Below are 286,638 nucleotides of genomic sequence, written 5' to 3' on the forward strand. Positions count from 1 at the left end.
GAAATATAACTAGAATCTGTCAGAGTTCAAGCTGCTTGGTCTTTAGACTTCCCAGGAGTCCTTTGCTGAATAGCATCCTCTTTCTAAGCGGCACGCACACGATACTACATGCACACAGGCAGTTGTCTTTTAGTCGTTTAGTAGTGTTGGCTCCATCTGCTGACCATCTTGAACACATGGAGTTACACCACAAGAGGTCAACATAGTAAATGAATACTATCAATCAATCCACAATGCTATTTACCCTTTTAATACATATATATACATGTGAATAAATGTAAAATGTATTTACATTGATATTGTCTCTTGTCAAGCAAAAGGTTAAAGTAATCTAGTCCTAGAAGAATCTAGAAAGGCTTGTTTCTTCAATTTAAATAAAAGAAATACAACTCCCATAATGCTCCAGGAGCATTAACAAACTCAAATAGGAAACTGCGCAAGCGCGTACCGTTGTCGTGGAAAAAATGGCGGCACTGCTGCTGCAAGAGTTGGAAGCTTCGGAGATAGCTAAGTTACCGAAAACAGTTCAAAACAAAATCGAGAAGTTTCTGTTGGATCAGCAGTATGAGATCGATTCTTTGAAAGCACAACAGGAGCAGTTTCGGGTTGATAGCGGTGAGATATTGCCCGATATTATCTTAGCCGGTGACGTTCTAACGTTAAGTGTTTTGCTTTTCGTCATGTAGAGCATGCCGGTCAACGGAAAACAGTTAAAGGGAATAATATTGCTCTAAATGTTGTAACAGATTGACCCCCACACTGTGTGTGTGGTTAACGCATATAAACGTATCTGGGGAGTTTAATTTACGCTAAAGCTATGCAACAATGCAGGTTATCAATAACCACGATTTGACGCTAATGCTAGCGTTAGCCAGGCTACTGAGCTAATGTTAGCATTAACGTCAACAAGATGACATTGAACAGTAGATAAATAGCTGTTTAACGCATTAGAAGTGTCCAGTTGCCCATTGTATTGTGTAATGTGTGCGGTTTTTTTTGCCAACCCTCTCTTTACAGAGCAACAATTCTTTGAAAAGGTGAAACAACTTGCTCAGTGTCAAGAAGATTTTTTGTCCCAGACTCAAGAACATCTTAAACTCAAAGAGCAGTTTAACAAGCAAGGTAAGAGAGGACGTATTGCAGTCTCATGGATGGATTTAACCAGACTCAGTTTGCATTGCTTCATCATGTTGGTTTAATTCAAATTGCTTTCTTTTTAGATGAGGAGCTCAAACGTGTGCGTGAGAAGAATGTGGAATCTGAATCCGCACAAGAGAGGCTGTCGTCAGAGCAGGTATGCCAAGATAACTCAACCATGTTAATAGTTAATAAATAATCCATTCAGTCACATTATCTTTTAGTCTTATTAGTAACAATTTACACAAACCACGTGGAATGTAGTCAGAAGTTGTGCTTTAGTTAAAGTTGCAGTAGTGGCTGATGGCTATACTTTACTCAATCATCATATCTGCTAATATAAGTGCAGCTTTTCTATGGATTCCAGATGTTAGACTTGCCCCATTTTGTTTGCTGTATTTTTCTGATTTTAAGAAGCTCATTAAACAGTGCTTAACCTAACATGTCTCAAAACATTGTGTTGTTGGCTTTTTGTAAAAGTGAAAGCATGATTGATAATCAATGTCAGTGGTTTGAAATCTGTGTTTATCATGTCTTTGTTTAAATTGCCTATTGGCATACATCTAGAGGAGAATATTTTGGGAAATGTTAAATAACAAATGAGTTCCGGACCAAATTTTTCATTTACTTGTTAGTGGAACTACGGGTTAAATCGTCACCATATTTATCGACATAATCTGCAAGTAGATCTTATTTTGCAAGCAATACCAGCCAACGCTAAATAATAAATAATGCTTCTTTATTTAGACTTTGCTGTCAAAAGCCAAAGAGGAACTGGAGGGAGAAAAGCGAGAACTTGTGCGAACACTGGAGAGGAGATCCTTGGAAGTGGAGCATTTAAATGGTGTGTATGGATTAATAAGCTTGGAGACGGTTGTCAAAAAATTTTATTTCTCATTGTACATACTAACTTTCTGTTGTGTCACCAGATGATTTCAGGCAACTCAATGACAAATTGGTGGAGATTAACACCTCTAAAATGGCCCAGCAGATGAAGTTGGATGAAGTTGAATCGGCTGAAGTCAACATTAAAGTGAGCTTTATTTTTGCATTGATTGAATAATATCTCAACATCAGATTTGTCTGTTGAGTAAGTGACTTTATAAGCCGCTATCACCTTGTACTATACTGCATATGTTTATCTTGTTTTTTGCAAGTAACTGAATATAATTGTGGTGGTTTGCCGTAACAGTACAAGGAGAGGCGTATGGAACAAGAGAAGGAGCTGCTGAATGGCCAAATATCTTGGCTGAACGAGGAATTGAAGGCAAAGAGTGAGGAACTCCTGTCCTTGTCCCGACAGAAGGGCAACGAGATCCTCAAACTGAAGTGCAACCTGGAGAACAAGGAAGACGAGGCATGCCTCTTTTTTTTATTTATATACAGAAGTTTTTAAAGCGGACTCTGTGATGGCAGATTAGCATCAAATACAATGATGACAAGAGCATTAAACTATTTAAATGTGTCAAAATGCATCCCATATGTAGAGATGGTGTGATGCACCAACCATAGACCAATAGTTGAGCATTTATTGTGACATTGTGGTGGATACTTTTTAAACAGTTACTTACTGACGGTGTTCTGCTTGTACCTTGACTGTAAACGGTTCTTCTATTTGAGTTTGTTTACGCACTTCCACTTATGAATGATTACCATGATGTCCAATAGTCATTACGTTTCTTTTGCCTGTGACTTTCAGTTGAACAGACTCGGAGACCAAGTGGCCAGTTTGAAGACTTCAAATGAGAACCATCAGAAACAGAATGAGGACATGATCTGCAAACTAAGAGAAGTATGTTTGTGTTATTTCTAATGGCCTTTTTTTTAAAGTCTTTTTAGTCTTCTTGTATTATACTCATATTCTGCTACAAACTGATCACTATTGTAGCACTCATTGTGACGTTTAATCATTGAAGTGTATGTCTGGACCTTTACTCATTCTAGGCTAAGGAACAACAAGCCACTATGGAGGAAAAGTTCAGAAATGAGCTGAATGCCAACATTAAGCTTTCCAATTTACACAAGGTACGTATGTGTATGGCAGCAGGGTGATGTGATGCAGTACCTTCTACCACCAAATACTTAACTCCCAGTCAATTCCAGTTTCCATCGATGGAGTATCAACATTTCACATTTTCCGAATATGCCAACACAACTCATGTCTTTTGGCTTATTTATTTAGAGCTGTTAAACCTAATGCTGAATACACAATACATGCTACATGGTTCTTTAATCTGTGCTTTTAAACGTCTATCTTTATGTTGACAGCAGTGAATATTCACTGTATGTCATAGTAAAGTAATTTCCCATTATTTTACCTGTTGTTGTGGTTGCAGGGAGCAGCAGCAGATTCTGAGGCCAAAAGTGAAGAGCTGAGTCGGGCAATGGAGGAGTTGCATAGGCTGCTGAAAGATGCTGGGGAAGGTGTGGTACCATCACAGAATGTCCACAACGACCATTTTCTGACTTTAGTTCTGAACTTTTTTCCTAGAACGAGAGAGTATGAACATGCTTGTTTGTGTAGCTCAGGATTTGAAGTTCTGATTTAGTTTCCTCATGGTTTTCCCTGATGTTGGCTCTGTTTACTCTTACGCCACAGCCAACAATGCCCTCGAGGAGAAGTTGCAGGAGATGAATGGAGCCACAGACAAGAGTGTTGCTGAGCTAAAGGAGCGGATCCAGGGTCTTGAGAAAGAGCTGGATAATGCCAACGAGCTGCTATCAAGTCCTAAATTTAGAGGTCTGTTGGTTGATTTTGTTCCTTTCTTGAATTTAAAAGAAGCAAAACATCAAGTCTGGAGGCGCCTTTTCTTTGAATAACCTGTGACTTCTTTTCTCCTTTTGCAATGTCCAGGCCCTATTGGTGCAACATCTGTGATCACAGAAGAGCAAATGACCACGATGTCTCCAACAGCAGCTGCTGTATCCAAGATAAAGCCCGGCATGAAGCTGACAGAAGTATGTCCACCTCAGTGAACACCACAATTACTTTATTATAAACCCTATGAACATTTGTATATGGGTCTGAATAAATGCCTATTGGAAATTAGTCCAAATATTGATTATGTGCAATGGACTGCCAAAATGGATTTACCTTATAACTTGATGTTATGCTATTGATTGTCTATTGATTGTTTCAAAGGCAAACTTATGCTTTGTTTTTATTTAGAAACACCTCAGTGTTGGATGACTGCATTTAGAGAGCATCATTATTGGACATTTTTTAGTATTTTCTTACTGGTTGTTATTGACTTGCTTGTGTTAATTGTGAACAGGTTCAAACTAACAGTGGGCACCATTGCCTTGTCTGCTCATTTTACCCCTTCGGTTTATCTTATTTTGATTTGAGATGTCATCTGCATTTTCAGCTGTATACCGCATATGTGGAGAGCCAGGAGCAGCTGCAGTTGGAGCGGTTGGAGAACAAGCGAGTCAACAAGTATCTGGATGACATCGTGCAGGAAGTGGAAGCAAAAGCCCCCATCCTCAAACGGCAGAGGGACGAACACGAGCGCATGCAGAAGTCTGTGGCCAGTCTTTCTGCTAAACTGGAGCAGGCTGTTAAGGTGGGTACGGCAGGCAGGTTGTATGTATGTTCAGCTGGTTAGTAAAGACTACATTCTGCATTACATAATACCGTCTGCACTGTATTATAATTATCAATGTTTTTTATGTACATTTACCTTAGGAGGTGCACCGTCTGCAGAAGGAATCTGATGAAGCTAATAAGCGCTCCTCTGTTCTGGAAAGGGACAACCAGAGGTGTGACCTGCAGCTGGGAGATATGGCTCAGCAGGTGGGTGCTCACATCTCTCCATTCAGTGTAAAGGATAATCCTCGATATGTCATACAAGATATATTATCAGATTTCTTATCTTCTATGCCTTACTTGGTCTTGCCTGCCAGGTACGTGTGCTGCTGATTGAGCTGGAAGAGGCTCGTGGAAACCATGTGGTTCACGAGGAGGAGGTGAGCTCAGCTGACATCAGCAGCACATCGGAGGTGATCAGCCAACACTTGGTGACCTTCCGCAGTGTGGAGGAGCTACAGAAGCAGAACCAGCGTCTTCTGACAGCCCTCAGGGAGCTCAGTGATGCCCAGGAGAAGGAAGAGTTTGAGGCCACAGGCAATAAGTATGTTGGTTTGTAATGTGTGCTAGTTTATTTTAGTTTCTTCTTTGTTCTTTCAATAAACAAATGTAAGTCAGGCAACTGTTTGATGTCTCACTATCCAAAATCAGTGATTGGTATCAAAGTTGGGGGAAAGGAATGCTAAAGAACAGTAATGCCAAGCATAACGCCCGAAAATACATTTTAGATTAATACACAAATACTAACCAAAGATTGTCAAACTGGAAGGCTAATAAACATGATCCGTTACAGGCATTGTGAACTGGAGCAGAGTTTTGACAAAGCCCAGCTTGAGCTTGAGTCCCTGAAGGAGCAACGCAGTCAGCAAATTAAGATGACCGAGTCCATCGTGAGGCAGAGAGACATGTACCGTGTGCTTCTAGCACAGGCAACAGGGGTCAGCTTCCCTCAGCAAGGTAACAGGCAAGAGATAACTTGGTTTATCTGCTGTTGACGAAAGACACGACATCCAGTACATGCACATTTAACTGCTTTGATTATAGCTCCTGGTAGAAGTTTCGGTCAGATCGATTTGATACAGTGTTGTGGGGATTTCTCCTACTTGGCTGAACTTCTGAGTGTTTTTCCTTTAAGGCACGCCACCCGAGGAGTTCTCCCTAACCTCCACCCCACGGCGTTCACCTGCAGCCATTCCCACCGCAGGGACACCCACTGCACTTGTCTCCATGGCAACAGAGTCTGCTGAAGCCTTGGAGGCCAAGGCAGCTTTGCAACAGGTGAGCAAACCTCATTATAAGGCATATTCACATGTATTAATTTCACTGTAACTCACTAATTTCTTTACACCCTGTGGTTCATGGATGTAAACCCTGTGGTTCATGGATGTACACCCTGTGGTTCATGCAACTGAAAGCATACGTTTGTTTGATGGTTAGTTTACTCTAAAGCTGCGGCTGTCCAGATTCCTGTTTCTGTTATTTCTGTTACCACTAAACATAGCTTTCTGTATTCAGTATTTATGGCCATCGTCACCCACTACAAGCATTCACCTCAATGATGATCATAACGTTCTCTTTTCCCATGTCTGCCACTAGATGGCACTATGTCTATAGTGACAGATCTGTATTTACTTAAATTATGTGCCCCAAATATGACCTTTTTTTGCTCATGATGCTAGAAAATGAATGGGATCAAAATAAAGTAATCTAACAGTGCTAAATGGGGGGGAAAGGAACATGATTTAGGGTCATTTGGTTATTATTTTATTGAAAAGACATCAGAAGAGCAGTCTCAGTGAATGGGTCAAAGGCTGGTCTAACGTGTGTTTGCTGACAACAGTAACCTAACTGTCTTGACATTAAATGTGCAGTTGCAGGATGTGTTCTCCACCTATAAAAAGGAGCGTATGGTGAGTGACAAGGCAATGACGGAGCAGAACGAGAAGCTCCAGGAGCAGCTCTCTGACCTCCACTCCCAGAATGCCAAGATATCCACCCAGCTAGAATTTGCCTCCAAGAGGTAAGTTAGTTTGGAAAACCCTTCTTCTGGTTTACTCGACACTAAAGAATACACAGGAGAGCGCATATGCCACTAAAACGGATGTCCGTCTCTACGATATCAGGTATGAGATGCTTCAGGATAACGTGGAGGGCTACAGGAAAGAGATTGCCTCCCTCAGAGAGAAAGGACAGAAGATGGCCGCCACCGCACAGAAACATGAGCAGACAACCCACGCTTTGAATGAGGATCTGAGAGCTGCCAAAGAGAAACTCACCATGGCTGAGGTTTGTCATCATTCCAGGGACCTTTTCAATCGTAATATTTGTGCCCTCGTTTCTTTTTTTTCCCCTTCACATTTTATCATCATAGTGGGGTTATTGCAGTGGTGCTTGATTTGGATTTGTGACTGCTTGAGGAGTCATTGAGCCATCTAGACTTATCTCCACTTAGGGCCAAGTTGAGAACCTGCGTAAGGAGAGAAACTTACTGAAACTGGTGGAGTCCAGGCTGAATCAGGAGAAGGAGTCGATCCTAAGCCAACAACAGAGCCAGAACCTGCTGCTGACCAACCTTCAAGCCATTCAGGTAATCTAGAAGTATGACTTTCATCACAGATTGTTTCTCACAAACACACACACACATGAATACAGTGCAAGCTTTAACAGTTAACTGCTTTGTTGTTCTAGGCCACTCTTGAGCGTTCAGAGACTGATACACGTCAGCGTCTAAACGGTCAGTTGGAGAAGCAGGAACGAGAGATCTCCCAGCTGCAGAAGAGGCTGGAGCATGAGGTGGAACAGCGCCACCTGCTCAGCAGAAACCAGGAAGTAAGCATAAAATTGGATGGGTGTCCATCTGTCTTCTCGTATAAAAGACTGTTTCACCTCAGTTATGTCTCACAAATGCAGGTAAACACGTACACATAATTCAATTATACTTGTCATTTATCACGCACAGATCCAGCTGATGGATGCAAAGAGGCAGCTAGAGCTACAGTTACCATTACACCAGAAGACCAAGGAGCTGCTGAATGCAGCCGAATTGGAGCTCAACACCCTCAGGCTGCAGCTAGGCACCAGCGACGCACATCACACCCTGATCACCCCCACCACGCCCATTATCAGAGGTTGGTATAAATGCAATTGCACACACACACACACACAGGCAGATTTACGTAATTTACGTAACAGCGCAATATAGAGAAGAATCATATATTTACACATAAATCATCAGTCATCAAATCTCATCACAACAAAAATGTAAGCAAAACGATTCCTAGATTAACGTCATTGGCAGCCAAATAATGTATTGCTCCTCGCAGAGTCATTATTTAATGACCAACATTTGCTAGCTATTTTTAGTTTTTGGAAAGTAAATATGTCCTAACAAAACAAATGAATTGCCCAAATTGGAAAAGCTCTCGATTTTATTTGTATTTATTTTTTTCAACAGCAAAAAAAATATTTTAGGATGCTATAGTCTTAACTAGTTTGTGTTGTTGTAACACTTTATAAGAAAGGATGCGGTTAAAGAGCCATGTTTTAGACATTATGAAATGTCTGAGCCACACTCGTTCAAATGTTTATACGTTTCTAAGAACAGACTCTTAACAATATAATTAGTTCACAAACCATTCTTCCTTTCTTAAAGGACATACCAATTGTACTGTGCAAATTTCATCTCCCACTTATGTCTCTAATTCTTCCTACTTTCAGGCATGCCGGGTTCAGATCAAGAGCGAGAGGATCTCCAGGGCCGTCTGCGTCTGGCTGAAACCCGGGCAGAGGAGCTGGCAGAGAGCCTCAGGGCAGCAACCTCCAGCATGGAGCAGTACAGAGCCATGGCCCAGAGCCTGGAGGAGTCCCTGGACAAAGAGAAACAGGTGCAAAACCAACCCAAACTGCATGTTCCGCCTCTCATAAAACCATTGACCACAACAACTTTGTAGATTTAAAAAAGGGAAAATATTTTGTGAGAAGTGTATAAATCTGTCTTGAATGTTAGACTTAATTATAAAGACATTTTATTTATAAAGATTATTTAAAAATGACCCTGCTTGATTTTTTTTTCTTCATCACACTTTATGACTGATTTTCTTGCATACACATATTTGCATGTGTTTTTTTTTAATTGTATTTAACACGTCAAGCAAACATTGGGACATTTTTTGATGTTTTACTGATGTTTGTATAACATTTTTATATTTGTCAATACCTAATGACCAGGTAACAGAGCAGGCCCGCTCATCCATTGAAGCCCGTATGAAGGAGGCTGAGAAGGAGCATCACAGGCTGGAGGAGAAGCTTCTGGAAGCAGAGAAAGAGAAACACAACTCAGAGGAGCAGAAGAGGAGAGCCCTGGCCTCTCTGGAGGAACAGGTATATCAAATCCCACATTATTAAGCAAGTTTTACACACAAAGTCACAATGCTGTAGATTTTCCTTATTCACTGTAGGGCTGCAAAATATATTGTTTCAGCATCGGCATTGTGATGTGCCCATGCACAATAGTGTTGGCAACCTACACAGAGCATGCCTCATTAAATACGCTTCGTGGGTGTGACTTTTCTGCTTTCATATTTATAGAACCAGTGAGTTTTTGAATACATGTTTAACTAGAGTATAACATTGTTTATAACTCTTAGCCCCTTAATTTAGCTCTTTTAAAAGTGCATCAAATTGATGCATTTAACTTACATTTAGGGTGTTTTTTCATATACCATTTTATATTGCAAGCCAGTTTTCTTCCAATATCGTGCAGCCCTGTAATTTTTCCCTCACCACATTTAATCTTCTGAGCACTGTTTTTGTGTTTAGTTTGATTCATCATTATACAAGTAAGAAAAAACCTTTTCTTTTGTTATGTGTCCATTAGATGAACAGTCTAAGGAGAAGTCTCAGCAGTTCCCAGGCAGATCACAAGGCGGTGCTGCAGCGTGTTGCAGTAGCTGAAGCCCAGCAGCAGCAAGCTCTAAAGGACAGCCAGGAGCAGGTAAGCAGCTACTACAAAATTGAATGCAGAGGAATATGATTATTATTAGTTCTTATAAATTGGGAATGATCCTGATACAATCACCTATTGATGTAATTAAACTCAGAGGATCATATACTGGTCACAATTTGGTTCAAAGGAAAGAAACGTGCTAAAGCAATCACATCCTTCATGTCACATTTCACAAGACTTGTGTGAAACGTATTAGTCCATTAGGACCATGCATTGAGTTATTATTGAATATAAGCTTATTCCAATTCATTAGTGCTATAAGATATTGGTATACCATGCAATTATCTGTTGATCTCAAATCTCCTTTCCCATCTCCTAGGCTAAGCTGGCAGCTGAAGCGCAAGATAAATATGAGCGGGAGATGTTGCTGCATGCAGCAGACGTGGAGGCTCTGCAGGCTGCTAAGGCTCAGGCCCTGCAAGCTGTCGAGCTGAGGCTCCAGCTGGATGAGAGAGCCCAGAGGGTCAGCGCTGAGCTACTGGAGGCCAGGGTCTCCTGGGAGGAGCAGGAGAAGATCCTCAAGGTGAATGCACAGATGTAGAGGTGACAGGATTAGATATAATAACATGGAATTCACAAAAGTCCAACAAAGATTTTGTCATATTTCAAGGCGGCATGGTCATTTTGTCCATTGACTTATTTTTCATTAAAAAAAAGCAAAACTTAATTTCTATGCTCACATTATAGGAAGAGACGTCAAAGATGGAGAGCCGCTATGAAGACCTGCAGAGGCAGAACACCCTCTTGCATGAGCAGATCCAGACAATGAGCAGCAAGATGGCTGACAAGTTGCAACGTGTTGCCAGTGAGAGTTCAATGAACGTCTCCCTGACTGAGGAGGGCAAATCTCAAGACCAAGTCCTCGAGATTCTCAGGTAATGGATTTCAGCACAAATCACACAATACTTTTGTGTATTGAGCCTTGCAAAAAAATAATTTGGAAAAAACATGGAAAATCACAATCTCTACCAGTGTGTTCTTCTGATCAATTGTACTGCCTACCCATAGTCTCATTACTGTTCCATGATCTTCACTTTTTTGATACCCGTATTTGTTCTCCATCAAAGGTTTGTGCGTCGAGAGAAGGAGATTTCAGAGTCTCGGTTTGAGGTCGCCCAAGGGGAGAGTCTGCGATACCGCCTGAGGATGGAGCATCTGGAACGTGAGCTGAAGGAGGTGCAGGACAGCTTAAGTGCTGCAAAGGAGAGGATGCAGGTATATTTTAGTTCTTTTACTCCATGGTGCAATAACATAAATCGTTGCAAAGACCAGAATAGATGCGTCAGGCAGCGCAGAAGTTGACATATTTCAAGGATGGTACCTTGCTATTGTACAGAGACTGAACAAAACTGTGTATGAACATAGACTGGTATAAACAACAAGGTCGCTGCTGTATTAATGCCTGAATTATGTTGACAGGTGACAGCAAAGACACTGGCTCAGCATGATGAACTGATGAAGAAGACTGAAACGATGAGCATCCTGATGGAGACCAACAAGATGCTGAGAGAGGAGAAGGACAAGATGGAGCAAGAGCTGCAGCAAACCCAAGCAAAGGTATCGGTTGCTTTTTATACAAAATGTTGTGGTTTTCTTGAATTTGATACACACTCCTTTGATTTACTATGATCGGATAATATCCTTTTGCCAAATTAAAGTGGCAGTCTGTAAGATTTGAGATCCGTTGCTTCTAGCGGCCTCTTTGGCGGTAGATGGAACTGCAGGCGAGCCTCATCTCCTCATTGCGTGATGCCTTCAAATGCTCCACACTGAAAGGAGGTCTGTCGTTTTCCCTCGTTGGCGGTCACTTTGCTTCTTGATTACTTGACCTTCTTCACTTCCATTAATTTCTTTTACTTGGGACTAGAAGATGAATGGTCTTCGTTCTCTGGCTGGTGATCCTTCATTGTGAGTCAGCAGTAATGAAATGTACCTGGCTGCTCCGGTCAAACACTTTAGACTAGAGGGAGCCTGACTCAGCATTTGGAAGTTACGGATTTCCGATTACAAGTAAACGCAGCATGCTTCCGTGAGTAGCTCTACCTGGGCAGACCAACCGCTGCTGACTGACTTTAAAAACTTCACTAATTTTGCGCGGGAATGTCGCCACAGACACAGACGTTTTAACTCACTCTTTGACAGATACTAAATATAAAGACAATTAAATAGATGAAAATGTTACGGACTGCCACTTTAAGTGAAAGGATACACTCCTGTTTTTTTGTAGACTTTTAACCCCGTCACTCAAAAATTCACTCCATCATCCTGGTATTACAAGCTGTTTAGTGTTCCTTAGTGAAATACCAAATCCAGAGGGTTTCAGCTCATCTGCTGTGCATTTCAGGTACAAAAGATGGAGTCAGACATCATGCCACTGCAGCAGGCCAACTCTGAGCTGAGTGAGAAGAGCGGGATGCTGCAGGCAGAAAAGAAGATACTGGAAGAGGAGATAAAGCGCTGGAAAGCTCGGACCCAGGTCAGTGAAAAGGGCAAAAACTAATAATGCTGGTTGTTAATAGGAGGGGAAATACATCTGTCATTAGAAAAGTAAATCGTCTTGTGATAAATATTCAAATAGTTATACTTTTATCACTTTCAACAACTAAAACACAACCGTTTCTCTCGTTCTTTTAGCATCTGGTGAGCCAGCAAAAAGATTCTGATCCAGAAGAGTACAAGCGTCTGCACTCTGAGAAGGAGACACATCTCAAACGCATTCTGCAGCTCACTGAGGACAGCACCAGACTTAAAGCAGAGGTTGCCAGGTGAGGGATTATACAGCTAATTATTTAACTATTCAATGTGTATTGACCAGGATATTTAGTGTGAAGCGTCAAGCCCTACCAGTTCTTTTTCTGGCACTGTAGCATTCACTTCACAATTTCTTGATTTCTCTCTATAGGACCAACAATCACACGACAGCTTTGCAAAGCCAGATACATAACTTGCGTGACAATGTGAGTAAGATGACTGTAGAGAGGAATGCGCTAGAGAAGGAGATGGAGAACAAGAACCAGGAACTCCAGGAGAAAGGGCGAACCATCACCCAGGTCAAGAAGATCGGACGCCGCTACAAGACTCAGTATGAAGAACTCAAGGTGGAACATGACAAGGTGAGAGTTCAGTAGCTGTTCATCTCTCTTTCTTACTCTTTGTTACAGAGCTTAAAACAAGAACTGTTTGATCGTATTGTTCATTCTAATTTTGGTTTAAGCATATTTTTTTGCCGTGTTTCCTCTAGTTGGTAGTTGAGGCTGCAGCAGGCCCTTCCCAAGAAGAGGAGGCTCGTCAAGCTTCAGTTCAGGAGTTGCAGAACCTCCGAGATTCTCTGAACCAGGCTGAAGCCAAGATCAGAGAGCTGGAAGGACAGCTGGAGAACGTCGGCAAGGTTAAACCACAAGTTTCAGCCAAGGCCTTTAGCTGATCTTTTTTAAAGTTGGACTAGTGTTCATAGCCTTCTATAGTTTACACCACTGAAAAAATATTTTTTAAAGAGCCAGTACAGCGCTCGCCCAAATACCATGTCTTTATATATACATTAATTAGTATCCTATCTTCCTGGCCTGCGACAGGTGGTGACCGAGCGTGAGACAGAGGGGCGTAATGCCCAGGAACAGTCCTCCAGGCTGCAGACAGAGTTGACCAGGCTGAGGCAGGAGCTGCAGGATAAATCTTCTCAGGAGGACACGCTGAGACAGCAGATGACTGACAAGGAGGACAAGACCAGGAAGGCCATTGTTTATGCCAAGCAGAAGATCAACCAGCTAACGAGTAAGAGGGTGTCCCTCATGTTGCAACCAACGGACATATAATATTTTACTTATTTATACATTTCTCTTCTATTTGCCCAAATTGTTATTATTTTGTTTGCCTTACTTGAATCTCAAACCTAAATGATTTATGTCCAGACACCAAAGACCAGCTGCTGAAGGAAAATGAGGACCTAAAACAGAAGCGTGAGGAGCTGGAGGTGCGAGTGAGTGCTCTCAAGTCTCAATACGAGGGCCGTCTGAGTCGGCAGGAGAGAGAACTGAGAGACCTGCGAGGCCATCAGGAGAGACAAGAGCAGAGAGACGAGCCACCCGAGGCAGGTCCCAGCAAGGTGAGAGTTTTCACAAGCCAGACATGAATATTTTTGTTTAATTTTACATAAAAAAATAACTTCATAAAAAACATGAGCTACTTATCGAAGCTATTTCTCTTTTCTCTTTCTTTCTTATCAGCAATGTTATTATTTGCAAATGACATGGTCAAGATATTAGTTTTGTTGCTCAACTTTTCATCACTGTAAAAATGTATTGGAGCCATAGATCATTTATGAAGAAATTGTTGCATCTACATCATCGTATGGGACTACAGTGCTCCTCTGTATTTGATAAGGATTGGAGAATGGCAACTTCCTGTATCATGACTCAATATTCATTGGTTCCCATCATGACTTTTGTGTCTCTGTCTCTATTTTCAGACCCAGGAGCAGCAGAGGAGCACAGAACAGAGGCAGATCAGTCTGAAGACAACCCCAGCTGCAGACAGGGGCAGGTATGATACACTGCAACTAAATATAATATCAGTTAATATTCCATCCACTGGGGTGTGTTATATAGAAGTGAACACCTCATACCTTTCACTGCAGTTCTGTGAGGCTCTTTAAAACGCATTCTACGACTTGTTCTCGTCTTTGTTATATTAAAAGTGCATCAGTAGCATCATTATTCATCATGTCCCAATCTCTGTCTCCGTCAGTGCCAGCACATCTGAGCCTCCGACTGCCAACATTAAGCCAACACCTGTGGCTACATCCAGCAAGCAGCCTGTCAATCCAGGGAACAAACCCACACCGAGGGCAAGCATCAGGCCTATGATTACCCCGGCCACTGTACCCACCCCAACACCCACGGCTACGGTCATGCCCACCACGCAGGTGGAGACTCAGGAAGGTAAGTCTAGCTTAAGACACAAGCTTCCACTGTAGGAAACGAGCCAAAGGAATAGTGCCCCTAAAGATGCGTGTCTTTTGTTAGAAGCTAAATCTGTTTTCCACTAACTTAACCTCCTCTACAGCCATGCAGTCTACTGAAGGCCCACCAGTGGAGCATGTGACTGTGTACGGCAGTGCCAGCGGCTCTGTGCGCTCCGCCAGCCCCAACGTTCAGACCACTTTAGCGAGCCCCATGCTGACTGTGCAGCAGACTCAGACACAGGCCACAGCATTCGTCCAACCGACTCAGCAGCAGAGCATGACCCATGCAGAGCCAGCCAATCAGGAGCCACCACCCATGGTCATTGAGGCAACACCTAGCTCGCAGGTGGACTGGCCTTCAACGTCCTCCACCTCTTCTGTGTTTGGGACTGGTGAGTTTTTTTTTGTTTTTGTTTTTTTTTTTGTATTTGATATGATTTGGGGTTTGTATGGAATATAAATACCTATAGGGACATATTAGAACAGGAGATTTTGCAGAGGTGTGTATGCATATTGTAATAACTAGATTTAACACCCAGGATCTTGTTTTGTGGAGAGAATAAATGTGATATTTATACAGAAGCTCATTTTTTAAATTGGGTACAGTCAAGTCACTTTTACATATTTGCTGCTACAAATTGAACAAAGACGCGTACAGGCCCACATTGCTGTTACAGCCATCCAGCATGAACAACAATAACAAAAAAAAAATTTTTTTTTCTTTTCTTTTCTTTTTTTTTAATTATGCCACCCTTTAGACATGGTGCAGTTTTAAAACGTTTATTTTACCCATTTCGGGAGTAAGTCTAAACAATATCCATGCCTTAATCTCTAGTTTCAGCAACACCAGGAACCTCCTCCATGTCCAAGAGGCCTCGTGATGAGGAGGAGAGCACCACCATGGTCACTGACACAGATTCCACCCAGGAGGATAACTCCAGGGCTCCAATAGCTAAGAAGCTACGCATCATCCAGAGAGTGGGTCCAGAGGTGAGGAGAGGGGGAAATCTTCATTGTGGCACAGACTATGGTGGTTGGACCTTGGACCTCCCTGGAAGAATCATTTGTACATTTTAAAGTGAAATGCATCGATCTTTGAGAGCAAATTAAGAGGCTAGATCTACAAAGAACTTTATGCTCTTAACAATTCTGTGCTTTTGTTCTGTGGTAGATTGTAACCAAGTACATTTAGGCTACTCAAGTACTGCACTTTTGACATACTTGTACTTGTACTACTTGAATAGTTCCATTGTATCTTTGTATATCTTATAGGGAAATATTGTACCTTTTTAAACTTCACTGCATTTATTTGACAGTATTAGTTACTAGTTAGGCTAGATTGCATATTTAGATTCTTAATACAAAATCTAACTCAACTAATGACCTGTAATATTTTAAGTAGTGTATAGCCTTATTATGAAGTAGTAAAAATCATCTCCATCTTTTCCAGCTGCAACATTAAATTGATGAACATAATCCACAAATATATTATTTTTGGTTCATTATGAAACTTTGGCGGGCTGCCACAGTTTGGGTAATTGATGCGGAACGCTGTGTCATCATGGCCGTCATGGAGGGGTTGTTGTGTTCTCAGGAGGAGGTGCTGGTGGAGGACAGTGCTGAGGCCGAGGGGGTGGTCCCAACAGACAGCCAAGAAAGTGCAGAAGCAAGCCAGGTAGGCCATCACCTACTATATAAAAGCCTATCTCATGGAAAACTGTGCCAAATACAGTGTAACTGCCAGGATTAATGGTGTGGTAATTACTTGTTGCTACTACATGTATCACACCTTTTCATGGAAGATAGTAGTTTTTCATGTAACGCATGTAAATGAATAGATTGCATGCTGTTTATAGTGTCCATTGTTTCACCCTGCAGACAGAGTTTCCAGTACTGGAGGAAGACGATGAGGGTGCAGCCTCCCAGTCCGTCATGATGGACCAAGAGGTTACCCTGACCCAAAGTGACACCCCTGACCAGCTGCAGCATGAAGTCATCGTCATAGTAACTGACACGGAGAGTGAGGATGACCAAGAGGAGGACGATGAAGAGGAAGAAGAGCCGGTAGAGAGTTTCTGTCGAGCATTTTTTTTTTTTTAAAGGCATTGTGTGAATGGCATTTACCAGTCACAGAATGTTCAAAAACTGTTTAGGTGTCCCACCATTAATGATTTGACCACTGCTCAATGTAGGATTACGAGGAGGAGGAAGAAGAGGAAGAAGAAGAAGAGGAGGAGGAGGAAGACGAAGAGGAGGAGGAGGAAGATGATGGAGAAATGGGAGAGGAAGGAGAAGACAGTAACGGGGGGAGCGGAGACGGCAACGACGCTTACGAAGGAGACGATGCAGAGGTTGGATTACCTATGACACATTGTGCACTCACAGTCACAGCTTTGACCTTATCCACACCTACACACATCCAGTACACCATGTTAACCCTTCCCACGCCTACAGTCACATTTACGTACCGTTTCCAGCTCTCACACTCACTTTTTCCACCCTGTGTCATGTCACTTGCATTTTGCCCCTGTGTCGTAACTTTCTGTCTGTGTGAAAGCAGAGCATGTGTTGACTTTAGTTGTTTACCTTTTTACTCTAGTCTTGGTTGCACATGATGAGTCAGTGTCTGCAAACGGACCGTTAAGACTCTCACTGGTAATCTACATGTGGGCAATCTGTAAACCACTGGTGGGTGTGTGGGTGTGGTTGTGTGTGTGCGTGTGTGTGTGTGTGCCCCTGTAAACATGGGTGAAAAGTAAAAAAACATTATATAAATCAGAGATTATCAGTGAGTAATGAAATAATTATTTCATTTAATGGAACATGTATTAAACTATGAAAAAATAAATTAGCCCCTTTAATTATGCTGTTATAATACTCAAATTCTTTGGCTATATTATAGTCGAATTCAAATCTTGCATTCTACAAGTGTGGAAGCGCTGTCTTAAAAATGCTGAGACATGGGAAGTAGGTTTTTAGTAGTCCTTTTTCTGACATAGTTAGTTTTTCTGACATTGCATTGTAAAATCTCAAATGAATTAGACTTTTTCTTTTTTAAAAAAAGAATTAACCAGATGCCTCTGAACCAACAGCGTGCATAGAAAACGATCTGCTGTGAGAATTCAAATTCCAAATACAACTTGTCTTAAACTGTAGGAACCCTGAATTAAACAGTCAAGCAAAGTGATACATTAAATTGTTTGTTTGCCAGTCCTCAACAATTAAAACATATGGACATGTGTTAATACTAATAAATTTTGGGCTTTTCTGAAGGGCGTCTTTGTTCCATATAGGGATGAAATGAACCATAATGTGTATTTGGTGCTTCGCCAGTATATGCTGGCATCTATAATGTGTGAGAACCATCCAATAACCTACAAATGCGCCTGTTTTTCTTTTCTACTAATCTTCAAACTATTTTACTTGCCCGTTTAACTTATCACTCATTTTCTATTTTTTTGTATTCATTTTCCTTCCCCAGGGAGCTGATGTAACGGACCCAGGCACGGAGACGGAGGAGAGTTTGGGGGCGTCTGACTCCACCCAGAGGCCAGCAGATTCCCAGACACCCAGCTGTAAGATCCAGGAAACCCTTTCAAATGCACATACGTAGATCCACCCCAGACTCTCCACATGTGCTCACAAACTGTCCCGCCATCCAATTAGTTATCGGACAACTGACGATGACATTGAAGATGTAATATGTTGTTGTCTTGTCTGAAGGGAAGAGTGTTACATGTGTCAGCCAAAATAAACATAATTTCCAGCCAGGGCACATAAAGGTTTACTTTTACTTTGAAAGTCATTTTGAGGCCCCGTGTTGCTGGTGGGTCGACATAAAACACAAATTGAGTACATTAGACAGGTGATCAGCCCATGATTAGGGAAAACGAGCACAAAAATGGTTCAGGGAACATCATGGACTTCTTAACAACTTCTGGATGCCTTCAAGTCATTTGTTTTTGACCCTAAATATGATTTGTGCCGTTTATTTCAAATAATTATAGAGTATTTTCTACTGTTATTTCAGTCGAGGGCAGCTCACTAGAGGCGTACTCTACAGAGCAACCTATCACAAGCTCTGGTACTCGGATGCCCCAGTCGCCACGAAGACCAACACATCAGCTGCCCCCTCGCCTGAACATTGCCCCGACATCAGACCTGGGACCGCCTGCTCAGGTTCAGGTATGAAGGAAGAGAAATCTGTTGTCAGTAAGAAAAAGTGGAATTTAAATAGAACGTTGGATTCAGTTATTGCTGTTTTTTTATGGCACAATACACCCAGTACCTTTTTGTAAAAACATGCTTTTCCTGTGCTTTCACATATTAATACACATACTCATCTTTTCATGTAAACTATGTATAGATCACAAGCTCTGCTAATCCATTTTGTCAATTGTAACTTAACAGCGCATGCCTGTCCGTCGTCAGTCAGTGGGCAGAGTCCCTCAGCTCACTCCTGGGGTCCCAGGCAGTTCTGTAAGTCCATTTAATCCATTAATTCTGTACATGTTGGTGTGAAACGTACACTCCTGTGTTTCTGTGTCTTTACGTGTTGGCGTTCAACACTTTCCCATATCTGTCCCTCTGCAGCAGCACTTCTATGACGATGATGACAGGATGGTTCCCAGCACTCCCACTCTGGTGGTGCCACACCGCTCCGATGGTTTTGACCAGGCCATCCAGTGAGTCTCGCACACATTGACACACACCAGGCATTCAGAATGCACGTTTTTAGATCACATGATTTTTATTTCATACAGAAAATGTTTATTTTTTCACCTATAACTAAAACATCTGTATCTTTTAGTTAATTAAAACTTTAATTTAGGCATCTATGTTATGGTCTTTGACACGTACCTTTTAAATTTGTTATAAAGAGATGGAGAGAAATCCTAAAATTCCTGGAACTGCTGTCACTCTGCCTTCTTATGACAGTAAATGACTGTTTTGTTTGTCAGTTCTCCCCAAGTGGCTGGTGTGCCTCGCTTCAGGTTCGGTCCTTCAGACGACATGCCACAGACCAGCTCCTCCTCACACTCTGACCTGGGACAGCTCGCGTCACAAGGAGGTACTCCACCATCACATGTTTATAGAGATTAACAGTGTTTGTAGAATGGCCTTAAAGAACCCACCAGCTTATTTTTTTAGCTGATTTTTTTTGTTGCCCGACAGAATCTAAAAGTTTTTCCTATTGTCTTAAGGTCTTGGGATGTATGAAAGCCCCTTGTTCCTAGCAACTCATGAAGAGGAGTCTGGCGGACGCAGCGTTCCCACCACACCCTCGCAGGTTACAGCACCAGGTATCTGTCTCTGGCAGTTCCCATTCAGCTTGCTGACTATTCTCAGAAAGCGTGAATCATGTTGGGTAACGAACGAATTGTCATCATGTGCTTAAATAAAATCAGTGAGTGTATTTTTTTTTTTTATGTGCTTCTCTTCCAGTAACTATCTTCTCGGAGGTGGCTCAGTCTGACACCACCAGTGAGTACGCCTCCCAGTCTGTTCCCATGGTGAGCACGTCCACACCAGGCCTGGTTGTGTCAGGAGCAGCCAGCTCAGGGGAGGACAGAGACGACGTCTTCCTGGAGCCAGAAACTGATAGGTGAGACTCCCTCCTCCCTACGGTTTGTCAATCTTTTCACATTTCGGATGTCTGGCGTCAGCGTGTTTTCCCCCGACGTTCAGCTACAACATTCCTCATTTCTTTTTTCACTGAAAATCTGTTTTCTGTCTTGTATGCTATGCTGTACCCAACTTTTATTCTGCCGATAAATCCATTAATCTAACAACTGATTTATTGATTATATTAAAGATATTTTTTTTATAACCTGATTCATAAAACAATTAATTTACTCAAAATAATATCAAAAACGTGCCTGGTTAATATTTCATACATATAACAATATAATGGACCTTTTCTGTCAGATGCCAGATTAAGAAATACTACAAATCTATTTTTTTTTTTATCCGTACAGCAAAGTGTCAAAGGATTTGATGCAGATTGACTGTAATAATAACCACAGATCTTAAGCAGATTCCTATTTTTGTTGACCACCATTTTGTCCCTCACTCATAGCCGTTAAACAACTGCTGTTAATGTCAGATGACATATGGTGTAAAGTTACGTTACCATAACAGCAGCAGTGCAGAAATGACTCAACATATATAATAATAAAAAACATTTAGAAAAATCAATGTGACCTGTACTAAGAAACTCTTTCACATGTAATCATTTTGTATCACACTTTGAAGGGTACATGATAAACAGCACAAACTGTTTTCTTGTAAGCAAATGAACAGATTTTTTAAATCAATTACTTCAGGGAATCACCTCAGCCCTATTGCATGCATTCATTTGTGGTCTGTTTATTCCAGGATTAGTGCAGAAGCATCAGTAGATCCAGTGGTCTTGCAGGGAGATATAGTGGAGCCCGGTCAGCAGTCGGACAAGGCCTGCCTCCCCTCCACCAGCCAAGAGCCCTCCTCCAGCTCTGCAGGTACAGTGTAGCCACACGAATGCAGATCCCTGCTGTCAATCACAATGTATCTCCTTTAAAACTTGAATTAGTGTTCGGTTCTGATTGAGGTGGTGTTGTTTTTTTTCCTAGATACAAGCAGTGCACCACCTAAACCCTCTAGACCTGCACCCAGCAGACAGCTGCAGCGCTGGCCAGAACACCGCCGTGGCGGCATGAAGAGAGGAGGTAAAAAGCACACACATACACATATTGGGTGGTGATGGAGCTCACATTACTCATTAGCTGTCCCGGCTCAAACTGGGCATCATAAGAAACCATTCATAAAAAACTTTAAATCTTAAATGTTTGATGTTACAGACTTTGAATAATATAATATTATTGTTCATTGATGGTGTATTTTTAAGTTGTTGCTTGCCTGAAAAATAGTATTAAATCAAGCTAAACTGATCTTTGTGTGTATTTACTTACTAACATTAATAGCAGTGCAATATAATTGGCTCACATTTTCTGCATTATGACTTGTGCTCACCAACAGTCATGATTTACACTAGTGATGCACAAATCACAGTTGTATCCATGCATCCATCAGGTGGTCATAAAAACTTCCATTGTGATTAATACAGTAGTAGACGGGTGGGTTAAATAAAACATCATTAATGAGAAAAATAATAACATCCTATACCACCTAAGGAACAGCAGCATCACGTCCTTATTTCAGAAGTTTATTTTCTCTGTGAAGTTTATAACAAGCCTTTAGTTTTTAGTTTTGCTGCCTAAATGTCCTGCGATATTTCCACAAACACTGAAAAATGTTTCATTTTATTTACCAGTCATGACATTGAATACATGGCATTGTGTATTATAATTGAGTTTATTGTTGTTGAGAATAAGAATAACAGGAAATGCGATCATTGTTTTACATTTCATACACATTTTTATACAGCCACTGTACATCATTTTTACATCAGTATAGCAGGCTTTGTTTAAACAAGGCTGTTTTATATCCCAACAGGTCAGGGATTTCCTTCTCGGGGTGCAAATGGGAGACGATTCGCGAGATGAAGCTCCTGTCGGAAAACAGCGACTGGAGAAATTCCCGTCAAATCACATTACATGTTTCAGTGTGTTCAATATTCTGTATTTTACCTGGTTAATGCTCACTAGTTCTCTTGAAGCCTGATGCTTTTAGTTTTGCTTTTGTTTTTCTATGTACTTGTAAAGTACCATTTTTTTAAAAATCAGTCCATGCTGTAGCAGTGTGTTTATGAAGAATGCAATAAACTTTAAAACTATAAGAGAGAAAAAAAAAAGTCTCATCAGACTTTATTTGAGCATTTGAAAAAGTTACTGCTTTGAGGTGAAGCGTTGGCTGTCGGAGCAGCGATGACGGGACGTTCACTCTCCATCCTCACGTTGTAGGATTTGGCTGCAAAAGAAACGGAATGGTTCGTTAAGCATTTCTTATTCAGGATGTTCTTTTTATCCACATGCAAGCCAGTTTCCTTTTTTAGTGAACATGAATTTTGAATAAACTGAATCTCATGCATCTTCAAACTATGCTGACCTCAGTTTCAGGATGTTAACTTGGACTGTAGGTGTCGGCAATGAAATGGAATCTTTTACTGTGTTTGCTCCAGTTGAGCTGAAGGTGAATGGACCCCACCCTCAACGACCTTAAGTCTGCCTTGTACCCCACCCTGACACACATGGTCCTTGTTAAGCATCTCAGACATGTGAGGCTAACAAAAGTCTTATTGCAGACAGACGAGTGAAATATGGTTTGTTCTTTTGAAGAAGAGCAATTAAATATCGTGAAGAGAGAAATAACTACTTAACGGCCTCTTCAACTTTTATTTCAGTGACCAGTGTTTGGAACTCATCCAAAACTAGGCGAGGAGTTTCTTTCTTTTTACTGATGACTATACACTTTTATTTTCCAACAAATAACGTAATGTACTAACCTGATTTTAGAGGAAATATCTTAAAATAACACTAACTTAATTAACCCTAAATCAGTTTGAAGGCGACATGACTACCAGGCGGGTTGACTTACATTTTGAGAAGACGTAGTATTTGTATCCCTGTGGTTCTCTGATGCTCGGGACGGAAACAGCAGCTGTGATGGTGGAGGGGAAACCTCTCCAAGATGTCCGGATGTTGATGGCTGGCCCTAGACTAGACACTGGAAACAAAAAAGTTGGGAGTAAGGTCAATTAATTTGTATAATTCATTCAATGTTCTATTTTTGATATCTTGCTGTTCGATTTCACAACCCTTTTAACGGTTGCACATGACTAACTGATTCCACTTAACAAATATTTACAAGATGGACCTCGCTGCCCCTCTCACCTCCACAAAAGCATGACTCACTTTTTCGGAGAACTCCATGTTGGAACTCACATAAACCCTGTTTACCTACGTTTTTCTGTGAAAGTGCTCAGCGACGGTCGTCACAGTCACGTGTGCACACGACCACACAGATTATTAACAAATGTATGTCTTTTTTTTTTTTAAATTAATGTATGCAGGCTGATACAATCAGAATGGTTCTTGTCCTGTATGTTTAATTCTTGGAGTACCTGCTTGTCGAGCCAGTCGGTTGCGGATTGTGTAAACGGCGAGCTGGACTTTCCTTCCACATGTTGAACTGGTGCCAAACTGGTATGAATATTTCTGGACCAATCCCCCTGGAAGAGTCAATTTCAGAATGTTCATTCATTCAGTTAAGCTGCATGATATACACTGTATTTTATTAATAATGTATAACACAAAAGGGATAACGAAACCGGGAATCCATCTATCAGTTTTGCTCTGTAACAGCAGCTCATCACCTCTCTTGAAGAAGTAAACCGACTCTCCCCTCCTCTGGTACTGAGGCACAGACAGAGCAGCTGTGATGTGGCCCCGAAGCCCATCGAAGCCTGTTCTAATGGCCTTTGGAAAGTTTGGGTCCAACACATCATTTTCAAATCTCCAGTACTGGGATCCCTGTGAAGATCAAAACCCGAAACATTAAGCCTCAAGCAACTCAAACAAACCTGTACAGCGCTTTGCAGACGTGGGTAATTGGCCAAGAGGGACAGAGAGGAAATGTGAGAACATAGAACAGCCAAGATAAGTCATTTAGCAGCAAAAATGAATCCCTGTACAGTGCAAATGGTCTCACCCACAAAATCACTCAAATTCCGATTTGTCAAATGCGCTCATTGGTGTTGGATCAGATGAGTAAATGTACCTTGAAGATGTAGGTTTTGCCCTGGCAGTTGCAGCGGCTGAACGCCGTGTCGATGGGGGAAGGGACGCCCCACACTTGTGTGATGCCACGAGCGGGACCAGGCACCATGTTCCTGTCCAGAACCCAGAAGTAGTGCCCTGAAAATAAAATAGCATCACTACATAAGCGTGGCCCTCCTACATACTTAACCTCAGAGTCTAATGTCATTTTTTACTTGTGTGAACTGCATATTTTATTGCAAAAAACACTGCATTCAAAATGGTGAAAGTACATAAATAATATCACCAAAATGTCTAAGTGGTATTTGGCTTAACGCGTGATAACGTTCTTGCATCCAGTGAGCAGCCTGACTGGCATTTACCTCTGAAAACCACCATCGTGCCGTTCCTCAGCGTAGTGACGGCACTGACCGGCCGCCCGCTACACAGATTTGTGTCGTCATTGTCATCTGAGAAAAAGGACACGATGTGTGAGGTAAACCATCTGTTGCAAGCCATAAGACATGATATGCAATCACAGAAAGTTACTTGCAAGTGGAAAACAGTCACTTCTGCCCTGTATATATAGTGAAGCTACGCTTTGAAGGAAGCTCTTGTTCTCTCAGAGAAATAATGACAAAACAACTGAGCACATGAAGCAGGATGAGAGCAATAATACATATGTAACAGAAAATAAAGGGCTCCATTTCTGAAAGAGTGTCAAAGCCTACAGGGATGAAATTTCAATACTTGTACTGAAATTTCTGAGTCACATAATTCATCTTTTAAGCTTTTCTACGGTGCTATGTTAATAAGCTGGATCAAGAATAAGATTTGTTACCGGCTTGGATGTCTCTGGAATCATCTACGTTGAGAGTGTCCAGAGAGTTAGTCTGAGGTTTGGGGCTTGGTTTAGTCTGAGGCTCGGGGCTGGGTTTAGTCTGAGGTTCGGGGCTGGGTTTAGTCTGAGGTTCGGGGCTGGGTTTAGTCTGAGGTTCGGGGCTGGGTTTAGTCTGAGGTTCGGGGCTGGGTTTAGCCTGGGGTTCGGCGCTGGGTTTAGCCTGGGGTTCGGGGCTGGGTTTAGTCTGAGGTTCGGGGCTGGGTTTAGTCTGAGGTTCGGGGCTGGGTTTAGCCTGGGGTTCGGGGCTGGTTTTAGTCTGAGGTTCGGGGCTGGGTTTAGTCTGAGGTTCGGGGCTGGGTTTAGTCTGAGGTTCGGGGCTGGTCGGTTTAGCTGGAGATGGCTTGGACGGGTCAGGGTCATCCTGGGCTTTTGTGGCGACTTCTGCTGATGCGGATTCGGTCGGGTTGGGTGTGACAGTTAGTGGATGAGCAATGGTTGGTGTAACTCCATCTCTAGTGTTGTCCTGCACCGCCTCCGTGGAAGGATCTCCTCCGAGGTCTGCCAGAGAAGACGGAGGGCCCGTTGTGACGCCGCCTGTGTTGTCCTCAGTGTTATCTGGACCGGGGTTTGTCGTGGTTGCCTCTGGGATGGGTGTCTGGTCCAGCATTGAGGCAGGGGTGGTGCTGACCTTAGAGTCTTCAGGGACTGTGGATTCTCTGTTGGCTGTGGGAGAAAACCCTGTTTGGGGCACTGAGGTGGGAGTAGGCTGGCTGGAGACATGGTCAGCTACTGTTGTGGGCTGAGGGGCAGTTGTTCCTGGGTTGGAGGAGCTGGTGGGATCACCTGCATCTGGAGGGGGACGATAATGACTCAACAATTTCAATGATTGCCAGCATGTTTTTAAAAAAAATCTTCAAATGAATGAGAGATGGGTGGAAAAGAAAAATCTGAATTTAGGAGATAAACATGCATGCAGATGCTTTTATACACTGAATGATTTCATAAGCATGTCAGAAAAATTATTCCACACTGACATAAACCTGTCAGAATAACTCACTGACTGAATAAATCAAAATAGGCTATCACGTACTTGCGCTCTCAGTGGAGCTGATGTCATCAGCCTGCGTTGGTTCCTGGCTTGAGATGGTCTCTTGTGTCTGAGGGAAGACTGCAGGAGCCTCTGTACTGAACTCCAGAGTGTCTGGATCCTGTGTGGGTTCAGTGGAAATCTGATCGAGCTGGTCAGCCGTGGACGATCCGTAGCCACTAGTGCTCTCTGGGATTGGACTTGCCTCCGGGTCGGAAAACTCATCATTGGGAAAAAGCTCACCATACGTATCTAGAGGAATTTAATAAGCACACATGGATATCACACCTGTGAATCTTTAACTGGGGAAAACACTTGCTAGATGTATTATCCATGGACAACGTAGCTCACCATCATTGAGATCATCCTGTGCATACGATGTTGGACTGACCAGTGGAATCAAATGGTCATCTGTGGGGAAATGAAAAAATATCTAAATGTTAAGACCATCCCTGCCTTTGTTTTCTTGAGCAAGAACATCACCGACTCTGAATGTCTTGACATTCCAGACGGAAATGTGACAACATGAGAGAAGTAACACGGATGTAAGAGTATCCCCGCCCACCAAACTATTCCACGCCAACCCTCCAAGAAAAATCTTCTGTCATCCTTTCTTGGCTTCGTTTTACGTTTTCCTCTTTTGTGACTGAGTGTGTGCCCGTAACCCTCCCACACACTCATGAAAACACTGCTTCCTTGTGTTTGCTTTGGCCGCTGTGCCGTGTGCTTTTGGCTTGTTGTGGTGAGACTTGGCCCCTAAAGTAAAACCACGGCAACAGAGCCTCAGTGTGGCTGTCCACCGTAAACATCTTCCGGACACATGCCTACAAAACCAATGAGTTCAGCTCAGCATTATCATGGATGCATATTTACACAACTCTCAGTTTGTATAGATTCCTTGAGTACATTTCCAAAAGCATAATCACCTGCGTTGTTTCCCTCGCTAAATGTAGAAGGCTCTGTCACTTCAGACGACTCTGTGGGAATATTCATGAAAATAGGTGAGAGTTAACCCTGTAAAAAAAACATTTGTTTTAAATCCTAAACTGAACATTTTGGGAAAAAAATCAACATTTTTGCCATGTCGATAATACCTTTGGGTTTGTTATAATTTATATTATCACATGAATTAGTCTTCATTGGTGCTGCACTGGCTGCTCCACTGATTTCTTCTGTGGTAATTAACCGAGACAGAAAATATTGTCAAAATTAACCCAATGCATCGGTGCAGATTACTGCATGCATTGCATGCTTCTCCACATGCTGGTGGACATGCCACGTCAGGTCACTCCGGCCTTCTTTCATTCACCTGTACTGATCTGATAACTGTTGCATGACTGCCACTGAGAAGGGTGAGGGTTGACTTTAAACATGCAGCCATGCTGTCACGCAACCTCCGTATTTGCTGATTAAATGACCATGACGTGTAGGTTTTAATTGAATCAGGACAGCAAATATCACGGTGATGCAACTGAGTATGAAACTGTGAAGGTAATGGGTTGACTTTAGCATGCATAAAATAGCACGCATACAATCATGCTCTGTCCCGGGCTTACCTTCTGCATCACAGTGGACCTTGTGATCTGAACAACACTGTTTATACTTGTCGCAGTCAGGGTCGCAGCTACACAGCCGGCCTCTTTTGAAGCCTTCTCCACATCGCCCTTTACACGAGCTTTCTGTTGCACACAAACACAACAGTGTCAATATAATGTGACTACACCGTGCTGATTATATTAAACTAATATCGTGATTTTGTTAGTCGTAAGAACATTCATGCAGTATGTGAAATGTTACTCTCTTCAGGGATGGAGGAAGGTAAGTTGGAAAATGAGTTTTTTTTAATCTGTTTGTATATCAGTGTCTGTAGGTCTGATTTTGATGGTGAGATGGTTATAAGTGCAGAAGGAAAAACTCACTTGTGGTGCATTGGGATTCGAAGTCTTTGCAGCACTCTCCGTAAGACAGGCAGTTGTAATCACACTGGCACAGGTAACCCCTGTAGTACTCAGCACCACATCGACTTTTACAGCTTGCTGTGTGTGAGAAAAGACAGAAAAACTTACAAAACGAGGGACAAAACGGCATCTGTGCCTTTAAAGTTTTGACTCATCTTCCATGCGATAACATTGTCTACTCAAGGACATAGTGAGCAAATAACACAACAGTGCCAAAAATTGATTTGTTGAGTTGTGACAAATACATTTAGACATATGTTCCCCCTCTGGAGAATAATTATTAACAGAATCGACATGAACGAGTGCAAGAACAGTAAACACACGCTACATTCTAGGATATCCCTTCTTCATAACAATCATGTTTCTGCCTCTAATCCTGAATAATATCAGTTTAATGTTTCCTGGCGCAGTAGTTCTACTCACTCTGAGCAGCACTGAATGTCAGGGAGCACGCCAGCAAAATAAGAGCACAAAGTAGAGTGGGAGACATCTTTCTGTAAATGTGAGAACAGATTAGATTAGAACAGAAAATGCATCCATTCATTTGTTCTGAAAATCCTCAGAGATAAAAGAGAAAATAAAAGGTTACCTACCTCCGTCTGAGATTCTGTCAGAGTCCTGCTGGAGGTTCGACTCCCCTGCTTTTAAAAGGCTGAGAGAGGCTGCCTCACTTCCCGTTAATTGGTGGATCCGGTCTAATTAAAAGTGTGATGACTTCACAGGCTGTAGGGAGGATCCTCCACTCCGGACCAGACCAGACCAGACCCTAGGTCCAGACATCATGATTCCCCACAAACAGCTGGAAGCACATCAACACACATCTGTGCCAGACAGACAGCTGACTTCACACACACTTCTGAGCAACAGGGAGAAATGTCGGTGACGTGCCATCCAGTCACAATATGGCTGAACTGGACACCTTCACATACGCACAGACCTGGTGTCAATCAATACCATATGGACAATAAAGTTTTCTTTTTTTGTTTCCTTAATACATGAGCGCTAACAACGGTGGAAGTTTTCTTGAGTAAAAGTAGCAATACCACACTATAAAAATACAAAATTATGAACACATTATCAACACAAGGTACTTAAAGTGTGAAAAGTAAAACATTAGTGGATCATGATTATTGTCAAGTACAAGAACTTGAAGATTGTACTTAAGCAAAGTACTTGAATAATTGCACTTAGTTTTCACTTGTGAGAGAAGCATATCACTTATTAATAACTTGGGCTATTGACTGTAACGATATTCTAGTTTTCTGTCATCCGTGAACAAATATTTTCTGTCATGGTTTAGTCAGAGTTTACATGCACTTAGGTAACTGTTGACTTGGTTACAGTGACCTTAGAGCAATATGGCCTCATGGCAATCCCGTTTGTCCCTGAATTTGGTATAGGCCTGTAGCAATGAATATCAATTTAAGTTTACAATGTTTTACTTATAAAAGTTAAAACAACTATAGTCTTAAAGGTGCAACAATCACGCAGCTCTTTAAAACAAGCTGTATGACCCCTCACATTGACATAGCCACCCTTTGGAGGATTCCTGTTTGTCTAACAACTCGTATTTGACATCATTTCTGCTAGATTTATGAACATATATGTTTCTTTCAAATGCATCTTCATTCATTCTTATACAACAGGCCTACAAGACTGAACTCTGTGTTGATGTGTTTTTATAATGAAGGGCTGGTCTGCACTGTGGGTATTTTGTTAGAAGAGCTGATGGAACATATCATGCCTGTGGTATTTTCTCATCATGTCGTGGCCCAAAAAGAGGAAAGTGCACTCATTAGTGCACTAGTGTCAAGGCAATGATGATAAGTGGATCCGCTTTAAATGGCTGCACCTACTCAACAGTCGGGTCGAAGGAAGTATCAAGCCCTTAACATTTTAAACAAAAACAAGAAACACCTACCCTGCTATGTTGAGATGTTGACAGGGTCATGTTGAAAGTTTAGAAAGTAGGGTTAGTGCGCCCCCTTGTGTTTACAAGGTTGTCTTGAGTTTCCTTTGTGCTCTGAAAACGTTTGATAAACGAGGCTAAATATGTAATACTTACCGTTATTAAGATAGATATGGACAGAAAGTGCTTTATTCGTGATCATACAACTTAAATAAAAAGATCATTCAGCACGGGTGCTAAGTTTGATCTTCATGGAATGCCTACAAATAAAAAAGGCTCCTGGTGGTTTCCAGACATAAGCAGTAATATTCCCTGTTTACCTCCCCGCAGGCCAATAAACCCACAGTGAGACAGTCAGACACCTCACAGAGAGGGACAGCCAGACAAAGCCATAAATATCACTGAGATGAGGCAAAAAGCCATAAATATCACTGAGATGAGGCAAAAAGCCCTTATTATCCCAGATGGATATCAAACACACTGCATCTCCCGGGGAGATGAGGGGAAAGTCAGCTTCTTTTTTGGATCCAAACGTCTGTGCTCTGTCAGCAGTGGAGGCCATCTTCTGTCTTGGCAGTTTCAATCAGCCAGCCTGTTCAATGAGCTTGATCAGAGGGAGGAACGCAGGAGGGGAGGTGACACAGAGCATGTGGGCGTACATTGGGCCTCATTCAAAATGTTGTTCTTGCCGTCTTCCTAGTTGAATAGAGGCTCAGTAACTTTCAGGCTGCATGCAAAAATGTTCCTGCAAAAATGAACACGCTGAAGTTCAGTTCAAAACAGGAAATAACACAACGGACTAGCCTGCTTTTTATCAGAGGACAAGAACAGCACGTTGTCTGGTAAAAGAAGACACACAGCTATGGAACGGCCTTGTCATCGAAAGCCCTTCATCCGGCGTCTGCAAATGAAATAATGGAAATGTTTGTCACAGTAAATTGTGTTTACAGTCTATTGATATGATGAATGAAACATAAAGGACCTTTAGAGCGCATCAACTGGTGTTTGGAGCAACTCTCACGCAGGAACACCAACAGGTGATAGGCACTGATGATGATACATCATTAAATTGGACGGCTCATTTAATTTTATTTGGAAGATTTCACCACAGATTAAAGGCTTATCCACTGTTTAATTTGCGTGGGCAGATGGAAGCAAGGGACACTGCTAACAGACTGTTTACAGAAGGAGTTTGTGTTTCACCACACGGCTTGTATTTCACCCTCCTGTACTTCACCTCAAACTAAACATATGGAGAAGAAATTGCTCTACATGGTGTAAATGGTGTTTTGTTGATGTGTTGCTTCAAACCCTCACCAATATAGAAATCTTGCCTTGTGACTTTGTGGTAAACTGTCGTCTTCCTGGCTGCAGCTCATTGTAAGTCTGAAGGTGGAAGCAATGGTAATCTCCTCTAACCACAGGAAGTGTATTCTAACGATGCATGCTGTGCTATCTTACTGTCTTTGACACGATGATCTGATGCACCCAATTTAATATTGCATCTGTAAACATCAAGAGAGCACTTTGTGAAGTTGAAGCAGTGAGACGTAGCAGCTGTGCTTGTGGCAGAGCGGCGTCGACCCAACAGTTGCAAATCCTTTAGATAGTGGTTAAGGTCAATGGTCGAATTATTGTGACGAAGCTGTAACCTCAGTCTAAAATACTTAATCTGTGAGGTTTTATTCAGATATTCATCACCAATAACCTTTTCTATGTTCAGTTTTCATACCTTTGCACACATTTAAGCTCTTTTCTCATGTAATGCATAAACACACAGAGGCCTACGTGTGAATCACAGCACGGAGCGTGCTTCAGCCGGCTGTATCTACAGCAGGGTTATGAGGAAAGATGCCACATTGCTCCGTGCGCCGCCGAGTCATTTCGGACTGACCCAGTAACTCGGTTGTTGATGCCAAGGTGATGAAACACTCCTTGTTTGTCATAAACTCATGAGCATCAGGAGTGTATTTCAATTCAATTTCAACAAAATTCAATTCCATTTTATTTATAGTGTCATATCACAAGAAAAGTCATCTCAGGACACTTTCCACATCGTGCAGAACACGCTAATGAGGAGTCTACGAAAATGTCACTGCTACCAACTGATTGAGAAAACTGTTCGACCTCTTCACTTATCAACTCACCAGTGTCGCTGCCACAGTCTCCCCCGGGATGACTGTCAGTATGTCAGCCATGTTATCTGATTTTGATAAGGAGGTTGACTTGGAGGTACATATTTTCCTGTCACTAAGCCCCTGAAATATATCCTGCGCAAGTGTGATGGATATGCTGTCTTATTATCCTTCAAGCTGTATTTTTATCACATGCATTAATGATTGTTCTGCTTGTACATGATTGGTCATTTATCTATTTCTCTGCAAGGAGGATGCTCCTTTCTTAGTGAGAAAAAGAAGGTATGATACCGTTGTACTCAGACTGTCAGTGACATTAGAGAAAGCAATACTATAGTTTGAACTGTTAGGTCAATATATTGAATCATATAAGATACCACACTGAGCACTGGGGACCCTGGAGCTAATGGACTGAAGGGCAAATCTACCCCTAAAACACAAAACAATAGTGTTGTGGTTATAAATTACACTTGTTGTAACCTTATGCAAAAGGTCCTGTTCATGCATGTCTTCCTGTATTAATGGTAAACAACAGGGTCTATTTAGTGTCCCAAGATGCCTGACTGCATGGAAAGCCATTACAGGAGCATTGTTGTTAATACAAAACTCTGTTCCTTATATTCTCCAGACGCTGCCTTTTTAACCCTAAAATATTTACCGTACCACTAGTAGGTTAGTCATTATAAACAGCGCAGTTTTATTTTAATAAGTGGACATCAAACAATATGCATTTTCTTTTATTAGGCTACATTTTGGGGAAATGTAAACTGTAGAATAATATGCACGACATGTCTAATATTTCACTTCATTGGAATAGTGCAGTCTTTAAAAAAAGAACAGTTTGGAGTTTGAAAATATTTATTTGTGAGTTTATTTGACTTTAGGGACAATTCAGATAAACATGACACTACAATAGTGTCAGGGTAAAAGCATGTGTATATGCATCCGTCTAGGTATTATACATGACAGGCACTGACACATAGGTCTGTGAGTGCAAGTTTATACAGTTTTTTGTGGGAGTGACTATAGCATGTGTAGAGAATAATTTTAAAAACATTTTAATCATCATGAAATAACGACTAAAACATAGTGTGGGGTTTAAAATGTCTACCGAAGTTTTTGAATTACGAAAATGTGCTGACCCTTATGTTTGATCGTGTTCCAGAAAGGCAGAATACAGTGGCCACGTCCTTCAGGTCCATTTGATATAATTTCTACCTTCTGTATTTTGTGGGCGTTGCCCGGTAAAGAAATAGCAAATTGGCACTCGTTTACTCCCTAAGACCCGCCTTTTCACACGGTTGCTATGCCTACTACATGTTTCTCGCTGATCGAAGGGCGGAGTAGCCAATGGGCGTCGCGCGGGGCGGGAGTGTGCGCGCACACTGAAAACTGCCTGCTGGATTTCTACTACTACGAGCAAACCGTTGAAGGTGCGTACAAGCGTAGGACCGTGGCAGCCGAAAAGACCGGGGGATGGAAAATGTACTATAAACGCAGTTGGAAAAGTCCGTACAGGTAATTTATTAGTTACTGTCTGTTTTTTTTTAGTACCGCCGTCTGTTAAATGAATATGAATCAGAAATTGACCATGCAAGACTAAGCTAATGCTAGGCTGTTAAAAAAAATATCGAGTTGGGCATGCATGGCTGTGACACTGTTGAATTGAAACCGGCAGCACAAGTAGAGACGTTTGTTTGACACACGAACGGAGAGAGATTTAGCTAATTGGAGGAGAAGCTCAATGACAGACAAGTGAATGTATGAGCTGAACATATGATGTAAACTTTAGTGGACAAACTCGCCAAAAATATCTTTCCATAGAGGTATTCGGAATTAGCATCATCCGTCAAGGTGGGACAGGGTGGGTTTGAATCCTTATTGTCGACCTCCTGACATTGATTTGACACTCTGGCTGCAGCTGGATGTACTGGTCCGGTACTGGTCAGTCTCTGGGCTGGTGAGACTGAATTACACTGGTCAAATCACCATCCTGTCCCCTAAGACAAGTTGTCTTTTGTAGTGTGGATGTTTGTTTTTTTACTAAAGAAGTTTGTGCATTAATGTGAACCGATGACTAGGACGTTATCAATACTAAAGGCTGATATCCAAACCGATATTTAGAGTTTAAAGGGACAGTTCACCACTAATTAAAACAAAATGTAATCACTCTTCTGTTATCTTCCCTTGCCATCTAGATTGTTGTGCCTTTTCTCAATTATAATGGGGCGACATCGCACTCACGGTGCTCAAAGCAGCACGAAAACAAACAAACAAAACCAACAACAGCAGTGTCTCTTTCCAGAAACCATGACCTTGTTACTCAAGATAATCCACAGACCTTGTCCTGAGCGGTTTCATGTAGGAAATAATGTTCAACAGATAAGTAGCACTACAAGAAATATTTGTAGTTTTGATTTTTGGAGGGAACTGACCTTTGTAATAATGTACTGGACTGGACATTTTACTGGACTCCTCTTGTCTGTTTATAAATGACCAAATATATTTGGCATTCCTGTACTACAATTTTTTTGTTGCATATCGGTTCTCAGATAAACTAAGCTGCTGGAGATCTCGGATCAGAAACACATTGTCTGGATTTTAGGTTTCTATGGAAGAGCTGTTCGTGCCTGCAAATGTTAATATTTTTCATATTAATTATATTTTTATGCCTCATTGAAGAATAGTATGCAACTGGAAGGCACCCTGGCCCAAAAGAAACAAACTTCTACCCAGGAATGATCAGATTAAACAGAGCTTTTGATATGATGATGTTTAACTCTCTGGGTTGTTAGATGATTATTCAGTTAGATATTGGCAACACTACAGTGGTTCCCTTTTATATCATGCAGTATCATTATGGGCCTGTCTTTACTGGACAGACCCTTTTGTGTATTTGAACTTAAAAGGCATAATCTATAGCAAATGTGATTATGCCTTTCGCTTTTATGGTAAAATGGTATAAATCAGGGGCTTCAATGTGGCCTACTTGTCCACATGACCACAATATCCCTGATTTCAACATTTCCTGTCATGCTTGCTCAATTGTATGCAGTGACATGGGCTTAAAAAAGTCAGATTTTCTGTCATTTGTCAGCCAGTAGTATGAGTCCTCTTTACGTGATTTGGACAATATTTTGTTGGGTAAAATATCTTCAACAGTGAAGGAAGAATGAACATTTTGATGAGTGTCGACTTTTGACATGCTTCAATACATCACTGGTAGGAGATGCAACCGTTGCACCAAAAAAAACAGACTGGAATTCCCCTTTAACTGCCTGATAGGCGTTTAATTTCGACACAGCTATAACACACGCCACAGTATTTGCATCCTCACACTGCAGCACATCTGTCTTCTTGGGCCATGGACCGTCTGTCTGTGTTGTTTTTCTCTCTCTACCTCTGAAAGTAAAGGCAGGAGTTGAGTGCAGCGAGGTCTTCTGCTATCAAAGACGTAAACAACACTCTCCCTGGTGCCTTGACTTTGACAAGAGGTGGACCTTTTCCTTGCTGAATTCTCAGAGAGCGAGTCAGGGTGAGTGGGATGGAGATAAAGGAGACAGAGGGGGTTCATTATCGCAAAAATAAATAAAAAAATGCAGTGTTGGGAGGACGAGTTTGTTTTTCTCACCTCTCCTCAGTTTAGAGGCATGATCTTTAGAGGCAAGTCGTATTTGGCGCCGGGGGAGTTTGATGTGCATCGTCTGTTGCGGCTCATCAGTCATGTGCATCTAAAGGTATCATATACTTAAATGGCAAGTTAGATCTCAACCTATTATGTATAATGGCTTGAATAAAGATACTTTACACAAATTTTGTGCATTTTTAGGCTTTTATTTTGCCTTTTTGATTAAACCTCAATACCTAATACTTTTATCCACAATTACCATGAAATCGTATACAGACATTCATGGTGTGAAGGTGATGAAGCTCAGTGATTTGGGTGATGCCCTGATATCATGGGGTTGATATTTGTGAAATATCTCAACCACTATTGGATGGATGCAAACCATTGCAGTGCTTTGACTTTTCATCCACTCAAAGTTTTATTTTGTGTAATACTTGTTGGTGTCTGATCATTACAGCCTGACAAATCCACAGGCATGGCTGTACACTCAGTCTTGTTAAGCTAGACGTCACTGAATTGTGCTTTGCTTGCATAGCTGCCTGACCATTTGACCATTATTTTTTTTGGAGAGAATTGAACATTATGTTGGCTGAGAGAGGGAGCTCCAGGCTAGATGCTAGCATTGTTACTCTACCAAAGATTATAATAAATATTACATGGCAACATATTGCATAGTTCTTCGAGCTCAACAGTGACCCCGCACTGTGTGACATGTTTATTGGATTCACAGTAATGCCAAGGCATTGGTGAGCATGTGAAAATGGGGGAGTTGGTCTGGAAAAAGCACATAGAGTCCTATTTAGAGTTTGAGTCACTTCCTTTCTGGAATCTCCCATGGGTCCTTATTTTGTAAAAAATGTGTTTGATAGAGAGACAATTTTTATATTACAAATACCTGACTGTCTATCAGCCGGGAACAGACAGGATGAGCGAGACCTGTTGTTAGAGGTAGTAATGTTACATCCTGGTACCAAACACACAGGCATCGTAGCTTCAGAGAAAGTCGTCACCGAACACGACTTCTGGATGTGTTGTCTTTCTAATTATTTTTTTTTTTAAGTGACATTCAAAATGATCGTTTTACACTGACAAAGAAAATATGTATAATTTATGCTACAATTAAACTGGGATCAAATTTTTTTTTATTGTCATATCTTTTCTTAAATATGGTACCTTTGTGGTCCACCATAATAGGTGTTCACTGTTTATAAAGCTTAGATATTTTCAGACGCCAGAGTTAACAAGTTTAGATGTGCAATATGGAGGTCTTTTTGAATTTTAAACCCAGCATTTGACAGTCGACTATTTGATATTTATAATGTGATTCACTGGTGTTTTTTAGTTTTATGGTGAAAATTGTATATATTCTGCTAGATATTGATGCAAAATTAATAGATGCAGTCTTCAACCAGACAGAAGGGACACTTAACAATCCACTTGAGAACATGGTAAAAAGTAGCCAAGCCTCTGGTGACACCAACTTTTGTTGACTGGCTGCTTCCTCACTTCCATGCAGCACACAACCAATTATTAAACCACTAACAATTCTGTGTTGTTGTTTTTTCCCCTGAGTTTTACATCATAAGACTTCAGCAATTGCAGCTAGAAAGAAACGGGAAAGGTGAGCAGAGAATAGGGAGCAGGTGAATAAGAAGAGCTCCCTGTTTTGCATTTATATTTGAATAAAGCAACAACTTCTATGTGCACACAGTTGCAGCCATAATCAGCCAGAATCTTCACCCTCCCAGATCCCTCCTCCGTCCCTCTCTTCGAGCCATAAAGGTCTTCGTACTGTTGCTTATTGTAATCCTGCCCTATTGGTTCCCTTACAACACATTGTATGGTGCCAGTGACAAATATTAATTATGCATGTGTAGCCTCTCATATGTAGGCTGAAGTGCTGCGAGCAAGGCCTTACCTCTGCTTTGCCAAGCCGGGCAGATCTCAGAGGTATGAACCAGTTAACCTGCTACATAACGAAACACCCAAACAAAACAGAGCTTTTGATTTACAGTGCAGTTATGATTACACGTCTAAACGTTCAGGTGACAGCAGGTAACACCCTGCTGTGAAATGGTGAGTGTGTGAAACCCTGACCTCTGCCTGAGGTTGTGAATGAACTCAGCCAACAGCTCTTCATGGCAGATGGCAGGATCCTTGGGCAGAATGGCCCTGGATCGATTTCTGGGTTACTGGTTCATGTTGTGCTCTGCTGTGCTCAAAAGACCAAGATGGAAAAGGAGAGGTGATGGAAAATAATTTTGTTGATTTGCTTCATCGAAGAATGGAGGGTGATTCCAAGTTGAGGTTATTTTAATTAAATAGGGAACAGCCAGAGGCACACAGAGGGAATCCTTGATTAAAATGACTGTTTACTCATTTAAATTTTACTTACATAATAATGTTCACAACCATTTGTTAATTATTCATGGAACAGATCACATAACCGAAGCAAAAACAATTTGACAATTAATCAACGGACAGAAAATAATCGCAGCAATTAAATAATAGATTAATTAGGTCATTAATCAAGCAACATTATCAAACATCGGCTTGTTTAAGCATCTCAAGTTTAAGGATTTGCTGCTTTACACCATTGTTAATTGAATATTATTTGGTTTTTGATGTTAGCTGGATAAAATAAGCAATTTCAATGTCAACTTTTACTCTGAAAATGACTTGTTTGGCAGGTGTATTTCACTATTTTGGGATAGTTCATACACAACAAGCAGTCAGTTCAGCTGATTGATATGTTTTCCTTTTGTAAAGGTCATACAGTAACAGATAGCAGGAGTTGGAGTGCAGTCATTAACAGCAAACTAATCTTCAACAGTTGATCATTTTAGTAATTTATCAACCTAAATGTGGAAAATTTAATTGTTGCAGCTTCTCAAATATTAGGGTTTACCGTCTATTTTACATCACATATATTGGATATTTGGGGATTTTGGAGTGATATGATTTGTTTTCTAAGTTACTTTTCAAGCAAAAATCCCCATGTATTCCCTCATTCCAGCTTCTTCATTGTGTGTATGAGATGAGTAAACCTTGGGATTCAGACTGTTGGTAGGAATTTGATCATACATGGGCATTTTTCACTATTTTCATGCATCTTACAGACCAAACCAGATTAACTGGGGAAAATAATCAGCAGAGCTAGCTAAAATGACCGTTAGTTGCCTCCATAATTGTGTTGTTGAGTAGCAACGTGGACAGTAACAACATGGAGATACAATAAACTTCAGTGTTCGGCCCGGTTTTAATTCACAGCTGCATTGCTGCAAACATCCCATCTCTGGCCGTGTACGGACCTCGACCTGTATTGTGAGAGTGTTTGCTGTCACGCTGTGCACTCTCTCACAGCTGGTAATGCCAGGGCATGGAAGTGATGCCCGCCTGGCACGTTGTCATGGACTGGACTGGACTGGGGCTGTTTGCTGCAGTGACAAAAGCATATTCAGGCCAGGACAATGGGGAGCTGACAGCATGGCTTGTGTTTATCCTGCTCTCTCCCTCGCTCTCTCTGCCTCCTGTCTATTGTGTTCGCCGTCTCACTGTTTTTCTCGTTCGGTCTCGGTCACTGAAGGCTCCAGCACACGCTCCCCAGTAGCCTGTTTATAAGCTCTGCACAGTGCTGCCGAAGCCGCTTCAGTCATTAAATACAGGGTGTAATCCTGTCATCAACTTGGTGGCGATGTGATTGTTGCTTCCAGTGTGTCATTGTTAAAGTGCAGGCTCTGGCTTTAGTGCTGTTGTTGATTTGGCTCCACAGGCTGTGCTGGCAATCAGGGGCCGCTGAATTTGTTGCTGATGACAGTCAATGACTCACAACCAGGATACTGCCTATCGAACACGGTCAGCATCTGATGCAGGGAGTTCATCTGTTCTTCATCTCAGCTTCTTACCTGCGTTGACTGCCTTCTCTCTTTTTCTTTAAATAAGTAAATTAACCTTTTTTTTACAACACATAATAATCTTTTTTTCCCCATGCGGACATAAATTGCAGTCCAACTGTAAGAAACCCAAAGATATTCACTTTACATTGATAACAAGGGCAACAAATCCTTAAATGTTTGCTTGATAAATGACTTGAATGCTTGATTGATTATTGAAATTGTTCAGAGAGGAAACGGTGTCTCAGTCGACAGAAAACCTTTGAAAATGGATTCATTGTTTCAGTCCATTTTCAAGTGAAAATGCTAAACATTCTCAGTTTTTAACCTCCCAAATGTCAATATTAGTTGATGCTCTTGGTCATTGTGATGGATTTGACCGAAAGTTCACATTTAGGTCACATGTTGCCTCCAGAGCCAGCTCCGTTCACTGAATGATGACGATGAGATGCATTGAAAGCTCTGAATCGTTTGTAAGTTGACCTTTTTGAGCTTCGCCATATGTTGTCTGCAAAGGTCAAGCGTTTTGCTGCCGCTGATCCCCCTGGAGTTCATGTGTTTGTCACGACTGAGCTTTTGGTTTTGCTTCTGTTTGTGTCAAAGATCCCTTCTGACTAATGGAAGCAGGAACTCTATTGAATGTCAGTACAGATGAATTGAAATCTTATATTGGATTTTAACTCATCATATCAACCCACATAGGTTTCATATTCATGAACGAAACCGCTCAACGGCCACAGCGAAGTCTTGCTGTAAATGACTCGCTACAGCAGTGAGTCATCCCACACTGGTATGTGGCAGAGGAGTGCAGAAGGCTGTCTGGTGGCGGTGAAAGGGAAATTATGCTTGACACAAAATGATCTCTCCTCCACGCCTCGCCAAATCAGGTTTTAGACTAATACTGAGGGACAGACGAGTGGATCTGCAGTGCGGTACGCTTCTCTCTGTAAGCTTCCAGCTGCCTTATAAATTCAGTTTGACTTGTCCTACCTCTCTCCGTGCCTCACACCTGCAGTCTGGAAATAGAAATCTCACTGCATCGCTGGCATCTCAAATAATAATTACCGTAAAGATGTTTTTTTTGTGTTTTTAATATGTGGAATGGACGCTAGGGATGCAACAATTGATCATTTTCATTACAGATTGTTTGTTGTTGGGACTGACTTGGTCAAGAAAATTTTTTCTCGGGTCCCAGGAAAATGGCTTCAAGTGACTTGTTTGACCAACCAATAGCCTAAAAAACAGATTGTTCAAAATACAATGGGCAAATCCTCACAATATTTTTCAGTTTAGTGCCATCATCAGATATATATATATTTTTTTGTATCTGACACTGCCGATCACCCTCAGTGGTACTTTCTAACAGGTTAACTACGATGGCAAACATCTTAAATTTTGTAACATAAGCATGTTAACATTGTGATTAGGGCTGGGTATTGTTTAGAATCTCACGATTCGATTCGATTTCGATTCGTTGGGTCACGATTCGATTCAATATCGATTCGATTCGATATTGATTGAAATGCTTCGATATCGATTCAGTATCAAGATCATTTTTTCAAATAATTTATTTAGTTTCATGCCTTATGAACAGCCGTGGTATAACTCATAGCATGATAAAACAGGACACTGCTTAAACACTGAACTACAGTGCATGTAACGGGTTCACACCGGCCACGGAAGCTATGGTAGTAGACAGTAGTAGTGCAGATATACTGTTGAAATGCACATATTTGTTTACTACTACTACTCTTCACATTTATTAAATGTATTTTCTCTTCCTGTTTCCCAGTGCGAGTTGAGATACACAACTATGATCGCATTTGTCAATCGCGGTATTTTATTTTGAAAATTGCTTTTATTTTGAAAATTGGCCAGATTGTCTCGTGTTTCTTTAGCTGTGGCTGCAGACCCTGAATTGGGACACAGCTACTGTGTGATTTCCTGCCAGAACTGACGCGTTCGCTCGGGGGGGGGGCGCAAAAAATAGAGCAGACGCCGAAACCATCGCTTCACGGCGCGGGACGGCCGCGCCTATTTGCGGCGCTCCGTGTCTGGTGTGAACGACACTATCGCTTTACAAGGGGGCCGAAAGGAAGCGGCTCCGCTACGCGCCTATTCGCGGCGCTTCCACGGCCGGTGTGAACGCTGTACTCACTCCGGTCGCCATATTGTAATGGTTTGGTCTAGTGCGGCCCCCGTCCGTACAGCGCGAATCACACGAGGGTGTCGGTCACAGCGCCCCCACTGGCCAGGGGCTTGAATCGATTCAGAAGATGGCTGAATCGATATTGAATTGCGGGCAAAAGAATCGCAATGCATTGCTGAATCGATATTTTTACCCATCCCTAATTGTGATTGGGATGCATGGTGTGAGCATTGACATTAGGTAGAGCCTCACTGAGCCACTCGTTTGGCTGTAGATTCATAGTCTTATTTCTTCAAGGTGCTAAATGGCGTAATGTCCACCGGACAAAGAATTGCTTTCCCTCTGTATGTGTTGTTCCCTCGCTGTTAGTGTTGTAAGCATCATTAGCTGTAGGATGCTCAGCCAGCGCCATATTGAGAGCTGCTGATGAGAAATGCTCCCAATCTCCTATATAGCACCTTTATTATAGTACTTGATCAATAACAATGATTAGATTGTTGATTCATGTGGCGATGGATTAATCAACTAATTGTTTCAAACTCACGTTTTAACGAATAAAATCCACCAAATATTAATGTTCTGCCTGTCTCTTCTCCTCCTGTCTTTGCTGCATGTTTTAAGAAACCCCTTTTATCCATCTTACTTATGCCATTATGTCACTTCATTTTTTGTCTCTTCTTGTCATCTCGTCCTTCAACTGTTTGGAGGCTGGTTTATGTTTACCTGTTCTCTAAGACTCCGCTGTTAGTTTTATCTATGAGTCTCACATTCCACCCACCACACTGCTCTATTTTAAACCTCCAACTGTCCTTTTCGCTCAATTCCTTTGTGACATTTTCTGCCTCCCTCCTGCTTTGCTCCCTGAGCTTGTGACAAATGTGCCTGCTCGGAGGTTAGTGAAGCATCTTTATTCCACACTCGGCTGTGTCATTACATTTAACCCAGTTCCATTTCTATTTGGCTCTTCGGGCCAGAGGAGGAGGTTGTTCTCTGGCACTTTGACCAATCGTGTTGGGAGAGAGATGATGACGGGTGTAATTCCTGTCCAACCTCTCATGTCTTCTCTCAACCAGAGGAAGGAGAGAGGCAGGTGGAGGTAGTGAGGAGGCATGGGTTTGTGTTGATCTACCGTCCCTCCCTTACTTTAGAGAAACATGTGTTAGTAGATTGCTCTCTGGGAGGAAGGAGAGATGGGGAATAGAAACAGAAATGCTTAGTATGGGCGGAGAGGATGCACCAAATATGTCCTGCTGGAATTAAATGGGTTGTGGATAGTCTGTCTTTGTTTCACTCCTCCCTGTCTGCTTTTCTTCAGTCTCAATATTTCATAGCAGCCATCTGTGTGTTGTCAGGCAGTGTGAGGATGGCAGAGAGCAGGAGAAGAGGTCTGCATTGAATCTCTGTAACCGACCTACTGTGTGTTTGTTGATGATATGATCCTCACAGCAAACATTGGGTTTCCTTTCATACTTAATCACCATCTAGCATGGTTGAATGTGACGGGGAAACAGGATCACCAGACATGAATAGTATATTGTATGTCTTTTAGGGATGCCTTGATCCGATCTCAGGGCCAATCAAGGGATTTTTTTTTAATGATCGGCTATATTGAGCCCAATCTGAACCTTGGTTTTTCAGCTGTGACACAGGTTTTTCATGCACAGGAAGACAACAAGTGCAACCAATGGTCAACTCTCCGTTGTCCCGCTCTCTTCCTTTGAGCTCTGTGTGCAGACTGATCTCATGAAGTGGTGTATGTATGACACGCCAACTCGTATGCCATTATGGCGTGTTATCACTACGCACAATCGCCTTTTCGCGTGTTTATCAACGCCGAACCCTAACCCTAACCCTAACCTTAAAGGCCGTTTACATACAAGTGGATGTGATGGGCCGTTTCGCTCTGAACGTACACGTATGCAGATAGCTCGAATTGCGTACAGATAACACGCAGGAAGTGGTGTGTATATTTACGAAAAGTCATGATGTTTGAGTGTAAGAGCAGGGTCGGAGCCCCGGCCCGTGGCCAACAAAGTATGACATCTCGGCTCAGTGTGAGAGTTTTCTGTTTTACGGTTTATGGTGCATGGCGTTTCATCGTGGACAACACAGCTGACAACAACCACACTCACCATGCCACTGCAAGATAAACCAAAAGCTATGAATACTATGGAATTTAGTGACTTTTCCTCGAGCACCACTATGAGGTTAACATTTGTAGTTTGAGTGAAATGTCTCACCAACTATAGGATGGTTTGCCAAGAAATTTGTTACAGACATTCATGTCCTCCTGAGGATGAACTGTAAAACCTTTGACGATCCCTCAAATTTAATTAATAACTGAAATGGTTGACATCCTAAATGATATGCCAGACTAAAGACCTTTTTAATTTACAACTCTTTGCTGTGCCTCAGAATGCCTTTGAGCATTTTGTTTCATCTTAAAAGCAGTTTAAGGTTCCCTAAATGTACTGCATGAGAAACCGATGGAGCACATCTTGGCCTCTGTTTATTTTTACATTTTTAACAATCCTGCAACTTTACTATTTAAATAATTTTGTATCAGCTATTACAGTCTGTTCCTTGCTGGTCCCAGTTTACTGCATCGATGACCAGATGGATTTTCTTGAAACGACTTTCTGTGCTTTTCATAAGACACCACTGCTACATCCTATTAGCTGTAATGTTTTCGTTGTCAAATAAATGGCATCTGTGAAGCATTAACTGTTGGATTGATTGACCAGTTTGTTTTCCCACTCTTGGTACTTTTCTCCCTTTTTAGAGTGCGAACATGCAGCATTGAAACTAATTTGAATTTATCCGTCTGTGCCCTTATTATACTTGCAATGTTGTTAGAAAAGTCTCTGCATTATTGGGCTCAATTATCATCTGAAATTCCATTATTGGACAGTAAATAACAGTTTCTTATTTATCTGAAAATAATATATGAGCCACTAACTTGAAAAGACAAAGAGCATCCCTAAAATGTGTCTTGCCTGAGGCAACTAAAAATGATCCCATATATTTATTTATATATTTAAGTCTCATCATTGTCTATTCATTAAATTAAAACAGTTTATTGCGATTTGCTGCTGTGATAAGACCGTATATGCACGAGGGGCACACACAAGACATTGATGCAGGCATTTAATATTTGAATAAAAAATGATCTTGAGCCCGAGAAATCAAGGTCACAGTTCGTCCCACTTCTTCTCTTTGCTTGCCTCAGAGCTGATTTAGAGCTGAACGTTTAGTGAGAACCAGATGGAGAATGCTGGATGTCAGCTACTTCTATACACAGTGGCTGCGATCCATATGGGGTCCTAGTGCACACCTCTCTCTGTCTTTGTGTTTCTGGATCGTGCTGTGTCGACAGTGAGGATTAAAACAAAATGGCTAATTAGCTCAAATCTACTGTGCCTTTTCAATATGGTGCACCAGGCTATGACAAGAAGGAACCAAGAGGCTTCTGTCATCCCTCACCATCACACAGTGTGTCTGTTGTTTTGACTTGTATTTCTTGTCCTCTGTCCCCCTGAAACCATCTGGTGGTTTTGTCAGGATCACTGTCCCCCTGCATGGGTATTTTATTGCCAGGAAGATCATCATTAATTGGTTGGTGGGCTGGCGACCTTTAGAAATCTCCCTTCATTGATTGGCTGTGGTGTCTTTGGTTTGTTTTATGTAAGGCTTACACTTTCTGCAGATCTTGGAAATATATAAACTAAATATCAATATGATGATCAATCAAATTAGACATTATGTAGGATGTTGGTTATACAGATTTTAAGATATGTTTTGTCTTTTCTGGTCTATAATAAATCATTACAATTAAGACACATTCACTTCACTAAATAAATTGTCTGATTCCCATTTAATTAAAATGAGACTGGCTACAATAACTAGGTTTAATCAAGTCAAGAATCTTTTGTGGTAAAGCTGTAAAAATCAGGACATATAAATTGGACATTATCCATCAACAGCAATAAAATATCATACACTGGCATTAAAGTATAAAATAATAATTTCCTATATTGTCTGTTTAAAATACCTCATGGTCGTCCTGAGCAAAACATTTTGTGGTGCAGAGAAATGTAGTTTACAGTAACCATTATCAAGCGTATGCATGACACCACGCAAACCTTGTCACACATGTAAAACAAAACCTTCAATAACTATTTTTTTTTTAAATTTTGGTTACAGTGTTGAATCATGAATTTATAAACTGTCATGTGATATTATCATATTGTCACTCTAATATTTCACTGAAAATCAGTAAACTGCATTTAATTATCACCTAAATGAGCTGTGCTCTATAGTATTTGTGTCCTATCTTTCTCCTCTGTCGAGCCATCCTGCTCTGCCAAACAGAACACTGTCAGCAGGGACCTCCAGTTCCACCGCTGAGCTAATTAACAAGGTGTGTGTGTGTGTGTGTGTGTGTGTGTGTGTGTGTGTGTGTGTGTGTGTGTGTGTGTGTGTGTGTGTGTGTGTGTGTGTGTGTGTGTGTGTGTGTGTGTGTGTGTGTGTGTGTGTGTGTGTGTGTGTGTGTGTGTGTGTGTGTGTGTGTGTGTGTGTGTGTGTGTGTGTGTGTGTGTGTGTACTTAGTAGGTCTTGCTATGTTTGTTTCCATGTGTATTAGTGCTGTCAGGTCACCAGATCTGGTCTGAATTTGTGCCAATGCAAGGAAAAGGCTGTTGTCAGCACACACACACACACACACACACACACACACACAGTCAGCAGAACCGATAACAGAAGCCCTGTATGAGGGCAGCCCTGGGGAAACCCTTGCATTATGGATTCTCTTGGAAAGGGCTGGACCACATTGCTGTGTGTGTGTGTGTGGGTGTGTGTGTGTGGGTGTGTGTGTGTGTGTGTGTGTGTGTGTGTGTGAGAGAAAATGCTGCAACTCAACTGACAACTCATGAGAGTTCAAAAATTAGCCTTGGTGTAATGTCCTAAGTAGTTAAATAAATAGTATAACTAAATATTAGATAAATAAATCCACAAAAACCTTTTGGAAATCCATTTTGATGCCTTCATATTACTCAAAATGGACTGTAAATGTAAATTTAAAAATGCTTATCTGCAACAGCTACTGTATGAAAACATTATACTTTATTATGTTAATAAAAAATAACAGACCTACAAGTTCATGAAAGCTGCAACATTTCCTATATTCTCTGTCGAAACAACCTAACTTTCATGAAGGTTTTCTATTAACAAAAAAATAAAATAAATAAATAACAAGACAAAGGAGGAGCCAGCCTGAACCACCATAGTAAAAAAGACAATCGTCTCTAGAAAGAAAAGTCTTCCTCATGGCCACACTTTTTATTCACATGTGATTGTGTGCAAAAAAACCACAGCAGTATTCCTCTTTGAATCAAAGGACAATTTGAGTACCTCATAACCACATAATACCAGTTTCTCCTCCGTGGCTACCTCTGCCTCGTTCCCTCCATCGATTTCTCTTTCTTGTCTGTGGTTGTCCCTCACTCTCCTCCCCCACCTCCCCTGTCACTACTCCTCCATGCTTCCTTCCTCAGCTCCCTCCATCCTCCGACTTCATCCTTTTGAAGTCCTCTGTTCTCCCGCAGGACCTCCATACCTGCATGGAAGTCATCCATGGAGTTTTTATCCAGGGCGTTTTTCATGACACTGTTTAGCTTGTGTCTGTGTAATTTGTCTTTAATGTTTGTCAGAGAAAAGGCTGAACTTATGAAGGAACCCAAAAGGCATCCCTCCAGGGTATTCTCCCAAGCAATTGAAAATGGAGGTCAGGCTGATTTTGAAATAGAAAAGTATTAATGCCACCTCTCGCTTTCTTTCTTATTTTCTCCCCGTCTTTTATAGATTTCTGTGAAACTCCGTGTGAAGATGGCCTTCTTTAAGAACAACTTCTGGGTAAGTGTCTGGATAACACCTGGAAGATGAACACATGCCTATATATATATATATATATATATATATATATATATATATATATATATATATATAAAAACCTGGGGGTCCTGGTCAGTATTTTACACCTTGAGCCACATATTTTTTATTCACCTATTAATAGCTGGATCCGGGCCATGCGTACCTGAGATTCTCATTTATATTCTCAGCCAAGCAGCCCTGCTGCTCGTCAGGTAAACACAGGAGGTGCTGGCTGTCTCCCTCCTCCGCTCACCTGCAAATAATAGAGATTAATTTTGTATTCAGCAATCTTCTTCTTTTCTGCTATCTGGACAGCGGTGGCATTCAGACGGTTCTTGACAGGCAGAGATAATGTCACTTCCTGCAGTGTTAAGAATGTGAAAGGCTACTTTCTGAAGGAGTTTCAAAGACGTATAACCATATCTAATGCTTATTTTTATTTATGGAAAAAGTCTGGATACTTGTTTGATAAAACTCTGTGGTTCCTTTTGTGCAACATTGTTTTGTCATTAGGGCCAATATAATACCTTGAGTTTCAGTAAAAATACTTTTTTTTTCACGCAATACCTTAGTTTTCGGGGAACTATGAATTAGTTTTAACAAGCAAATTATATCTGGTGATGAAGGCTGTGAAATACATTTAAAAGCCAATAAGTGCACCTTGTGTTAAAAAAATTTAACAACGAAACTAACCAAAGCACAATAGTCAGGTGTTCAGGAAATATCTGATCACAGAAACAACATTAAAGGTTTGTTCAGCCAGAAATTTTTACAGTATGGTTTGTGTTTATTTGCCCAAAACGGCCAAATTTTAGTCTTAGGTTGAAACAGTTTCAACTCGCCATGATCCAGATGCGTCTAATCATGTGTTGCCATTGTCTTCGTATGCAGCCTCGAAAATTTACATCACCTTCTGTCTGAACACACAGTATGGCTCTTGATGATGCATTCATTGTCAACTTATCAATAGGCCTACGTGGCACTTTTTTGAAGAGGAAGAATGCGTTTCCTCTCCGTACTCAGAAAGCACTCAGGTTTAATACCAAGCTCTAGTCTTTGTCTGTGTGGAGTCACAATTTTGTTAACTCAAAAACATAATTCAACAGAAAATGAATACTGGCACAAGTGTTGCCGTGTCTCTCCTCAGATAAACTATGTATGATACTATCTGTGTAATCAAAGACTCCCCAAAAAGTGGATTCAGCACCTCCCTAACTGTCAACACAACGCTGATCATATTAAGCCTGACAAAGGCCAATGCTTAAAATTTTACAAAATGGTAACTGAATACAGCAATACATAACTATGGCATCATTAGCTTAATGTGTGCAGTAATTAACAGCCTCATTAGCAACTTTCCACAGATGTGTAAAAAGGAAAAGGGCAATCTCTCTTTCATTCCCCCAATGCCATCCTCGTCCCCCAGTGACCTTGTCAGCTGTTACAAGGTCTCTTTCTATCCCTTGTTTTCTTCTCCATCCTCACGTTCTCCTCTTCGCTCCGGCCCTGCACACCTATTTAATCTATTTCAGGTTTGCCCTACTTCTTCTACCTTGCCTCATCACACTTAGAGAAGTCCTCAGTGGCACTTTAGCTGTTCGTAAAATGCAGACACAGAAATTAGATTCAGATAAGACATTATGCACACATTTAAACTTTCCCATGCAGCACCATCTTACAGAAATATGTGAAATGATCATGATCTCCGAGCAGTGTACACTGTTGCACCACGTATGGTGGCACTTCATGTGTTAAAATGACGTGCCAGCATGTAGAAACATTTAAATGTTATCTTTAGGAAACAAAGCCGCTGTTCAGATCATGTAGTGTCCTTTCACTGCTGAAATCTTCACATTGCAGTACGATCACCTACAACTACACTGTAGAGTTGCACTCTTGACTTCTAGTGTGTGGGTCATGTTAAATAAAAAATGCATTAATGTAACTACGTTTTTTAAGAAACATTCATATTTTTAATAATGCTCCAGGTTAGGGTTAACCTTTGTACAATTTGCAGCATTAGTTCTGGGAAATCTTGTGCATAACCAAACACACTTGGTATTCAAACCGAGATATCTTTAAATTAATCAATATTGAATCAAACCTTGTCAATAAATAGGAAGCAAATCAATTCAGGGAATCAGAAAGCGATCCCCAACCCCACTTTGGGCACAAACACTGGTCTCTAACACTGTTGTCCTGGTTGAAAGTCCTGTGTTTGTGCCACAACAACATAATGTGCTGTTGAGAAGTCATGGTCATTTCACATATTTCTGCGAGATCTATCCATTCGCTGTCGATTTATCAATGTCAGCATTCAGCATGTTAAAGTAAAGATCATTTGATAATGTTAAAGTAAAGATGATTACATAATTGGAGCCGTTTATGATTAAAGGCCAAAGCATTAAACAAGACAGTGGTACCCAAAACGCAGGCTTATGGATATGCATGTTTTCAATGGATGAATCATGTCATTGTAGCTGAAGCTGTAGCCTAATTGTGCACTGCACTTTAAGAAATAAAGCTTCTAGCTTGCACAATATAGGGTTCTTCCAATTATTCTCATAGGACAACACAGTTGATTCCTGTTGAAACACTTTTTTTAAATAAAGGTTCCTCCTAAGATTTAGTTTATTTTTATTTTTAGCCTGCTAAACATCCATCTAGTCTTTATGCTGTGGGCAAAATAGCAGACAAGCAGGTCTGCAGGCAGAGAGGGAAGTGGAAAAAAGGAGTATAATGAGGGCAAACTGACAGGGAGGGAAGCCAGCAGACAGGGAGTCATGCAGCAGAATTTCAGCCAGGTAGCAACACAAGGTCGCAGAACTGCAGTGCTGCGTCTGTATCGCTGAGGAGGTACAATTTTAGCCTTTGTCACTTTGCCTCGCCCCAAAAAATCACTACATTTTCTTGACCATTTAACCCAATATGTGTTATTTGTGTTCCTGCAATTTTTTTTACACATTCATAACCCTCTCAGCATGCCTTCAGACACACAGAGATGTGCAACACAAATCAACCCTTCAGTTCATTGTAAAGTAAATAACAGCCGCTTGGAGACAAGTCGCACACACAGAGCATCGTCTTGTTTGGCTGGAGAACTTTCACAGCCGCTCACAAGGCCTCCTTTATACATAGCACGCTGTCCTTTCCCATTAACTACATAAGAGCTGTGGTCACGGCCCACAGGGGGACCATCAGCTATAATTAAGTACATCCTTAGTAATTTAAGGCACCGTTAAGTCTTAAGAATATCATTTCTTAAATGATTGATGCTGCTTGCTTCTTGGAATTTTGAGGTTCAATGTTCTGAAAGATTTTATACAACGCATTAGAATTTCCTCAGGGAAAAAGTAAGTTTCTTAAAGACCCTTCGGTAGGCACTGCGATGCTTATTGCTGTTATTTCTGTTTCTTAAACTGGTTTCCATGTGGTAACCAACGAATAAAGGAGACAAAGACCCAGTATCCTGGACTCTTATGTGTTCTAACGACCCCACGTTTACTGTGGGGTAATTTAATTTACTGGAATATAAGAAAATGCACAATATTAGTATTAGTATTCAGTATCAGCTATCATTGTAATAGTTTTGGCCACAATCCGTCCCTCTGTCCTTCCTTATATACGTCCATCCATCCGGCTCATTCTCATGAATACGATATCTCAGGAAAACCTAGGAAATTTCTTCAAATTTTTCATAAATGTCCACTTGGACTCAAAGATGAACTGATTTCAAGTTGGTGGTCAAAGGTCTCTGTGACCTCACAAAATTTTTGGCCATACTTCAAGAATTCATATGCTAATTATGACAATTTTATGCATATGTCTAACCTAAAGTAATAACATGTTGGGCAGACATGGATGTAAACTGCAAATTCACTGATTGGCGGAGGCGTACAGCCATGAGGAGGACATTCTAGTTTCTCTACAATGATTTTAGATTTTTTGCAGTTGTGAGCAGCTCCTCCATTTATTCGTGCTTTGCACTGTGGGACAAACGTGTCCATCAACAGCACACTCAAAAATAAAGGGCTTATGAGTTGACATTCTGACTTTTTCGACTATATTTTATTTACACTGTACGTGCTGAAAACTTTTTAACAATTAGTATGTAGCTTGGAATTGGGGCAGCACTATGAACGACTAACATGCTCACTCATCCAGAGAAAATGTATTTTTTGAGGATCATGTTGCTTTAAATAGGAGTGAATAACTTGATTATTTTCAACTGGGACACCACTGTTTAGACCACTATTCATTTGAGCTTCAATGCAGACAGCAGCCTCATTTTGGAGGGATTTTAGTTAGTTACTAACGTCACACAGCTGAAAAATGTTTGGATTCACTATTAAGGTGACCTGTAGAAGGATCTTTAATAATAATCCAATCTCCTCTCGGTACACACATTGTTTTGTCTCTCTATAGCGGTGAATAGACCATAAAAAAGTCCTTTTTGTGAGTCTGCAGGATATCCAAGGGGATTTCAATTAACTATTTCAAAGAATACCAGTAAAGATCAACAAACGGTTCTGTGTAGAGTATTGTTTTATATATTTGCTGCCTCCTTCTTTGTCTGTAGATACACAGTGTGTGTGCATAGAAACACACATGAAAAAAAATGCCCAGTGGCTTTTTGTTGTTGCTTGCATCTCAGTTTAATGATGCCAGTGTTGTTGTTCTCTCATCTCTTTGAGTCATGGGGTTTTTCTCAGAGTGAAAGACAGTAAACACACAGTGGGGACCTTTTTTTTTCTATTTCCCGTGTGTCCCTCCCTTTTCTACTCTAATGGTATCTCTCCAACACTCCTCTGTTCTTTACATCAGCCTGTTAGATTTTTTCTCAGGCGTTCCTCGCAGATATATTCTGTGCCAAGTTAGATTAACAACCGAGACATAAATCGACATAAGTGTTACTATATTTGTGTTCACATTTGTGTGTGTGTGTGTGTGTGTGTGTGTGTGTGTGTGTGTGTGTGTGTGTGTGTGTGTGTGTGTGTGTGTGTGTGTGTGTGTGTGTGTGTGTGTGTGTGTGTGTGTGTGTGTGTGTGTGTGTGTGTGTGTGTGTGTGTGTGTGTGTGTGTGTGTGTGTGTGTGTGTGTGTGTGTAACAGAAAGAGGGAGTAAACCCTCTGATTTTAGCATAAATTAATGATGAATTACCTTTTTATATTATATTGACCAGCTGGATTTCATGTTTGATCTACAATATGTTTCTTATTTGAGTTTTCAGAAAATAAACTGTATGATAATATCAACATCATTCATATTATCAGCCTTCAACATTACATGATGTAAGATGAATGAACTATCCACATAATGAAAGCATCTTAGGACAAGCAGAGGTGAATTCCTCAGATCGGCTCCAGCTGCTCATTAGTCTGAAGCCATCAATGATGGTACGCTGCTGCTACCTGCTCCTGATGTTATTGACACCTCTCTGACTGTTCGCTCTGCTCGACTTGCCCAGTCAGCGAAGTGTTTCTGCGAGTCAGCGAAACTCCCAGCAGCACTGACAGACCGGTCAGTCCGCTGGCCTGATTGCTCGATGATGGACTCTCTGACGCAGGGGTGGAATGGTTTCACCTTTACTGTTCACAGCTGCCTGGTTGCAGGCAGAAAAGGAAGTATTTTGATCTTTTACTTATGTAAAAGTAACAAAATCACAGTGTAGAAATACTCTGTTTCAAGTCTGGCATTCAGATTTGACTAAAAAGTACAACAGTACATCAATATTAACTTAAAATGCACAAAGTAGAAGTACCCATTATAAATAATGGCCCGAAAAATGTATGTCATAATATTAATTTACATGTTGATCTCAATGATGTGTTAATATCTACATTAGTTTAATGTTGCAGCTGAATAGGTGAGGGTTTATATAAACTACTTGTTGTAATGCTGAGATCTGTAGTCTGCATCATCAGTTTACTGCAGTGACAAAGCATTTTCTAGTGAGGAAACCTATTGGTTGAATTAATGTGTGCCATCTCCTTCTGTGCTGAGCTGTCTCTCATAAGCACATACCGTCCTTCAAAATCAAATTGATGAACATTTCATGCAGGTTTTCCTGATTATCCGACATCTCTTCCCTCAGTATATTGGAGAAACGATGTGCAACCACTCTCCTAATTTGATTTTCATCTGCTTGTGCTCGCTTCACACTGGTCGGCACCTCACTTTGAGGATGTTCTCGGAGGTAGAAAGTACCGTCTAATCCATCATGTGAAACTCTTCTTTTACGGTCTGTTCTTTTTGTACTCGCAGCACCACTTTTAGAGCATTCTTTTATTGTAGGAACATTATCTTTTTCCTTTTTACATGGCTTTTTAAGCCTCAAATTTGTTAAAGAGTTTAGGTGCATATTTTAGGATAAACATCAAAGATATTTTCCATGTTTAAAATTCAGAAGCAAGCCAACCGCTGACTGCTCAGTAGGTAATGTCAGGAGAAGTTCATGCTGAAGATGTCTGAGTGAAAGAGACAGCTGATAGTCATCTATTATTCAGGCTGTTTTCCAAAGAAATTGTAGGCTGATATTAGGGTTACAAGGTTCTTGGTTCCAAACTTTTAGTGACAGGATAATGGAGCCAGTTTTGCTCGCTGAGGACCTGTTTTGTTGGATAAGTAAATACAGACATTTTATTCATGAGGAAACGTCAGCTGAAATCCTACGCCGCCTTCTTGTTCCTCAATGGCACATGTAAGGCAAATATACAGATGAAGATATTTAATTTGTCCTTGCAAAGCCGAGTTTAGCTCGGCCCAGGTTTTTCACCGCCTGTAATTAGTTACGTACAAGCCTGAGGGGGGAGTCTGATGCTCTAATTAGAATCAAGTGAGATCAGTTAGAAAGGCTGGATCGGCTTAAAACACAAGCAGCAGCATATTTTTTTAGAAAGGTTTGCAGGCCTTGTTCTGTTTTACACAAAGCTTTGTATTATAACAGGGAGCATGTCATATTTTATAACAGCAGCAATGAACCTTTGAGATCTTCTTTGAACAGAAAGTTGGTGGGGACTGACAAATGGTGGCTTGTTGGCCAAATGTGACCTTTGATCCAAGAAGAAGTCAGAAATGTTGCTTCATTTAGCTTAACGTTGGTGCATGATTAAAGATTAGATGTAGCTATAAATCTGCTAAAGTTAGATCTAATAAACTCAAAAGATGACAAATTAAATATGCGCATTTCTTTCTTCTGACTAAAAACATACATTTTTATTCCTCATCATTTTCCAACAAAAAGAGAGCTGCTTTTGTGACTTGGTAAATAATTAGATCAAGTTTATACTTCTCTATCGATCCTGCTGTTCATCATTCAGCATCGTGCATGATTTTGAGAGCAACATGTTGTCCTAACAAGGAGGTGCTGTCACCACAGTTTTCTAAATCAATATTTGTTCACTTAACTTTAGTGAGTGAACAACAGCATAGAATACATTTATAGGCCTGTGTATCCACAACCCGCAGTAAGCCTGCAGTTTTTGTATTGTGCTGAAAGAAGTGACCCTGGGCTGAACCTAGTTGTTGACCCATGTGATTGTGTTTTCTCCTCAAGACTGGGCCTTGGATTTACATTTGTAAGTGTTTTGGAGCAGGAATGCTTGGATGTCGCATATACTTTAAAAGTTATGTTTATTTTTGCTTTTCAAGGCCAGCACACCTGTTTTCAAAGCTCAATATAAAGTGTAATGGTCATGTCCAGGGGGGTCCTAACCTCTAAACAGAGAAATGTTGGCGCTTGATTTACGGAGCTAAAATGATAATTTGATGTGTGCTGCCTACCATCCCCCTTAACAACACAGCTCTCAGTGGTTGTCAAAGTCTCATGAGAAAGTTGTCTCTGTACAGATTTTACACCTCCCCATGCACCCCCCCTCCACTCCTTTTCCTCTCCTCTCCCATAATTCCCCTCATTGTCATGGTAATGGGCTCCATCGTGCGTGGCCAAAACGGTCAACTTAATTGATGAAAAAGAGATCGCCAAGAGGGAAGAGAAGAGGGGGTTTGCATCAGACTTCTCATTCACTGGAGGCCTCCAGGAATGCATTCCGCCACTCGAAGACACTTGAAGGAGACTGTCGACGGGTCTGCAGCTCTCATGTGATGTGCTATCAGATTGTTTGGCATGACTCAACATCCACAAGCACCGACTCGCAGCTGTTTGCTTCATCAAGAACATGCACAAGTGCAGCTCTGTGTCACGGAGGAGAGGGACTCGTTGGTGCGTTCGATGATTGTTGACCTGGGGCAATATGAGTTATTCATTCATTTATAAACAGCATATACACTGTTGTTAAATATACTATACTTCTATATCTATGTTGTCAATGAATCCCAGAATCAAAGCTCCAAAACCAACAGTGGGTTTGTCCATCTCTCAGTGCTTTCGGACTTTCCTACCACTGACTGCCGTACTCTGCCCATTACACAGAAATGCATAAAAGTTAGCTTCCCTACTGTGAGTAGTGTTCAGTTACAAGAGGGATTTAAATCAAATCCTTTGCATTTGATTGGACCACCAAAAAGTGGGTGGGCTTAGAGTGCAGCTTGATTCAGAGCTACAGAGGACTGTGGCTCCACACTCCCTTTTCACTCCAAGTTTCAGATGGATGGATGGATGGATGGATGTCGTGGTATTATAGGTCGAAATTGGTTGGTACTAGTTTACATAAGCACGCATCGTATTTTGTTTTCCTGGGAAGAAAATATTGGAATTTTAAATCAAAATATGAAATTAAATGAATCCTCATCTAATTCAATTTTAAAAAGTAATTTCATAAAAAAGTTGGGGACTGTATTTTTCAGCGAACATTACCCAAACTGGAGTAAATGGTGCATTTGTCCGATGGTTATTTTCAGGTGTGGCGTACATCTACTCTAGTGAGTATACATCTACTCCAGTGAGTATTGACAGCAGCAGCAACAGTAGCCCCTTTTACACTGCCTTTTCGTTGCTGGAATATAATTTTTTCCCGCACCTTCATCGTTATGGTAAAAGGTACCAGGATGGAGAGGAGTGTCAGAATGTCGACAAACGGAGGGAGTCAGAGAGCCGCAACAAGGCGAGCCGGCCTCTATGTGAACGGAGCAAGCCGGGAAGCCGAAACAGATAGTAACGTTTTGAAACGTGTTACTAGGCGACACGCCAAAGGAGGATTTAACAAGCTCAGAACGTTGATCCGAAAAAGATAGAAAGCCGGTAGTTGGTCGCACGAGGCCGCCATTGAATGCATCATCTATATGATGCACAGCAACTTCACTGGAAGTTGAAGAGTCATTTAAATGTGCCTGATTTCATTTGTTTTGTTGTTTTGTGGCGCTAGAGCTAATCATATTTCAAACGCTTATTTAATATGTTGCACTACCGTCAGCGCCGTTGTGTTACACGACACGGCCTCTCTCCGAATGAATGATTGCTTGTACACATGAAAAGTGACAGAAACGGTTGTGTAGCAAATAATTTTAAAAAATGAGGTGTTGGAAATGTGTGCAGGGGAGGGTCATTTCTGAATTTTAATTGTATCCAACAAATGCTTCTGATGAAGTATTCTGGCAGTTTTATGGGTGTCAAAGCTGTAAAACAGTGATGGGGTTAACCTGACAAGGTCATGAGTAAATACTGGAGCATTTGCAAAAGTTAACATAATATGCTTAACAGATCAAATTGTGCTGCAATGAAGAGACGGCACTGACTTCTGATATTTGCTTTTTCAAATATTCACCAAGACTTCTAACCGGCTTGTCGTTATGAAATGAAAGGAAAACCATTTGAGAGCTATAATAATCTTTGATCTGTAGACAAACGCTATTTACATGCAGCCGACAGACAGGCTGACAGTTGTAGACTGTGGTGAGGGTGGAGTTTCAACAAAAGTGTCTGCCAACTGCCAGTGAACAACACTTTACTGCCTGCAACATGCCCATTGTTTGTACAGAGCTCATGTCAAATCATTATAATATTGTGTAATAATGCGAACCCTATTCTTTTGTTAAGAAGGGAAGAACATAGGATTGAACATGGATGAGATAGACAGCTGATATGGGGCGTTTTAATGCTGTATTCAGTGTAATTATTCATCTTGTTTTGTTTGCCAAAAGTTAACTGTCACATAAGAAAAAAGACGAGAAGCAACTTTTCACAATTAAGAAGCTGGATCAAGAGATAATTTGCCTTGACTGGTTGAAAAAAATAATGAAAAGATTAAAAATGTTGAGCGTCAGCTGATTTTTTTCAGGAGTAAAAACTTTATCAGACTGAATGCAATGTTTCAACCCCATCGGATCTTCAGTGGGGCAAAAAAGAATAGTTGGAAAGTTGTTTTTTCTCTGTCCAATATGCTCTCTCTCTTTCTTTCTTACATTGTAAGAAGCAGCTTAGGGAAAGTGACTGATGATGTCTGATGCTGGAAGCTGTTGTCAGCAGTGATGAGCTCGGTGTTTACTGTCAGGTTTACTGTGTCATGAAAGCTGTCTGAGACGCCTCCAAAAACAAGCGTCTCTCTTCCTGACTGCTGGGAGTCTACAGTTCAGTGACTCTGGCTCTGCTTTGCATGCTCCCTGTTCAGGTAGTCAGTCTGTCTGTGTGTGTGTGTGTGTGTGTGTGTGTGACCCTTGGTATTCCAGCCATTCCCCTGGTACCTGGGAACTGGTCTGTTCTCCTCTGTCGGGGTATTTTTAGGTCCTGAGAAGCAGCTGTCTGCGTCTCTGTCTGCACAGACGTCCCGGCTGTCCGTCCACTGAAAAAATGTGGCGACGCTCAAGAAACAACACGGTCTATTTTTAATTATATTTGTAATAGTGGTGCCTCAGTCAGGCTCTTTTCGGATTATGAAGACTTAAGTGAACACAGGTGTAGGTTTGTGTGATCACAGTAGTGACGGGTGTGAGGTGTTGCTGAAGTCTGTGTCAAATCTGCTTAGCTGCAAGGCAGGCAACTTCCCTCTGAACAACAAGCCTGCACTGTGGTTTTTAACACATGTCAGTCGTGTTGGCCGTTGCTTGACAAATGTACGATAAACAGCGAGGTATTTTCCAGTGTAGTGCATCAGCAGCGTGTTTCGTACTCATAAGAAACATCAACAAAAACATGATCTGTTGGTTTGGTCCCTCCTAAATTTCACTACAGCTATTTTTTTAGCCTGAAAGCAACAAAATGCCGAATGATTATGAGAGAAGAATGTAATTGTTTTTGGTTTGTGATATTTACCAATATTTGGTCATTTTTCACATTTAGAGTGCCAGTTGTTTGTTTATCAAAGGCCCACTGAGTAAATATGATTACCCCACCATTGAAAAGCTTTTTAAATGTACAAAATCACCAAAATGAGTGAGTCATTTCTACAAGAGGCCAAGTACCTTTTCACCACAGACAAACTGTTTTCTCTAAACAAAACGGGTACAGTTGTTAAAATACTGATGAGCAAATACTTCTGTCCTACGTAGACGCATATTTTCTGACAAATAATTTTTATTTTATTTAAATAAAAAAGGTTTTCACACGAGAACTCTTTATTGACGGCACTCTTCTGTAAGAAACCCGACTTTTAGACCATGGCAAAGAAGGGGGGATTTGCACACTTGAAGATGGGATAATTAAATGACCAAATTTATTTTATTTGTTTGCTTTATTTGAACTTTGATTTTGATTATCCCACATTGTATCTTTCTTGTGCTCTATTAATCCTCCCAACACACAAATCGGCTGTGATATTGAGTTAGAAAGTGACAGTTAGAAGGGAGACAAAAGAGAAGCATAAAAACGACTGAAACAAACTGAAACGTTTTGTGTTTGTAAGTAAGTCTGTATATATGTTGTGTAACAGCAAGTGATGAGGGAAAATGAAGCACAGACTGTACCAATAATTCATAAAGTGAATGAATTACTATTCAGATCCCATTATCCAAATCATATCAGTGCTGTTAGCGATCAATGGCCTTTAAATTTAGTTTAAAATCAGCTGATCAGCTTTTCTTCTAAGTAAGTTTTCCAAGAAAGCTAATATTATACCAAAAAGGGTACTATTTAGTCTTAAATTTAAATCAGTTTTTTATGTGAATGTTTGCAGTGCCTTAAGTGGTTGTTGAATATTTTGTATGTTGAAATGTTTCCTGGAAGCCACTGAAGTTTTTACAGTCTTCGGAGCAATATCAGCGGTAAAATGTAATAAGGTCTAAAGTCAAAAGAACAAATGTGATATTGTTGTTCTGAAGCACCAACTTGCATCCCTCTCTAACTTTCTAATGTTGCTTTCTTGTCTGGGTGCTAACACCTACCTTGGCAGGGGGAGAAAAATGCCGGCTTTGACGTTCTCTACCACAACATGAAGCACGGCCAGCTGGCGACCAAGGAGTTAGCCGAGTTTGTCCGTGAGAGGTAAGGTTTGTGTGTATTTGCGAATATCTGTGTGGGAGGCGGTGCAAGTGAAGGGACGAGCCTGGAGAACTTCCACATTCTTGAAGCTGTGTACCTGGAAGGGAAGATGAGACACGGTGCCAAGTTTGGGTGAATTTCACAGAGATGATGAATGAACAGTTTTTGGATTGCATCCCTCTCCCGTCAGAGAAGACTTTTACTTCAGTCGTCCCTCTCTGCTCTGATCTCTGACCCTTGTTATCACAACTGTGCTACATTTGAAACGCACTCACAAACACAAGCCTAAAAGTATGACATCCTCGGCCGTGTATGTAACCACTCGGCTATAAGGCCGTCTATTAGTAATAGGATAAGTTTTATGATACAGGGGTTAAGAAAGCTTTCATAGGATAAAGATCACACCTGCCACATGCATTTGTTTTCATGCAGAAGTGTGGGATCTGCTTCTGCATTCAGCAGCATCGTAGCATTACTTTCTGCTCGATCACAACATTAAACACAACACAAAATTAACCACCGTCTGCCACAAATTGCATGTAAACTATTCGAAATCGATAGTGTTTTCAAGAATTGATACAGTATCACAAAACATAATATTGCTATATAATATAATATAAGTGTATCAACATTTTCTTGCACCCCAACTGTGCCACCAGGGCGCTCCAATCTGATTTATTTTAATCAGTTCCCAAATCCAAAGTGTATGTAAGCAGCCAAATAAAGAGATGCTGGAAGAAATACATCTTATCCTTCTTATAATTAGCTAGCTCTACTCTGCAATATATATCATTAGTATATCATATTTTCATGCTGGCTACAAATGATGAAATCTGCTCGCATCCGTTGCCATTTCTGCAAATTATCTGTCTGAACAAATTGTTTCTAAGAATCTGCGAGTTGAAACTGTGTTACTGTTATTATTGTGAAATACATTAATTCTGTGCGACAACAGACAGTTTAACGGCTTACCAGTAGTTCTGGGGGGCAATCAATTACCTGATTAAAATCCTGGAAGTGGGCAGTTTGTTAAATGAAATACTCTTAATTAGGAACAGCGAATAGATTGAGCGTAGTAATGAGGTTCCCACAGGAGGTTGTTCACAGCTGGAAGTTAGCATACACAGAGGGCTACTTCAGACCAGTCTGACTTACGCATAGTGTGCACATTAGTGTGCACATTAGTGTGCACATTCCTTGCAGGGGTAGATTCACTTGCATGCTTGGACGGCAGCAGATAACAAATCAGCAGTCAGGAAATTAAAACTGTTGGTGAAATAGCTTTTTGACCCTGCAGGACAGAGGGAGGGCAATTGTTTTGATACATGTCCTCTATCTTTCTCTCTGGCCACTTGCCTTAAAGGCTGTTTTGATATAAGACACCATATAAAGCACTTTGTTGAAGTAGGGCAACAACTCCAACCGCATCCTCAAAGTCTCTCAGGTACTCCATGTAATCCGCTACCGCGAGTCACCCCGGTCCCCGGCTAAATGGAGATACTATGTGATAGTAACCACACAATAGACATCCGGCTTTGACTAGTGCTGAAACACTGAGTTTGGAATTTGTTTATCCATTACTGTCCCAACACATAATGAATCGGCAACTAACTATATTGATAATCAATTCATTGTTTTTTTCCCATGCCATTATTCCAAACTTTTCCATTCCATTTTCTGATAGTAACATAAATATATTTTGGTTGGACTGTTAATTGGACAAACAAAGACATGTGTCACTATTTTCAGACAGATTTTAGACCTAACGATTACCAATTAATGGAGAAAATAACTGATAAAGAATCTTGTGAGTTGCAAACCTAAATTACTAATTGGTCATTGGTTTAGTGCACTATTTTGACAGTGAATTAATGCTTTATCAGGTTGAAATCCCAATTGTTTGCTGATTCATGCAGCATCTCAAATGTGAGAATTTGATCATCTTGATATAGAAAGAGTGTAATTAGACACGCATGTTAGAAACAGCTGCCAGATGAGGCCGAGTTGGAAGTTGCAAGCCCCGTAGTTCATCAATGAGCTGAAACTTAATATACTATAAACCTAGAAACGATAAAACTCTGTGAAGTCGAGAAGAGCTGCACATTCACACTACATATTGCTCTGAATAAATGTGTTTCAGTGTGCCGGTGTACCTTTTGTGCATATTAACAAATAAAGAAAGACAGATCACTCTGGGCTCAATAGATTTAAAAATGTTCTTATTCATAATTAAGCAAATATAAACAATAAACTGTGAAACATAAAACAAATGCATCTAATTGAAAATATTTGTCAGTTAACTGTGATCCAATTTGAGTTCCAGCACAATGGCAGCATCACTGCTTGTTTATGACTTTCCGTAGCAAGTTGTTCTGTTCGCCCTCAGGATATTTGGATTAATGCTCCTCCCTTCTTGCTCTACTGGGTCTACAGATATTAAAGTTTAATGCCCAGCCTTGCAAAACAGGTTTATTCATCATTTAAATGTGGCTTATTGCAAAATTTACCCCACGCTAATAAAAATGAATCTTTATCTGGCTGACACTGATGATGGATGCCCGGAGTTTGGGCCAAAGTAAGCTCTGGATAGAGAACATATGAGGCCATTAGCTGAGGCAGTAGCCATGAGAAGAAGTGTTATTGGACTACATTACATTCACAGGTCTAACAGCTGAGAAGAATTAACATTTTAAAGAATGCACACAAGCTGTCGTGTTACTGGCAACACATATTCTGTACATATACAGTGTATGCAGTACACAAGTTTAAAATTTGTGGATGCAATATTTTCAGGTTAATCTTTAAGGGCCTTAAAGTCTATTTATTGTGTTGGTTGCTCTGCTAAGAAAATGTGTGTTTGTTTTTGCAGGGCTGCTATTGAAGAGACTTACTCCAAATCAATGAACAAACTGGCCAAGATGGCTAGCAACGGAAGTCCACAGGGGTGAGTGCCACCATGGAAAAACAGGACATGTGTATATATATATATGTAAATGTATAAATGTATTATATTATATGACAATATGTATATATTATCTAGTAATATTAAGTTGGATGAAACGACTTTATGACACAGAATAAATATTGAATGAAGAGTGAGTTTGAACCTAGTGGTCTTGTGTGCGTGTGCTTGATGCGTGTGCATGTGTTTCCTAGGACGTTTGCTCCCATGTGGGATGTGTTCAGGGTGTCTTCAGACAAACTGGCCCTCTGCCACCTCGAGCTGATGAGGAAGATGAACGATCTCATCCGAGACGTCAACAAGTATGGAGATGAGCAGGTCAAAATTCACCGCAAGGTAACGTACCTGGGATGGGGATGCTTTATCTTGTTCCTGACAGAAAACTGGCAGATTTATTCATCCTGTGTGTGTTTCTGTAAAAATATACTCTGAAGTATATTTTCTCGTTGTTGCCCTTCATCGAGACATCCTGATCTAATTTATCTCGCAGAAAATCACATTACTCCCCGTCTCCCTTCATGGTAATTGCTGCATTTCCCTTAAAGTACAATGACGATCTGAACTGTGTGGTGTGTTTTTCTGTGTTTGTGTGCACGTCACCCAGACCAAGGAGGAGATGGTGGGAACCGTGGAGGCGGTGCAGGCGCTTCAGGTTCAGAATGGCCACCTTCAGAAGTCAAAGGAGGGTTACCACGCCAAGTGTTTGGAGCTGGACCGACTCAGGAAGGAAGGAGCTCCACAGAAAGAACTGGAGAAAGTAAGGCGCCGCTTTCTCTATTCTCTTTTTCTTTTTTAAACAGAACAGAAGTTAATCAAGTGTTGTTTGGAGGAAAATGAAAGTGTTGTTGTGTCTAGCCATGCAGATAGTTTTTTATCTGCCTCCACCCTGATACAATGAGAGCTAGATTAATTCCACAGTAGCATCTCTTTCCAAAAAACATGTTGCAGTTAAGCGGGACAATTCACAGACCTGACACAGAAAAAGTAATGAAGGATCACCATGCTCAGTCTTCTTTACTTTACTTTATGTTCCAGAGTCCAACTGAAAGTCAACTGGGTTGCACTAGTACAATAATCTTGTGAAGTCCACATTTCTGTATCTTTAGTCTTTGTTACACTGATGAAAAAACAAGCATAAACATTGCTAATTGCTTATGAGTTTACCTTCAGCCAGATGTTACCGAAGATGTTTCGGCAGCATTATTTTGTAGTCTGGGCTGGACCGATCCTTTAAACCAACAACACACTGATTTAAGAAGAGCTAAGACTCTGCGTTGGGCATGGTGTAATAGAAATCCATGACTTACAATTGTTCATAATTGAATGATAATCGTTTGAATACTGGATGTAATATGTAATATATGGTTAAGTTAAGCCTGAAAGTTCCTTCTCGACTTTGGAATTACAAGTTTGACAAAACGCTCCCAATTCGAGATTCACTCACAACTTTTTCTACTGTTTGCAACCATAGTACACAGTCCACATTGTGGTATTTATCCAAAATATTATCAGTGTTATAATATTATTAGACGTTTGACGATTATGTCTGTGTGAAAAGTCAGATTCCTGTTGATATAGAGATGAGATTTGATGGTTTCTTAATCTCAGAATATCAAGGCATCAATCAAAACCTAAAAGAGTTTATGTAAATTTGTGTTCAAACTATATTCAAATCCAGAGCTACTCTGTGTGTTTCTAAGTTCCTCTTGTGGATATGTGGATGTGAACTGGAACTTGATAGATTCAGCATCAGTATTCCCTAATAAGCTCAGAGATGCTGTGTTATTATTGAGTGTCTTGTGACCCTAAAATCCATCCTTCGCTTGTTTCTTGTTTTCCTCTTATGACACAAGAGTGTCTGTTATATTGAGGTCAAGTTAACTTGATTCATCCGGTCTTGACAATTATGGAAAAGAACATTTTCTAACTGCTCCGCTCTTAGATCAATGAGTAAATTGCTGTTCCTGTTTTGAAGACACAGACTGAGAGCTGAATGGAGTGTTTGTAATCATGGGGCAGCAATTGTTCTCATCCACTCGCTGATTTATGCCTGTTTATTTGTGAATGAGCGTCTGCAGCTAAAGGCCATCCTTTTTCCTGCTCCTTCTCTTTCTCACTAGGCGGAGCTGAAGTCTAAGAAAGCGTCCGAGTCGTTTGCGCTGTGCATTGAGAAGTACAACCGCGTGGGAGGAGAGTTTGAGCAGAAGATGAGCGAGTCTTCCCAGGTGAGCTCTGACCCCAGCTGGGCTGAGCCGAGTCGCTCTCCCACCCTCTCCGGTGATTTAAAAAAAATCTTCTCTTTATCTCTTTATCTCTATAACTCTGTAACTTGTCTCTCTGTATCCTCCCACCACTCAAGAACCCTTTCATTGATTATCCTATCACCCCCCCACTCCTAAACACCCACCTGCTCCTGCCTGCATGCACATCCTGCCCTCGGCTCATTACCATTGATCACTGCCTCCACACTTCCATGGTTACTGCTGCTGTTTCCATGGAAATCTTCAACAGACCCCAATGAGTGTCCCCATGTATTACATTTGAAATGATGACTGAAATCCTTGTGACCAATTATTTCTTGTAACAGCTTTGAGGGGGACGATATGAAAGGGGCATGTTGTTCCTGGGAGAAAATATGTCAAAAGATCCAAGAAGTATAACAGATTGATAAATAAGATGCTTTTTATCAAACATAAAATTAGAGGAGATCACAAGACAAACTTTCACGACTATAGTTTGATTCATTTGGTCTGGATCAAGGGAAACTCACAAGACAAACTGTGTTCCAGTTGTGCTCATACTGGCTTTTTACAAACGACCCAAGAGCTGAAAACATGAATTAATTCAGGCTGACGGGTAACTCAGTAGATGTGTTTCCATTTATGAATTTTCTGCACATTTTTAAGTATTGCGTTTGAAAAGCTGTATGGTAGCAAAAGAGTTGATGTGATAAATGGATGATGGAGATGCCTATGCAGGATAACTTCTGACGTAGTGAACATTTAAATCACATCGCTGATCAGCTGTTTCTGCCCAGCAGCGTCTCTCCTTGATATTCCCATAACGTGCAAATGCTCGTCTTCGACTCTGCACAACATGAAACGTAGCCACTACTAGCTTATATGAAAACGTCTGATTAAAACTTGCTGAATTGAAACAAATTCCTGAAGAGCTCTTCCTGTTTTTCTCTCACAGATTTAGATCAGAGACAAGTCAGAAGAAATGGGAGAAATTAACATCAACGCAGATTATGACCGATGCATAGATTAGTCTGAAGAATCTTTTTAAAACTGGCCTTGTGGCAAATGGCAGATAGGAATAAAGTGCCCTGCTAAAGGCTGATGGCAGTTTTCACTCTCTGTCCATTTAATTGGACCAAGAAACTGTTAAATCAAATAAAAGTAATTGGCGGTGACAAATGCATTTGGCTGAATTAAAGCAGCATGAAACTTAAATACTAAAATCCACTGAAATGATCACTGGTTTAAAGAACTGGCAACCCGGGGCCTCCTCTGCTGGCTGACTGCCTCTCTGTAGCTTCAGAATCCTGAGCTTTTTTACACTTTATTGCATATATGTGGGGTTTAAAGTTTCTGTTTTTTTTAATTGTCCCTGCTTCTCTGAAAGCCCCTTAGTGAATTGAGAAAGTTGTATTCATTTTTACAATCACAACAATAGATACATACTAAAAACAAACAAGCAACAACTGAAATAGCACAAAACCCAGGCAGAGAAGATCTCCCTGTACAGTCAGCCTCATATCAGCAAACATCCAGTACATCATCAAGCCTAACAACATATTTAGAATTGGAAATAAACAAGACGAAACATTTTTTATTCTCATATACAAATGAATGGCATTATTATATGCCACTTGCTGCTGGTAAAAAAACGTGTCCAAAATGCATCTTCTCATCAACTTAACGAAGGAACTGCGTCTAAAAGTAGCAGCAGTGTAGCTTTGATGTGGTGTGGTTGGTTTTGAAAGGAGTTAATTAGCATAACAGGTCAGAGGAAAGGGCGACCCACAGAGACCCCAACCGGGAGTTTGGAGATTTCATGGTAGCAGGGTTTTTGGTTTTCCTCACCGTGATGTGTGTGTGTGTGTGTGTGTGTGTGTGTGTGTGTGTGTGTGTGTGTGTGTGTGTGTGTGTGTGTGTGTGTGTGTGTGTGTGTGTGTGTGTGTGTGTGTGTGTGTGTGTGTGTGTGTGTGTGCGCGCGTGTGCGTGTGCGCGCGTGTGCGTGTGTGCGTGTGTACATGTTTGTGTGAGCAGAAGTTTCAGGAAATTGAGGAGGCCCACCTGCGGCAGATGAAACAGCTGATCAAAGGTTACTCCCACTCCATAGAGGACACCCATGTTCAAGTAGGACAGGTATGTAGTCGCTGACACTTCACCTGCTTTGATGACTGAGCAGCATTACTCTCAACCACAGACACATTTTTTTCTTTATTTTTTTTTCTCATGTCAATATTAAAGTATATAGGATAGCGTTTCTCTCAGCATGTCCTGATTTAAGATCTCTTATGTCATCATTTATCATCATTACCCACAGTTGTTTTGTTAAATCCGGGTGTGATAACTTTCACAATAAAGGCACCCTGGTCAGATGGTCTGCACAATTGCGGTTTTATTCCTCCTGCTGTGTGATTGATGACCATTTCTGATTGCTGTTAACATTATCAGCAGCATTTCAGTTTAAAAGTGTCTACTGAAGGTATTAAAAATGTGCCGCTTAGCAGTTTCATACCAACGGTCACCAACAATATTCAAATCAGATCAAAAGGAGTTTTAAGTAAAATGCTGGTATATATATATATATATATATATATATATATATATATATATATATATATATATATATATATATATATACATATTACTATTGAAATATTTAAAAAATAAAATCCTATTATTATTATTATTAGTAGTAGTAGTAGGGAGGAAGCTACTAAAAAAAGTCTAAAACACAACTCCGTCTAAAACACAACTCCGCCCGCACCGGTTCATCTTCCCCAGAATGAGGGAATAAATTACTTCCATAAAATGCTTCTTTATAAAAGAAAAATAGATATTTATATAACTGTACACCTAATCTATACAGCATAAAGACAGGAAGCCCTGACAAAGACAGCAACAATAGTTGTATTGTTAATAGCATTCTATAATTCAGATAACATACACACAAATATTTGAAATGCTTGAAACAAACATACAGTATCAAGTCACAGTGCAATACGTCAAACAGCATACGCACAACTGGTACATAAACAAAAAGAACAATCATTTCACTTTTTCTAATTTTACAAGCTTTTTATCGGATCAAATAATTCTGCTTTGCTGCAGGTCCACGAGGAATTCAAGCAGAATGTGGAAAACATCGGAATCGAAAACCTCATCCAGAAATTTGCAGAGCAGAAAGGCACGGGCAAAGACAGACCAGGTACAGATCAGCTCACTTGGACTTGTTTCTCGAAAACAGAATTGCGTTTTGTCATAGGGACAAACACAACACAGCCAGTGAGCGGTATGTTTGTTTTCTGAGTGCATCTTCTTCTGATCGAACTGCCCGTCATCTGCAGCTCTGGTTGGTTTTGAGGAGTATATAACGGCTTCGGCACCTGAAGGTGGGAAGAAAAGTCGAGCAAAAGCCTTCAGGATCCCCGGGCTCAGCAAGAGGGACAAGGAGCCAGACTCTACGTGAGTGTGTGTGCAAACAAAACAGACTCACACACTGATCTGATGAAAGGGAGTTACTGCTGAACGATGAAAACAAAATACATCCAAGTGTTCTCTTTTTTGTACTCGCAGAGACTCGGCTGTGACGGAAACACCGGTGAGTATCAGATATAATTCACGCCCTGTGTGTGTGTGTGTGTGTGTGTGTGTGTGTGTGTGTGTGTGTGTGTGTGTGTGTGTGTGTGTGTGTGTGTGTGTGTGTGTGTGTGTGTGTGTGTGTGTGTGTGTGTGTGTGTGTGTGTGTGTGTGTGTGTGTGTGTGTGTGTGTGTGTGTGTGTGTGTGTGTTTTTAATAGAATCAGTTTGTGGGAAGAAGTTGAGCGGGAAATCATGAGTGTGTGTGATAACGACATGAGTGACGGTGTGGGGTTTCCCAGGTTTATTCTGGTACTTCTGAGAAGAGGTTTTTGAGGTACTTTGGCAGTGACGGGGAAGTGCCCGATTGTGTGTGTGTGTGTGTGTGTGTGTGTGTGTGTGTGTGTGTGTGTGTGTGTGTGTGTGTGTGTGTGTGTGTGTGTGTGTGTGTGTGTGTGTGTGTGTGTGTGTGTGTGTGTGTGTGTGTGTGTGTGTGTGCATGTGTGTGTGCATGTGTGTGTGCACATGTGAAAGGGCTTTGGCCGGTGCCATCTAACAGAGTGATGTGGAAGTGGAGAGTAAACAGCAGATCACAGAAACACTTTCAAAGGCATACCGTTTCTGTCATTCTGTCTATTCTATTCTATAAAAGTCTGAGAAAGGTAATAGCGTTAATACTGTCTTTTGATCATTATGGTGTTGTAATTCTGTTTTCCCTGTTTCTTTATATATTTTGGGGCACCCTGGAAGCTCATCTGGTAGTTCACTAAGGCTGAATGCTTAACTCAGCAGCCTGGGTATGAATCCAACCTGCGGCTCCATGTAATCTCTTCCCTCATCCCCTCATTGCCTCTTGCCCACACCAGTAGGCATTTACTAAACTTTTCCGAGTATTCATCAATCAGATTTTCTTTCACTGTTGTCTGATGAAAAAAAAAAGTATCAATGATGGTACAGTTACTCTTGCCATGTCAACTTCTGAGATCTGTTTACTGAAATCAAATCTAATCAAACCCGTGCATGTGTGCACACTCGGTCTAAAAATAGCTGCTCCCACACTGCCTGGACTATAAATCAGACCAGCCTCATGTCTTATTTTGAAGATCACATGACGACAGCTGACATGTATCCAGACATCCTGTCTTGAAGAAATGATTATCCAAAAGCACACCTGATGCTCTCGTAAAGAGCTGTGTTTGACCTGTTGTTAATAACACTCACACACTCGGTGGTACATGTAGGCTGCAGTGCTGAGTTGCACAGTATGACAAAGCACTTCTGTGCGTCTGATATGAGGCTGGAGTGCCATTTGTTCCCGTCTTGCTGACCCAGCTGGCGCCTGACTCCCTCTCGTTCTGTGTGTGTGTGTTCCCTCTCCTCAGAACTCCCCCTTGGAAGTCGACGATGAGGGATTTGTCATCCGAGCTGACAGCACGCAAAATGATACCCTTTTTTCTGCTCACACGTGTTCCACCTGGATAGTCACCATAATATCATGTTACCACTTTGTTTCATTTCACTGACTGATTACTGTCAACAGGTGTATTTTGGAGCAAATTCCACAAGACCTGGAGCTCTGTGGGGTCAATCTTGCAGAGGATTTGGAGACGGTGATGGAGCGTTCTGTCCAACACATAAGTCAAATAGAAGTATTTATAATAGAAGAATGTAGTTTGCACCAAATTATACCTCATGAGCCTGCTGAGTAGACCCTAAACGGCCTCTAACTGAGATGACAGGGTTTTCAATGAAGGTCAGAGGTGAGAGGCAGGTTTACTCAATTTATTCACACAAACTGCCTAATTTATGTTCTCAAACGCATCCCCCTCGATAAAAACACACAAACACCTGCATCGGAAGTGAATGGATTGTCCCTCGCCGAACACTCTCCAGTCCTGATCCTTTTATCAGTAGCAGCTCTGAGCCCTGACAGCTCACAGATAACTTTCCCTGACGTTGTCTCCCCCCTATTGAGACCAACACACCTCACATGATGCAATACCGCCGGCAGGAAGTAGTGGTTTGGCTATTTAAAGCACCGTAGCCCTCACCTCCAAAACACTCTCTGGCGCTTCTGCCTCTATTTGTGTTCTGCACGTCTGTCTGTGTTGCACGGCGCTCTGCTTGTTTGATTTAATCTCTCAGTGAATCAAAATGACTCTATTTGCTTTTCAGAGAAGTGAAGCATTTGTCCAAATAGCAATATTCACAGATGAACAGGGGTAATAAAACTGCATGTTTCAGTCTCATATTAGTTTTGAACAGTGTTCTCATTTCACAAAATGAAAATATCTGTAGGAAATGAAGTAATACATGATACAAGTACAAAACAGCAGTTTAACGTAATCCAAAAAAAGGGCCCAGTCTTAGTCTCTCTAACTGTAAACAACGCCTTCTTTTCTGGATGAGCTCTTACCAAACACTTTGGATTCCTTGTCTATTAGTTTGTTTTCCTTGACCATCCTCTCTGTACGCTGCTCTGAGGAGAAGGAGAACAACTTTTACTCCAGTGACTCGGACTTCGATGACGAGGAGCCCAAGAAGTTCCACATCCAGATCAGACCGGTGACCAGCAGCAATCGCAGCTACTCCGCTGCCACAGAGAAAGAGCTGAAAGCCACCATCGGAGCGCTCACTCTGCCGCCCAACAGAGCGGTCCGGCAACAGGTTGAGTTTGTTTTGCCATTTCTGTCGCGTTGTGTATTTTTCTCAGGGTCCCTCTGACAAGCAATGAGCCTTTTACCAAGAAGCAGAAATCTCACAAAGTGTGATAAATAGTCATACTTAGCTTTTCTCTGAGCTAGATCCAGTCACTGACCAGGCTCTGGATAAAGCTAGATGCACCTCACGTTTAGAAAATTACCAGAAAAAAAAAAGATTTGACTCAGATTTGAAGCAAACCAATGAGTTATTGATCCAACTAATGTGTAGTTTCTGTGTCGCCAAAGCCTGATATGTTATTCACCATCTGATTGTACTATTAAAACATACTATAACTATTAAAACACATCACTGTTAGACTGGAATACATGTTCCTTCATTAAGATCAACATAGTGCTGTGGATTATTTTGAGTCCTGCTGGAAATACCCCCTAGATGTTAATTTGCAGCTGAAAATAACCCCGAACAACAGTATGTATTCCTCTTTGACTAACTAAACTCAATGGTGTCCAGCTGTTTCAGGAAATTACCTTTTTGTCTACGTCAGTAGCATCCAGTTTGCCTCATGCTGACGGCCACAGACAGAGTAGGGGAGTCAAAAAGTGCAGAGAGGGGATTTTTCTTCTTCTTTTTAAATAAGAAACGTATATGATAACATCATCCTGTTACATAAGTCAATTCTATTGACTAAATCTGTCTCTTGATTTCAGGTTACAGTGAAGCGGCACCTCTCTAGTAAGTTTTTCTGTTTTCTTAGTATGTTTTAGTGCTCATCAATGTGCCATCCATTGCCTTAAAGCAAGGCTGTAGTCTGTGTGTTGGATCTCATGAAACGGTCTTCTGAAAGCTGTTGTCTTTTGTTGTGACCCTACAGGAAACTCGAGTACTGCAGGAGGTCGCTCAGAAGAGGGCGAAGGATCCTCCCACAGGGGTGAGTCTGATTTTAGTCTCTTTTCCATCCGTCTGTCTGTCAACCTCTTCTTATAGATTTTGTATAGAGCTGATATGATACGATTATTTGATTGATAGTTTAATCAATCAACAAAAATGTCTATTTTTATAGGTTGGAAATTGGGCTTTTGGATATTGTTCCATCATTATTTTCCCACTATTTCTGATGTTCTGTCGACCAAAAGATGAATGTATTGTCAAGAAAATAATTAGCAAAAAATAATGATCAGTTGCAGCGTTATAATTTTGTGCCAATCTGCACTGGAAAGACAAAAGATCCTCATCAACCATCATAAATGCTACCTGCAATGGAGGTTTGAAGTTAATCTGTGGGATTAAAGTGATTATGCCTTCCTGCAGCATCTCTCCTCTCCAGCCTTCGTAGCCCCCATGTTTCCCTCTAGAAAGAACATCTCTTCATTGACCCTGTATGAACAGTCACCCTCCATTAGTCACTGCTCGCCCCTGCTCGTGCTCCGCAGCATGTTTTATCACAGAGAGGTTCGTTAGCCGACGGTAGGTTAGGACCGGCTGCTTCACAGCAGTGAGGAGTGTGTTTGTTTGCCCTGTTACAGATGGAGAGCAGGAAGTCCTACGCAGGTCCACCTCCAGTCCTGATCACAGCAGGTGAGATGCCTCTGCCCTTCATGTCTGTCACTGAAGAGTGGGAGACAGGTTAGGAGGTCATATCGCATCATCAGTGGCCTTTTCAGCCATTTGAAGCTCCTCAGGTTTCCTTCACAGTCTGTCCGCTGTTACCATCCTTTTTTTTTAATCAATCTGCTAGTTTTATCTCCGTCACCCTGGCTTCCACTTAAATCCCCTATACAGCTCAACATCGTAACGCTGCCATAACGAGCTCCACTCTACCGGTATGGCTTTCCACAAGGTTTTGAAACCTGGCTCCAGGAATGTGCTTCCATTCAGCCGCAGTAGTATTGTTGAGTTTCAGCACTGATGTCTGGTGACGAGGTCTGACTTTCAGTTGGCATTCCAGCTCATTCAAGTGGGTTTATTTCAGGACTGCATACCAGTCCAGTTCTTCCAGACTGGCACTGTCATGTTTAAACAGGAAAGACTCTTCATCAACCTGTTCCTACTGTCTGAAATACCATTATATGCATATATGTTATCCTTTAATCTTCTAAAAGGAGTTGGAAACAGAGCAAAACTAGAAGTATTTCTCACCACTTACTTTTGGCTTGATGTGTGTAATTTCATACATAAGAAAGAAAGATTTAACGTATATTAAGTGTTTTCCCAGTTTTCAGGAAGATTGTGTGTGAGAAGAATGAGATGGAAAAATGAGCTTGGGAGTAAAGCTAAAGCCCGACTCCTTTCTCCCTTCCACACAGTCATGGTGTGAATGTCAGAGTGATGGGTTCGTAAAGTTACACAAACAGTCAGACACAGAGAGAAATGCAACACTACCTTCATATATTTTCGTGAAGTTGCAGAAAGAGAATGTTTCTCTTTCAGTGGAGCGAATGGCACACACACACACACACACACACACACACACACACACACACACACACACACACACAGTTCACACTTTATCACCCCTACTCATCACGTAATCAATCACTCCTCCACTTTCTTTCTCAACCCAGGTTGAGTTCAACAGCGTCGGGTTCAGACAGTCTGTTCGGACCACCACTGGAGTCGGCCTTCAAGTCCAAAAGCTTTGATGGTCGAGATCAACTTAGAGACCAGAGCGCTTTTGGTGCCTCTGAATGTAAGATTTTAAGATATTTTCTTTCTGTTCAAATCAATGGGATTTGCCCAAATATAGGATGACCTCCTCTTTTTCCAACAGCTGTTTTTGATGAAAATAAACACCAAATGTACGGTATAGCCGACTGAAAGATTTTGATTAGGGTTCTCTGGTTGTCCTTCAGCCTGAATATTGAAATATATAGTACATAGTATAGTAATGTAATATCCTGAAATAAATATTGTGTAATATTTGGGCCAATATGGTACATTGAGTTTGATACTGATTTTTTCCTCCCCGTGTTGATACCCCGTAATGTGTTTGACCTGTGTTCATCAGATGCTGCCTTCTCATCCGACTCGTCCTCTCCGGAGAACGTCGAGGACTCCGGCCTGGACTCCCCTTCCCATCAGCCCCTTGGGCCCTCCCCTGAGCCGGTGGGGTGGGCTGCTTGGCCTTCCGTGTCACAGAGCAAAGAGCAGACACTGGGACGACCTGCTGACCCTTTCCTCTCTGTGTTCCGCGACCCCTCCCCTGGTCGGAGCTCACAGGGCAACCCTGCCAGCGCCTGGTCCGTCGCCTCGTCACGTCCCTCTCGTGTCCCCCCAGATATGGACCCCTCGTCCATGCGGTTCCCTGCCTTCTCCCAGTCCCTCCCCCCGGCTGAGATGGAGTCGACGGTGTGGAACTGCAAACATATCCCGCCGGAGGACCCCTTCCTCGCTGCGTTTGAGAGGACTGTCACCCAGGAGACGTTAAACCTGTCTGACGCCTGGGCACGCCCACCACCTCGCCCGACCCAGGAGGGCAGGGGGAAGGAGGTGCGAGGGGACCCATTCTCCATCGACACCAAGACACTCCCAACCTCCTCCTCCTCCTCTTCATCCTCCTCTCATCGCAAAGACAGAGACAGGAAACGAGACCAGAGCCTCCCGCCTCCTGTTACCTCTGATGATCCTTTTGCCATCACGATGATCGGCAGCCCGACGCACCAGTCGTCGCTGGCGGCAGCAGCTGGTTTAATCCCTCCACACAGCAGCAGCAGCATCAGCGGTGGTGGTGGCGGTGGTGGTGGTGGCGGTGGCTCTACTCTTAGCAATAGGCTCGTACTTGACGCCAATTCAAGCTCTTTGCCCACAGCTCAGCCCAAGAAGGAGCTGATGCACTGGAACTCTGTCCACAACCCGTTTAGTGAAAGTGTCCCTGGAGCGCCGAGCAGCTCCAAAACACAGGAGGCAGGAGGGAAAGGAGAGGGAGGAGGAGGAGAGAGGAGGAAACATCGATCATCAGAGAGTGAGCCACGCAGGAATGCTCCTCCACTCACAAGGCATTCAGGACCACAGGAGGATCTTTGTTTTTCCACGGATAAAGATCAAGACTGCCTGGATCTAAACACTCAGCTGTCATGCAGCATCGGCTCGCACAAGGGTACTGATTTATTTTCTGTTTTTTTAATGAGGTTCGCAGCAAGTCGATCTTTACAGCATTTCAGTGTTACAGCAGTAGACACACTAAACAAGAAATGAATAGACAAATTAAAATAAACTCCAGATAAAAGTCAGATGCCCAGTCAATAATATGATGAAATGAATAGAGAAATGAAAACCAGTCACATTCACAGGAGCTATGATTTAAAACTAAAGGTCTGTGTCCCAACAGACGACCTTTTATTCTGAAAGTCATAGGATGCTATATCTATATATAATATATAACTGACATGTATCCATTTCCAATGCAATGAACAAATGAGTAGCGATCCAAGCTGCAGTAAGTTGAGGACAAACGTAATTCCTGCAACACCCATAAATACCACAGAGCTGCAGGTGTGAGAAATAATATATACGTGCATTGCAAGCTAAAGAGGGCTAGATAGAAACGTAGGAAAGAGATCATATTTGGTGAATAAGAAGATTTGGGTCTTCAAATATTTTTTTAAAGGCAGAGAAAAGGTCCTGCTGACCGAGTCCAGCTCAGCATCTCATACCACCACCGAGTAGCAGCAGCAGCAGAGTTTAGATTGAGCTTTCCTGCGTCGTAGTGACAGTGTGTGATTAGTCTTCTTTATTTACAGATCGTCCTGAACTTTATCCGTTTAATTGTGATTTCTAATAAAAGCACACATCGGCGCGAAGAAAGCCTTTTTAATTAGTCCACACAAAGAATAATCTTCCATCAGGCGCCTGCCTGCTTAGTCATTCTTTCCATTAAACCTTTAATTGATAATTTAGCCACAAGGATTTTTTTATTGCATATTACATGGATGAAGAAAATCTGAAGGATTTCAGAGTGAGAAAGATGGACTGATTTTAGAGCTGATTAGTTGATTAGTCGACAAAATATATTTTGATGAATTGATTCATGTTTTAAGTAAATTTATCAAGCTGAAATGCCAAACATGACTTGGTTCTACCTTTTTGAAAGTAGCGATTTGCAGCTTTTTTTCTGTCTGACTGACAGCAAACTAGATATTCTTGCATTTAACATCCAACTCATCACCTTAGGCCTAGATATCATAATGAACATAAACAAGGGCGGCTATTGTTAGTACGCAGCTGTCATCTAGCACCTTGTGAAAGACTCTGGTGATGCAATGTGTTCGCAGGCAGCATGTGATCAGGTAGGCGAGCAATCCATCAGGCAAATGAAATGGATTTATTACAGTCCTGCGGCAGCAACAGATACCAGATGTTTTTCTTCTTTTTAAGAATCTTACTTTTCTTCATATTTTTGATACTTTATTTTTATTGTTTTCACTTGGAACATACAGACACCAGTAAAAACAACTATATTAAGGAAAGAAAAGGAAAAACCATCAAAAAGAACACGCTGGATTGCCATGTCTCTACAGTTTGTTCTTACTGTTGTCAGTGTGGTAGTTCTTATCCTATCGTTGGCTTGTAGACACTCCATTTCTCCCACTTTTCTCAATATTGTTCTTCTTGAGTCCTTATCTTATGAGTCACCTGTTCCATAACATCTATTTCCTTCACAATTTCCAGCCAATCATCTTGTGTCGGTGGATCTCATTTATGTCATTTTCTTGTGATTGCTTGCTACAAATATCTGTCCTCTTTTAACACAACATTCCCCCAAAGCCAAAAAACATGAGAATGATCTATATTTATAGCTCCACATTTTCTCCAACATGGCTGTGGTATTTGGTCTTAATTGTGGGCATGACAATTAAATTAAATCTAATTAAATCCAGCAAAATAATCTCCAAGTACATGATAAAGTGGTTGATTGTTCATTCAACTCATTCAGAAATATTTACACCTAGCTCTCTTTGCCTCTCTTAGCTTTACATATGAGGTTGTATTCCCTCTTCTCTCCATTAGTTGGCGATATATCATAGATATTATTCTATATTTCTTTGAAATGTAGATTCCAATCATGATTCTTATTATTCTGTTTTCATTCAAATGTATATTTTTATGTAGATTTCTTTGTCAAAGAAGTCCCTTATTTGCAGACCTGATGGTCCTGGTAACTTAAGTTATATTTCTGTTTAATCTCCTTGAAACTCATGAAATTCCCATTTTTAATTACTATACATATTGCTGTTATTCCACTTGAAATCCAATGTTTAAACCTCTGACAGACATTTTAGCCCTAGTGCTCTTGATCATAGTTTTTCTTATCTTTATCAGCACATTTGATTCATTGATTTCTGTCAGGATGTAATTATAACCTTAACAAGTAAAATGTTTAATAAATTACCCACCCTAGCTTTAACAATCTCTGTTAAAAACTAAATGGATATTCATGACACATCATAAATTCATTCAAATTAACAAAGTGAGGCAGGATTTTCTGGCGGTTTCTAAAAGAGGAAAATCTTTTTGAAGAATATTCCGATACCAGCAGGATGCTAAATCCCTCGATTAATCCGGTACAAATAATATGTTATTAGGTTCTATGCCAGCTTCTATTGGCAGCCGACTCACTCAGCACGACTCCAGCTGTACTTCTGACTGATTCTACATGAAATGTCGCCTTGTTTCACTGTGTGATTTCAGATTTGTCTTTTTGTCACTTTGTGCGTCTGTTTTTAAGGCTCCAAGCACAACTTCAGACAGGACGCACCTGAAGTGGTCGCAGCTGCTCCGCCGAGAGCAGCCCGAGCCAAGAGGACGCCGGGCCGACTCACTGGCTGTGAGAGAGTGAGTTAACAGCTCAGAGAACTTAAGACATTATAGCCACCCTAATACTGAATTTAAAGAAACAATCTAACTCACTCCAATATTATAGTCTGTATTAATAATGTCCAATGGTTCTAGAATATTGGTAAATATCATAAAACCAAATTCATGTAAACTGTATAAGTGATAACCGCCATGAAAATGGAGCCAATATGAACAATATTTGTGTTTCAGTCCCGGTCTCTGTGCTCTTCCCCGCTGCCGGAGCCTAGCCCTTCCCTCACCTCCTCCTCCTCCTCCAGCCCCAGTGAGTGGGCTCCTCAGGCCCGGGACAACGACTGGGTGGGTCAGAACCGAGCACCCAGTCCTGCCAGGCCAGGTCAGGCATCACCGCTGCCCTACCAGCACCAGGACCACCAACAAAGACAATGTGAGCCTCAGTACATAAATACAGTTACACTATTAAGCAGTGGTAATATGTATGTTAAACTGCACATTCAGCACAGATATGCTTAAATGAATGGTTTGATAGATCATTCTCAGCAAGAAGAGAATCTTCCAACTGCGAATTATTCCTTTAAAAATGATTTAATTCCTGTGAATCTCTCTAGAAGAACAGCAGGATTACTAAATGTTTTCTCCACAGTGCACCTGTCACGAGGTCCCAGTCCCATTTCCCTCAGCACACAGGAGGCCTGGCCGGTAGCAGCAGCCATAACAGAATATATCAATGCCTACTTCAAAGGTGGACAACATAACCGGTCAGTATGACTCCTTTTCTTAAAGGTCACAGAAAAACTCATTTAAAACTAAAACTAATACCCGAAAGTTGTCTCCAGTATCTGACGGAACTCCTTTTAAAATTGTTGTTCATAACAAGAAAGAAGAGAAAAAAATATCTCTCTGCTTCTGATGTATTGATCCTTTTTTTTTTTCAACTGTCAATCTTGAGTCTGACCATGTCCGGCCGCTCGTTAACAGGATCCATTGTTATTTGTGTTTCCGTCTTCCTGCAGCTGTCTGGTGAAGATCACGGGCGACCTGACGATGTCCTTCCCTGCTGGCATCAGCCGCATTTTCACAGCTAACCCCAACGTTCCCGTCCTCAGCTTCCGACTGGTCAACATCTCCAGGATTGATCACTTCCTGCCAAATCAGAAGCTGCTCTTCAGGTCAGATGGCGTCGGCGTGTTGAGTCACAACTGTGTGTTTAACTGTAATGTGATCCTTACAGTCCTGTCTCTGTGTGTCTCCAGTGACCCCTCTCAGACCGACCCAGACACCAGAGACTTCTGGTTCAACATGCCGGCTCTGCAGCTCTTCCTGCAGCGCGAGGCTGAACTCAACCCTCAGGCCTCGTACTACAACGTCGGCCTGCTCAAGTATCAGGTGAGGATTTAAAAGATGAGTTTTTTTTAAGTAAATCTTCCATCTCTGTTCATTTATCATTATTATTTTGTTGAAAACTGTGCTCTGACTTTATGCTACTATTAATTGGACGTGTAATATCTGAACACTGTCTGTGTTTTACATGTTTTTAATACCAATCATCATAGTTGATTACTACTTAAAATAATTCTGATTTCCTCAGGTATCGTCTCAGGACCCGGGTCGGGCTCCACTCCTGCTGTCTGCAGAGTGTCAGCGCAGTGGCACCGTGACCCGGGTGTCCCTGGATTACCACTGCTGCCCTGCCACCGCGCCCTCCACTCAGCTCGCCGCCGTGCAGGTGCTGCTACCATTAGACCACACTGCCACAGACCTGCAGTGCCAGCCGCCCGCTTCCTGGTAAGTGATGATGTGAAAACGCACGGCAGCTTCTGTAATCGGTTCAACGGAAGTCTGCCCCGTTATTGACCTGATTATTATGATCAACAATATTGTTTGTAATGCACAAATAGAATTATGAATGAACCATGTATTCATAATATAATCACCAAAGTGACATTCATGTTATTTTTTGGAGGATATTAAAATTGTTGCAGATTAATTAACATACCATCAAGTAATCGAATCAAATAAGAGCTGACATATTAGTCAATTAGTCAAGTGACAGAAAGTTCAGTTTACTTTTACTATTTAACAAATATAAATTTCACCATGTTCACCATCTTACTTTAGCCTCTTATTATGCTAACTTGAAACACCAAGTACAGCTGAGGCTGCAGGTATGTATTCATAATTGAAAGTATTGGACGGATTAAATGACCTGATGATGGTGCTAGAGGATCATCGAAGTTATACCGGTTCATCCTGAGAGGGACATGAATATGTGTAGCAAATTTCACGTCCATCCACCTTTTAAGTTGACGAGATGAATTTCACTCAAGAGCACAAATGTGAACGTCATGATGCCGCATGAGGAATAGTCACCATTAAGCTCTGACTCACATATTCATAGCAATCCATCCACTGGTTCTTAAGCCTCACTGACTACTTGTTTTTCCTCTGCAGGAACGCTGAGGAAAGACGGCTGCTGTGGAAACTCCCCAACCTCTCCCCGACCAACCACAGCAAAGGTCAGAACTCTGCTGCTGCTCTCCTTTTAGCTCTTTGCTTTTATAATGCCTCCACACCAACGACAGACGTGGCCGGAGGCATTATGTTTTCAGGTTGTCCGCCCATGCTTACATGTTGTCTGTCAGATCAGCCATTATCACACCTCCACCATCTACATAACCCATCTCACCATCTGTCGCCATCTATCTAACTGACAGCCTGTTATGAGCCACCATCTGATTCGTATATTTGCCTCATTAAAATTAGTCCCAGAATTATTTTCTACTTCATTTCCTTCTTCTCGGCTTTATATCTCCACATTATGTCAGACAAATGTAATAATGAGTAATTAAGATCTCTGCTTTCCGCATCCTTCTCTTTTTTTAAAAAAAAGCTTGAATCTGAAGGCGTGTCATTACTTTTTAACGTGGCAGCTGCTCTCATCAGCCGAACGTTTCTCTTTTATTCTGTGTCAAATCAACTGTTGCTCATATTTTACAACGTTAATGGTGCGCAGATATGAGCAGAATCTTCAAGGCTCTAATTTAAGATGGGAAAGTTTAAAATAAAGTCAAACTTGAGGTTTCCGTCACCTGCGTGCTTCTTTGTATCATACACCCACATTTCTTCTTTTTATTTTCTTCTTTTATTTTCATATAATGATATATTATTACCTCGGTATGAAGCTACAGGCTTAAAAATAGACTATTCATAGATGTCAGTGATGCATGGGATGTTAAAATGTTTATAGTTAGAAGACATCTCTGGTTTATGAGCCAATGACAAAGCACTGAAATAACCCTCTCTTTTCCCTCTGAATGTTTCTTTATTAGTAAAAAAAAAAAAATGCTGCTTTACATGAATATTATCTTGCAGTAAAACATTAATTTTACTGGACGTCTTGTAAACCGTGATGGAGAGAACATTCATCAGCTTCATGACAAGAAGCTGTACAGTTGTTCATCATTCATATTTTATCACGAATAATAAATCTATAAACGCAGAAGTGTTTGACATTTACATACAGAGGTCAAAACTGATTGGATTCTGATTGTTCTGCCTGCAATTTTTCTCTGAGATTGACACTTAAATTGATTAATGTCAATCAATGCATTTTTCCCTGTTTTTCAAAAATAAGTTTTGTCCCAATTTTGGAAAAATAATGTTTAATTCTGTTACTTATAAGTGCTACCACTCCCCTTCACCTTTTGTTCTATTTATGGGTTCATGATTCATCAACTTATTAATTATTAAAGCTGCTACAAGCAACAACCCTACAACATAAAGTAATCCAGAACGTTACTCTGAGCTGTGGGATCGTGTTGTGAAGATCCTACAAGTTTCTCATGTATCTGTGTCTCTCTGCCTGCTGATGCTGCCCCAGGCTCAGGGACTCTGTGTGCTAGCTGGCAGTGCCTGGAGGCCCCCCGCGGCCCTCCTCCCAGCTTGGCTGTTCAGTTTGTGGGCTCCGGGGCCTCACTGTCGGGCATGGACCTGGAGCTGGTGGGCAGCCGCTACCGCATGTCGCTGGTAAAGAAGAGATTTGCCACAGGTGACACTGAACTTATATGCAGTACATGGGACATTTTTTTTTATTATATTACACGCTGCATGTGTATTTATCTCCCAGTGTATTGAAATATACATATACTGTCATGAAGGCTACAAACTCCCTTGTAGCCTGTAGTTTTGATAACGGATAATCATTTAGGTCTAATGAAGCAAAAAATACAACTTCTGAATTGTGAGGATTTGGCTTTTTTGCTTTGTTTTTCACATTTTTATGACATTTTATAGCATGCTGTACTTTAACGTTCTTATTACAGTTTTAGGACATACAGTACTTATAACTATTTTTTATTATTATATTTGACATGTTATGACAGTATTAAAATATGCCACTACAATCGAAACAGTCAAACATAGTAGTAGTAGTATGTGTTGAAAAAAGTCATATATAGTATGTTGAAAAAAGTCACAAAAAAGTCATGGTATAGCATGTCAAAAAAAATACAGGAAAAAAAAAGTCTGTATAGTGTGCCGAAAAAAGTAATGAAAAAAAGTCTGTATAGTGTGCCGAAAAAAGTAACGAAAAAAAGTCAGTATAGTGTGTCGAAAAAAGTAACGAAAAAGTCAGTATAGTATGTCAGAAAAAAAAGTTACGAAAAAAGTCAGTATAGCATGTCGGAAAAAGTCACAAAAATGTCATACTATAGCATGTCGAAAAAAGTCACGAAAAAAGTCAGTATAGTAGGTCGGAAAAAGTCACAAAAATGTCATACTATAGCATGTCGAAAAAAGTCAGTATAGTAGGTCGGAAAAAGTCACAAAAATGTCATACTATATCATGTCGAAAAAAGTCACGAAAAAAGTCAGTATAGCATGTCGAAAAAAGTTACAAAAAAGTCAGTATAGCATGTCGGAAAAAGTCACAAAAATGTCATACTATAGCATGTCGAAAAAAGTCACGAAAAAAGTCAGTATAGTAGGTCGGAAAAAGTCACAAAAATGTCATACTATAGCATGTCGAAAAAAGTCAGTATAGTAGGTCGGAAAAAGTCACAAAAATGTCATACTATATCATGTCGAAAAAAGTCACGAAAAAAGTCAGTATAGCATGTCGAAAAAAGTTACAAAAAAGTCAGTATAGCATGTCGGAAAAAGTCACAAAAATGTCATACTATAGCATGTCGAAAAAAGTCACGAAAAAAGTCAGTATAGTAGGTCGGGGAAAAGTCACAAAAATGTCATACTATAGCATGTCGAAAAAAGTCACGAAAAAAGTCAGTATAGCATGTCGGAAAAAGTCACAAAAATGTCATACTATAGCATGTCGAAAAAAGTCACGAAAAAAGTCAGTATAGCATGTCGAAAAAAGTAACGAAAAAAAGTCAATATAGCATGTCGAAAAAAGTCACAAAAAAGTCATAGTATAGTATGTCGAAAAAAGTCGCATAAAGTGGTAGAGTTGCCGCCCCATCCAAGTCCTCACTGCAGTGGCTGCAGGTTGTTATAAAAACGTCATCAAAAGTCATAGTATAGTATGGCATAAAAAGGTTTTTAAAAAATCATAGAATAGTATGTCATAAAAAGTAAAATAAAATGCATAGTATAGTATGTCATATAAAGGTTTAAAAAATCATCAGTATATGGCATACAAATATAAAAACATAATCTGGTAAGTACAAGATGTTACTTTTGAACCCGTTAGTGGTGAACCTTTCAGCTTTCTGATTATTCTATGTTGGATATTCAGTTTTGCTAAATATTAAAGCTGCTGGAAGGTATCGTATGTCTACCTTAGGTTGAGGCTATTTTGACAGAACATTTCCTTTTGGTACATTGTTTTATTTGTCCTCTATTTCACAGGGAAGTACATGGCTGGCTGCTCCTTGTGAATCGTGTAACAGACCATCACTGCAGGTTCAGAGAACTTTTGCACTTTTCCCCCCCGAGCTGAGTGCCAGATGGATGAGGAGAGATAATTTGTGGTAAGACATTAAAACTGAAGACTGACAGCTCAGCCTTGAAGGACAACGTGCACTTACTTCTGACAGTGTCCTGCTGTTTAAGGACCAAGCCTTTTCTTCTTCTCTAACTTAAGTTCTGTGTGTTGTACACTCAGTCATCCTGCCTTTAGCAACAGGAAAACTTGTTTTTTCTGTCCTCTGTTCATTGTGTTCTGAGACTGCAAACTGAGCGAGATGTCAGAACATTTCATAAATATTATGGAGGAAAGGAAAACATGAATAAAGTTATGTGGAACTGATTTATCATTGAAACTAGGATTTTTTAATTATGTAAATACTGTATGTTAGAAATATCTGGAGCATCTAAAAAGATTGAAGCAGCCGCTTGTCTTTACCAAACTATAGAAAAAACAAATGTTTGTAAATCTGCTGTTTGTTCCAAATAAGATGTTTTGTGATGTTGATGTTTGATATAAATAAATGTGCTCAAACATTTTGGTTTACACCAATTTATTACACATAGTGACCAAGTACAAAATACAGCTGAACAATGCAGTTTATTACAGACCATCATCTGTTCTTAGGATAGTTAAAGTGTAGTCAAGAACAGGTTTGAAAATGCACAAAAATAAGGGTTCAGTATACTTGTAAGAAGAACCAAATCTAGTTCAATAAAAAATAATCCTCCGTCAAAAGTCTAAAACAGCCTTACAAAACATTACAAAGTACACACAGAAATTACTTTTTTTTTTTCTCCAAAGCACTTGAAGGCAAATTACTGTGACAGGCACAAGTTACAAAAAGCCTTAAATAACTCAAGCTCAAGGATTCTCATCGCTACAACAAAATCATTGGAAAAGGGGGGGGAGGGGTTGGGGATAAATCAATCAAACCAATTTCAAATGAGAATACTTTATATAAATAAAATTAGCTTGTGACAGGTTGACAGGTTCGGGCGCAGTAATGCCACAGTATTAATTGAATTTCATACATTGAACAATTGAGATTGAAAAAAAAAAAATCATACACGCCAGTCAGCATATTCTCCCGAAACAAAGCAACCAACGACGTACAGTGTGAGAAGAGAGATTAGGCAAAGACCGAAGGCCACAGAGCACACACTTTCTACATCATACAAAGATATATATATTTATATATATTTATATTTATATATTTAAAATGTATTATGGACAAACTCCCCAAATAATGCACTGTATTTTTCTATCTAATTCAAACGGAACATAAGACTTTATTCTGAGTAACAGCATGAGGTCAAAATATCTGAAGTCAGGGAGCGTGTGCCGGCTCAGATGCCAACGAGATCCTCTTTCTGTGTAAGTTTTGGTTTTACAGGTCCATCACTCTAACGTGTATTGATTCATCTCCCTTAGAGGAAATGTAAAAACCACTTTTCTTTTCGGAAAACGAGGCTCAATGAGACGGACCAGTTTCCAGTTATGGTTTTAACATCTCCATCAAGTCAATTACTCTAGATCTGTGGCCGCTGAGTGAACCGCCACAGGTCTGCACATGTGAGTCACTGTATTAGGATTTACAAAAGTGGCTTCATTTTTGTAAAACCTGCCTCATGTCAACTGAGCCGAACAGCATAGAAATCTATTGAGGTAAAACAAACCAACCCTTACACAGCCACGGTAGCATACAGAATTCCCTGCCTTCCTGACTACTGCGAGACTACGAGGCCCTACAACGCCATGACTGGCTAAGCTGGTGGAAACGACTGAGGGAAAGGTCCTTTGGGTCAGTAGGTTGCATGTTGTTTTTTTGGTGTGTGTGTGTGTGTGTGTGTGTTGTGTGTGTGTGCGTGTGTGCGTGTGTGCGTGTGTGTGCTATGTGCAGCAGCAGAGGCAACGAGGAGTATGCACACCTACACCTAATCAATGTTAAAGGTGCTTTGAATGTCTGAGGTTTGGAGACGATACATTCGTACTGCGGTAGAGGCACAGCTGAGGGACAGATAGACATCTGAAGTGGTGGTTTCAAAATTAGCGATCTAAGGCACTCAAATGACACTATGGCACAGCTAGTTAAGAGTTTAAAAAAAAAAGAAGAAGAAGAGGAGAATCACAAACACCGCACACCACCACTCAAAGTTACACATCCATTGAAAAGGTACTGCACAAACTCATTCACAGTTGCAACAAAAGGGGAAAGAAAATCAGACCTGTGTTACACCCTTGTGAGTAAAAAAAAAAAAGAAAGGAAAAAAAAAAGTGAGCTTCCTGGGAGAAAGATCTCCATCCCTATGAACGCTAGTGAGGGGAGGACTGACATTGCTACTTTCTTCTCTATGTACATTGCACACACTGACTGCAGGCCCCAAACGCCACTTTAAGGTCACCTTGTTATGGCGAGCTGCTGGTCCTTGTGGCTTTTTGCGGCCCCGTTCAGATTCCACTCACATCTCCTGCAGAGGGTGGCTCATGTCGATCCTCTCTCTCTTTACGGCCGGTTCAGTAGGCCCTCTGGACGTGTCGGCGTCACTTCCAAGGTCACTCATCTCATCAGAGAAGGACGCATCTAGAGAGTGGGGGAATGTTGGAATAGTTAACGGTTAAGATCAACATAAGGAGTGTACATTAATCATTTTAAAAGCTACTCGCTAGGTGGTAATCATAGTTTTAATTGTGAGCCTCGACCAAATAGTAGCGAATTCCAATTACGGTAAGAATCTCCATGATTTTTCTCAATTTGAGTCAAATAAGGCTTTATTAGATATCTCTTTTTATAGACAAGAGCAATAAATATAATAAATGTATAATAAAACCTTACCCTTTTCCATTAGAGACGGCATCATAGAGGTGAGGTCACTGAACTATGATTCCAGAGATAAGAGAGCATTAGTCACAAAACATCATCATTTGCATTCAAATGTGTGGAGCGACCACAGCAGCTTCTGTATAAATATCTTCCTTCTTACCTCTCCCATGACAGCAATAGGAGTTTCCCCGGTGGCCTGAGCCACGCGGTGTTCCACCAGGTAAAACATGTACTCATCATACAGCAGGCGAATCAGGTGGAAAGAGCCAAAACTGGCTGCACTACGCAGGGTCAAGTCTCTGATCACCATGGAGCTGCAGGAAGACAAGAGGAGAAAAAGAGATATGTATAAAATGCTTTTGTTTGTATTGAGGAACGTGTGAAGCCTCACTGTAACCCCTCGTACCTGTAAAAGGACCATTTAAGCAGGAACTGGCGTGCAGCTTTGGGGAAGCTGGGACTGCCCTGGTGAGGCTTCAGGACCTGAGAGACAACGTTGTCGAGCCAGGTAGCCCATTGATCCAGAGAGCTCTGCTGTTGCAGAGTGACCTTAAAGTCCTGCTCCAGACGCTGGACGACGCTCTCGTCACACTGACACACCCATGACGCCTGCTCCTGTTACACACAACCAACGCACACATTCAGCAAGAATCCACGAGTGGGAACCAGGAAACACGAAGCCTCCACATTAAATCAACAGGGAAGCTTTCAGACACGTCTACCTGGACGTTGGCGAAGTCCACCCGGTTGAGGTCCGAGAGCATCTGGTTGATCTGAGAGGTGTTCTGGAGGACGGCCCGGGCTGCCTGGGCCAGGTGGTTCAGACTGGTGTATCGTCTCAGCGTCTGGGCAAACGCACTGACCACCGCCACCTACCCCCCCATGACAAACCCCATCATTTTATGTCACTATGTTTTAATGTGTGATTGTTAGAAACAAATCATGCAAGACACTAGATTAGGATTCTAGGGCTCTCTGTCAGAAAATGAACATGTAAATATGATACTATATCTTGCATCTCCATAAACTCTAAGGAACACAAACCAGCCACATGAGATGATTACAGTAACTGTTCAGGCTGAAGCTATGAGGAAATATGTTAGATTTAGTGATGTGCACACTAGATATGTATGTTAATATCAAACTTCCTATGAGCTATATTACATGCACATAGAATGGAGGTAACAGCTGTTGAAAAGGGTCTTTTTTTTTCTTGTTACCTTGGTGCGGATAATCTCTTGAGGAAAGTTGGTCATGGCATTAGTTAGCCAGCCCTCCAGACTCTTGGCAAAGTTGCGGATGGCCTGAGTGAGAGTGCCTGAAGAAACGGAACAGCCTGGGTTACAAAAAGACTTTACTACAACACAAACACGGCCAACTGAATGAAGTAGATCTGGAAAACAAAACGTTTTATTAAACACCTAATCATTTGTCCTTCAACGTTTACTCGATGGCACGGCAAATACAGAATCTTTGACTGTTGTTACCATGGCATTAATAAAAACATGACCCAACAGTAACTTTTTACAACTGGGCTCAAAAAGGTCCTTCTTCACTGCATGAAAATAGAATATTGTTTTGTGTTTATAGGCAACTGTTGGCTCACAAAAAGGGGGGAAACAGTCTGAATTACAAAAGGTTTTCTTTACTAGGTTTAACTATGCATAAAGTATCATAAGATACAAACAATTTAATTAATTCATTAATTAAATAGGTAATCAGATTAAGCTGTACTGGTATTACTTCTACAGTGTGTGTATTTTATTTACGTGAGGTGGTTCAGGAGGGATTTTTTCGACCACAGACAACCCACACGTTTGTCTCAATACAGTGTACTTCATTGTAGTATCTTAATACAATTATGAAAATAAAATATCACGAGTACTGACTAGGAACAGGACGCAGCACATCAGGGATGAGGATCTCTACCAGAGCCTGGTAGAGGATGTGGTCACAGCTCCTCATCCATAGTCTGACTGGTTCATATTTACACAGAGCTACCAGCTTCTCTCGGGGGATCACGCCCTCCATGTCATCATCACTACACAAACACACACACAGAAGGGGGGAAACATATAGGCCAATTAAAAAATATCTATCAAGCATCTATTATTCAAACATAAATATCTATCTTTATCTATCAAATAAACCTCAGCAGACAGTTGGGTAACATGGTTACAGTTTTTGAATGTTAAAAATAAGACGTAGCTCTTCCTCTAAATATCATCTGACCTGTTGGGGATGGTGGTATTTCCGTCACTAGGTGGCGGTGTTGAATACCAAAAGGTCTGCCAGAGTTTCTCAATGTAGTGGAACTGGAGGTTCATCACCACATCCAAAGTAGCCTGCAGGAGAGCAGCGAGGGAGGGAGGGAGGGAGAGAGGGAGGGAGAGAAGGAGGGGTTAGGGGGGGACAAAACATACAGACCTGAACCATGGCAACCAGACACACAACAAAGTTTCTACAGGCAGGCAAGCAGCCTCTCGCTCACTCCAGGCCCTCCCAGTTAGACAATGAGCCAGCTCAAACACAGCTCCCCACACATTAATCATCAGGAGGATCCTAAAGGCCATGTTTATGCTTCAACTGGGGGTTTTTTTTTTCCCCTTTCGGTTCATTTCACTCAGCTAAATTAGGAAACTTAAGATCAAAAAGTAACTAAGTATCATACATGTATGCATACATTTGCCTCCCTTTAGCAACAATGTGCTGACCTGAACTAACCCGTGTGATTTCCTTTCCTGTTCATATGTATGAGGCTCTTAGAAACCAGAGTGTACCGCGCTCAAGTGAACACTGCGAGAGCGCAAAGGAAGCAGTGGTAATCTGGCGATCTAAAATGATAAAATAAGTTTCAGGGCTTAGTCAGAGAGAAAACGCATTAACCAAGTTCTAAAAAAGAGTGTGACCGGATCACCTCTAACCCTTGACACACGCATGTCAAAGTAAACCATAAAACCAGCGCTGTAGAAGTTGTTTAGGACATTCACAAGAAGTGGAGGTCGATCTCTCGCTGTTGAGTTATTCAGTATATCTCTACGTTGAACGTATGATTCACACCGTGCCCAGAGATTCTCTGCTTTCGCTATCTGGCAGGACGTGCACTTGCCGCTGGATCTTGTTACACAGCAGTGTGGGCTTCAATCACATGATATGTTTGTGCTTCCTCTCCAGCCGTTGCCGTGGCAACCTTGTTTACGGTTGCCCAAGGCAACAGGTCAAACACAGAACTCCAAAACAAAAAAGGAGAATTCCCCATTCCCTCTAAATTAGAGCGTTTTGCCGCCACAGTTTTGCACCACACGGGAAAAACAACTTGCCTTAAAAGAGAAGAGAAGAAAAAAGAAGCATGGAGGAGAAATAACACATGTTCACATGCACGGCCGCACACAAACAAGCGGCCTGCGGCAGAGATTCACAAATCTTATCCCCTCACATCTGTGCGCACACAATTACAACTAATGTGGTCTACAGTGTAATTTACTATCCTCAGTTTTTATTAAACACCTAATCATTTGTGCTCAGCCATTCATTAAATGACGAAGCTGATACCTGAGTATATGACTGTTGTTACCATGGCATTAATAAATACATGCCCAACAGTGAACACAAGCCCATTTAAAGCCCTGCTCAAAAACTCCTGTAACTGCATGAAAAATAAGAATGTTTTTATGCTTAAGCCAACTTTATTTGTGTTGTAACTTAAAATGATGTCGATAAAAAGTCTTGGCTAATGTGTTAACAGGTCACTGTTGGCTCACAAGAAAAGTGAAAAGAAAAAAGAAGAAATGCATAAACATTAAACACACAGAGGCAATGAGAGCTGTGAGAGTGACAGAAATGCGCTGGCAAACAAAGACAGGAGCCCATGTGCCTGTCCTCAGACAAGGCAACACAAAGGCCCAAGGGGAGGCCACCACAAAGACACCAAGATGTCCACCCAGCGTGCTGAAAGGTTAATTGGCATGTCTTGAAAGCTGCACAGAGATGAAAAGACGACTGGAACAAAGGGAGCGTGGTCATGCTAGACAAGGGGAGGCCAGGGATAATATGATAAAGCCAGAGCTTCGCTGCTTTAATCACAGCCCTCTCTCCTGCCAGTAAAACCCCCCAAAATGTAATGTTCAATTTGATTTCTACTCTGCTATATCCTAATTGTCCTACCAAGAGACTATGGATTATGCCCTGCAACCTGTCAACCTTATACAGTTCCTAATAGATGTTTCAGTAGAAGCTGGGCACCTCTTGATTGCTATAGTTTGAGGATATGCATCTGCACTTATTAAACCAATACATCATATTAGGGCCAGAATTAGTCTGGATTGTGATGAAATCACAGTAAAGTCCAAAAGCCGATGATGATTACAATACATTTCAAGCTTCATAACTTTTCTTTAACATGTATGTGGCTCTCATTTGTCCAGTAAATCTTTAAAAATGAATGAAAAGGCTCATTGTTTATTTAAAATGGCTGGGCATTGTAATATTAATTAAATGGTACTCAAACAGGAGTAAATAGTGTATTTGTTGGAGACAATATTTACACTGAATTAATACACATTTGGTGCTTTAGTGAGTATTTACAACAGCAGGACAGTGTTGCCACAGAATACACCTCAGTGCCAGCAATCAGACTTCATACAGAAAGCTTTATACAACTTTCTAACAGTGATCCCGATGACCTGTAAACTGTCTTTGATGTGTAAAATCAGTGGAGTTCCCTTTTAAAGCGCTCCCATTTATATTCACGTCAACGCAGGCTCAGTGAGAAACACATTCATAGAGCTTTACCTCACAGTGGTCTCTGTAGAGTGTCTGCAGTTTCTTGATGTCATTCATGTTGATGCGCTCAGGCAGAGGCTGGGTGCCCAAGTCAGGAGTAGGAAATGGAGGCAAGGAGTGGGACGTATCTGCAAAAAAGCAAAAATGTAGTCACACGTTTCACTTACACAGACACACACAAAGAGACAGAAACTACAATACCATGCAAATGTATTAGTGCTCCTTGTTTCTTTTCCTAATTTGTATCACTAGAACCTGGAATTCAATTTATTAATTGGATTTTATAATGGACAAAATAGTGAAGGTTAATGAAAAATAATTTGGGGTTCACAAAGTCCATTACATCAAATACATTTAAAAATACATTTTAATTCCAGGTTGTAAAGAGAAAAAAAAATAGAAAACATGCCAATGGGTTGAATACTTTTGCGGGACTGTATATAAAACTGTATGGGGAGATCATACAGTGTCAACACAGAAACACATATCCTATAATTATCTCAGCATACAAGATGCCCGACAGTTCATTTTACCAGTCTGGCAGGTATCACAGGTGTTTATTATTATTGTTTGAGTAAAGCCAACATGTGGAAAAATATGATTTATCTCTGTGATTTACTTGAGGAAAAAATTCAGAAGAAAGAAGTAGAAGTGATCAAACTTTAAAACGCATGTCATGTGACAAACATTTGTTGACAAACCGTTGTCATGGCAACCGCCCACCTCCTGTCCTTACCTATGTACTGCTGGTGGTGTTGGCTTTGAGCAGCCACGGACTGCTCTGGAGTGCTATTACAGTGCTGAGAGCTCCCACACAGGCTGTCAGACATGCCGTCCACCTTCTGTAGAGGTTTGAACCTAAACACACAGTAGAAGACACGATATGTATGTTTGCTGGGTTTTGAAGGACTAGGTGAGCTGGAATAGTAAAGAACGTGCCATTGAGGGCTGGGACAATGCAGGTTATCATTCTAATGAAGTCGCACATAGGTAAGCACACCTTAAACAAAAAGGTAATTAGCAAATAAGCAGGGGTTTATTCAAAAGGAAACTAACACTTTAAACAGCATACTTATTCTATTCATATTTTTTGCCTTTGAGATATGTTTGCCTCATTTTGGTGGGTATGTCTGGGGTGAAAACCACTACACATACATAGTGAGAACTCAGCAGTGACCTACATACTTACACTCCAGAAGGAAAGGAGAAAGAAACAGAAACTGGAGAGTAACTTAAAACCAGGCTGAAAAGCAGTTTTCCACTCACCTCTCTGTTTGAAACGTTCAAAACAGACAATGTGTGGTTAGAAATGTGTTTGTACCTGTAGACACACCCAAAAGTGATGTCATGGTGTACTCACACACCCTGGAGTACACTTCCACATCACTACACCACTACAGCAAGGTGAGATTCAAACCACTTAGGTCAACAAAAACAAGACTTTCAGGGCTGTTAACTAACTCTTTAAAAACATACATTCAAACATTTGCCACCAGTGTTCGATGAGAAGCAACCAAAAAAAATAATACACTGCAAAAGCTGCAACTGTTAACACTTTGAAGAAGTCGCTGAACAAACTTCTGTTTCCATAAAAAACATGAGTACATGTTGGCAGTGCTGAAGGCAGCCTTGGTCTAGAGTTAGAGAACTTGGGGGAAAATAGGGACCCATGAAAGAAAATGAAATGGGCAGGGAAAAGAGCCAAAGAACTTGGAGAGGACTTTGATTAAGATAAAGCACAGCACAGCCTCAGAGCGTAGGCTATGAAAGTGAGGCTGCTGTCACAGAGGAAATGTCACCAAAAGTGAAATTTGATCACCACATGATCTTAATTCAAAAACACTTAAAAGATAACTCTGCCAAAGTACAGCACAACCAGCAAAATGACATAGGGTGAATGGAACATTTCTGAAAGTTGAAACAAATGGCAAGAGAGAGTGCTGACCTCTGTTTCTGGTGGACAGGCTGCTGCCTCATGGCCATGTACTGGGTGTCTTCCTGCAGCCGGTTCAGCGGTGAGTCTGGCTTCACCCGGATGCCATAGTAGTGATACTTTGAGTTGCCTCTGGTGGAATCATAAGAATAACCAGAAACCAGTGAGGAGGAGGAGAAGACTTTCCATCAGTGCAATCTCTATCATTATGCTCTCCCTTCAGAAAGTCTCCCAAGGCCTATAAGCATCATCATACTCATCACCTATAACGATTACCGTTATCAGCATCGGAAAAAACAACCTCTTCCTGTTTGTACCTTGTGCCGAGGCGGCGGGTCCTCAGGCCCATGAAGACTGAGCGGATGAGCTTGCCGAAGGAGGCTGCGTTGACCGGATCCAGTTTCTGTTCCTGACAGTGCCTTAAGTAATGATTATACAGGGAGCAGCGGGGCAGGCTCACTCCCTCTGCCGTCTCATAGTTGTCCAGCAGCCACTGCAACTAAAAACAGAAGAAGACACGGTTCCCCAATCGGTGAGCCCCGGCAGACAAACCGCTCTATGATGGTCATTTGGCTGGAAATCAAGCGGAGCATTGCAACTTATTAGCACATCGAGACAGATAACACTCACCACGCACATCACATAACCACCTGTTACGAGGTTACACACCCAAGACACCACTTCACTCCTGCTGTGGCTACGTTTAGCCCTTTGTATTCTTGCCTGAAGCAGTAAGTAACTGCAGCATAAGGAATGGCTGATTGAGTAAACACTCAAAACATCTGAAGTGCTATTCATTCTACCGCACAAGTCAATATTGAGGAAGATTAGGTGACAGTTTAAAATGCATCGAAAGCAGATGCTTCAGACACTATTCATACAAATGATGTGGAGATTGTGAGATCACAATTGAGGTTAGGAGTAGGAAGGGAAGGAATCTAAACCACAAATGTCCCATGTTGGCAATTGGAATTATGGATGGAAATATCACATCTTATTTGAATTTCATTATAATTGAGTGACAGAGCCTGTCATACTGCAATAAACTTCATTGCATGTCTTCGGGGGGAAAAAAACATCAATTTAAGTCCATGCTGGGTATTAAAAAATATATACAAGTCGCATTATTAAGCAAAACTTGATAGAAAATGTGAGTTCAAATTAAGGATGAAAGCTATTTGGGGAAATTATGCGTGGCAGTGTGAAAGTGCAGAGTACGTAAAGCTAGGAGTAGGTAGTGTGTTCAACATTGCAGAACATAAGCAGAACACACTGCCTAAATGTTTTTTGAAATTTGAATTTTCCCTCATGTCCTTTTCAAAGAAAGTTCCTGGTTGACTTACATGGCTGTTGAGCAGGCTGCTTTTGTGACTTGCAATTCCTTCAGACTTTTGGAGGTTTTCAATCGCCATTTCAAGCTAAAGAAAGAAGAAGCATGCAAAAAAAAGAGGGAGGAGGCAGGAGAATGAGAGGGATAGAAAAAGAGAGGGGAACAGAAATAAGCAGGGGTATATGAAGAAAACACACAAAAAAATAAAACAGATAAAGGAAACAAGACTGTTAGCGAGCAGCCAGATCTCTGCATTTCCATTAAAATCAGTCAGTGTTGTAGCCAAATCCATTATCGACTGACAAAAGCATGCAAATCAAGGGTCTCATTGGGTTAAGCCGCTCAGTGAAGTTTTGCGGTCAGAAACTCTAATGTATGCAAATAGGAACCACAAACAGGGGCACAGGTCACGTCAAGTTTGAGGACAATAGGTCAACAACGCCTAAAACTAACTCTGCCCCATCTGCAAAAATGTATCAAACAATGTAACTTGAAAGACTAAAAATCAGATAAACTGAGTTGTACCTACAACACAAGCCAGAGCTTCATGGTTATAAAATACACTGACATTTTATTCTGTCTTTGGACAACAAAAAATAATGGAGTCCAACTGGCGGGCAAAGTGAATGACAAAACCAGGGACATTCAGTTGAGCCTTAGAAGAAAATCAAGTCAAAAAAGAAAAGATGTGTGGTATTGCAGCCAAACTGGAGACATAGAAGAAAAGGAAAAAGAAGCAGGCAGCGTTCCAAGCCTTAAGAAGGCTCCAGAGGGCTCATGGCCAAATGGTAATGAGCCCCAGGGGTTGCTTTGTTTCGCAGGGTGCTCAAGTGCCTGTGAAAACCTCTGAAACAAGGCAGTGCTGAATTATTTAAGCCAATGTCCCGATTCTACAGGCTCTCTGCCCTGTACTGCTCTGCGGTCGATGTGTTACTGCAGCCAGGAGGCCCCAACTCAGGTTGCCATAAACCCTGTGTGTCTCTCCCTGCCTTTAATGCTTGTCCGAGAGCCAGACTGGACACAGGCTCAGGTAGCAGTGATGACAGTTGGCCCCAGTGTGCATCTCACAACACCATATGGTAATGGGGATCTCTGCTGTTGACTAGTAACAACTAATTTATGTACTTTTAAAATAAAATAAAAAAATAAAAACTTTAATTTTGCCACATAGTAAAAAAAGACCAACAATCCCTGAAGAATATTTGGTCAGTCATTCAGTCTTTGTTTATTTTGTTTGTTGTTTTTATTGGCACATCATCCCTTTCTATTTGAAAAAGTACTTCAGAGTAGCAGAGAAAACTGGTAGATGCTGCTCACCATAGCTGAGGAGGACCGTGACGAGTGTGATATGTGGTTGCGGCTTCCCTCCATACTTCCTCCATGAATCAGATAGGTGCTTCCACTGGAGATGATGTGGCTGCTACCCACATCCATAGCAATGCCCACCATGCCGTGAGGGGGCACCCCACCACCGGCAGAGGAGACCACCGTGGTGACATGCGCTCCCCCAGCCTGCGAGTCAAAGTAGGTTCCCCCGCTGCTCTGTCCATACAACTGCGCCTCGGGGTTGTAGGAATAGGCTGTTCGGCTGGGGAGAGATGGTTGCAATCAGGAGTCAGTGATTTTCCATAATGATGCTAAACAACACACATTTCAGGAGGCCATTTAAGAATCTTCCAATTTTCACTTTCTTTTTCCAATTATGAGAAAACCATATCTGCCATTATGCTTTCCATCCAGCATGTTTTCATTCATAATTCAAGATGAATTCTGCATTTGGAGTGGGTTTCCGTTAAATTGAAGAAGCAAAAATGAGTGTTTAAATACCAGTTTGTTTTTTTACTGGGTTCAATTGAACTTTATTGCATAGGCTATTTGAACTACACAATGAAAATACTTTGTTATAACTGGAGTAATGTAACATTGCTTACATAGTTCCATTGGTGTAAACAGTCTCTCCACTTTCTCCAACATATTGGACCTGGGATGGGTAGACATGTTGGACCTGCTGCACCTATAGAGAGACACGAGGAAATAAAAGCAGGGAAAATATAGTAATTTATACTATAAATAGTGAAAAGCAGTCCATCTCCTACTGGCTAATGTTATGAAATGATGTCAAAATCACCTGGAAATATGAGACTGGCACCTAAGAAAAGCTAATAGTAGACAGTCAGGTCAACTCCTAAACTCCTTTCACCATTAGAATAGAAGCTAGACATCACACAGAGTTTGTGAAGCGATTTGGTTCAAGCCCCCAGGAATCACCAGGCTTTTTCACATATAACCTGGGACCCAGAGAAGACCTTTTAACTTAGACATCACAAAAGAAGCAGCCAGCTAAGCAAAATCAACACATTTACACATTAACAAACATTGGGGCTGAAGTTTATGTGAAAGATGCAAAGAGTTGTATTGCGGTTGTATTTTCATGTTATTCATGTACGCAGGCAGCGGGCCAGGCTCAGCCAGAGAAAGACACGTTTGCATACCCCTGAGGGGCACAGGAAGCAGGAGAAAGTTTGGCACATGCTCGGGATGAGTAGCTTTCAGGAAAGTGAACAGCCTGCCATGTTTGGGACCTTCATTTATTGTTAAACACAAACATGGTTCGATTACATTTTAAGTTGTTTACTAAGGACTACAATTTCCCATTCTGTTATTATTTAACCTATAAGCAAATTGTGACCTGAATGAAAAGTTTGTAAGTGACAAATAAGCCCTGGAGAAACAAGCTGTATGCTTATTTAGCTTTTGTGTTTAATGTCATAATAATAATAATGCAATTAAAAAGCGCAGTATAGGTCTCTGACTCAGTCACAAAAGTCAAAATAGGTTAATCTAAAAAAAAAAAAAAGAGAAAAAAAAGCCAAAGGGTGTACAAGTATTTCACAGCACTGTATAAGTATGTACAGCACTGTGTACCTGCTGAGAGACCTGTTGAACCCTGGGTACTGAAAGCTGCTGTACTTGTCCTCCCTTCTGAGCTGAGCCTGTAGCTTGAACCAGCACCCTCTGTGTGGATACAAGACATAACTCAATTACATAGGTATGCTGCTGCAATCACACACATATAATTGTAAACATGTGACAGTCGACACTCGTGAAACGTGCATTCATGAATAACAGCACACACCTCTCTCCGCCAGTCAAACATCCTAAATGCCAGGGCAGGATAGAAGGGTGTATAGTACAACACTGTATTTTCCTAGTGTACTCCTCTGATTATGCCGTTTATTTCAGACATCATGCTCAAGCATCAAGTAGAGTAGCTGGTTTGTAACTAGTAACAGTAACTAGTCGTTTATACTTAACATTTGGAAAGAAATAGGATGGAAAAGTTAGGGTGAGCTAGGGTTGGTAAGCTTCTTCATACATATTTGTTGAACTGTCAAATTTGGCTCAAATGAAATGACAGCTTACCCGAGTGTCTACCCACTGTACACTCTCTCCTGATGCACACGTTGCACGTCATCACAGTCTCACAGCCACAAGCTGCTAGCATGAGAGCTGTGAGTAGGCCAATTTCATTGTTTATGTGCATAATGATAATTTTAGGGGGGTTGCTTTGGACAGAGGCCTGAAGGGACGCAGGCCTGAAGGGACGGAGGCCTGAAGGGACGGAGGCCTGAAGGGACAAAGGCCTGAAGGGACGGAGGCCTGAAGGGACCAAAGGCCTGAAGGGACGGAGACCTGAAGGGACGGGCTGTCTGCGTTGCGGCTTTCTAACTAGATTTAGCAACTTTTGGAGCGCTGGTGCTGCTAGGTACTTTCATTGGAAAAGAGTTGGCACTGAACCGAGTTTTTCGGTTGAATAATATTTCAAATCTAATGTGCTCTAAGACATTGCAGACTTTCCCCATTTGTCCTGTCATTACAGTAGCGGGAGAGAAAAGATACTACCTGCTGAGAGGCTGGGACAGGCTGTACCACAGGCGCCTGAGCTGATGATGATGTCCGCAGCGCTGCCACGCTGGTCGTGGTGTCTGTCCCTCCTTCTGAGCTCTGCATGCTGGGTTGCAGAGGAAGACAAAGTGAAATTGGAAAAGGGAAAAAGACATGAGTAGGGGATATTTAATACACGATGGAAGAAATCGTTTCATAGGTACACTGAAGCTAGAAAGAAAAGAATAAGAGCATTGCACATCATCACATATACAACCATTCTAAATAAATGCTCTTTCACTGCACCCCTTCTCTCATGGAGCCACCAGGGAATTCATTGTGCCCCAGGGGGTTTCTGGCTTTACCAGATCAAGCTGAATCTGTGAATCTGAAAAGTTACAGTACAGGAGTTCAAGTTACCAACAGGACTGAGCTGCTTCCTGAGGACCAAAAGCCCTGCCGCCACTCAACTTTCCACTGCGTGACAATGTGCACAGCATAGCAAAGGGGAACTAAAAAACGGAGTGACACAAAGGCTCTCCAAAAAAAAGGAAAGCAAGGGAAAGAGCGGGAGTAAGGAAGGGACAAGAGAAGAATGGAACTGCAAGGGGGAGTAAGTAGATAAAAAACAATTTCCCCACTCTCAAAAAGGAAAAAAAAAACGAAGGGGGAAAAAAGATGAAAATGGCAGTGAGGCTCCAGCCCCTGCCAGGGTTCTGATGATATCCAGCATTTGTTTCGTACGAGAGCAGTACTCTGAGGGCTCCAATAATCCAGCTGATATGAGGAAATTCCTCAATGCTTTGTAAACGTTTGTCGGTTGCTATGGTGAGGAATCCATGACGACCACCCCCAACTCAACCACCCGCCTCCCCTCCCTGTTCACTCCTCTATTCCCCCTCTTATAAAGCTCTTGCACAGGAACTTTCGAGTGCAACCGCAAAGAGAAGAGGGGGAGTAGGATTAGAAAAAGAGAGAGGGAGATACGGCACAGTTGGCGGGTGGGTTGAATTGATGAGCAGAAATACAGGCGCAACAGGAACCGTCGGTAGGTAAACGAGAGAATGGTGATCACCGGGAGAATAACAGCAAAAAACTACAAGACAGAACCTGTTCTAGACATGCTTTGATCATTTATAACACATGCACTAAAATGTTATTTTAATCCACTGGAAGAGATCTGAGGAACACTACTTAGGCTGCAGTAATCTGGAGGCTGAGCGGCACACAAGCAACAGGTGCAGCACAATAACCCACCTACACTTTCGGATGGGGCTGCACCATTAAAGCTTTTCAATTCAAACCTCTGCTAACATAAAAAATAAAAAGACCTTCATGTATCCGTTGCAGCAAACTAAGTGCTCTTGATTCATAAATGATTACCAAGGCTGCCTCATATCGTATGCCAGGAAGTGTTTATTCAGAAACAGATCTAACATGTAATTCAGAAAAAAGGCAAAATGAATCCGAAGCAAGGAAACCCCACCAGTGATGGAGTGGAAGATGAAATGAATGTAGCCAAACCATAGTTCCAACCAAAATGTTGTGCTCACATCAAAATGGAGTTAGCATCCTCTTTTGTGGAACATTTACAGAGTTAAAGACTATGCTGATACAGGATACCACTCATTTATACAACCCCCTAATTGTTGGCACCAAATACAACATGATGGAGCTATCACAGGCGATACCACAAAATCTACCACCCATTATGAAGCCTTTCCCACAGGCAGAAGAAGATTGCAACAGCAAATGCTTAGCTAAAATCATTTCTTTACAGCTCTAAATCGTAATCCACGCTCTGGACTAGAAAGAAGTTAAAGTCAAGATACTGTTCAGGGCTGGAGAGAGTCTGGCTTTTTATTTCTGTATTTATTGTTAATTACAGCATCAGTCTGCCAATCACAGCTCTCTAAGGTAGGTGATCAAAATACAAGGAAATACAAACTGTCTGTGAACAGATGATTGCCCTTTTGATCTTAAAGCTACTTGGAAGAACAAAAGAAATCAAACGGAGTGGACCATCAACAGATTTACCCCACTAAAAACAGTAGTAGATTTGTAAAATAAGAGATAGCAACTCTCAACGGTACAGGTTTACCCATCAGCAGTATCTTGGGGGGATATCTAGGATCCGGGGACAGTACTGGATGCTATATCAAAATCAGAGAGTGTACCTTTAAGATAGCAAAACAACAGATTTGGGTGTGCCACCACTGGCGTTTTCCATTTGTGGAGATTGTGCCACAGGCAAAGACACTGCTCTTCTGCCGACATGACTAACATGAGTGGAAGAGGCCTATGTCGAAATTCCAGCTATGTGTCAATCTTCAGACATGGGCCTCCTAAGCGCCATATTCAGTCGACCCTAAGCAGCCCGCTGAGTCCAGTTTCAATGTATTTGTTAGAGCAGGGCACAATTAGCACTTGCATGTCAAAGCGCTCATATTCCATTACCATTTTTCTTCACACCTCTTTCTTGTATGTCATTAAAAGACTATTATCAGAATGATGCTAACAAGGAGTGAACATTTTAAAACATCACTGCAATGCTCAAGCATCTTTATACAGCAAGGAATTTGACTATGGAGTGTCACTTGGGTTATAAATACATTTGTAACAATCCCAATATTTATCTTCAGAATTTTCACCAGAGGAAGTGACACAAGATCGAAGGCTTCTTTATGCCCTTGAGGAGTGGTTGGCATGGCAAGATGGTTAGGGATCAGGGAAAGAGAGCAGTGACCTGCACGTTTTCATCCATTATAGCTCAATTAAAGTGCTGGCTTTAATAGGTATGGTTAAGTGTGCCAAATCATTGACGTGGAGGGGGGGGATAGAAGTGCAGGGGGGGAGACAGAAGTGCAGGGAGAGAGGAGTCTTTCTGCTTAGTGCTCAGGAAAGGTTAAAAGCCACACAAATTCCCCACCAGCAGCTCTGTGAGGCACAAAGGTAGAACACAGCAGGAGACACAGCACACGGCCGCAAAATTGCTACTCTGGATGGGCTGTTGTCTCGGGCCAAACCTTTCTGCCTTCACCCTAGAGACAACTTAAAACACACACACACACGCACGCACACACACAAGTCTGTTTCCATGTGTGGTCTGTGAGCCTGGTTTCATTCAGGCAAATCCCAGATGGGTAAGTAACAACATTACAATAACAGCCCCTCCTTTAAAGAGTTACCTGAGTTTTAAAAGCTAAACGGAAACAACAATAGACACAATGTAGAACCCCAAAGCCTCATTAATGCCATAGCCTATAATGATAAAAAAAAAGTACAGACAATATTTAAACATATGTCACCAACAGATCTAACTAAAACAGGGCTCAATCAAAGAAAAATACATACAGATGTTCAATTAAAAGCAGGAGCCCTGTCTTGGCTCATGTTTGCACTGGCCCACATTGTTTGCAGAGCAACAACGGTTGCTAGTGGCAACACCGTCCACTCCCGTTTCCAGGAGCCTGTTGCTATGCAACCAACAGAATACTTCCCAAACCAAACAATGCCATCCCCCCACCTGATCCTTCTATCTCACGCTAAGTAGAAACTTACAACAATAAATACTATGCAAGCTATTCATTTCAGACACCAGGGGACATGGAGGTAGACGTCTTCCTGTGTTGGAGTTACATCAAAATACAGACTTTATGCTGGTTTAGACTTGATTGAAGAGGACAAGATGAAATGCTCCGTTTTTTGTAAATACTTGGTGCTCACAAGAAGGAGGAATGTTTAAGTCATCACGGACACAATTGTCTATTTTTCAAAGTTGCTTTACAAAATGCCACCCAAAAACTATACTTGTTTTTACAATACAGGCTAAGTTCTTCCAAATTTTGAGCAGAGCAGGCCTTTTTCCAACTCAAGGGAAGATAAACGACAAAATAAAGCAGACTTGTTGCTTTTAAGGGACATCTACAGAGGGCATTTGTTCAGCACTATGCATATGAATCCCGTTGTCACACCTTAATATATGTATGAAGAGGAGCAACAGGTCTCTGATGAAGCTTTTTTTAGAGATTTCTTTATATATGCAAAACAAATAGATGGTCATTTGGGTTTTCTTTTATCTTATTGTAAAAAGTATAAAATCACAGAGGCACAAGCTCTCACACAAAGAGCAAATTAAGATATGATAAGAGATTTCCACAACAGAGGCTGTTCTTCAAGCCTGTCTCATTAATTCATGGCTAATCCAATCAAAGCAGCTCTTGGGGTCTGTACATGGCAGAGTTTAAGGGGGGGAGAGAGAGAGAAAAAGGAGAAACAGAGCATTGTCTCTGATGCAAGGACCCCCTCCCCTCTTGCGCTCAACCTCTCCACACTGGTCATCAGCACAACCTGTCCACTCGGTCACCATGTGCACTGCAGGCCCGACAGCCATAGTGAAAAAGATCAAACCGTTGCCATGGAGATTGTGTGTTCACCCATGCTCTACACTAGCAACTTCCTCCCCCAACGCCCTACCTCTTGTAACCCTTTCCAGATTTCCACTGCCCCCACCTCCACCCACCCCCCATCCTTAACATTTAACATCTCGAGATGAAGAATGAGGATTAACTGAACATTTTGACAAGTTAAACTGGAAAACACGACAAAGAGGAGCAGGGAAGAAATGGGGGAGATGGGCTCTTTCACGGGTATTATCTAATGTGAACCATGGCTGCCATACTGATGACACAAAGGAGGGAAAATCACTCAAGTCACCTGGTTGCCTCAGGAGATGATGGAGACTTAACAGCTACTAGGACACACTAATAGTTACAGTTACATTTCAGGATTCTTGCATATCTGTTTTATTTCGCACTTTCCACTGGATTATTAATGTTTGGCATGCCCAAAAATTCATTACAACCATGCAACATCTTTTTTGATCCTTCAAGGTCTCTACATTCATATCTGCACAAGATATTAAATTGATCTAATCTCAATTTAAATATTGTCACGGCTGGGACTGGCTAATCTTCTATCCTAATATAGCTCATTTCATATCTTGATAAAGCATGTTTTCTAGTTATTCAATAAATAGTCTTCATGGAAGTAACAACATGGTTTTGTATTCTGATGTGAATTAAATACATGACAAATGATCAGTGTTTTCACACTTAATTTAGAACTTTAGTGCAAAATAATCTCTGAGTTAGTATAAGCTTGTTATTATCAATTTAGATGATGTTATGTATTACATATCTTGATATATTATATCATATGATTCCATTGAAAGACTATAAATTATCATATTGAATTATCGCCCAGCCCTAGTCACAGCTACATCCAACACATAGTTCAAGTAAAAGCACTACTTATTGAGATAATGGAAACATATTTATAAGTGATGATGACAATGAGCAACGTCTACCTTTAGACCTAATTTTATAAAGATCTCTTCACAAAATAATGAGATTTCCTGCCAACTATCAGACAAATAAAAAAAAAACTGCAAAGATAACCTCCTCATTGGAGGTAATGTCGTGGTCCCTTTGATTCTGACAACTTGTTCAAGTCTCCTTAAGCTTTAGCCTAGCCCAGAAATGCATCCTATTCTGTGTGAGTATAACAATACTCCAAACAGAAAACGCTTACAGTAAACTTTAAATCTGCTTTCACTTGCATTTTTTTTTTTTTTGTGTGTGTTTCCAACATGTGGTGTTTTATTTCCCAGGGAACCACATTCTGCAAAGATGACCTCAGATTCTGGCAGTGTGCTTCCTTCATCACATTTTGTTGCACCCGGGGAGGCCCTTTTGGCAGGCGTTTACTCAAACAGATAGGATTTTGAAAATCATCATACTGTATGAACAGTATGCCTTCAAAAGGCACTACTTAACACAAACAATGAGTCCTCAGTTAATTTTTAGTTTTTGAAATGTATGATGATCAAAGTTTCTGTTGTAAAAGCAATACTTGCCATGAGACTCGGAATAAAGTATTTAATAACTCTTTGATTGTGAAATAAAATACTGTACAAGCCAAACATTGGTTTGCTTTGCATTTTGACAGGTCATACCAGAAAAATGGTTACAACTAGCTGGGTCGCTGCACTTTTTGTAAATAATACTGCTAGTAACTACAGTTGCAACATTTAAATTTAATTTAATGCAGTTATTACAGTAGTATGGTTTTAACACTAGTAATTCAACATGGTGCAATATTAAAAAACAGAAACTATGAGTCAAAACGAATACGTCGGTATCATTTAGTCAAACTATCATGCAACCTAAATCCACCAACCTTTCATATAGAAACTGAATGAGGTCTGGATTTAAAATGATCTCTTCTGCAGCCAATCACCAGATCCAGTAAAATGCGTTACATAATATCAGCAGAATTCACACCCTAATTTATTTGATTATTCAAAGCCAAGTCTAATTGTTATTTCTTTATTTAATTTTGGTTTTAATTGACTGAAATCATTTTCGAAACTGCAACTTTTCTTCTTCGTCAGTGGAAACACCAGATGTTCAGTATTGAGTCACAAATGCTGTTAATTCTTGCATGATAACAATTAGCACACAAAGCTGCTTTTCAATTGAACATTGTACATTAACATTTGCTTTCCTTTGAAGCTCGTGAGTAGGGTTCAAAGATCAGTAATGGGATCTGTGGGCTGCATTAGATAAGGACATCCACCATTTAGCTAAAACTGGGTTGTTTCCACTGATGACAATGACGGCCTCTGCACCAAATCTCCGAATTAGAGACCTACTGAAAAGCTATGTTGAAGATCTAAGCTAATTCCATCTAAAAATACTGTCTGGGTGTACTCTACTCACTTTGCAAATCTGGTTGAATCTCACACCACTAGCCTAGTCTTGGTTCTGGTAATTACGTTGTGGCACGGTAACAATGACAGAAGTTATTTTCAAGCCAAATAAACAGTCTGAACAAACTAGCATAAAACTCTACAAAAGAATGGAATAGTGAGGAGAGGTTTGGGGGGGATGCTACTATCCCTGCTCGGAAGAGAGAGAGAGTAGGGGGGGGGGGGGGCATTGTAATGCAAATGCCACTGCCTTGTCTGCTGTTTGTGGCAGGAAATTTAATTAGCAGTTGTGTAGCTACGATACAAACAGGTGGAATGTGAAGAATGCTCCTGATGACACACGGACAGACAGTAGAAACATACTGAGAAACATTTCATTTCTCCACGAGTTTCAACTTGTTGCCATGTGTGAGGGCCAATCAGAAGGGCCAATCAGAAGCAACATTTTTTGGTGTGTGACAAGATGTGTTTCTCTGTATCCTAGCAGCGTAAGCCTACAATGATTTCCAAAATCTTTGTAGGTGGATGATGTGAAGTGAGAGTCACGAGGACACTTAAACTATTTTCCTTCCAACAGATTCTTAGAAAATGGTAACAGAACATCCCTTGCATGAAAGCCCTTCACAAATAAATGAATTATGGAGATGAAACTGTAACGTTGTGAAGAAATTGCACTATTAATTTCCACTTAACAAGCCCCACAAGGCATTCTCCTCTTACTTATTCTGCTTTGCTCTGTGATTTCCTGACATGCCTTTGACTAGAGTTATGGGATAACCCATTAAATACGTGTTAATATCAGACAATGAAATGTGCTCAACCCAGGCGATCTGTTAGCACAGCAGGGGGTAAATGCAACTCTATCTGAATATGATCAACTATAAACAGCAAAGACAAAACCAATGGCAGTGACTGGGTACACATCTATATCTGTAGCAGACTACTGGATTGAGAACCTCTCTCCCCAGGGCAGCAGTAGGCCTCATCAAGGTAATCTAAATACAGCATGAATAAACACACACACACAAGCACACCCACACAGCACACACACACCACATGTGACTAAAAGCTGTGTCAGGTCATCTACTGGCCAAGAGACCACTGCAGCTGTCCTATTGATAGCTGAACTGTACTACACACACGGGTCCATTAAACACTCAAAATGGCACACGGATAACGCCGGACACAGCTATGCAGATCATACGAGCAATTCCACAGATGGCTCAAAATAAGGCTAGAGGAGAGGAGGTTAGGCTAAAAGAAGGAGCAACATTTTCTCTAAATCATAGTTCAGTGTAGCACTTGTCGCTGAAATGGAACAGAGCAAGTCCACGATCACAGGCTGCAGACTAGACCAATAAAAGGCAAGTGAAATTTGGGATACAAACAAATTAAAATCATTTTACATGCCCTTTAGAACTGACATTTTCATGAATAATTTCCAGTACAAGTCAGTAAGACATTTCTAAATAACTGTCGGCAGCTGCTTTCCATTTTGTTTAAGACTCTGAGCAGCGTTTCTTTCGGACCTGCCACTGCAAGCCAAAACTATTCACTCTTACTACAAAGAGAGAGATGAAAATAAGCTGATTAAAAATACTGACTTTTAAAAGAATAACATCTCGTCCCCTGGCACACTCCATCCTATTTCTTTCCATGACTTGGGTGTATTTGTATATCATGTTGCCATGTAACCATAACACTGTCATGCTCAAATGGGGGGGTTACACGCAGCGTTTCAGCGCTGTCATCCCTTTATTTCCTTTGTAGCTGCAGTGAGTTATCTGACTGATCAAATACGTTTCTTACACTTACATCTAAACTACTGAGTCTGTTGGATAGTGCACATTCAATTCTTCCTTCAAATAGCATGGCCAAAATGGAGTAAAATCGTCATTAATTATGTAATTATTACTAATATAACCATACAGACCAGATCTGCATGTTTACTCCTTTCTACATAATTACATACTCATTACATACATTACATACTCTTCTTTTACAAGTTGAATACTTACTGAAACTTTATAGCTCAAATCATTAGCATCTAGCATTTCAATTAGAGACATTTTCATGCTTCAAAAACACTTCCTGAATGTTTCGATAGCAAACAACATTTCAAATGGTCGAGCAGGTGACAGCTATCTTTGAGAAGATAGCACTTGTAGTTCATGTGGCAAAAAAAGACAGAATCCCTTAAGTAGTAAAAAGCGACGCAAAGCGCTGGAAACCAGTCACAGTCTCCACTGTAAAGCTAATGAAAAGGGGATTTAAAACCATGGGGGGGGGGGGGGGGGGGGGGGTCCTTGTTATTGCCTTAGCTTTTTTCAGATTGATATGAGCCTTCAGCTCAGAAGAGAGGTCAAACAGCAAACCTAATGGGAACTGCCACTTAAAACAATGAAGCAGAACAACTTGGCTATTAGCAAACAATCTGCCTTTCAGTCTGTTGCTCCACTGATTTCATTCAGTTTGATATAAAGTGAACATGTGTATTCTAATTGGCGTTTTAAGTTTTAAGAGCGCATAGAAAACTTTAAATTCTCAATCTCTCAACCAAGATTGAAAAAAACAAGACAAAACAATATAAAAAAAAAGAACCATCATAGCACCACCTAGCTGTAGCATATCCACGTATTTAAGCCATTTCTGAAATATATATATGAAAAAACAACAACTTTGCGAGGCACTTTGTTCCATTTAAACATCATCGCGGTGTAATCCCATTAACATAGATTCGTTCATATTGAGGTTATTAAACGTCTCCTGATATAGAGACGAGTGGAAGCACCCGGGTTGGAAACGTTTTTAACGTCGCGTGTCTTAACATCGTCGGTAGAAGTTCACATATCCAGTTATAGAGTGCGTATTTGTATTTACTTTGTGAGGTGAAAGTGGGCCGAAAGCAATGGTAAACTGGTTGCTGAAGTGAAAGTTACCCCCCCTGCTGAATTCACGCTTCCTCGCAGCGGACGTTAGTTGCAGTTTGAGCACAAGGACCAACGTTGCTAACGCTAACTAGCCACATTCCCACCTGCTGGATTACGGCTCTCCGGAAAGAACACACCGAGAACGAAGTTCGGCTGCGTTGTGACCAACAACTCAGAGAAACCGTTAACAACGGAACAAACGGTTGAACTCACAAGTGAAGTCGCCGTCATCGCCGATAGCAGTTAGCATTAGCTGTAGCCTGACTGGTAACAGTGAGTTACTGTCCATCCGGCTGGGATTGAGCTGGGAGTGCGTTCACTGCTCGACACATACGCACACTACACTTTGCAGCAACAAGTGTAAAGTGGTATTGAATATATATATATTGTTTAAAACGTCATACACAGCGTTGCCGCTGGGTAAAACGTGTAAGCAAAGCAGAGCGACTTCGAAACGCAGAGGTGGAACATACATTTTCCAGGTGCGAAAAAACTGTTGCCAGGAAAAGGTGAACGTCAGTTAAATGGAGAGTATGAAGGCTGTTCTCAACTTGGGGCGGATGCCACAAAGATGGGAAAGTTATGTTGTGGAAAATAACCAGGAATGCTAGCAACGCAGTCTACCAAGAGCATGTTTTTTCCAAATTGTGAATAATTCAGCATTTAAACCGATAAAGATAATAGTCACCTTTGCCTTGGGAAAAGTTCTGCCCTGGTTTTGCTCTCTTTCCCCTCTCTCCTACTCGCTCGTTGACTTCCAGATGCTGCTGCTGCTGTTGCTGAGTGTTGCGCCCGTTGGTAAGTAACTGTCTCCACGGCTACAGTCACTATGGCGCGACGGGGTCTCGAGGCAACTGTTGCTACCCTCGAATGCCTACGTCAGGGCCCTCACTATGCAAGGGAGGGGCCAAAGGGACAAGAGTCCCGCCCAGTTCAATAGTGCTGTAAATTTGAATTGAACCACTAGAAGGCGGTCTTGACTAGGGAGCTGGTCGAAGTGCATCATTCAGATTAATATAGGTTATTCATAAATTATGTTTATCATGTACCGCATGCATCACAACAATCAAACTGACCCCAGCTATTTATTTCTTAAGAAATAGTTTAAATACGTGTTATGTGTAACTGATTATAATGTACTCACTTTATTGTTCATATTCAGCGATATTCCAATTAAGCTTTAAATTATGCTCCAATAAAGGAAAGTAGCAATGTATGTATTTCTTTACCTTTGCAGCAGGGAAGTTGCTATTTTATTTTAGTACTATGTTTATTGTTGTGCACCAAAACCAAGGCAAATTATTTGTGAAAACCTGCTTTGCAATACACTTGAATCTGATTATTGAGGGAAATGTTTATCTCCTTCTTCCAAATACTTACTGCTTCTGAAATAAATACTCAACAGCTCCTTGCATTATTCTGGATATTTTATTTATTTCCTGGATTTTCGAAAAGTTTGGTTCTTGCATATGTAGGTATGTTTCTGTATTCATTATTGTTTTTAATAAAGGTAATAACAAGCCTCTCATACATAAATATAATTTTTCTAACAGGGTAACAAGCCACTGCATTTCAGGTCTTCAGCACATGGTGGCAGCATATTCTATATTGTTGCACAAGATGGTCATAATCAGATGTCTACTCAGGTCTGCTGGGAAGACAACAGGAAGATAAGTGCTTTACTGAGATAGAGTAGGTGGGAGGCAAAACAAGAGCGAGTATGCTTCCCTTTGATCTTGTAATTAATTTGTCACCGCAAACATCGGTGCAATATTACCCAGTTTACATAAAGTGTTATGACTTCTTTAAGAGCCATTTGCTGGAGCTGCAACTTATACAGTAGGCTACACTAGAGCAGACGTTGACGAAGTTTCTGAGGACATCCAATTCTAAGCACTGCAGAAAAATAAATAAAGCTGTCCATGCATATGTATGTAGGTATTGTATTTTATCATTTGTGGCTAGAGTGAGGTTGATCAAAGATTCACATCATGCCAAGATAAGAAGGAAAGTGAAAAGCTAGGTTATCTCATATCCCATGTGTGTGCAACATAAAATCTCTCTCATAGATAGATAGATAGATAGATAGATAGATAGATAGATAGATAGATAGATAGATAGATAGATAGATAGATCTTTGCAAGGGCTCTCAACTTCTAAACCTTCTGAGAACCTGTTTGCGTTTCCACAGGCTAGAGCCACGTCATTACCATAATTAACATTTTATGTTTCCTTGTCGAGTTGTACTGTACGCATGAATAAACACTTTTAAAACGTGCATTACTTGCGTTGTTTCTCTGTTGATTAAGCATACTGAAGCAGACGCGTCCCTTCAGAAAATGCGTTTATTTTGACAAATAATACAATAAAATACACAACATACTAAAACTCACAACATTTTTGTGTAGAGCACAGTGTGTGCAATATCATTGAGAGTGTTTGATGTTTAGTCATCTGCAGGTTTGGTTGGGCCTCCCTTCAATATCGTCGACGTCCGACAGCTCTACAAACACAAACAAGAGAACAGCGGTTTAAAAACAAACTTTTTAACAGTTGTTAAGTTACGTTGCCATTTGGTAACGTTTAGTGAGCCAATGGCAGTCAGAAAGTAGCATGCTAATGTTATTGTTAGCAATATCACGCTAGCTGGCTAGCTAGCCGGTCAGCTTACATTACCCGAGGAAGCACAGCCACTAGTTGCTGCTGTTATGAACGGAATCATAGCTTGATCAACTAAACAGAAATGTGGAGTTGGTTTAGAACGAGGTGAAACATTTCATAAGTGAAACCTACCAGGAATAGTAACGTTAGTAGAACTCCGCAACAGCGTATTTTCCCACGTCGAGCGTCAGCCCCGCCCCCAGCCCATGACGTAGGTTTGCGAACGATTCAAGGCGATGAGTTGGTGCCGCTTTTGTTTTTGTATCTGTGAAATAGCTCTTATGAATTGTGTTATGTGTTAATGTTTGACATAATCTGTAAACTGAATATGTAAATAAAGTTAAAAAAAAAAAAAAAGAGTTGGTGCCGCTGTGGAACCAGTTGTCATGGCCAAGAGCCGGTTCTTCGGCTGTGGAAACAGGAAGAACTGGTTCGCGATTAGGCACCTGCTCCGAACCGGCCCTCAAAATTCCTCGGTGGAAAGGAGCAATTGACGACATCGTCAGCTGTAATCGTGTAACTCAAATCAAAGCACAGAGAAGCTCAGATTACAACACAAACAGAGGGGGACTTAATTCTCTGCTCTGAATATCGTATAGACAACATTTAACAAATAGTCACATAGGCCTACGTGAGAAAATGTGGTGTGAAATGTGTCTAAAATAGCCTACAAGTTAAATAGCAATATCACAGATATATAAAGAATAGGGGTGTCATATAGTATAGTAAGTGTCGGTTTACTCCCCTAAATAGGCCCTTAAACAACAAAACAATACAACATTAACATGGTCATAACATGCTCTGGGATTAATTAAATTATCCAGTAATATAAAGTGCTAATAATATAACAATAAAGCCATTCTGCATTCCAGATACTTTGGCTTTAGTCCCTTTAATACATTTTGTTGCAAGTATTTGTACTGAAGTAGAAGATATAAATTCTTATATTCTATGTGTGTTTTGGGGGACTATAAGCCTAATAATTGCTATTTAAATTGTGGTATTTCTCTAGTAAAATCATTCAAAACCCTTTTCTATTCACCATATCTTTAACATCAAGACTGTTGTATCTTTGTAGATGAGACTGCTAAGAAATCCTTGCATAACTACACAGTCTAGTTGCATCTGTTAACATAATGTGCAATTTGTGATAAGCAGTGTAGCTAAATGGTTAATGATTTATCATTGGCGCTTGATATTTCATCAGAAACAGAAAAAAAGTCAGTTCACACAGCAGTGGCTCCGCAGAGCGTTGGAAGGGAAAGAGTATGTCACTGACTGACAATAACCCCTGTGCCGAGTACATCAGCACCAAACACATCCTGCAGCATTTTCAGCATTTGCGCATGAGCACAGCGGATCACCCGGCCTCTGGATGTCATGTGATGCTGTGGTGTGGTGGTTCTGCGTTTTCGTCTCTCACAGCAATTGGCTGAGGCTGATCTTTCTATAGAGTAGTGATGTGAGCATCTACACACGTGAGCTATTTTCAGACTGATCTTAGAAAGTAAGCCAAGTGAAAAAAAAAGAAGAAGATCATCTTGAACATAATAACACCTGCTTAAATTGACGTCATTGACATATACAGACATGTTTATTTCCATTGCAACATGGATGTAAGTGTGTTTTTCTCAGACTTTTGGAGGTTGATGGTTCAGATTTATTGTCATTATACAATGGAATGCATTTGTAGCCCCATCACTGCTACAAACACAGAAAATGTACAAACAGATATAAATAAGGATAGAATAGTACAATGAGATGGGCAATAAAATAGAATATAAGAAGTGTTTGTGAACGAGTAACTGAAATATGCTTTATACTTCCTCTTGACCTAAATAATGAGGTGGGAGTTTAGGGGAAATAGGAAAAGGAAATTCCTTTTAGTCTTATCACTAGTGAGACTGGTTATTTTACCCACAGTTTTTAAGTTTTCACATGAAATGTCCTCATATGAATCCCCAAGCACACTTCCTCTGAGGCAGGCATGTTTACAAGGGGTCATGTTGACACACTATCTATTTTCGGTTGTATAGCAGCAGTGTTTGTCTAGCAAATACATTTAATAACATGCCCCTCGCTTCCTTGTTCCTCAAAGCTGTATTTGTATCGTCCTTTATATCAGGCCATGGCTCCAAAAGAACGAGAAGGATTGGCTTGTCTTGCTGTATAATTGTGCTGACGGCCCTGTGTTTCAGCCTGACTAAAATTAAGTTTGTAAACAATGTAATGAGTAATTTCTTAACAATGTTGAGAAAATTGGTCTCGTCTTATCGGTACAGTGCATTGCTCTAATAACAAGCAAGCTTTGGCATTCATCATGGACATCCTTTACTTCGGTAAAAGTAACAATAACACACAGTAAAAACACTGCATTGATAATCTGTAGGCTACTCCGTGAATAATGAATTCGACGACAAGTAAAAGCAGCAAATCCGCACGTATATAAAAAAAAGATTTTACATTTTTAAATGAGAATTGACTCGATCAACTAATAGATTAACTCTAATTTCATTCACAGCCAGCTGGGTCATTTCACCTATAACAGTGCATCATATTCTATGAGTTCATCATATGAGAATTTGGCAAAGTGTCCTGACTTTAGATGTGACATGGTTGTAAAAAGTATACCTATTTGAATTGCAGAGGAGTAGAAGCATAAGGTGGCAAATGGAAATATGTATTACGAGTACATCATATTTGGAGGAAGCAGCAGAGCTTTTAGATCATTTTTGTGGCATTTTTCACTATTTCTTCCCATCGTATAGACAAAATGAATCAAATGAGAAAGTATAAGCAGAGCTTCATTATTAAATAACGAAAACAATCATTATTGATATTTGTTATGAATGTAGATGACAGGATGTAGGAGCTGCATTGTGCTTAAGAATGAGTTCACTCAGTGGAAAGTCATAAAGTCAAACCAGCACAGCTGCACTTGTAATCTGGTTTGTCCGATAGTAACCCAGCTCCGCTGCAACGTGTATCTGGTGTGTGCGTGCGCGTGCGCGCCCGCGCGTGCGGGGAGTATCTCTGGAGGGGGATGGGTTTTTAGTTTCGTACAATCGCCATTCAAGTGTGTGTACGTGCTCGGCGCGTACTCCCCCCCTACACACCTTATTAATTTGGCTCGCATGACCTTATATGGAAAGTGGATCTTGTGGTGTGAGTAGTTTCAACCAATCGGGTTAGTGTTGGGCGGTGGAGGGGGGGGTGAGCGCGTCTGGAGGAAGCTGACTGGCCTGGACTGGGTGGGGTTTCAGGGGGTGGGACCGACCGACCGTGCCGGCTGCTGCTGCTGCTGCTGCTGCTGCCGTTTGAAAATGAATGATAAGCCGCTCAAGTTGTAGAAGCAGTGCGTGTGTTCAACCGGCGTTCACAGAAAAAGGGAGAGAGGAAAAGTGGACAAGTCAAGAGAGAAGCTGAAAAACAATACAGGAAAAATAGAGAAAACGAGTTAGTCTTCAACAATGCAACGTGAGTATCCCAATTTCGTTATTGTATATATGTATTGTAGCTGAGAACCTTGAACACCAGCAGACAGATCAGGTTTGGTGAGAAACTGGTCGGTATGCCTGAGAAAGTATTTCATATATGATACTGCGGATGTTTTATGTTTTAACATCACTGCCACGTGTCTTGTTATAATTTGGCTTCATCATTCCCTCTGCTGTTTTAATTAAAGAGCTAATTTTTTTTTTTTAGCCCAGATGCCATTAATACTAACACACAACATTAAATCTGTATCCCATCATGGTAATTGAAGTGGTGGACATCTGCTCACTGGTAAAAGGGTGTAACCCAGCCAGCAGATCTGTGTTCATCTGCCAGATGACAACTAATATTTAAAGAGATGCATTTTTTCATTTCATTTCATTTTTTTATTTTTTTTAATGTCTACATTAGCTCACACATATTTGGATCAAAAATGTCAAAGGTTGCCGTGGTAGCTGTTGCATAGTGAGGATGCTGAAGATGACGCCCAGTGATAAAAGCCTCTCTGCTGGGGTTCAGATGCAGCTGCTGAGGATGCAGATCTTTTAAGTGGATGCAATGACAGAAAAATCCAGTTTGTCTCTCCTGTGTTTAGGGAGACAACATCAAGTGGAAATGGTTGTGTTGCTCAAAGCGAGATGAATAAGAAAAGAGAGACAAACCAAGAGGGAGGGGCGGTTGTTTGTCTGGACAGTTTGACAGGAGATTAACCTAACTGAAGTTTGCAGGCATGGGTTGTATTGTGTTGGGGAGAGAGCCCCTTTGTTTGGTTTTAAGCGTTCATGTTTTTAGCTTAAGAAGGGCTTGTGAAAGTTCTTGTGTGCGTTCTTTATTAAGAAGACACTTCTTCTACATTAATCAATTATTAAAAAAAACAACATTTTAAACCAATTAATCGTTCTCTTTCCAACTGTTGCATTTTCCCTTTCTCAGTGGAACAGCTGTCGCTTCGCACGACTCTGGTCTACATTCATAATCCTCTCCTGATTGCATGAATTCAGTAGCAATGATGATGTCAGCTTGGACAGTGCTAAACCCATCACATAATTCGTCCCAAGCATCATCTGTGCTGGCTTATGACAATGAAACTTACTAAAACCACGCAAGAAAGGATGGGAAAATGTTCCTCCTGGCTTAAAGGATTATTAAAGAGGTGCGGTAGAGCCGATGTCAATTGATTTGTTGAGAGACAGAACTAGTGTGTTAATCAATTGCTTTTAACCAAACATTTGCTTGCTCCAGCTTCTCTGATGTGAAAGTTTGCTACGATTCTCTGTTTTCTATCATTGTAAATTAAATATCTTGAAGATGGTCAAGACATTTGAAGATGTCACATTGGCTTCTGGGATTCACTTTTCTGTAATTTCTGAGAATTTCCAAACAGAATAATAAGTTGATTGGCAGATTCATCTGTACTTAAAATGAGAAGCAAAGCGTTGCTGTATTGGGAAGTGAGTTCAACGGAAGGGGAAGTCCCGAGAGTGATATGACAGGAAATGGTGTATTATGACAAAATCTGTAAGTGAAAGTTTAATTTTGGGGCAAATCGTGGATGCGTCGCTCCGTAACCCATGATGACAAATGATTGATGCCTTAACCAAGAAGTGGGGGGTTGTCCCACCAGAGGCATGCGTAGCTTTATTCATGATCTAAACATCATGAGCGTCATGTGACCTCATCAGAGCAAAATGGACACAGTGTTTAGAGGAACTAATAAGGGGGGCAAGGAAGCATTCACACCCTGGTTCACTCCATATCTGCCTTTCTCCACTCCAAACTTAACCCACCCTTTAATAGTGATGCAAAGCCGCGCCCACCAACAGCTGTGTCCTTGAGGAATCCACAGCTGTATTGGAAGTAAGAAGCGAAACAAAATTGCTGTAGTGAGATCGCCCTGTTACATCTGTCACCTTGGCTGTAAAGACCTTCAGGGCTTTCCTTAGGACTCATTATGAGCCGCCTGAGCCCGGCTGCTCGCCACATGACTTATGTAGGTATTTGACTGCAGCGATGGCGGTTTGAGGTGATTGCTGCCAGCATTTCAGGAATACTGCTCATGTCATTCCTGACATTTCAGAAAAAAAATTCACACTTGGAAAATGCCATTTGGCTGGTTTACATAGGTATATATTTAAAGGTTGCGTGATGAAAAATATTTTTGTTCCTGCTCTCTGACCTCTCTGGACCCCAATTGTCTGTGACAGGCGAGTCATGGTAGGCTGCTGTCACAATAGGCAGACGAAACCGCTGGTATGTGTTTTCAGCCACCTTAAATCAACAGGCCAGCAGTGGCAGCTCGGACCTGATTCACCTAACTGAGGTGCTTCGAGGAAAGGTGTGGGTTTGATGGTGGCCGAATGGCGAGGGATTGGTTTTTGAGGAGGCTTTAAACGTGTTGATGAGGTAATGGCTGAGGCAGAAAAGGACTCATTCAATTCGCTGTGACACCATGTTAAAGGTACAGGATGAATTGTTCGGGAGTAAAACATCTGGCTTGATGGTCTTTCACATCCTTGTATCTCAAAATCTGGTTTCATCCTATGTAGTTTTTTTTTTTTTGCATAGTTTTCGTTTTATGAGGGTGGAGCAGTGGAAACGTTGGCGCTTTGTTCACCAAACACAAAAATGAAAGGCAAAACCATTATTTGCAGCAAGACAATGTTATCTTTGGCAAGACCTTTTGCGAGCTCGGCTCCATATGTTCCTCATGCTGTTGCCAATAAAGTCTGTCAATAGAAAAGTTGCAGCATAGACAAAGACTAGGTTTGTTTGGCAGCTCCGGAAGTCAGCTATAAAGGTTGATAACGTATTTGCACATTAATTTTTCTGTTTGAGGACACAATATTTAGAGTCATTATTGTCTAAATAACTATGAAATGCTGAAACCTACACAAGAGCCAAAAGCAAAAATGGGTGTTTAACCGCAACTGCTAGAGAAAGGTGACACAGTGGCAATAGCACCCAGGGGTGAGTTTTGTAAGTACTAGAAGCCGCCCGCTGGGACATGTTGGCGTTACTATATTGTTGTCAATTATCTATACATCAATTTACAATATTTACAATCGAAAACTCCATATTTCCGTGACATATTAGTCAATAGTCTGCAGATAATATTTCGTTCCTAGTCATGATGAGTTCAGTCACAAAGTAACTATAATGCATCAGTTTTCCCAGATGATTTGGAAAAGTTAACAAACATTGGTAGTCATTAGTGTATTAAATTAGAGCTGAAAGTCAAATTACAGAAAATGAATCAGTGACTTTCTTGATAATCATGAAAGTCTTTTTCTAAAGGACAATTTCTAAGCATTGTCTGTTTAATTGATTGTGAAAGTAACTGAATTAAATCTCCAATGAAATAGCTTACTATACACAGCCTCTAGATTTTGACATAAGTGAAAAGGTCTACTGTCAAACTTTACCTTTTTTATATGATATGCTTACACTACATTGTGAATACTACACATGGCTTATGTCTCTTATTCATCATCCGTAACAGCCATAACTTTACTCGTTTTGCGGAGGCTTGTGAACGATGTGCTTGTCGAATCAGCTAACAAGTCTTTTAACTACTGTCTCCTCTCAGTGACCGTGTGTGAGCCCACCGTCATGTCCGAAGCCACGGGGATGGAGCCTCCCAGAGCAGTCGGCTTCCTGGAGTCGTCCTGCGGCGTGGGAGACGACGCCATCGTGGATACAGCAAAGTACGTCCACACTAACCTATCCAGGCCGCCATGGCAACAGTGTCTTTCGGAGCTTTATTCCCATGGGTGTCAGACAAAGCTGAAGGGTCACACAATGGACAATAAGTTACATTTATTTTATTCTAACAGCCAACTACACCTCAGTTTAGAGCTCCAGTGATTTACATAATATTAGTAGTTATGCAGTCTCATTGTGTGTGTGTGATTACTTTTCAATCAGTGTAATGATGGTGTTTTCATTCCACAGAACAGGTTCAGGGCAACAGTCCACCCTCGTGTGCTAAGTGGCATGTGTTTTGTTTCTTCAGTGAGTCTTCGGGGGAAGAGTCGGCAGGGGAAAGGGATGAGGAGATCGCTGCACACGAAGAGGTCGTCAGCAGCGCCAAGACTACAGAGGTCGCCGCCGAACAGACGCCAAACACACACACCGGTGAGGGCTGAAGAAAGGCCACCAGAGTGTTGACTCTCTCTGTGACCCTCCCTGTAGGCCAACACTCTTAAGGGTGGTGCGGCCGGATAAGTTGGAGCCACGGGGGTTGGCTCTAGTTGTCGGCAAATTTTTTTTTCTCCTCTGACCTCCTTCTCTGAGGAAATGGGCCAAACTGAAGCCAACGAACTCCACATTCTTTAAAAAAAACCACTTGACTTCCCTTTTCCTGCCTTTCCTGCCTACTTTTTTCCAGCCTGCACTTTAACATTCCTCTCTGGGTCACTGAGGGAAATTGATTGCTGCTCTGAACACAAAAACCTATACAATAAAAACTACATGTAGTAAAACCAGAGGCTTGAATGTGGTGCCAGAGAGCATCTCGTACGACGAATGCGTCCGTTGCAACTGGAGATTAGCGGGACAAGCGGAAAGTTTTAGTCCTGCGTGTTTCTGAACTGTCGGCTTAATTTTGGGAATGTCTTTTGTCTTTCAGTGAACACCCGGCGTCCAAACTCGCTGGCGGTGGCGGCGGCAGGAGAGCCGGGCCTGTGGACGTCGCAGGGCGACGCAGAGGTGAGACTGAGGATGGGGGACTCCGGCCTGGCCGCTGAGACCCCTCTGACCATCAACCAGATGTTCACCTCCGCTGTGGAGCGCTTTGGCGACTATGCAGCTCTGAGCTGGAAGGAGGGCGAGCAGCAGAAGAGCTTGAACTACAGAGAATACTACCAGACCTGCCGCACCGCTGCCAAGAGCTTCCTCAAGGTAGTGTTTTTATTTATTGAGTGATACAGTATGAATAACATTAATCATTTCAGAGGACCAAAGTATTGTCTTTATAGTGACGTATTCGTATTCTTCCTGTTGTTATTATTACAATAATATTTGATGATTGCAGCATCACAAACACCCAATACCTCCTATATTTTCAGTTTTGTCAGTAATAACGGAACACGAGATTAAATGATTAGTTAAGTCACGTATTAAGCAAAATTGCTTTTGTGTTTTATTTGAATGTTTTTGAATATCTTTGGATTTTGGACGGTTTGATGGACAAAACCCGACAATGGGATATTTCACCCTTGGAGATCACAATGGACAACAAAACAAATGTATAGAACAAAGTGGTATTAATTAGTGGTTAATATGTATCGTATAGATTTTATTGTTTTCTGTGTGGAAATGTATTATTTCAGATTTCAGATCTACCATTTGTTGCTTACAGTGTCAGGTTTAGTGTAAACCCATAACAGTGTGAAATTTAGCGGCTTCAATGCTGGAAAAATTGGTGTTGCACAATTAGAAAAATGTCTCAGTTACACAACCTTTACCCTTATTAATAGTAAGTGTATGATTCTTTCTGTTTCTATTCACCTTGAGCAACAGTTATCCTTCTGTAGCAAAAGGTCTACGACTACTGTTGTGTTTTAAACAATCGCCTTTGTTTTGGGGAGTTTTTTTGTTTGTTGTAAAGCCAGTCTAGACAACACACGACGCGTCACAAAGGGGTCGGGATGAAATGTGAGGGAGGCAGCTCAGGAGAGGCCTCGGCTGTTCATACGGGACAGAGCACGTTATTGTTTGTGAACTTTAACAGTTAATCAGCATGGAGACTCGACAGGACGTCGTGTACACACACACACAAAGACACACTTACAAGTGTATCTTAATGATGCAAACTGAAACGAACTTGAACCTCCACGCACGTCGACTCTTTGACGTGCAACGTGGTTTTCCATCCGCAGGCGTTGAACTTCAGATGTCAAACCCCATATCGTATGTCAACTAGATTTCATGAGTTATTTAAAAAAAGCTCACAGCAGCGTTGGTATCAGTTCCCATTATGATACTCATGTGTACGGTTACATCTGTTTCCATAGTAACAGCTGCCGTGGTAATGTGCCTCCAGCAACCCTGAGCTCTGATCAGTTTGTAGATCAGCAGGAAGACTTATTTTGTTTAGAGTGGTTTCAGGAGATACAAGTTAATTACATTTTTCTACTTAACTTGCAGGACAGTGTTAAGTTTCATCACAACAACAGCAAATTGACCTTGTTCATTAAAGAGGGTTCATCACAGGACACGAGACATATAAAACTCCCCCAGTTTGAATCCGGCCAGGGAAACTTTTTGCATCTCACTTTTTTTTTGTTTCTTAACTGTCAAAATGGTAAAAATGCCCCACAAAATATTTTGAAAAAATCTCAAATTTAAATGAAAAAAAACAAACAAACTTGAATTCGACCTGCAATGCCCCATGTTAATTATAAACTCTGAACGCTCTCAAAACTCTATATTTGCAGGATCACAACATTATTTATGTAACTTATCGACGTGATGTTTATACTTGTTTCTGCATGTTTCTGTTTCCTACAGCTTGGTTTGCAGCGTTGCCACGGCGTCGGCATCCTTGGCTTCAACTCGGCCGAGTGGTTCATCGCTGACATTGCAGCGATTTTGGCAGGGTGAGTTTCTTCTTCATCTCTGAACTTGTCAGTATTCATCACCCGCTCTGTGTGTTTGTGTGTCATCCAGTTCAGCACGTAGCTTCTTGGCTGGAAGAGTTACTTGTCTTGATTAATAGGTTGAAATTTTTTTTTAAAAATCACTCAGATTTATCTCGCAACCCTTTTGGAGGGGCCTGACCCCAAGGTTGAAAAACCACTGGGCTAAATGATATGATACTATGAGTCACAGTGGCCAGGTACTTTTACTTTTGATACTTTGAGTACATTTGCTGATCATACTTAAAAGTGTGCACTTTTAAATGCAGGACTGTTGTATTGACAATTCAGCTTAGTACTTGAGTACTTCTTCCAACAGGGATTACTTAGCATTAATCACAAGCCTCTCTTCAGTGGTGATTGCATGAATATGCAGTGCTGAAGGCTCCGACAGACAACAGAAACCTTGTGCTTCCTTCAGCGAGCTAACAGGATCCGAGAAATTGACTCAATCTGAGAAACCAAATAGCCCTTTTAATTAAGTAAAGAACCCATTGATTGGTAAATGGTCAGATTTGTCTCGGCTGAGCTGCTTACGCCACCAAACATCTGTGACAGGACATTGGAATTTTCATGCCCTTTTCTGCCCACCGCAATTATTGTGACAACTTCTCAGAAGGCTGACATCAAGAGTGCACCGAGGGAACTGAGTTTAGCTAAACAAAAGATCAGTACATGTCGCCTCTCTAACACGGATTCCCACGCCTTCATTCTGCTCGGTGCAGAGTGAAGCCTGCCATCAACATGGTATTGAAACTATGGTCAACCCGTCGAACCAGTCCTGATGAGCTACATCACACCTTTACGTTTATGAGCTCAGGAGACTCGGGTTGCTGGAAGGTTAAAATAGCACAACGCTGCTACGTCAGGTAGAGGCTCTCATGCCATTTTCACTAAGAATGGGAATGTCAACAAAACATGAGATTAGGAGTAATATCTACGTATCCCGCTGTGTGTGTTGTTATCTGAGATTGCTTTGTTTACATAGCTGGCGTGCCGCACAGGCTTTTCATGCGCGTTCTCGCTATCTGTGTTTCCTGTAGTTGGTACTGTTGCCGTGGTTAGCTACGAGCAGCTCAGGATGAATAAACCCCACACAGATGAAGGGAAATGTTTTTTGGGGATTTCATGAACTATCCCTTACTGCAGGGTTCTACATGTAATATTTCCCACGACTACAAGGGGGAGAGTTTCATCTGAATCTGTGTAAATGTTAACTGGACTCCACGTCTGACGATGCTTTTGTCCCGCTGCAGTGGGTTCGCTGTTGGCATCTACACCACCAACTCTCCCGAGGCCTGCCAGTACGTAGCGGACAACAGCAAAGCCAATATCATTGTGGTGGAGAATCACAAACAGCTGCAGAAGATCCTTCAGGTGAGATCGGATTGCCACCATTGATTGTTAGTGTGTTTAGTAATTAGGACACGCAAAGAAATGGGACTTGGCGGCACCTTTTGCAAATGGATTGATTGAAATGACATAACATTCATTTTTATTTTTTATTCATTAATTAATTTTTTATTTGCACATTTTTGCTATATATATATATATATATATATATATATATATATATATATATATATATATACACACACACACACACACACACACATTTTGTTCCAGGTGTGAATGACTCCATTGCCATTATGCATTAATTTTTTTTTGCATCCAAAGCACACTAAAAAAAAACAAAAAAACTACACTACTACTACTACTAATACTAAAAATGTGTTCTCTTAGAGAAGATATCTTGTTATTTTTTAGACTGATTAATACAGTATGCGTAGTATACATTATATAGTTGTAAATACTTGCAGCCAGGGGCATGGTCCTCTGGCTGCATCTATGTACTTATCTAATTGGATGCTGTTTGTTTACAGGTTGAAGACAAGCTGCCACACTTGAAAGCCATTATCCAGTACAAAGACGCGCTGAAAGAGAAGAGACCAAATCTGTACACAGTAAGTACACAATCTGGTCAAGGCAAATACGAAAACGTGTGTTGCGTTAAAGTGGACTCACCTAATTGATTTTGTGTGTACAAAGTGGGCGGAGTTCATGGAGCTTGGACGCGATGAGCCCGACGCACCCCTCGATGACATCATCGCCAGCCAGAAGCCCAACCAGTGCTGCACGCTCATCTACACCTCTGGGACCACCGGCCAGCCCAAAGGAGTCATGCTCAGCCACGACAACGTACGTTACACGCGCGCCGAGTGTGTGTGTGTGTTTGACCTCTCGAGGCACTTGAAGTGTCACGTGTTCGGCTGCTGAAACTGACAGCGGAAACAAACCCGTTTGGTGGCGTGTGAAAAAGTGCAGATGCAGTGGACAGATCGTTTCTATTCAGGTTTATGATCAACAAAATACCTCAGTGACTCAACCTTTTTTAGCACTGTGTACTCAAGACGATCCACACAGATGACGGGTTGTAAAAATAAACCAAGTATTATACTCAAGTACAATGTTTTACTTTTACTTGAGTATTTCCATATTCTGTCACTTTCTACACTGCGTTTATTTGATAAACGCTGGTTACTTTGTGGATTCAGGTTATTAATACAAGATTAAAATCCACTAGTTTATGGAATTATGGATTAAGCTGCCCATCTGATAAATGCATCTCTAATGATAATCATGTATACATTATTCTGAAATGGGCCATTCTGCATAATGGTTACTTATATTTTATATTTTGTGTGTATTTTGATGTTTGTACACATACTTTTACTTAAGATTTTGAATGCAGGACTTACAGTATATTTACACAGAGGTATTTCTACTCTTACTTGAGTATTTCTACTTCTGCTGAAGTCCCCTTTTAAACCATAGACTAATTAACACGGCGCCTTGCTGTCTACACAATTAAAACGTATTTTCATACACGTATTTTATTCTTCTCGATGGTCACTTTTAGGAGGAATAAAACACTGGTGATGAACATCTGCATCTTGTAAAAAAGCCTATCTCTCTGTGACCTCCCACTCATAAAAAAGTTAAGATACCTCATGACCCGTTTTCCTCTCGCCTTCCCTGCAGATAACGTGGACCGCCCTCTCCACCTGCCGTCACGTGCGTCTGACAGACGCCACTCAGGCCCAGGAGTGTGTGGTCAGCTACCTGCCGCTCAGCCACGTCGCCGCTCAGATGATCGACATCTGGGTCACCATGAAGGTCGGAGGGGCGACGTTCTTCGCTCAGCCAGATGCACTGAAGGTGAGACACATCCGTTGTGTTTTAGGAGACAAACGCACGAAACACCCACAATATATGGCCCATTATTAACTACAGAGATTTAAGACGAAGGGTCAAATACTGAACCGCAAGTTCATGGATGGCAAAACAGGCAATATGAGATCATAGGCATTCTCTAGATATATTTACACAATACTTTTGTGTATAGATCCTTTCTTGCAGAGGCGAAGTCCAAATTGCTTAGCAAAAATGGGATTTAAAACCAAACAATAACCCTAAATCTCATCCCTACCCACATTCCAAAAACTCCTCAAACACCACCTATTACCACAGCCTTCAACCTACCCTAACCCTCCCACCTGCTTAGTTTGGTTTGTTTGCCTGTTTGTTGGGGTTTTTTTGTTCTCCATTTATGTAAAGCGTCATTGGGTTTTGCGAAAGGCGCTATATAAATTAAAGCCATTATTATTATTATTAAAACATCAACAAAATATTTTACAGGAATGAATTCTGTTAATTTAAGATAGCTCTATAATTTCATTTTACTACTGTAAGATCAGGAGGGAGGGCGATTTGATAGTTCAGGGGCATAATACCAGGAAAAATGCATTTATTGGATGGTCATTATGTCTGATCTTTGCACACTGATCATGTGCGTCTTTTCCATAACATGTTCTTTCACGGCAATTATGTGATTTCATCTGTCTGGTATGCTAAGCTGCCGCCTGTCAGGGGTCTTTATTCCATTTCACCATCATCACCCCCTATACAGTAATCCACATATCCTGAGGGATATGACGTGATGTGGTCGATATGAAAAGGCTCATTGCATTTTTCATGGAATAGTTTGCATGAAAGTTGCGGTGGCAGATTACATTTTCCCCCTGCTCATTACGTCTTCATGAACCACATGTGATATTTGTGTTTTAAAGCGTACTCTCGTCATCAGGGCTCTCTGGTCAACACTTTGAAGGAAGTGCGTCCCACCGCGTTCATGGGCGTCCCGCGTGTCTGGGAGAAGATGCAGGAGAAGATGAAATCTGTCGGAGCCAAATCTTCAACCGTGCGCAGGAAACTGGCTGCCTGGGCCAAAGATGTCGGCCTGCAGACTAATCTCACCAAGATGAATCAGTACGTGCACATTCTGAAATCACAGTTTAATTTAGATTTGCTTTAATCCCTCCCTGTTCCTGTTTCCATGCTGTGGTTCTGTGTTCTTCCCCAAAATGTTATTTTTGAAGGTTAGCACTTCCCTCATCTGTGATTACAGGAATATTGGTAAAGCATATAGGATTTTATGATCATTTTGTAGCATCCAGAGATATTTTAAAACGTGTCTCATTAATTATCTGCTTTGATTGGTTGTGTTCTGCCTGACAGCTTGTGCGGGAGCTAGTGAGTCGGGTGTGTTGTATGATGTGAGACGTGACAGCTTCTAGTCAAACTCTCCTTGACTGATGATAAGCGGGTGTTAAAGTACAGCTGAGGCTGATGGGAACATCATTTGTTTTGCAGGAATTTTGTCATAAACCAAAGTATTTGATAAAATACATTTTGACCTGATGATGGCGCTATATGAGACATGAAAGGAACATCAAATTGACCAGGGGGATCCATGTGCATCCATGCCATAAAAAGCTGTACTCATTTTTATGGCAGTCCATCTAAAACACAAATGTCAACTTCATGGTGGCGGAGGAGGGAAAGTCGGTAGGATTCGTCCTCTGGGTACCACGATCCATCCAATAGTTGTTGAGATATTTCAGTGTGAACCAGCAGACTGGAATCCATGCTGCTGGAGTGCTCACACTTGCTGTTTTTCTTTATTTACCTTTTCTTAGAAGCGGAGCAGCCGAACGCACGCCGCTCAGCTATCAATTAGCCAAAAAGCTTGTGTTCAAAAAGGTGCGCAGGGCTCTGGGTCTAGACCGCTGCAAGAAGTGCTACACCGGCGCCGCTCCCATCACCAAAGACACCCTGGAGTTCTTCCTCAGCCTGGACATCCCTCTGTACGAGCTGTACGGCATGAGTGAGAGCACAGGACCTCACACCGTCTCCGTCCCTGAGGCCTTCAAGCTCACCAGGTACATTTTCCTTTTTGACTTTTGACAGAATTGCTTTGCATCGACACCGATAGCCAACTCAGAACACACGCGTGGCGGTGAATTCTAAAAAGGAATACCGTTCTCTCTGCAGCTGCGGTAAAGAGCTCCCGGGTTGCAAGACGAAGCTGCACAACCAAGACGAGGAGGGGAACGGCGAGATCTGCTTCTGGGGCCGTCACGTCTTCATGGGTTACCTCAACATGCCCGACAAGACTGAGGAGGCTCTTGATGCAGAGGGTTGGCTGCACTCGGGTGATCTGGGCAAACACGACGAGAACGGATTCCTCTTCATCACTGGAAGAATCAAAGGTACTTATTCTATATCCCCTGTAGAGAGATCACACTCTCCTTTACAGACTCAGAAGAATAAGGACTTTCTGTCCTGTTGCAGCATTTTTCTTTATCCGTGATCGATTAAACCTGTCTGTTACATAACCTGTGTGTTTGATTTTTTTCCCCCCAGAGCTGATCATCACAGCAGGAGGAGAGAACATTCCTCCCGTTCCTATCGAGGATGCCGTAAAGGAGGCCGTGCCGCTGATAAGTAACGCCATGCTGATCGGAGACAAGAGGAAGTTTCTTGCTATGCTGCTCACCATTAAGGTGAGTCTTAGAAACAGAGAGCAGACCATGTGATCAAATAATCAAAAATAAATGATGTCTTAAGTCTTTCCTAATCACTTTTTCTTTACCTCGATTAACAACGGTATCAAGGTTATATGTGAATTCATAAGGATTTAGGAAGACAACAGCGGTGCTGAAGATTGTTTTAAGCAACACGGTACTATGATTCATATTGGGTACAGTGACAAACTCAAGCCACACCTCCCTAAAAAGGACGTTTTCAATTTCCCCACAATGTAAAATTAAACTGCAATGTTATTCCAGGCAGAGTGTTGCAACGCTTTAAATATATCTGCCAGAGGGAATCACGGTATCAGGTGGAGATTGAAGATGTAACTTGTCAGCAACTCCGTATCTGAGTCTTGTAAACATCCTCTCATTATACCGTTTATCTAATCTCAGAGTCAGTGTATCTCGTCTTAACTGATGACCTTTACGACTCAAAGAAGACAGACATGAGATTAGATTTATGTTTAGCTGCTGCCATCTAGTGGGCTTAAAAGGAACAGACCCCCAATTCTAGATAAGAAATGTATTGAAGTGGCAGTCCGTAACATTTTCATCTTTTGAATGGTCTTTTAAGTTACTATCTGTCAAAGAGTGAGTTAAAACGATGGTGATTGATCATGTGACCCACTAATGAAAGTGCTTGCACTTGCTGCTTTGCCCAGAAATAGGATCTCCGTGTGTGTGGCGACATTCCCGCGCAAAATTCAAAATTATTGGCGCTTTTTTACAATGTTTTTGATTGGACGAGGTTTTTACAGTCCTGCCACGGCCACAGATTACATTTTTTATTTTATTTTTTTATGTCAGAGAATTTCCTCTATTCATTGCTATCGGTATTTTACCAGGATTTTAAGTTATATAACAGAAAGTGTTTCTGAATAGAATCACCTACTCAACCTTTATGCAATCATATTAAACATATTAAATGTTTTCCCCTCCAGTGCCAGGTAAACGCGGACTCAGGAGACCCGGAGGACGAGCTGACTCCAGAGGCCGTTGAGCTCTGCAGGAAGATGGGCAGCAACGCCACACGAGTCTCTGAGATCGCAGGCGGCCGAGACCGCGTGGTCCACGCCGCCATTCAGGAGGGAATCAACCGCGTCAACGAGAAGGCAACCTCCAACGCTCAGCGCATTCAGAAGTGGATCGTTCTGGATCAGGACTTCTCCGTTACAGGAGGAGAGCTGGGTGAGTGGGACGGGAACAAAGGGGGGGTTTTAGAGGATCTTTATTTTGCAGGAGACAGTAGACTGTAATTTAGTGTATCTTAAGCCTGCAGTATTCAGTGTTGACTCCAAAGCTTTTTACATTGTAATGTTAGAGCAATGTTTCCTCCTCTGATGGTTTCATTTAAATCATTTATAGAGGCGTGTTGTGGGAAAACTATTGTTGATCAAGAATCAATGATCAAAATTATTTTTCTCATAGTTTCATTGTGTCATGTTTCAAGCAAAAAGGCTGAATTTTCTCTGACTGTGAACACTTTTCTTTGTCATGTGGTTTAATACGGAAATACCTTTTTGTTTTAGGACAAAACAAGATTTTTTTTGAATGGGCATTTCCCACTTTTTGTAGACAAAACTATTAAAAATCATGACAATCCTCAGTTTAATGACAAAAAAAAAACTAAAAGCTTTAAACAAAAATTCTAACAAAAGAGCAAAACTTATCTAAATAAAATAAAGCAACTTTTTCTTTATCAGAACATCAATCAGTGTTTTTTCGACCTGATTAATCCTTTTGTGAGCGAAGAGATAAGTTTCCCATGTTTAATAGGAATCCCTGACTTAATCCACAGGCCCGACCATGAAGCTGAAGCGGCCGGTGGTGGCAAAGATGTACAAGGAGCAGATTGAGAATTTCTATAAGGAGCTGGCGACTCCGACGACCCCGGAGAACCCGCTGCCTCCCAAATAGAGCTGCAGGGAGTTCACATGCAGAGCCCACCTCATTTTTTCCAACCATTTTTTTCTTGTAAAAAAAAAAAAAGAAGATGTTTTGATTGCCTTAAGTTATGGTCGTTTGGTCTTGGTTTACATTTGTAGGTGTTGTGTAGAAAGGAAAGCAGAGACAAGCCATTGTTAAATAGCTTCATGATTTTTTGAAGACGTTATCTATGAGCTGAAGTAAACTATTCGGGTTACTGTGATGAGCAGAAATATCAGACACAAGTAGCAACGGCTGTATGTAAGAAAAGCTGTTGGTTTAATTGCACTGCATTACTTGAGATAAAGAGACAGAATCCCAAAAAAGAAATACAATTTATCGTATGTTTTAAAAAGTAGTAATTGCGTTTTATGAACATGTTTAATTTATTTTTTGGTTTGCCAAAGTTTACATGGGCCAAATGTGCTTCAAAGGAAGATTTCTAGAAAAGATTTGTAATTCAGCAATCATATCCAAATGTTTTACTGTATTTGGTGTTTTGTTTGTTTTTTCATGTCTTTGTCAGCAGGGCTTAAAAAAAGTCAAACATGTTCTGCAAATGTAGTTAGTTGAGCATCCAAAGTTTGTTGTTCATGCTGTGAAAACACGACATTGAAGCCATATCTATTGCCTTTTGTAATTGTGAAGTCAGACTCGGTTGTTCTGTATGCTGACTCGATGCAGACCGTCACACACCTGCCTGGTCCTGTTGAAATGATCTCAACGGGTTCTACGTGTAGACCTGCTGTGATTTTTGTTGTTGTTGTGGAATATTGTACATATGTTTTGTCTACATCATCATCATTTATTCAGCAGCCCAGAAATCTCATGAATAATTCTTATTATTTTTGCACTTAAACATGAAAACAAACCTGGACTGGGAAATATACAAACGTTAATTATATGTAGCTTGATGGCAAATCTATCAACTGGCCTGTTGCCAATCTCTTATGCATCTTACATAAATGTTCAAATACTCGAGGTCTTGATCCAGACTACATGTTTAGCCTTCTTGAAGACATTTCACGCGGCTTCAAACAAAAGAAGTTATTGAAAAGGAAGTAAAAGAGTTTGTTGTTCTCCAAAGAGCCAATCTTGTATATGAAGTAATTATGTATATATTAATCCTTACGTAGGTATTTGTAGTTCTTCAGGTGGGTCGCGGCGGTTACGGTTCGTTCAGAAGTAACACATTCAGGGTAAACGGGACAATGCTGATGTGTGTGTATGAAGTTAAATATGGAAATGACGGTGATTCAGTGCGTCTGGATTCACCTGAACCGAAAGAGCTGCTGCTGTTGTTTAACAATACCAGGTTTGAAGGATGGAAATATGCATGAAGGAGGAAAACGAAGCAGGTCTGTTTCTGTCTACAGACGTGTGAATGTTTGTCTTTTTTTCCAGTTATGGAATAAAAGTGTATTAAACTGAGGAGCTGAACTTCTGTCTGTCAATCTTTTGAGTGTGTTGTAGCCTTTTTAATGTACAGAATCTAGGATCACATCAGAACCACGACGTAGGAATGCTGTTACGCATAGAAATGCATGCATTCAGAATTTAACTGAAATTACATTTGAGAAAAGAAGTACAAGCTTGAAAATATATTTAAAATACCAAAAGTAAAAATACTCGTTTTACAGAACGAGTCCCGTTTCATTATATTATTTAAGTAAAATTACTGTGCAATTTCATTTTCATTCATTTATATACTGATGGGAAATAAGTAAATTTCTCCCCACGGGTCAATTAAGTCTTGTGTCAATCTAAAATAACACAAAATAATTTATTTGTTGATCATATTTTGTGTCATTAATCTGAATCAGCAACGTAATGAGTAAAAAAACAATATTTGCCGTTGAAATTCAGTGGTTTAAAAGTTATTTAATATGGAAATACTCAAGTGAAGTACAAGTACCATAACACTGTTTTAGTACAAGTAAGTATTTATCAATGCACCGCACTGACTTAAACTTGATGCTCAGGTTTCACGGTGGTAGAATGATTCCAGGATATTAATATCTTATGATGAAGTCAGCAGACACAAACCCACAGACTGAAAACATACTGGATGAATTTGGTCAACACAATTTCAACAATAGTATGTTTGACTGCTCAAAGCAACAACAGTTACTCACCTCCCGTCACGGCCGCTGAGGGTCTTTGACTTCTTCGTCAATGAGCGACAAGAAGATTGAACGGAGCCTCAGAAATGTGATTAGGAACACACACCTGTGTTTCTCCTGCTGTGACAAGGTCTGCTTAATTAATTAATGATTCATATAAGACGGATGCGTTTTCAGCCTGTAGAAGCACAAGAAATATATCATCTGCTGCTGATGCGATGTTAGGTTTATGGTAAGTAATTTACAATAAATTGACAATTGATGGTTTACAATTTAAACACGTATTTAAACACAGTTCATTCGTACCTATTTGTTAACAGTCCAGAATAATCACTTGGGCTGAAAATGTCACCAACATGCTAAAATAAAGGGTAAACATGGAGTGGCTAATACGGAGAAACTCCTTTATCACGGTGTAGGTTATGTTGTCATTTATGATTATTTACATTATCATCTCTTGAATCAAATAATTGCAAAAAGGGATCTTTTATCAATAAAATCTCTGAAATTTGAGGGAAAATGCTTGTGATCTTTTTCCAGAACCCATAGTAACATCCTGAAATAGTTTGTCTTAAAAACTAAACAAAACAGCAAATATTCATATTTGACAACCTGGATGTGAATGTTTAGCATTTTATTTTCTTGAATGGATCAAAATGGTTGTTGATTATATTTGTTATTGCCTTATCGATTAACCAAATAATTGTTTCAGCTTTAAACGTAATATTGCAAATTTTCTGCAACATCAAATGAGAAACTGCTTATAGAAAAATTAACGAGGCAGGAATGTTTTTGGTGTATCCTTCCATTTAAAAAACCTGCGAAAGATCATATAAACATTGTGTATTTTCATCCATAAGTCTGGATTATTAGACTTATTGCCCACTGGTCTATCACACCCAAGGACAGATAACAGCACGCCCATTGTAAAGAGCAACATTAGGGTTTCTCAATGCCGAGCTGCGTCAAAGTACAATTTATTGATCAGCCTTTGCCAATAAACGTCCCTTCCTATAGTGGCGTTTCCTCGATAGATGGTCGATGCATCATGAGCATTATTGCCTGGCCTGCTGCGTGTCCTTTTAACCCCGCCGACTGCACTGACCATCACATGAACTTTACATGAACCCTGCCCACGCACCACGACCGGGGGTCACACAGCGGTCAATGACGACGGGACAACACGCGGAGACAACAGTACTTAATGACTTTATTAATAATATGATTTAAAAATCAAAAATAACATTAAAAATAACATGTTTTGTCCTTGTTTACAACTTGCATCATATGGCCACATGGTGGCATTGTAATGCCAAGTTTTTATTGAAACAAAACAAAAACAAAAATCAAAATTGTTCTGCACATCCAGTTTGTTCTGCTTGGACCAAATATATGGAACACATTTCAGACTCGGCCCTCCCCCCGTTTACCCTCCGTTAAGAAAAACCAAACCTTTATAAATACAGACAACCTCGTCCCCTTGTCACAGACACATTATGACGACCACTGACACAGGAAACATCCCGTCTGCACATGCCCCGCCACCCCACCCTCCCTCGACATTTTCCTCACCCTCTAAAGATCCACACAGTAGATATTCTACCTTTGCTGTATTATACACGTATTATATATAATATAGTCTCAGCTGAAATGTTCCACTCCCCACAGACCTGCACAGAGTTGCAAAGTGAAAGGAACTGGAAGTGTTTCCCTCCATTCTTTATTCCCACGTTCACGTCAGTGTCGCCCAACATAGAAACTCTTCAGGAAAATGTAATTGTCATTTTGGCTTTGCGGGTGGCTTTAAGCACTAGAATACCCAAAAGCCTCAGTGGTTGTTGCCATGGAGAAGGTGTAAGAGTATACCCTTTATTGACTGAGTTTATTTTGTCTATTATTTTGTCAGATGCAGCAAACTCGCCACTCAAACGCAATACATTCTGGTACATGTAGGCACATCAAATTAGCATTCTGGTTCAATATAGCAGTGGGGGGGATTTGTTCTCTGATTGGACATCCACATAAAAAGGTGGCAGATTTTCCGTTTTACAAATTGGTGTATTTCATCCAAAAGAGACGCAATAATTAAAGTGAACTGATTTAAGCTGCATATCAGTGTTGCAGCATCATCTTTAGTTTCCGCCTGCAATTTGAATGTGAGAAAGTTTAGCGAGTGGTCGTTACTTTCCGCAATGCTCCTTGGGAGTCATAATTAACCAACTGAATATTTATCAACAGTTTTTAAATCATTTGGAATTAATGATTGAATCTGGAGAATTTCATGTTGATACAAGCAGTGAAAGTGCTCCAACTGTGAGTAAGGCAGCACTGGGAAAAATGAATGGCATTTTTTACTTCCAGTGTCAGAGGGCGCTCAAAACCACTACAACCCACTTTGCAACTCTATGGTTTCCTATGATGTGTTTCTTCAGGCTCAAATTAATAATACAATTAGGTGACTGTTTGGGTAAAGACTTTTACGAGTGAGTAGAAAATAAACACTCAAAACCATAATTGAACTTGACTTAAAAAAAAAAAAAAAAAAAAAAACATTTTTAGGTCAACATTTCAGTTCCCTGAACCAAAGTGTTGGACTACTTCTGTCCTTGTTCTGGTCCAGTTATTCCTACTGGAAGCAGACAGTGATAAAGTATAGCTCATCCAGCAAACATTTTCCCACACCTGCTTCTTGGTGTTCAGCTGTCATCAGAATCATGACACACAAAAACATACAGGGAACATCCCCTGTAATGTTTCATGCCTAAAATAGATCCAACGGGCATGTTTGTTTGTGAATAATAGTGACAAATCATGCCAAAATAAAGACAATTAAATAAGAAACAAACAAAACAAAAAAATTGGTTGGCAAAAAAAAAAAAAAAAAAAAAAAAAAAAAATCAATTAATATCGTATTGCATGTAAATATTGTATAAAATCCTTAAAAATACAGTTCAGGTAACTACTTAAGTACTGAAGTCATCACAGCCAAAAGTGCAGAGGTCCATAAATAAAACATTGACTGTGAGTAGACAGTGGGGCTTCTCTCGAGTCCCCATGTAACCTCCCCTTCTCAACCACCACAAGGGACTGAATAGTGCCTGGTCAAAGGTCAAAGTTCATGAACGCGGACTTAAAAGTTCCCACATCTATGCACAGAGAAGAGGACAGGAAGGTTGGTTTTTAAAATCTCTCCTATCGCTGACAAACACACTCGCAGATGCACAAACGTCACTCACACAAGTTGCAAAGTTCATTCTCAGTAAAATAACGGCCTGAAGTTCTGTTGACAGAGGCACACCTAGAGAAAATGAGGGTGGGACGGGGGGTGGGGGGGTGAGGACAGGAGGGGGGCTTACTGCAGGGCACATAAGGCGGCAGGAATCCAGTTTTCTTTTTTTTTTTTTACTTTTTTGGGACACGTTTTCCGTGGTCAGACGGCGTTTACAGTAAGGGCAGAGGGAGTGTGTTCATGTCGCTGAGCCAAGCAGGCAACAGAAAAAAGAGAAAGAAGTATTAAAGCTATCGAAGCGTTGGAATAGAAACACTTTCGGCAGGAAGAAAACAGAAGAGGGGAGGGAGGGAATCGCTCATTGAAGATTTGTACCACAGTGGGCAAGTGTGTGTGTGTGTGTGTGTGAGTGTGAGAAGCCTAAAGGGGCCACAGGAACTAACACAACAGGGGCCTGAATCAAGAAGCAAGTTCACCTCATTCTGGCTTTCTTTGGGGTGTTCTGGCTTCACAAAACACTGGCGATCCTGGAAACCGGTCTCACAAAGCTGCCTCCTGGCTCCGTTCATCCACAATTTATCAAAGATATTAGGAGTTTGTATACATGAAAGCCAATCTCATGATCAGAAGCTTAAAAAATGTGGATCTCTCTGGGAAAACGTAATACTCACTGATATAAAAAGATAAAACAAATAAATAAATCAAGAAATCTAGGCCACATACATTAAATGTAACCGTATTTACATATATAACATAAAAAGTAAACATAATACTTAAAGTAATAGGCTACAGTGGACATTAAACGAAATTAAGAAATTGATAATTTGTGCTTCTACGTCTCTTGATAAACACATTTAAAAATGAACCGTTTCTGCTGCAAATAGCTGGAGAGTAATCGCGTACATGAAACAGGAAAATAAATTGTAATTATTGCTCATCATTCCACGACCAAAGAAAGGGGGAAACTAAAATCTCCAATCGTGTGGCAGGTGTCCACTTGCACAACGTCTAACATCTGGACAAAGAAACATAGTTCACGTCAGTTTAATCGCAGTTAAATTGTTGTAAAATCAGTGCAGGAGGTATATTTAACTGCGTGTAACCATAGCAACAGTACTTTAGCCTCATACTGGCTCTGAACCTAACCTTGAGGTTTCACAGTCTGCCTTTATTTCCTTTGGAAAGTGGCTACAACCGAAGTGACAATGCACTCCGATGCGTCCTGATGTTAACAATGATGGACTCAACATGTGTATATGATCTACCAGTAGCTAATTATCAATGTGTGGATGCTATTAGGGGGTGCTTGTTTTAATTTCTGATCATTGTCACTTTGAGTCCCTGCAGTAGTATGGATAAGGATAGTAAATGTAAAAATAGAGTACGCTGTACCAGTTAAAGAATTTCACTTCAATTAAATGTATTGTAAATAAACTGCAATATATCATTCAATATTGAAAACTGTGGATTGATCACTACTGTTATCTGTTATAATGACGTACAAGCAGAACAAAACAACTTAAATGAGATTGTGAGCGTGTAATGTTAAGCGAGTCTACTGGTGTGTAAACGTGTTGCTTTGTGCTCATTGTGACTAATATTGGACTGGTTTTGATATGATATTCTAATGAAACGACTCTGAAGTAGCAGGTTTAGTAACTTAAACGGGTTAAAGTGAGGCAGCTTTGTGAGACCCGCAGCCGGGGTTAAAGTGATCAGTCTAACCCTGATGCTTCATGATGCAGGGCCCTGAGAGATACACTTCAGATACACAGGGAAAGAAAACTTGAGAAGGCTTTTCTTTAGCTTATTTACCTGCCTACATGCCCTTTGATGATGCTCTTAAAGCGCCTGGTAACTTGGTATCAAACAGCCCACCATCAGTGGAAATACTGTCAACGGCTTAAAGAGTAAAACCCCTACCCTATTCCATGACAACCGTCTCACGAAACAAAACGACACCAGCTGAAGCAACGGCTACTAGAGCTAATTAATAGGAGTCACTACCACGCAGTCACCGGACGCTTCCTCTTCCAAACACTGAACTTAATCTCAGAAACCCAGAACTTAAAGACATGATCACCATTAAGGAAAAGTAGTGGTCTTCAAACTGCTAGAGGGCTCGATTAACAAAAATGTATCTGATAGAATGACGACAGCCTACAAAGACACTGGAAAAAGAGAAGCAGGGATGGAAGCCAATAAGACAATACTGGATATCCAGGCATCCCTATATAACACCTACACAACACTTGTTTGGGGTATTGGGGGGGGGGGGGGGGGGGTTGTTTCAATCTGTGTGACCATGGCTAACAGAGCGTACCCCCCCTCACACTGCAAGTCGCAGAAAAAGGCACTAGAGTGGGGCTGTTGCTAGCCGTAGAAAAGTAAAAGCGATATACATTCATAGCTCACAGGTTATCTTAACCGCAGTTTGGGAATAAATACATAAAATGCACTTGTAGAAAAATAAAATGTAAAAAAAGCGTGGCCCCTATTTTTTTTTTTTCTTAGTTTTGGATTCTGGGAGACAAGTATGGCTACTTTTTCACGGCTTTTTTTTTTTTTTTTTTTTTTTTAAATCCCCCTCCCCAGCCTACCCACCACTTAGAAGGCAATTCAGGAGTGATCCTCTACTGCTCAGGCCGCGAGCAGTCGAGCCCTTTCATGCACGCCAATATGAGAATATGGGAGAAAGGATGGAGTGAGGGGGCTTCAGTGGGAAAGGAGAGGGGGGCTGTTGGTAGGAGGTCAAGGCTCAGCTTTCAGTGCGAGGAAGTAGAGGGTAAACTCAACAGAACATGTGTTTTCAGACAACAGAGAAACCACATCCAACACACACACACACAAACACGCACACACACACACACACACACACACACACACACGTCTCTATGTCCGAGGCTTTAGGTGTAAGGACCTGGGAGACAAACATATGCATGAAATTGGGTACCTTTTTACTTTAATGGCCACATTTGGCATTTATAAGCACTGTAAAGATTTTAAAAGGGTTTATAACACACTGTAATGTGGTTGTAAGCACATATAACAATAAGAATTGTCGTTTGTATTTTACTACACTGTCTTTCATTATCAGTTTATACAACAAGCTCCACATAGTAGGGATTCATTTATACTTACAACTACATTACAACATGTCATATAAACCATTTATTGAATGTTTATAAAGTGCCTGTAAATGATCAAAAGGGGGGTTAAAGTAAATTATTACCTGGATCTGTATTTGTTTGGTGTGTGTGTGTGTGTGTGTGTGTGTGTGTGTGTGTGTGTGTGTGTGTGTGTGTGTGTGTGTGTGTGTGTGTGTGTGTGTAGGAACCGGCTGTCATTTGTGCTCGAGCTTCACGCACAAAGAGAAGTCGGTAACCACAAAGACAACATCGCCTCATAAACCTCAGCAGCGCTCACGCACACACACACACGCAGTCAACACACACACACGCAGTCAACACACACACACACGCACGCACACACAGTCAACGCGCACACAGTCAACGCGCACACAGTCAACACGCACACACACACACACAGACGAATCAAAGAGTATGTCTGGAGACAAATGAGCTCCAGCTGACAGCAGGGGGAAGGGGACTGAAGTGTTCTGCCGAGTAAGGAGTGTGCGTGTGAAGGGGGAGGTAGAGGAGGAAGAGGAGGAGGGGAATACTTCCCCTTGCAAAGGCGGGAGTGCAGTAGGGTGAAGGAGAGGGTGTGGGGTGCATACCACAGCTCTGCACAGACTCAAAAAAACGAGATGTGTAGTGAAAATCCTGACTGTAGATTGAGTTCAGCCACTCCGCTCCTCCTCCACCCTCCCTTCCACACCTCCTCTGCCGCCTCCTTCAGTGTCCTCCCCGGCTTCACGCGAAGGTGGTGTGTCTTCATGTGTGCTTGTGTTTGTTGTTCGTGTGTTTCCGTTTGTGTGGTAGTTGTTCAGTCAGGTCTGTGAAACAGCTGCGACATGATGTGGCTGCTCGTCCCCTCCTTGAAAAGAGGAGACGTGGTGGCGAGTCTACCTCCCCCGCCGCCATCCACAGGCCGGTTTCCCCACGCCGGTTCCCATTTGCTGTCACGTGGCCGTCGCCTCCAAGTAGCTCTGTAGTTTACGGACGGTGGACTCGTCCAGTGAAAAGAGGTCAAAGTCAAAGGTGGTGTTGGTCACGTTGAAGTGGCCCGTCTCCTCGATCAGGTTCACAATCTAAGACAGGAGCGATCAATTATTATCGTTTACCATAATCCGTTGCTTTCGGATCACATGATGAAAATATATACATGAGCTTACATTACATAATATGGTCCACCAAGTAAAATACATTTAAAAATGTTCAAATTTAAATACTGATTAGTGGTATTAAAATCATCTCCTTCAGATTACATTAATGGAGAAATGAATGGGGTTTTCCATGTATGCATCACATGTTTCCAGTCTATTCCGATATTCATATCACATAGATTAAATAGTTGGACAGGAACAAGCAAAAAGAGGCAGGAGCAGACCTGTTGTAGAACGTTACGCTCCCTTAAAGCCATCAGTCTGCGATGGAGGTCCACCAGTTCTTCCGTGTAAGCCTGCAGCGTTTACAGAAGAGAGTGGACATGGTCAGTGTAGTAAACAAACATTCATAGAGCCATGACTTTTGAAGTGATATAAACTACTGTGTGAACATGGGAATAGAAATAATCAGGTTTCTGGTTTTGCTTTCTGTAATCTTAGTTTGTCACTCAGGGAGGAGGCACAGCAGGCGAATGTTAATTATAAAGTATATGTAAGGATAGATTAAAAGGGTTGCATTTGAATTATTTCTGAATTAATTGCATGTTTGTTTGTTCAAACTTTTTTTTTTGAATAGTGACTGTCCTAGAGAGTCAAGATCTAGTGGAGAAACTAGTCATTCTCTTCCACAATGTGGTTTTTAACTCTGTATGGTTGTTGCATGTTGCAAAATAGTGAATCTACCAAAAGTTTACAAAGAGAGGGTGTATATTGTGTATTTATTCAACGCTACATGCATCCTTTGTGTGGTAGTTTTAGCTGAGAAAGTTTCTGCTGCTTGAAAAAGTCAGGTGTTTAACTTTGGAGACCTTTTCTTTATTAAACTACATCTTGAAGTAGACCTCTTCCTTTGAATTTTAATCTCTGTGGAAATCAAGCTTTTTTCCGTCTCCACCTGTTCTAATGTTGAGGAGTGTTATTGGATCAGTTTACCAAAGTTTCATTTTATCACTTCATAAATAATCTTGTTACAAAGAAGAAGAAAAAAGGTTCTTGGGCCAGTTTTCGTCTGCACATCTGGATCAAGTCACTGTCCGTTACTTCATCTTGAATGTATTGATGCGCTGAAACAGGGTCACATAACCCTGCATCCATGTGTGTGTGTGTGTATGTGTATGTGAGGTAAAGTATAAAAAAACGTTTGATTTACCCTTCCTACCTTGTCGTATCCCTTCTTCAACACCTTCTCCGAGCGAAACGAGGAATCTGGACTCTTTCTGCCTGAAACCTGCAGAGAAGGAGAGCAACAAAGAGGGAAAAGAGGAACACATAGAAGAGAGAAGCCGGCAGTGATGTGAGACCACGAGACTATCTGGGACACTGATGACAGTTAATATGGCTGAAATGTAAGACATGTCTGTCTGTCTGTCTGCTAAAAGGGTTTCAGGTATTTGATGTTGGGTAAGAACAAAGTCTTTAAAAATACAGCATGTCCTGAAATTCAAAATACATCATCTCTGTATGAAACAAATTATCTGACTGTTTTTTAAATTCATTGTTCCGATAGTTTTGCTCATACATGAGTTTAATAAAAATAAAACTAATTACATTCCTGAGTCAATTTAATCACAAAACTACAAACATAAACAACGTAATACTTAAGGAAGTTCCTCTTCAAGTTATTTTTTTGTCAGCTCAAAGATGGCAAACGACTTCACCATTGACTCCGTGTGCAAGTAATTAATGCAACGAATATTAAAAATGGATTTATTTGAGCGTGCACGTTACGAGCCTGCAACATTAGTCGAGTCATCGGCAAGAGACAAATATTAAATATTGTTTTGATCCCATTTAATTGTTCCATGAATTACACATATGATGTGTCTAACATCGTCTTATCTGATGTGTTTAACTCGCAAATCTTTTTCTCAGCCAGGAAGAGAATCAAAGACTTGTTTTTTGTGCGAGTACATAAACACACAAGCGTTGTACCTTCAGCGAGTGACGTCACTTCTACGACTTCTGGGTGCGTAGTCGTTCTCTTTATGAATTACTTCAACAATTATACTTCAAAATGCTTTCTTGACATGCAATTTTTCTTTTATAAAGACAAACATATGTGTAATTCACACTACAAAATATTTGTCACTTGTCATATTTTTTTCCAAAATAAGGTCTCATGGTGGTCCACCTGTAGGGGCGTGACTAAGCCTCTCTATACTGGATGAAGAAATACTCAGTAACACAGTAATGAGCTAAGAATAAACAAAACCAGAATCGTAGGTTCAACACTGACTCAACTGTATATGTGCATGTTTGGTTTCTAGTCACACAATTTCTGTCCCTGTTAATACACCAATTAAACAGTGAAATGAGTTTGTGTGTGACTCACTTTGTTATTGGAGGAGCTGTGTTTCTGCGGGGGCGGGGCGGGGTCTCGACTGGGGCTGTGCGAGCCGTCACTGCTGTCACTCTCGCTATCCAGGCTGAGTCTGAAAGGGGGGGGGGCAGACCAGAGGTCAGTCACACTCAGACTGACAGACACATCGTCGTGTTATTTAGCACTATTTATATAGATGTGTGCATCTTAGATTAGAATTCTGATTTGCTGCTAATATGCAGCATGCTAGAATTTTATGAAGACACAACAGGCACAATATTTACAAACCAACCAGAGTGAACAATATTGAGAAAAGACTTGTGCAGTAAGTACTGAAAGTTAAAGCACCAAATCATCTTACAAGATCACAGCATGTCACACTGTGGGAATTTATTCTCATAAGTCTGTACAACATACATTTTGAGTGATGTCAGATTGTGCCAGTTGAATTGTGGTGCAATGATTACTATGGTGCTGTGACAGATGCAGGCTGAAAGTGACATCCACCTGTCTTTATGTTCTAAATCACGTTTGTCTCCCCACCGATTAAAAACGATGAATCGTTCAGCCCTAGGGTGAAACCTGCCTTGGTCCAAATGTCATCAGGTTTTACACATGGATTTGGTTTGAGACGGCCTTTTAATCACGCCATCTCGTTGTGCCCTCTTCTTCTGCCAATGTTCATTTCCTTTTGCCGATTTTCTTGAAATATTATCAAAAAAATGTGCTAATCTCGTGTTTTTGAAAATGTAGCAAAACAATTAACAGAACCATAAGGCTGCCACTTCTTTTGCATCCAAATAACTCGAAAATAATGAGAAACGTGTGTAGAAAACGGTGAAACATGCAGTTTGTCTGAGGAGCACTGTCTTTGATTGATGACCAAAGATGTACAAAGGACTGACCGAGAGTCACGGTTGGGGGGGTTGGTCTTGATGGGCGTCTCCTCTTCTGAGCTACTATCGTCATCATCCGACTCTTCTGACTGGATCTCCTCCACCATCGATCGAAGGGGGCCTGGGAGAGAACCACCTATATTACAACTCACAGCAGCCATTAACTCCAGAAACACACCTAAATGAATGCTCATCTCTGCGAGGTAAACAGACTCTTTACCTTGCCCTTGTTTCTGTCCCGGCTCAAAGTCTGAATCTGAACTGGAGTCAGAGCTAGAACTGGAGTTGGAGGGACTGGAAGGGGCCGACTGCTGTGAGAGGAGGAGGAAAGAAATGGTAAAGAAAGTTGATGGAACCAAAAAAAAATGGGGTGATAAGCCTTGATTTCAGGATGAACACAGGAAGTGATAATTGGGTTTTTTTCCCTCAATTTTAGGGAAACGACATACAAGATCAAAGCTTATGAAAGTAAATGAGAAGCAACCTCAAAATACTTCTGTATCTTTATGAATGAGGTTGTGGAACAACTGGATAAAAATACAAATAAGCAAGTACAGCATGACATTGGAGGTAAAAAAATTAGTTGATAAATTGATTTATCGATAGATGAGTTTCTCATCATTTTGACGGTTTGCTGATATTCTTTGTCTTATATGATGGTACATTGGGCTTTCAGAATTCAGAAAAACAGGTATTTTTTTACTATTTTATGAGAAATGATTCATTGATTAAACCAGAAAATAATAACCTTCATTTGCAGCCCTAAGTCTGAAATATAATGAATGATCATAATAATGACATATTTTATTATAAATCCTTTCCTAAAAGCTTTTTCCCCCTAATTCCCATAAGTTGGCAAATGAAGCTCCTGTGAAACCAATGTACCTCCGACTTTGAAGATGCTTCGTCCTCTGAATTCGACTCCTCCGACTCTGGAAGTTTCTTGGGCTCCTTCGGCTCCTGTGTGTCATTTTTGCCTTTGGGCCAGCGACCTTTTTCCTTGGGGGGCTTCTTTTCTGCGTATGGCTGGGTGGCTGCAGACGAGGAGGAGACGCGAGGAGACGTGCCTGTGAAGGTCCCGCCACTCGCCGCTTTCGGCCCCTCTGAGCTGACCTTCTTCTGCTTCTTGGCGCTGGGTTTGGGAGACTCGACAGTGGAGGGTCGTTTCCCTGGGGCTTTAGATTCCGCGGGCCCTCCCCCGCCTCCTCCCCCACCTCCTCCCCCACCGCCGCCTCCCCCACCACCCCCTCCACTCCCAGCCCCCCCTCCCTTAGGGGACATGCCCTCCATCTTTGACTCCTTCAGGGTGAGTTTGGGCTCCTTGAAGGCAGCCTTGGGTAGGACCTTTACTTCATCTTTTACTTTGATCTCCGACGGCTTTTTTGAAGATGAGGATGAGGAAGAGGAAGGATCGCGGCCACTCTTGCTGGTTCCGTCTCTGTCGTTGTCTCCTTTTGACGTGGCTTTGCTCTCAGAGTCTTTTCGAGGTCGTTCGCGGTGCTCCTTGGTCAGTTTGTGTGGTTTGGGTCCTTTACTGCTGCCACCACTCCCCTCTTTGCTGGGTTCCTGGAGAGAGAAAAAAAAAACACTGTCAGGGTCAATCTACTCTTAAAGCATTCAGCCAAAGGTCTCATAAAAGGAAACAGACTCAGTCAAGGTCTTGCCAGTATAGTCTGTGCTGATATCACATTATTTACTGTAAAGGAGATGTCAAACTAAGCCCTTTGGTCAGTGTGAACTTCAGCCAAAATAACAATAATCTCAGAAATTAGTCTAAAAACCACAGAAAACAGCTCATTAAATGTGCAAGAAGACTACAGTCGAGTCTACAACCACACTAGAGGCTCTGTGAGACTGTGCTTGGGTACAGTGGTGCTTCAAGCTTAATGCAATAATGAAGCATCACAGCAGCAATGATAGCATGCCAATTAGTAGCTATACTATTCATCTTATTTTAGCATGGTAGCATTTGCTAATTAGCACTAAATAGTAAGTAAATGGAGGTTGATGGAAACTTCATTAGTTTTGCAGGAATTTGTTCACAAACGATCCAAATGGTAATCTCATGGTGGCACTAAGGAAAAGTGAGGGGTTCCCCTACTGTACTGTGCACTACAGTATGGACGGGCTGTCAATCAGGACAGACAATCCTGGGCAAACGGACCATGGACTACATTGTTTGTATTGCTGGAGTCCCAATAGATTAGACTCTTCCGAGTCTGACAAAGTCAGCATGCGGGGACGGTTGTATCCACTGGTGTGGCTTTTAACAGAGCTGATACAGGCAGAGGATGATACTTCCACACTGTTCATCCACTCATCAGCAACACAGTTTTACGGGTTTTCAAAGCTGATATGTAAATAAGAGCCTTTATTATGAAAGACTTGACGCAGACTGGAGGATTGGAGAGGCTCTCATTACTGGTAAAGTGAACAGTGGCAACAGTGGAAAATATAACAGGATCATTTTCCTGTTTTCTTACGATATGTCCCATCTCCTGGCAGATACACTGGCTGAATTATTCTACATACAGATGCTCAAAAACAGCTGGCTATGATTAAAAGCTTTACTCAGTCTATTCTCAAGACCAATTCAACAATGTTCATTTTGACATTTGCCCCCATTCCCTTCAAAAAAATGTCAATACAAAGTGACTGGCATGATCAATGAGGTTGTGACACGTTCTGGTTAGATACCTGAAATGAATGAGCAAGAGACAGTACTAAGCGCGTGAGATTTCAACCCACCTTTGACACGTGAGAGGTCTTTGTCTTCTTGGGGTCTGAGAAAGCAGAGAGAGGGATGGTGGGGAGCATTGGGTAGTCTGGACTGGGCCTCGACACGGCTTCAGCACCCTCTGGAACCACCAATACCTGAAATGAAAGAGACAGCGTTACGATGCTTCTGTGAAGATCTTACATGACATAAACCAATATGCAAAAGGGTCCCACGTTTCATTGACATTGACAGGATCTCTGCAGGATTCACCAAGTAAAATTCAAGACTTTCATGTTATGACAAATAACCAGTGGGGACAATATGGCCTAGAATTATTGATTATCATATCACAATTTTGCAGCTCATGATATAAAACATCATGTGGTAGTTGTAACTTAATATCTGCTATTGACTCTAGTCACTCATTCTGCCTTCAGCCCAGTGAACCAGCCAGTGCGTCATGCATCCTCACCCCTCCAGCTTTGATCAGCTTTCTCCTGAATTCTTTGGTGGGGTTGTTGAACGTGAGCTTCTCACAGCGCAGGTGGTTGACCGGTGGGTTGCCCTCCAAGTTGAGGAATAAGTCGTAGTTGAAACACACCTTTTTTGGTTCCTCCTGACAACAACAACAACAAAAACAACAAAAAAATACAAATTTAAACCTCTTACAGCACGTGGGACACAAACCAATTTGTGTGTGTCTTTCTGTATCACACAGACACATTCCACAACAAAAGATACAAGCCGAATGAATGATCTACCACACGATAAGTCAATAAGCCAGATGGAGCCGACACGCTGATAAGAATCAACAAACATTCCTGAGAAAGGCTGTGGAAGAATCCACAATTAGTAGAGGAAAAAGCCTTAAGACATGCTTGGGAGATTTTATGCGTGTATGTCTTATTGTAAATGCACGTGGATTAATGGTTGCTGATATTTACACTCTGCTTGTTAGTCCTTTAAGTATTTTCTTGATCTTCTTCACAGACTTAATAATGTACAAGTTAATTGCACATAAGAGGGGGATGTGAGACTTTTGGGTGCCGTCCAGAAGCTTAATATTATGCAGAGCTGCAGGCGATGATGGTACACTAATGTGCACATACCTCTTAAGCATCGTCCTTATCTTTAATGAGAGTAAAGGGGGTCTTTCTTTCTTTCATCACTTATTTTAATGGCTGATGGTGCCAGTATAATAGTGTCTGTTCGTTTTATTTCTCTCACTTAAAGAGAGAAATGTCCCTCTAATAAAGCTTTTACTAACACAATTGTGCTTCAAGGTTGGCTGAGCGCATATAAAATAACTCTGTAGTGGAGTGTGTGTGTTTGTGTGGTGGTCCAAAGTGAAACCATTCTCCAAAGAAAAGGTCAAGCAAGAGATTTAAACCATCACTGCATTGCAATTAAATAATCTACATGCACTTCAAGTAATCTCATTATTCTTGGCTTTGGACAATAACCTGATTTCTGAAACATCATGTTAAAATAACAACCTCTTTTTTTTTATCAAGTTATGGAATTAACCTGGTTAACAAAGGCTAGATTTCTGCTGCTATGTTTTCCTCATCGCAACCCAGATTTAAGTGCGAGGCAGTCCATGCTTGGCCTCATTCAGTGTCTACATATTTCAGTGCACTTCCTCAAGTACTATAACCACATCGATTGTAAAGATTCCATAATATAACACCTGCAATATATGTATTTATAGAACACTTATCAAAACAAGGTACAAAGTGCTTCACGGAGAGAAAATAAAACACTGAAGTGAATGATGAAATGCACAAGCTGCTGAGATTAAAATAATAAGAAATAAAAATCAGATAAGCAGGCAACTCAGATGAATCAGGATATGCTTTCTGGCTTAAAAGAAGACACTGACTCAGACAGCCTTATTTCCTCAGCTAGTTTTCATACTAGATCCTGGAAGAGGGATTAGAAGGTCTAAAAAAGTAGTCTGGAGCCAGATCATGAAGAGTGTGACATGGGTCAAAGATGACATGAAGTAATTCACGGAGACACAGAACTTCCTGTCTGACTGATATGATGAGAACCAGTCTAATATAGCAGCAGATATGCCCACCCAGTCTATCTGAACGATTGCCATGATCCGTTGTGTCAGAGGCAGCACTTAAGTCCAGCAGCACAAGAATGGAACACATGCCTGCGTCAGCATTCATTAAGAGGCCATTTGTGACTTTGAGAGGGGCCGTCTCAGTACTGTGATATTGACGAAGACCAGATTGAAACTTTTCGAAGGTACTTTTGTTTTTCCTACAGCAGCGAGGAGCTGCTATGTAAGAGTTTTTCAAGAATCTAGAGATAAAAGGGAGGATATTCTCATACGAGACGTAGAAAAGGAGCTCATATATTCTCGGCGCCGCTGATCAACATCCAAGACGGTAGGAATAGGGTTGATAAACCAAGTCTAATTGATTCCACCTTTCCAGCAAAATAGGAGAAAAGGTTTTCACAATCAGCACGTGAGCTGCGTCTTAGCTTGTCACATTCATGGGGCAGTGGTGATAGAATGAAAGGTGCTTTCTGACAGTGTTCCCTCAAAGCTGAGATGGATTCTGTCTCTGTTCAAAAAAGCCCTTTGAAAATGCACCATGACACCTGCACGGTAGTGGGTCACACCAAACTTTCCTTACGATTGAGTCACGGATGGTGAGCAAGAGGGGACGGGGCGCTCCCTTCTAGTAAAGGATCCAACACAAGAAATCAACCGATGATTGGTCCGCAGAGAGCCGGGGTCGGTTGGAGGCAGAGGTGATGGTGGAGGTTGGGAGCCTCCCTCCAGTGGCGGAAACTCCTGCATGTCCAGGATGACACACCTTTCAGCCAGGAGAAGGTCCGAGTCGGAAGAGGAGGAGCACTTTGCACCATGTTTACCCTTGCGGGGTGCAGTCTAGTGTTCTTGTTGACATGGCGTTGAACTTGGCTGTAGGTTTAACCAGCCTCGGGCTCTGGAGCTCCTATGATGATGGAGCCGGTCCAGAGAAGAGTGGGATCCTTGTCCGCTACTGGAGTGGAGCAGTCATGCGAGTGGGACAGACCAGGTCCCGCGTTTCTCTGAGCTCGGCTTCCAGACAAGTAATGCTTTCTTTCAGTTTTGAGAGGGTAAGGTGGCAAGATAGACACTCCGACATCCCATTTGCACTCCATAAAAGTGTTAAAAGCTTAAAAATCTGCAATAAAAATCCATAAAAGTGCTAAAGGCTAGCGACCGGCTAACCAAGCCTCCGGGCTAACAACAAACTTTGCAATGAACACACACAGTTCACAGTTTGTGTTTTGAAAATCTCTTCGTGAAATGAAAGCTGTTTGTTAACATTTCTTTTTTTTATTACTGCACATACACAGATATACTTTGTTATATTCGGCTGAGAAAGATCCAGTGGGCGAAACAACATGTAAAAATCAATTGACATAACTCTAACCATATTGAGGTCAAAGTTATTTGTACTTCCTAAAACCTACACTTTTCAATTTCTTCCCCACAGACTAAATCGCCTTTCCATAAATATAACAACTACATAGTTTACCATCAGTGCCCAGTCAATCTCACCTTGTTCTTGAAGTAAACCTCAATAGGCATGAGGAAACCTGCGTAGCCCGACTCCTCCACTTTGTACGGGGGCTCCTTGCATACTGCAGATCGACAAAGACATGACAATAGCAGTATTTAGATTACTAGCATAACGCTCATCCACAGAATGGGTTAATGGAGGTAGACTAATCTATTAACTAAATCCAAGAAACAAATACTCCTCAAAAGACTCACAAAATGAAAACAAAATGTTACATTATTTGAGAGCAGAGGGAGAGAGAGTTTATATACAACCAAGAATTCAATGTGATGAACAGACTGAGCCTTAAAATGAGCACAATTTATAATGATAATAATTTTGTCCAGCCCAGTAGAAGATTTCAATTTAAAACAGTGACAAACTGTTTCAAACTTCCAACTTGGCCAACATGTTTACGTATTTACAAAATGGATAGTGAGGGCACCAGTTAACAAGAAGGAAACAATAACATATATTATAATAAATGATAATATAAAAGACAAATTACTTCCATTACTGTATCCACTAGTGCACTGTTTGTGAAAGCAGTGTCTGTGCTGCCTACACTCACTCTGACCTCTGTAAATGATCATATAAACACAATTTAATTTAAAAATTAAGAACAGTCTTGCACCTGAAAAAAGCATGCAAACCATTATCCCCCCATCCACCATTCATGTCTCATGCTGTATTTATGACTTAGTCTTTTAGGCTTCATCTAAAGAACTAAATTACTTTGGTGCGGGACCTACGCTATGAAAGTAAACGTGTGCAAATCTGTTATCTGTCCGTCTCACCTCTCTTGGGTTTAGGGAAGCTCTCATGCAGGCGGAAGACAACCTTCTCTACAAAGTGCTGGATGTCGCAGGTCTCTGGCCCTCGGACAAACACCATCCAGTCGTGGGTGAAGCCTTCTGATGTCACTTTCTTCCGTAGCTGGGCTCTGTGGCCCAACTCCAACTTCACCTGCACTGTGCACTGAAAGCAGACAGATAAAGATAAAACTGTCAAACACGAATAGTAGGCCTGTGGGAGAATAGACACAAGCCAAAAAGAATCAAATGTTAACTACAAGGACAACATTATTTAAATCAAGAAACTGCTGGAGGTGATGAGGAACTAGGGTTGCACGGTATGCTGATACTAGGAGTATAGCAATATCCTGCCGTTAAAATTGGTGTGATAGCCGCTTAGTCAGTGTTTTAACAAGAGCTTTTCCAACTGAGTTGTGTGGATGTGTGACAGCCGGGCAGCGATGGGTGTGTGCAGCGCTCGACAACAGGACTGGAATGAGATCTCATCCCACAAGACAGCAGTCAAAACGTAAACTACGTCCCAAGATTTAGCTAGTGCCAACTAGAAGGTTGGAGTCAACAAATGATGTCAGAGCCAGCATTAAAGCAGGACACGGACAGCTGGCCGGCTGCACACTCCCGTGCTGAGCTGGTGTCCAAGTCAAAGAACTCCAGAACTCCATTAAAAAAAACAAGAAAAATAACAAAACGCTTCAATTACCGACCGAATGCATCGACCAAATTTCTCCATTTTTTCTGAATCTGCCATCAAAAACACAATCCACTAAAGAACACATGTTAAAGATTTATCTTACCACGTTTCTTAGTTACGTGAAAAAGATAGAAAGGAAAAGCATGTGTTATCTTCACTTTGTACATAATGTAGTGAGCAGAGAAAGGTCAAATAAATGCCTTGGGATGTGGATGCATGTTGATTTATTACTTTTTCATAATAGAAAAGACTTGCATGTAAATGTAATGTTTTTCTTTTCTGGCTATGCTGAATATGTTAAGCATATAAAAACCCTTGAACCAAAGATGCTCAATTTCAAAATATTCAAAGATTCAAATAAACTGTGCAAAAACAGGCACTTAACATTTTTTTTTTTTAAATCACACTTTCTTATGACATCTTCAAATTTTCTAACTGATCAATTTTTCTAAAAACATCACAAAAACAAACTGTCAAAGAGTTGGTTAACCTTAATGTATGTAGGTTCATCCTACATGGCTTCCTTGTCTGTAAAATACTTAAATGATAACAGTCGTACTGATACTGAAACAACTATGTAGAGCTGAGATGGTTATTAGTTAAGCAAATCAATTTGATTAATATTGCATATTTCAAAACCAGAGTTACGTGGGGCTTCAAAAAATATTGTAACCATTAAATATAACAAGGAATTTTAACGAGTTTAGGTCAATTTCTAAGCATAAATGAAAAATAATTAACTGGCAACAGCCTCTTCTGTTTGTTTTTTTACTTCTTTAATAATAAACTCAATATATTTGGGATTTACGACAGTTGGTCAATGACCAAACAAGACATCTGAAAATAACACCATAGACTCTGGGAGACCGATGGACATCATTTTCTGCAGCTCTGCGGTAGAAGTAGAGCTGCAGAAAGCCTACAAAAACATAAAATGAGATTACAGAAATAAAAAATAAAATATATATTAGTATACTTAGGTGTGAGAATTTGCTTTCCTGTTCTTTATCATCACAAACTGAATATATTTTAAGTGCTGGTCAGCGAAAACAGCGCATCACCATAACGTCCACTGTTGATTTATAGACCAAACAATTCATCAAGAAAAATAATCTGCAGGTTAATTGATGAGGAAAAATAATAGTTAGCCAATCCTACCCACTTCAATAATTCTAGATTGGAGTGGCAGACACCTTGCAAACTGAGGTTTCTAGTAGTGAGATTATACCCAGGGGCCATTACTCCGGTTTCTGATTCCACCTTGAACAAAAACCTCTGAATCCCTACTTTTTGTGGACTTTGTACTCGGGAGAAGAGGCTGAACACTTGGTCTGGACAAACACAAAGCTGGATTGGTGTCGGGACGCTCCCCGTGGAATGGGAGTAATTAGCTGCCCAAGCCGACGGATCTCTAAAGGTTTGTCCAGAGGAGGGGCACATTTTTGGGCTACCTCTCTCTGCCAAGAACAATGACAGCGACGGGACAAGTAAATGACATTGTGCTGGTGGGAATCGCCATAGCAAGTGAAGAGGCTATGGAGATGGGAGTGCAGAAGGGAACAGGGAGGTGGGAGGGTGGGAGGGACAGAAAGGCACTTTATGTCCAGGGGAGGACTGAAGAATGTGGGGATTTGGCCCGGGCACAGAGCAGCTCGTGAGCTGGGACTGAGTGGGGGGATTAGAGGGGACGGGATTGAGATGAGCTGGTCTGGCACTCCCTGGCTCGCTCGCTACCTCTCTCTCTCGCTCTCTCTCTCTCACACACACACACCTCCCTTGCCTGGCACTCTGCCCAGCCATTCTGTGGCAGTAATGCCCTTAAACTCCAGACACCACCACACCCATGGTGAGCAGTCGTGGAGTCCCTCCAATCATCAACAAGCCCCCTCCAACCCCCCGACGACTCCACAAAATCAAGACTGTTATAATAAGGATAACATAAAAACCAGGGTGATAATGAGCCCAAGAGGAAGATGGTGACTCTCTAATAGAAATGGAAGGGAACAATAAACTGAAAATTCTGCCAGTAATCTGAAAATTATGAGCCCAAGATGCAATATGATGCTGAGAAAATTAGGAGCGGAGTTGATTAGATGGTCGACAGACTAATTAATAAGGACCTATTTGCACAATTTTATGCTTTTCAAGAAAACAACTTTGACTAGTTTTAGCGAGTATTTGCTGCCTTTCCTTGATTTGTGTGACAGCAAACGTATCCATTATATATTTGTTTTGGACCGTCTGTGGGACAAAATGATACATTTTAAAGATCACATCTTGGGTTTGAGATTATCATAAAATTACAGAGAAAATGATTAATTGGTTTATTAAGAAAATAATTGGCAGATGTTTCAACAATTAAAAGAATCATTAGTTGCAGCTACAGAGAAAATATTAGGATACTAGGATTGCAACTAAAGATTGTCTATATGGTCAGAAAATGCCCATTAAAATTCCCCAGAGCTAAAGGTGACGTCAAAAACCCAAATATAATTTAGTGATAGAAACCTGAGAAAAGAAGCAAAACCTGAAAGCAAGCACTTGGATTGTATGACTCAAACGATTCATTTAACAATTAATTTGCTACTGATTGGCTATAAACTAGAAGGGCACTTTGGGCATGCAAACACCCGCCAAGGCCGTATCCATGAGTGAAAAATAATGTGTATCCGTCCCCTGATTTGAATCTGCAATTAACTTTAGGCATGAATGAACGGTGTCAAACTGTCATATTAAATATATGTAAAGTATGAAGAATATGCATCTGAAAAACTCACCACTGACTATAATAACTACCAATAATGAGAACATTATGAGCCCGGGAGGCAATATTAGTCTGGGAATATAAATATATTAAATTAAAAGAACCTTGACGGAGATGGACATTGATTGAACTGCAGTGCACTGCCTGAATATATTAAACACATAGGACATAGATCTTAAAAAAAAAAAGTTTCATCATCATTCAATTCTCATAGTATCAGACCGACAATATATTTATTAAGCTTTCCTCTATAAAAGGCAAGAAAACCATAAAACGCAAAGCCACTTACACTGACATGGTACAGGCATGCTCCCTCTCTCTCCTAGTGAGGAGAAATACTCATTTTGGCAGAAACACTGGCTCCCAGGAAAACAATGAAGTCCCAGCTGACATGTCAATAACACTCAACATGACCATGTTAATCTCTTTCAGCTAATAAACCATCACTATTCTTTTTTAAGAGTCAGAAAGTTTCCCCTCGCTTAAACACACACACAAACAACTGTGACAGCAGCTGTGCTTTGACGAAGCTGCGGGTTCCTTCATCATCATCACACCAAACCTTGCATCTAAAATATGCAAAACAGTTACTCTATTGAAAAGCGGTCAATCCCAGAGAGCCACTGGGGTCACAAATAACAGCAGCACCCAAGGAAAACAAGTGAGACTTGGGTGTGTGAATAAACATGTGGGGATTACAACAAGATGCATGGCCACTCATCCTGTCACCCAACTGCAGGGTTCATAATGCACATCTCATAACTAGAAAATAGCAACGTTTTCAGTATTAACACATGAAGTCACGAACCCTGCTTCACACTCTCTCTGCATAAAGCACGTTGGCTGTGCCATTACACTGTAATGTGCAATAAATAAACTCAAACACAACACTAGCCTCTCTTTCGGTCTTGACTCTGGATCTGACCGACTAGACTGCATTTTAATGTGGCCTTCCTACGAATAAAGCGGTATAATTGAATGACTGAGCAATACATATTCATTTTCATGAAGTCATAATGCTTAATGCGGGTTGACAAACTATTAAAAACACCTTCTAGTACAAAGCAATACAATTCCATAGTACCACAAACTACAGAGTGTAAAATGACCATAAAGCGGAATCACTACCTCTATTAAACACATTAACAACAACTCAACTTCATCATGTTCATGGAGATAGGTTTCCTTGGAAGGCTGCGTTGCTTTCAGCTATGTGTACTTTGGGACTGGCAATTGTGCATATATTTGAGTAACGAGAATGAAAAATCTCATGCAAATCTTTCACATACATTCACACACAACAGAAGTACAACTACACTGTTCATTTAACTTGTAGCAGAAGACTTCCTCTGAGATGAGCACTCACAGATCTAGTTAAAACTTCAAAGGGCCCAACGCTGAATGGGGACTAGCTCCAAGAAAGTGGCTGAGCCACTTTCCATGGGTGTGTGTGGCCCAACCATCTGAAATATAGTCCTGAATAACCTCAGGCATTTAGAGAGTAACCCATTTTTGAAGAAATATCCCCCTCACAGTTAAGAGGACATGTAATTTAGTCTACCCGCATTTCTGTTTTCTACTAAATAAATGATGTAGCCTTCTGGGGGTGACATAAATCTTAACTGTGCAAATGTATTAAAATGTGAAAGGCAACGGGCACACGTCATTAAACGGCTGTTTCGTACTCTGGGTTCTTTGCTTTGCAATGATCAGCAAATGCATGGGTGGTCATCATTACTGGATAAGTTAAACGTCTGCACACAGAACGTGTTAGCCTTTCCACCAGGCTGCGTGTATTTTAGTCCACAACCAAGAATGTGGTACACACTAACCAATTGTTGGCATAATAATCCGGCGAGATTACAGAAGTTGTGCGATGATTGGTGGCTTTATTCGCCTTCCATGTGAGGGTTTCAGGCCGCTGGCAGTGAGACACCACCCCGCCTCTCCAGCCCAACCTGGAGAGGACAAATCTTTTCCCCGGCGCCTTGTAGCGGCTCCTTAGCCTTTAGCCAACGGCCGCCACTCTCCTGGTAGGTAGACTAGCTTAGCTTAGCTACAACAAAACCTCGACTCAAACTGGTCTGCGTGCTGCTCAGAAACGTGCACGTGCGTTTAAAACACGGCAGAGCGGAATAAACACCAGGTGTAGATCTCTTTGTGTGCCTGCTTGTGGCTACAGCTATGCAGCGGCGCTGAATGGTGTGGTAGACTGAAGCTAGCTAGCGGTAAATACCGATGTATGAGTGCCCAGCTAGCATAGCTCCAGAGCCAAACAACTACGAGTTCATTAGCAGCAGGAGCATTTTTTTCTTCTTCTGGCTAGCAGAACAGAGGACTCATTCCTGCCCTGGCAGCGCGCAGCCTGCTGGCGTTTTCTCCGTGAAAAGTTCAGATTCCACAAGGAGACACAAAAGCCACTGTACCTGGTTCTCCATGTTTCTCTGGCCTCAGTGATTGTTGTATTTATTTACAGCGGCGTTAGTGGAGCGTCTCCCCAGCCTCTGCTCCTCATTGTGTGTCAATCCAGCCCAGAAGCGGAAGGCAGACGGCTTCCCCTCCCCTTCCAGACGGCTGCTGGCATGCAATCAAAACAGAAAGCTCTCTCGGCCAATCAGGACGCGCGAAATTTAAGCAATCTTAAAAGGGACCAATCGGACCACTTAAGAGGCGGGGCAGCGACCGAGCCGCAAATACAATTAAAGCATTTTCTGGTGGTTTTCTCGAGTGACAGCGAGCTTGTCCCAATGGCACACATCTTTGTTTCAATTGTAAAATGCACACGATGCTAATTGATTAATCTGGGTTCGATTGCACTGCTTTCACAGTGGAGCTTTAGCTATTGGTCTGGCAAATGCATTATCAATAGCATTAACAATGGTGACCTTATATCTATATGCTCATAAAACTTGATTACATTTTTTATGGGGCATTGTGTGTATTGCACTGAATTTATATTTTTTTGCATTCTTTTCCTCTACTGCACCTGCTGCAACAATCGTCCTATATTTAAAATAAATCTATATAGTCAGTATGCTGAATTTTTCTCAGTTCACAATTTTCCATAATGAACACAATCTATTACACTCTTAGAAGATGTGGGAGCTTTCTCATTGCTCTCCAGCCAATGCATCGGTCATAAACTGGTCTTATAAAACCAGATAAACTCACTTTTACTCAAGTACAGGGAAATATAATGCTTTTCTCTCAATCAACAATTTGTTTTCATAAATAGCATTAGCTAATGAACTTTATATGAAGCGGTTAAAAGTATATTCTGTCTACTGCTTATGGTAACATTGTCGTTTTTACAGGATTTTCTGTTTTGTAATGTAGAATTTAAATTTGTATAGACTATTTACCAGTAATACCTCCACGTGAAACAAATTCCTTTGTATCCTAATGTTAATGTTTGCAACACATAAATCAAAAGGAGAATCTAAAGTGATTCAAATGTAGGTATTGCACCGATTCGACACAAGATAAAGTTTTTTTTTAAAACAAGGGTATATCTGAATTAATTTATTGTAACTCCTAACACCACAGGTTGTTACACTGATGACATTGAGCCTGTTTCAAATGTCAAAAGTTTCATTTGAAAAGAAAGCAGTAGGTCCTCTGATTGAATACATCTCTTTTATACGGAGTCAGGGAGTGAGGGCCCATTGCAGTCAAGTCTCTGCGGTGCTCAGACTTTGATGTGAGATTATCGGGCCTCAGCTATGGGACAGAAGGTCACCACTCTCTCATTGGCTTGGTGCCTCCCCTTCTTCCCCATGTCGCTCAAACTGATTCAGTCTGCCTCTCAGTCAAATCTGAGTGAAAGAAGTCCCACCTGGTTGCCAGACACAGGGGTGTCCCGCTAGTATTGAGACATCAACCTTTAAATCCTCCTTTTCAATATAAACATGGAGAGGGAAAACACAAAATAAAGCCAGGCCTCTTTTCACGCACATAACAGTTTTATTGTAATTAAAAGACTGTCAGAATACACATCTGTAGTCCTGGTACATAAATGTGTGTGAAATGAGTCAAACATGTTGGATATTTGCAACAAATGATGGATAATGGATCTTGACCGCCTAACGGATCCCAGCTGAAAACAAGAAACAGTGCTTTTTTTTTGGGGGGGGGGGGGGGGGGGGGGGCACATGGGGGTCTGTGGTGGGTAGCCTGCATACACACACACACACACACACACACACGCACGCACAGTCTCTTCAGAAACTTCAGATCTTTCAATTCCACTAGTATTTGGTCAGTGTTGAACCGTCATGTGCAGAGAATCTGTAACGATCACTGTAAAAGTGTTGCAGCTCGGCCTGCACGTGCACTTGATAGACACAAACTTCCGAGGTAGCGCTGCGCTCGTAATCTTTTCAGGGCCGCTCAGATGCTCCTCGCTCGACTTGTGTGGCTTGGCTGCTGTCACCACTTCCTTCTTAGCTGGGTTTCTGAAGAGAGAAAATGTTTGGAAGCTCACAAGCACTGGCGGCATCTAGAAATACAACACTCTCCTCCCCAGATCCAAAATGTGACCTGTACATTTTAGTGTGCATTGTAGTGAGATTATTTACTGCGTTCATCAGCAAACAAAAGACGATAGATAAATCTTTATCTATGTAATAAAAACAGAACACTACACACAAAGAGAAAGTCAGTCAAACAAATATAGATTTCACCATTTTAACAGACTTAAACTACAAAGTGTCATTTTCGACTTATGGATGCGGCACGCTTAAACGATCAGATAGCCACAGTGAAGCTGCTGAAAGTTCCCCAAGTTTCATTCATTGTTTACAGCGCTGCTAGCACTTATCTGCAAGAATGAATAGAACCAGAAATGGAAAAGAAGTGGGCGGGGCAGCAAGAGGTGGATTACACAATATTTACACACTACTCCTACTATCAGCTGCAAATCTGAACTGACAAACTGGGGCCAATATACACACAAAGAAAACAAAACAGGCCTTCACTGCGAGGGTTGTATAGATTTATTTTTAGATGCCTGCGTTAATCAGTTCTGAAAAGTCATTAACTGATATTAACAAACACACTGCCAAAAATATGGAATAACCGTTTAAAAAAACATCAAGGAAAATGATTGGAATGATCAATAAAGTTGAGACAGTGCTTCAGGTAATATAATCTTGTATGTGTGTGTGTGTGTGTGGGGGGGGGGGGGTTATAATCCTGTCATCCTAGCCGCAGTTCTCATTAAAAGTATCAAACATCTCAGCATTTGTACCGAGTGTTCGGGCCATATAGGTAAAAATAATATAAATATATGATAATGGTCAGGGTAATATTCTTTCAACTTTTTAGCCTAACAGCTGGAGGTAATCTAAACTCGGCAGGAAGGGACACAATAATAAGGAGATGAAAAGACGCCCTATGCCTGACTACGACTATATGATAATTTAGGATGCGATATTCGACCTCCAGAGGATGGTGGGAGTCACACAAACTCCCAAAGGCATCCGCGATTGCTGGGACTGTATATTGATAATGAAGCCTTGCCTCCCTTTCTCCGTTATAGTCATCCAGGGACAGTGCCTTAGCCCGCCATGCCCTAAATCATAACATACACACATTCCTCAGTTAACTAAAGAAACAACATCCCCTCACCAGACAGAGAGGAGCCAGTGTTCTAGACATCTCCAGGGACTCTCTGCAGCTGACTCTCCCACCAAGGATCCAAACTCATATATATATCTTGATTTTTGATTAGGTATGCTGTCGTGCGTATTTACAACCTATCACCTTTTCGGTCATCTTCTATCTTCTATCTCTATGCAACCAGACATCGGCATGCGACCGTCCTCAGAATTGAGGGTGGCTATATACTTGTGACAACATCCATAAAGGTAAATCAACAGACGCATTGAACACAGTTCCTTGAATAATTGTAAACCAATGGAAACGTTTTTGTCTGCAGATAACTGCCTCAGGACCAGTCATTCCTGCCAGTCCTATGTGGTGTCTCCAACCAAAACACCAACAAACCACGGCTGCACGAAATAAGAATCATTACAATTAAAGTAGAATTGTCTGCGATGATAGTTTGCCCATGATAACATTTTCATCACTAACTGACTTGTCTCATTCAAAAGTAGGAAAACGTAAACAACGAACATGCCTTATTGTTGGTAGGCACATTTACAGTGGATAAAAAAAAGTCCTCTTTCAGGACAATAAAGCTCTTCAATAAAAAAATATAGGCTATAATCAAGTGTTGCTTTTTTCCCCAACTACGCCAACGAGCCTTTAAATATTTATTATTTTTAAATACTTTGCATTTTAAAAGTTGATAGAACATCCTCAGTTCCACATAAAACAGGTTATATCAACATTAATGATAAATGCATTCAAACGGGGACAGCGCGACCACAGACTGGAGGACCGCAACCGATTGGGCGAAGTTAGCGGGGGAAGATGACGTATGATTACATCCGGTTTCAGAATAAAATACATACAGCTAGAAATCAATTCGAGTTTAAAAAGCAAATACCACTAAAGTGTGAGCTCTTTGATGTTTCGGTGCCTGGGAAAAACACATTTAGTGAATGAATGTATGACTTTATAATCTCAAAGTGTAGCTTTTTCCCTCGTAAATATGGGATCTATGCAGCCGTTGTAGTTTACAGACTACACCACAGATAAACTCAAGGTTAACTCCAGATTAGAGACTAGTAAACATTGCAAATTTACGTTTTGAATAATACACGAGGTACACATTTTGACGAGATAACGTAAGTTAATGTAGCTAAGGCTAATACTGATGGATGCTAGCAAAGGTCTAGAACCAAACAGCTATCAATTTGTAATAAGTAGACGTGAATCCACCGTAGCGTCACCTGTTGGTCCATGATTCTCTGGCCTTAGTAGTCGTTTAGCGGCGTTTGTGTCGTCCAGCCTCCTCTCAGTCCGGCTAGGTTCCGTTCAGCTTCCTCTTCTTCGGCTCAAACGCTCAGAATCAGACATAGGCTAAGCCACGCCCCTTCCGGTGTCCCACGTGGGACGTTTTTTAGGAAGAAATCTGTACAGTCGAATGTTTTGATCCCGTTTGAATAACATATATGATGTTTGTCAACCGTATGCGTAATTTATGGTAAATCAGGTACCTCTGGGTATATCTGGGGTACAAGACTCTGCTTCTCTACTATTAGAGAGTTTTGTTCCTCCAACAAGCCTCCTGATGTACAGTGTGCCTGTTATGGCACAATTCAACTCTCTCTTTTCATGTCTTTGATGCAGGATGCCAAGGAGCTCCTATCACTCCTAATTACAGTAGGCTATAGAAAATTTATTAGGATTACAATTTCACAATAAGTAATGATATAGCCTACTCATCTGTAACCATGCACACATGAGAACACTTAACAGCCCCGAGGGCCCCCGCTTAAAATGTGTCTGGGGCTTTATTTTGCGTTATATATTCCGGACTGAATGATTGTCCCAGTCCAGCCCTGGGTAAGGCCTTAGGACATTGGGATTAGGCCAATAAGTCTGCCATGTTGCACCAGACAAACCAAACACTGGCTCTAGAGAGAGCGTTTTTATTAGCTGCTGAAGGCCACTGTAGTTCCCCAACAAGCTTAGAAAGGGAAGGAAGAGCGGGTATTCAGTTAGATGCAATCTGCAACCTCACCACTAGATGCCACTTAATCACACACTGCTCGTTTAAGGAAGGTCTAGACCTGGTGAATTAAATTAGCTGAAGTCTGTCCTGGACAAACGTGTCAGTGACCAACGAGTCCTGAGTGATCCTGTTGTTCAGTTTTATAGGGAGAACAAAATATCCAAGGATAAGCAAATATCAAAATATGAATGCAGTTATATCTTGTGAGACATATATAAAGTGGTCGCCATGCAGTCACAAAAAAATAAAAATACAGTGTGAAGTTGAGATCAAAATGAAGGCCGAATTCAAAGATGGCTGCGGTCCATGCAAGGGCACTGGAAGTAGTAAGATGGGAAGTGGGGAAGGGGCCAGAGATAGAACTAAAATAATACACACAGCAGACTACATCACGATATATATGTAATCTTATACACAATATACATTATTTTAAATACACAAAAGAAGAATCTAAAGTGACTGAGTGAGGCCCCATTAAGTCACGTCTCTGTGGTGCTCTGACTTTGATGTGAGATTATTGGGCCTCAGCTATGTGACAGAAGGACCCCCTCTCACTGGCTTGGTGCCTCGGCTCCTTCATACAATATAAAGCCACGCCCCACAGGTTCCATACACATAACATTGTTTTATTGTAATTATTAGTAAAGTTTATCAACAAGTTCACTTTCTAAAACGCATAATGTATGTCCATGATAATCATCATCATCATCCAAAAACATAGATGTGTCCTCACTTTCAGGGCCTTCAATGAAACCCAAGCAAACATTTTGTTAAATAATGTGCACAGAACATATTTGTATCTATGAATGTATATCAACTTGTCATAACACAAGTATTAGACAAATTCAAATTTGTACCTGATGGTGGTGTCAGAGGATCCCCAAAGGTTTAAAAATGCATCCTGAGGAGGACCTGAGTGCCTCTATCAAATTTGAATGGCAATCCATCTAATCATTGTTTAGATATTGCACTCAAAACCACAATTGTTGACCTTATTCTCTAAGACATTTTGTCATCTGACGTGTTAGTCACGTGAGTTGTTGGTGCCGTTAGTCACTCACGTGCCTCACGAGTCACTTGGCGATCATAATCACAATGTAATCACTCAGCTGTGACATGAGTCGTTAGTCACTAGGTATGTGTGTGTGTCTGTAGTCAGTCAACTTCTTTTCCTGAACCCAACTAGGTGGTTTTGTTGCCTAAACCTTAATAAGACACTTTGCATGTAACAAGTGGAAACTCACACGGGGGTAAAGCATCATTGGTTGAAGGTTAGGGTCACTGACCGAACATCTGTATTTGACGAGTTGGCAGTGAGGATGTGTTTGATGTTTTTCACAGGATAAGTGAAAACTTTGCCCAGCTGGGGCACTAGATTAAAATGATTCATCCTCTGGCAACCATGAATGTCTGTACACAATTTCATGGCCCTTCATCTGATAGTTGTTGAGGTAGTCTAGTGGTTGTTGTGAATATCTCATCACCTACAGGAGGTCACTATTGAATATTGAAGTCCAGAGAAAGCCTGTGTGCATTTCCTATTGTTACATCTATTGTATCCTTCAGGAAGGGTCATGTGAATGGAGGTACAATGTACCTGAATATTCTCAAAACAGCACCAATATCAATAGCTGTTTGAACAAAGGGACTTTTAAAAGCTCGGAGATGAATCTTTCATGCAAAAATAAATAGTGGTCAGTCATAAAAATCCTTTGAGAGGAATATTTTACAGATCCTGAATGAGACTAAACGAGTGTTCTTGAGAAATAGACCAGATCATTATCTGATATTCACAGATATAAGTTACTGAAATGTTAGAAAATGTTTATAATAATGTCAGAAACGTGGGCACTTTTTAACATTTTTTTAATTAGCTGGTATTTGTACAAAATTAGACAAAACTCAGTCCAGGTTATACAGTGCGTATGGGTGTGTGTCTATGAAAAACCATATGTTGAGGTAATTAAAAATTCTATGTAAACATTTCATCCAGTGCAAAAACTGTGAACTGCACTGAAGAATGACACTAGTTATTGTTTCTTAGAATAACAATTGTTCTATCATAAGAAAACATACAGTACATCGATACATGAACCACCATGTACAGAATTAAATGTGCATTCATATCTTGAAAAAATAAGTAGTCGGTTTATTTATATAAAAGCATGCATGCTGACCTGTCAAATACAAATTCTTCAAAATACACAACATTTTCTCAGTCATTCAGGGTACATATAGACATATTATGAAAACATTCATGTTGCAAACTCGATAAATGAAACCACACCTATAAGCACAAAGTTCAACATCAGTCAACTCTAAACATCAGCTGCCCTCCAGCTCTGTGTCAGCCTTTGTTTTTCCCAACAAAATTATCACGTCTTGAAAAGAGAAACAAAGTTCTTAAAATTTGAGTAATATTACCAAGTATTCTGTATTTGTGTCTGTATATAAAATAAAAATCTGTATGATAAAATATTCATCAGCAATGGGACCATTTAAATAATGAGTATATTCAAATATACTATATTGTAACTTCAACATATATATTATGAATATTCATGTTGTGTTTCTCAACTATTAGCTCATTCAATCATTTTTTGGGATAAAACATGGATGAATCATAAAACAATGGGCCTCTGGGCACAGGCACAAACCTCAGGTCTTGCATCTTTTGTAAAATTTGATTATGTGCTATATTTTATATTTAATTTCCTTGAGAGTGATTTCAATTGGGAATGCCTTGGTACAAGAATTGCATCGTGTCCGAATACAGCGGCTGCATCCTTCAGAGCTTAGAGAACTGTATTCTGCCACATCTCCCCCTGCTGATCCGCTCGAAGATTGATTGATTTGAGTGGACATTGATGTACAAACTACAGCTGAACAATTCTAAGAAAATATCTTACACTGATGATTTTGCAATTGCGATATGATTTGCCATATGAGAGAGAATAATCATTTTTAAATCATTATTCTCATTTGTTGGGGAAATATTCTTAATCTTGACCTCTTGACCCTAAAAGCTGGGACTCATCAAAGCTCAGGATGGGAAGCCGGTCCGGGGCACAGTAGCAGGAAGACGGGAAGCTTTGATCATTTAAGGTCCCGGTTTCAGCCTCCAGAGGGTGGGGTTAGTCACACAACTCCCCCCCAGTATCCACAGATGCTGGGACTGTAGATTGATAGCGACACCTTGCCTCCCGTCTACTGTTTGTCCTCATCCAAGGACAGTGCCTAAGCTCTCCATGCCATAAATCATAACATGCACATTCCTGAGCTAAAGTGATCTAGATATATAGGAGCCAGTGGTCCAGACAACTACAGGGACTCCAGACTTACTGGTACTGTTCTATCAAAGACCTTAAACATGTCCATCTTGACCTCTGATTAGATATGCTTCGTCTACTATTTACTTTAGTTACTTACACTGTTTACATGTGCAAGTAAAGAGATTACCTTATAGGGCATTTCCTATTTTTATCCATCCGGACAGGTTAAATACCCATCAGCAAGCGGCGACCTATAGAATTAAGGGCGACTATACACTTGTGACCACATCTTGTGTATCATCGTTATTTTGGACAATAATCCTTAAGTCACCTATAGGCCTTTGCCCAGTAGGCCCATTTGGTATCCATCCATGGTGTTAACAACCCTTTAACCTGGTCAGAAAACAATCTTGAGCCATGTTTAGTTGTCGTTTGTGGCAGTCTGTGCATTAAAACGTAACACTAGCTTTGGGAGTAGTCAAGTCAGATTCCTTGGATTTGAATCTTTTTTGGGGAGGCGGCTCTTTCAGATCACAGACTGTCTTTCAGGTAAGAAGGTGGTGCTGAATAAAGGTCACCACATTAAATCATTTTCATGTCTTCCTATTCCCGAACACCTACACACATTTTTAAATTCAATTTGAGCTTGTTAGCAGCGTTTCTGTGTTTTGGTTGTGCCCTTCAGGACAATGTGAGGTAACCCAACAGCCCATTTATCACAGGGCCAGAACTGCAGTCCCGGCAGAGAGTACGGTATCTCATAGTAGGCATCCAGGTAAGCTATCAGGGTGCTGCCATAGGCCACGGCTATCACAATCAGAATATGCCTGGAGGATACAGATAATGGAGATCAATACATGAGCCGGTTCTTTAAATAAACAACCCTGTCTCCTAGAAATGACATACTACTAATTCACTTCAGTCAATGATGTTTGGGGTGAAAGATGGCCGTAGGAAACAGGGTCTGAAAGGAAAGGAAAAGGACACAGGGAAACCCGAACTTACCAGATGCCGTGTAGGTAGCAGAAGTTTATCCTCTGCCAGAAGCTGCAGCCAAAACGGTCACTGATCCAGCAGGAGATGGCGAGCACCCACAGAGCCACCGATAGCTTGGCCAGTCGCAGAGCCTTCTGGTCAGTGCAGCTGGGAAAGAGAGAGAAGTGGTTATCATAACAGATTGAAACTGCACCAAAAATAGTCAGGGTTTTAAAAAAAATGTTTATACCATCTCATCTCGATAGCCAGAACGTAAAGCAGATGGAGGCCGAAGCAGTTTAAAACGTAGGCATTGGCTGTAGGTTTGACAAATGATGACACTGTAGAGATGACAGTGATCACAAGGACGAGGCTTGAAAACGTGGACCTGTTGATGAACAGACAGAGAGAGAAGAAAACAGCATGAATCTCAGGATTTAGTTCATGCTTATAGACAAGCGTATGAATCCTGCAATGCTGACACTCACCTGCACAGATATTATTCAAATCTACAAATACATATTACATAAAACATGATGCGAGTTCTGTTTTCTCGAACCTGCAATCAGTGATTTTTCTGGCCATTGTACGCAGCAAGTTTTGAACACAACATCGACGTATCATCACTTTCTAAGTTGATATGATGATCTATCTTACAAACATGTATTTCTTTTTTTTATTTGGTGTTGTGTCTCTGACCACCTGACAAATCTAAATCCATTGTTTGCTTTGTTTTTAGCTCTTTTTTTGGTCTCCACCATGTCCTGAAGGAAATATATGGCTGCTAAATAATCCACTAGTCACCAGCTAGTTGCTAAATTATCTTATCTGCTGTTTGGTGCTGAACAGGTAGCAGGTGTACAGTGGGGGGTGTCAGAGTTTTTTTCCTACTGAAAAAACAGCCAAAAAGAACACAATGAGAGCACTGAGAGTGAACCACCAGAATAAAGTTGCATAGAAAGTTGCAAAGGTGCCCTCTGACCTTTTGGGCCTCTGTGTCTCTGACCGGTAGGCCCATTCAGTTATTCATCACTCCATGTGGACCAACCCCCTTTAAAATACTGGAAAATCAATGTGAGTCCTTTGCATCAGGGCTGCGGGATGCTTTTCAGGTGCTCATCCAAATTTAATTAATCTTTCCCACCTTGTGGTGAAATATTTACACAGGTTGGGTGGAGCTTCTTTCTTTCACAACAGTTAGAGCCCCTTTCTGTCACAGTGACAATGACTCCAGTTTTCAGCTGTCAAACAGGCTCCACAACCAACATAGGTTGGGTTTCATGGCGTGCCTCAGAAACACTCACTCCCATTGTTTTTGTTTGTCTTAGGGAAGGATTATTGCAGATAGGTTATAGGTTGTGTGTCAGTCCTTTGTAACGCATGGAGATGAATAAAGACAAACAAACACCTCGGACCAACTCATATGTGCTGGGTTGATTGTTTTACCTGTCCTTTATGAAAAAGGGGAAGAGTCTGCGGGGGAACCAGACAGCATACCCCATTGCCAACACCCACAAGATGGACAGCTCATCCAACATCTGGCCAACGAAACTCAGAGTCATGTGGAAGTACGCCGAGAAGATCCCTGCGAAAAAGAGAGAACTGTCTTTTTTACGTGAAAAATGTATGCATGCATTATATTATATAAGGCAAAACATGGAATAAAGACTTTAGGAGAGAGGTGGGGAGGTCGAGATATAAGATATATAAAGTCTCGCCAGAAGTAGCCTCTAAAACTGTGAAAAGGGGGTTCATAAAGTGGTTCCAAGATAGATATAGATATCAACATTAATTCACATAAAGCGAGGGTTATTCCTCTTGCATCAAACTGGTTATAACTTGTACAACAGGCGGGTGCAGATTTGCAACAATCATTTTGATTATCAATGAATCAATGAATTGCTTACTGTTTTGGTTTAAATTGTGCCATCACAACAAATGTCTTGTTTTGAGTTTCAGTTTACTATCATAGAAGACTAAGGAACCAGAAAATATTTGCATTTGAGAAACCAGAACAGGTCCGTTTGTTCCATCTTGTCTTGGGTACTTTTGTAGGTCTGTCTCTACTTTAACAAAACATTCTGTTGTGCCTCAGGGAAATTTTTTGGATGTCTTCTATTCTGCAGGTATGTGTAAAATGTTCGGTCTGTGTGCGCAGGATGTACACTGACAACACTGTTATTTATGCTCATGTCAGATCACAAATAAACCAACACCTTCATATTATCGTACTGTGGCCACGTCAGATTCTCATGCTGATGTAAAGAAAACAAACTTTTCTTGCTATTTAAATGAGATAATGTATCTAAAATGGGGTAAAACAGATTGAGAGAAACATGAAGGTTCTGACCTACAAATATCATCATGGTCCAGACCACGTGAATCGCCAGGTTCCTCTCTTTGGCGTAAGGGTGCAGAAGGTAGAGCATGATGGGAGATATAACGAAGAAAAAGAAGCTGCTCACCTGCAGGGAAAATATCAATCAATCAATAAAACAACATATCAGCCAACCAATACCTCTTTTTTATCAGTGAAATTATTAAAAAAGGAAAAATATGACTATACCTAGGTTGCCTAGATATTATTCTGCAAAAATAAATGGTACTACTGTACTGAGATGCAGTTCTTACAGTGTTGAAGTACTCCACTACATGTTCAGAGTGTCTGTAGTTGTCTTCACACCAGTCGATTTCTGAACTCTCATAGGAGAAAACTCCTGCCATCATTTCACCAGAATAGACACCTGTCAGACAGAGAGGAGGGAAACAATGGCCACTGATTTCTGAAAGCACACCTGCAGCTTTACAAACTTGTGTCAGCGTGTTTGTATAGATGGTTTATGGAAATCAAGTTTCCTGAGCGTATTTATGCAATACTTGTATTCAAATGTGGCTTTGCACCATTTCTCAGTGGCTTCGTGATAGTCATGTAAATATTTTTTGCGATGTGATAAAGGGATGAACAAACTGCTAAACTCTCTGATAATTTGCTTTAATCCATCATATTATTCAAGGTAAAATAACAAGGAATGCACTGATCATTTGGTTCAAGGGGTATTCCTACTTTCATAAAGTTGAGTAACATGTCAGGGACATGTTATACCGAAAGTACTCATTACAGAAGGGCCTATTTTTAAACAGAAGAACTATTTCCACAAGCTGACGAGTCAACTGATTCTCATGAATATAATAGGTGGACTGCCCCTTTAGTGCACTTACCGCACTCTCACACTTACAACACTGCTCACCAGTCAGATAATACAGTGATTACACACACACGAAGAAGGTTGAGAAATTCAGGGTTTAACAGGGTGATCAGTTAATATTTTCATTACATGATGAAAAAATCTGTAGTTAATTAAGATGCAGATATTCATAACAACTTATCTCAAAATGCTTAGTATACATACCTATATGGTAAATATTATGTATCTAAATAGGGAGGACAAAATAATGTATTCCAGTGCATTTCTTAGCCCTTAATTTCCAACAATGTCACCACTGAACATTTTAAACACAGCAAACGTAGATGTTATGTCAAAACGGTTGTATTGAATAACAATAGAATGTACATGTGGGTGTACTTAATAACATGACTGCTGAGTGTGAATATTGAATTATGTCCTCGTAAATCACAGATGCATTATTACAGGATGTTGATATAAAACAGGACACATTAAACTCACTATTGATCACCACATTATGCAGGCAGTCACAACAGAAACAATATGTTTTTAGTCTATTCTTAATAACAACTTTTTTTTTTTTTAAAGATGTTGATTTAAGGTGAAATTGAGAAACGAAGGGATCTTACCTCCCATGCTGCTGTCGTCCCCTCCAGTCCGTCAGTTGCTCTGGGCTACTTCAGGTGATACAACAGGTGCATCGAAACGCTCCCAATCCAGTTGCACGGGGCTGTGACGTCACTAATAAGCATGCTGAACGCTTTCACATCACTAGGCCAACCGGGCCTGTCACCGGGGAAGAATGTCTGGAATTGATTCACCTGTTCTGCCATTAAATGCAGGCTATTTTCCCCCGTACGTATTAACTACATTATAATCGTTACACGTCAGGAAATAATGGTTATTTAAAATGCCATAAACGGAGAAAATGGGACACGCAACAGATAATAACAACAGGTCACACCGAGAGCAGCCAGGTCTGCTCTAGAAAGGAGGTTCAACCGGGTTCAACCGGTCCATCTGCCTCCGCTGTGTCGAGTCAACGCCAGCGATGCAAATTTCCAATAAGAAATAAGAGAACGAACGTTCTGAGTGAGCGCGCGAGCAGGTATGGCGCGTGTGAGTGTGCGCGCGCGGGCAATTGTGTGTTAGATGCATTCAATGAAAGGCCTTTACGCACCCGGGGCGTGACTAATAGACCAGATTTGGTCTATGCTGCACATGGGAGACGTTTGCCTTTAGGGCAACCAGAGAGGGACACATTAGACACATTATATTAATTACTGCAAGCAAAGGTCACGTTTGTAATAATTATAATGGTAATAATAATATAATAAGTATATGTATTACAAATAATAGTCAGGTAGAAACGCTTAACTTTACCATGTGAACATTTCAATACAATATTTTAAAAAACAAAAACAAAGAATGAATTAAATTCAGCGTTCTTTTTATTTTTCCATACAAAAACATTTGATTGACTGTGAGGCAATTACATTATTTTACAAAAACAAACATATAAAAAAAAATGCACAATTAGAAGAAATAAACTCTTAAAATGTAAAGTTAATAAGTCACCTCTTTCTGTGATGTTATTCAGAAATATTTGTATTTGTAACTATATGATACCAATAAAACCAGTGCAACAATCTTTGAGGTAAAAATATATGAAAATATATTTATTTTCTTTCAATGAGGTGAAAAAACAAGAGTGATATTAGTAATAACCTTTTTTTAATTTTTTTAATTGAGATAAAAGATATTGGCGATGTCAATGTTTTTGTTTGGTCTGAAGCAGTTTGTTATGGTGCAGACATTCAAGTTCAATATGTTTTCATGTTATGTTGTCTTAATCATGAATATTGAGCAATATTGGACAAATTCAGGTCATTGTGTTTTGTAATTCTGAGTCATTTTCATGTAAGTAACAATCCAAAGGAAGGTGTTATGAGAGTGCCGGTGAAATCAAAGTTTGATCTTGTTGCCATCATGGAGAACAACCACAGATGGAACCTGAGCAGCTCTTTGCAGTGGATCCGTGGTTCAACAATCGTGACCATAACAACGATGTCTTCTGCGCTCTGCTCGTATCGTACGCCAAACAATGTACGTCTCAAACGTGAGCGAGGTCCATCTGAACAGTTTCCATTGTGGATGAAACACCTTAACATGCAACCGCGAACAATTCATAGGCTGTTTTTTTTAGCAAACAGTATGTGCTGCTTTCAACAAAATACAAAAAAAACAGACACAACGTCCACCAGGACAGATCCAGTCCTACTCAGATCTTTTCCACATAGTTACCCGGGAAGAGACCTTCCTTTCCTCGAATCCTGCCCGTCCACCAGCCTGATGTATCTACAGAGAAAATACAAAGCAGATATCATCAATCAATGCAGGGCGTTTCAAATCTATCAGATCAATACATTTAGAGCCTATAGATTACTTATTGCATTTTGCTTTCTGTTCATCCACGCACCTTCTTTGACGAGGTCGAACACTTCGTTGACATCAAAGCTGATCTCGTCCGTGTCCTGGCCGGCGTACTGATATATGGCCCGGCAGCGGGGCCCCTGGGGCCGAGGCTGTGGTTTAGGAGCCGGAGGAGGTCGATGACTGATGCTCCTTTTCCTCTGCTTCCTGCGACAAAGAGACAGGAATGTGACTGAGGGATGCAGGGAGCTGGTGTCGAGACTCAGAACGTTACATTGAGGCTAAATGGTCAGACAGGGAGAGTCAAACCACAGAGGACATGTTTAGGTTTGTACATCTTCATTTGGGAAAGCTTTAAAGGCTCACTATGCAACTGTTGGTACAACACAGAGAGTCAAGACATTTTCGACAAATTGGGGAGGCTGGGGGGGCTGCGTCTGATTACTTCTTTAACTTTCAGAATCACAGAATTCAACAATCAAGCCCACTTCAGGCACTCACACTCTCTTTTTCCATTCTTCACAACTCTATGAAGGCCATTATTGTTTGAAGCGTTTACAGAAACGAGTGGAACAACCACTGGTCTGGACTTCAGCTCTAGAAACAGGTTTAACAGTGTGTTGAGCCTCACCCTGACATGCCTTGACAACGCATAAATCTGGTCTGGTTTTTAATGACAAATCAGCTCCACCCACTGTGATCATGCCTCCCCCCCTTTTCACATCTAACCAGGCGATCGTTCTTACCCTGACATGCCCTGGTCAGGCACATTGAGGAAGTCCAGGTTTCCTTGGTTGTGCTGGTTGTGTGCTGGGACCCTGGGGGCCCTCTGGGAGCCCAGTTTGGGCAGGGCTGTGCTGGGCGGCCGCCCTTGTTTGTGCGGGGTGGAATACGTGATGTTTGATGGTTGGTTGTGAGGGGCTCTGGAGAACTTGGATGCTTCATTGTGATGTCCTTAAGAGAGAGAAAGTGGAATAAAAGTAATGCAAAAACCCAAACAACCTCCAGAACGTCTGCACAAGTATAACTCAGATATTATCCTAAAACATACAATTCTACAGTGTGTTTGTGATGGGAGAAGTATTACCGTATTTTTACTTAAGTAGCAATACATGAAGTGAAAAGTACTTAATGCAGGTAGAATGACTTGTTACGGCTGCAAATTTGTTGTAGCTGCTTAAAGTTTTATTTTTGTTTACTTGAGTAAATGTACTTTGGTAAATATTAGTCTAAAGGGTCATGTAAATCAGCAATATAATTAAGAAATGTGTATAATACACTGGACATATGAATTGAATAAAGGTAGAATTGTGAATTTACCTCTGCTGGTAAAATTATTCCTCCCTCCACCACCACGAGATTGTGGAGCGCTCTTCCTGGTGGGCTCTAATGAAAAACATGCTTAGTTACAAATAACATTCATATAAACAAAGTAAGATTTCATAAAAATAAAAAAAAACATTTTTCCTTGAGCCTTGTTATTTCTAGGCTCTGTGTTGACATCGTTGTACTTACTGGAGGACTTGGGCAGACCGTCCCCGACCGTGATGGTGAGGGTCTTTCCTGCAGGTTTGAGCTGGGCCAGGTCCCCTGGGCCCCTCTGAAACACCACCACCCTGGAGCCTCCTCCACCCCAGCCCTCCTTCTTCACTCTGAACTCCAACCTGAGCGGGAACAACGTTTGTTAGCGACCGGTGTTTCCGTGCAAAGATGTGCATCCTGAACATGTCGGTTTCTTTACCTGTCCGTGAAAGAGATGGTCAATTTTCTCTGAGTCACGTCCTCGTAGCGCTTCAAGAGCAGACTGAGGAACTCTGTCTTGAAGTTGGACTCCAGCAGGCTGTCGTACTGGGACTCATGGAGGATGAAAAAATCATCCTGTCTCGTACTAAAAAGGAAAAAATTAACCATTAAGAGCTGAATGAATTTGAAGCGTCAGTGTTTAAGTGAAAGAGAGCAGGAAGTACCAATACTGTAGAGTGAAAATACTCTGTTTTTTCTTTTTTTTAAACAAACTATGGGGAACATTTCTGAAGGAAATATTGTTTTGGCTAAACTGCTAACAACTCAGACATCTGAAACGTGACATGAGAACTGGTTTAATTTTTAAATTGTGGCATTGTATACGCTTTTGTATATAAATTGTGTATGTAGTGTACATATGACACAGAATAATAACACGTAAAAGTACCTCAAAATGAATGTTGTGAAATGTTAATATTGCAGGGTGTAGTTAATGTGTGTAAACTAGAGACCTACCTGAGAGAGACACCAGCTATGCTTCCAAACTCCAGCTTTCGTTTCAGCACCTCCTTTATCTGTCCCTTCTCTGGTCCCTTCTTCACCTTCTCTCGACCGATCAGATAGATGCCCTTGGGGGTCAAGATCAAATCTCTCTTGATAGACTGGGTTGTGAGGGGGGAAATACAGAAGTTAGAAGTGTGGGAAATAGACAGAAAAGTACAAATCCAAGTCTTACTCATGACTGTTTTAACCCTTAGATACATATTTCATGCCTTCACAGTATGGTTCGAGGCCACTTTTGAGCCTGGGCCAAGAATTCCCTCATAATTAGTGTCTATGCCAAATGTTGAACTATGTATTTAGAATGTATAAATAGCCTGTCTGGCATTATAATCGGATGATTTATCCTAATAAACGATTCAGACAGCAGGAGGAGTGTATTCTTTAAGTTTTATAACACTTGATTTTCGAGAAAAACACATGACACAACAGCACAGGAGCATGTCCTGTTTTTCCTGTGTTGGCTTCTTGTGTGACTTGATGATCAGAGGAGTGCCAGGTGACAGTCTTGTTTTTCTTTTGTATATAGAATATATGCATATATATATGTACCAGATATGGCATATTCAGTTTCACAGAGAAAAGATTCCCTAAAACCACCATTTTCCTTGATTTTACCCAAACTGCTAGATCTAAAATCCATTTAAATAGATACGGATCAAATTTCACCCTGAATAGGCTGAATGTACAAACATTTGTAGCACTTAAACAGAAAAAGGAAAAACAAAATACTTGAATCTTTGTGTATTTAGGGTCTCTTTAGGAAAAGTCATCACATTTCAGGCTTAAATAATAACATTTAGGGTCAGGTATGTAAGGGTTAAATGGGAAAGATTAATGTTATTCTTGGTCAAATGTAATAAAACTAAACATAAACTTCGTAAATGTTCACCTTGAACCTGCGATCAAATTTGTTGACGGAATCGGCGAAGTCGACGCGCTCCCTCTTTGCCAGGAACTGTCGCAGCTCGGGCTTCTGCTCCAGGCCGAGGTAGTCGCCCACGAAGTTCCTGTTGATGCTGTTCTTCCTCCGCTCCTTGGAGTTGTACAGGATGTCTGACGCTGTTGCAAGGATGGACAAACGTCCCCAATCACAGACTTGTAGTTTGGTAGAAACAATATGGAGGCTATTCTGTTTCGGCTTTGCCACTCACCCTCCTCTCTCATCTGTTCATACTTCTTCCTGGCAATGTATCTTCTCCAGGATTTCTGAATGATCCTGGCAAAAGTGTCGAACTTCCTCTCCCTCATCTCCTCCAGCAGGAAAAGCTGCGGAGCATTTGGCACGAGGAAGGACTTTATATTCATCATGTGTCATTTTGCTTTATTTGTATGCATTGTATTTTATAAGTTCATCATATGTTTTCCATGGAAGAAGAAGTAAAAAGTATTGCATTTAAGTACAGTACTTAAGTAAATGTACAATCCACAACTGATCAAAGTTACCGATTCTGGGTTCTTGACGAAGACCTTGCTGCGTCCCATCTGGTACTGGTCATTATCCATGTTGACAGACCGGAGGAGGTGCAGGACCCCCTGCTGCTCTGGACCGCTCCAGCGGGGCCACGTCTCAGCTGTCAGAATGGCATACCTGCACACAACAAGTGCCCACGTATACAGCAATCACGGCTTTGAGTCCTTCCAGGACAGACGCACAGAGATTCAACTCACCTCATCAGAAACTTGTTAAAGGGTCTGCGGTATGCAAATCCAGCCCTTCTTACACGGATGTTTTCCCGAAGTCCAAGGTATTCAACCTGATGCCTCGCCCTAAAAACAGATGGAATAGCACCATTCATAACAGTGTTCCCCACATGTTTGAGTGTATTTGTGTATCACAGTGAGGATACTGACCTGCTCTCCTCCCAGTCTCTTGGCCTTTTTGTTTCATTGGGTTTAATGCAGCGGATATAGTGTGGAGTACATTTCATTAGGGTGTTCACCAGATCATTAGCTTGTCTCTGTGGGACACACCAGTACTTCATCAATGCATTGTTATGTTCTTTTTTTATTATGCATATTCATGAATGAACACGTGTTTTCAGTTCATGGTTACTTTAAATTCTCACCTTGATCTTTGAGCTAGCGGTGGTTGGCCTGCTTTTCTTATCTGTGTTGAGGTTTTCAGGGAACAAGCTATGGATGAAGACACTGTAGAGACAAATCCAAAGGATTTTTCTTTCATAATCATCATCGAAAAATATGTAAAGTAGCTCTCCACTGGCGTCCACCCAAATTCGATTAAAACTTAATAATTAAATGTTGTTGTTTTTTTTAAACTGTCTAAATGTGCTCAAGAATGCAAGTAAAAAATGTCAAATCAAAATGAATATTCCTAATGTTTTCAATATCACAATGCCCATCAGTCATATTATAATTTTGTCATATTGTGTTTTTGCTCATTTATTTGTTTTTTTTTGAACAATCAGAAGTCGGCCTTGAAGGAATGATATGCAATTTGCTTTACTGATACAAAAAGAATCCCTCACAAGCATTACTACCTGTAGAGAGCCTGAGCCTGTATCTTCTCTTTCCTTATTATTTAGATGTTCTTCCTCTTTAGGTTACAACAGGTTGAGAACCCCCGCTGTGGGAGACTTACTATTCGCTGCTCTGCATGAGCTCAATGAGGTCAGGGAACAGCACGTCCCGGTTTCTCTCACAGAAGCCGCTGATATCGTACGACACCTGAGACGACACCAGGCATCATAACGTTGATGGAAACTTTACACACCGGGCAAACATTATTATATAGCAGAGAAGGCTGTCATTTTCCATACAAGTTTTAGTTCAACATTTAGAGGAAGCTACTCTTTCAAACACATTTGTGCTGCTGGAGAGTCAGTTTGACGGGTTTTCGGGTTCCTACCTTGCCAGCGTAGTGATGTACGACGAAGCCCGAGTTCCAGCTGTTGAAATGTTCATGCGTTCCCACGGCGGCCTGCAGCTTCTGCAGCAGAGTGCCATCTGCACCCTCCCCTTTGGCATGCATGGTGGCACACACATCATCCAGCACACTCATTATCCCAGGAGGGTTCTGCAAGAAGATGATGGTGTGGATGAATTTCACTGTCACAAAAAAACACCACGCAACTGATTTTATACATTTGAAAGAGTCTGGGAAGAAAGAAGAAGAACCTAAATGCAAACATACAGTATAAAGAATAAGGAGGTGCAGTTTACAGCTTACCAATTTATTTTCAATGAGGTCGCACACAATCTTGTTGTTGAAGTACTCGATGGGAGTCCACTTGATGCCCTCCTGAACATACTCTTCCTGAGATCAATTTGAAGACAAAAAGAGAAAAGAGCTGAAAGGAAAACTGACTGAAATTCATTTCAAGATTCACAATCATATTCAGGCTAAATCAAAAAAATTACTCGTCAAACAGAACCCCCTTTACTCGGCAAAATGTAGTGACAAAGTGTGACAAAATGAACACGAGCAATGAAAGCATGGTAGCTACCTGTTCCGCTTTCAGCGTCAGTTCAATAAATATCTGTTGCAGTTTCTCGTTGACAAAGTTGATGCAGAACTGCTCAAAGCCGTTTCTCTAACAGGGGACAACACAAAATCAGATTATCAAATCCTGCTCTGCCGCATAATCTATAAATATATATATATATAAATATTTTTGCAAGAGGACTAACCTGGAATATCTCAAAGCCATAAATGTCAAGTACTCCGATACTGAATTCTTCGTGGGGTTTTTGAATGGCTTTATTTATAGCCTGGAGAAGACAGACAGGGTAAAGGCAAACTGGAAATATAAAATACCAATCTATTACTTTAACTAGTGTAGGTTTCTCAGTAAAAAGAGGATTTTTCTTCAATTCAGTTCACTACTGAGAAGAAAAGTGTGACTACCTCCACCAGGTAGTCAAAGAGTCTCGCGTAGAGAGCTTTGGCCAGGGCGTCTCGCGTGTAGGTAGCCTGCTCTCGGTTCAGCGTCACGTTAATCGACTCATTCTTGCCCGCCCATTTTGACTCCATCTTCCGGCTGGTCAGCTTGTCCTGAAGACGGGTGGGGTCGATGCCCAGCAGATAGGCTGGAAAGGCAAGCACTGGAGGAAACAACAGCAAAGTGTTTCAACTCAACGTCAGTATACACTGCAAAGTAAGGGGACACTTCATCATCACAATATAACACCAAGTCCCTTAATCTTCAGGGATATCTGTCTCCCAGCACCGTCTCAAGAGCACGGGGAGATACCAGGAGACCTGGACAGAGCTGTAGCAGCAGGACCGGTATCTGCTCCTTTGTGGAGGACGACCAGGAGGAGTACTGCCAGAGCCCTACAACATGACCTCCATGTTCCTGACCAAACTGTCAGAAACAGACTTCATGAGGGTGGAAAGAGGGCCCGGCATCCTCTAGTGGGACCTGGTCTCACAGTCCAGCATGTTGAGTGGCATTCACCAGAAGTGGCAGGTCCGCATTGGTGCCCCGTTCTCTTCACAGATGAGAGCAGGTTCACACTGAGCACACAGTGACAGGAGTGAAAGAGTCTGCACCGTGATGAACGTTATGCTGCCTGTAACCTCATCCAGCATGACTGGTTTTTGGTAGTGATGGTCTGGGGAGGAAAATCCTTGGAGGGTCACACAGACCTCCATGTCATAGCCAATGGTACCCTGACGCTGGTGCAGTGGGCCCTGGGTTCCTCCTGGTGCAGTAGGCCCTGGGTTCCTCCTGGTACAGTCAGCCCTGGGTTCCTCCTGGTACAGTAGGCCCTGGCTTCCTCCTGGTACAGTCAGCCCTGGGTTCCTCCTGGTACAGTGGGCCCTGGCTTCCTCCTGGTACAGTCAGCCCTGGGTTCCTCCTGGTGCAGTAGGCCCTGGGTTCCTCCTGGTGCAGTGGGTCCTGGGTTCCTCCTGGTACAGTCAGCCCTGGGTTCCTCCTGGTACAGTAGGCCCTGGGTTCCTCCTGGTACAGTCAGCCCTGGGTTCCTCCTGGTACAGTAGGCCCTGGGTTCCTCCTGGTACAGTCAGCCCTGGGTTCCTCTTGGTACAGTGGGCCCTGGCTTCCTCCTGGTACAGTCAGCCCTGGGTTCCTCCTGGTGCAGTGGGTCCTGTGTTCCTCCTGGTACAGTCAGCCCTGGGTTCCTCCTGGTACAGTAGGCCCTGGGTTCCTCCTGGTACAGTCAGCCCTGGGTTCCTCTTGGTACAGTAGGCCCTGGGTTCCTCCTGGTACAGTCAGCCCTGGGTTCCTCTTGGTACAGTAGGCCCTGGGTTCCTCCTGGTACAGTCAGCCCTGGGTTCCTCTTGGTACAGTGGGCCCTGGGTTCCTCCTGGTACAGTCAGCCCTGGGTTCCTCCTGGTGCAGTGGGCCCTGGGTTCCTCCTGGTACAGTCAGCCCTGGGTTCCTCCTGGTACAGTAGGCCCTGGGTTCCTCCTGGTACAGTCAGCCCTGGGTTCCTCCTGGTACAGTAGGCCCTAGGTTCCTCCTGGTACAGTGGGCCCTGGGTTCCTCCTGGTACAGTGGGCCCTGGGTTCCTCCTGGTACAGTCGGCCCTGGGTTCCTCCTAGTGCAGTGGGTCCTGTGTTCCTCCTGGTGCAGAATGTGGAGGGAGTTCGTGGATGACGATAGCATTGACTGACCCTCTCGTTCCCCTGATCTAAATCCAATTGTGCACCTATGGGACGTTATGCATCGCTCACTGATGCCCTGATCCAGGTCTGGGAGGAGATCCTCCACGACACCATCCCCCGACTCACATTGAAAGTGTACAGGCTGCCCGAGAACGTATCTTGCTGCAGTAAAAATGTAGACGTCACCGAATCAAAGTCTGCAGCAGCTTAAATAGTGGAATTCTAGACATATGTCAACATCAATTATCTGGTGTGCAGGGAATCCCCAGGCAGCAGACAAGCGCGAAGATAAACAAGGTAGTACTGCCATGCACAGAATATCAATTAGCACAGGGTTCTGCCAAGGGAGTTGTTTGTCATGGTGAGCTCTAATTTACTCCCGGTGGGAGAAACAGGGCCATTTTAAACATCAGGTGGGAATGTTTGTGCACCTGCATGGATGAGTGAATCCATGTGTATCTGACATACGTGCATAGGTCTCACTCACAGTCCGTGCTCTCCACCTGAGCGTAGTTGCCTGCCTCTATGAAGCTGATGTTTCCCAGGTGGAGGATGCCCCCGATGATCTGCAGCACCTGAGTCTGGGTGTCTCCTGGGATCCCAATCACCTGCATGGCTTCCTGCAGACCACAACACAGTTTTTAGCGGTTTATAGCAATTTCACCAACAAGCTTGGGTGGAAATCAGTGGAAATATTTGATTGCCAAAATTCCATTTATTTTGCATTGTTTAAATTGTGTTTAATGTTTTCTGATTGGGGAATATTATGCTTTATTACAATACACTAAAAAGTCCGTCACACAGTCTTTTATTTTCTACATATGTTTCTCACATAACTCACAAGTAATTGATTAGAAAGAAAGATATGTTGAAGAAAATTCAGAACAAATAGCAAACATTTGAATGGTTTCTCTTTTTTCTTATTCACTGACTTATTGCAGAGCTCCTAGTATTTATCTTGCGACCCTCAGAGACCCTCAGAGACCCTCAGAGACCCTCTGGTCTGGAACCACCACTGATTTTCTCCACTACTGTGTATATGTACCATCGTCTCTCGGAAGTCTTTGCTGTCATTGGTCCCATCCACCTTGTAGGTCCCAGACTGGTTGAGGTAGTAGTAGTAGTCTGGAGTCATGATGCCCAGGCCCTCTTTCTGCTTAGCGTCAGCGCCCTCTATCATCTGGAAGGCAACAGTGCAGGAAGAAGAAAAGTTAAACATTAGAATGACATAAGGCAATTTTATCAAAATGTAATTGACTGAATTAATTGAGAACCATGACTGGAGAGTTTAAAAAATAGTTTTATTAAGGTAGCTATGACTGATCTGTGACTTTGCACATCTCTCTTCAGCCTCTGACCTGATAGTAAATGTGGAAGTTCCTCTCGTTCTCGTTCTGGCTCACCACCCTCGACTTCTCCAGTAGGAAGTTTGAGATTTTTCCGCCGTCTGGCTCTCCTCCTCTGCTGAACTGAATCTCAAAGTATTTCCCCTGGTAGATGCAAATATCAGAGGTGACAGTCAGTGTGTAAATCCGTCAAATCTGATCAAGTCAACGGGTGCAAAGTACAAGTGTAAGCAGAGGAATGAGACCGTGCTCAAATGAAGGCAGCAGTTTGTCAGATGTGACTTCTACATTTGCATCGAGCTGAAAAAATCACACACAGGAAACTTTACAAATTGATGTGCACTAAAGTGGTACACATGCACATTGATGTGGTTTGGAGGTGTGAAATTAAAGCAGGACCCCACTGAAAAGACAACGGCGACAATCGGGTGCAGCCGAATGTATTTTTGTGAGCATCAAACCGACGATGAGTCAAAAGTGTTTCTGACTGTTTCTGCAGTGCACTAAAACGCCATAAGGCTCCTAAATATTTTGAACCTTATAAAGACTAACTCAAAGTAGGTTATTGATCAGCCAATTGACAACTAGCTGTCAGGTGTATCATACAATCTACTTCAGCAGATGAAGAATTAGTTTCTTTAATCAACTGCTGTTTTCAAGGTTAAAGAACAAAGTCCAATGGAAGTCCTTCATGTGCTGTAAGACTTTAGCTATAATGTTTTTTTGAAGCAAACACAAAAAAGTGGTCAGAGTTGAGTCACCGACTCATGACTTCATTTGCGCTCCATCTGTCGATGGTTATCCACTAGATGCTCACTATAACAGAAGTTGGTCAGATGTCAGGTTTTTTTTTTTATCTGTTGTTCCTTTATTTATGAATGATTCGCTCTCTTCAAAAGAAAACAGCACCAAGAGTCTATCAGCTGTGTGAACTCATGGTGGCGCTAAAGGAACAGTCAGTGGATCCCCACACTTAAAAACGTCATGGCAATCCATGCAGTATTTGCTGAGATATTTCAGCGTGGACCAAAACACGCTTGGTAATACATTTAAATGCTTTAAGTGGCGTTTGCACCCAGTGTTGAAGGTAAGGTCTTACTCACAAAACGACTGGAGTTGTTGTTGCGGACCGTCTTGGCGTTACCAAAGGCTTCCAGCAGAGGATTGGACTGTAGAATGATGTCTTTGACATGCTGCAGCACACACACACACACACACACACACACACACACACACACACACACACACACACACACACACACACACACACACACACACACACACACACACACACCAGGCATGAGACACACATCAAAACAGAACTCAGCAGGAAGTGTGAAGGCATTGCTTTAAGTCTCTACCTGAACTTTTGAGCCGCCTCCAGATACTTTGGAGATGTAACCCATGATGTATTTGGCAGCCACCGTCTTCCCAGCACCGCTCTCACCGCTACCACGACACCGTGAAAGAAACGGCACATGACAGACCACAAAACACCTTCGTATCATTCACACTTCAAAGATAAAAGGCTGAGAAGAAAAACCGGGGCTGTGGTGATCACCTGATGATGACACACTGATTCTCTCCATCAATCATCATGTTTCTGTACATGTAATCAGACAAGGCGTAGATGTGGGGCGGGTTCTCATACTGAGCCTACACAGGGACAAAGAGAGTTAATGGAGAGTACAGCAACAGGGTGAACCACGGCACCAGAGCTGGACAGGAAGAGGGTGAAGAGTGGGACTCACAGCTCCTTGGTAAAGTTCGATCTCTCTCTCAGTGAAGTAGGGCATCTGTTTGAAAGGGTTGACCGATATGAGCACAGGGCCGATGTACGTCTGAGCACCGGCGTTCAGGAAACACGAGCTGGTGAAGCATCGCTACGACATTTACAATGGAGCCATCATCTTTTAAAGACCATTTGATACTTTAAATATATGATATATTCGGTTGTTGTTGTTTTTTTTTAATGTATGACATTATGCGTTTTGACCAATTTGATCAATATATGTGATTGGAAAGTCAAATGTACTAATAAAGGACATTAAGAAAAACTTTTAAGAGAAATGTAAATACAATTCAATAATAATAATAATAATACAAAAACCAAAGTTAATACCTGCAACAACTGAAATACATTTTTTTCATCATTATATGAATCGATTAAGTGGGCTCTGTTTTGTTTTTGTCTGTTGATGCTAATTTCACGAAGCTGAGGGTAACTGGAATAATAATAATATTGCACAAATTTGGTCATGAATTACATTTTTGGCCTGGTGAAGGCACAAAAGTAAGGGCATCACCAAGATTATAATAATACATCTTGAGGGGGAAATTAATAAGTAAAAACCTAATTTCATGGCCAACATCCAACAATTTCCCTCCAAATAATGTCAACCTCATGGTGGCGCTAAATGAAAACTCAGAGGATCAAGTCATCAGGATTCATCCTGCAGACTGCCTGAACTAAATGCTAATCGTTAACTTAATCTTAATGATTCACGGTCCAGTTATAGTCAACCTTTCACTCGAGGTGATGTCAGCTGCTCCTGCTTTCTGATTTCATGTGAAGTGTGTTTCCTGAAACACGGGTCCGACACTCAGCTGCTCTGAGAAGACGGAAGTGAGCTGTTGAGTCACACAGTGAATGCAGAAGAGGAAGAGTGCATTCAGGGTGTTCGTTGTATTTATGCCCATGTTTGGTTGATTGCTTGGCTCTATATTTGTGTTGCTTGTATCTGCATATTGATGTGAAGGTTTCATGGAATAGGAGACTGGAAGTGTCTGAAAAATGGAACCGGGTATAAAATGCTGATGTCCCACATGTTACCAAATTAAGATGACATTATGGTTGACATTATGCGGCCAGGATCTGATGAGTAAGAGACGCATTGTTCATACTAATGACTTAATTTCCTGTCCCACAAATATTTGCTTTTGTTTGCTTTTGATTATTTAGACCACAATTTCAACATTGGCAAGAAATTAAAATCAAAACGACACATTGTGGGATACAAAGATGTAGTCGTCCATGTATCTCTTCTTGAGGTTGTCCACGATGGCGTCCTCAGTGATCTTGGACAGCAGCACCATGTCGTCCACTCCGCTTTGCTTGACATTTTGACTCTGCCAGTGGTACTTCGCCTGAATCAAGAAAGAGAAAGAGAAAGAATGCGGTTGGGATGCAGCTTTCCTTTGAATTCATTATTATTATTCATTGATGGGGTATCTTTGAACAGAAAAACAGCTTGGCTTTGACTCGGAGACTGCAATTTTTTTTTACCTACTTGAGCCTGAAAGTCATTATATCTCAGGCTCTGTTGTTTTTTCTTTCTTAGTTCTGTGTCTTAAAATGAAAGTGTCTGTAAGTCCAAATGCACATTCCAGAAAAGCTCTTAAAACCCCCCGAAAGAAGACAGACAGACGAAAGAAAGAAAGAAAGAAAGAAAGAAAGAAAGAAAGAAAGAAAGAAAGACATAGGATGGACAGACAGACAGAAACAAACATATAACAAAGAAAGAAAGAAACACAAATAGCCCTGAAGACTGCAGGCTACTTGGAACCCCTTTAATGAAGAAGTTAAATGACAAAGACGAGTTTCAGTTCAGATGTGTTTTAAGAACTTAAACCGTGGTCGCTATTACAGGAAGCTGGGGCTGGTTGCCAAGCAACAGGTCACAGATGAGGTGAGCTCACCTTCTAAATTTGACATTTTTCAGAAGCGCCACTTTAAAACAAAAAAAACAAACCTGAAGGCAACAGCAGCTCTAATTAATGGTTGCTGTATTTTTTCTGACGACATCTTCTCACAGAAACCTGAAGTGAACTTGTGCTCCTGGGTCTGTTTGATGTGTGAGGTTTAAGGTTGAATCATTGGCACGGTGGTTCTGCTGTGGTCTGGGGCTTCATCCGACTCACTAACCTTTCTGAGATCTCTTTTGTATTCTGCATGAAACCTTATTACAATTATTCACACAACCTAACTCTTCAAAATCACTTTCACGATTCCACTAATCGCTCTCTTAAAAAAAAAACTTTTATTTCTGAAATGAAGAAGAAATCTTAAACCTGTACAAACTTGTGTTAGACAGACTAAGTTTTAGTTTTTGTTCTAAATTTAGAGGGGGGAATTCAGGCATGTCATGAGTTTCAATCTAATTAAAAGCTGTGTTATAAATATCATTTTCATATTTCTCAAAATACTCTCCGTGGGAAGAAAGTGTTATAGATACATTTGGTTTTATTCTATATTGACCTTATCAATAACGGATCCCTTGTGAGGAACAAAACCAGCAGTGCATTACTGTGACTTCCCTTCACTATCTGTAGCTGTTAACCATCTGGGCACGAATGTGACTAAAAACACTATTTATGACTGAGTAGTCATAAATAGTGTATTTGTTCTCATACGAATGGAGGGTGTTGTCACCCACTGCAACACTGTCAATTGATTGTTTTCAATAATGTTTTGACAAAAATGGAGCTCTATGGAGCAGAAGACTGAGCTGACTTTACATGGATAATAATGTTGATGAGGATAATAAAGATTATCACAGGACTTATCATTTAACTAACAACACCAGGAGGTCCTGCAGCATAAAAATAAACTGTGATAATCTCCACATATGAGACAGGTAGTGACAGAATGATGACAAAACTGTGTTCATTCTGCTTTTACTGTATAAACTGTGTGGACCCCTTCCTTCACAGTGAAGATGAACCACTGAATGTAGTAACAGGACACAATTCATGTCTTCTCATGTCATGACAGGAACATCATATCTATGCAAATACAGTTATGCTCATCAAGTAGGGATTGTTGACGTCCATTCAGACAGAATTCACACTTAATGTCAATTTAAACGCTGGAGCAGGTTATTGTCACTCTTAGCTAACTCAGCTATGAACACACAAGTTAGACCTGATTGTTGGACCATATGTTGTCACGAATCTATTTGGCCAATGATCACAGCCCCCCGCACACGCACAGACACACACACACACACGCACACACACACACACACACACACACACACACACACACACACACACACTCTCTGGAAACATCCTCCCTGTTGCAATCTGTCTTCTTCCTCAGCGACTTCCTTTAAATCTCTACTAAAAACGTTTTGGAGACTTTTCTGGCATCAGGTTGTGTCCTAATGACGCCAATTATTTCTGATAGTCTTATTGGTTTGGCATAGTCTGCACTCCTCTGAATCACTTTGTTTTAAATGGCTGGTGGACTGTGATGATTGATATTTTGGAACACAACTCTACTTTTATTGAGAAACACTTTCTACTCTTCATCAAAGAACAAAGGCACATTTTGATGCCTTCAGACATCAAAGTCCACATTCTACTACTAAATCTTAATGAATCTGAAATGAGGGCTGCATGTTTTGAGGTCAACAGTTAGACCGTGTGAATGTGGACCACTGTGTGTGTGTGTGTATGTGTGTGTGTGTGTGTGTGTGTGTGTGTGAGGAGGAAGTGTTGTTGCAGAAACTACAGGCCTCACTTGTAGTCCACTTCCCCCTCTCACACCTCATCTCTGCCTCTTGTGAAACCCCATAAACTTTGCACATGCTACCAGTTCTCTTCCTGCTACCACCTTCTGCTCACAGGGGGGCTGCCAGAGCCACTCTCAACTATCTGAGATCAGTTTGATTCAAGAGGATGTATTTTTCGGCTCAACATGAATACATGCATCGTCTGTATTATGTGTATTCTTGTGTTGCACACTCTTTAAATCTAAATTCAAGGTCCAAATCTACATTTTTTCCCCTAAAATGTCATCATAAATCAAAGTCAATGCATTAGAGCTTTCCTGAGTTCCAATGAAAGGGCCTGTCCATAAGAAAAACACAGGAAACTCACTCTGCTGAGAAGAGCGGGCCTTTTAAGACGAGCTCTAACATCCTTCATCATGTCAAAACTGACTTTAAAGCATGAAATACACTCTTAAAGCTTGTTAAATGAAACCGACTGGAAGTAAATGCTGTAAATCTTTAGCTGAAAGCTGAAAATTGTCTTAAAAGCACCAACAGTTAAACTATGAGATGAAGTGAAGAGGAGATAAATCAGCTCTGGATTTCAGAGCGAACACAGCTGAAGGTGTGTGAGAGATGGCAAATTAAGGTATGCTACTGTACCATTGTTCCAGCAGGCCTCCTCTCCTCCTCAGGTCTCCACTGTCCACGGAGAGAGAGTGTGTGTTTGTGTGTGTGTGTCGTTAAAATCCACAGGTTGACCTCTTCAGACTGCAGCCATCACAGCAGTCAGACGGTCAGAGCCAACAGCAGCCAGGAACCTACAGTACAAGACATCCATTGCAACATTCAAAAAGCTACTTCCTCATACTCCCACAGATGCAGTGTGTGAAACAAGAACTACACACACGCGCACACACACACACACACACACAAATAGTGATACACACACACTCACCACACAGGAGTCGAGCGGCTACTTCTGTATTTCTGTCATATTTAAGTCTTCAGCGCGAGGATAAAATAATGACCTATAGACGACAGCATCTGTGTCAGCAGGTCCGCAAGTCAAACGGCACAATTGTTCAATTCACGTTGCCAGCAGCAGATGAGCGTCGGTGGCAACGACGGCCACAAAGTGTTAATTATCTTCAATCCGTTTCCAAATGATGTGTTTGGGTTCGTGAGCGGCCGGCTCCACCCAGGTTGTGGTTGCTTCACGTTTGTGTTTGTGTCATCAGAGAGTGTGCTGCTTCCAACGCCCATGATAACTGATGCAGGGTGGAGAGTACACCGTGCTGGCAGGAGGGAGAGAGACCTGTGTTGTTTTTGCTGTTTTATGTCACTTTGAGTGAGAGTATTTCAAGGGCCTGCACAGCAAACCTGCAGTAGATTCATGTGGATCCGGTTGCATACGTTTGGGTCGGGAGACTTCCAAATGAAAAGTAAAAACATGACTCACATTTAAAGCCTCCATTCTAGACAATAGTAAACTGTACATTATGAGTAGTAACCAGCCCTGACAGTCTGTCGCTGATGTGGTTTTTACCTTGTCTGTGTATGTGTGTCACCATGGCAACGCGTGGTCCAGAAGCAGTTTTGAGTATTTTTTTGGTATCACAACCGTGCAAGACGCAGTCCCAAAACTTCACAGGTGTGTAGTCGAGATCAAAATGAAGAACAAGGTTGAAGTTGTGTGTGGTCCGAGCAAGAAAGGCAGGAAATAGCGGAGGTTGGAGGTGGGGATGGGTTGACATGGTCATTTTTCATCCATTTATATGTTTTTCTTCCCTTTGTGATCATTTTGCATCTTATTTTATAACTCTTTGAATTAGGAACATACAACATTCAGAGCATTCATATAGCGGCAAACAACTAATTGCTATGTAAATTCACAGAAGAGTAATATATCTACCTGAGAAGCAATGTCACTCTCTCTCTCTCTCTCTCTCTCTCTGTATATTGTTATGCAAGCTTCTCCTTGCTCAGTTTACAAAGCCGGGCCTGTTTGCCATAGTCTGTATCGTTTGTGCTGTTAGCAGCGTTAGCTACGAGTCGCCGGCTTGGGCATCGCCATGTTCAGAGCCACTCAGAGGCAAATCAAAAATGCTCCCAATCTCGTGTAATTTAAAGTGATGGTTCGGAGTAAAATGCACCCTAGGTCATTTCCACCATGACATCCAGCCAAATACCCCCTCAGAAGCATTTTTAGCGATGGTCAACATTGGTCAAGATAGGGCTATCAGCCGAATGGCTTAGTACTGGCGCTATGGTACATCTTGATTATCTCGTAAATTACCCACTAATAATGCATGGAATGTTACCAAACTTCTGCAGTAGTACACATAGGGTCTGTACTCACAAAACGAGGCATTTGAAAGTTTGTAAGTACATCAGGAGTTTATTTAAAAGAACACCTGCCTGATAGCTTCTATCCTCGGCTGCTAACGCTACGTCGACGCCACTTCCGTGTTTACCAAGCTGTTTCCGTGAGTTTCACGCAAGAGTATGAAAAAGTTTCGCTGAATTTTTATAATGTAGAATGTGTTGACCTGATAATACAAGCATTTATAAAAATTTAGCGAAACTTTTTCATACACTAGCGTGAAACTCGCGTGACGGTAACAGCTGGGTAAACACGGAAGTGGCGTCGGCGCAGCGCTAGCGTTAGCAGCAGAGGATAGAAGCTATCAGGCAAGTGTTCTTTTAAATAAACTCCTGGTGTACTTACAAACTTTCAAATGCCTCGTTTTTGTGAGTACATACCCTATGTGTACTACTGCAGAAGTTTGGAAATATTCCATGCATTATTAGTGGGGTAATTTACGAGATATACAAGATGTACCATCGCGCCAGTACTAAGCCATTCGGCTGATCGCCCTATCTTGACTAATGTTGACCATCGCTAAAAATGCTTCTGAGGGGGTATTTGGCTGGATGTCATGGTGGAAATTACCCAGGGTGCATTTTACTCCGAACCATCACTTTAATAAAGAGGTTTGATTCCGGGGAGTTTACTAGGAATCCACCTTATATCTCAATAAACAAGAAACTAATCTGTTTCTGGTGGTGTTCATCGCTGTCGAACAAGATGTCTATTTACTAAAGTCAAACCAGCGATGCTTAATCTGAACGTGTAAAGGTTTCTTGGATCATAACACTTTTACACATCAGGAAGTTTGGTTGTTTGGTTGACTGAAACAGTGTTCGTCTTGATATAACAACATTTATGTCTCAGCCTCAGTGCTCACTTCATCTTTTTTCCATGAAGGCTGTCAGATCCCAAAATAGATGAGTGATGATCTCAACCACTGTCTGGATATCGAAGGAAAAGTACAAGTAAGTAAGTTGACGACAAAAAGCTCAAATGACCAAATCCCATTTCTTAGACTCGACAACGCACCACGTTTAATCAATTTAATATTTCCGTTTAAGAAAAAGATGTACATGGGGCAAAAATGGATTCATCTTCTATAGTGTTGAAAACATACAGTACATGTCATGGTATAATTAGCATGTGACACAACAAAACAACAACTACCGGTACTGTCCCTCTTATTTACTCAAGATAAAACGGGCTCACTTCTCAGTGTGAACCTTAATTATATGCACAGGTAGATACAGATAAAAATGCTGTGTAGTTTGACTCTTTATGTGCAACTGAAAATAATACAAATGGTGTTTCCATGTGTTCAGTCCTGAACGACTGCAGGGGTGAGTGAGCTGTACACTCTGGTGGCGTACAAATGAGCTGTATGAACATTTTAAATTAAATAATTTGTCCACGTAGATGGATTAGCAAACCTTTTTTACTTCTTGAGCCCCCGTGCACGATCTGACTACCCAAAATCTGATTGTTCCCTAAGCTCAAGTGATTGTGTAATAGGTTATTTTTGTATGTTTGCGTCTGGAAATGCCAATATTTTGTAAAGTGCCCCCTACAGAAATTATTCCAGTATTTGACATGATTCTACAATTTGCATGGTGAGCTGCATTTGGGGGTTTTGAGGTACTACTGGCCACTTAAAACCAAGTCAGAGAGTAAAAAATTAAAAGCATATATCCTGATAGAAATGAACAACGGAACCCGAAGATGGCCCTTTCTGTGTGTGGGGTCCAACTCTGCAGATTGGTATTATTACAAAAAAAAAAAGAGGCTCAAATTGATTACTAAATAATTAAAAGCACAACTGGTAAAATGCTAACAATGACAACAACAACAGTGAACTCATAGCACCAATCCAAACCAAAGCACCACAAGAAAGAAAAACAACAACAAAAAGGAACGACATTGCAGCTAAATCCCCGTGAAGACAAACTGTAGCTCCTTTACAATGAAATGGTTCCAGCCGTGATCAGTGTGAGCGTTTGTGAGACCGGCCACATCAGAGCACAGTGGACGTCGAAGCGATGACTGATCTCTGAGCGTCTGAGGCAGCATTTCTAAAAGTATTCAGGATGGAGAACAGAAACTGTGTCAATAAGGAAAATCTTCAATGAGATCAGCGATATAAACATTTGAGTAGAGTGACTTAAGCACATCAAAGCTGACGTGGATTCACACAGTTTTGTGGTTTTTGAGAATCAGCACCAGTTTTCACTTTGTGTGCGGATTCACTGAAGCAGCAAAAATAGATATTTTGTATAATATCACTGTATGAAAATCTGCTTATTTGGGCCTTTATGATTTCAGCTCATTCTTCAAATGTCTGGCCCACAACTTTACTGTTCTGGTTCACCATCGCTGATCTCACAGTGTAGTTTTTGTTCGCAGCAGGCAGCTGTTTTTAGTGGAAAAGCTGTAAAAAGAGCATTTAGCCACTAAAGAGCCACATATTTCCCTCAGCAGTTGGTCGAGACCATAACAGAGTGAATATCTGGCTTTTAATTTGCAGATGGCCAGAAACACGACTCACTGAATGATAATGTGGCTCCGTTAATGCTGGGACATTTAAATAAGAAGTATGCCATATTTATTTAAAAGATGTTATGTCAATGTAGCAATCACAACTTGTTTCTGCTGCCCCCATGTGGCCCGAAAGGTCAGCTATTATTTGACTGGAAGATCATTTGAAATGAGCTCTACTTTTAAAAAGAATTGTGGCAGAAATCTTCTCACAGTGGCCTGATTGATGGTTTCAGACATCCATGAAAGTATCAGATGTTTTAGACGTGTGATGTGTCCGCATTCCTTCTACAAACACTGTTCTGAGAGCAGTCAGAGGTCTTCACTACGCTGGGTCTGTTCCTGTTGGCCGACTCAACTCTGTCTCACTGTGCTCTGAATTTCCACTCACAGTAAAAGTTACAAGCACTGTCGAATGAGTGGTAATGTGGCAAAATTAACCATAAAAAAATGAAACAAAAACAAAATAAAACCAACAAGGACTACGCTGTGGGATTTTCAGATAATGACGAGTCCAACTGTTCCTTTTTGAAGACTTAATGCACAAGCTGCCACAGTCCACGGCCACAAAATAGCGTCCTTATCTGAAAATGTCAGTCGGCATCGGCCTTGCTCACATTACTAAGGCAGTGTATCTGTGTGTCCTGTCTTTTGATGTAAGGTGATAACAATGAAGCAAAACGGACCGAATACGGCAAGAAGACGGCAGGTTCACTGGAGTGAGACAAGTATAGCTTCCACATGACACATCAAGTCAAATCAAAAACAAACACAAACAAAATACACAAGTCCTCTGATTGCTGACTCTTTGTGCAAACTCAAACTCTGCTCATACTTCAGCTGAATAACAGCGAGGACTTGATGAATACGCTGATACGGGACAAAGCATTGGCATAAAACACTGTGGTCAAGTAACAACTATTAGATAACATAGAAACAAATCTGTCATATTTATAGCATAAGATATTCCTTTTCATGGGCAAACGATATCTGGAACATAATTTTCTTTGCAAAGTGGATTTTTTTTTATATGACTAAACAAATATCACCTGTTAACATACAGGTTTAAGAGAGTACTGCGACCAGCCCTGCGGCCAAAGAGAAACATAGTAGCACCAAATATTACAACGGAGAGATTGTTTGGAAGACAGACGATGGAGGGAAGTTTCTCTCTCCCTCTCTCTGTCTCTCCAGGTTTCAGCAGCCCTCCCTCCAGTGGAATGTAAAACTCAGCTCAGGCTGTTTTGGCCCCAGCTCGGCCCGGAGGGGCGTCTGGTTTGTGCTGGATTCTGGCTGTAAAAAAAAAAAAAAAGGTCCCCCTTTAACAGTAACGGGACCTGGTGTCAGTCCGACAGCGTCCCAGTTAGATCTCACACTCCTCTGACAGAGGTAGTGTGAGGGCTGCTGTTACAAGGCTCAGTGGGAGGCTTCCAGGTTTACTGTGAGTGAGTACAAAACCCAGAAACTGGATGCTGTGACCTTCAGTGTCCAGGTCAGTGTCCCTGGCAGGTCTTGCAGCACATTTGTCTGAAATATGGCCGGCTGCAAAACTTGAACCTGAGCACCAGGGGGCAGTAAGCCACAGTGTTCACATCTTTACACTCTGCAGGGACAAAGACAAAGAGGAGACATCTCATTAAGTGCATTTAAATGATCTTTTTAGAAACTGTGCAGGATTTCAATCAGAATACCAAGAATATTATCACTTTTATGCACCTTTATTGTTCAGAGTTATACGACTTGTATGGAATGACATAAATCCTCCCGACATTTGGCCTGTGGATTAAATAATTAATTAATTAATTAACTTCTTGATACTTGAGAAAATCATATATGCCATATTTTGTGTACATAAAATGCGCAATGCAGTTATAAAAAAAAGAAAATTCTGTATGTGTGTGCGCCCATATATGTCCACTATAAATGAGTATGTATTTATTACGCCATTGGAGTTGCATTAAAAATGTACAAAACATTTAAATTAGTATATAAACATTAAGATTTGTTACAACTCTAAAGCTGCAGCTCAGACTTTTATTTTTACTACATTTTGAGATTTTTAACCTAAATTTGATGACATCCAGTTCATAATAATTTCACTGGATGCCTCAGTGCAACAGAAATTAACATTTTAAAACAAAAATGTTCATCAAATCTAGGAATTTTGAAAAGGTAATTCTTAATTAGCGTTACATTTTGTTCAAATGTGGGAAAACCTTTCTAAAATGTTCTTTCTACGACACGTGAGGAGGAGCAATGGTTTGACCTCTGACCTTCAGGGTTGTCTGTACCGATGGGCAGACTGAGGTCACATTTGCTCTTGCACTGCTGCATGGCTGCTGGCCGCTGATGTTCCAGACACTCATTGGACGGCTGGCCGGTGGGGGTCAGACACTGCACCGAACGCATCTCCTGACCCAGACCACATCTGGCAGAACACTATGACATTGAGGATTGTATTTAAGTACAAAATGGACGCCGAGTTGTAAATAAACGACCCAGTACCACAAAAAGAACCTTACCTCTCCCCAGGGACCCGTCACCCACTGAGGGGGAGGGCATCGCTGCAGGTTACAGCGCACCCTGGAGGTGGGCCGGCCATGTTTGGGGCACTTGGACTCTGGCACGTTCTCACCATTCTCCCCTCTCTTACACAAGACTACGCGGTGCCTGTAGCCAGGACCACAGCTGGGCGTACACTGCGGAGAGAGGAGGGATGAAGAAGGGGAGGGGGGGGAAACATCAGGCTGGAGGGCAGGGAGATGGAGGCAATGGGAGGGTGCAGCAGGGGGTCATTGCGGTCATAAGCATGCAGAAAGAAATCTTCTTAATCCACTCAGCAGAGGGCAGCAGCTGTGTAAGAAACAAAGTCAAGAGCCTGCTCAGTTCCTGTAAGTCAGATGGACATAATTCCTCTGCTGTGTGTGCCATCACTGCATTACACAAGACGTCAGAGAAGAGTTGAACAGTGCAGCAGTTCTGACACCATTTAATTTGATTTCAATTCATCCTGAGCTGCGAGAACAAAGTTCCAGGAACAAAGAAGAGTATGAGAAGATGGAGTTTTCAGGCCTGTCGCAGTTAGGAGTCTAGTATACTTACATGTCTGCAAGAACAAAACAAAAAAAATGCAGCATTAAACTCCAGAGTACAGACTACTCAAACTAGGGGTGAGAATTGACAACAGGCCAGGAAATTGCCATAAGACAAGTGTAACAATATCTATTTATCACTGCAACAATATGTTCTGTGTGATGCATTTGTCTGCTCCGTGCCTCTGTTGTCTATTTCATGGTTACGGTTCTATTACTTTCTCCTGGCAGATGACTAGGTTTCTTAGGTTCAACTGGAAAATAAACTATTGCTTCATATGAGAAGAATTCTGCAGAAAACTCCAAAAGCATTGGTTGAAATTGAGCCACGAGTTTACTAAAAAACACAAACCACATGCAGAAGGTGGGGGACTCGTGGTGTCTGCCTACCTCTGACCAGTTCAGGGCCAGCCACTCAGGGGGGCAGCTGTGGTTGCTGCAGGGCTCGGTGGGAGAGGGGCGTTGGGTGGTACAGGCCGTGTCATCCAGGACCTTCTCCTCCGTCACGGAGATCCTCCTTTTACACAACACCTCTCGTGTCTGCAGGCCGCCGTTACAGCTGCGACTGCACTCCGACCACTCTCCGGTCCACCAGCTAGCGGCAGAGAGGGGCCTTTTGGTTTTTAACGTCCTCATTTGCATTATATATAAAATAGTGTGGGCATTATACTGGATCATATGTACATACAGGAATCACAGGTAGGAATAGGAAAATGTCCACCAACACACATACAAAATTAGTAAACACAGTGTGCATAGACAGCATTACACACAGGCTTAAAAAAGATTATTATTATCATTATTAAACCTGACCTTCTATCTAGAAGTAAAAAAATGTTTTAAAGCAAACGTTCAAAATCATCAAGGAATACTGTCTTCCACATGAAGTGAGGACTCACGAAGGGGAGCACGGCTCAGTGTTGCAGGTTCTTCTCTTCTCTTTGGGTTTGTTCTTCTTGTCACAGAAGTGATTGTAGACGACTGAGTGATCCGCCTGCTTCCTACACACCACCTGCTGTATCTGCACACCTGACCATCATGGGACAAACACACAAAGCAGCATTAGAGGAGGGCCGAGGGCACGTCAGCATTCATTCTCCATGTTCGGAGTTTTGGACCTTGTTCACACACGGAGACCTGCCAGATGGCTGAGATTAAGTATGTGGGTAAGGAGTGTTTCAAATAATGTCCAGAAAGTTCCCGCATACTCAAATACCGACTCTACTCTTGTGACCGTAACATTTTTTGTTGTTTGAAACATTCGTGAGAACCGATGTGTATCCTCCAAATGAGATGCAAGCATCACTTTAATGTCTGATATGTATTTCATTTACATCTATTGTTATTTAATGCACATTGGATCGATCTGTAATGAGCAAATGTTGGGCTAAAATGCAACCGTTGTCCCTGGCCAGACATTAAAAAGGCAAACCACGGACGTAGCTAATGCACATATAGAACAGAATAGTGGGATATCTGCTGTATAATGATAATTAATGGCACCCTAGCTTCAGTGTAGTGCCAGGCGGGGTTGCCTTGGTGACGATGTCAAACCGTCATTCACAACAAGATGTACACATTTAACATGCTGCCTTAAAATGATTTTATGACACATTTTTCTTCATTAATAATATGGATTTTGTGCAAATTTTAGCTATTTGTATGATACAGTTGATGTGCTACATTACTTGTAAAATGTGGAAAGATTGCCAAAAAGATAAATAAATTAATAATCGATTGTTGAATGATTCTGCATTGATGCAGTAAAGTCTATAAAGCATCACAATGCATCATAGAGTCGATTATTTCTCCCTCCTCTACACTGCTCAAACCCATTATGCACATTAGGTAGCCTATAAGGGTTAAAATAGAGCCGAATGGAAAGTGGAGTTTTGACACGGTAAAAAGAATCTAATGCAACGTCCTCCTACTAAACCTGATTTTGTGTGTGTGTGTGTGTGTGTGTGTGTGTGTGTGTGTGTCTCTCTACCTCCAGCGCACAGAGCTGAGCAGCGTGACCAGGAGGTGTAGTGCCATGCAAAGCCAGTCAGAGGTTCCCTGTTCAGTGGGGGGTTGAAGCGATAGTGGATCCCTGGGTTCTCCTCTCGCACCAGCACCTAAATGTACACACAGCCAAACATTTAACGCGACCCAACCCCACTGGCCATTTCCTTTTAGAACTGTTTGGGGCTTTTGTTCCATTCTCACCATGACAACCAGGGATATATTTGTTGGCCCCAGAGCCTCAAGAGTTTCTGGTCCGTCAGTGGGCCGCCTGTAGTGGAAGGTGGTACCGCCAACATCGAACCTGCGCGGTGTGTCAATGGTCAGCTTCCCATTGATAAAGTACTGGTCCCCTTTACTCTTCAGCACTGGGAGACGGAGGAGAGGGAGAAAGACGGGAAAGTAAGATGAAGAAGAAATACATGCACTCATGTCCCTGCATCTAAAGCATCGCCAGAAGAAGAATCATGAGAGCAGATCTGTTCTTATTTGTTGTTAGAGTGATTTTATCTTCATCTCCAAGATTGGCAGAATGAAATATTTAGGCTACTTTAGCTAGCACAATCACTCGAAGCAGGAACTGTTATCCTGCATCTAAAGTAAAAATAAAATACACTGAAATAAGTAAAACATAGGATTAATAACTAAAGAAAACAAATAAATATGATTAAATAATAAAAGCATTATACCTCTGAATCTCCTTTAAATTTTAAAGCAACAGCTTCTCCAAGCTGCATTCATGTAATGTTGGCTGATAAAGTAAATGGAAAGCCGTCATGTATTATTCAGGCATGGTTCCACCCACTGCTTGGCTATTTATTTGCTATTTAAATAGCCTAAATGTGCTTGTTTTGTTATTAACATATGTAGCAGTTTGTAACCAGATACAAACAAATGGTGTATTAATGCTACAATTAATTTACAGCCACTTTTCTAGACACCAATGTAGTTCCTTCCATCAAGTTGGAGATATTTGTGTCAGAAATTCCCAAATATTTGTGACTTCTTGAATAACAGCCAAGAAGCCGATTATCATGAGCTTATTTATATTTAATGACCTCTGTTTACAAGGAAAAGCCTTTTTAGCAGCCATAGCGCAGGTGTCTTTAATAACAATAATAATAAGTCTTTCGGCTCTAAAAGCCTGGGATGGTTCATGCCTCGCCGCCTGGCTCATCTGGACACGCATATGAAAAACTATTAAACTCCTTTTTATTTCACCGCGGACATTTTGACTGATCGCAATAGGAAAAGCCCAGGTGTTACTAATAACATTAACAATGTGTCATAAACAAGTGTCCCAGTGAGGCATGAGTGGAGCCAGCATCAACAATAACAGGATCCCAGAACTAAAGCACATGAACGGCGATCGGCCATTGTTGCGTTATTAGTACCACCTGCACTTTTTCCTGCTAAATGTTGAATGTGATGAATATTAAACGGATATCGATATTCTCGGTAAGACAGTAAATTTCCCTGAACAATAAAATCTATTCCAGGAGACACCTTTGTGGTTCCTTTCATAAGTAGTTCCTTTGAGCTTGGATGTCATCTTACCAAGGTAGTTGAGGGAGATGTTGAGCTCTTGTATGTGGATGAACACTGATCCTTTAGGGATTCTGACCACCTCTTCATAACCTGAAGACACACAAAGTAAAAAAAAATAAAAATTAAAGCAAGGTCAAGGAGGCTCATTCAGGGGGGGTGTTGTGGGCGGGAGCGATGCATGAGTAGTGTTTAGCTCTGCGGGGCGGCGATGGACGATGCAGAGGCTTCAGATTCCAGCTGCATTCCTGGGCAGCCGGTCTCAGCTGCTGAGGCTTGCTAGAGAGCGAGTGTCGAGCCAAGAGCCGGCTTCTCCGTTCTTTTCTTCTTCTCTCTATTCCCGCCATCTGTTTTGGTCTCTTGTCCTCTTTTTTTTTTTTTTTAACGCTCATCTCATCTCCCCTTTTCCTCAGCTCTGCTGTCCAGCCAGTGCAGCCCTGTAAATAGCTTCAGCCTCACTAAAGGAATTAAATAATTCCTTCCAACACTTTGACCACAAGAGGAAAGGAGAGGTTTGGCTCGTGACCTTTCCATGGAGCTCTGCTAAGTTGGACTGACCCTGCTCTGGGTTTGTAGACGGAGGAGTCGAAGATTAGAGGGGCAGAGGTTTTCTGGCCTCAGTGACAAACGCAGAGAGCAAATATGCGAGAAAAGTGTGATACTTTGTTGATAATCAGGAACCTGTGTGGTAAACAGAGCAGAGGAGCTGTAAATCTTCAGTAACCCTAACAGAGACATAGGCCCAACAGATGGAAATAGACTTTAAGGGACATTACAGCATTTAAGCTGTGAGCCCACAGCAACAATTAAATATGCACATCTATAAGAAACCTCAACCTTCTTTTTATCCGTCTTTTTATTTCTGTTTTACAGTGCTGGTTCAATGGCTTGCCTCAATGTTGGGCCTTATTTAAAGCACTTGAGCAGAGAGGAGAAGTGCTGGCTAAAGGCTTTAGGACTGCAGAGAAATCAAAATCTTGTTATAGACATGACGAAGAGATTCTGCCAGTCATGAATCATGCTGGGTCCAGAATAAGTCTCCAGTTCCGGCTCTTTTAATTTAGTTAGGGATGAGAACAGACTAAGTCAACTGAGTTTAAATATTTAGGACTTTTGACAGGTAAGACAAGAGTGAAACTCAAGTGAACTCAGTTTACCTATGTTTTAATTACCAAAAGAAAAAGTACACTGGACACTGCTGTCTATGTAACTTGAACATGATTTCAACCCCATTAACACGTTTGGGATGAACTAGAATGCTGACTGAGAGTCAGGCCTTATCACCCCAACATCAGTGCCAGACCGAGGCAATATGTCTCTGAAATGTTTAGAAAATATGTCTTAAAATTCTATAATCCTGATCTCTTCTCAGGCTTGGAGAACACACATTTTAAACAAAAACATGACAAACTGTGAGTGTTAGTGAGATATGTACCTTTACCAGGCACACTCTTGTTGGATTAATCCTCATGCCCTCCTTTCTAAAGCCTCTTCTCAACCGTAATGCCTCCTCATTTTTGCTCCAGGTCTTTCTCCTTCTCTGCTCACTAATGAATTGACACCTCAGCCAAGTTACATGTTTATCTTTGGCTGTGAAAGCAGCCAGGTGCATAAACACACTAACAGTTGTTTTTGTTTTTGAGTAGATTAAAGGCAGGAGGACATGTTCTCACACACACACACACACACACACACACACACACACACACACACAGACACACAGACACACACACACACACACACACACACACACACACACACACACACACACACACACAGATAAAAAAAAACTATTGGGGTCCCCTGGTAGTCACACGGCTCCATAACAAAAATACAAAAATTTCATGCATCGGCCTACAATGGGAAAATGGTTGAACATGGTGAAATACAGTAAAAATGTCAAATATCATTACTTTTGTTCATAATGAAAAGCTTACGTACCAGAATGCATGGTTTTATACTGCAATGCCAGTGAGATTAAAAATTGTGGTTTGAATTGAAGTGAATGGGGTGTTTTTAGCCATGAGGTAGTATCTGGTACTACAGAAGAAATACTAATGCAATCAAATCAATTTTGTTGCTAATCTTTGACATATCCAAGCCTCTAATTCCCTGCAAAGCCCCATCCACCTCCTATTTATTATATAGAAAATATTTTTGCATTAAAAAATAAAAAAATTAAAATACTCATTTTTAGGGTTTAAATTCTGAAAATGATTCAATGTTTGGTAGTTCTGAGCAAGGTGGAATTTGTTGACGAGATTTATGAAAAAAAAAGTAGAAGAAAATATTGGTGTATGATGATTTTATAGCAGTTTGTAAGTGTGTGGCTTTTTTCGCCACGAGGGTGTCGAAAGGGTAGTAAATTTGAGGAGGGCATGCGGGTTAAATAGGAGCCAGATTTCAAATAAACTTCAAGACGTCTGCAACATTGCTTATGACGAATCTTGTAATCGCTCCCCTCCAACTTTAACAAGGTGCAATCCGAAATCCCCCCTTATAAACATAGCACTGACCATGGATACCATCCCAGATCACAAAACGCATGACTAAAAAAAACACCACTTCGACTTCAGCTCTACTTAACAGATTTTTTTAGGCCACCACCGATAATGTTAGATATTTTGAGGCTAGTTGCGACTTCGGCGGGGGTTAACAGGATGGCCTGGTCACTGTGGCGAGGAGCACGGCTGCCTGCTCAGGGTGCGCCTCTTCTGAGGAATCCTGGAAGGGGGTGACTGGTGTTGACAGTTGGGTGAGAAACTCTGAAGTTTGTGTTGCAGGCAGAAATGTAACCCAGAATAGATCCGAAAGCAGCTGGACCTCAAGCCACACTGGTTGGACCTCACCTAAATCTGTCTGCCACATGTCCCTGGGTGGCTGGCGGATACATATATGTATTTATATACGGCATATGGTATGTGTATGTGTATATTTATTTGTGCCTCATTATGTGCTAAGAATTTTTCCTGGAGGTTTTCTTCTTTGAGCTCATGGGTTGACTCAGGAACAGTTAATGATATTGAGTCACTGTATTTGCTCCTTTTTATATTGTATAAAATACTAGTATAATCTTGATCAAAAGATGTATAAACCTTTATTCAACTCATTTGTAGCTCATGTTGACCTTTCCTCTATCATAATCCTGCTTGATCTTACAGTGGCATTTGACACTTCTGATCAAAATATCAATACTCAATAATCACGTTGGAATAAGCGACATGACCCTCGAGGGGTTTAAATCACTCAGGGCAATTTTCTGTTGAACTTGGTAACTTAATTTCCTTCCTTATATACAAAACTTAGCTGCAATGTACCTCAAGGGATGATCCTGGGCCCATTTATTTTCTTTGCACATATGCTTCCATTGTTGTAATTATTACACATAATATATTGTATATGTTTCATTTGTATGCAGACGATGCGTAATTCTATATTTCAGTCAAACAAAGCCTGGAGTAACGGCCTGATGAACCTGCAAGGCCTTCCAGTAAAACTATAGAGGAATTAATTGATGTCGTAATATAACATAATAATAGAAAATGTGTCCCCTGTGGTCATGCAGGAACCGCTTAAAGTAGACACAATGATGGATAAGACTCATGACTGTTACTATCTGTAATGCCAACTTTTAATCGGGGCTGCATGAACTCTCAACTGTTGAATATACACACCGTTTATCTCTAAGTGGAGCAGGTGCTGAAATAAATTATTCTCCTGCAGCTTCCTGGAGTTGTGTTGGCTTTATCAAATAAATAACTGTAACAGTATGCTACAGGGTTTGCATGAGAAGGGACAATTATGCGATACATTTTGAATGGCTGGGGTATCGTAACTCACATTGGAAGGCAACTTTCCAAGACGCATTCACGGTCCAGAGTATCCGCATCCAAGTGTTGCATGTGCACAATTTTGGGACAGCAGTGCAATTATGTTACATAACTGCTCATGCATGCCTCACGTTAACCTAATCTGGCTCTCATGAGAGCAGGGATTGTTCCAAATCCACTTTAAAAACACTCTCCCCCCCCGTTAACGAAATCAGGACGGACAAAATCTATATCTATGCAAAAAAAACCTCTGTGGCAGCAGGTCCCAAAAGAAAACTGATGAGCTTTTATGTTTTAGTTGTGTACCTCCTTCAGGCAGCGAGTCATTGAAGAGTCCCTCCACAGACACACAGCTGCTCCCGTCACCCCCGCAGAGCCGGCAGCGGTCCTCGCGAACGTCCGAGCCGAGGACTCGATCGCAGCCTACGTGCTGCGGAAAAAAAGGGAAGAAAGGAGTGAGCCGCAGGGTCGCCCGGGGTCAAGGGGCACATTCAGTAAGTCGAGAGGTGTCAGAGGCCGGGCTGAGGGATTACCTCTAATGTCTTCCAGACCACTTTTCCAAAACACAGAAATATCAGATGGTAAGTCCAGATGTGTTTTCTGATCCTGTGCAGACATAATGCTCTTAGGTTGCTAAACTCATAGCTGTCGACATAAATAAGTTTCATGATGAGCAAAGCAGGTGGTTTTACTCAAACTCTTTAACAGCTAACCAAACCTAAACAAAAGTGTACAGAATGAATGGCAACTGCTCTCACACTCATATATTCATATGGCAGTTGCTTATTGTAGAGGGGGATAGTGAAGTTAAGTTTATTATTACTTTTGCATTGATTACATTGACGATTCAAAACTGAATCCAGAGTTGAAAATGTGATTCCTCCCTTGGTCAACGGGTGGCTTTCTAATGCGGGTAGTGGTGAGTTATTAAAGATTAAAAGCACCTCGATCCTGGCCAGCAGGAGGCCTCGGGTGTCTACATGCAGACATTGTTCCCAGATCTCACTGGGACCAAGATCAAAAGACAAAGGATGCATGAAAAAGTACTGAAATATTAGGAAAAGTCAGAGATCGGCACATTGCATCTATAACAATTGAATTCATTATTGATTATTGAATGAACAGCTGTGGTTTGTATTTGAGTTTACAGTTCATTGATGGTCAAGTTCAAATTGAACATTTAATTGAGTTTAGCTGAGCATTTACCAGCTCTCTCTCTCTCTCTCTCTCTCCCTCCCTCCCTCCCTCACTCCACTTGTGTATATTTTGTGCATCTTTGATTCGTCATCATTTTCCCCCTAATTTTCTGAATAACACTTTTTCTCAGGTGGATTTGACCAAAGTAAATATTCTGTAATCACTACGTTATTGTTTACTTTCTCTGCATGGTCATCTCATAGAAATCCCACCTCTGAACTGCACTTACGAGCTCTCTTTAGCACGTCTGGAGGTTTAGTACCAGGTGCAGCCAGCTCCTGGACTGACTGCTGCAACGCCATTTTCCAAGTAAGTCTGGCGCTCGATATTTTTGGGGGCCTTTTTTCTCTTTTTTTCTCTGCAGAGACATGTTGTATTCAACTAAGACCATCTGTTTCCAGGTCCTCTCCTCTTCTGTTTCTCCCCTCTCCTTATTGTCTGACTGCAAAGCAGCAAACAAGAGAGGGAGATTTCTCCACGGCGTATTTGACGTTTTATGTGTAAATAAAGCATGGGGAATGTGAGGCGACGGAGCAGAAGGAGAGGAAGGAAGAAGCTCTGACTGGATTGCAGACAGGAAAAGTCATGAAAATGGAAGTGAGAGGGGGGAAAAAAGGAGGGACACGGAGGGGGGAAAAATGAGAGGAATGGATGTAGAGAGTCAGAAAAAGGAAAGAGAAAAAGAGAGATGATAAGACCGCAGTGAATGAAAGTCTGCCTGCAGTGCAGACAGACTAACAGCTGAGCTGGAGGGTCACTGAGTTCCTCCGGAGCAGAACGGAGAAGAGCAGAGGGGGGGAAACAGTGGAGAGGTGCAGGAGGAGAGAACAGAGAGGAGATGTTGATAAACAGTCCTCTTCTTGGACAAGTTCAGCCTCCCTCCCTCCGCTCCTCAGTCAACCAGACCTCGGAGACACTTCAAAATTAAGCCAGATCATAGGGGGTAAGAGGCGGGAGAAGGGGGAGATGAAAAATAAAACCCTTTGGCATTCAGCAGGCGACCAAAAAAAAAAAACAACAAGCTGGAAATCCTGACATTTTTTTTTTTTCCTTCTCCTGTCCTCAAATCTTTTTCTCCCCGCCCCAAAGCTTCGTCTTACGTTTCTGGAGAAGAGCTGCCGTCCAAAATAAACTGACAACAGATTGGGAATCAACAGCCTCCACCTATTACCATTAGCGTTCCTCTTTTGGGGTCGGCGTCGTCAAACAAATGGGCCGTGTGGGCGTCAAACTCCAGGTGGCCTCGGCGCTTGGATGTTTTGTTTTCATTAACGGGGCCGAGATTAAGAGAGCGCGTCGGTAATGGATCGCCGAGGTCGGTGCCAGAGCGAGGACGGTTTCTCAGCCCGAGCAGCTGATTGTAATGAACGTGTGTAAACTAGACAGCGGTGGCTGTCCGGAGTCTAGAGAGCGAGTATAAACAATATTATCTCTAGTCTCAGCGTTGATCCCCGAATTCTGCTGCTTCGGCTTAAAACGGTCTGCTCGCATGGAGACATCTAACGGCCCTATAATAGATTTCAATCAGAATGCAAACACACACACACACACACACACACACACACACAGAAAGGTATTATCTCACCTTACACTCTCCGTTTACACACACATCCAGAGAGTCATCTCGGCAAGGTGTGCCATCCACCACGGCTGGAGCCCGCTCGGTGTAGAAGTTGTATCCTTCGGCCAGGCAGTTGAGGGAACAGGGCTTCACCCCACCTGCACACAGACACACACAGGCAGCATGAATATACCACACCTGTCCACATTATAGCACACAAACAGGGACAAAAACACAGTGTAGCTTCAGTGAACACGTACTGTATGTCTGCACAGGGAGTTTTTATACTATTTAGTTATTGTATTTGTTTTACTGGTGATATTCCAGCAGCTACATTTATATGATAACCTGCAGCTGTGATGGAAAAGTCCAGAACAGCTGCTAAACTGAGCTAGAGGTGAGGCTAAAACACGCTTTGTCGAAAACATCGGGATGTGAGCTTTGTTTACTGGATGCGCCTCAAGTAAGATCTCTGCCATCGAAACGGATCCAAGAACTGACATATCATTGACCTGCCAGCCTGTGGCCAGTAATCTGCAGTCAAATATCCAAAATTGTGCTGAACTCCATGAAATAGTCACTGAGAAAGCAAATACCTAAAAAGTGAATTCCTGCACCAAGTCGCAGGTGCTCTGGCAGCTCTGCGAGTCATGTTTGGGGTTCACTTTGTCGTTTTTACCTGATTTATGAATGAGGACCAAAGACAGCAGACACGGAGCCTGCTTTAAAAATTGATGTGACTCAATGAGGTGTGCGGTAAATAGTGTCATACAGACGTTGTATGACTGGATGCAAGTCTTTCACACGTGTTCTGTTGAATGCATTGCATCATTTTGAGGGGTGCGGAGGGAGAGAAGGCAGGATGAGCGAGAGAAGAGCTGCTGGGGAGCACAACATGTTTCCAGTGCTGACAAGCAGAAAACATGCAGCTGAATGAGATTAGATCCCTACTTCCCTCCAACACACACACACACACACACACACACACACACACACACACACACACACACACACACACACACACGCACACGCACACGCACGAAATACTTCCTCAAAGAATGCATACAAATACTGTGTGCACATTTACAGACAGAGCACTGAGAACACATAAAGCATAACAGTAAAACAGTAAAACATGCAATTGCAACAACTACTTCCTAGGCAGTACACACACAACTAATCATTTCACTTTACCACTAAGCCAAAGGAAACACCAAACAAACTGGTGAAGCGGTGAGTAGCTGCACCACGTTTGCTCTTAACATAAACTACAATTATCACAAGTAGATTCTCAAATATCAATTGTTTGAGTAAAATATACAAAATTCTTTGAAAAAATGCCAAAGTGACACATGCCATACAACTTATTTCGGACAACCAACAGTTCCGAATGCAAATATATTTCCCTTTAACCATCACGTATAGGGCTGGGTATCACCACTGATTTCCCGAATCGATTTGATTCCGATTCACAAGGTCCGGATTTGATTTAATCTGACTCGATTTGATTCAATATCGATTCGGTTAGGGATATTTCAAGGCTTTGCTTTTGTCCAGCTCTTCTCTGTCTTCATAGTTTTTAAATCCGAAAAGCAACCACACATTTGCCTTTAGGCTTGGCGGTGCCTTCAGTGGAGCAGCTCCCACCATGTTTTGGTTCACTACTAGTCTTTCACGTGGCCAGCTTTTGTTGCGTGAAGAACCAAAGGCAAGCGAGACTTCACGCATCTACGGGAAAAGCCATATACTAAAAGGTCCATCCTGGGATTTTATTAATCGATACTGGAACATTCAAAGAAGCTCGATTTTAATCAGAAAAATGTATTATTTGAACCCAGCCCTAATCAGGTATGCTCTGGTTGAATTACTTTACTTTTTCACAACTGCTTTTGTGGACAGCATTATTGGCTCCACTGGTGTGATGAATGTGACCATGTAAGTGATCGGTAAATCCACTGGGTCAAATAAAATTCAGAAAACACAAATACACTCCTAGATGTGAAGAAACATACGTATCACACACACACACACACACACACACACACACACACACACCTCCCCGTTTCCTGACCTCTGTTCTTCTCCCGTCTTTCGTCTGAAACGTGTCCCCGAACGGAGCCCGAGGCAGGAAAACACTCTCACACACGCAGCCACACTGTTTCAGAGGTCTTCTCCAGCCAAGTGGTATATATCCTTCATTCACGTGTGCAGCTCGCCAAGAGCTCCACTATTTGAGTGGCTGTTGACATCAGTCTGGGCTGTGTTTGTTTGTGCTGGCGGCGCCGAAGCAGGTACAGTATGTACTCAGATGGAGGGAAAGAGAGAGAGAGAGATGGAGAGTGTATGTACTGGCAAGGCCCGCAGGCGATAAAGTGGTCAGACCACGGAAAACTACAATTCCCATGGTGCTTAGCTTTGGCAGGGCAGCCACGGCTTGCAGCAGGGTGTGTGTATCATAGCTTGCGGGGTGTGTTCTTTGGAGTGTGAGGGCTGAATGTGAAGCAGCAACATGGAGCAGCTTGTTTGTTTGACGAGAGAAAAAGACTGCCTCTGTTCTCAGAGTCAAGACACAGAGAGAGAGAGAGAGAGAGAGAGAGGGAGAGAGTTTGCATAAACTAAATAAAAGTGAGAGACGGAGAAACCAAAACAGCCATGATGAAAAAGAAAGAGTGGAAGAAGAAGCTGTCTTGGTCCTGAGTGAGAGAGTAAAAGTGAAAGGAAATAGCTGAAAGAATTTGAGGAGAGCGAGAGGGCTGCAAAGGACAAGGAAGGGGCTGGGCGGTGTGATCTGGCCTTAACGCAGGGCAGAGTCTGTGGCACCGTTCCTATTTTAACAGCTGCAAGGGATTTCCATTGTAAAATCAGCTGACTTGATGAAAGGAGCACTTGTTGCCTGAAGTTGGAATTGGCTGGCCGACCATCTCTGTAAGCCATTATGTTATTGGAGGGCTAGATTAAAGGCAGTTATGTCGTTGAAACTATTTATCTTTTCACGTCCAGCGTAGTGCTCATCAGGAGCGAGGAATTCTCGCAAGGCATTGTGGGAAGACATGGTTCTCCTCAGCCAGCATCTGCAGGCCAGACAGGAGGGAGTCTGCAGCTTCGATTCACTTTCTCCTCTCTCTTTTCCTACACACACACACACGCACACGCACACACACACACACACACACACACACACACACACACACACACACACACACACACTCTCTTTCTGTCTCCTGACTTCTGTTCATCTCTTGTCATCGACTCTTAGCTCAAATCTTTCAGTCCATCTTGATCCGTTTGCCTTCAATATTTTCTATAACTTAATCTTTTCTTTCTTGCTGATGAAATAATCATTGAGATAGTAGCGTTTTTTTTTCCTGGTGACGTTAGAGGATATAAGATGCTGACTATGAGTGTGTCGCTACTTCAAGGTCGGCTGGGGACTTTAGTTTAACGTCATCCCTCCCCCCTCATTTAATGTCACCTCTTTATTGTTGCTGCCAAAAAAAAGGAAAAAATGCCCCCAAAATTTTTTTTTAAAATACTCCATCACATCACTACATTACTGCATAACTACTAATTATTATAATCAAAAGTGTGTACATAATGACCAAAAGTGAAAGACATGACGCACATGCCCCCTGATTTATCACGATAATTATATATTACATCGTTATAATTAGTCATGCATTTCCACACCAACTTCTGAGGGACATATTGACAATGCCAGGTAGTGTTGGGTTAAGCTTTTTTTTTTGCTGAAACCATCTGTCTAGAAAAGGTGTTGTACTGAAACTGCGAAACCAAAACAGTGAGCTAAAAGGTGCTAAAACACCACATACACACACACACACACACAGATCGTTTCCTCACTCACCCCCTCTGTACGGTTTCCAGGTGTAAAACTTTCCCCGGAAAGGGACGCTGTCGAAATCAGAGCACTGAATCAACCGGAAATCCCGAGAGCCTGCAGGGCACTCCTGTAACACACAACACACATGAAATCAAATTGGCTCATATTCCTGATTTTGATCACTGCATGTTGACCAATCGATGATGATGATGAAGTGCAGCGATACTCACATCAATATTGCAGGACCTGAAGCGCTTTCTCTCCCCCAGACAATACTTTCCACCAATAGTTGGCCTAAAACCAAACACGGAGAGAATCAGGCCAGTCAGTCACATCTGAGTCTAATTTAAAAAGCTCTAACCTCCATCAAATCACCACACAACGCTGGCTCCCGACCGCTGCTTTGTCTGCCTTCATATGTGTTTCTAATCTCACTGTCTGCCTTTTGTATTTCTTTATCACAGACCATCACAACAACACCTCCACATAAAAAATGTAAAAAAATAAAACAGCCGAGAAGGCCGGAGCCAGCCACCGTCACATGCCGGCCTCTGCTACACTTTCGACAAATTGGAAGAGAATTGATCCAAAGCAAATGTGCAGAGATGATATGAAAGAACGGCGGTCTCAGATTTGGGTCAATTCTTTCTCGAATCAATTCAAGATGAGGGATCTGGTGACTGCGATTGAAAAAAAAAAACGAGGCTGCAAGTCGTTTCAGACAGTCTGAATCATTTCACACCCACAATAAAAAATGGTGGCACCGCTGCCTGGAAATACATCTCAGCCCCCTGGTGCTTTCTGCATTGAGTTTGCATCTTCTTCCAGTTTTCTCTGAGCGCTCCAGTTTCCTCCTGGCAGGTAAAACTGAGGAGCAATTTTCTCAGGATGCAGCCGTTTAACTTTGCTGATACTAATTCCAATTCCCCAAACGTGCGGTACTGGCTGCACCTCATCGTCTGTAAGCGATTGAGATCTTCACGTAACGTAGCAGTCTGGAGGTTTGATATGCTGATTGGAAATCACTGATATCCACCTGTCCACCAATGAACACATGATGTATTATAATAGATTTGGTGATGTGGTGGAATTCTTTTCTTAAGTTGATCTCAAAATAATCACAAATGTGCCAAATGTATGTTTTGAAAGCGTGCTGGGTCGCTATATCTAATCTATGATATGAGAGATTATGCTGTAAGTGACAAAAAAATCTCTTTTCTGTGCAAAACTGTGCATTCTGAAGTTCAGCTGGGACTAATAGGAGGCTTCCACAGTCCCTCGTTCTGTTTATATTACAGGAAGGATACTTCCTGTAATATATGCTCTGCATTTACAGCTGAACTTTATTATCATTTTTGCACAGAATGCGGGCTTTTGTGGGATTTTGCTTCCCATCTCTTAGTGTCTCCTAGTGTATTGTACAGCGAAATAAGCTGGCTAGTATCACCGTTACATTTGAAGACCTGCGATATTTGCAGATTCTGAGTCAACCTGGACAAGCTGATCCCCCAATTAGAGTTCCACAATCCCCAGAATGAGACTGGCCACACTTCAGACCCGTACCTGGGGCTATCACAGTGTCTGATAGACGAGGACACGCCCCCTCCGCAGGTCCTGCTGCACTCCTCCCAAGGCGACCACAGACCCCAGCCCCCATCCACGCCCTCCGGACGAGTCCCGTACGCCACACAAACCCTCTTGTAGCACCACTGCGGCAGAAACACGCACATATTGGGAATTCACACGTAAACAATGATGGTGTTATTTGTGTTAAGCAAACGGTGGTACTCTTGAGAAGAATGCAGGACACACCAAGAACACAAGATGTCCCGAAAACCCATAAAACAGTTGTTTTGTTTCTGTTTGCAGGGTGATTTGTTTTGTTTAAACACATCAATGATTTATTGGAAATCATGCTGTCCAAATAAAACAACAGCCAAGATGAGTCAGTTTGAGTACATGTGCATCTTTTTCATGGTCGATATTTACCCCTTTCTCTATGGTGTTGGTCTGACAGATGGTTCCCTCTGCAGCGGGGATGCTGCTGGTGATGCAACGGTTGCTCTTGCTCATGCACCAGAGTTCACTGCAGACTTCCTGTGTGTGTGTGTGTGTGTGAGTGTGAAAGGAGAATACAATAGGAGAGAGAGAGAGAGAGAGAGAACCTGTCAGTGTTTCTAAATAAGCTCATTATAAAGTCACAAGAGCAGACACACTCTTGTTCACCTTCCTCTCCGCTGCCTCTACAGCGATGCCTATAACACATGGAATGATTTTTTATTGTGTACATATGCTCCGACCACATAGTATCTACAGTAATGTGTCTATAAAGCTGTATGCGGTTCCAGATGTCCATTCATTCTGAACGCGGCCCAATAAAAGCTGACCATGCAATAAAGTGGAAGTTATTCAGCAAAGGTATTGCAAGATGTTTCACGTTGTCTGAGAGACCGACCTGGACGGCTGAAAAGAAAAAAAATTATAAAGAATAAAATAAAAATCTACATTATGGGAACCATTTAGAGCTAGATTTTTCTTTTTAATAAAAAGCAAAAGTGAGAATTTGACAAAGCTGAACTTGCTGGGGGTCAAAACCTGGAGGTCATCTTGATGTTTGAGTTTGGATAAAGAGAAATTAAACATATCTATAAAAATGTAGACAAAGCACTCACCGCATATTTACACTGCCGAGATCTTACGCCGTACTGGAAACGGCATTGTTCGTCTGCGTCGTAGGCTTGACCCGGTGCTGTGGTCGGGTACACAAACTCCTGCTTGGCGGGGACGTTGTTCAGACAGGAGCCCATACCTGAGCTAAAGCACACCATAAACAAAGAATGGGGTTCAATTATACAACGTTTGTTCTGAGAATATCCTAAATAATAAAGTGTTATCCAAACACTGAACAGGCTGCAGATAATTCCATTAAAATGGATTTGCCTACTGTCAAGATCCATCTGGAACTTGAGCTAAAAATTTGACATCCAAGTGATTTTTTTTCCTTTCTCAGACCTCTAATTACCAAATGATTTGTGGTGATATCTGATAGGCTGACTCACTCCAGGAAGCTGGTGATGTAATCCCGACTACAGGCAGACCAGATGAACGGGTTTGTCTTCATGGTGATGTGGTCAGCCATCAGCTTGGCGGTCTCCTGGCTGCGAGGCCCGCAGGCGTTCCCCATACCGTCATGGTTCATCCCGAACCTAAAGGCCAGGATGATACAACACTTTGAGGCTGCGTCGACCGGTAATATTCACCACAGCAGCGACAGTGGAAACAACAGCAGTGTGGATAACTGAGTGGGATCTGAAGAACAGACGTGTGTCAGATTAATGGTCATAAGTCGGGTCCCAGTTAGTCCTGTCTGACAGAATCCTTTAAATTATCATCACAACCACATTGCCTTCGCCCAATGACAGATGGGATCGGCTCCAGCCCCCCCATGGGACCCTGAATACAGGATAAGCGGTAGACGATGGATGGATGGATGGATGGATGGATGGATGGATGGATGGATGGATGGATGGGACTGTATTTAACCAACATTTCATCCTCAAATATATTCAAGTGTAACTGTCATATATGAGAAAAATAAAGCATAAAATCCTCACATGAGAACCAGAGAACATTTGCGATTTTTGATTGAAAAAAAAAAAGAGACTGAAATAATTATTAAGTCATTAAAATAATTGCACGTAAATCAATTTTCATGTTTACAGCTGAAGGCAATTTACTATGTAAGCATGCAGAGGTCTGGATCCTCACATCATCATCATAAAAGAAAACATTAAAGTATTGTCCAGGAGATTATTAGTGATTCAATATGCTCCATGTTCTGCACGACACAGTGGAAGGATATAAAATGACATTATATCCGGAGAGTTTACCAAACTGTATTAAGTTACACAGTGTTGCTTCTTCAGTGGTGACAGTGATTGATAACACTCACAGTAGCCGTGTTTGAGCCTGAAACACAAATGTTCTGAAAGCGTTTGGTCCGTTCTGTCTTGGTCAAGCTCGTCTTTTCATGTGGGTACCCTCCACCGCAAACAGGCCTGCGTTTAATCTAACGCTGCACTGTGATGTCAAAACAATTTATATAACAAATAGAAAAAACAAACAGTGTCGAGGCCAAGAGAAATAGATTGTATATATCAGCAGACTGCCGTTTGTGCAGGCATGTTGGCTAGTACATGAACGCTACCTGTGTTCATCATTAGGGAGGCAGGACTCTAGGATACTCCCATATAATAAATACGTTTTTCTCAGGGACAAAAAGGGGATGGAAGCAGGAGCCTCTCTTGATTTACCACATTCCTGACAGAAGGAACACAAATGGCGTGTTACTAAGTGATAAAGATCAAACCAGGCAAATGAGAAAAACACATTTCCAAGTCATATAGACTCCTGATATTTAAAAAAAAAAAAAAAAAAAACAGTGCTGCACCAACCCCACATGTAACCAATTCCACATATAAATAGTGTGACTCGAGGAAAACATATAACTATTAACACATTCTCAATGGATGGAAATGACTCATGGTGTTAGAGATTACATAATCTCTCTCTGGAGATCCAGAGGTGAAAACTGAGGAGGGAGGGATCATCCCAGAGCAGAGCACAAGGAAACACACACAGGGACACCTCAGGGATTCCCTCCGGGACACTTTGTGTTTCAGCCTTAAGAACAACAACCATATGTTGGCTAGGGATTCTGAGTTTTTTCTGTGAGCAGGACACATGGTTATGAAGTTCTCCTCTACAGTCTTAGTGCTAACTTTTCTGCCTGGACAAATAAAGACTTGGATTCCAGTCATCGGGCTGTTATCGAGCCCCAGAAATAAGGAACGTCCTGTTGAAAGCTATATGTGACACTTTATGGATTTGAGTGGGGTTTTAAAAATAAAGAAAAGAAAAGAGATAAGCAATGAAAAGTGTATTGCATGTGTGTGTGTTAACTCACGTGTGTCCTATCTCGTGGGCGATGGTGAAGGCTGTTCCCAGGCCGATGTCCTCGTTGATGCTGCAGCTCCTCTCTGGCTCACACATCCCTCCTACAGGAGCCAGACCTGTCTCACACATGCACATATGTGAAGGCTTAACATATGCCGTCTGCAGTATTCTGCCGATATATAAATAGAGTTTCCTAAAATTCTTATTACAAGTGTAACAGTCCAGGTATTGTACATATAATGTGAGCACAATAGCGTTTACAGGTGTGTAGTTGAAGGTGGAGTTTGAAGATGGGTGAGGTCGGAGCAAGGGTGCCGGACGTAGGGTGGCAGGAAGTATGGAAGGGGCCATTGGTCCTACTGTTTTAGGAACCTGGGCTAATTTGGATGGTTTGATCCAATTTCAGTACAGTCTCTAGTATTTGGTTTGGTGGTGAATGGTGATGTGTACGTTTGCTCTGGTGAATCTGTTTCTTTGTGAGGACCAATTTAAGTTTCAGATCCTGAAAGTGAGGACATTTTGGCCAATTCTTCACTTTGGGCTGAAACTTCCGATTTTGAGGGTTCAGACTTGGTTTTCGGGCGACACTAAGAATTTAGTTTGGGTTGCGTTTAGCGTACGAGATGAGGTTCATTTAGTCCCGAGGGTTTCGGTTAGGCTTATGTCAGGTTAGGGTTCCCATAAGTATAGTACAGTAATTATAGTGTGTGTGAAGTACAACTATGTGTGTGTGCGGTGTGTGTGTGTGTGTGTGTGTGTGTGTGTGTGTGTGTGTGTGTGTGTGTGTGTTACCGAGGGTTTCACAGGGCTTGTTCTTCTGGATGCAGATGTCGTATCTGCAGATGGGAAGAAAAATCATCCAGGCTGTTAAACTAATAATTACATTAATGCATTGCAAAAAAAAAAATCACTACAGTAATGCACCACTGTTGTGATTCTGTAACACTGCAATGCACTACTGTTTTTGTTAGTTATGTTTCTCTTGGGGGCTACAACTGCATTTCATTGTGCATCCCTGTTGCATAATGACAGAATTGATCCTGGAAACCTTGAATATGCTCACACACAAACGGAAGCAGCACCACTCGACAGACATACTTGCATATGCAAACATGCACTCTTTGACATGGACACGCGGTACATTCACGTTATGGTCAGACCGTGGACACCAGCGATAGCAGACAGATATTGATTTAAAAGAACAATAGCAGGAAATCACGGACGGTCACTGTTGTGTCATCTGTCTGGACAGTTTCCATCCCCTGCTTGATAAATGCTGCTGTAAAACCCGAGTGTTCTCACAGAGCCACCACCAAAACCACAAGACATGCATCTCTCTGTACTCTTACATAAGCTTATATCCCCTTCTCTTAGGGAGAATAGGAAGGTATTTGTGGCAGCTCTGCATGGCCCCGTCACATGCAGATGACTGACCAAACCATATTGTTCTTTTCGCTGTTGCACATTCCTCAGTCAATAGCATCAGTGTTTCATCTGCTTAATATGCACCACTGTCTCTGTCTTCCTGCAGCAGTATCGGTAACAGAGAGCGTAGTTGGAGAAATTAGGAGAAAATTGAGAGAATGACGCGCTGTCAGATTCGAGGCAGCTTTTGCTTTGATTTCTGCCCTGTTTCTTGTCCTCCACGTTTTCTCTGGGCTGCATTCTTTAAAATAAATACATAAATAAACAAATTCATCTGTCATATGTCTCTCACTCCCTCCTCATATCTCTCTTTTTCTACGTCCAGATGCTGAGCTGGGCAGAGCGGCCTCAGCTGTCGTCACCTCAGACAGGGCAAGGTACGGCCCAACTCTCGGACTTGGCTTAATGAAAAACTATGAGGATAGAGGCTGGGAATGTAAGAATTCAGCTCAGAGGAAACACTGTTTTAACCCTTTTATGAACAGGGAAACAGACTCAACCTTTTTTTTTTTTTTTTACAACAAATTGCAGTAGGAGGGTTAGGATGTAAACCCAGCTACTTGCCTCGATCCAACACTTTTTTTGGCCTCGCACACAATGTCTTCATTCTACATGACCTTTAGAGCAGAGTTACAGCACTTCATTTCTAACTCCTGTGAGAAAAGTTTGTCTGTTTGCATTTCTGACCTGGTGATAAGCACAGCAGTGTCATGGTGAGCGATCCCATTGTCTGGTATGGCGTTACCGTAGCTGCTTCGGTGCTGGATGTTTTTCTGCCACTTACAGAAGCTGTCTAAAGACTTCCCTGCGTGGTGGTTGATCTCGAGCGTTGGCTGGAAGAGAGACAAGAGAGCAATTACGGAGTCAAGAGCAAATTAGGGAAATAAACACATTTCAATCGTAAAACAGAAATGGAGGTTACAACAACAGCTATTTCATATTTATGAGGTTATATTTCAACAATCAGATAATCAGATAATCCACCAAATAATCGAGCCAATAATTCGATGATAATCCAGCCCCAGTCTTCCAGTATGTTTTTCTTACTGCCCTGTGAAAAAAAAGTCTTGTTTTCAGATTTGTGACATTGAAATGTTCAGATAATCCAGTTGGCTTTTTTTCTCTCAATCTATAAATAAAAGCTGAATTCAAAATAGGCAAACCTTGGCGATAAACGGTTTTCCCTGGATAGCAACTTCAATGGACCGTATGTCATGCATGGTGAGACGACATTTCTAATATTTGGATTCGGGGCTTAAAAAGCCGAAGAAACCTCCCTTCACTCAATCAAAGAAGCAAGTGTGGAGGCAGGATTAGGGTGAAGGCGCTTTCTAGTATTATGAGAGTGCAGAGAGCAGAAAGCGAGGGGGGAGTGCTCTGCTGGCCACAGCTGGCGAGAACTCGTAACCCAGGAATGCATGTGGTGACATAACTAGTAATTGTCTCATCCCACAGTCCCTCATTTCTAGGCCCACTGCTGGCCTGATTTTATTTTCCAGGGGCAGCTTGCCGTTTTCAGACCTGGAAACCAGCAGCAGAGCCTTCGCTGAGACTGCTCTCGATTCCTGTCCTGACCTCAACGGTCCATGGAGAAAGAATAACAACACTAACGCTGCCCGCCGCTAATGAGCCTAACGTTTACTTCTTTGCTCTGTCAAATGACAAACACATCCGAGCAGTAAATTATGGGGCTAACTTTGAGGCGATATGAACGGTATGAATCATAAACGTTCCCTAGGAAAGCTATGAAAGTAACCCCAAAGCCACATTGTAATACCCCTTTAATTCAGATGATTCATCTGTCAGATTGCAGAAGGTCAAACATTACGACGGAGCCGGCCGCACCGTCTCACCACATGCTGTTAATGGCGGGCTAATAAGGGCTGTTGCTAGGTAGCCAGATGGCCCAGTCATCTCCTGTGCTCTGCCGGTAAGGTCGTGCACTTTTTATGAGCTGAACCTCTGTCTTGTGGTCAGGTGTGGATTCGAACTCTGCACGCTTCCTAATCTCCGCTCAACCACTTAGATCATACGACACGAGTCCGCAGACATGCCCGCTGCCCTGTGAGGCCGTGCTAGGAGCGCGATGCTAGGAGCTAAGAGCTAAATGCTAGGAGCGCGATGCTAGGAGCACGATGCTAGGAGCTAAGAGCTAAATGCTAGGAGTGCGATGCTAGGAGCTAAATGCTAACTCATTAAGCGTGTTAGCGGGCTTTCAACAACAATACTAGCATGCTGATTTGTTCGTCGTTAGCATGCTAACGTTTGCTTATTTGCACCAAAAGCAAAATACGCCTCAAACGGCTGGAAACGTCATTTGTTTTGCAGGTATTCAGTTATAAATCATAATATTGGACAAATTAACATTTTGACCAGATGTTAAGAAAAGGTTGCTACAATTCATCCTATGGACAACATTAACATGGTGGTGGAGTTGCTGAGAGGCCATTTTGGTCAAATGAAAGTCTAGACCTCGAGGAATCTGGTTAATTGGATGCTGATGGGGTTCTCTTGGGCCTTAGATATAGATGCAGATGTTTTTAGCAGCAGCGTCTGAATCTAACTTTAAGCTTTTCTACACCCTGGACGTGCGTCATAGCGACGGTCAGAGAGGTCACTGTTTGCCACAGTAACCAGCAGGGACAGTCACAAAGCTGCTCTGTCTGACAGGTACAAAACCTCTCTCATATCCCCACTTTTTCACCGTTCCTCAACCATCTACCTCTTCGCCGCTTCCTCCCAGCCTTCTCGTCTCTTTCGTTATAGCCGCCATTCACAAGACCCACTTATACACTCACGAGTCCACCGGGATGGCGGAGGAAAAGACACTTAAGCCAATAATTTGATACAACAAGGAGCTCATAGATGGCGGTCTGGATCGAGTTGTGTGTCGTCTGGACAGAGAGGTAATAAGCCAACGGCTCAGAGAGACATACAGAGAGGAGAGGGAGTTACAACTTATTACAGCAGCGTTGATTTACCTGGTCTTCCATGAGCAGGATGAGTCGTGTCACCACAATGTTGACTGCATTCCCCAGGCTAGAATCCTGGAACAGTTTGGCAACCTGACCTCCAGGGAAACAAGAAAAGACCAGTCTTAAAAACAGCTGATACACCAGTTGAGCACATTACACTTGAGCTCAGACTAGAAATAGTCACAGGAGTAATAAATAAATAAGCGGGAGTCCCTGAGAATAAAAGCTCAGACTTGAAAACGGATGGAAAAACGACCAAAAATCAGCTACAACTCATTGTCCATGATTAATAACAACAAGAAATTCTAGATTAATTTCTGTAGTGATGTAAAGCCTCAATTACAAAAGCAAATGTGTGGTAAGAAGGCACCCCTACCACGTATTTTAAGCTATAACCAAACACTCCTCTACAAGACGGACTAGTCTGAGAGACTTTAAAGAAAAACAACAGTAACACCAGAGTTAAACCACCACTGGCACCAGAGCTGCACTTAGACACTTGTTATTACTGGTGTCTGGTGTAATCTGGCCCAATTTGCTCCGCACCGCTAAAGAGATGCTGCTGGTTTCAACACTCTTTGTTAACAATAGCAGCTAACCAACCCTTCATTAAATACATTCCTAACATGTGTGTATAGGTTTAAAGTGATTAACTATGTGTGAAAAGCACCGCAGTGACAAAAAGCAGCGCCGATGATGACATACAACCTAAGCCCGTCTGACTAAAGCATGTGGCTTCCACTAGGAGACATCAAAAAAAAAAGCTCTGCACATTTGTTTCTCATTCTGTGTCATACGTAAGCCTAAATCACATTTATTTCAATTTAATTGGGTTTTTGACATATAAATGTATAAACAAGTTTATGTCTATCTAATCCTTGATGTCTGCTGCTGAAAGCTCAGAAAAGCTCGACTATACAACGGCAAAACATCATCTTGACACGAAGCTTTTCATACTTTTTATCCCTCACGACTAACAAATGACCCTGAACAAAAAGTCTCTCTTTTTCTTTTTAAACTACATTGTGCATGTACATCTTTTGTTGTGAAACTTACAATATTCATGACAGCCAGGATGTACTGCTCGATGTCTCTGCGGCCATGGTAACCCACCATCATCTTGTCAGCCACCACCAGCGTCTCCACGTAGCGCTCCCGGCTAACTGAGCGCTTCAGAGGGAGCTGGCCGCGGCCGACGTGATGGGGAGGCGTCTTCAGAGTTCGCTGCCACCATGATGCGCCTTTCATCGGCTTCTCATCTGAGGAAGATGGATAGATGGATAGATAGATAAATCACACACGCACTTACATTTGGATGGCATGTAGCGACAAGAAGCCCAGCAGCAAAAACAGAATTACTCACTGCATATTAGCCATAACTGGCCAAGTCATTCATAATGATTGGATGCACTTTACCAAACAGAATGATACCTGAACACACTTTGCATGCATGTGGAGCAGGACAAAAGAATTTACTTTTATTTGTCAAAAGATTGCTTTTGCTTTTTCGCCCTACAGCACAGACTCAGTCACACCCGAGCACAACTACTGCTGGCTGCGATGCAAATCAGCCTGCGACTGTCTATTCCTCCAGGCTGGACCCAAGCTGCCGCTACTAAAAAAAGACCAGGATATCTCTCCTCTCACCAATGACTCCACAGGATTGGCCCTTGTACTGATGGCGGAGCGATGAACGCTTGTAAACCACATGGGGGCGCCCCTCTGCTCTCTCCCCCCTCTCCGTCCTGGTCTGGTTATCTGGTGAGACAAGGGGTTCAATCAGGTACTCCTCTCCCCCTGCAACAATCACCCCCTGCTGCAGAGACACAGATACGTAGAACAGAACAGAACAGGACACGATGAAATAGAATAGAGTAGAACAAACTGGAGTCATTGCTTTCATTGTACAAATATCACAAACTCACATCACATGAATGGTCTGAATCTTTACGTAACATGACATTAAATAAAACAGAAAAGCCTTATACAGATCAGCTGATATAATATGACTAAAAATGAATCACTCTAGATTCTGGCAACGGAGAATGAGCAAGGAAGCAGGCAGGGTAAGTTAAGGTGAGCAGAAGTGAAGCGGAGGCCCTCTGAGGGATCCTGGTGCTAATGGGTCAGAAAACCGACAGCTGGAGAGGACGAGACTTCATAACAACCTCTGAGCTTCCAACGCAGCAGCTCAGAGTTAAACGTGGTTTCACTTTGGCCCTCTGTTCATCGTCACCATCCACCACTTTGTCAGTATTGATCGGGGAGCATCGTATTTGGAAAAAGATCGTATTTGGCTCACATGTAGAATGTAGGACCCACAGCGAGCCTCTTGGAAAATGCTTTTGCTTTTGAGTCACTGACTCTTTTGATGTTTTGGTCACAATACCAATCAGATGAAGACGATAAAGTAACACAAGCACAAGCAAATAACAATGGATGTGATGGGGAAACTTTGGGAGGAAACTGCTGCTAAGACTGTTAGACTAGTGTTTGGATTGCCCTCTATAACACTATTAGATAGTAAGAAAAACAAATGTCATAAAGCAAGAGAATATAACACAGGAGAGGCCAGGGCGGAAAGATATTTAGATTTTTTTTTCATTGAAATTGTATGAACAAAATATCCATTTTTTATCAAATTACCATTTTACCAATATTTTCTCCCATTTACAGTAGAATTTGTAATATTAGTAGCTGCAACGCCCTTGAAAAAATACATCAACTCTCGTGTTATAAACACTGACACAACTGTCATTAATAGGACTCTCAGAATATCCAACAACTTAAATTAGAGATAGGAGCCTAACATTATCACCGTCCCCCATCACAGGGTCCTCTGTTGGCCCCCTCAGAGAGGAGGGTCGGGACCCCACAGAACAAACACACACACAAACACACGTGAGAGCATGAAAGAGTGAATGAGAGCGAGAGAAATGAGCGAGTGAGACAGCGAGCGATACACTGACACTTCCTTTGAAAGTGCTCAGATGTGTTGGCCCCGGTCGGAGCGAGCGTCTCCCCTCGACTCGCTGCGGCGGCTTTCAAAGCGCCTTTAATCTCCTAATATCGTTAGTGACGCTCCCATGGACACACCGCCGGCTCGCTGGTGAATGTGCTCATGCTGGTCGGGCCGACAGTAATTACGTGTGCTGCTTAATAACGCTTTATGAACACATCTAATCCTCAGCTGTTTATACAACTGTTATTGTTGAGCCTGCTGTTTGTAGTGAGAGGATACACAGATACACATCGCTGCAAATACAGGGAGATTACTCGGGGGGCCGACAAAACGATGCATCACAATGAAGTGATCCAGTCCAGTACTTCAGAGGGGGGGAGCTGACTTTGATCTCTGAGTTGTGGGGCATTAACAAGCCGATGACTTCATGAGAGTGGGAAATAAATAAAATGGAATTGATGCTTCGGCCATTTTTTGGAAAAACTGTTCAAATATACAGAAGATTAAAAGGGGTCCTAAGTTCAGATATTTTCTCTCCCATCACTGCTTCCCATAACCTGCCCCGTTGACCACAGCTTCGGTTCATAATCTCCTACATTTCACAGGCCCAAGGGAGAACCCTGATGCACTATGGGTTATACTTGGAGGTTGAGCTGAAGGTGCTGCACTGTTTAAACGTTTTCTCTTTCTTTATTCAAACAACCGCCTCTATCACTTTCGTGCAGTCGAGTACGACAGAATGCAACGACGTGAATGCCTTCAAGGAGAAACTCTCAGAAAGTGTGCTGCGTATCTCTATTCGTACGACTCCTCGCAGTCTCCCCTGCCTCTCTAGGACTACATGAACTCCCGCAGCAAACTTGTGAACAGTCTTGAACATGAAATGCTTCGCCACCCCGTCCCATACGAGGTGTCGTGAGCGGTGCATTGATCCCTAAATGTTGCAGATATTTTCTGTCCTCTACACTTTAATTATCAAAAGGGATACAACTCTATAAGAAAAAGAAGTGAAGCACCTTTTAGGGTGAATTCTCCCTTTAAGATGAGCTCATTTCATTCCAGGTCTTTTCGGTTTCCGAGGACCACACTGGTCGGTTTGAGCCAAGCATAAAGCTCAAGTACTCAAGGTTTGTTAAAATGTCATGCTTTGATCCAAATCAAGTATTACTGATCCCTCATTTGCTGAGCCAGTGCTGCTGCTGCTGACCTCACTAAGCTGTGGATTAGACTTTTAGAGAGTTTTTTTTTCCAGGTCTCAGTCTTACCAGGCCATTACAGTTGCTCAGGGCCACTTTGCTGGAGTGCGGTTGGTCTTGGAGGTGACCTACGTAGTGGCAGTGGGGAGAGTAAGGATGACTCCAGGCTAATCGACCTTTCTTCCAGTACTCCACCCTGAACTGCCGGGACAGCAGGCCTCCCTGCAGCGTTAGGTTCAGCAGGAAGCTGTTGCGTGACGTGGACAGCTGGTAGAAGAGCTAAGAGATAAAAAAAAAGAGCTCAGTTAATACAATATAATATAATAGAACAGAGACTCAAACATAGGATGACAAAATAAAGGAAAACCATTTTTAAAAAGCATAGTACAGAATCAGGCAGTCTGTCTTCGGTGCTGCGGCTTCTTCTTCTGTGGTGTCGCAGCGTTTCTGCATCCAGCGTCTCGCCATTAGGTCCTACACGTACTGGGATGGCAATCTCATACTGGCCTAGACTGGACAGGAAGGCAGCTAGAGGGAGAGAAATGAAGAAGGCATGAAGCCGGAATTCAGAGTTTAACTCAATAAAGACAAAATTCTGCTTAATCTAATTGACTGTAATTAAAAGCAGTTGAGGATTTGCTTATTTGGAACGCTGTGGGGCTTTTTTATTGAGAGAGAGTAACCCAGTTGGCAAAGATAAACTTTGACTTTGTGGCCCATTACTGACAAGATCCCTCCACTCCAAGAAACCCCCCTCTCCCATGTGAGGCCAAAGGGATGTTGCCATGGCTACCCTGAAACTGTATACTTCCTGTCTGTCCCAGTCTGTGCCGGGGCCTGGTGGAGATTTATTGTCCAAACACACACGGCTCCAAACGGCCAATGTCAGCTAACTAACGGGGAAAGGTCAGCAGCAAATGAGCCCAGTTTTCATCAAACCTTTGGCCTCAGTTGGTGGAGTCGCAGCCCCTTCCCACACAGAGTAAATACCCAGAGATCAGAGTTCCCTGGTACAGACTTGGAGAGCTCTGTACTGGGGAAAAACACTCTGTAGCCAGCAGAAGGATCTGGCTTGAATAAACAGCAAGCACAATTACAAACGCTGCCTTCACATGGAACTCGTGAGGTTGTACTGTATTTTTCGACATGGGAAGTTAAGCACAAAACGTGCTCGGTCTTAAGTGTCATGAGAACAAAAAGGGGCCTTTTTTCCCTTTTCACAAGTGGTGAATGACTCAGTTGCTTTTAGCGTTTTTATTTCATGTGTAATTTTCCTCCCTGGGTATGTAGATGCACAGCAGTGGGTGAAACACGCTTCCTGTAAGAGTTCAAGGAGGTGGGATGTGTTTTTTTTACTGGCAGTCATTGTTAAGCTGTGAAAACACAGACAATTCATTACACATTAGAAAAAAAGATGATTGTTGCTGTTATAGCCAGTTCATAAGTTTCATAATAACCTCAATAACTGCACCCATTTCCCTCCTTAGCTGCTCTTATACTGATCTTGGGGCGGCTGTGGCTCAGAGGTAGAGCCTCCTCCAGTCTGCATGCTGAAGTGTCCTTGAGCAAGATACTGAACCCCCAACTGCACCCGATGCTGCGCCATCGGTGTGTGAATGTGTATCAATGAGTTGCTGGTTAGCTAGAAAAGCGCTATATACATGCAGGTCCATCTGTCTTTTGTGTAATAGCGTAGCATGCTAGCCTTTTTCTGGTTGACCGATAAGTAAAACGCTTTCGAGTCAATGATGTTGACGTTATCTTGCCTGTGTGTCTGTTTCACCGGACCGTAAATATTAGCATTCATTCATGGAGCTATGTTTCTGGTCACCAAAGCTTTTGGTCTCCACCAACTCCTTCAAAATGTCTTCAGCTTTTTAGATCCTCAACGGCCATCAACTTACTGCTAGTTGCTAAACTGTTTGTCATTTGGCACTGGACAGGAAACGTTACTAGGTTATCCAAGTTTTTCTAGGGTTGCAACTACCTATTATTTTCATAATAAATGAAATTGTTCATTATACTTAATTACAGATTATAAATAGGGTATATTGTATCTCGTGAAGCCATGGGAAAATGATAAATTCGATACAAATTTGAGAAATCACACCAGTGACGAGTTCAACACTTGAAACCACAGAGACTTCCTTACGAGCTCTCAGTTTCCCACAACACATCCATCCTCCTCTCACAAAGCACAGCGAGTCAGCAGGCAGGTGGTATGACCATCACCTTTGAAGCACAGGAAAGATCCCGGAGAGAAAATGACGGGAGGCTGTTAATGAAGTAGATGCAGCTCTCCTCCAGGGAATCATTAATGAGACCTCACACAGGATAAACTGCAGACGAATGAAAACCAGTTCAACTAATTAGCATGTCGCTTTAACGGAAGTATTTAATGACTTTTAATGAGATGGAAGGGGAATGCCCTTTAGAAAATGCTATCAAAATACCTGTTTCTCCCTTTTATACAGACAAGTATTCTTGTTGCTGAACATACAGTGAAGTTATTCTTGTCCTGACTTCTCTTGTCAACCCTGACAGAATAAATAATACTATGGATAATTGAGCCCACAGACTTTATTGTAAATGTTTGACAGCTGCTATTCCTTGTACTAGTACTACTGCTACTACTACTGTGTTCAGCGTTTCAAAATGTTTGGTAGGCGTCAAAGCAAACATCAAACAGTGGAAACACGCTTGCCAAATTTAAAAGGAGAAACACCCTGGCTAAAGAGGTTTTTACACAGAAGTGCCTGTGCTGATAAATACACCCATCCACCCATGAGCAGGGCATCACCCTGCTGGTTTCTGTTATCACCAAATGGAAATAGTGAAAGGAAATACCCTGGATGGAAAACTGTCCCTCCCTCAATCCAGGACGCACCTTCACGGCACCTCAGGCCAGAACACTGCTCTGCTTAGTTTGAAGCAGTGATTATTAACTACGAGAGACGGAAATGATGGATGGTGCTCGTCTATAGATCATCATCTTTTCATAAATCGTTCTCTGTCTGTCTTTTCTCCTGTATGCATCAAAAATATCATCAAATTATACAGGCGTTACACTTGTCGCCTAGTCACACATCTGGCCACGTTTCCCTCATATTCACTCTCTGTGAGCTTTGTTTTTGGTCTCCACAAACTCCTGAGGAAAGTAAATGGCTCTTAAGGTGATAAGTCCGCCGCTGTAATCACTAGCCTGTCGCCAACATTGCCTGTCTGCTGTTTGGTTTGCAGCCGGTGTTTATCAGAGCTTTTCTGTTGAGAAACAGCTGCCTGCTGTCTGGAGTTTGATATTGATATTGAGATTGATATTCCCCGCGGGTTCATCCTTCTTACATTAAACACAGTTATTCTATCGACTGTTAACATCAAATATTAAGGCGCACACTTTCTCCAAAGTGTACCCGATGAAAAAGTCTCAGAGGGAATGAGCCACATCGGGGTCTGAGGGGTGGATTATTTAAAGGAAGCGGTGTGACAGACTATTGGAGACAGATGGCTGTAAGAGTTCAGAGGTTAAGTTGAGGAAATACACAATCACAGCCTTGTTCAGGGTGACGAGACACGGACACTCAGGGATTTTATGTCTTTTGCCTTTAGGGGCATTTCAGTCACTCCAGCTTCAGCGTTTATGTGAGAGAGACTGTGCGGCGAGAGGTGAGGTGGGGGGGGGGGGGGGGCACGTGGCCGTGCCACAGCTCCATGATTAATAGAAGCAGAGTTCAAGTTCAGCAGGCCAGACCTGCAGGCCTGGAGTGCGCCCCAGCTGGTCAGAAAACAGCTCATTTGACACTATTTTCCTTTCTCATCCACACACTGTGCATGGGAATTTTAATTCAAAACAATTCAACCGTGGAACACATGTTAATCATTCAATTACAAATTCAACGTAAAAGTGAAATACAAATTAAAAAAGGGTATTTATTGTGAATTTCTAAACATGGTCAGCATTGTGATGGTCTTTTTTTTTTTTTTTTTACTGAAATGGAAAACAGATTTCACTCTGGGCGCCTCGAACATAAAATACATTAAAGTACTCTTGGTCTCAAGAGACTGAAAATAATTAAAGCAACCCGCAGTATGAAGCCAGGATCACAGACAATAAAGCAATTATGTTTTCCCACTATTTATAAAGACCTCAAACAATAAGGTCTGTGCTGTTAATAGTGTGTTTATTTCTAACTCAGGTCTCTGAAACTATTTTTGATTGGTTGGAAAAGGTCAACCTGTGTTATGCAACCCCTGTTTCGACTTGCTCCAAGAATAGTGGCTGACTTTGCTGTTTTTTGGTGAGAAAACATGAACACAGATTTCTATAATAGCTATAGAATTGCAACAGGATTACTGTAACTTTATAGTAGACTGATAGAATGCAGATGTCTCACCATAAGTTAAGCTTTGCTCAGCCTCAGAAACACTTGAACATGGTGGAGTCTAAGTTTTTGCATGAACTCTTGTTTAACAGAGATATTTATGAGTTTAAAGGAAGGACTGGGAATCACACGGTTCTAACCAAAATGTGTCTAAGCCAAAATCTTGTTAACTGGTACTTTGATCACAGATGGATTGAAATCAATATTTTAGACCATTTTATTGGGCCAAAATCCTGAATTCATCCATTATTGGAGCTTTTGCATACCACAATACTGTATTACCTACCTATCCCTATACTATCTTTAGGTATATTAGGCCATTGTGGACAATGATCTAAATCAATAAACAGGATTTCTTTTTGGCTACAACTAGATTTTTATCAGATTTTCGCATCTTACTTATGATGACTTATGATTTGTCAGGTTTGTAGCTGTGACATAATAAGCGAATATTGCTGCCATGACGTCTAATTCCTTTGCATTTCAGTATCACTCTGTGTCTAAGAAAAAAAAACGGTAAGACTAATGTGTTGAAATGGTTCCTTAGTGACCCGGTCACTAAGCAAATCCACCTGCCAAACAGGTGGAGCTTTTTTACGGAGTTGCACACTGCTCCATCCACTCCTCCATAGAAGTTCAACCCGGAACAGATATAATATAAAAGGCCAGACTATGGCCTCCTCTCACCTTGTGACTGGGAGAACTCATCTCTGTGACCTCCTTCGACCCCTGTGGCAACCATGACGACGATGATAGTGCAGACGAGACCAGTCCTCCATAGCGTTTCCATGGTTACTACAGTAGTTGCTATAGTAACAGAATTCAGTGCAGTGGTCTCCGGGCCTCTGTCCCAACATGTCTTCTGCCCTCTCGGATGCCCCGTCGCCTAGCTATGGGACAGCTCAGCGCTCTGTTGGGCCATGGCTGCGGGAAGATCTGTGGATTCAGACAGACATAGTGGCCTCGGCGGTGCGTTGAGTGGTGATGGATCCTGCACAAGTCCTCATAGGAGTAGAAACAACCTGGATGGACCTCCCAAAGGGCTCAGCAGTAGTGGTAGGTTTAGACTCCTCTCTGAAGCCCTGTAGAAGAGAAATGGTTCAGTGATGAAGAGGAAGGCCAGGAAGGGGAGGGGAGAAACAGATTAAGACTGAAAAAGGGAGGAACAAGGGAGACGAAGAGAGCATGAGATCCCATTGACCCATGTAGTTTCCCAGTCTAGCAAGACAAATCTACCCAGTTCACATTCAGCATCCAGTGAAGGACCGCCCAGTCCTGCATTGTTCCTTCAGCTAATCAATCTTGGCTTTGGCGAAGGGCAAACACCCTGTCTTTCACTCTGATGACCAGAGACAACAGCAGGTCCCAACCTGGGGCCCCTGAGGCCCTGCTCTTTGGGCTGCCTGCCCACCGGAAAGAGTTCAAACACAAAGGAAGCCATTGATCTTGTAAAAAGCTGCGCTTAATGCCCAAACAGGGTTTGAAGTGGGTATTATGTCAGAGGCTCTGGGGGTAAAATGAGCCAATTTGAGAAGAGCAGCAGGTTGCCATCACTGCTACGCTCGCTGACTATGGTGGTTGGTTGTATGGCTGAGTGACTTGCTGGCTGGCTGCCTGACTGTACGGCTTACTAATTGGCTGGCGACCTGGCTAGCAGATGGATGCACCACTGCCTATATGAAGCTTGTTTACATCTGAGACAAAGGGTAACGTACTGGGATAATTATAGCCTGACCGATACTGGATTTCTGAGGGCTGTATCGACATTTATATCTGTTTTCAATTTTTAAGATCGATAGTCATCTTTTTAACATATATATAAAATAAACAACACTCTTGATACATATGCCTTAGATTTTGGGTTTGTTTGTTTGTATGTGGCCAGGATACATACTTAGTGAGACACTGTAACATTCAACAGTTGTAAAAATCAACTTGTCAGTGCTCTCTGTTGGACAAACTTCTTCAAGTAGTTTGGTTTTCCTAATTTCAGCTCCAAGCATTGCCTCACTTTTTTTCCATCATTCTCGTGTTTTAAAGCAGCATGTTTCTCCCTAATGATTTCTTTCAATGATATTGTAACCCAGGGTTTGTTATAAGGTATAACAGACTCCACACAACCACTGCAACACACGGTAAGGATTGGTGTGAAGCGGTCCCAGTGTTTTGAATCAACTAAGCTACCTTCTTGTTAGTGGAGCCAACTGGACTAATAATGCAGGATCTCTGATTTCTCCTGACATATAGTTGCATGTCATCTGCATACTACTTCACAATGCCAGTGGAATTCAATGTTTTTCTCCATCAGCAGATGTTAATTACTGTTTTCATTTCCAGAAATAACAGGGAGAAGATTGTTCTTTCCTTTTTAACCGCTGAATAGAAAGTGAAGTTTTTATGACTGCACTCAAAGATCATTTGGAGGAAACAGTTCAGCCAGCCAGACAGCGCAGATTAAAATCTTGGGTACTTTGTTCATTTTCCACACTACTAATTTAACTGTCCTGCACGATACATAAACCCCAAGTTCCTTTTTAATTTAGCACTATTCCATTTTTTACTTATAGACCGACATAAGAGAGAGTCTGGTTTACAATAACAATGGAAAAATGACTTCCTCACACCCACAGTACTCATTACAAAGAGAGACCGGAGCCAGGATCAGGAGTCACATTTTCATGGGTGCCCTTTTCTTTGACTTGAGTTTCCTGGCTATGATTGCAGTGTCAGCTAAAAAAAAAAAAAAAAAAAAACTCTTGCTATTCTCCAGTAAAGTCTGCCCACCCAGTTCACTCTTGTCCCGGCCTCCCCTACCTCCCCCCATCCCTCCCTCAGTGCCGTCTGGGGAGAGAAGAGCGAGTGGAGACGCCACACTGGCCCAGATGCCTGGCGGCTAACCAACTGCAGCCAAAGGTAATCGGAAGCAGATGGGAAACCTTTTGGTGACGAGAGCAGGGGGAACAAGTTGCCTCCTGAAAAGAGGAGGAAAAAGAACGAGTGCAAAGCCCGAGGGGAATGAAAGAGAGACAGTAGAGTGTAAGCTTCTTTGAGCCAGCTGGGAGAGCCATTCTTGAGTGTTAATACCTTGAACTGAGTGTGGAGGAATGATTTGAAAAGAGCCCTAATGTGCCTCTTATATAATTTTAATCAGCAATGGGAAGGTACAGTAAAAAGGGAGCTTGCTTAAAAGACACTAAGGGGTCTTTGTACTGTTGCAGCTTCCCTCATACGTGGAACAACTGAAAGTCTTTCTCTCTTCCCCTCCCTCAGGCTTTCTCCCAGTCATTTCCTGCACAAGCCAAACTCCCCTCCATTTTCATTACTTCTTCTGCTCCGGCTCTTGATTTATTGTGGGGTTATTAAACTTGCAGCTTGATATCAAGTGCTTTTCATTACCACTAACTCTCCTTTTGTTTATTTAAACAAGAATAGAGGGGGAGACCGGACCCCCCAGTGCTGTCCCTTGGTGCTTTTTAAGTAAAACAGCTTAAAAAGATTTGTGGACGGACTTGCACTACAAAATGCACTGCCTTCTTGGTAAATTATTGCTCCATTATAAACCGCACAGCAACGCTGCTAAATTAAGAGAACACTGTCTCACAGAGGTGACAATGTCATACATCTTCTGTGGTTTTGCAAAACTTTCCCTCTGGGCTGTGTCACTTTAGAGTGAAATAAAATGCAAATGTATATTTGTCAGCAGAGCAAGGGGGGGCACATACACTGGCTCTCTCCTCTGTGTTTTGCTTGGATGGGCTACAAATATCAAGCATAGCAAGTGGTCTGACCTGCAGACGGGCCACGCCATTTCCGAAGCAATCGCAATTTGCAAAAGAGAAAAGAAGGAGGGGAGAAGAAAGGGGTCGTTGTTAACAAGAGGGAGAAAAGTTGGACCGCTCGGGATAATTAGGTGGGAATTTAAAGGTGGGCCAAATTTGCAATGTAATCAAGTCAGTGGATCCAGTATTGACACGTCATTTTGTTTTCATCTTGTCATCCTCAAAGTGACCGGTGCTTTTAATGTGGTGTAAAGGATGAATAGGACTAGAGCTAACTATGCTGTCCTTGTCTTTAACTGTTGCCAGGGAGAGTAGAGCTATCCGAAAACTAGCACACTAATCAAAGCCATATGACCGGCTCAAAGTAAAGTCTGTGTGCAGCGAACAGATGCTAAGTGTCCCTCAGCTTAGCTTCAAGTCTAGCACCCCCCCCCCCCCCCCCCCCACACACACACACACACACACACACACACACACACACTGTTTCCACTTTGATCACCGAGTAGCTCATGAATCAGCTTTAGGTTCAGTTTATTATTTCATTAAACCGGCGGTGCGGCTCCTCTTTTCTAATAAGACCATGAGGCTGTGGGATCAAATAGGACGAATGTCACAAGTCAGATGCAGACGTCACAGTCTGCCTCAGCGGCAATTACTCCCTCTGGAAGTCTTGCTTCACACAGATCCCCACATGAAAACCCTGAACAGGTGATAGAAGTTAAAAAACTGGGGGACATGTGTCAGACTAAACTCTCTCTGTCTGGTACAAAGACAGAAAGAGAAAGAGGCAGGCATTCCTTTCTCAATTCCCCCAAATAAACAGTGTGCAGATGAAAAGTGGGAACATAAACAGGTCGGAGAACCTCGGATGTGCTCCCCTAACTCTGTAAATGTGCCTCTCGAGTCTGAAACAATATTTAGTGAGAGCGAGAGCTGACTCGACACGAAGTGAGTCACTGGGAACACACAGCACAGATGGTAGTGGAAGGTTTTTCTCTTTCTGTCTTGTATCATATTCATTTCTTCACTGTTTTTTTTTCATCTTACCCCAAAAATGCTAAGTTTACTCTCACACAAGACAAAGAAAATCAGCATTTGAGAAGATGATCACGTCTTCCTTTGCATGAAAAAAACTTTAATCAATGGCTAAATAGTTGTCAATTTAGTTGTTTTCTTTACAATGAAAGAATGGATTAATTAACTCGTTTCAACTCAGATCTTCTTTATCCATAGCACTGATCTCATGAACAAGAAGGCCAGCAAATACGTGTGTGGTGAGGTAAAGGTGTGCATTAGGGATGCAATGATCCAATATTGGGTATAGGTATCGCAGCCATTACTGACAAAAGGTAGCAGCTATGACATGGCACATAGTATCTGGAATACAAGGATACATTCATCCTAGAAAAATGCAGAATGATGCTGCACAAAGATCCAGATCCAGATGCAAATTACATGACAAATAGACATAAACCTGCAGATTTCTGCAAAGTCAGCTGCTCAAATGACTCATTTCTGCTGTTCACTGATGGATCAACGATTTGCATCCATGTGCAAACGAGTCCTACATCTGTGTTGCATCAGATCACCTAACAGTGTGCATTCACATTTAGGAGGTAAAATGCATCCACCACTTTAACATGTTACATGCATTACAGATTGTAGTGTAGACTGTTGTTTCTTGGCATAAATGGGAAGCTACGTGCTGCTCCCCCAGCCGGTGGGCGACACAAGGCCACCCTTCACTCATGTTAGGCTACCTGGACACCACAATGAAAAAGCTCAAAGACTAAAGAGCGACATGTACAGTCTGCAGGAATCATGAAGGGAGAAATTAGCCTCCTGCTCGCACCATGACGTGACTGTTTCCCTGCACAGTTGTGCATAAAAATCCGCAGAGAGTGCCGGCTGGCTGACTTACCTTCCCCGCGTCCCCTTGCAGAAGTTTCCGCGGTGAGTGAGTCCTCTGTCCTCCGCAGCAGAGCGGAGAGGAGGCGGCGCCGGCGGGTGACTGGGGAGACGCAACTTCGTCCACATCCAGAACCAGAAAAGAGCCACACTTTGGTGTCGAGTTACCCACGCTTAGATTATCACACTTCCGCTTACACCTTACAAAATAAAAGTCGTATCTCTAGAGGTTTGTGGGTAAAATAAAGAGCTGAATTGAGGGTTTATGGTTGGTTTAGTTATATGATATAATATATATATATATATATATATATATATATATATATATATATATATATATAATATTTCTATTTAAACCTCTATGGATATTGTATCTTAAAGGCTGCACTCCAACCTGATTGTTAATGTGTGTCTTGCTGCTCAATGTATCTACTTCATGAATTTAAAAACCTCCATGTGTATCATGGATGCAGACAACTTAAAAACACTGACATTGAACATGTAAAATACCACGTCTTCAATTAAAGCACCCATAACATCAAACACACCAAAAGCCATCTGATTTAGTTTGGATCATCTTTTATTTGTCCTTACATTCCAGGGTCCACTTCCATGCTGGGCTCAAGGTTTCTCCATGAAGATACAGAACATCTGCAATACTGAAAAAAACGAGTGATGTTACCAAAATGTTTTAATAAAGAAAGTGGGTTAAAGATGATTTGTCTTTTCATGTGTGATGTTATGTTTCCTTACATGTTAACCTTTGCAACAACGCTAAGATTGACTACATCAGAAAACAGGCACAGTTATAACAAATCAAAAATAGTAATAAATACATTTTATATGGAATCAAAAATGACCCATTTGATGGCACCATAGAACTAGAATGGATGTTACTGTATGCCATCAGCTCAAACCCCAAAACACACCTATGGTCCTACAAGTCTATGGTTGTCCTAACTACAAGGCTATGGTTGTCCTAACTACAAGCCTATGGTTGTCCTCCCGCCTATGGTAGTCCTAACTACTAGCCTATGGTTGTCCTCCAAGCCTATGGTTGTCCTAACTACAAGCCTATGGTCGTCCTAACCACAAGCCTATGGTTGTCCTAACCACAAGCCTATGGTTGTCCTAACTACAAGCCTATTGTTGTCCTAACTACAAGCCTATGGTTGTCCTCCAAGCCTATGGTTGTCCTAACTACAAGCCTATTGTTGTCCTAACTACAAGCCTATGGTTGTCCTCCAAGCCTATGGTTGTCCTAACTACAAGCCTATGGTCGTCCTAACCACAAGCCTATGGTTGTCCTCCAAGCCTATGGTTGTCCTAACTACAAGCCTATTGTTGTCCTAACCACAAGCCTATGGTTGTCCTCCAAGCCTATGGTTGTCCTAACTACAAGCCTATGGTTGTCCTCCAAGCCTATGGTTGTCCTAACTACAAGCCTATGGTTGTCCTCCAAGCCTATTGTTGTCCTAACCACAAGCCTATGGTTGTCCTCCAAGCCTATGGTTGTCCTAACTACAAGTCTATGGTTATCCTTCAAGCCTATGGTTGTCCTAACCACAAGCCTATAGTTGTCATAACTATAAGCCTATGGTTGTAATAACTATAAGCCTATGGTTGCCACTTTTTCCCATCCAATCAAAAACGTTGGGCCGGAGAAATTAATTATACGGCCTGCCTGTCTGTCAGCGCTTACTTCCTGATTGTGTGCACTTTTAAAACGGAGACAACTTAAGGTCTGACTGAGACACTGAAGAGATCCCACCGCTGAAATGTCAGTAAACATTGATGCTTTAATTCTGAAGGAGTGCATGTTCACTACCGGTTTTGTCTGCTGTTGTCGACTTGATTAAGAGGAAAGCCTGCTGATTGGCTGCCTGATCTGCGACTCTGAGGAAGCAGCTGCAAAGTGGGGGGGTAACACATGTTAGGCTATGCTAACCTTAATTTTTATAGGAATAGTTTTACATTTGATTTTGGTAAATACACATCCTTTTGAACTGGAATAAATCATCACATCTAACTCTTAGAAAGAAAGCAAATACATTTAGCCCATTTCCATTAAAGTCGAACCATTCTTCTAATGTTGAGTCAGTAATGCTTAGAAACCATATTCTATATATATTGACAGTGGGTGTGTGTGTGTGTGTGTGTGTGTGTGTGTGTGTGTGTGTGTGTGTGTGTGTGTGTGTGTGTGTGTGTGTGTGTTAGGGCACCTACCCTCACTGTTGTCAGATCAGCAGATACATCTTTGTCTCTCAAGCGACAATAACGCTCTGCTTAGCCACGAAGCTGTGAAACATACAGTAAGTAGGTTTTATTGTTAAATCTGATTAAACAGCAGCCATGCTTTGTATTTGGGGATTACACAGATTTTCTATGTTAAAAAATGAACTAACAGATGATACAGTAGGTGATTATATAGTAAAGTTACGACTGGGCCTGTGGAAAAGTTGTATGGGTTAATTATCTTTTTTTTTCTCTCTCTCTCTATTGAATGCTAGATGTTTGACACCAGGGTTCAGTATTCATATAGTTTAATAGCAGCTGTTGGCCCTGTCCATATAGTGTTTTAACATTTATATCAGTGATCCTCTCACGAAACTCACAGTAATTGAATCCAGATTGAGTCTGTAAACCTACAATGATCTATGATATTTATATTCTTATTTTTGTATTGCCACAGCTGTGTCTGAGCTGTAAAAAGGCTAAAAATGCTGCACACACAGCACCACAGTTGGTTTGAGGCATTGTTGCACTGGCTTACGAAAATACAGATTACATGTGCAAAAATATAAATAGCTGTTTTCATTGTGCCTTGGAATGGAAAGCCAAAAATGGGTAAAGAGGTCTGTGCGTGTTTTATCGCTTGTAACTTTTCTTGAAATGACTGGATGTATTTTTGGTGTTGGACTGAAGCATATCTGCATAATATTTAAGCCGCAGTCTGGTGATATTGCGCTTGTTCATTCACAGTGTACGTGTGAGATTATACAGACAGTTTGACTGCATTTAGTTTCACAATTGACACGAAACACCTCATTATTTTCTTTTGCGATTGTTTGCTTTTTATTAACACTATTCAATTGCTTGTATATAAGATAAATTATTTAGACATTCAACACATTTGAATTATTTAAATCTCAACAGGCTCGTTTTGGTTCAGAATATTATAATCTGAATTATGTCAGCAGAACACATGCAAACTGTTTATCTGAATGTCAATTTTCTTTCCATTGACGCAGGAAGTTATGCTTCAGTTTGAAGCATTACACCCCGTTCTCATAAGCAGATGGGCCTTTTATGCAAGACAGCGTACGTCTTTAGTTGTGTTTAACTCATCATGAAAACAAAAGGCAGTTTGGGGAATTATCATTTGGCATATGAGGGTTTAAAGGACACGTTATCTGTGTATAGAGGATGACTGTCTCAAATGCTAATGCATGTGTGGAGGAATGCTAACAAATCATTGAGCTGACTTCCTGATAGCACAACCGAATTATCATGACCTAACTTTAATAAGTGAATAGTTATCACTGGCGTGCTATTGATTCAATATGAGCCACCTAATCGACAGAAAACAGCTTTTAGTGGTTAGAAGCAAATTGAATCACTGACCTCATGGTGGTATTTATGTTTGATTCATGAGAGTAAACAAGTCTAAATGTGTGAGCTGCGGAGTCTCGAGATTGTGGTTCCTTTTTGTGTTTTTATTCTCTTAGGCTGACATAAAGGGTTCACTATTTCCATGACCCCTACTTGATCCTGTCAGTCTGACGTTAACGAGCATACCACTGAAGTCTTCACATTTTTGACTTGTCTGGTGTCATGTTACTCTGAAAGACAGTGATGTCATAAGTACTTTTTTGTTATTTTAAGGTGGTTAAGGATCCTATAAATACTACACATGTTTTATCAGTGAAATATCTCTAAAACTACAGGATAGATTGGCACAAAGTTACAAACTTGCAAATAAGTTTGCCTGAAATTTCAGACATTAGCAGGTAAAATAAGACTTTGTCCTGCTAAACGGATTAAATTCTCATTGGCCTCAGCTGTACTTTGTGAGACACAATAAATTAACGTGGTAAACATTATATACTATATCCGTATACTTCACAGTATGCCAGACCTCTATTTCTGATTAGCTACTACAGCTAAACGCTAACATTAGCTTATGTTGCTAACCAGCACCTCGAATAAGGCTAGCCTGGGAGAAGCAACTCGGCCACGGGAGCTCATGTTTTGTCCCTGTATTTCATTGAATTTGTGTACGGTATTTCATCATTTAATCCACTAGGCTAACGTTAGCATTTAGAAGCCAATTAGAGGCAGAGTAAGGTTGGGTCTTAGGCACACTGGGTAAGTGTGCAGAACGGATCAGCTTAGGTATCTCTCAGAACTGCTGGAATTGTTGAAGTCTTTTCGTCTGGTTATACATTAAGCACACTTTGTTGCTAATACTTTAGCTGAGCTTTATCACAATGGCTGCAGTCTGTAGTCTGGTTGTATTAGCTCTCCGTCACTGACATCAGGGTTGATTGACCCGGGACAGTCACTCCTCTACAAAAACTGAAAGGTTAGATTAGATGACTTTTGCTTAGTTGGGTTTGGTTTTGTATTTAATTACATTTAATCTTACATTTGCTTTGCGTGTCTCAGATGACCTAAATCGTTGCCTCTCTTTTCTGGAAAAAAACCTCTGGCCTGTAGGATTTGGTGTGGGTCACTTATCCTCCACTTGTTGAAAGCGGAGTTACTCATGTGATTTTTTTCTCCACTGCTTACTGGGTTGCTCTGAAACACCTCATTTGCAAAAGTATGTTTTAATGCACATTTGATATTTTGAATTAAGTTAGTTTCTGTCTTTCAAAGTGTCTTTTGAGTCAAAACAAAGAAGGAATATACGACGCAACACTGCAGGCTCAAAGCTGTCACCAGTCACCTCGTCTCTTTCCTTTTGTGGTTCATAATACACAAGTAAAGCAGAAAAGCCCATGAAGAGAACACGATCCGAGCAAAGACTTGGCTGCCGTCATAATTGGAAGTTTTTATGTCTTGTTGGAAAACAGTCAATGTTTTGGTTAGTTTGGTCGTGTCGTTTTACAGCAGTGTGTCTAATGTCCTCGTCATGGTGTGTTAGGAAGCTTTGTAATTAAATTCACTTTCTCTTTCAGTTTTAGTTCATTCAAGCAATATCCCGAAGTCTGCGATGAATTTACAAATGTATCACTGCTAGCCTATCTGTCACGGTCAGTGTTTACCAGGAACTCGAATAAAAGAAAAGAGATGGAAAACAGAGTTTAAGAGAATTATTTACATCCCAATATAGTATCTTAGCTGAAACTAACTGAAGTTACAACAGAAAATAAATACAGGAAGGTGCAGGAAGTACTATTGATTATTCTCAATATGGATTCATCTGTTGTGGATTCATTGTTTATACAATAATTGAAAAGGTCAGTTTACCGGAGCTGATGTCTTCATATATATCGTATACTTGTTTTGCCCAACCAACAGGATGAAAGATATTTTAATTCTAATCAGAAAAAAAGAGGACATTCTCAAGATGTATAAATGGCTGAAGAAATCAAAATAGTCAATCATCTTAATTTACTTATCAATTAAACAACAGTGTCTTGGAAGTGCAATACAACATAACCGTATCATGACACACTGACAAGAACCCAAGCAACATTTGACCGTATTGTCAGGTCTGCAGGTCTTTGTGTCGGATCTGCAGGTCTTTGTGTCGGGTCTGCAGGTCTTTGTGTCGGGTCTGCAGGTCTTTGTGTCGGGTCTGGAGGTCTTTGTGTCGGGTCTGCAGGTCTTTGTGTCGGATCTGGAGGTTTTTGTGTCGGGTCTGCAGGTCTTTGTGTCGGGTCTGGAGGTCTTTGTGTCGGGTCTGCAGGTCTTTGTGTCGGATCTGGAGGTTTTTGTGTCGGGTCTGCAGGTCTTTGTGTCGGGTCTGCAGGTCTTTGTGTCGGGTCTGGAGGTCTTGTGTCAGATCTGGAGGTCTTTGAGTCGGGTCTGCAGGTCTTTGTGTCGGATCTGGAGGTTTTTGTGTCAGGTCTGCAGGTCTTTGTGTCGGATCTGGAGGTTTTTGTGTCGGGTCTGCAGGTCTTTGTGACGGGTCTGCAGGTCTTTGTGTCGGGTCTTGAGGTCTTTGTGTCAGGTCTGGAGGTCTTTGTTGTGGTCTTTGTTGTGGTCTTTGTGTTTCTCCTCGGTTGTCCACTGTGGGCAGCAAAGCGGCTTTGTAGCCAGGAAGCTGAGGTCTTCACTCTCTTACTTCTTCACCTCTACGACTTTCCACTGTGGGACAAAGCAACGTGCTGAACTCAAGAAGTGATTTGGTTCTTACAGAAATTAAATACATTTCATTTAAATCAATTAAATAAAAGCTTGTCTATTTATATATGTATGTGTAATATAAATGACTTAGGCAATAAAACAACAATTGACAAATAGTCAATTAATTTTCTGTAACTATTCAGTCAAATCACTAAACATTCCAAAAAAATCCCCAATCAACGCATTTTCCATTCACATCAAGTCTGGAAACTGATGACTGGAAAATCTAACACAAAGGCAAAATTGGTATAATTGGTAACTTTCCAACACACTGCGATCGAAAAAATCTCCATCCTCCTACAAGCACGTCTGCACATTTAGCTTTCCTCTCTGCTCCGTGTGAGTGTTTTGTGATCTCTGTAAATTTCCAGTTTCCAAAAGGCATTTTCCACCTGCTATCAAATAACCGTTCAACACTGCAGCCAAAACCTGAGTGATTTTAATCTTTAATCTTCGTGTCTTCACTTCAGCTTAGCCACCTCTTCCGGAGCCTTATACCAGATTCCTAACAGACGCATCACATTATATTTTTTTTATTTTTTTTTATGGTGCAGTGAGGTCAATAAAGCAGTCTCTAAAGCAGAAGGAATGATCTCGAACCAAAAAGCACCTGTTCAACGGAAGAACACGATGCTGGAGAAAAGAGGCTGTGAAGGCTGACTGCAACTTCCTGTTGTGGCTTTTGTCGCCAGTTTGTTAGTCTGCAAGCTTCATGCGGGTCTCAACGTGTGGGTGCTTCTTGCTAAAAGTCGAAATCACACATGTCACCTCGGAGCTCATCCGTGTAGAGCTCACAGTCCTGAAAAACAATTCTCCTGGTTTAACGTAGAAGAAGAGTAGAGGAGGTGAGGTTCACAGGTGTTTTGCTATTTGGGAAAAAAAACCTATTACATTGAATGTTCATTGTCAAACTGTTCCACAACTGTTCTGTAATTTGTTTGATGAGAAATTGGGGTTGTTTGAGCAGACAGTGGAGGGGAGGTAGAGGGCAGAAAGGTCAGAGGTGAACTGTGAGTGTACTGGTAACACATTGGGCTACTTTTTTGATTACAGGTGTTGCTCCTCTCCAGTTCATTTCCACAATCGAGGTCGACATCCAGGACCCCAAAGCCAGAGTCCAGCTCATCTGTCCCTGGTCTCACCATGTCCATCGACCCGGCAGCTGAGCTTCCTTTCTACTACGGCAGCATCAGTCGCTTGGATGCCGAGCAGCACCTGAAGCTGGCCGGGATGGCCGACGGGATCTTCTTGCTTCGACAGTGTCTCCGCAGCCTGGGAGGCTACGTCCTGTCTATTGTGTGGAACCTGGAGTTTCACCATTACCCCGTAGACAAGCAGCTCAACGGGACCTACTGCTTAGCAGGAGGAAAGCCACATTGTGGGCCTGCAGAACTCTGCGAGTTTTACAGCAAAGACCCAGATGGGCTGATGTGCACTCTGAAGAAACCCTGTCTGCGCCCTCCGGAGACGCCGATACGTCCCGGTGTGTTCGACAGCCTGAGAGAGAACATGCTGAGGGAGTACGTGAAGCAGACCTGGAATCTGGAGGTGAGGCTCGGCTGAGGATGTTTAGAAGTGTTGGACAGATCGGTGTCTCCAGAAGCAAGGAGTTAAAATAAGAGATGCATTTGATAATTAGAGGAGTGGTTCCAGTGGTTGTATATAACTTATTAAAATGTATTAGTGCTATACTTAAGTAAAGGTTTGAGATACTTTGATTTAATACTTCCATTCTATGTTAATTTATACGTCTAGTCCACTTCATTTTTGAGGAAAATATTGTAGCCTTATCCTGACTATAATTAATTGGACAGAAACAGATTAAGATTTCACACAAAACACATGAAAAAATACACCAACACGTTCACAGTCACAGTCTTTTACAGTCCACAACAGTCTTTGACATATTTCAGATGGATAATGGTTGTGCGTAGTTCATCCGAAGAAACACAATTTGACCCACATTTAAAAAAAAGGGAAAAAAAGTAAAGAAAAAGAAAATTTAGTTATGTCTTCTTCTTTCCTCTAGTATCAAACAACTCCCACAAAATGTATTTTTTGCAAAATGCAAATTAGTCCGCGGGCGTGAGTTTGTTTGCTACCTTGATCTTGTCATGTTTCTGCTACGGACCTGCCTCATGAAAAAGTCTTCTTCTGGTTCTTCTTTTCACTTCCACTAATCATCTCACGACACCTCAGAATGATCTGGTGACCCAGAAATATATCATAATATCTCATTTTTATCACATAATGACTTTTATTTTTGATGAAGTACATTTTACAGATTTTTACAGTATGTAAGAAGTACTTTTGCCATTTTTTTATGAGTACTTCTTCCACCACCATCACCCAAATTACAGAAAAACATATATTGTGCCTCAAGTGGTTTCTGCCTCCACCCGAATGTATATATTTTCCTTTCTGTTAACAGTTTTTGTTGCACAACGTTCTACCAAAGAAACAGTTCCTATGAAAGTTTTCTGGAAAGAGGTGTTGCTGACGAAATAGTAAAATATAACCTTTACCTCCATCGTACGTCCAATATAACGTGCCGTCATCAAGAACCCCGTGCAGGTTTTTTCTCACTTGAGAGCCTGAACAGAAAAATTACACACACATACATAAGCATAATCTCCAGGTGATTTCGGAAATTGCACCTTTTCATTTGATTACTGTCTTTGTTTACTCAGGCCTGGCCCTCTGAAGTCTGACTTCAATCCAGAATCCTGTAGTTTTATGATTGGTCCCCTGCTGCAGACAGTCGCACACTGAGACCAGTAGCCTTTTATCACTGGTGGGCTTCTGCTAAACAGCCAAACTGGCTCCAGATTTATGCGGACTCCAAGCAGGGACCAAAAGGAGCCAGAAAAATCACAGGCCTCTTTGTATAGCACCTCTTCGCAGTGGTGGAAAGTAACTAAGTGGATTTACTCGAGCATGTTGGTACAACTCTGAGTTCCTATTTGAATACTGCCAATTTCTGTTAAACTACATTTCAAAGGGAAATATTGTACTTTTTATAACTTTTTTGGCTGAGAATAGATGTCCTCCTTTTTCCCCACCAATTTCCCAAAACATTTTCTCAAAACTTCTAAAGTAAAATCATTTCATTTAAACAACACTTTTAAACAAAGGGATATATTATTCTATATTTTGCATGTTAAATAGAAAGAAAGAGGCAAAGCTTAAACAAAATGTCACTTTTCAACGGTGATTCCTCTCCCTCATACAAACAACAAATATGTGATTGATCACACAAAAACACTAAAATGATCTTTGTGCATTAATGCATACATTATTGAATAATGAAGTTAGCATCACAGGGGCCCTTTCTCTGCATATCTTACTTTAAGTACATTATATGCAAAAATCTAAATGTGATGTACACCTTTCAGAGCATATTAAAACTATATCTCTGCAGGATATCAGGTAACCAGAGACCAACACATTCACAGATGCTGAATAATGAGTTTGTGATACACTCCTGAACTGTCTGTTTCTTCTATCGTTTTTTCTTCTTCTTTCTACTCAGGGAGAAGCCATGGAGCAGGCAATCATCAGTCAAGCGCCTCAGCTGGAGAAACTGATCGCCACCACGGCCCACGAGAAGATGCCCTGGTTTCACGGTAAAGTGACCCGGCAGGAGGGTGAAAGGCGGCTTTACTCTGGAGCGCAACCCGACGGCAAGTTTCTGTAAGTTGCTCAGCATGACGTTTTGCATCTCTTGTCTTTTTGCGATCAACCAGGTCAAAGGTCTTCCTTTTTTGTTTTTGTCGGTTGCTTCATAGAGTGAGAGACAGAGAGGAGTCGGGTACTTTTGCTCTTTCCATGGTGTATGGGAAAACAGTATACCACTACCAGATCCTCCAAGACAAATCAGGGAAATACTCCATGCCAGACGGAACAAAGTTTGACACAGTCTGGCAGGTTGGCCCTCCATCATTTCTTCTCTTTATTCCGTTTATATTCATATACAGTATAGGTACAACATAATCTAGTGATTATGAGGACGCTCATGGCCCTTCTCTTCTTCCTAAAATGCAATGTTCTCTCAATCTCTAGCTGGTTGAGTACCTGAAGATGAAAGCTGACGGCCTAGTGACTAATCTCAGGGAGGCGTGTGTCAACGGAAAACCTGATGGAAGTACGGAACATCTTATTTCCTTTCCTCAGTCAAATCAACATTATGTAATTGTTGCAAAACTCACAGAGAGTTTCCAGTTCATGTTTGTGGGTTATTTGTAATATTCAACCTGTTGATCATCACACCTACGAGTGAAATTGTTGATATAATTAAAATTTCATAATCTTTCAGAGACTCCCAATCTTCCTGTAACAGTGAGTACTGACAACATCCTGCTTCCTTTAAATCACCCTATTTTTCTTTCTATGAGATTAATGTGAATGTGACTCTTTCAGAGGCGGCCCGGCACAAATGGATACACACCGCCACCTCGAGGTCAGTCACCTGAAGTACAACCTGCTCAAAATGCACTTTCAACCAAATAACTTTCATTTAATGTAGAATTAAGTACAAGTATATGAACAAACACCACATACCCCAGATTATATAGCCCAAACAAGTGTCCAAATTACACAAAACTGAAGAAGAAAGTATAAAAGTAGCAATATAACAGTATAAAAATGAGCAATGACAGTAAATAAATGTCATGTATTCAAAATCATACTCAAGTACAGGGGTATTATTGGGAAAATGGACGTATATTTACTTTTACTAAGAACATTATATTACAGTATATTAATCAAAATGTATTATCAATGTTGCATGTACGTATGAGTAGCGTTTAAAATGTTGCAGCTGATGAGGAAGTCATTTTTATATTGTTGGGTAGTTTGTAACCATATCATATTATAATATTGCAACATATTTGTAATACTACACATTTAGTTTTATGTGTAAAATCTGAAACTGAAAAATAAATTTGGATCATCATGTAAATGTAGTGGAGTAAAAAGTACAACATTTCTATCTGAAATGTGCAGTAAAATGATTAATTACTACAAAATGGAAATAAATGGAAATTAAGTATTTTTCAGTTTCAGCAACCGCCGTGCCTGCAGACCGTGATCTACTGCCGATGGACTGCAGTGGATTCAACCCGTATCACAACCCAAATGAAATTAGGAAGTTTGACATCAAGAGGTCTCAGCTGATCCTCGATGAATTGGAGCTCGGCTCTGGGAACTTTGGCTGCGTCAAGAAAGGAGTCCTCAAGACCGAGTCGTGAGGACTGAAACATAAAGATTTCCTGCTGAACCCAGGGCCCTCCAGACGCCACGTGATTATGCAGACGTTGGTTGAACAAATGTTTTTGGTTTGTCTTCCCTCAGGGGCCAGATCGACGTGGCCATCAAAGTGTTGAAGAATGAAAACGAGAAGATGGTGAAGGAGGAGATGATGAGGGAGGCGGAGATCATGCACCAGCTGAGCCACCCCTTCATCGTCCGCATGATGGGTCTGTGCAACGCTGAGAGTCTGATGCTGGTCATGGAGATGGCATCCGGTGGACCTCTCAACAAGTTCCTCTCCACCAATAAGTGAGCTGAGCACAGGCATATGTGCCGCCTCTAATCATTAAGAAATTACCATTATTAGTATTGATTTTGGTACAGTTGCTCCTCTTACTTTATATCATTAAGGGAAATACCCTATAGGCTACTGTAAATCAATGCCGTTTTTGTTTATATAGCACCACATCACAATTTTGTTGACTTTTTTATTTTACATGTGACCCTTTAAATGTAGTGGTGTCTAGATATGACATATCTATAAAACATATCCTTCATCATCTTCTGATTTCTGTGACGATCAGTGTTTTCGTCCCTGCAGGGATACTGTAACTATGGAGAACATTGTCAACCTGATGCACCAGGTCTCGATGGGAATGAAGTACCTGGAGGAGAAGAACTTTGTGCACAGAGACTTAGCAGCTCGTAACGTCCTGCTAGTCAAGCAACAGTTCGCCAAAATCAGTGACTTTGGGCTCTCTAAGGCCCTCGGAGCCGATGACAACTATTACAAGGTTTATGCACAGCCAGATTTTCTTCACGTTGTTGCACTGCAAGACAAAGTGACACACATGTAGAACCACTGAAGGAGGGAGGTGTATGGATTATAGGCGTTGCAGCTTACACCAACAGATAAAGAATATATTAAATTGATTGCTTTTCTGGGAATCATTGAGCTCTCTCACACACATACCAAAGGTGCTACCGGCTGCTCTGTGCAAACTAAAGTAGACACTTGATTGATTTCCTTTGCTTGTTTACTGACCTACATCTGGAGGAAGCGTAGGGCTTAGAAAGTCCCAGGAATCACTGACTCCAAGGAAGTAATACACAACTAATACACACTATTCTGTATAATTCTTGAAGCCTTTTATTGTTTGAGAAATATTTTTCTTTTATTGACCTGTTCTCAGTCACAAGAAGAAAGGAGTTAGGTGTTATAGGCACTGATGCTGTGCAGATTTACAGATAAATATTGAACTTTATTTTTCTGTTTGTTTCAAACGTAAAATCAGCTTACATTGAGTAATTTTAGAAGTACTTTCAAATAGATTAAAAAAAAAAAGGATTCTGGAAAAAGTTCCATTCAAAAAAATGAAAATGAACAAATCTTGCAGCCTCCTTTGCCCCTCCGTAAAGCCCCCCTTGAAATACAGTATGCTGGCTCTAAATATCAAAAGTGATGTGGGCTGCTTTCATTGACATGCTGCTTGTTGTCATGCACGTTGTGTTGTACAGGCTCGGATTGCAGGTAAATGGCCTCTCAAGTGGTACGCGCCAGAATGTATAAACTTCCACAAATTCTCCAGTAAAGGTGACGTGTGGAGTTATGGCGTCACTATGTGGGAGGCCTTTTCCTACGGAGGCAGACCTTACAAGGTACCCAGGTTTCTGCAGAGCACCATCAAAGTCATCAATCAGTTGTCGCAACTTGTATCGCAGCTCTATCTGTGTCCCAATATTGTCTAGAAAATGAAAACACAGGAGGTGATGCAGTTCATTGACAGTGGGAAGCGCATGGACTGTCCAACAGTGTGCCCAGAGCGAATGTATGCAGTGATGAAAGAATGCTGGACGTACAAGTAAGAAACTGATCATCTGACTGCTTAGTTAGTTAGTTAAGTATTATTTTTTTTTGCATGGGGATCAATATTTATGTATGGAGTAGCAGCAGCATATCAACAAAATATTATGATTATCAGTATGAGAAGGCTTAGGGCAGATCTACAGAGTACAGCACAATGTTGCTTTCTAACAAAGGAGTTAATGGTGTCATGCACAACAGCGTTTGCTGCAGTTATTGCACTATGACCAGGCCTAAAGCCTGACTGCTGTGGCTGGAGGACATTATTTTCCTCAGTCAGTGTTGGTTGTATTGATGCTGTCAGCATCGGACATATCTGTGACGCCTAAAGGTCTTGTGACATTCATAACCTTTCAAACTGTTTCTGACCCTCCTCTCTCACCAGGCATGAGGAGCGTCCTGACTTCAAGAAGGTTGAGGAGTCCATGAGGTCTTACCATTACTCCATATCGAACAAGGCCAAGCCTGAGGGAGCTGCAGCCACTGCCGAGCCTATCAAGTAGACAGAAACAAAGCACATTCTGTCCCAGCCCTGCACAAAGCATCCTTTCAACTGGCCATTAAACAAGCAAAACAAAGATCTTTTTATGAACGGTGCACACTGACAAGCTTCGACTACAGTCCCGATACAGCTAAACGGGCCTCAGTGACAATAAATTTGTCAAAAGGACAGTGTGTCGGCCGTGTGAGGGGGATTTCTGTCTGTCTGTTGAATGTTACATGTCAACGTCTTTGCATTGATGTACAAAATAATTTTATATTGTGGTATTTTGGAGTATAGTATATTGTAAAACTACAAGATGTTTTTTCATTGTATCTTTTTGTGCTAAACAAACTCGTAGTATAAATAAAGTGATAGAACTGTAGACTTTCTTTTTGACATTCCTTGTAAAGTCAGTGATTAAGATTTGCATTTATTACAACACAACGTTTACATGCAAGATGCAAGTTAAAAGTTGAGTTCATAGACATATAAGCCTATTACATGCATTATTTGTTTTTCTTTTTGAAATCCAATGGAGTAAAATAAAATAGATAATATATAACAATGTATATAACAATGTCACAAGATAATCATTAATTACGCTCAACTGACTCACAGAGGGATGGCCAACATATTTCAAAATATGTGCAGAGCAATACATCTGGAACATCTGCTTTGGAAAAGCACAAGGCAGATTTTAATGCAGCCTTACTGAAAATAAAAGGCATCAGTGAAATGGCATTTCAAAATGTTATGAAGGAATACAGGCATAATGTAGTACTGAGTAAATAAATAAATAATCAGTAAAAGGGAAATTGAAATAGGTATTAATCTTAAATAATTAGACAGCTTTAATACAGATATTTCCTTGTTTACTGTAATTCAAATGTGATTAATAATAGTTTTGTTTTGACTGTTAAATGAGGTTTGTCAGGCTGGCCCTGACATTCAGTCAGATACAGTATCAAAGGAAGTACTTCTGAGCTGTAAGGCAACAGTTGAAGCGCACGCGACACCGGAAGTGGATGGATTCATTAAAAATAATGGCAGAGTAAAATTTTACAGAGTAAAACATCAGGCCGATACATCGCATGTTAGATTCATGGACAGTGGTTGAATCTCATATCATGTCTTCAATATTTTTGGCAGTAAGCAAGAAAAATGTAGCATTGAAATTGCTATGTCCTGCTTCTTCTTTTTTTTTTTTTTTTTTGGTCAGTTGAAAATTGCACCTTTACTTTGGGAGGAAACCTCTTCAAATGCATTGTGTCGTCAAAAAAACGTGGTTGACATGTGGATATTGTTTTACGGACGAGTGCAATATTTAATGAGAATTCTTTTTTTAAGGGTATACTATTTTGAAGGTTGTGACCGGAAATTGCCACCAACGGCTCTAACTAGACCTTGGTGTACTTTTCTATTCGTAGGGCGGAGCCAGGCGTTAGTTTCTTTATTAAACTGACATGTTTTGTTGAATTAACAGTAATTTTACAACATATATGGCAATATGTGTCCATAATGTAGTGCGTGTTTGTTGTCGACCTAAAGCTATCGATCGGTAACCAGATAATTTTCGATAAAAAAGGATCGAAGGAAACTGGCGGAACAGGAAGGCGGAACAAGTAAGTTCGTGAAAGTGGCTTTCAACCGTGCGATTTCGTCACCGTTTCAACGTCCGTATGAGTTTTTACGCCGTTATTTATTGAAGATGTGACGTAAATAACGTGTGAGTTATGTGGGTTTGTCCTGTCTTGTTTGTGTTTTAGCTTTTGATTTTGTTTTTTAGAAAGCAACAAGTCCGACCTAGTTAGCTAGGCACGTCACAGATAAACTTCGTTCAGTCGTCATGTGCCCGGCTGTTTAATCTCTTGGCTTTTCTGCCTCAAAGTGGGTTTAAAACGACGTAAAGTCCGCAGTACTATGAAGGTCAATGCGCCGATATTTAGACAGGTGTGTAAATATACCGTAATGCCCCGTAACGTTGGTGACGGCGGTTTTATTGTCATTCCGCAGATTCTTGGTCTCACGGCGGAATTAGTACCTGCAATAGGAAATGACTCACGATGTTTTATCTGTTAGGCTGACTGCTGTCACTGTTCAGACTTGTTGTTCGTCCGGGATGTCGTTTAGCCTCATTGGTTTTCTCATCATTAGATGAAATTGTATAAGGTACAATGTTCGTGCGTTTAGCCATAATCATTAACCGTTTATTTACATTGTTGCACCGTGAATGTTTATGACTGTTGACATGACCTCCATCTTTTGTGACATTTACACCTTCTTAAGAAGGTGGTTGAGGGATTTGTATTTTCTACAAACAGCTCAAGGTTCAAGACAAATATTGAAACACAGATGCTATTGTTGTGTAATTGATCAGCTGATCCATTATATGCTAAATAAGAATGCAATAGAGCTGAAAAGATGACTTGATTAGCAGATCAAATTAAGGTAATTTTTAAAGCTTTGTGCCAAATTTTACCTCTTTCCGGCTTCTTAATTGTAAGGATTTGCTGCTTTTGTTCATGTCTTGGACTTTGGGAAATTGACGAAGGACAGTTAATGGATCAATTGATTACTTACAATCAGCAATCAATTATGAAAATAGTTCATAGCTGTAGCCTTTAACATTTTGTAAAATATAAGGAATATGTAGGAAGTATGAAAATGTACATCTATTAATCAAATTATGTCCCTTTCTTTCTTTCTTTCTTTCTTTCTCTTCCCTCCTTTCATCATATGCAGAATAGCAGAGGGTGTCAAAACAAATATTAAAAAAAAAAACTTTGATTGACTGCTTCCATTTCAACAGTAATTAATCCACCCAAAGCATTCAAACAAATTGCCCCGTGCCACCACATCCAACCATGTCCATGGCCCTGAAACAAGTCTTCAACAAAGACAGGACATTCCGGCCCAAGCGCAAGTTCGAGCCCGGGACGCAGCGCTTCGACCTGCACAAGAAGGCACAGGCGTCTCTGAATGCAGGGCTGGACCTGAAGCAGGCCGTGCAGCTGCCCCACGGCGAGGACCTCAACGACTGGGTGGCCGTCCACGTAGTCGATTTCTTCAACCGCATCAACCTCATCTACGGCACCATCAGTGACTCCTGCACTGATCAAACCTGCCCCGTCATGTCCGGTGGGCCCAAGTATGAATACCGCTGGCAGGATGAGCACAAGTACAAGAAGCCAACGGCGCTGTCGGCTCCCAAATACATGAGCCTGCTCATGGACTGGATTGAGGTACAAATCAACAATGAGAACATCTTCCCCACAAATGTTGGTAAGTGTTTCCTATAGATGGTGTGTTAATGAAAGTTAGGCTTTCCGTTCAGAGATTCAGAATTAGGTCACATACGTTTGGGTTTTGTGTGTCTTCTAAAAGAGAGGTTGTGTGCAAACCAAGCTACCACCCACAGACAATGAACACAGCCATTACTTTCATTGGCAATTAAGCTATTTCAATGAAATGATCTAGTCCCAATAAAATGATCAGTGCCCGTCCAAAATCAACAAGTTAACTTTATTGGTACAGCACATTTCATACGTAATGACATGCAGCACAATGTTGATGATTCACAGCAGTCAAACCTCCACTGGTCTTCAACTAATAATGATTTGGACTTGCATAGTTGAGATGCTGTAAACACGTGGTTCACAACCTGGGGACGCAAGGTGAGAAAAGCAGAAAATAATGTATTTATGTTCCACAAAGTTGTGTCGTTTTTTAAGATTTCCCTCAAATGTTTGCTGTTATCCTGTATTTGTGAAATACTAAATTATTTAGATTTAGGGGGAATGATAAAAGTATTCCAGTAACACACAGGGTAACATATCTGTCTTTGGTTGAACTGATCACAACTGGTAGACAGAGATGGTTTTGTTTTGATTGAGGAGTCACAAGCCAAGGTTGGTGCCAGTGCTATGAAGGGCAAATATTTACTTATTAAATGACTGATTAATCTTTCTTTAAATGGACTAATATGTCAGTCACATGAAGGACCGATACAAAAGCCACTTGAATGATGAACACGTAATGAATACAAAGGGAAATTATAATGAGATGCAGATAAAATTCCATAGAGCAGAGAGGCATTGAACACCAGATGCCAGTGTGTGTCGTTAACCGAAAATGTTTTAGATAAAATCTGCGAGGCCGCATTTATTAGATTGCTGACATTGTTTCATATTACAAACACTACCAGTTAATCCTGCATTCTCCCATCTTATTATCTCAGTCTGCAGCTCTGTGCGTGCGTGCATGCCCTGTGCTGAGGCTCGGCATCTGACTAACTACAGAAACATCCAAGCAATGGATTTAAAAATGGGTCACACAATGTACAGGAGGGTATTAATAGAAATGACCTCTGACGCGCCTGTCCTCTGGAACAGATTCCTGAGATTTTATTGAATTAGTCGAGGGAAAATGACTAAATTAGTCACTTGGTGAGAGCAAAGGATTATCCCTCGGACTAAGTTGTGTTAGTTTTCCATTCACGTATGAGGTGATACTGTCTCGGTCCTATAGCATGCCAGTATCCAACGTGGGGGACTCCAGAGGACAAAGCAACGCATTGAAAAGTTCATCTTAATTTGAATATTGTGTAGCCATTGCATTAAATACATCAGTATCAAATGTGTGTCTTTCTTTGAAGCAAGTAGCGTAAGGTCATCCTGGATTGACCTCCCGTCTCCATCTGTCTGACTTGCAGGTACTCCCTTCCCTAAGACCTTCATGCAGGTGGCTAAGAAGATTTTGTCTCGCCTGTTCCGGGTGTTTGTCCACGTCTACATCCACCATTTTGACCGTGTGAGCCAGATGGGGGCCGAGGCTCATGTCAATACCTGCTACAAGCATTTCTATTATTTTGTCGTCGAGTTCAACCTCACGGAACACAAAGAGCTGGAACCTCTGGTGAGTCGGAAGAGGGGGTCGGATCTAACATGGAGCTGAATACAAAAGAAATTAGATTTTGTTTTAAAAAGCTTTGATATCTTTTGAAATAATAGACTTAAAAAAAACGCTCAACCCTAAACTAGTTAAGCAGTGTTGTAATTGTTGGGTGAGATGTTTCCTTAAACCAGAGGGTGATGGATCTTTTTGCTGAAGAAATTGTCAGACATGGACAAAGTCAGGACACGAGAAGCACAAATCTTTTACTGTACAACAGCTTTCACTATATGTAAAGTCACATGAAATTACACAAGGCGCCTCATTAAAGTGCATAATGACATTTAAAAAAAATGGTTATATTAAGATTTGGTAATCGTACCACTTTTTTATTTTCCTCCATAGACACACAATCTAAAAACTTTTGTCAAGCGGTACATTTAACAGTTTGTCAGCACCCCCTGGTGAACCAAATATAACTGAGGCACCGTTTCCAAATGACCTCAATCATATCTTATTGCTTATCGTATGATTTATATGCCAGTACTGATATATTCCCGCTAAGATAATATTAGTCTAACGTAACCAGACCTGTGTCCACAGCGCTGTGACAGCATTAAAGGAAGGTCTGGCTCCACACATCATCATTATTATTGTAAAGCTGAAAAAAACAATCCAGCTTCTTTAAAACGGTCACTATTATCTCGGGCGGTGCTTAGCCCAGGCTGCAGCCACGGTGCCCTTGCAGAATAGATAGCAGACAGTGGGGAAAATGCCTCGTGACCAATGGCTCCCTTATACCCACAGTCTACATCCGGTGGGTCAGACTAAGCTAATATAGATAATAATAGTAAAGCAGTGGGTCGCTGTGTCCTGTATTCAGGTAATAATAAAGTATGGTGGGGATTTCCAGCATGAGATCATGTAGTCTTGTGATCATTTTAAGACGAATCTAATCCAAACAAATACTGTACTTGACTTCAAAATGATCAACAATTTGCGTCCGACAATCATTTTTGAAACAGGATGCTGCCGTCAATAACAATTTGCATGTAAGCGGCGTCGCTTGCAAAATCTCTTAGGCGTTCTTAAGTGTGTAAACGTTCCATGTGTTTCCTTCACTGCGCTAACTCTGTGTTCTGCGTGCGTTGTGTCCGCAGAAAGAGATGACCTCTCGGATGTGTCACTGAGGGAGCACGACTGGCCAGTCGACACAATCACACCCGAAGAACACATACGTCCATCTAGAAGACTGCAGAACTAAAATTCAAAAAAAGAGTCTATTTTTATATTTAAGTACTGTAATCTATTTTAGCTCCATACTGTAGGTTTGAACTATGTCAGGTGAGGCGTTCTGTTGCTTTTAAAAAAAACATTTTATCAGAGCACAGTATTAAGCTGTATGTTTGTGTTGATGTTTTTCTATTTTATTTGAATCGCAATCATTCCAGGATGCATTTGTCTGTCTGTTTAAAATGATCTAAAATTTAGTATGATTTCTTCTGACTCCATCTCTACAAATCATTGTTACATTAAAATGACGCTCTACGTCGTTATGAATTGAATTTGGCAATCAGTATTTAAATTAACACTGAATGGTTTTCCTTCCTAAAGATAATGGTACTGTGCTTTCTGGTTTTACTGATGCCCATCTGAACAATCAATGCAGTAATTTAATTTTCTTTTCTTTTTTTTGAGGCAAAGAAAGTATTATGTACAAATGTTACGAGAAAAATACATTTTTTTCTGTTTCTGAGAGTATTATTTTTTGACTACTACTACATCAGTTATTTAAATACATTTGGGGGTCGGTACCATTTATAGTAAAGTTACATATTTATAAATGAAGTTCTAATACAGTAATGGCCTGCTGGTGACTCAGACATCATCCAGTCTGTGTCATTGCACACGTTGGGACTTGGGCCACCGGGCAGGTTCTCAGATGTCAAACCTGCAGGTGTTCGTTTCAGATACTCTTGGCAGCTGAAGGTCACACGAGACTCAGACCTCACATGCCAAAACTCTGGCGGCAGCACGTTCTAAAGACTGAATGTAAAACCGTCCACTGGGTGGCATCAGAAACCAAAACCCGCCTCTGTGAGGAAATAACTTTAATCCTACAGTATAATGCTGTTGGCTTTATACAATCTGCCCAATGTCCCAGTTATTGTCATGAAGAGGGGAAGTGGGGCCTTGCTGGGCCTGATTTGAGTTAATGATTTGAATAAGCTGGTTATGCAAGAAGCAGGCCAGACTGTACTTGGATGAATACACAGAGAGTTTTTGTCTTGAATGAGCCCGGCTCTGCATGATCACATCAACAACAGGCATGAATAGGGTTGAGGACATCATCGTTGGTCCGGTTTACAAGCAGTTATCGGTCATAATGGTTTGGATTAATGAGCAGCAATCTTGCACACAAGAAACACCCATATGTGCAAAAAGTATTGTGATCGGAATAATTATAGTACTAAAAATAGTCTGTTACAAGTTCAGAAGTATAAATGGTTTTATATTATATTTTAAGTTTTAAATGTACTTGTTGATAATATTTACATAATATTTGGTATAATCTGAACCCGCAAAGTACCTAGTAATTTAAACCTATCAAATAACTGTAGAGTAACATGTTTTCCCCCTCTGAAATGTAGTGGGGAAGAAGTATAAAGTAGTATAAATTGAAGTATCTGAGTAAAGTATTTGAGTAAATTCCATCATTGTCAGTATACAGCTGACAGCTATTTTATTACCACTTTCCGTCCTTCACTCAAGCTTTAAAAATGTAAAATTTGACATGTTAATATAAACATGATGCAACTATCTGCCCCAATAACATCAGCCACTGGAATGACCTTATCAGCTGCTGAAACCTGATCCTCTTACAGGATTGTCCCTCCTTGATATACCTCCTCTCACTAGTCACTTCCTCCTAAGCGCTCCATCCATTACATCTGTACCCGAACTTTGCTCTTTGCTTCCTCTGGTGTGTTTTTCCTCTTTCGGGAATGTACCAGACTTCTCCTGAAGGGGTTCCAAGACCTGAAAGAAAGTACTGGAAAGAAGCCAAAGAGCAGAGGGGGAAGGATTTCAGGCTGACCAATCAGACTGGGGGCTTGTCTGACTGTCAGGGTCCACACAGTGATGTCTGCCTGTTGTTTTGATGGTACAGTGTGAGTATTTACACGTAGAGAGTTGGGGAGATGATGTGACTCAGCAAATGTTGGAATGGGCGCACACCCTAAACGGTACTGTGGTTTGTGAGTCAGTGCCCTCGTGCAGAGCTGGAGCTGCTGTAGGGATGTAAGTCATGAGTTTAGGGGCCAACAGCTGGAGAGGGACCACAAAGGTTCCAGTAAAATGAGGAATTATATAAGGAGAAAGTTAACTCATGGTCCAACCTAAGCAACCATGCACTTTTACGATTATTAATCCTTAACATATTTTTTTCAGGCTGAAATGCACATCATTTTCTTATTAGCATAACATGAAACTGTCTTACCTTACGTTTAATTTTATTTCTGTCATGATAATGAACACTAAGGGGTCGCGGGGGTCCTACAATTTAGTCCTACTCCTACAATTCAGAGTCATCAATGAACCTTTTCCCAAACCTTGCATGTCTTTGGACTGTGGGAGGAAGCTGGAGAACACGGAGAGAACCCACGCTTACACGGGGAGAACATGCAAACTCCACACAGAAGGAACCCGAACCCATCCCGGGAATCGAACCCAGGACCCTCTCGCTTTGAGGCGACAGTGCTACCCACTACACCACCGTGCAGCCCCATGCAGAAAAACATTGACTGTAATAAAAAGAACTGTGCGCTGATTTGAAAGAATGCAGTTGTTTTTGTATTACCCAATCTGAAATGAGATTCTAAGAAATAAAAAACCCAGAGGCATTTTAAAATGAGATGTCATATATTGTAATATATAACAAGGGCACAGCACCAAAAAATCCCGAAAAAACAAAACATGAGGTTTTTTCTAAGCACAACTGGAACAAAGTTGGACAAAACAAAGGCTATTGCAGAATCCTTGGTGACTGTCTGTGTTTAAAGAGTTTTTCTGAATGTTGGAGTCAGGCCAGTGCTCCAGTATGTTGTCTTTCCACTGGAATTCTTAAAGCATATATGCGTTTTTAGGAGAAGTTAAGCTCACACTTCCTGGCTGGAGGTTATGTGTTCTAGGAAGTTTGCTGTGGGAGGATTTTCTTAGAAAGGGAAGGATCTACACCCTGGGGCAGTGCAACATTACGACTGGAGACATGTACGCAATTTCAACTGTAACCCTGTAAGACGACTGGCTGCACTTATCTTCTTGGCCTTTGACGGTTTTATTTGAACGTGCAGTTCATGCATGCATTTGCAGCTCAGGCAACAAATACTTCTTCATGTGTGGAGAGGAATGTAGCTCGTATGTTTACACTAGATATACAGGAAAAACATTTTTTAACAAGAAATATTACTGGTTCAGCCTGAAGTTCATTTCAACACATGAATCAAAAGACTTTAACAAAGCATTTTGGGTGTTTTTTCCTGAGACCTCAACTGTAAGGTTTGAAATAAAACGTGCAGCGCATTAATTTGTGCTCACTGGCCCACAGAGGTTTGCATGTTGAAACACGCAGGGCAAATCTGAAAATGTGTTGAATTCAACTTCAGCACAGCTTACTGTATTGAGAATATTATTTATTAAACAGTGGAAATGATGCCGTATCGACTTAGATATCTACATGTGAAGCTTTATCTCCATACAGCATCAGGACATCGTAGTAGAATAACCTCGGAACAACAACAACAGACATACACCTCTATCAGATTTCACACTGGAATATCCTCGGCCTAAATACCCCCTTGCCCTGATTGAGTGCCGTTCGCATCAGAAACGAGGCTGTTGCCACCTGAAGTTATTTATGATGGCCGAAGACGCCTCATCCTTTTGCCCTGTAGTGACACAGACCCGCCCCTTGACGTGTGATCATGTTTTCCTACTAAGCCAGCGACTGCACCATGTGCTCCTGGCAGCAGCAAATCAGCCAAACACTTGCGTAATGTTTGCTGCCACTGAGCTTATGTTTTAGGGGTAGAAGGTGAAAGGAGGAGGAGAGGCAGAAAGCCTCCGGTCACAAGACGGTAGAGTCCTGAAAACAACCCGTACATGGAATCAACTGCACCTTTGATAAACAGTACATCAGTGCTATACAAAGCGGATCTGTGCACAAGGGATTATATGCAGTTATAAATAGTTAATGTAACAAAGAAAGCATACTGTATAGTTAAACAAAAAAGCACATGGTACAGTAAAGCATTTGCCATGTTGCAAATGATGCAACATGAAGTCATTTTCTATTCTTAGGACATTAAGGGGATTCATGTAAAAGAATTATGTTAATATGAAAGGGGTTTTCCAAGCTTCTGTCAATATACCATTTTCTTTAATCTGAAAATATGGTACGTACCTGTCACGTTTGCTTTGGCATCTCACAATTAGCCGATGTGTGGAGGTAACAACATTTCTCCGTTACCAGCGTTCTTGGTTCCCTTTCATTAACACGACCGTGAGACCCTCGTTGCGTGTCTCCACCCTCGTCTGAACAGCATCCTCGTGGCTCCAAAACGTGCCATGTCTGCCTTGTCACACATGAAAAAGGTGTGTGTGCATTTGTGTGTTCACATACCCTTCTCAATAACTAAAGATAAAATCCATATAATTGCTTTGCTTTGCATGAATCGTTTTGGGTACATTTACCATTCTTGTTATTTAAGCTGACATGTCATTTGTGTAATTTAATTATTCAAGTATCCTTGTTTTAGTTGTATCTATTTCTGTGCGTGTGTGTGTGTGTGTGTGTGTGTGTGTGTGTCCTGAGAGCAACATGAAGCCGGAGTCAAATTCCTTGTATTTGTTACACTTTCTTGGCAGTAAACAATCCAGTATTATACTATAACTGACAGGAGTCATTGTGCGTGCATCAGGAGGAGTACATTAATTTTGGAGTTGTACGTTTGTACTTTAACGTGTTGTAACTTTACAAAACCTGATACTTTGTGTGTGTGATACTGAAATGCCACAGCTGAAGTCATGCCACTGCCTCAGTCTGATTTCTTTGACCACCCATCATGGCCATTCATCACTGGACTTGAGAATAAAGTTTGATATGGCGCATCAAATGTACGTTATTCATTTTGTGAGAGGCACGAGGAGAGAAGGGGGTGGTGTGTATGTGCACTATGTGCACTACTTGTTCCATGTACTAGCTAACCTCCTTTTGTAAAACGTGCCCTTCGTGCAGCAGAGAGTTGTTATGATGTCGACATAGATGTAAACCGGTGCATCCGGTCTGTCTTCATCCTGCATTAAGACCTCTCTCTTCGGAACAGCCATGGGGGCTTACTGCACTCATGTAGCGCACGTACACGCCGTATAGTCTCACCATGCATCCAATGGCTGAGGCCTCGAGGGCCTCTCGAACAAAACACAGTTCACGGGCCGGGTACCATTTCGTGTGTGTTACCAATTTGGTTTCCGAGACATTTTGCATGAAATGTGTGTGTTTTTACCACATTTGATATTAAACTTGTTTAAATGACACACTTCACCATGTTGTTTCTCGTTTCGTGTCTTCTGCGCCACGTCGAGCAGTTATTCACGTTTCTTACCACGATAAGTGGTACATCGTCGCAGCGAGGCAAAATTGGTACGCGGCCACCATATCCGTTTCCAGAAAGATGCATCCAGTATGTCGACGCAGTCCCGAGGAGGGCGGAGTCAGCGGGGAGGTTATAAATGCGGACACGCTGTTGTGCTTTCACCACCTTCCACGCAGTCACTATCAGGCGATCCCCTCCCCCTCGGCCGTCCTCTGCGGCTGTTGAAGCAGCGGGTCAAACAACGACGCTAACGCTGGAGCTATAAAATTAACAACGGGGTGAGTACAAAAAAAAACATGTAGCTTTGGAAACAGTTCATCCTGCCATTTTGTGTTTTTTTTTTGGCTAAATGTGACCGTTCTTCTCATAGGACGACAGTGACGTTGCACTAGAAACGGTCGCTAACCGTTGTCTGACGTAAAGTTAAATCCTCAGCGTGTACATGTTAGCTAAACGGTCGTAGCGGCCTCCCTGTGACTGTTGCAAACGGCCGCTGCCGTCCTTGTTAAAATTAAAACTGCGTGGCTTTCCGACATATTTGCTCATCTTTACCAAACGGTAGTGTTGTAATGACTTGTGGGGTGTGTGTGTGTGTGTGTTGTATCCTGGGTCTTGAAACATGGCTTATTTAAATGAGATTAACCAACCCAACACGGGTGGCGCTGTAACGGTAGTTAGCTGTTGCTGCACTCTGCGTTGTTTTTATTGCCTCGGGAACATGTGACGAATATAAGCAGCGTTGAACAATTTATTAAAAATTGGCTAAACTAATGATTGTGTATTGGTTTCTTGAGTTATTTCTCCTGGCGACGGTGGGTTTAAACGCTGCGTTGTGTTTTTTGTATTGTCCACAGGGCTCCCGTTTAAAGCGCCGCAGCAACCTGACCAGATAGCGCAGTGTAATCACTTGCGACTCTCCGAAACGACTTGGTTTTGGAGAAGTGCAAATTGATATCCAAAAGAAAACCCCCACTGCTGCCGCAGCCACCAAAAATCATCCCAAATCGAAGCAAAATGGTGCAAAATAAGATCACCGAAGTCACTGGATTCCATCGCTCTTTCAAGGTGAGTTTTGAGCTGCAGAGCGGCTACGATCTTGCCTTTTGGGAAGTCTCTATAATCAGAGCACATTTGTCAGCATGTATGAGAGCACATTGCTAAATATAAACACATCTGTTACTCATGTCTTATGGTGGACAAATATGTGTGGCCTGATGGCACGTGTATGTTCAGGAATGAAAGTTGGCCTGGAGTTGGTGACTCAAAGAACTGTTGCAGGAAATGTGACTCTATTTAACAAGATTTATGTTTCTATTATGCTGGAGTGGGCTGCTTAGTCTTTGGATTACTTGGTGGTGGTACATCACATATGAATGGTTGTTTTATAAGGTTCCTACCCCTTGGCTCTTTTGCTGTGTTGACTCTATTTTAAGTTTATGGTTTCAGGAAAGGAGAGATAACATAGGGTCTTATCTGTTATGACTAACAATTGATACTTAAAGCTGAATGTCTCATTGATAAGATTGCATTCCCTAACAAGCACATTTTTAAATTTCTCTAGGGCCAAAATCCCTTTGAATCAGACGACTTCACTAAAAATGGATCCCATCTTCTTGATTCATTTAATTTTGATCCCTCCCCAAGACATGGTGAGTACATTTACTAACAGATTTTGAAAACTCTATCTTACCCATAAATGCAATCCATAATGCTTTAATTGCACCACCTAGTTTTCTTGAGGCCAGTTTGGCCCTCAATTTAGTTTTCCATTTGAGTGCTTTCTTTTGAATTTGCTTCCTCACTAACATAGGAACTCGTATTTTCACAGACATGCCTTCCAGCCAGCCTATTGACATCCCAGATGCCAAGAAGAGAAACAAGAAGAAAAAGCGTTGCCGGGCAACTGACAGTTTCTCTGGTCGATTCGAGGGTAAAAGCTTTTATTTTCAGTATAATTTTGTTGCGGTTTAAACAAATCTTCATAAAACATTGTATCTGGCATTTAGAATGGTTCTGCTCCTCAATAAAAATGAATATTTTCCTAACATATGAAACTGTTCTACAGATGTCTACAGACTGCATGAAGAGGTGCTGGGAGAGGGTGCTTATGCCATAGTGCAAACATGCATCAACCTCATTACCAACAAAGAGTACGCTGTCAAGGTGAGAGACATTCCCACACACTTAATAACTAATGCGTTTGACCCTTTTAGCATAGTTCATGCTGTCTTGATTCTTGCAAGTCGGTGCTCCTGTCTCGCGAATCTGCAACTGTCGTGTTTTTTTGTTGCCAAATATCACCTGCCTGTCTGTGTGTGGCACACGGCTAGTGATTTAATAAAGAGGCGCTATGTTTCTAGGACGGCGCTTGGTTAACTTTAGGATGCGAGCAGTCATGCATTCCTTTACACACAAAGGAGTCACGTGTCATCACATGTGGTATAAGATCTTAATGTAAAAAAAACACAGCAGGATTTGTCTTTTCTTTGGTTATTCTGTTGACGGTCAGGATATTTTTTTTTAGCTCTCTGTTATGGATGTCTGCAGGCTCTCGTTCTACTGCTGCTCTCCCTTTTTTGTCTCTTTTCTTTGGAGTGTACAACACTAGCTCCTCTTGAACACATCCCTCGCTGTTTTACAGATGGCCAGCCTATCGGAGAGCTGGGAGGGATATACCCACCCCTTTTTTCTTTACTCCTATTGCCTACAGAGGACGCTCGTTGTGAGAACATTATGTACTGGTTACTGTGCCAAAACAAAACCCTCATAGAGAGGAAGGAGGGGCGCTGGGTGAGGGTTGTGACCCAGGGTGTTTACACTGCTTTGTTCTCCTTGCTCGGTACAGTTTTTTTTTTTTTTTTTTTTCTCTCTTCTCTTCTCTTGTCCAAATGGGGTGTGGGCTTGTGAAGACATGTCTTGACTCCTGGGGACTTCCTTTTCTTTGCAGGGAATTAGAACTGTGACTCATTTTCCTCTTTTGTAATTCTTGGTGCCTAACTAATGTATCCCATTTAGATATTGGACATGAACGCAAAGCATTTTTTTAGATTTCTAATGAATTCCTGATTGCAGTTTAATTCTGTTCGTTTGAAATGAGGTGTCGATGGGGAAAGGCCAGTTCCCCATAGTGCAAGTGTCCATGTAATACAAATTAATATTTCAGAGGAATCGTAGCACACATTCTGTTATGTGACCATGATCCGTTAGCTTTGTTTACCCTGTAATGGTTTGGTAGATCCCTTGGGACTTAGCAGTTCTGGGGGAGGAGGCATGATGGTCTGCAGTTATTAGAGGTCATTTAGGAGTTGGAGGGGGCTCCTGCCAGATGTCCTGTCTCTCCCCTCCCCCTCCAGACTGGGGTGAGTTACATGTGTGGGCTCCTTGTGTTGCGATTGCAACAAAAGGGTGAGCAGAGGGCTCTGCAGTGCATGCCTATCTGAAGCGCTTGTTCTCCAGCAAATCGTTGTCTGTAAAGTATTATTTCCCAACCCTTGGTTGATGATTGTACATGCAGCGTGACGTTGTGAGGCCTTGTTTTTCAGCAGGTTGTTATGATTTTGATCTTTTGATTTGGATAAACGACCATAAATCTAGTATTTTAACTACTGTCTACCCACATGGCATTTTGATAAATCACTTGTCAGGTCAGCTATGTTTTGTAGTTTCTTTTATCTGTTTGTCATTATCAGGGTGGGAGGATTGTGTTGTGATTGTGTGAAAGTGAGCTGATTGGGAGCTGTTAGTGCTGCTGACTCAGACTGGAATAGTGCAGAGGCTTTGGGCTGCTCACAGGCCTCTTGTCTGTCTATTAATCCTAGACACACACTGCAACTCTGGCCCCACTGGCCTTCAAAAGCAACTATAATCCAGCTACCAGGAAGAGAAACATGCACAGCCTCCCAAGCAGACAATAACCAACCAGGACTGGAAAATTCAGGCCTTTTGCTTTGGTGTCAGCAGTCTATCTTTCTGTCTCTCTTGGCAGGTCATATTGCAGCTGGCGGCCCCTCTGTGGTTTAGCTCCAGGCAGCACAAAGTTATATTTAGCGAGCATTTTTTTGTTTATCGCAAACAGTTTTGGATTAGCTTATAGGATGTTTGGAAGAACACGCATGACTTCTTAAGAGTGATTACGCTTTAAATATGGGTTACACATGAAGTGCTAAATATAGATGCCGTGGGGTGTTATATCCGCATTCTGTTCTGCTTTGCCAGGCAGCACTGAAAGTAGGTTAAAGTATCATTCAAAACTGTGCCATAGGGTGGGATATAGGTGAGAAAGCAGGACGATTTTGGTCTGGATGGAAACCATTTCTAGGCTTAGTGTATGGAATAGATACTCTGTGCTATACAGTAAATCCATCCACGGGTGGAGTTTTCTGGAGCAGCGCCAAGCCGTCAGACCATTTTTTTATGGATGTAACATTTTTTTTGTATTTGTAAATAATGCGACGGAAATTTTCTGTTCCAGATCATTGCGAAAAGACCGGGTCACAGCCGCAGCCGTGTCTTCCGTGAGGTTGAGATGCTCTATCAGTGCCAGGGCCACAGGTAATGTCCTTTTTGGTCATGACCCATTAAAGTAATGCCATTGATGGTAAATGTTTGGAAACTGTACCGGAGACTGACTCAGTTGGTGCTTATTGTATCCCCATAAGCTTTGTTTATACTTGTGCGAGTTACTGTGGCACAATCTCCATAGATGGTGAGCGAGCTATGGGCATGCTATGTTTGTTGCATTAATCTCCAAATTCGATCAGGTGTAAAAATAATGTACTGTGAAGAAGTCAGCGACATCCACACAACTCCATAAACCACCCTTTGCAATGCTGGAGGAATTGTTGACTGTCACCTATTCATGGATATTGCTTAATTGCTTTTATATAAGCCCTGAAAAGAAAGTAATGTATTGCAATATAATGAAAAGAAGGTTGATTGTCCTGTAAATAATTTGATTTGGCTGGCAAAAATCTTACTTAAACGATATATAAGACCATGCGGTTCGAAAGCATTTAAAATAAAATCCACTACGGAGAGCATGAATCATGCATTAGTCCTCTTACTCCATAGTGTATAAATCATCTTGCATGTTTAATAGATGGATGACTCTGTTGACACTGGCTCATGATCTCTTTTTCCCCCTTACTTTTCTGTAGTAACATCTTGGAGCTGGTGGAGTTCTTTGAAGAGGAAGACAAATTCTACCTGGTGTTTGAAAAGCTTCGAGGAGGTTAGTAAATTATAGCTGCTGCAGTATACCTGTGTCATCAAATATTTGTTTAGTTTAGGTTTATCTAAGCTTTTTACTTGTAAATAAAACTGATATATTCACATTTACCCCCTATTTAGGGTCGATCTTGGCACACATTCACAAGAGACGACACTTCAGTGAGCAGGAATCCAGTGTTGTCGTGCAGGACATCGCCAGCGCTCTAGATTTCCTGCATAACAAGGGTAAAACCACTTAAATGAGGAGCAATTTTATTATTACTCATGATCACCAAAACGATCATGACCTTTTTATTTTAATACTGTAGTTACAGTCCATATTCTCATTTCTTGTTCAAATTGAACTATATCCGCAGCACATGAGTCTGGCTTGCTGCGTTTAAACTGACTGATTTGCCTTCCTATCTTTTTCTAGGAATGGCACATAGAGACCTGAAACCTGAAAACATTCTCTGTAAGAGTGCAGACAAGGTGAGTTTACCACAGACTTGTTTAAGCTCCAATAGTTCAAAGGGCAAATGATGTGGTGATTTGGTGTGATATGGTGCTCTAAAATAATATGAACCCTGGTAATGGTAAATTAGTGTAAATCTTTAGCCCCACAAATGGCTATTAATCACATGAATTATATGAATTGTGTTATGGAATTTTAATCTGATTTTGTATCACTTTATCAGATTTCCCCCGTCAAGATCTGTGACTTTGACTTGGGCAGTGGGATCAAGCTCAACAGCGACAGCTCACCCATCTCCACCCCGGAGCTCCTCACACCTGTAAGTCCACCTGCAAATTGTGCTGGTCTTGTTTGTCAAACAGTTCTCACAGCTTTGATTGATGGGAATGGGACGGTGCTATGCCATTCCAGCAATGTCTGACTCTATCTAGAGATACTACTAATTATACTGATAACGCTAATGATGATGACAGTAGATGGAAGAAATCAATCCGTCATATGATCTTGTTTTCAGGCTTTAAAGCAATGCCTGTATCAAGTCCAACTGGCTGGTCCCCTGTTGGGCAATGTTCAGTGGCGTTAGCTGCAGGGAAGCTCACTGATTGGGAGATAGAAAATGTTGTATTTTGAGGTGAAGGTAGTTCAGTGTTTGGCTGTTTCTCTGAAATAACATGGACTGCTTCCTGCATGTCACAATCAGGCAGCTTTTATCTTTCCTTATCGTGCTGAAGTATCAGCAACTCTGGTTGAACGTCAGTGTCCTGTCACTTATCAAACGTAAATATTGAGGCCCATGACGTTGGGGGACTATGATGGTTTTAGGCTAAAATGAGGAATTTTGTCTCACCGTTGCTGGCTCTGAGGGACTTATAAATTGTATCATTTGAATTACACGGACATTGGTGACATGCTAATTACACACACCTGCAGGTGAGCTTGCTTGCAACCCCCCCAAATCTGCATTCTTCAGGTGTTCACCCAAACTCTGGTATATGGAGGGCTTTCCTTGCCAGCTGTAAACTTAGTCATTATGTTGTCATTTGCCAAGGGACTTGAATTACAGAGGTGTCCATTTAAATGTAAAAGTCCTGCACTCTAGGTTTATTCTCCTGCTGTGGTCACAACACAGATAAATCTTCTGAGCACTGCTCTTGCAACCTCAGACACAACTGGTAACTGCACACACACATGCACACAGTGTCTGCTGGCTGTCTAGGGGGCTGGATAGATGGACCAGAGCAGGTGAGGGATAGCAGTTTAGCCTGTAGGAATGTATGGGTGGGTGGGGGATTTCTACACTAGTAACTTAATCTTCCTTTTAGCTGAACTAATGGATATAGCCCATCCTTGAACTATTTGAAGGGGAGATAGTTTTGTTGCCAAAGAGGTAACTTGTTTTGAGTAAACAGATTTTTATTTTATAAATTTTATTGTACACAACCACAAGACTTGATCTAAGGCAAAGGTTTCAGTCGAAGAAAAGTTGGTGCGTGAGGACAGCACACAATGTGATGGCCTTGAAGGCTGCAGGGAACACATTGTGAGTCTTACATGGCCGTGTCCTGTGGTATAAAGTTGCAGGAAAACCAAAAAAAAACACCCAACTCTTGCTCATTTCCCGTCTTCTCTCTGTGGTATGAGAGAAAAACATCCCCCCTCTGTTTCTGCTTAGTCTCCGCCCAGTGGCCCCAACCACGCCTGTGCTCGTCTGCGCTTTCTTTATGTTCTTATACAAAGGCTGTGCATGCATGAGGTTTGTTCTAGAATTGTTGGTCGTTTTCCCCCATACCTAGCAACTGAGATGTGATTGGCTAGACGGTGGGAGGGGGAGGGTAACTGGGCGGGACAAGTGATCATCTGCTCATGCGCTCTCTGGCTTGTTTTCTTTGCCCTGATCACAGGAACAATGTTATCTGATTTTCAGCTCGCTTTTGCGACACACACACACGCACACACATACATTCCTCTACAGTTGCTGTTGCACAATATTCCATAATATGCAAATTGCATTGCTCATGTTGCTGATTCAACTGAATGTGTTTCATCGACTTCATCTAGGGACTTTTCCAAAATGTTTACTGTGAATCTGTGCTCTAGTATAATGGACAATACCAGGAAGAACCTTTTCTCGGAAAAAGCTAATTTTAGTTTTATTGAGATCTCTGCACAAGTGACCGTCTGCTTGGCATGAAATAAATCTGACTGTTCGACTGTCAATGCTCATGTGCAGCTGTTGGGAACTGGGTGGACGTGCAACATGAAGACACTACACATTAGCAGCCTAAACTTTTTTTAAAGTCGGAGTTCATTGTTTTTGTGAGGGATGCAGGTGCAGCTGCATGATGACACAATGGGTGTCATTACTGTAAACCTCTTCAGATTATCCTGTAGTGACAAACAGCAGAGGAGTGTGTCATCAGTGGTGTCAGTATGGCCTGACTAGTCACATGGTTTCAGGAAAGTCCCTGGTTGCAATAACAATAAACCCTGTGGTGGCGGCGGCAGCAGCAGCAGCTGATTGGCAACTGTCTGCGTGGAAGTGTGAGGCGGATGTGACTGATGCAAGTTCAGAAGGTGTTTGCACTAGCAGCACAGGAAGAACGCTGTGAGATTACGGTTATTTCATTGCTCCCCCTTCAGCTTTGTCACTTTCTTTGCCCTGACTTGTCTTTGATTTATTTTGGTGTCTTTGAACAGACCACGACTAATCGTAGCTTGATAGCTGTTCTTTGATAGCACAGCGTGACATTGCCTTTCAGTTTTGGGGCACCTTGGTAGGCAAAAATTGCTTATTTCTGAGGCAGCTGTGTTTAGCCTGAGTCCTGGGATCCTGTCTATGGAGGCAGTCGCCCCAGACATGATAAGTTGTGTTGGGGGTTGGTGTTTTCTCTCTGACAGAAGCAGCTTTGTCTGAGATGAGATTCCTGTGCAGCAAATTTCATTACATAAGGGTGCAGCGAGGTGGAGGAGGGGTTAGGAGACAGCTGGGATGTGGTACTGGGACACAATAGATGCCTGCTCAATGTAAACATGAATGCCCACATATGGAAGGGTGGATGTAGGCCAGACTGCTTTTTGCATGTGTGTGTGTGCAGGTTAACACCCCGGTTAATAGGTATTCTCAGAATTGATACTAGTAGTTGTCTATATTTAGACATCCTCTAGAAATCTCAAAGAAATCAAATCATAACATGAAACATTTTAAAATCATATGATTTATAAAAGTCCTTGTTAGTTGATAGATGGACAAAGTGGCATCAATGAAATGTGTCCTGCTGAACAAGCGACGTGTTCTTTTCCTGTACCTTAAGTAATAAAATGACATTTGGTGTTTTCGTTAAGTTACGTAACTGGCGAGAGCTCAGCCCAGTCTCTGGCTCTGCAGGACAACCAATCCTCTTTTCCCTGCTCAGTGTTTGGCCTAATTTCTTTCTTAGCTACATAACAAGGTACCGTCAGAGCTGAGCCAACCCTTGCCCTCGGCTCATTCTGCCTGGCTTGTGTACAGCTGTGTGGTCAAGCAGTGACTCACTGAACCTGCTTCATTATACAATTGCATTCCCTTAATCTACCCTTGATGTGTAATTGTACACAATGTTCCTACTTAGGTGTCCTTAACTTGTATAGTAAAGCTGTATAGCACCTTTTAAATTAACTTGGTACGGCACATAAGCATGTGACTATCACATAGGCTACCCCCTCCCACTGCACAGCCTAAGAGTAGGCCCAAAGCTTCGACACTTGCAACCACGAGGTGTCAGCTGAAAGAAGGCATGTGGGCCACAGCCAAGAGAGGCTTGTTTCTCTCTCAGCTCTTTTCCTGCTATTGTTGCTGCTTTCTGCTTCTTTTCCCCCCATCCATGGAGTTAAACTTGCCTTTTTTTGTGTTTCACAGTGTGGCTCAGCAGAGTACATGGCACCTGAGGTGGTTGAGGCCTTCAGTGAGGAAGCCACAATTTACGACAAGCGCTGTGACCTGTGGAGCCTCGGAGTCATCCTCTACATTATGCTGAGCGGCTACCCACCCTTTGTAGGCCGCTGTGGTGGTGATTGTGGCTGGGAATTAGGGGAGCCTTGCCATACCTGCCAGGTAAGAATTTGACTAAATAATCCAACCTTTGAGTGATCCTATATCTTGTTGAGAGCCATGATGAAAGTTGAACATCTTCATGATAAAGTAACCGATGGTAAATGTTTTTATGTCCATCACTAGAACACTCTGTTTGAGAGTATTCAGGAAGGAAAATACGAGTTTCCAGAGAAAGACTGGGCTCACATCTCCTCAAGTGCCAAAGACCTAATATCCAAACTTCTGGTTCGGGATGCCAAAAACCGCCTGAGTGCCAGCCAGGTGCTGCAGCACCCCTGGGTGCAGGGGGTGAGTCTAAAAACATCTTCTGCATGTCTTTGACTGGTGTTTTTTTATTTATATTTTTATATAGGTTAGTAAGTATTGATGTTTTAACATGTTTTTTTATTTTTTTTTATTCAGGGTGCATTCGACACTTTACCAACATCCATCCTGCATCAAAGGTAAGAATTTAGTTGCAGCTATAGCAGCCTGTATTCCTTTGGATACTACAGTTAAAATATTTGCACCTTGTAGTGTGTTGACAGTTTTTGTGTCTGATCTTGTCCATTAGAACCAGCAATGCCAGGGATCTGACATTCTTTGCCGACAAGGCCATGGCTGTGAACCGGCAGCTGGCTGAACAAGATGGCATGGAAGAGCAGCAGCAGCAGGATGTGCCGTTCGTCGTTACAGCTACTGGCTCTTCTATGCACCTCTCTCCTCCTTCCAACTCCAAGCTGGCCCGGCGCAGGGAGCAAAACAGCCAGCTCAAGGGAGGCCCCGTCTCTGCTGCAGAGCTTCGTCAGCTCTTGGCCCCTCTTGTAATTATGGGAGACTGTGCCTGAACTTTGTTAACCGTGACCTCTGACCGTCGATTTAAGATTCAAGTCCAGATCTAAGACTACCCTGAGACTTTCTCCCCAACTCTGGCCCCTCTCTCTAACTCTAGCTGGCCTTGGTTCCTCTGCCATTCAGGCTTTCTTGCCTCGCTGTAAAGGGAGATGCTGCTTGCAGCCCTTCCTCTAAATGCCTTCTGCCCTTCTGCAGCACTTCTGAAGCACATCAGTCCAGGGCCTGCATATAGCAAACACACATATGTGCATGTCACGGTTGGGGAGGAGGGCCAGTTAAATTAATTGGGAGAGAGAAGTGTTTTCTAAGTTATGTTTTTTTTTGTTTTTTTCTTCATAAAACTCAGTTCAGAAGAAAGCAGAACACTTATCTTCAAAACTAAGCTCAGACACCAAAGGACAACCTGTTTTGCTGCTCCCACGTTACAACTGGATCCACTGTGAATTAAGTTATCTGGAATGTTCTCTTTGCCTGTATGTATATGCATGAATGGCCCCATCTGCACATGCGTACAAGCTTATGCAATATACCAAGATGAAGGCTGTTTCCGTCTTGGAATGGATTCAGTATAAGGGGTTGGGAGGGCTGTAAGCCAATGCTGTCCGTGCCTGGTGCAGTCCTTTAATATGGCTGGGGACTTCAAAGATTTTTTTTGTTTTTTTTTTGGTCTCCATTTAAGATAAATTCTTCAACAACGAGTCTCCTCTGTAAATGTCTGAGATAAAACACGCACTCTTCTAGCTTGGTGGCCATGCACTTCATGCTCCTTGAGCAAAGATTGTTTGTCTCTAGCCAGCCAGCCATGACTTACTGTTGCACCGATTCATACAGTTATGAATCGGTGCAACAATAAGTCATGGCTGGCTGGGTATATATATCATAACTGTATATATGGCAAATAGTGGCCACATCTTTCAGTGTTTGAGACCATCAGGCAAGTTTATAGTACTGAATTGATGCATGGCCACCCTGAAACTAGACTTCTGAGCTTGCTCTGAAGTATATCTGGTATGTTGATACAAGCGTAATGTTAAATGGCGAGACAAGTGAAACAGTCGGTGTTCCTTTCAATATAAAGAATTCATGACGTGTCCCCTTGCCACAACCAGAACTTGTAATTTTTTTTTTAAGTTTTGTTCAATCAATTAATGCATTAGAATTAACCTTGAATGTTTTTGCAGTAAAGGTTAGAACTCCTTTCAGGGGTTTGAAAAGCACATTTTGGCCATTTTTTTTGATCAAATACATTTGGACCATTCCACACCCCCCATGGTTCACAATTCCTTTTTTTTTTTTTTTTTGACACCCTATTTAAATTAATGACACAACAAAATCGTCATTACAAAATAAAAGGCAGAAGAGCTTTCTCAGAAAAGAAACTTAAAAAAAGGAAAAACATTCCACAAAATGAAAAACCACAAAAAAAAAAAGTCTTCCACGGAAGTGTAGCTGTATTAAGTTTACTTTCTTTTTCATGTTTGAAGACTCCATGTCATTGTGCCACACTGATTTTTGTTTAGTTTTTTGTTTTTCCTTTTTTGTATGGCGTTTAATAAGCTTATTTTCTATATGGTGATTTTCATGCAGGTGCTGTTCAGTTCAGGTGAAACACCGGATGTTTTCCTTGTTTTGTGTTTTTAAAAGTACCAAGTATGAGGTGAGATGGAAAGTTCGTTAAATTGACCTGGAGCGTTCATGCCCAGTGAAGGCAAGTTTTAAGTTTTTTTTTATTCATTTTTTTTTTATGTGCAAGAGTTGGCAATAATTTTTTTTTTTTTTTTGCTCATTCTGAAACCGACCGGTAATGGACTGGTGATGAGGTCTCACAACACTGTAACCATTTCACCAAAGAGGGTTCAAGTCATGAAATTGAACATGTCATCACCTAGCAGTGGAAAGTGGGGACTTCTGATTGTCCATGTCCTGTTGCCAGCACTGCAGCGACGGTACTCTGGAAATGGCTCTCTTGGTGTCATTATGCTGATAATAATAGGACACTGTAGTAGTTCTAAAATACCTTTCTACAGATGCATCGATATGGGGTTTTATGTCTTATAATAAGACTTACTTGAATTTGTGTATGCAGCTGTTTCTTCATTTGGGAAACTACTTTGCTATCGGTAATCTCAAAGCATTAAGCTGATGATCAAGGCAATCTAGGGGTTTTGAAAATACCTATACAGTTCAGTATTCTGCCTTTTTCTCCCTTTTGAACATCAAACGAGTTAGTCCCTACTTTTAAATAGGGTTGGATACTCAAACGCACAGATTTTGGCCATACTCTGTAATATCCTGAATGGTATAAGAGTTTTCTTGGTCATGACCATTTCTACCTTTTTGTCAAATGGCAGTAGCTTTTTGGACTGCCTTTTATTGGGGGGGACAATGGGACAAAATTCTATCCTTAAGCCTCGCAATTTTCATATTGTAAGTCATTTTTGAAGTAAGGAAGTGTTAAAAACCCAGTCATTCATTCAGATGGACAGTCCATCATCAACCTCCCCACAATCTGAATGTAGCCCACAGGCAAAAGCATTTACAATCCAGCAACATTGATCAAATGTTTTCTAAGTGGTTCCTTTCTAGGACATGGTGTGGGGTTATTCCATCTACATTGAATTAGTCCTCAATTTTTGAGAGTTGACACCTGATTATCACTGAATCACCCCAAGCCCCATCATGTTCATGGGAGGAAATTCAAAATAAATACATCCTTTTTAAATACAAAAAAAATATTTTTGATTTAAAATAAGCACTTTACTGTACCATGTGAATGATTGCAGTTGACTCAAGGCAACATTTATGACAGTTGCTACAGAATTTTGTATTGTTTTTCTAAAAAAAAAAAAAAAAAAATGCAATAAAATGCTTTGAACTACTCGTCTTATTATTGTACCGTCTTTGTGTTTTGCTTAGCTCTGCTCAAGTGAAACAACTGTACTCTCTACTATCTCACTAGTTTCATATTAACTACCCGTCTTATCGTCTTGCCAAGGTTGAGGCCGTTTGATCAGATTCTGTGCTGTAAAGCCCTAATCAGTAACACTCCCTGATACCGGAGCCGACTATGTCGCATATGTCCTTGGCTGTTGGTAAACATGAGCGCGGTTGTCTCCTCACACACACTGAAATGTGACTGTTGTTTCACCTAGCTCTTCCCAAGCTACGGGGGGAGGGACAGGGGCGGCTGTTCACAGCTGCACCCGCCTGCTCTGACGACTGACGCAACCTGCTGCAAGAGCTGCAGCTCCTCTGTGCCACTTCACGGTCTGCCTGGAAAGGCGGAACGCAGACTTCTGCTGAATTCGCTAAAAGCCAGTGTGGCGTTTCAACACCGCCGCAAGTCTTTATTTCCCTTCCTGTGCGGAAAATCCAGCTGTATCAACTAAAACGAAACATTACTGAAGTCCTTTAAAGTAAACAAATGGGACAAATCCAGCATTTATTTAATCCAGTATTTCAGTGAGTTAGCAATGAAAACCATAATAAAGATACCATAAACGGAGTAATCGGCACCAATAACCGCAAATGACTGATGTGCTTTTAAACGTGCATCAATTATTGATTTGTCAATTCATGCCTTAGACTCTTAAAAGTAAACTAAAAAAAGCCCTTTATTTTAACTAGCCTATCATTTCTGAAAGTCTTTGTGACGGAAGCAAATCCTCACATTGTGTAGCAGGAACCAGCAAATTTATTTTGTTTATTATTGTGTAAACAAGTTAATCAATAAATCAATTAAGGACCAAATTCATCAATGTATTAATCAACCGGGTGACGTTATTTTACGTCAGACAAAAATACACTAGAACCCCTTGCTTATTGCATAACTTCTATTTTAACATTGCAAACGTCATGAGGCAGGAGGAAATTAAATGGTGCAACAGCAGAATGTTTGCTGTACATCCCCCCAGAACACGTGGTATGGATGAGTAACTCCAGGTGTTTGTCTCCCTCCAGTGGACACTTCTCACAGATGCAACACACTGCCAACGTTCAACTGAAAGACTACACCCTTGGTATTTAGTGGTAAACTTATTATATGAAGATGCGGTAGATCATATCAGTAGCCGGAAGAAGAAAAAAGACTAACGAATAATTTAACGTTTTGTTCGATTTTAAACATTACATAAAGAGAGGAACAAATGAACCCCGTGTGAGCCACCGATCATGAGATTTCAAGTCATGAGATTCGACTCTCAGATCTCAAGACGTTTAAGTGAAATCAATTTGTGCACCGTGTGCATGACAGTCATTTAAAAACATAGGAATGTTCTCTGACTTAGTTCCGCATATAAATCCAAATAATTTGTGTATAATTTGTTGCATATTGTGCTGTTTTATACAACAAACGCTACTTGCTTTTCCAGAAATAGGTACACATTTTGAAAAGGAAAAACAGTTAATGCTTTCCTTCTTGGTTTTAGCTAAGTTTGACCAAATATTTTTCAAAAATAGTTGAGACAGTTCAGCAGCTGCTTCATTGTCTAAGGGGATGCTTTGTACAATAAGGATACTTAAAGTATAAGTTGTCAGTAGAAGGTTTAATGTGTTCCTTCAAACGTCCCGGGTTAGATCTCAATTCATAAAAGACAAGAAGTGTTATTGAAGCAATACAGTTACCTGGTTTTTCATCTCATTTAATCTTTTCACAAGATCAATACTTCAACAGCCTGTGACTGCCTGAAGTGTTCATGCACTTAGGTTGATTATAGTAAACACTGTATACTTGACGTGAGGCTGTCAACGGGCCTTAAACAGGACTTTCTCACAGCAGGAAGAGCACAGGTGTCATTAATGATGCCTCCCTTATATCCAAGTGTGACAGTGAGCCAGCCTGCATGATACTCAGAATCCAAAACATCATTATTCCTATCAAGAACCTGTGCTTCTGTGGGACACGGCGACATTTAAGGATGATTGGCCTGGGAACGCCTTGGGATCCTCCCGGAGGAGCTGGAGGAAGTGTCCGGGGAGAGGGAAGTCTGGGTGTCTCTGCTCAGACAGCTGCCCCTGCGACCTGGCCTCGGATGAAGTGGAAGAAAATGGATGGATGGATGTAATTACATAGACCCACAGTTTTAATGAACGTTTTACCGGTGTTTTCTGTTTTCTTATCATTTGCTCCAGAACTGTGGCTGCTTTTACATTTACGTACACTGTAAAAGATTCAGCTACATGTGTGGGTTTATTCAAGCTTTTAAATAAGCTTCATAACTATACTTCTCCAAATACATGTTTTTTCATACTGGATTACATCCTACCCATGAAACAGAAAGGTCAGAAGGCTCAACAATTTTGAAAGAAAAAAAAACAACATTTAATTGACTGATTTTGCAATATGATTTTCAAAATTAGAAGGATATATAATTTTTACATCAATATTCTTATTTTCATTAAAATATTTAAATGATGATGGTTATTTTTGCAGGTCTCTACAGCAAACAAATATGATTGATGATGATGGGCCAAGACGACACAACTATATTTAAAATGGTATTTTGACATTTCAACTGTTACAAATAAGTTGCCATTTTGATTAATTGTGCAGCCCTAATCAGAAGTATTGATGTCTCATTATAGAACAGGAACAGAGGGGATGTACAAACAGGCAGCAGGTAAATATAATATCCTTCAGTATTTATTTATGTGAAAATAATGTCTCCATTAAAACATAAACATTTAACCATCCAATGTACTGATGGCCTGTTACGAAATAAAACATGTCTGAGGCTAAAGACTACTGAAAACAGAAGCTCACCGACTGAAAGCTGCGAATCATGACGTCACTGATTACCTGCCCAGCGCACCTGAGGGCCATGATGATCAGACTGGGGTCTAATTGGATCACGTGGTCTGTCTGTAGTGCACAAAAGCGTTAGCATGTGTTAATTAGCTCTTGAGCGTTGAGCTGGAGGTAGGTATAGAGAAGAAGCTTAGAGAAGACTTTAAATACGTTTTGGTTTTAGGACATAATGTGACTTTGAAAACCAGGAACTACTAATTTAATTATTTGTTTGCGTTAATACATTTATATTTTACTATGTCGGTACTAGCAGGTAACAGAGTTTGGATTTAGCTACATAGATGAAGAAAACTCGTAAACTAAGTGCTTTTGGTAGTCCCAGCAATAAAACGGGAATAGGTGAGATGTTTTTCTCCATCCCGTTGCCTGTTTTTTATTTTGTTTTGTTGCAGTCTTTTAAAATATCCTATGTCTGTACATTTTTAACGATCACCTCACTGGTATCGAAACACCTCGCCGTGGATCTGCAGCTGCGAACTGGAACATTAACATTTCTGTGAAAAGGAAGAAAGTTCTCCAGTAGAACGTAGACTCATAGAAGGTTCCTGCTGTGAAATGTCAACATGTCTGCTGTGAAGGACGTCTACCGTCAGCTATAGATGCACCGTCACTTCTTCATCTTTGCAGGCCGTTTGATCGGAAGGGTTCAAGACCCACATCCTCTCACTGTATGGTTGTGAAATAAAATGTTGAAACACTCGTCTCACTTATTTTGCAAAAACGGGTTGAGCCTTGACTTTCAAACCAACTTCACAGCGTGGAGCACCCACTGTTTCCAATGCTAACATTGAGCTAATAGTTAGCAGACAGACAGAAGAGGAACAACCTCAATCAACTGGAGATAAACTTACATCTTCAGGGTATATTATGTTAACTGAAACACACCCACCTCACGGGAAATGTTTATACGGGAAGGAAATAGTCGTTTTTCTTTTCTGTTAGGCTGCTTGGGCTCAAACTCAATTAAATTGCGACATTGTTTATAGACGGGGGGGAACGACGGTGTACCACCCGTGACGTCACTGAGCGCGACATGTGTGAATTCACGCGAGATTTGATCCATCCGACCAATCCAACATGGCGCCGTAGGGACGTTGTTATTGTTCCGTCGCTTCTTCCAGCTCTCGCAGTACGACGAATACCACGGAGAAAACGACCGAGCGCGTACGTGCGGGCATGAGAGCAACATCTGGGGACAATGTTGAGATCCACCGGCTTCTTCCGAGGGCTTGACTGCCCGTTTTACACGGAATACATCGAGGGCAAAGGAAGCAGAAATGGGTGTAACAGACCGTACTGCCACTTCAGGCACAGCCAGCAGAGACGGGCGTCCTACGGAGCACCGGCAGATGTTAAAAAGCAGAGAGACGTCCACTCAGCACAGAAAGGTGCTGAGTATTTACTAAACCCAGAAATGAGTTGAATACTTTGTCTTCGCCTGCGGAGTTTGGCAGCGAGGGCGCCTGTGTGTGTGTGCGTTGGACCGCTGTGTTGAAACTAGTAACGGTGTAAAGTGAATATCTCAGCCAATAACCACCATTGATCAACTTAACACGTTTTCCCCTATGGTTGCTGTGAACTGACGTGTAGCTAGAAAGTACAAGATGTATTGAAATCACACAAAGAAGTGTCAAAGCAACATAAGAAGATTGTTAAGAAAAAAAGAGAAAAAGCAACAACCCCAAAACATTCTGAACAACAACGGTACAAACAAAGCGTAGCATAAACAAAGTAGCAGATTCTCTACACACCAACACCACTGTAAAGTATACCAAGACTAAAATAGTCTCAAAATAAAGGACCATAGTGTCATAAGGCAAATACAGTATTGCAGAAAGAGAACAGGAAGGTAGCATGATTGATTTGTTTTGGACTATATTCCTATTTAATGCTTATTGTACTACTGGATTTGTTTTTCTTTGGCTGTCGGGTTGTTTTTAACTTTCACGTGTTGACTTCTCATCATGTTCACATCCCAAAAGAATCCTCTCTCCAAGATTCAGCCATACACCATCTCGACTGTGTATGTGTATATTTTAAAGATTGAGTGTCAAAGTATGATCTTCACCTCATGTGGGGACAACTGTGTTATATGTGTAACTCTCTCTGGCTAATTTCATCCTTTTGAGATGTGCAAAGTAGGGATGCCACAATTCAACGTTTGCTCTTCGGGTCCTGATTCTAACACCTAAACTCAAATGCTCAGTCAGACGAGACAAATTCTCAATTTTCTCCAAAGTTAAAAACAATGTGTTAAAAACTGTGTTTGCATAAATAAGAAAATACACTATAATACTCCAGGAATGAAAATATGAATGAGTGGCCTTTTGTTACAGAGTTAATGTAATTTAAAGCAGAAACACTGACTTTTTATATTCCAGTGACAAAGAAATGGTTGCAAGTTGCTTAAATAAGGGTGCATCCCTAGTTGAGAGCTGTGAAAACGGCTAGTAAGTGAACTTTAAAAAAATTATTCCATTGGTCAATTTTGTTAAGACTGTTTGTCTTGCATCCCTGCAGAACAAGGTTATGATCCCTTCAACCCAGAAGTTGTGAGGCCCCAGGAGCAGCAGAATGGAAAGCCGGCTGAATCGGAAGACTTCAGTGGCGCTCTGGACCTGGTCAACAAGGCCATCGAGGAGGTCCGTGGTGAGATGGAAAGGGAGAAGAGGAAGCTCTCTCGAATCGGCGATGAACCGTACAATCCCAGCAAGAGTACAAAAGTGTCTTCATCTGATACTGTTAAAAGTAAAACAACACCTTCACACATGGCTTATGACCCCGGGAGTTATCAAATCACGTCTGTAGGTTATAATCCCGCCCCTGGCTGCAGCAAGTATACTTTGGATTCCGACCACCAGGGTAAAAACAGTAACTCCATGGAATATGTTCCTACTTCAGTAAGAAAGCCTCCATCTCGGACACGCACACACAAACTCCCCTCTCCTCCCCCCAGTCCAAAGTACTCAGACAGCACATCCTCCGCTAAGTGTAAATACACGGTTGACAATTCAAAACCATCTACAGACATGGAGTATGACCCGCTATCCAACTACTCGGCAGGAATCGCAGCAAAAAGAAAGAAGGACCGGAGCGCACAGGCCGTTAAGGCGGAGCGGCGGAAGATGCACAAACTATCGGACATGTCAGACGAGGAATACGTCGTCTCTATGAAAAAACAACGGCCGCAGGGCGTAGACTCAAAGTACACTTTCTCGGACTCTGACGGGGAGAGCTCTGGAACGGAGTATCGACCCACAACGCTTAGCAATCTCCAGCAGAGAAAAGGTGCCAGTGGGTCACTTTGGGATGCTGTGGGAAAGGAGAAAAAAGAGAGAACTGAAAGTATGCTAAATGCACTGACACAGAGGAACAAAGAGTACTTGGCAGGGGACTCAGACGTCCAGGAAGATATTAAACCCAAGGACAGTTTAGAGAAAAAGAAGGTGGCTGGTCACTCTAGTCTCCAGAAAAGCGGCAAATCTGAGAAAGTGCATAAACTTGTAAAAGATGCTAAGAAAAACAACGGCAGTAAGAGTAGTAGCAGCAGCAGTAAAGACAAAGAGTCAATAAAGAACTCAAACCAGGACTCTGCAAAGAAGGAGAACAAGAGTCATGGAAAGAGAGACGAAAGGAAAAACACAGTTAAGGTTAAAACGCTTGATAAAGTTCAGGGCGAGGGCAGAGACGAAAAGAGAAGCGATGGTAAGATCAAGGTTGAAAAAGTAAAAACAGACTCAAGCAAACGAGATAAAGATACAGAAAATGGTGCAAAGGAAAGCAAGAAACCCAAGATATCGGAGAAGGAAAAGGAACGCAGCAAAAATAAGGACCGGCAACTTAAAAATGGTAAACTCGATTGCAGCAAAAGAGAAAAGGATGCAAAGAAAATTAGTAAAAGTACTTCAAGTGGCGGGAGCAGTAGTAGCAACATTAAAGGGAGTTCTACAAACAGTAAAGATAAGGTGAGGCAAAACATCAGCTCATCAAACGGTAAAAGACGTGAGGAGAAACGACGAAGTCTGAGTCTCAGTCATGCTGATCTATTTGGAGACGAGAGCCCAGAGGAGGTTGAACCGATAGTGGTGGATGATGACGACGACGACAGCGACGAAGTGGAGGAAGTACTGGTGAGAAAATCTGCTGATGCCTTGAAGAGGGGCCGTCTGAACAAGAGGAAAGCATCGGAGCTGACTCCGTCGTCTTCTGGCGATGAGTACGACTGCGTCGTGGAGGACAGCACGGCGGGTTACCACGGTGACGACAGCGTTGCCGTCGACTTCTCTAGTTTCCAAGAAGATCTGGACTTTGACTCGGATCCCATGGAGGAGTGTTTGCGGATCTTCAATGAATCCAAGGATGTGAAAACAGAAGACAAGGGACGGCAAGCTAAACAGGTATTTCTTTTTTTCTTTTTTTTTGCAATAGTGTTGCACTTTTGTTGTCTTGTCCATTCACCACATCCTGTTTGTTTTGTAATAGTTAAACATGCTGTGTTGCGCTTTCGCAGGCCTCCACGCATTCAGAGGACGATGGAGGCACAGAGAGCACTTTAACCACTCTCTTTCCCGGTCAGAAGAAGAGGGTCTCCCATTGTGTTTCCAGAGGAAGTGTAAGTTTATCACCTTGACATCACCTTGTCTTTCTCCACGCTGCAATGCTGTCACAAGGCCAGTTTACGTTTGTCAGACAGGAGTCTTGTAACAATTCATAACAGCATTTTACAGTTTGTGTACAAAACAGTAACCATTTTAAAGGTGTACAATGTTCTCATAGGGATTGTACAAAATGTGCACAAAGTTGTAAAATTACCATACTCAGTGATGCATCAAATAAATGGTATGACCTGGAGTTTGCTCAAGAACCAGTTTCTTGAAGTGGAATTTAATCACTCTATGAAAACAGTTGCCATGTCTTTGTGTTGGGAACTCACTTCCTGTCTTTGCTCATGGAAGCCAGAGGTGGGAGGAGCAGCGAGGAGGAAAAACTCCTGGTTACTTCAGTACTGTAGAAGCTGTTGTGACCTTGTTGTGTGTTGTTTTCACCGGTGGGACTTGAGGAAGCATGCACATGTACGCTAAAACAAAAAAGGAAGTAAACACTAAAAGAACAATATGAAAATATTGGTGCGGGGGAGGGTGGTGGGGATTTCCACTTGTCTGTGTTTCCTAAACAATCCGCTGAGATATTTGGCAGTCAGATCATCTTTTATAAAGGATGCTTTTGATGACATGGCGTTTCTAAACTTGTTTTCTTTTTCTGGCCATATAATTTTAATGTATACTCAGTAATTATATAGATTTCATGAACTGGTTATTTGCTGATAATTGTTGCAAATATTGCCTGCTTCATAGCTTGTTCTGTATATACAATTATATTACTGTACAGTTTGGTTCTTAACATGCACATTTCAGGTGCTTCCACCAAAACCATTACAGTCACTGAGGTCATTTCTAGTGCAGGAAGCCAAAGAATAAGATGTCTCAATCCTTGTCATTTCAGCATCACACTTTCTGTATTACAAAGCGGCTGTTTTCTAATAAAATGTGCCTCTGTTTGTATTAGACTGATGCACAATCCACAGCTGTGGTGCGACCGTACAAGAGGCTGTCGGCCCAGGAGGTCTGCTACCAGCGCATGCAGATGTCACAGCAGCAAGCTGCTCAGATTTCTGCTTCAGTCAAAGCTGTCTCGCAGAGCTCCACTTCCAGCTTTGCAGGAGAGAGAAAGAGAATCGCGCACCGTCCCATCCAACCGACAGCTTCCTCCAAAACAAGTATGATGCCTTCACTGTTAGGTATTCTAGCAGGATGTAGCTTTTGTTTTTATTCTGAAGACAAGTATACCACTGCTTTCCCCAGGTCCAGCCAGTCGAGTGTTATCCCCCAGCCAGACCCAGCAGAAGGTCCAAACCACTGCTGGCATCCTGCCCAAGACCACGTCTACTGTCACACAGAAGAGGCTGGCGCACACACCCACCATGAAGGTACGCACAAGCCCCACACTTAAAGCTGACACCTTTCTGAATGTTTGTTCCGTGTTGTTGTGTCTGCACATTTCTCCCTGCATAGCCCTGAGAATGTAGTGGCAGAGGTGGGATGCCTCTCGAAAGAAAAATGTGTAGGTGATGTACTCTCTTATTTACTCAACGTTCTGTTTCTCTTTTGATCTTTTCAGAGTAGTTCAATGAAGCGGCCCGTCATCCCCACTGAGTTTGGTGCCAAAGTTCCCACCAATGTCCGCCAGCGTTACCTCAACATCTTCATCGATGAATGTGTTAAATTTTGCCCGTCAAAGGACGTTGCCTTCCAGATGGTATGATTAACACCCAGTTAACTTCATAACTCCTAGCTTAGTTTACAAACCATGTGCAGTGAACATAGAGCCTATTAAAGCCATAATAACCCTTATTTATAGGTGAACCAAGCAAATTATTTGAGATGATTATATCAATATTCCAGGGCCTTGACGAGGAGAAGCTGGTGTATGAGCGCAGTAGCAGTAAGAACATCTACCTCAATGTAGCTGTCAACACTCTGAAGAAGCTCCGCAGCAAGTGCAGCTCCTGCCCATCGTCTGTCACCAGTACGTCTCCTCCTCGGGTCTCACACAGCATTACATATAGTATCAAATGTGCCATATGGAGTTTATTAAGATACACATTAGTTTATGTCCTTAGACGATGTGTTCAGATCACATTTCAGGTGTAAGTTCTTTGCTCGGTGTGTTTCTCTGCAGAGGACGTGGGTTTAGTCTCCAACAGGAGGGCTCAGTCCCACGAAGAAGTCCTCGGAGGTCGTCTTGCTGCTAAAACCAGCTTCACCATCAACAGGATGGGCAAACAGCAGGAGGAGAAACTCATTGGTAAGTGAGATTTCTCTTTCTTTCCTCATCATCCAGACTTCAAGTTTTCAGTTTCAGTGTTTTTAGTGTTTTCAGTTCTCTTTGTCTGAACATATTTTTTTTAAACATGTTTTTTCATGTCATTCCCATTCGTCTCTCATTCTGTTTTTGTTCAGTCACCTGATCACATCCCTGAAAACATATACATGCAGATCATACCTCTGATTAAAGCAAAATAGAAGAGACTGAAAGAGTCTATGTTTTCTGTGACTGTTGAGACATTTAACAGTAATAGTGAAACTGTTCAGATAACCTTGTGATAGGTCCTGTTTACAGCGAACATCCAGCCTCATGATCCACAGTCAGAGGGAAAATTCTTAGACAACTATGGCAATGTTGGAAGAACCATTGATTAGTGGAATTAACAGGATTAATTTTTAATTAATCGATAAATCCTTTATGTCAACAACCTTGACAGCACCTTGTGCCTTTTTCACATTCACATTTTAATATCTTTACTAATCGAAAGCTAGAGCTGAAATGATTAGTGAATTGGTCAATTGAAAAATAAGCGATTAATGAGTAATAAATATTTGTTAGTTGCAGCCCTATTGGAGAACATCTGGGTCAAATGGTACTTTAACTTTATATGCCAATATTGTGACGACTTGAATGGTTAAATACATTCTACATCCCCTGATTATCGTAGTTTTTGAGTGTAGAAACGAGTTGGTAACTCTAAACCAAATGGCCACAACATTTATCAGGTTGCGTTGAAAGTTCCTGACAACACACGTATGACTCTTTACACGCACTAGGACTTCTTATTGTTTTAAAAATGCCATCGCCACTGGTTCCATCTTCTATGCATGTGTCTTTACATTTTCAGTTTTAACATATAATTGTGTGGAACTTGTCATGTCTCCCTGTAGGAGCCACACTGTACAGGAAGCTGCAGGCGTACCTGATGACGGAGGAGCAGCTCCAGCTGCATGGATACCCGAGAACAGGCCCTGAGGCTGCCGGCAGAGCCGTCTTATACAACGTCCCAGAGAAAAAGGCCGCCACAGACCGTGAGCAACTGCATGACCCCACAGCTCTCTCACCCTTCACTGACGACCTTTACTAAATCACATTAACAATGCAATCAAGGAGTTCTTCCACACTCAGCTGACTCTAATGTGTTTCCAGCGTTCAACAAGATATGCTGTCGATGTGGGGCAGAGTATAAGATTAATTCCTACGGCAACTGTGTACGGAAGGAGGAATGCACCTTTCACTGGGGGCGATTGCGTAAACATAAAGGTAACTTTATTTATTGTAAATTGGTAATAAAAAAAGAAAAAAGATCAATATTATGAATGGACTTTTATTCCCCCTTGTCTGCCCAACGTAATCTTTCCTGTTTTCTCTGTCAGGCTCTGGAGGCTGGGAGACCAGCTACAGCTGCTGTGCTGCAGCTGTAGGCATTCCAGGTTGCCAGGTTTCCAAGGTATCGTGCTTTTTAATTCACCTTCTCTGAAAGTTAAGAAGCCAGATATACTGTGTGGGCTCATGTAGACGTGCTATGTGGCATTTCAAAAGAAACATATTTTCAAATGTAACATTGATGAATGTAATGCCAGGGTTCCCCCAGGATGGTGTGAGATCTCGACCCTCCGAAGGGGTCCTGGGGTGTGTGGTTGTGTGGCTAGATCTGCGACGAGCTTTGTGCTTTTGTTGTTTGGTAGAATGTAACTATTTAGGCTACTCAGATACTTAACTTAAGTACAATTTTGAGGTACTTTTACTTTACTTTATTATCACTTTATATCATTATTTACTTTATGCTTCTAGTCCACTACATCTCAGAGGAAATGTGATTTGTTTAACTGCACTACATTTATTTGACAATATCATTAGATTTTTCATAAAAAAAACAAATCAACTAATAAACTATGATGTGTTATTAAGTGGTTTGCAGCCTAATTATGTATACGTATGTGTAAGTATATAAAGTAGTTCAAATTAGCTCCACCATTTCCAACCTTCAACATTAAAGTGATGAACCGTAAATATATTATTTGATTGCCATTCTGCATACTAAGTATACTACATTCAGATGTTAATACTTTTGGAATTTGACTTAAGTAGCATTTTGAATGCAGGACTTTTACTTGTAACGGAGTATTTTTACACTTTAATAATAAACACATTGGTTATATAAATATGAATGGTGCTGATACGGCAAAAAATCATACAGCAAAGCATGGTAAACGAGACGGGGTCCGTGTTTCGAGGGAGAGGGACACAGAAAACCAATGTAACCACAGTACCATAGTCTTACAGTTGTCATGACAACAGAAAATCAGTAGCTGTTTAGAGAGATGGGAATGAACCTTTAATACCAAAATGTCCATCACACTCCCTTTCAAGGTTGTACTATTTTCTCTGTGATACCTTCACGGCATTTATTACAATATCGGAATTGTATGCATCTTTCAGTGCTTCAGTTTTTATTTAGTTTTAAACTGGCTATTTTGCTGCCTTCAATTTGAAACACTCATGTAAATCAAGCACATCCAGGATACCTACAATATGACTGCTCTCTTAGTGGTTTTGATGTAATTTTCTGCATGTTATTAAAACATTTTTATGCACATACCCCCAGACTTAACACGTATCTTGTTCCCACAGCAACATGTTCAGGATGGGCGTAAAGAGTCTTTGGATGGCTACGTCACGACGTTTAGCAAAAATCTACCACCAGATGGCAATGGAGGGGTGTTTGCGTTGGACTGTGAGATGGTGAGTCAGACAGGTTTTTACCTGCTTATCTAAATGCACTACTGGCCTTAAACTGGCATCTTGTGTCAAATGTATTTATTATAGACCTGTGGAATAAAATACTTTTTAAAATATTTTGCATTCAAAGTGACATGAATACGTTTTCTTTTCTCCTCTGAAACAGTGTTACACGAGGCAGGGCCTGGATCTGACCAGGGTGACGGTCATCGACTCTGAGTTGAAAGTCATCTACGATACATTTGTCAGACCTGAAAGCAAAGTGGTCGATTACAACACGCGGTGAGTTTGTTTCCTGCGACTCGACGCTGCACAGGTTGCGTCTGCTATTGACTTTTACTGGAAATGAACTTAATAGTCAGTTGTGCCCCTGCCTTAAAGGTGTCTGACACAGTCACCCAGTATATATATATATCTCTTGTTTGTAATTCACAGATTTTCCGGTGTGACGGAGGAGGACTTGGAGAGCACCACCATCACTCTGAGAGATGTTCAGGCCGTGCTGCTCAGTATGTTTAGTGCTGAATCCATCCTCATAGGACACAGTCTTGAGAGCGATCTCCTCGCTCTGAAGGTATTTCATTCATCTGCAAGATTCTTTATTTAAATGATTCATTCAATGGTATCCTGTCCCACAATGGCGTGTTTGTTGCGTTTTGCTGCCTGTTACTGCAACAGAAAGAAGTGTCCCCCAATCAGTCTTCACACCTTTATGTTCTCTTCACTTCACAAACAATAATGAATTGTTTAATTTGATTAAGTATGAGCAGGATTCACACTAAAGGATGTGTTTTGAATGTTTGTTTTTTTTATAAAAAACAAAATGTATTATAGGTTGGACTTTATTCTCAATACACCGAGTACAAATGCAACCCTGAGACAACAAAAATGTAGTTAAGCATCCGTGCAAAAAGCATTAAATAGCAGAGTGATGTACATAGTGGTAATATATAGAATATACACTAAGGGATATAATAGGCTAAGATGTATACTGTTCTGGAGTATATAAAAACAGTAAGACAACAAATATTACCTAATTGATAAACATGATTGTGCTGTATGGAGTTAACTGACAATGGTGTTGTGATATAAAAGATTAAAGTTTTAATATTAGATTTCACTCCCTACATAAGTGACAAAAGTTCCAATACTTGTTTTTTTTTTAAATAGTGTGTGAAATTGCTTTGTCTCTAGGCTGAGACGCTGTGTTTCTGCTGCTGAAATGAGAGAAACTTATAGCATTCCCTCTCTGTCTGTCTCTGGCCTTCAGCTCATCCACAGTTCGGTCGTAGACACGGCCATCGTGTTCCCTCACCGCATCGGCTTGCCCTACAAACGGGCCTTGAGGAACCTGATGGCCGACCACCTCAAACGCATCATCCAGGACAACGGTGGGAAAATCACGCAGAGCTAGCAGCAGTTTTATTGTTGCTTTTATAGACATATTATCCATTCATTTCATTATGATATATTATTATGATTTTTTGTTGAATTTAACTGAAATCTAAGCCACTTGCAAAACCATTTGAGTCCCAGTAATGTGTAGAAATATTGTTTTGTGTGTGTTGATAAAAGTCTTCCAGCATTTCATTCCAGTTTCACACATCATACATGATCTAATATCACATAGACGTGGCCCCGGTTACACAAACTGGCCCCTGAGCAGCAAAACCATATAATCTCCATGTGTAGCCAGCTCGTGTTTCCCTGCAAACAACAAAAGATTAACTGATTGATCGGTCACTGTCAGTAAATCAGTGAACCACCGTCCGCAGGTTCAGACCTGCCAAGTTAAATTACATTTTCAAACATTACAGTCCAGTTAACGTCAAGTTTATCTGTATAGCTCAATGTCTTAAAGGGCTTCATATGCAGGCCTCTAAAGTTTCACTGCAGTGCTGCCTTGACACCTGCAGATGTCACTGAACAGCAGTGTTAAAACCCATTTTAGTCCAATTTGCTGAAACGCCTCAAAGATTTAGAGTCGTGTTTCTCCAACACTATTTATTATGTATTCCTGAAGTCTGTTTAGAACTAGTGAAAACAGTTTCCGAGTCAAAGATCCCTGTGGAAGAAGCAGAAGCAGACTTTTTGGGAAAGTAAACAGTGTTGCCATCCCTTCCTCATCTCTTCACTTTCATATCCTTCAGTTTAAGCCGTGTAACAAGTCGACTACTGTTGGCTTCGATCTCCTGGATGGATGGCTATGAAAGTTTGCTTTCATGATCCCGAGACGTCTTTTCCTCTAGCGTCACCGTGACGATGATATTTATGGTGTTGAGTGAAATGTCTTCACAGCTCTTGGATAGATTTGTTTCGTGTTCAGCGCTGCGGCGTTCTGATACTAACTCGCTTCCTGTGTTTCCAGTGGAGGGCCACGACTCGAGCGAAGATGCGTCCGCCTGCTTGGAGCTGATGTTCTGGAAGATCAAGGAGGATGCAAAGGTTAAAAGATGACCTCTGACCCCTCTGCTCCACTTTACTCAACTCAACTTCCCGCGGTCTTGTTGTTGTCAGGGAGACGGAGAAGTTCAGGCGGCCCACACCTGCTTTTTTGCTGCCTGCTGTACTGAACAGGAAGAACTGCCAGTCCCATTAAAGCAATAGGAGCCGAAAAATAACAGTGTTTTCATTTGCTTATTAGTATTTCAGTTCTAAACAACTTTAGCTAAAAATGTATATCTGTTTATTTTGAACAGTGTCTCTTTTAAGGCATCAAACCATTTATAAATAGCCCCTTTCTGTAGAGGATCCACTTAAAATGCCAGGGCATTGTCCACCGAACAATGATGATGACTATATCATACCAGGCTGTGTCTTCAGCCCATATTGCACTATAGAAATGCTCTTGTTGTGTCGGGCCCACGTCTGGGTATCTCATCTGTGTGATGAAAGCATTCACTTCTAATGAACACGTTTCCTGTCCTTAGTTACACTTCAGTGCATTGATGTCTTAGTCTGTTTAACATTGCTATGTAAATGCACTTGTGTTTTTCACATTGTACCTCGTTTTCTCCTCACTGATGTTGGTTGGCTCTCAAACCGGACTAATCCTATAATACTTGATCATATAAAAGCAGAAATGTAAAGTATCTGCTTCCTACCTGTTTGGGTATAGTTGACAGAATATTCAACCACTGCATTTCAGAGCAACGAGAAATTGGTGATACTATAATCGCCAGCGTCTCTTGTGTCACTTGCACTGCATGAAATAAATCCACAGGAACCGTAATGATTGCAGGTTTGACATGTTATTCCTCCACAAAGACGACATCAAGTCCAGTATTGTTGAATTAGGCCTGGGGTATTAATCGTAAACTTTACTTTACTTTACTGAGTGCCAGCTAACCTGTGCTGTTTTTATGTTGAAAATGACTGAAAAATACTTGAGTGCTGTAAATATACCATGTTTCCTTTTGTATTTGTTATTTTTTTGGTTGTTTATCTTTTTCTATTAAAAGGTATTAGTTAAAAGAAGATGTTGTGTCTCCAGAGTATGTAGATTAACCGACTGTAAAAAATGTTTTAGATATTTGTACTTTCCCTTTTATGCTGCTTCATACTTCTACTCCACTATATTCCAGAACAGATATTTTACTTCACTGATGAGCATTTATCCAACAGGTTATTTGGCTCAGAAAGATTTTCCATCCAGAACATTTGATCCGTGAATCACTGATTGAACTACGCAACGGCACACAGAATCATTTTACGCTGGTTCAGCTGAATGTGAGGTCGCCTGCTCCCTTAAATGTGAGTTAACTGAGCTTAAGTTGAACTGGTTCCATGTTGTGTGATCAGTTAAAATGTAAAACTAGCTGAGTTGAGTTCACTAAATTAAAAATGTTAAGATAAAGAAAGAAAAAGACCGATTTGCTTCCAGTTTTGTCTGAACGTAGCTGTGAAGCGTGATTGTTGTTATTTCTTTGTTGCATTGATTTTATGATTATGACACGATGCAATCATGACTTACCTGAGCACGTATTACAGACACACAGCAGGTGTCCAGCATGTATGTTTTTATTTTCAAACTACAAAGAGTTTGAACTGCATTCTGGGAAATCTAATATGCGGATTGTGTTCCTTCTGTTCTTTAGGAGTAAAGACTTCAAATCACAACAACTAAGTTAGAAAGTAAGTGGTTTAAAATTAACTTGACATGAATGAAACTTTTCTTTTGATAATCAAAGTACATTTTGCAGATCATGACTTTGTTTCAGGACTTTTACTTGCTTTTTGAGTATTTGTACACGGTTTGATCATTTTGCTCCAGTTAAAGATTCTTGGACCTCTGCTGCACAAATAGTTTTTGACAG

General features: G+C 41.5%; 13 protein-coding genes across 19 annotated transcripts; 7 read left to right on the top strand and 6 right to left on the bottom strand.

Moving 5' to 3' along the window:
• Positions 1 to 464: 464 nt before the first annotated feature.
• On the top strand, positions 465 to 22,324 carry tprb (translocated promoter region b, nuclear basket protein; the record flags this gene model as incomplete). The annotated part of the gene is made up of 51 exons (XM_084012183.1): positions 465 to 615; positions 1,018 to 1,122; positions 1,221 to 1,294; positions 1,885 to 1,981; positions 2,067 to 2,170; positions 2,330 to 2,494; positions 2,837 to 2,929; positions 3,082 to 3,162; positions 3,474 to 3,561; positions 3,737 to 3,877; positions 3,992 to 4,095; positions 4,506 to 4,703; positions 4,826 to 4,933; positions 5,044 to 5,270; positions 5,520 to 5,683; positions 5,862 to 6,004; positions 6,598 to 6,746; positions 6,850 to 7,012; positions 7,179 to 7,313; positions 7,415 to 7,555; positions 7,686 to 7,854; positions 8,444 to 8,610; positions 8,954 to 9,106; positions 9,603 to 9,719; positions 10,051 to 10,254; positions 10,419 to 10,606; positions 10,799 to 10,946; positions 11,151 to 11,288; positions 12,076 to 12,207; positions 12,366 to 12,496; positions 12,634 to 12,844; positions 12,973 to 13,119; positions 13,304 to 13,502; positions 13,640 to 13,833; positions 14,197 to 14,270; positions 14,475 to 14,668; positions 14,793 to 15,083; positions 15,527 to 15,681; positions 16,286 to 16,366; positions 16,570 to 16,755; positions 16,884 to 17,042; positions 18,173 to 18,266; positions 18,722 to 18,876; positions 19,102 to 19,170; positions 19,285 to 19,376; positions 19,653 to 19,762; positions 19,896 to 19,994; positions 20,137 to 20,296; positions 21,070 to 21,191; positions 21,303 to 21,398; positions 22,186 to 22,324. The coding sequence occupies 51 exons, from the start codon at positions 465 to 467 to the stop codon at positions 22,233 to 22,235; spliced, it is 7,116 nt and encodes a 2,371-aa protein (XP_083868309.1). The 3' UTR covers positions 22,236 to 22,324.
• Positions 22,325 to 22,469: 145 nt separating this feature from the next.
• On the bottom strand, positions 22,470 to 29,100 carry prg4b (proteoglycan 4b). Its single transcript, XM_084012407.1, has 14 exons — positions 28,866 to 29,100; positions 28,696 to 28,766; positions 28,234 to 28,350; positions 27,871 to 27,993; positions 27,241 to 27,291; positions 26,666 to 26,725; positions 26,318 to 26,566; positions 25,228 to 26,076; positions 24,770 to 24,856; positions 24,409 to 24,545; positions 24,005 to 24,161; positions 23,753 to 23,860; positions 23,227 to 23,355; positions 22,470 to 22,599 (listed from the first exon to the last, which is right to left on the bottom strand). Exons 2-14 carry the CDS (start codon positions 28,760 to 28,762, stop codon positions 22,490 to 22,492), a joined length of 2,244 nt encoding a protein of 747 aa, XP_083868533.1. The 5' UTR covers positions 28,763 to 28,766; positions 28,866 to 29,100; the 3' UTR covers positions 22,470 to 22,489.
• Positions 29,101 to 33,740: 4,640 nt separating this feature from the next.
• fcho1 (FCH and mu domain containing endocytic adaptor 1) lies at positions 33,741 to 84,990 on the top strand. Its single transcript, XM_084011886.1, has 27 exons — positions 33,741 to 33,834; positions 47,846 to 47,896; positions 60,195 to 60,286; positions 63,153 to 63,227; positions 63,440 to 63,581; positions 63,850 to 64,002; positions 65,366 to 65,470; positions 67,520 to 67,618; positions 68,591 to 68,687; positions 68,827 to 68,944; positions 69,056 to 69,080; positions 70,440 to 70,500; positions 71,531 to 71,724; positions 72,429 to 72,453; positions 72,593 to 72,649; positions 73,245 to 73,296; positions 74,283 to 74,407; positions 74,726 to 75,814; positions 78,443 to 78,549; positions 78,763 to 78,958; positions 79,175 to 79,289; positions 79,545 to 79,700; positions 79,785 to 79,917; positions 80,120 to 80,316; positions 80,983 to 81,047; positions 82,412 to 82,579; positions 84,397 to 84,990. The coding sequence occupies exons 2-27, from the start codon at positions 47,870 to 47,872 to the stop codon at positions 84,423 to 84,425; spliced, it is 3,702 nt and encodes a 1,233-aa protein (XP_083868012.1). The 5' UTR covers positions 33,741 to 33,834; positions 47,846 to 47,869; the 3' UTR covers positions 84,426 to 84,990.
• A 6-nt stretch (positions 84,991 to 84,996) lies between these two features.
• On the bottom strand, positions 84,997 to 109,751 carry rfx2 (regulatory factor X, 2 (influences HLA class II expression)). 3 transcript variants are annotated; one of them, XM_084011888.1, is made up of 18 exons: positions 109,599 to 109,751; positions 99,227 to 99,335; positions 98,249 to 98,338; positions 97,255 to 97,337; positions 96,641 to 96,911; positions 95,337 to 95,411; positions 94,311 to 94,492; positions 94,006 to 94,125; positions 92,797 to 92,918; positions 92,070 to 92,188; positions 89,511 to 89,623; positions 89,168 to 89,319; positions 88,499 to 88,596; positions 88,001 to 88,150; positions 87,685 to 87,893; positions 87,439 to 87,592; positions 87,291 to 87,333; positions 84,997 to 87,038 (listed from the first exon to the last, which is right to left on the bottom strand). In XM_084011888.1, exons 2-18 carry the CDS (start codon positions 99,332 to 99,334, stop codon positions 86,917 to 86,919), a joined length of 2,211 nt encoding a protein of 736 aa, XP_083868014.1. In that variant the 5' UTR covers position 99,335; positions 109,599 to 109,751; the 3' UTR covers positions 84,997 to 86,916. The 3 variants fall into 3 exon arrangements, with proteins under 3 accessions (XP_083868014.1, XP_083868016.1, XP_083868015.1); XM_084011890.1 differs by lacking the exon at positions 98,249 to 98,338; XM_084011889.1 differs by lacking the exon at positions 95,337 to 95,411.
• Positions 109,752 to 114,885: 5,134 nt separating this feature from the next.
• Positions 114,886 to 131,006, top strand: acsbg2 (acyl-CoA synthetase bubblegum family member 2). Its single transcript, XM_084011887.1, has 15 exons — positions 114,886 to 115,048; positions 118,653 to 118,770; positions 119,079 to 119,200; positions 119,694 to 119,965; positions 121,577 to 121,665; positions 122,961 to 123,081; positions 123,588 to 123,668; positions 123,754 to 123,903; positions 124,747 to 124,923; positions 125,852 to 126,033; positions 126,744 to 126,986; positions 127,099 to 127,316; positions 127,471 to 127,610; positions 128,582 to 128,828; positions 129,439 to 131,006. The coding sequence occupies exons 1-15, from the start codon at positions 115,042 to 115,044 to the stop codon at positions 129,555 to 129,557; spliced, it is 2,286 nt and encodes a 761-aa protein (XP_083868013.1). The 5' UTR covers positions 114,886 to 115,041; the 3' UTR covers positions 129,558 to 131,006.
• A 2,559-nt stretch (positions 131,007 to 133,565) lies between these two features.
• Positions 133,566 to 155,513, bottom strand: mllt1a (MLLT1 super elongation complex subunit a). 2 transcript variants are annotated; one of them, XM_084011892.1, is made up of 12 exons: positions 155,410 to 155,513; positions 149,511 to 149,691; positions 148,713 to 148,795; positions 145,614 to 145,757; positions 145,171 to 145,296; positions 143,308 to 143,988; positions 142,643 to 142,733; positions 142,432 to 142,543; positions 141,539 to 141,638; positions 140,366 to 140,434; positions 139,431 to 139,502; positions 133,566 to 139,131 (listed from the first exon to the last, which is right to left on the bottom strand). In XM_084011892.1, exons 1-12 carry the CDS (start codon positions 155,419 to 155,421, stop codon positions 139,003 to 139,005), a joined length of 1,800 nt encoding a protein of 599 aa, XP_083868018.1. In that variant the 5' UTR covers positions 155,422 to 155,513; the 3' UTR covers positions 133,566 to 139,002. The 2 variants fall into 2 exon arrangements, with proteins under 2 accessions (XP_083868018.1, XP_083868017.1); XM_084011891.1 differs by having other exon boundaries at positions 140,357 to 140,434.
• Positions 155,514 to 162,516: 7,003 nt separating this feature from the next.
• On the bottom strand, positions 162,517 to 168,708 carry acer1 (alkaline ceramidase 1). The gene is made up of 7 exons (XM_084010875.1): positions 168,687 to 168,708; positions 167,504 to 167,616; positions 167,223 to 167,337; positions 166,319 to 166,457; positions 165,123 to 165,260; positions 164,903 to 165,040; positions 162,517 to 164,724 (listed from the first exon to the last, which is right to left on the bottom strand). The coding sequence occupies exons 1-7, from the start codon at positions 168,691 to 168,693 to the stop codon at positions 164,547 to 164,549; spliced, it is 828 nt and encodes a 275-aa protein (XP_083867001.1). The 5' UTR covers positions 168,694 to 168,708; the 3' UTR covers positions 162,517 to 164,546.
• Positions 168,709 to 170,300: 1,592 nt separating this feature from the next.
• On the bottom strand, positions 170,301 to 186,372 carry myo1f (myosin IF). 2 transcript variants are annotated; one of them, XM_084011292.1, is made up of 29 exons: positions 186,187 to 186,372; positions 185,892 to 186,049; positions 182,752 to 182,880; positions 181,485 to 181,574; positions 181,295 to 181,389; positions 181,095 to 181,182; positions 180,837 to 180,926; positions 179,746 to 179,877; positions 179,433 to 179,567; positions 178,875 to 179,007; positions 176,663 to 176,859; positions 176,446 to 176,526; positions 176,262 to 176,348; positions 175,985 to 176,071; positions 175,664 to 175,831; positions 175,397 to 175,482; positions 174,864 to 174,945; positions 174,649 to 174,755; positions 174,466 to 174,564; positions 174,241 to 174,385; positions 173,949 to 174,063; positions 173,687 to 173,856; positions 172,750 to 172,895; positions 172,232 to 172,378; positions 172,006 to 172,154; positions 171,811 to 171,876; positions 171,237 to 171,444; positions 170,537 to 170,697; positions 170,301 to 170,415 (listed from the first exon to the last, which is right to left on the bottom strand). In XM_084011292.1, exons 2-29 carry the CDS (start codon positions 185,892 to 185,894, stop codon positions 170,339 to 170,341), a joined length of 3,273 nt encoding a protein of 1,090 aa, XP_083867418.1. In that variant the 5' UTR covers positions 185,895 to 186,049; positions 186,187 to 186,372; the 3' UTR covers positions 170,301 to 170,338. The 2 variants fall into 2 exon arrangements, with proteins under 2 accessions (XP_083867418.1, XP_083867419.1); XM_084011293.1 differs by lacking the exon at positions 186,187 to 186,372 and having other exon boundaries at positions 185,892 to 186,073.
• Positions 186,373 to 188,631: 2,259 nt separating this feature from the next.
• Positions 188,632 to 230,921, bottom strand: adamts10 (ADAM metallopeptidase with thrombospondin type 1 motif, 10). 2 transcript variants are annotated; one of them, XM_084012524.1, is made up of 27 exons: positions 230,798 to 230,921; positions 225,785 to 226,179; positions 221,107 to 221,246; positions 220,788 to 220,997; positions 218,208 to 218,376; positions 217,617 to 217,819; positions 216,567 to 216,650; positions 214,273 to 214,418; positions 212,953 to 212,996; positions 212,171 to 212,276; positions 210,264 to 210,410; positions 209,877 to 210,018; positions 209,194 to 209,301; positions 208,768 to 208,913; positions 207,435 to 207,498; positions 207,229 to 207,331; positions 203,388 to 203,521; positions 200,912 to 201,035; positions 196,788 to 196,868; positions 195,435 to 195,598; positions 195,217 to 195,343; positions 194,126 to 194,255; positions 193,617 to 193,821; positions 192,657 to 192,833; positions 192,408 to 192,573; positions 191,851 to 191,910; positions 188,632 to 191,737 (listed from the first exon to the last, which is right to left on the bottom strand). In XM_084012524.1, exons 2-27 carry the CDS (start codon positions 225,885 to 225,887, stop codon positions 191,628 to 191,630), a joined length of 3,393 nt encoding a protein of 1,130 aa, XP_083868650.1. In that variant the 5' UTR covers positions 225,888 to 226,179; positions 230,798 to 230,921; the 3' UTR covers positions 188,632 to 191,627. The 2 variants fall into 2 exon arrangements, with proteins under 2 accessions (XP_083868650.1, XP_083868651.1); XM_084012525.1 differs by lacking the exon at positions 191,851 to 191,910.
• Positions 230,922 to 232,983: 2,062 nt separating this feature from the next.
• zap70 (zeta chain of T cell receptor associated protein kinase 70) lies at positions 232,984 to 245,121 on the top strand. Of its 2 annotated transcripts, none has more exons than XM_084011689.1 (13): positions 232,984 to 233,096; positions 238,195 to 238,689; positions 240,674 to 240,834; positions 240,930 to 241,068; positions 241,204 to 241,285; positions 241,457 to 241,479; positions 241,561 to 241,600; positions 242,200 to 242,386; positions 242,494 to 242,700; positions 242,993 to 243,185; positions 243,910 to 244,050; positions 244,141 to 244,253; positions 244,641 to 245,121. In XM_084011689.1, exons 2-13 carry the CDS (start codon positions 238,285 to 238,287, stop codon positions 244,756 to 244,758), a joined length of 1,809 nt encoding a protein of 602 aa, XP_083867815.1. In that variant the 5' UTR covers positions 232,984 to 233,096; positions 238,195 to 238,284; the 3' UTR covers positions 244,759 to 245,121. The 2 variants fall into 2 exon arrangements, with proteins under 2 accessions (XP_083867815.1, XP_083867814.1); XM_084011688.1 differs by lacking the exon at positions 232,984 to 233,096 and adding an exon at positions 237,828 to 237,986.
• A 1,025-nt stretch (positions 245,122 to 246,146) lies between these two features.
• On the top strand, positions 246,147 to 251,380 carry mob3a (MOB kinase activator 3A). The gene is made up of 4 exons (XM_084011312.1): positions 246,147 to 246,361; positions 247,482 to 248,021; positions 249,451 to 249,653; positions 250,790 to 251,380. The coding sequence occupies exons 2-4, from the start codon at positions 247,604 to 247,606 to the stop codon at positions 250,817 to 250,819; spliced, it is 651 nt and encodes a 216-aa protein (XP_083867438.1). The 5' UTR covers positions 246,147 to 246,361; positions 247,482 to 247,603; the 3' UTR covers positions 250,820 to 251,380.
• A 5,060-nt stretch (positions 251,381 to 256,440) lies between these two features.
• On the top strand, positions 256,441 to 269,765 carry mknk2b (MAPK interacting serine/threonine kinase 2b). Its single transcript, XM_084011294.1, has 14 exons — positions 256,441 to 256,560; positions 257,137 to 257,347; positions 257,844 to 257,931; positions 258,111 to 258,212; positions 258,348 to 258,445; positions 260,754 to 260,833; positions 261,439 to 261,512; positions 261,632 to 261,736; positions 261,927 to 261,982; positions 262,189 to 262,284; positions 265,861 to 266,055; positions 266,179 to 266,343; positions 266,458 to 266,498; positions 266,609 to 269,765. The coding sequence occupies exons 2-14, from the start codon at positions 257,297 to 257,299 to the stop codon at positions 266,880 to 266,882; spliced, it is 1,425 nt and encodes a 474-aa protein (XP_083867420.1). The 5' UTR covers positions 256,441 to 256,560; positions 257,137 to 257,296; the 3' UTR covers positions 266,883 to 269,765.
• Positions 269,766 to 273,774: 4,009 nt separating this feature from the next.
• On the top strand, positions 273,775 to 285,811 carry rexo1 (REX1, RNA exonuclease 1 homolog). The gene is made up of 16 exons (XM_084012088.1): positions 273,775 to 274,083; positions 275,216 to 277,092; positions 277,206 to 277,307; positions 278,261 to 278,471; positions 278,557 to 278,681; positions 278,873 to 279,010; positions 279,157 to 279,280; positions 279,434 to 279,559; positions 280,471 to 280,611; positions 280,730 to 280,843; positions 280,957 to 281,030; positions 282,215 to 282,325; positions 282,489 to 282,604; positions 282,758 to 282,896; positions 283,593 to 283,713; positions 284,691 to 285,811. Exons 1-16 carry the CDS (start codon positions 273,894 to 273,896, stop codon positions 284,777 to 284,779), a joined length of 3,798 nt encoding a protein of 1,265 aa, XP_083868214.1. The 5' UTR covers positions 273,775 to 273,893; the 3' UTR covers positions 284,780 to 285,811.
• The last annotated feature ends 827 nt before the right edge of the window (positions 285,812 to 286,638 follow it).

The sequence above is a fragment of the Eutrigla gurnardus genome (assembly GCF_963514095.1).
Source record: "Eutrigla gurnardus genome assembly, chromosome: 6".
NCBI classification, from domain to species: Eukaryota; Metazoa; Chordata; class Actinopteri; order Perciformes; family Triglidae; genus Eutrigla; species Eutrigla gurnardus.

What these genes read in the sequence shown, in the direction of transcription:
- mknk2b (XM_084011294.1), top strand. Translation starts at nt 257,297, where the DNA reads ATGGTGCAAAATAAGATCACCGAAGTCACTGGATTCCATCGCTCTTTC. An exon ending in CCCCGGAGCTCCTCACACCT is followed by an intron (nt 262,285 to 265,860) that starts GTAAGTCCACCT and finishes TGTGTTTCACAG; the next exon opens with TGTGGCTCAGCAGAGTACAT. An exon ending in AGCCTTGCCATACCTGCCAG is followed by an intron (nt 266,056 to 266,178) that starts GTAAGAATTTGA and finishes GTCCATCACTAG; the next exon opens with AACACTCTGTTTGAGAGTAT.
- zap70 (XM_084011689.1), top strand. Translation starts at nt 238,285, where the DNA reads ATGTCCATCGACCCGGCAGCTGAGCTTCCTTTCTACTACGGCAGCATC. An exon ending in CAACCCGACGGCAAGTTTCT is followed by an intron (nt 240,835 to 240,929) that starts GTAAGTTGCTCA and finishes GTTGCTTCATAG; the next exon opens with AGTGAGAGACAGAGAGGAGT. An exon ending in AAAGAATGCTGGACGTACAA is followed by an intron (nt 244,254 to 244,640) that starts GTAAGAAACTGA and finishes CTCTCTCACCAG; the next exon opens with GCATGAGGAGCGTCCTGACT.
- acsbg2 (XM_084011887.1), top strand. An exon ending in TCATGCTCAGCCACGACAAC is followed by an intron (nt 123,904 to 124,746) that starts GTACGTTACACG and finishes CCTTCCCTGCAG; the next exon opens with ATAACGTGGACCGCCCTCTC. An exon ending in AATCTCACCAAGATGAATCA is followed by an intron (nt 126,034 to 126,743) that starts GTACGTGCACAT and finishes ACCTTTTCTTAG; the next exon opens with AAGCGGAGCAGCCGAACGCA.
- prg4b (XM_084012407.1), bottom strand. Translation starts at nt 28,762, where the DNA reads ATGTCTCCCACTCTACTTTGTGCTCTTATTTTGCTGGCGTGCTCCCTG. An exon ending in ACAGGATGATCTCAATGATG is followed by an intron (nt 26,567 to 26,665) that starts GTGAGCTACGTT and finishes AAATTCCTCTAG; the next exon opens with ATACGTATGGTGAGCTTTTT. An exon ending in GCAAAACCTACATCTTCAAG is followed by an intron (nt 24,162 to 24,408) that starts GTACATTTACTC and finishes TGATCTTCACAG; the next exon opens with GGATCCCAGTACTGGAGATT.
- myo1f (XM_084011292.1), bottom strand. An exon ending in ACAACAACTCCAGTCGTTTT is followed by an intron (nt 179,878 to 180,836) that starts GTGAGTAAGACC and finishes TGCATCTACCAG; the next exon opens with GGGAAATACTTTGAGATTCA. An exon ending in AAGACTTCCGAGAGACGATG is followed by an intron (nt 179,008 to 179,432) that starts GTACATATACAC and finishes TGTGGTCTGCAG; the next exon opens with GAAGCCATGCAGGTGATTGG.
- rexo1 (XM_084012088.1), top strand. Translation starts at nt 273,894, where the DNA reads ATGTTGAGATCCACCGGCTTCTTCCGAGGGCTTGACTGCCCGTTTTAC. An exon ending in AGGACGTTGCCTTCCAGATG is followed by an intron (nt 279,011 to 279,156) that starts GTATGATTAACA and finishes TCAATATTCCAG; the next exon opens with GGCCTTGACGAGGAGAAGCT. An exon ending in TTGCGTTGGACTGTGAGATG is followed by an intron (nt 282,326 to 282,488) that starts GTGAGTCAGACA and finishes CCTCTGAAACAG; the next exon opens with TGTTACACGAGGCAGGGCCT.
- fcho1 (XM_084011886.1), top strand. Translation starts at nt 47,870, where the DNA reads ATGGCCTTCTTTAAGAACAACTTCTGG. An exon ending in GCCGAGTTTGTCCGTGAGAG is followed by an intron (nt 60,287 to 63,152) that starts GTAAGGTTTGTG and finishes TTGTTTTTGCAG; the next exon opens with GGCTGCTATTGAAGAGACTT. An exon ending in CGGCTGTGACGGAAACACCG is followed by an intron (nt 69,081 to 70,439) that starts GTGAGTATCAGA and finishes CCCTCTCCTCAG; the next exon opens with AACTCCCCCTTGGAAGTCGA.
- acer1 (XM_084010875.1), bottom strand. An exon ending in TAGTGGAGTACTTCAACACT is followed by an intron (nt 167,338 to 167,503) that starts GTAAGAACTGCA and finishes TTTTCCCTGCAG; the next exon opens with GTGAGCAGCTTCTTTTTCTT. An exon ending in GACCATGATGATATTTGTAG is followed by an intron (nt 166,458 to 167,222) that starts GTCAGAACCTTC and finishes TCTTTTTCGCAG; the next exon opens with GGATCTTCTCGGCGTACTTC.
- adamts10 (XM_084012524.1), bottom strand. Translation starts at nt 225,887, where the DNA reads ATGGAAACGCTATGGAGGACTGGTCTCGTCTGCACTATCATCGTCGTC. An exon ending in CCAATCCTGTGGAGTCATTG is followed by an intron (nt 217,820 to 218,207) that starts GTGAGAGGAGAG and finishes CATCTTCCTCAG; the next exon opens with ATGAGAAGCCGATGAAAGGC. An exon ending in CTGGAAACCGTACAGAGGGG is followed by an intron (nt 203,522 to 207,228) that starts GTGAGTGAGGAA and finishes GTCTGTGTGCAG; the next exon opens with GTGGGGTGAAGCCCTGTTCC.
- rfx2 (XM_084011888.1), bottom strand. Translation starts at nt 99,334, where the DNA reads ATGCAGAGCTCAGAAGGAGGGACAGACACCACGACCAGCGTGGCAGCG. An exon ending in CTATTGCTGTCATGGGAGAG is followed by an intron (nt 87,334 to 87,438) that starts GTAAGAAGGAAG and finishes CTGGAATCATAG; the next exon opens with TTCAGTGACCTCACCTCTAT. An exon ending in GCCGTCTCTAATGGAAAAGG is followed by an intron (nt 87,039 to 87,290) that starts GTAAGGTTTTAT and finishes CCCACTCTCTAG; the next exon opens with ATGCGTCCTTCTCTGATGAG.
- mllt1a (XM_084011891.1), bottom strand. An exon ending in CCCCCCAACCGTGACTCTCG is followed by an intron (nt 141,639 to 142,431) that starts GTCAGTCCTTTG and finishes CCCCCCTTTCAG; the next exon opens with ACTCAGCCTGGATAGCGAGA. An exon ending in GATACGACAAGGTAGGAAGG is followed by an intron (nt 139,503 to 140,356) that starts GTAAATCAAACG and finishes TAAACGCTGCAG; the next exon opens with GCTTACACGGAAGAACTGGT.
- mob3a (XM_084011312.1), top strand. Translation starts at nt 247,604, where the DNA reads ATGTCCATGGCCCTGAAACAAGTCTTCAACAAAGACAGGACATTCCGG. An exon ending in CATCTTCCCCACAAATGTTG is followed by an intron (nt 248,022 to 249,450) that starts GTAAGTGTTTCC and finishes TCTGACTTGCAG; the next exon opens with GTACTCCCTTCCCTAAGACC. An exon ending in ACAAAGAGCTGGAACCTCTG is followed by an intron (nt 249,654 to 250,789) that starts GTGAGTCGGAAG and finishes TTGTGTCCGCAG; the next exon opens with AAAGAGATGACCTCTCGGAT.